General features: G+C 45.2%; 3 protein-coding genes across 6 annotated transcripts; all 3 read left to right on the top strand.

Annotated features, from left to right (window-relative positions):
- Nucleotides 1–2,525: 2,525 nt before the first annotated feature.
- On the top strand, nt 2,526–130,042 carry arrb1 (arrestin, beta 1). Its single transcript, XM_060826908.1, has 15 exons — nt 2,526–2,831; nt 80,289–80,319; nt 90,116–90,176; nt 98,276–98,320; nt 101,870–102,066; nt 103,025–103,084; nt 104,811–104,878; nt 106,307–106,442; nt 107,403–107,487; nt 109,100–109,172; nt 114,940–115,077; nt 116,777–116,860; nt 124,123–124,193; nt 126,385–126,436; nt 129,746–130,042. Exons 1-15 carry the CDS (start codon nt 2,812–2,814, stop codon nt 129,855–129,857), a joined length of 1,233 nt encoding a protein of 410 aa, XP_060682891.1. The 5' UTR covers nt 2,526–2,811; the 3' UTR covers nt 129,858–130,042.
- A 9,871-nt stretch (nt 130,043–139,913) lies between these two features.
- Nucleotides 139,914–143,750, top strand: LOC132816896 (cytochrome c oxidase assembly factor 4 homolog, mitochondrial). 4 transcript variants are annotated; one of them, XM_060826904.1, is made up of 2 exons: nt 139,914–140,029; nt 143,397–143,750. In XM_060826904.1, the coding sequence occupies exon 2, from the start codon at nt 143,416–143,418 to the stop codon at nt 143,671–143,673; it is 258 nt and encodes an 85-aa protein (XP_060682887.1). In that variant the 5' UTR covers nt 139,914–140,029; nt 143,397–143,415; the 3' UTR covers nt 143,674–143,750. The 4 variants fall into 4 exon arrangements, with proteins under 4 accessions (XP_060682887.1, XP_060682890.1, XP_060682888.1 ...); XM_060826907.1 differs by lacking the exon at nt 139,914–140,029 and adding an exon at nt 140,056–140,380; XM_060826905.1 differs by lacking the exon at nt 139,914–140,029 and adding an exon at nt 141,081–141,162.
- Nucleotides 143,751–155,689: 11,939 nt separating this feature from the next.
- Nucleotides 155,690–156,760, top strand: LOC132816976 (trophoblast glycoprotein-like). Its single transcript, XM_060827004.1, has one exon. The coding sequence runs from the start codon at nt 155,690–155,692 to the stop codon at nt 156,758–156,760; it is 1,071 nt and encodes a 356-aa protein (XP_060682987.1).
- The last annotated feature ends 87,033 nt before the right edge of the window (nt 156,761–243,793 follow it).

The raw sequence follows: 243,793 nt of genomic DNA, 5'->3' as shown, positions 1-243,793 counted from the left end.
TGCAGAAAAGATGTCTTTTGCGGGGGAATCTAAAACAAGCGATCAGAGATTTAATGAGAAGGTTTGACAGATTAAAAGCAGAGACAGGGAGGAATTACTTCTCACAAAGGATCATGAATCTGTAGTGGATGCAGGGACGGTGAATAAATTTAAGGAGGAGATGGATGGATTTTTAAATCACTGACAGGTTGAATCATAAAGACAGCAGACAGGAAAGTGGAGGTGACGCTGAGATGAGATCAGCCATGACTGTATTAAATGGCAGAGCCAGCTGAAGGGGCTGAATGGCCTCCTCCTGCTCCTGGATCTTTTCTTTTGGAATATTGCATGGAGTTCTGGTCAACCTTCTCTAGGAAGGATTTTTTTAAAAAAAATCATTGATGGGTTGAGGGCATCTCAGGCTAGGCCAGCATTTATTGCCCAGGGGGCAGTTAAGAGTCAACCTCATTGCTGTGGGTCTGGAGTCACATGTAGGCCAGACCGGGTGAGGGTGGCAGTTTCCTTCCCTGATGGACATTACTGGACCAGATGAGGTTTTCCCAACAATCGATTCGTAGTTGTCATTAGACTCTTCATCCCAGCTTTTTGTTGAATTCAAATTCCACCATCTGCCATGGTGGAATTTGATTTGGATCCTCTGGATTAATAGTCCAGTGAGAATACCACTAGGCCATCGCATCACTCTCAACATGTTAAACATGAGAGGGTGCAGAAAAGTTTTATAAAAATGTTACTGGGGTTGGAGGGTTTGAGCTACAGGAGAGGCTGAATAGGCCGGGGCTGTTTTCCCTGGAGCGTCGGAGGCTGAGGGGTGACCTTATAGAGGTTTATAAAATCATGAGGGGCATGGATAGGGTAGACAGCCAAAGACTTTGTTCCTAGGGTGGAAAAGTCCAAAACTAGAGGGGATGGGTTTAAGGCGAGAGGGGAAAGATTTAAAAAGGACCCAAGGGGTAACTTTTTCACACAGAGGGCAGTGCATGCATGGAATGAGCTGCCAGAGGAAGTGGTGGAGGCTGGTACAATTACAACATTTACAAGGCATCTGGATGGCTTCATAAATAGGAAGGGTTTGGGGGAATATGGGCAAGTGAGATTAGATTAATTTAGGATATCTGGTCAGCATGGATGGGTTAGCCCAAAGTGTCTGTTTCCTTGCTGTATGACTCTATGACTCTATGGGTTGACTTGGACAGCATGTTTCCCCTGCCTGGTGAGTGTAAAACAAGGATAGTTCTGTAAGAATGAGAGGCAGGCCAGTCAAAGCTGAGATGTGGACAATTGTTTTCACTCAGGGAGGTGAATGTTTTACATTCCCTACCCCAGACATGTGTGGAAGCTCAGCTCTTTGATGGATTGAGAGTGATAAATGCTTGGCATCAAGGAATGTGGGAATATTGCGGGAAAATGAGGTTAAAGCAGATGATCTATTTGATGGTATAGCAAGGTGAATGGGCTGAATGGCCTACTCCTGTTCCTGTTTATTAGGTTCTTGTGAGAAGGTGATGGTGAGTTTCCCTCAGTTAATTCAACTGAATGATTCTGTAGACCTGTTAATAGTCAAGTAATGGGTTTTGGCAGACTCCCTGTCTAATTCTAAATCTTTCCTTTTAACAGCTCCATGGTCATTTACCCACCTATTAACCTCAACTTCCTTTTTAAATAATTGATTTCCAATTGTCCAAGTGATCTCTTCCAAAATCACAATCTTGAGTTGATTAGTCAAAGATGAATATTTCAGTTGCAGAACCACTTCACCTTTCCAATTGACATGTATCATTGTGAATGTGTGTATGAAAGTAACTCCTTCCCCTTCATTCTGTCAGGGTTTCACTGGTGAGGGCCAGCATTTGTTGCAAATTCCTAACCGAGAGGTGTGCTCAGTCGTTTCAGAGAGCCCATATTGCTGGGGTGTGGAGTCACATGTAATCCAGACCAGAATTCCTTCCTTGAAGAGCATTAGTGAGCTAGGTGGGGATTTTACAACAAGTGATGGTCAACATCACTGAGACTAGCTTTCAATTCCAAATTTGCTACAATCCAGCTGTTTCCTGTTTATAATAGTTTTCAATTACAAAAGTGTTGAATTGAACAATCACTGTAATGGGATTTTGAGCTCGTGTTTATACATTTACTGGTGCTTAAAACCATCACTACGTTACCATTCCTATAGATGTGTCTGTCTGTTCCCTTCATTGATCTCCATCCATATTAGGGAATGGTTCCTTGTCTGTCCCTGTATTTACCTAGTATCACGGTGACTGCTCCTCTATTCTGTCTCGTTGTCTGTCCAGTACTGAACTGCTCTCTGTAAATCTATAAACACTCTCCTTTCAAACCCAGCCTCGAAACACCAAGTCTGGGGTGGACTCATTAATTCGGGACGCTGTCAAAACCATACTCTTTTCTGTCCAGTCTGTATGGTGGTTGTTCAGCTTTAAGCAGAGCGAGGCGTGGGGATGTCTGTGTGTGTGTTTGTGTGTGTGAGTGAGTGAGGAGTTGATACTCTGGCTGTGTGCATGTGTGTCTGTCCCTCTAATGTGTCGCCTGGAATGACAGTGAAACCGAGCAATAGGGATTTGGGGTTAAACCTCCTCCACGAAAGAAATTTATCTGTTTAATGATCAGATAAGGGAGGGGTGTGTGCCCGTCGGAAAGAAAAGGAATTTGTGCCGAAGTGGGAGTGGACGTGATTCAAGGCGATAGGGAGACAGCAAAAAGCAGCGGCTGTCTGAATCAAACCTCCGAGGGCTCGGCTCTGATCTGAAATTCCGGGGAATCTGTCCACGAAACTGGAAAGGCAGCCGAATAATGAGTGACAAGGGCACAAGGTTTGTGAGATTTCTGTATTAGTGAATGTTTGAAATGCTTGTGGAAAGGGGAAATGGTTCGACTGAGCTGGGCTCCAGCCTTCAGGCTAGACTGCAAACTGGGAGAGAGTCTCACCCTGAGCAATCTCAATCAGTCTGTTGCTAACAGTATAAAGGGGAGTTGATGGCCTAGTGGGATTATTGCTGGATTATTAATCCAGAGACCCTGCTATTGTGCTGGGCACCTGGGTTAAAATCTTGCAATTGTAGATGGTGGAATTTTAATTTGATTTAAAAAAAACTGGAATTAAGAATCTAATAATGACTATCATTAAAAACCCATCTGGTTCATTAATATTCCCTTTTTGGGTAAGGAACCCTTACCCAGTCTGGCCTACATGTGACTCCAGACCCACAGTAATGTGGTTGACACTTAACTGCCCCCTGGGCAATTAGAATGGGGTATTAACTGCTGGCCTAAGCCAGTGACACTCATGTCCCATGAATGAATAAAGGTAGAATTCTCCTGGCAGTCATGAGTTTAATTTTTTTTGTGACGATGTTGTTTCTTTTCTGCTTCACTTGCAATGTTCCCTGCTGGTTAAAAGCTTTCAAGTGAGATTCTGAGCTGTGAACCTTGTACTTGGATTCAATTTAAAAGCATTGATGACTGCAGTGAGGTGTTGGGGATAAATGGAGATTTGTCGGAGAACTGTTTGAAGGTGATCTCCCCCCTCCTCCCTTTAGTTCCCTTTGATTCCTGTTCTGTCAAGTCTTAGATATACCAATGGGTTCCCCAACCCCTAGTCACTCTCCTTTCTCTCATTTGAGGATTCCAAGTGGATTACATTTTTACCCCCCTTCCCCCTGAGGCTGTCCCACCTCCAGGAACAGCAGAAGGAGGCTGTTCAGCCCCTCTGTCTACCCTCCCACTCAGACAGAGGCTACCCTATGACTTCACCTCCCTTTACTAAGTCTAACCAATGTTAGATTTAGATTAGATTCAATTCCCTACAATATTGAAACAGGCCTCCAGGGCAACAAGTCCATACCGACCCTCCAAAAAGTAACCTACCTAGGCTGATTTCCCCTAGCCTATATTTACCCCTGACTAGTGCACCTAACACTATGGGCAATTTACCTGACTTGCACATCTTTGGATTGTGGGAGGAAACCCATGTAGGCAGGGGGAGAATGTACAAACTTCACACAGTCACCCGAGGTAGGAATCGAACCTGGGTTCCTGGTGCTGTGAGGCAGCAGTGCTAACCACTGAGCCACTGTGCCACCCAACAATTGAAGTGATGAACCGGGCTGCGAGTCTCCTGTGGAGAGGTATTCCACATTCCTGCCATCCTTTGTGTGAAGAAACAGCTCCTGAACTTCTCTTCCGAATGGCCTTTTCTCTTGTGGGCATCGTTGGCTGGGCCAGCATTTATTGCCTGTCCCTAGTCACCCCTTGAGAAGGTGGGTGTGAGCTGCCTCCTTCAACCGCTGCAGTCCATGTGCTGTAGATTGACTGATAATGCAATTAGAGAGGGAATTCCAGAATTTTGACCCAGTGGCACTGAAGAAAGCCTGACCATTACGTTAAGGCTTTGTGGTCCAGCCTCAGAAATACCCCTCAACGTGGGAAAGATTCTCTATCTACCAATCAATTACTCCCAATGTTATAAAATTGTTGATTAGGTCATGCCTTAACTTTCAACATTGCAAGGAGGACCAGCTTTGAGTTTAGAGTCCCCCCTCCCAATCTGTAAGGGCCCAAGATCATTGAGGATTGCCTCATTGTGCATGGTTTGCGCTAAACTTCTTCCCCTGTCGCTGATCACTGTTCTGGAACATTCCAAGTCAGAAAGCTCCCTGAATATGTGGCCTGCAAAGTCAATGGAGGCAGATTCCACAAGACATAGGAACAGAAATTAGGCCATTCAGCCCATTGAGTCTATTCAGCCATTCAATCATGGCTGATAGGTCTTTCAACCCCATTCTCTGGCTTTCTCCCCATTACTATAATCAAGATCCTACCTATCTCCATCTTAAATAGACTCCATAGTAATGGGTGAATTAGATAAATACGTAAGAAGCAAACATGTTTTGTGGGGGTTGGAGCAGGAGAGAGCCAGGGAGTGGGGATTTGAGAAGATAGATGTTCTCCTCAGAGAAGAGAAGGCTAAGGGGGAGATTTAATAGAGACGTTTGAAGTCTTGAAGCACTTGGATCGAGTGGATCAGGAGAAAATGGTTCCAGGCGGGATGGGGTGGTGTGGTGTGGTGTGGGGTGGGGTGGTGTGGGGTGATGTGGGGTGGGGTGGTGTGGGGTGGGGTGGTGTGGTGGGTAGAATGATGAGGTTTGAGCCAAAGGGAACAGGCATGTACTTGACCCAGAGGGTGACTGGCAAGGCAATGGAAGCAGATTCAAGAGGAACTTTCAAAAGGAAATCAAATAAATTCCACCCCACCAAAAAAAAGAGATGAAGGGAAAACAGGAAATGGAGAAAGATGAAGAATGAATGGACCTGATTACACGGTGCTTTCTAAGAATGGACATGGATATGACAAGCATCCCAGTTCAAACTCCAAGCCACCTGACGCCTGGAGGAAGAACGTCTCATCTTCTGCCTTGCGACTCTCCACCCACACGGCATCAACATCGACTTCACCCATTTCCACATCCCCTTTTCTCCCCACCTCATCCCAGATCCAACCCTTCAACCCAGCACTGTCCTACCTGCCCATCTTCCTTCCCATCTATCCTCTCCATCCTCCTCTCCAACCTATCACCATCACTCCTGTTTGCATCTACCTATCGCCTTTCTACCCCCACCTTCCTATTTATTACCCAACCCACTTCCCCACCCCCACATTCCTGATAAAGGGCTCATGCCCGAAACATTGACACACCTACTCCTCGGATGCTGCCTGACCTGCAGTGCTTTTCCAGCACCACACTCTTCAACTCAGCAAGTAATAGGCAAGGTGACTGGAAAGTTGGCCTTTATTTCAAAGGGAATGGAGTATATAAGTAGGGAGATTTTACTAAAACTCCCAGTCACTAGTCAAACCAGCAGGAGTACTGTGAATAGATTTTGTCCCCTTTTTATCTAAGGAAAGATATACTGCTAATACAGGCAGTTCATAGAAAGTAGACTAAGTTGATACTCAATATGGAGGGACTGTTCTTGTGAAGGGAGGTTGAGTAGATTGGGCCTGTACATGTTGGAATATAGAATCATGAGAGGTGACCTTTTTGGAACTTACAAGATTCTTAGCAGACTTGACAGGGGGAGATGTGGAGAGGTTGTTTCCTCTGTGGGAAAGTCCAGCATCAGAGGGTATCATCTCAGAATGAGGGGTCACCCGTTAAAGACGGAGTTGAGGAGGAATTTCTTCTCTGAGGGGAGTGACCCTGTGGAACTCTTTACCACAGGGGCTGGTTCATTCCGTACATTCAAGGCTCCGAGGGAGAGAGATTTTTAATCAGTTGGGGAATCAAGGGTATGGGGCAAAGGATAATGGAGATGATGATCAGATCAGCCATGAATGGTGATCGAGGCTGGGTTATTCAGTATATTCAAGGTTGAGACAGACAGATTTTTAATCAATTACAGGTTATGGGAAGAAGGCAGGAGCATGGGAGTTGAGGATTCTCAGATCAGCTATGATCTCACTGAATGGCGGAGCAGTCTCGATGGGCCAAATGGCCTCCTCCTGCTCCTGTCCCTTCCAGTCAGAATGGCTACCTTCAGCGATCAATGATTTTTTACATTCCCATAAGAACAGTTTTCACTCCAGCTCTCGATTATATGTCCTCAGGGAGTTTACTTTGAGAATGTGTCAGCGATTGGGCATTTGAATGGACAGAGTGGGTGCAGTCAGGTGAAGGTGTTAATCTTCTCTGAGCCCCTTGTTCTGGTCTCTGCTCTCAGCCTGACCCAAACCCCTACCGCAAGAGAAGATGTAAGATTCTCCTTCCCTACCCTATCCACTCCTTTAAGTACCTTGGATAGAGGAGGTAGTGGTGAAGTGATAATATCATTAGTCCAGTTATCTAGAAGCTCAAGGTATTGTGTGGAGAACATGGGTTCAAATCCCACCATGGCAGATGGAGTAATTTTAAATTCAATAGAAAGTTAGCCTAATGGTGACCACACAGCCATTGTCAATTGTCTGGCTCACTACTACCCATTAGGGGGTCAGTTTATTGGACAGCTGGTTTAGGGGCTCTTGTGGTGCAGTGGTAGTGTCTCTACCTCTGAGCTAGAGAGGCCTGGCTTAAAGTCCTGTCTGCTCTAGAGTTGCATAATAAAATCTCTGAATAGGTTGATTTAGACAATATTTAAACTGATAATTTGACATTTTTGTATTTGTTCTCATAGTTGCAAGATTAAAAACCACTCCCAGTGCCCTTTCTTCGAGAGGGTCAGACTATGGTGACTTCACCTTTTGAATACCCTTTAGGGAGGGAAATCTGCTCGCCTTACCTGGTCTGACGTACATGTGGTTGTCTCTTAGCAGCCCTCTGAAACGGCTGAGCAAGACACAATTAGGAATGGTCAGCAAATGCTGGTCTAAGCAGCAATCCTGTGAATGAATAAGAAAAATAACCCCTGAATTAGGCATGCTAGTATGAATTTACAAAATTGGCTTGTGGAGACTGACCTCGTAGTTAGATCTGAAACGGAAATGTTTGCAAGGGTAGGGAGCAAGGGCAGGGTGGGGGTCAGTGGATGGGTGGTATGAATTAGATAACTCTTTCAAAGAGTGACACCATGCAGAATGGCCTGCTCACTGTGCTAGCTGACTGGATGATTCAGACTATCATTTGGTTCTCATCTCGTAAAGGGCCACGAGGGAAATATTTTGTGAATTCCATGATCAGTTCAGGCTGTTGTGGAGCATTGTTGATCTAACAGGAATGCTGAGCTGGAGGCAATTAAAGCTCCAAGCCAATTATTCTTCCCCGTTCTTAACATTTACTGAAAGTGCAGATATTCCCACCCCGTGTGTAATCCTGAATCAAACGCGTCAACTCTTGGCAGTGGGTTGTATGTTGATCAAAATGTACAGGAACCATCTGCACCGCATAAAGGAACATCTGTTGAGTGAATAGTTGTGTTGCAATGAAATGGACATTTCTCAAAAAGACAATGGATTTCTTCCATTTCAGTCCTGCAATTTTTTTGACATGGATGTCATTGTCCCATCTGAGAATCACCTTCTTCTTGTTTCCCTCCATTTTCTCCCTTTATTCCCCACTTTCCATTGGACCACGGGGTGATTTGTGGGGTCTCCATTCTTGCCAGGCTGGCTGGTTGAGTTGGCAGCAATCACACAATGTGGTTACTTTCAAATCAGCTCCTTCCTGCCAGAAGGTCGGAGGATGTAGTAGCAAAGTAGGCCATTCGGCCCCCATTCACTGAGATTGTGGTTGAGCTGATAATCCTCAACTCCATGTTCTTGCTTTCTCCCTAGAACCATTGGTTCCCTCACTGATTAAAAATCTGTCTGTCTCAGCCTTGAATATACTCAATGAGCCAACCATGATGGCCCTCTGTGGGAAAGAATTCCACAGATTCACTCTCCTCTGAGAGAAGAAATTCCTCCTCATCTCTGTCTCAAGTGCGTAACACCTTTTTCTGAGATGATGCCCTCAATCCTAGAATCTCCCACAAGGGGAAATATCCACATCTACCCTGTCATGTTCTCCAAGAATCTTGGGTTTCAATAAGATCACGTCTCATTCTTTTATGTGCCAGTGTGTACCGGACCAGTCTACTTAACCTTTCCTCATAAGACAATCTCTTCATACCCAGGATCGGTCTAGCGAACTATCTCTGGACTGCCTCTAATGCTAGTATACCTCCCCTTGGACAAAGGGCCCAAAACCGTTCACTGTGGTCCAGCTGTGCTCTGACTACTGCCTTATCTAGCTCTAGCACAACCTGCCTACTTTTATACTCCATTTCCTTTGAAATTAAGGTCGGCCTACCACAAACAAGTCATCAGGTGTGGGATGTCCATGATACAGATCCTGCTGCTGCTCCCATCCTAAACCAGTGGAGCTGAGGCAAATGTCAGAACTCTGTTCAGATGGACCCAGTTTTATCTCCTCAGGACCATGATCCCCTGCACGAGTTGTTATATTGATCTATTAGCTCAGAGTTTAACATTGTAGCAACATTACAAAGCCCACATCACACAGGACTGCAAAGGGCATATATGGCAATGTTATGGTAGTGATGAGTAATCCAGAGATGAATGCCCTATGATAATGGGTTCAAGTCCTATGATAGCAATATTTAACTAAGAATCTGGAATCCAGAGCTTATGTTAAGCAATGGTAACCATGACAACTATCATGAAAACCCATGTGGTTCACTGGTACCCTTTAGACCCACAGTGATGCCATTGGCTCGAAACGACCATCTGAAATGGAGGGTAATCTCAATGTGAAGATGGGACTTTGTTTCCATAGGACTGTGCGGTCATCACTTTTATTGATACAGTTATGGACAGAATGCATCAACTGACAGCAGATTGGTGAGGAAGAGGTCTACTACATTTTTCCCTTTTGGTAGTTCCCTCATCACCTTCCATAGACCCAGTCTGGAAAGACTGAATGAGACATCAAAGACCCCTAGCAAATTGGAGTTAAGGGGAATTGGGTTGGTGTCATACCTGGCAGATTGGAAGATGGTTGTGGTTATTTGAGGTCAATCAACACAGCTCCAGGACATCTCTGCAGGAGTTCCTCAGGGTGATGTCCTAGACCCATCATTTTCAACTGCTTCATCAATGACCTTCCCTCCTTTTATAAGGTCAGTAGTAGGGATGCTTGCCAATGTTTGCACAATGATCAGCAATATTCAAAACTCCTCAGGTACTTAAATAGTGCATGTCCTGATGCAACAGGACCTGGACAATATTGAGGCTTGGGCTGACCAAAGGCAAGTAACATTTGCAATCATAGATCTGAGGCAATGACTAAACATCACCCTTTGACATTCAATGATAACATCACTGAAGCTCTCACAATTAACAAGCGAGTATTATCATTGACCAGAAACTGAACTGAACTAGCTATATAAACACAGACTACAAGAGCAGGTCAGAGGTTATGAATACTGCAGCAAGTAACTCACCTCCTGACCCCAAAACTTGTCTACATCTACAAGCCACAAGTTGAGAGTGTGATGGGATAGTCCCCACTTGCCTGGATGGGTACAGTTCTCACAATACACAAGAAGCTTGATAACAGCCAGGACAAAGCAGCCCACTTAGTCACTGAGACCTCCTCTCTAACAGCATTGTGAGTTTTCCGAAAGACTGAGCCACCACCTTGAACTGCTACAGTGCACCTTCTCCAGGGCAATTGGGAATGAGCAATAAATGCTGGCTGAAGTCACAATATCCTTATCCCATGAATGAATTAAAACGGCAAGCCACACAATTCAGGGTAATTAGGGAAGAGACAAATGCTGGTCTTTACTAAAGAGATCAAAGGGTCTGGAGAGAAAGAGGGAACAGGGGACTCAGTTGGATGGTCAGCCATGATCATATCAAATGGCAGAACAGGCTCTGAGAGCTGAATGACCTACTCCTGCTCCTGGGCGAAAGTGATGACTTCAGACTCTGGAGAGTCAGAGACAAATAGTGTGTTGCTGGAAAAGCCCAACAGGTCAGGCAGCACCCGAGGGACAGTTCAGGCAGGACCCGAGGGTCAGGGATCACCCGAGGGGCAGGTGAGGGAGCGCCCAAGGGTCAGGCCACGCAGCGCCCGTGGGGCAGGTTAAGGAGGACCCAAGGGGCAGGTGAGGGAGCACCCGAGGGTTGGGTCAGGCAGCACCCGAGGGGCAGGTGAGGGAGCACCCGAGGGGCAGGAGAACCGACGTTTCAGGTATCACATTCCTGATGAAGAGCTTATGCCTGAAACATTGACTTTCCTACTCCTCCTTTTTTGTATGTTTCTCTATGGCCCCCCGTCTTATGAAAGAATAAAAAAAATCATTGTTCCTCTGTTTATTGTGACCAACGTCTTTGTGGAGTCACTGAGTTGGCATTGTCTGGCATCCCTCCCTCTGTCCATATCTCAATGCTCTCCTCCTGTCTGCTTGTTCAACTGCTTCTGCTTTGACCCTCCATTTTGACTTCACTTGTTGCCAGGGCTTTCGTTTCTGATGCCAGTGCTTATTTGTCCTTCTCCTCAGCAGTGTACTTAGAATTGCTGAACTTCTATTCTTAACCTAACTCATCTGCCCCTTCGTTTGACCCTGATTGATTCCGGCTCTGATCGATACTGATATAAGTCATTTAGAAATAATATTAGAGCTAAGTGACGAACAAAATGTTAAATTAAACCATTGAATATAAATAACTCATAAAGAATGAGTTCCTTCACTGAGTTATTTTGAGTCCGTCACGCTCTGGACAGACTGTGGCTAGTTATGGGCTCATATCTTCCATTAAAAATGTTTACATTTAGTTTTGACTTTGAGAAACTGCTTTCGTTCATGTCTCCCCACACAGTTAACAGCTTCCAGACTCTCCTTTGTGCCTTCTGAAATGTGCTCTTGAAACTTGGAAGTGTGTCTTTTTGCGAGGAGGGCAAACAATTGGGTGAGTTAGCCCCGAAGAGACCCTTGCCCCCTTCTCACCACCTCTGCAATGATTTGTTTTATTATTGAGCTTTGGTACAGTGAAAAGTTTTGTTTTGCTTGCAGTACAGGCAGATCATACCATACAAAGTGCGTTAGGGTAATAGAACAGAGCGAGGAATACAATGCTACGGCTGCAGAGAAGGTACACAGAGAGCAAGATCAACATTAGATCTGAAATTTAAGAGGTCCACTCAGCAGTCTGTTAACAGCGGGGAAGAAGCTATTCTCTAACTTTTTGATATGTGTGTTTAAGCATTTGTACCTCTGGCCTGATGGAAGAGATTATTACTGGGGTGGGAGGGGTCTTTGATGTTGGCTGCCTTTCCAAGGCGGCGAGAAGTGTAGAGGGAGTCCCTTGATGGAAGGTTGGCTTGTGTGATAGACTGGGCTGTGATCACAACTTTCTACAGTTGCTTACGGTCCGGGACAGAGCAATTGCCATGCCAAACCATGATGCATTGGATAAAATGCTTTCTATGGTCTATCTGTGAAAGTTGGTGAGAGTGCTGGGCATGATGTTGCTTCTTGATGACCAACAATGAAGGCCCTGAGATGCCGTGGAAGACTCCACTCACCACCGGCCCGGTCATCTGTTGTCCTTGGATCAGGCAAGTAATGTAGCTCATTCCCAGGGTAACTGGGTTGATCTGTCTGCAGGGTTGCCATTTACCCCCATCAGGAGCAAGGGAAGGTGACTGAAGGCCCCCTGACCCCACCTGCCTCCATCCTTAATTCTGAGCTCCCTGACCATGGTGTTTCCAGGAGCTGGAATTAGCCCTTGGCTTGGAGATTTCTGCCATTCCTTTCTGAAAGAAGAGTCACTGGACCTGAAATATTCATTCTGTTTCTCTCATCTGTCACATCCGCTGGGCTTCTCCAGCGTTCTGTCTTGGTTTTATGGATTCATGGTTACCATCACTTTTAGTTTTAAGTTTCAGATCTTTGTAAATTGAATTTCAATTCTATTATCTGCGGTGGGGGATTTGAATCCATCCCAACTGCATTAATCTGGATCTCTGGTTTAATAGGCCAGCGATATCATCACTACATCACTACCTCCCCAATTAATCATAGTTGTGCACCCCAATCTCGACTGTACTCTTGTGACTCACCCTCAGTACCAAGTTGATCACCCCTATGTAGCGTTTATATAAAAAAAAAACCAAGCTATTCAGCCCAACTGCTCTGGACTGGTGTAAGTGCACTCTTCCCACTTCTCTCCATCTTGCCCCATCACCATATCTGCTTATCCAGGTTCTCTATGCCCTGCCCCACTCTCTCTGGGATAAGACGTTCTCTCGAATTCCATGTTGGATTTGCCAGTGACTGTCTTACGGGTGATAGAGTCTGCAATAACATTCCCTCTCCCCATCACCCACAACACCAGACCCCTGCCGAGGCTTGGCTTCACCATGAATGGAAACATCAAAATCTATCCCATCAGATCTTTCGTACCCTTTAAAACAAATACTCCGTCAGGTGAGCCCTCAGCTTTCCGTTTTCCATCGAAATAGGAGTGGCAGTAGACCTTCGTCCCTTTGAGACTGCCAATCGATGTGACTGTGGCTGATCACTCAACTCAGTCTCCTGTTCCCATTTTCTCCCCATGTCCTTTGATCCCTTTAGCTTTAAGAATTACTGTATAAATCTTTCTTCAAAACTTTCAATGTTTTGACCTCGAATCGTTTTCTGGGGCAGAGAATTCCCCAGGCTCCCCACTCTCTGGGTGCAGACATTTCTCCTCATCTCAGTCCGAAATGGCCTACCCTGTATCCTTAGACTGTGACCCCGGGTTCATGGCTACAGCCAAACCTTTTTATCTCTGTATCTTTTCAATCGGTTTTCTCTTACAGTCATTATCACTCCCTATTCATCTCCTCTTTCTCTGCCTGTCACATGCCTCACCAGCTCATTGTTCAATTGACTTCTTATTCATCACTGACCTGGATCAGTCTCCCACCATTTCATGGCTGTGATTCTCCATCTTCCTGCTGTTACAGCACTGGTCTCCTTCACTCTAATCAACACTTCACATTAACATGCCTCACAGCCTTGGTGATCGAATGTTCACAGATTTATTATGTTTACGTCAAAAACAACTTGGTTTTTACACCAGAGTTAATGTAGAAAAAGATCACAAGGCTCTTCATAGAAGTGATTATTAAATAAGATTTCAAATCCATCTAAGTAAAGAGTTAATTTTGTCTCTTTATTTACTCATGGGGGCAGCTGGCTGACCAGTATTTATTTCTCGTCCCTAGTTGCACCTTGAGAAGGTGGGGGTGAGCTGCCTCCTTGAACCGCTGCAGTCCATGTGTTGTACATAAACCCACAATGCCCTGAGGTAGGGAATTCCAGGATTTTGACCCAACAACACTAAAGGAACGGCAATATATTTCCAAGTCAGGATGTTGAGTGCCTTGGAGGGGAACGTGCAGGGGGTGGTGTTCCCATGTACCTGCTCCCCTTGTGCTTCTAGATGGAAGTGGTTGTGGGTTTGGAAGGTGCTGCCTGAGGATCTTTGGTGAGTTTCTGCAGTGCACCTTGTAGATGGTACACACTGCTGCTCGTGAGTGTTGGTGGTAGAGGGGGTGGGTGCCAATCAAGTTCAGTGCTCAGTCCTGGATAGTGTCAAGTTTCTGGAGTGCTGCTGGAACTGCACCCATCTAGGCAAGTGGGGAGTATTCCATTACACTCCTGACTTGTGCCTTGTAGATGGTGGGCAGATAGGAGGTGAGTTACTGGCTGCAGGATTCCCAGCCTCTGACCTGCATTTGTAGACAAAGTATTGATTTCTGGTCAGTAGGATATACGATCGTAGGCTTGTTCATTAGTCGAGTTTTTAAAGCTGTTTTTAACAGTGGAAAGTGCGGTGGAGATGTGGAAAGGCATAGGGACGGGCACTACAGTGCCTGAAGCCTAGGGAACTGAAAGCACAGCTACAAATTTGATGGACAGATTTTAAATGAAGAGGAAACTGGAGAAGAGCAGAGATCTCGGAAGGCTGTGATGCTCGAGGAAGTGATGGAGGGAGGGAGGGCATAAGGACAAGGGGGGCTTACGACAACCAGGTTGGGAATGATGGCACTAGTGCACAATGAGAGTGGGATTGGGCAGTAAAATTTTATTTAGAAATATTATTAACAATAATTAAACATCAACCTCCAACAAAACCTTTCTTCTTTTTTGTCTAAGAAATTAAAAACATAAATTTCACATTTAATGTGTTTTGGCCTGATCAGAATTTAGGTGAATTTCAATGCTGTTATTTTCACAGCCGCTGGTTATCTAACCCTTTTATTTAACAAACTGCATGTTTTTGCAGCAACTGAAACCGTTGCCCAGCTTCCTTACCAAAATGCTATTTTCACCTTTTACTGGTAGATTTTCCTACTTTTTGCTTTAACAGTGCAGCACTCCCTAAGGGACAGACATCATTGTCCAGAGGCTTTGTCACTATGTACAGTGAGAAAGGGCTTCCTTTACCTTTTGAGGAGAAAGTGAGGACTGCAGATGCTGGAGATCAGAGCTGAAAATGTGTTGCTGGAAAAGCACAGCAGGTCAGGCAGCATCCAAGGAACAGGAGAAGATTCCTGAAGAAGGGCTTATGCCCGAAACGTCGAATCTCCTGTTCGTTGGATGCTGCCTGACCTGCTGCGCTTTTCCAGCAACACATTTTCAGCTTCCTTTACCTTTACCTGTATAAAAAATAGGAACAAAAGGAGACCATTCGATCCTCTGAGCCTGTTCTAGCATTCAGTTGGCATTGAGTTGAACTTAATGGTCACCATGTCTTAAGTAAGAGAATTTGGGAGGTGGTGGTGTTGTGGTAATGTTACCAGGCTTGTCATCCAGAACCCTGGGCTAATGTTCTGCAGGAATGAGTTCAAAACTCACCATGATAGATGGTGAAGTTTGAATTCATTGACCAGCTGGAATTTAAACATTGTTGCTTAATGTCCTTTTATGATTTGGAGGTGCTGGTGTTGCACTGGGATGGACAAAGTTTAAGAAGTTACATAGCACTAGCATATAGTCCAACAAGTTTATTTGGAAGCACTAGCTTTTGGAGCGCTGCTCCTTCATCAGGTGGTTGACAGCTACCTAATGATGGAGCAGCGCTCTGAAAGCTAGTACTTCCAATTAAATCTGTTGGACTTTAATCTAATGTCCTTTTTTGGGAAGGAAATCTGCCCACCTCACATGGTCTGGCCTATATGTGACTCCAGACCTACAGCAATGTGGCTGACTCTTAACTGCTGTCTGGGCAATTAGGGATGGGCAAATAATGAGAACGTGCAGGGTTAGATGCTGTTTGTTAAGAATATTAATCATCTTCATGCCAACCTCAGCCAGAATAGGAATTGAACCCACACTGTTGACATCAATCTGCTTCACAATGAGCTGAGTGGCAGCCTGCAGTCTTTTTAATGGGGTTGGGGTGGGAGATGAACTTTCTAGCCTTCGGATGCAAGAGCCACTGATCCATGGTTAAGGGTCCTCAGCAGTGTCACTTGGGAGCCAGTTACTGACCCTCGGAGTCTGACTGTTTACAAAGAGGAAGTGAATAGACCGGTAGGAGCGAGAAGCTCAGTTGGTCAGGAAGTGGATCTAGAGGAGACAAAGACGATGAACCCATATCACCTCGGTCCCCTATCGTCCCCTGCCACAAACACAGCAGAGTGCCTGCCAGACGATAGCGGGATTCCCAATTCACAACGTTGACCCTGAACAGAGGACCACTGTGGACTCAGACTGTCACCTTATGAGATGGAAGGCTGCCATTACCTTTACACACGATAAAGAACTTTTAAGAATAGGAATAGAAGAAAGTCATTCAAACCCAAGAACCTGTTTTGCTATTCGCTTGGATTATGGCTGTGTTTTAACATCTTTACTCTTGGGTTTGAATTACTTTCTTCTATTCCTATTCTTAAAAGTTCCACCAAAAGAAAGCTATTAAATTCCACTTTTTCAAATCTTCGTTTTGTCACCAACCTTTCTGGTAACGAGGAGCAGAGTTCCAAATGAACTATAGCTCTCTATGATAGGGTATTCATGATGAATGACCAGCCTCAAATCTTAAGGTGGTAGCTCCTTGTCTGCACTTGTGACTCCAGATCCTCTTAACTGCCCTCCTGAGGCAATTAGGGATGGGTGATAAATGCTGGTCCAGCCAGCAATATCCACATCCCATGAGTAAATAAATGTCAGCTTCTGAGAACCAGCCCATTGTTCGTGAGTGGATGATTGGAACAGACTCTGGACGATTTGGGGAGAATTTCACAGATTGACTGCTCCCCTCGACAGAACCATGACCAAAAACATCAAATCCACTCCCAGATTGTTTGGAGCAGGAATCCCTGTTCTGGTTTGAGGTTTTGTGATTCCGCTATCTCCCAGGCGCTGTCGGTATGAATTTGGAGTCCCACTACATTCCTACTGTTTCATGGGATGTAACTACACTGATGAGACCAGCATGTTTTTGCCCATCCCTAATTGAGCTGAGTGGTTGCTAGGCTACCTTTGTGGCATTTAGGAGACAACACATTGCTGTGAGGTCTGAAGTCACATGTGGGCCATACCAAAGAAGAATGGCAGATTTTCTTCCCTGAAGGATATTTAGTGAACCAGATGGGTTTTTACAACAATTCAGTGCTTACGTTGTCACTGTTTCCCAATGCTAGCTTTCTACTTCCAATTGCTTATATCAACTGACTTTTTGCTCACAGTTAGACCATAAGATATAGGAGCAAAATTAGGCCATTTGGCCTATTGAGTCTCCTCCACCATTCGATAATGGCTGATATATTTCTCAACCCCTTTTTCCATTTAACCTTTGATCCCCTTACTAAACAAGAACCCGTCTCTGTCTTATATACACTCAATGACTTGGCCTCTTCAGCAATGAGTTCCACAGGTTCCCCACCCTCTGGCTGAAGAGCCTGGGTTCAGTAGTCAGTGGAGGTGGGACTTGAACTCGTGCCTCTGAATTGATTGTCTGGACCTTGGACCGCATGCCCTGCAACATAACCACGCTGTGTGCAGAGTCCTTCCAGCCAATGAAACTCAAGCACCCCTGCTTAGAGCCTCACCCAATATCCTGATTAAATTATAGAGTTATAGCTCATTGATTGATTTGTGGGCGGCACGGTGGCACAGTGGTTAGCACTGCTGCCTCACACCGCCTGAGACCCGGGTTCAGTTCCCGACTCAGGCGACTGACTGTGTGGAGTTTGCACGTTCTCCCCGTGTCTGCGTGGGTTTCCTCCGGGTGCTCCGGTTTCCTCCCACAGTCCAAAGATGTGCGGGTCAGGTGAATTGGCCATGCTAAATTGCCCGTAGTGTTAGGTAAGCGGTAAATGTAGAGGTATGGGTGGATTGTGCTTCGGCGGGTTGGTGTGGACTTGTTGGGCCGAAGGGCCTGTTTCCACACTGTAAGTAATCTAATCTAATCTAATCTGATTGCTTTGTGAGAGTAATTACTATCTGATCACACTCATTAATTACACTAAATGCAACTGATTTTTCAAATAAAATAATGGGATTTGGCATTATTGGCTAGCCCAGTATGGCATCATTGGCTAGCCCAGTATGTATTGTCCACCCCTAATTGCCCAGAGGGCACTTAAGAGTCAATCCCTTTGCTGTGGGTCTGCAGTCACATGGGTCAGACCAGATAAGGATGGCAGATTTCCATCGCTGAAGTATATTAGTGAGCAGAATGGATTTTTACAATAATCAATGACTATTTCATAGTCACTATCAGTGAAACTAGCGTCAATTCCAGATTTATTAATTGAATTTTAATTCCACCACTGAGATTTGAACCTGTGCCTAATGGAGGAGCCATGTACACCTTTTGTATTGAGTATAGCCCCAACCCTACTGTTATGATCACACTATTCCCCACTCCAGGATTTCAGCAGAACCCATGAGGAAATTTGTGAGCTTAAGTCCCCAGTTTCGCTGGGCTCCAGTGTATTTTGACGTTTCTTTGACTTTATCTCCAGGGTCACAGGCTGATAAGAACTCAAACTGTTTAAGCAACGTTGTGTGATTGACTGGGTTAAGGGTCAGCTTGACTGACTGCCTCTCGGTGAATTAAATTCTTGGTTACGAAGCCATGTGGCACAATTGTCTCCCGACATTTGAGGAAGTTGAATTGTCAATCAAAAGCCATTGGTTTGAAACTGTGGAAGGTTAGGTCAGCTCAGTGCAACTCCCTGGGTGTTGAGAGATGATGGAAAATAATTGCTATTTACATAAAACTCTTAAGAAGAGGTTGGAAACGTTTGTTGTTAGCTGTTTGAGATGGTTTCATTCCTACAGTTTTATTGCCATCAATTATTTGGATGTTTATTCATTGTTAAATCAGATTTCCTCAATTATCAAAGTACTTTTTGAACAAATGTATTCATGGGAATTGCTGACACGGAGATCATTTCTTGCCTGTCTCCTTATTGCCCTTGAACTGAGTGACCTGCTCTGCCATCGCAGAGGGCAATTGAGAACCACCAACGTAGCCATGGGTCTGGAGTCACATGTAGGACCTGACTGGGTAGGGACAGCAGATTTTCTTCCTTTAGAGGATGTTAAACACAGAAACCAGGAGTAGGCCATTTTGCCCCTCATGCCATCTTCACTATTGAACAGGATCATGGCTGATCCTTTCTCCGTGAACCAGATGGATTTTTACAACAGTTGATGATAGTTACCACAGTCTCTATCAGCGAAGACTAGCTTTATATTCTATATTCATTCATTTGAATGTTAAATTCCACCAGCCACCATGATGGAGTTTGAAATTATGTCCCCAGACCATTAGCCTGTTCCACTGAATCACAACGAGGGGAAAGTGAGGACTGCAGATGCTGGAGATCAGAGTGGAGAGTGTGGTGCTGGAAAAGCACAGCAGATCAGATTCGCCTGGTCCTCAGATGTTGCCTGACTGTTGTGCTTTTCCAGCACCACATGCTCGACCACTGAATTACAAGTCCATTACCACTGTAGCACCATCGCCCCTTCTTTTGGTCATTTCAAAGATGAATGAAGAAGCAAAGTGTGGAAAAATCAGTATAAACGCTAGGCTAGTTCCGATGTAAGAACAGACAAAGTTCCTCTGTGGATGATCTCTGCAATCAAAGGTAGTCCAGATGGAAACTGGGAGACCCTGATAGTTTGAGGTAGTACCTCACCTGTTAGGGTCATAGAGATGTACAGCTCGGACACAGACCCTGTTTTCTATGTTTCTATGTCAACATTTTGTGACTGCACAGATATTTTGAAATTCTCTAAACAAAATCAATTGTGCACTCAATGAATATCACCTGTACATATATAGCAGATGGAAATGGGCCCAGCACTCTCACTCTCACTCTCACTCTCACTCTCACTCTCACTCTCACTCTCACTCTCTCTGTCTCCAAATGTCCTCCCCAAAGGTATTCTGTGCAGGATTGTCCACTGCCCAAACCAGCACTGTGATAGTGATAGATTCCTGTCACTACTCAAGAACTCCATCCTCAACGACGGCTGCACAGATGGAAGGAGGTGAACTCAATTGACTTTAGCTGTTGATTTTCATGTCTATGACCTTGGAAGACCAATCTGCCATAAAACAAAATCCACTGTTCCATTCAAGGCTGAGACACAAGGCTTTTTAATCAGGAAGGGAATCAAGGGTTAAGGAGAAAAGGCAGCAAAATGGAGTTGAGGATGATCTGATCAGCCATGATCTCACTCCGTTGGGGAATAGACTCAATGGGCTGAATGGTCTTGATGTACAGATTGGCTCAGAGACCAGTCATCTGTGTGAGCTGCTGGCTGATAGTCAGCATTCAAGGAAATTACAGTAGCAGGAAGACATACAGTTGTACAGTGCTTTTAGAACCTCAGGTCATCGGTGCACAGCAAGATCCCATTAACAGTGACATGACAATGACCAGGTGGTCTATTTCTAGAGCATACAAATGAGTGAATTGGCTACAGGAGTTGGCCATTCGGCCCCTCAAGCCTGCTCCACCATCAAGAAGTTTGCAATTGACCTGACGGAGGCCTCTTTAATCCCCTATTTTGCCTAAAACTCTTTGCTCTCCACTGCTCCTCAAAAATCAACCTAACCCAGACTTAAAAATATCCAATGACCCCGTCCCCACTGATCCCTGGAGGTTCTCAAAGACTCTTGGAGATACGGTGTCTCAGTGGTTAGCGCTGCTGCCTTACAGCACCAGGGACCTGGGTTTGATTCCACCCTCCAGTGCCCGTGTGGAGTTTCTCCTCGTGTCTACACGGGTTTGCTCCGGCTTCCTCCCACCGTCCAAAGATACTCAGTTTAGGATGGATTGGCTGTGGGAAATGCAGGGTTGCGGGGATGGTTAGGATGCTCTTCAGAGGCTTGGTGTGAACACAATGGGCTGAATGGCCTGCTTCCACACCTAGGAATTCTATGTAGGGGTTCAATATAATCTTAAATGGGATATCTTGTTATTTTTTGAACTGTCTCTCCTCCTTCTAGTGTCCCTTACAAAGGAATTATCTTCTGTTCATCCACCCTGTCAAACTCCCTAGGGACGTTGTATCTTGCAGTGAGCTCACCTCATTCTTTTTAAACTCAAGTAGATACAGGACCAGCTTGTCCAATCTTTCCTCAGAAGATCACACCCTAACACCAGGAATCACCCAGGAAGAGAACTTCCTGTAAGCTGTGGAATTGTGATGTTGATGGAGGGAAAATTGTTTTTGACCAGAAAATCAGAGGGAGCACCTCTTGGGTTTGTAAAAGCATCAGCTTCGGCCTAACAGTACGGAAGAGATCTCAGTTTAACTTTATTTTTTAATATAATAATTAGTTCATGAATGTAGGCATTCATCAGGATTTATTGTCCATCCCTAATTACCCGGGGGTAGTTAAGAGTCAACCTAGTTGATGAGGGTCTGGAGTCACATGTAGGCCAGACCAGCTAGGGATGGCAGATTTCCTTCCCTGAAAGGGGCAGAATGAGCAACAATGGTTACATGACCACCATTAGGCCAGGATTTTGCTTTCATCCCCTCCCCACATTTTTTTATTGAATTCCAATTTTAACCATCTGCTGCAGCAGGGCTCGAACCCGCATCCCCAGCTCATTCGCCTGCGATAGGTTTACTAGCCCAGTGACTTGACAACTGCACCATTCCCCAAAAACAAATATTGTGCCAGAACGAAGGAGTGAGTGCTGGAAACATCTCCAAAGTCCGCCGGTGTGTTGAAGCGGGAATAGCAGCTGATATCCCAGAAATGTTAACAGTGCAGAATGTGGCCATTCAGCCCATTATATCTGCTCATTAAATGAGCATTATTCCCTAGGGCCAACTTCCCCCAACACCCTTGCACATTATTTCTCTCCGAATAATCATTCATTGCCCTCTTGAACGCAAATTGTTCTTTATTTCTGGGCTCTCTGGAATCAGTTCTATTTCTGTTAGTTCAGTTTCCATCCTATTATTGTGTACAGACAATACTGAACAGTACTCTAAGCCAAATTAAGCCAGATCTTAAGTTTACTCAGTGCTCGTTAGGACCCCCAATAATGAGACAGTCTCTCTCAAAGGGTTTGTAAATGGTGTGTTTCTTCTTTCCCTGATTGTGAGACGCACTCTTTAAAGGGGTCTGCAAGGGTGAGACTCCCTCTTTAAAGGGGTCCTAAATGTGGAGATTCTCTCTTTTTTTTTAACAGGGGTGAAATTCCTTGCATAAATTCTCAGTTGAGATTTTTGTACAGTATTGGACTGATGGCCACAGAAAATTTATGTCAATTAGTTTATTCTTCGATTCTTAGCAATAATTAACTTCTGGAAATTAGATAGTCACATCATCTCAGACAAAATACAAATTTATTAAACATGCCTTTGCAGGCTGATTGTTAATACCATCCATCACTTGGCAGTAAAGACTGAGTGAGAGTTTATTTCTAAACATACTAAAAAGGGCACTGCTTAATCAGATATTTTGCCTTTGTAAATAAATATTCCAGATTTTAGATTAAGTATACGCACATCACAGTGAGTTATGCTGCCTGGTATAAAACACGAGAGTTTGGGTATGTTCTGATTAACCTGGTCAGGCACCCCTCTGGAGCAGATGGGACATTAACTTGAGGTTTTCTGGCTCTGAGCTGCACCAGTTGTTCCCTAGATACAGAGTCTATCTTGATTCTGACAATGATCATTTTATAATCCATGTTGCCAATAAACAAACTCTGTCTCTTTCTGGTCATTTCCTTATCTCTTTACTCCTTTAGAGTTTGGGTTAGCTCAGTTGGTTGGAGGACCGGTTTGAATGCAGAGTGATGCCAATGGTAGTCCGCACTGGCAAGGTGTCCTTGGAAATTCTGCTTTCTCAACCTTTCCGAGGTGTGGTGACACTTGCATTAAAACACCACCAATCCTGTCTCTCTCTCTCTCTCTCTCTCTCTGTCTGTCTGTCTGTCTGTCTATTTATCTCTCTCTACTTGTCTCTCTCTCTCTATTTGTCTGCCTACTTGTCTCTCTCACACACTCTGTGACTCTCTGTCTCTCTCTGTCTCTCTCTGTGTTTCTCTGTCTGTCTCTGTCTATCTCTCTGTCTGTCTATTTATCTGTGTTTCTCTGTCTATTTATCTCTGTATCTATGTCTGTGTGTGTGTCTCTCTCTACCTGTCTCTCTCTTTCTCTCTCTATTTGTCTGTCTACTTCTCTCTCTCTCTCTCTCTCTCACTCTGTGTGTGTGTGTGTGTGTGTGTCTCTCTCTCTCTGTGTCTCTGTCTCTCTGTCTGTCTATTTATCTGTGTTTCTCTGTCTATTTGTCTCTGCCTGTGTGTGTGTGTGTGTGTGTGTGTGTGTGTGTGTCCCTCTCTACTCGTCTCTCTCTCACACACACACACTCTGTGTGTGTGTGTGTGTCTCTCTCTCTCTCTGTGTCTCTCTCTGTCTCTCTGTCTGTCTATTTATCTGTGTTTCTCTGTCTATTTGTCTCTGTCTATGTCTGTGTCTCTCTCTACTTGTCTCTCTCTCTCTCTTTCTCTCTCTGTGACTCTCTCTCTGTCTGTGTCTCTGTCTCTCTGTGTGTGTGTCTCGCTCTCTGTGTCTCGCGCTCTCTCTCTCTGTCTCTGTCTCTGTCTCTGTCTCTCTCTCCCTCGACAGCGGGACATCACTTCTACCAGAATAATCCCTGGAGTGAGTGATTTGCCTTAAGGGGCTGGGCCTGTATCCTCTGGAGTTGAGAAGAGTCAGAGATTACTCAATTGAAACATGAGAAGATCCTGAGGGGACTTGACTGGGGGGATGTGGAAAGGATGTTTCCTCCTGTGGAGAATCTAGAACTAGGGGATCAGAATTTAAAGATATAGGTTCATCCATTTAAAACTGAGATTAGGGAAAAAGAATTGAGGGTTGTGAGTCTTTAGAATTCCCTTCCTCAAAGGACAGTAGATGAAGACCCTTTAAATAATTTGAAGGCAGAGGGAGATAGATTCTTGATGACAAAGATTACCAGGGGATGTACTGGAATGGAGAGTTGAGGTTAAAATCTGATCAGCTGTGATCTTATTGAATGAGGGAGCAGGCTCGAAGGGCTGAGTGGCCTACCTTTTGTTCCTTGTTTGTGAGTTCATATGTAAATGCAAGAACAAACCAAATTAGTAAGGGTTGCAGTGTATTCTAACTACGCAAACCAAATCTAGAGTCATGACCACCGACTGGTCTGCATGGTCTCTTGCAGCCAGCTCTCCTCTGACTGGAAGCAGGTGTCAGTTGGCTCCTGCCTGGTTTGTGGAGCCTGACACCGCTCAGGCCTGTCATGGACGAGGGGAGTGTCCTTCTCCCCAGTCACCACCTCCTCGGGAGATTGTTCCCAATCGCTGGTCACCTCGCTGCCTTCTCCAATTGTGAAGAACACTGCACAGCAGGAGATCAAGACCATAAGGCATAGGAGAAAGTGAGGCCTGCACTTGCTGGAAATTGGAGAGGAGAGCGTGTTGCTGGAAAAGCTCAGCAGATCAGGCAGCATCCGAGGAGCAAGAAAATCAACATTTCTGGCGTAAACCCTTCATCAGGAATTTCGTATTGAGGTACAGGAGCAGCATTTGGCCCATTGATCAACGATTGATAGGTTGCTCAACCCCTTTCTCCTGCCTTCTCCCTGTAACCCTTGATCCCCTTACCAACAAGTGCCTATCTATCCCTGTCTTAAATACATGCAATGACTTGGCTTCCACAGCCCCCTCCAGCAATGAGTTCCACAGATTCCCCATCCTCTGGCTGAAGAAATTCCTCCTCTTCTCAGTTCGAAAGGGTCATCCCTTCACCCTGAGGCTGGGCCCTTGGGTCCTATTTCTTACTAGTTGAAATATATCCTTGTCCACTCTATCCAGGCCTCTTAGTACTCTAAGTTTCAATCAATCAGTAGTAGACTCGTCACCTTTAAGGGCATTTAAAATGGTCATTGGATAAACATATGGATGAAAATGGAATAGTGTAGGTTAGATGGGCTTCAGATTGGTTCCACAGGTCGGTGCAACATTGAGGGCCAAAGGGCTTGTACTGTGCTGGAATGTTCTACGTTCTATTCTCCCCATCATCCTTCTAAACCCCAGAGTCCTCAACCACTTCTCATACGACAAGCCCTTCCTCCCTGGGATCATTCTTGTGAACCAGCTGGGGACTAAGCAGTGCATTCTGTCTGGACACTGCAGGAGGCCAGGGCCAGTCCAGATCAAGTCCAAGTAGCGGAACTGCACCTTCAGCATCCCCATTGTCTACTCGCTGCCCCACCCCCACATGCCCTGGTCGCAGGCTCTGACCAACTTGGTGAAGGTGCCTCACATTGCACCTTTTACTGATGCCCTCCCTGTCCGTACATTTCCGTGTTAGTTGTCGATGTTTTGTAAGTGGCCAAGGGGATCCGGGAGCTGCCAGTATTCATGGACAAGAGGGTGTGTGTGTGGCTGGTGCCCAGACATTCCCGCTCTGAGTTCTCGCTGTCCAGTTGTCTGTGACACAAGAGCATGCTGCGTGTTAATGAGGTGCAATGAGAATTTAACACAATCGCTCCCAACTAGTAACTTCACCCCCCCACCCCAAATAGGCCTCACGGGATCCTTACCTCAACACCCTGCAGATGTATAAATAAAATTGAGTGAGTTGGTCCTGATGTTGGGATAAACCTTGCTGGACATCTGCCCATGTTGTCCTGACACTGCTAAGATTCTGTCTATAGTTCAAACTATAGAGATTTACTCTGTATACAACCCCATGGTGTCCCTGTGCTAGGAGTGTTTGATGGGACAGTGCTGAAAGAGATTTAATTACAGTTTAAAAGGATACAGGGGGCTTTACTTTCAGTTTAACAGGGTAGAGGGAGTTTTACTCTCCATTTAACCCTGTGCTGAGACAGTGTAGAGGTAGCTTTGACCCTGTATCTAACCCCGTGCTGTCCCTGTTCTGGGAGTATTTGATGGGGATAGTGTAGAAACGAGCTTTACCTACAGTTTAAAAGTAGAGGTAGCTTTGATTTCAGTTTGAAATAGTAGAGACGAGATTTCATCTGTCTGATTTGTTAGTTGAAATTAAATTTCTCCAGCTGCTGTGGTGGGATTTGAACCCATGGCCTTAGTCTGGGCTGTGGGTGACTCGGCCCATGCCTTTGACATTGCTATTACCACATTTCCCCCTCACTCTTGTGGAGCCCCCCCTCCACCACCACCTGCAAATCCATTGGTGGACCACCTGATTCTGTTGTCTATTTTATCTCCTCTTCCAATAGGTAGACAAAGCCTTTGCTGCAGTCTCACCTTCACACAGATTGCTGTATTATTACGGTTGATCGTTTACACTCTGACTGAACTGTCTCCATGTCAACTAGTGACAATAACTCAAGAGATCACACAACCAGAGGCTGTCTGTGTATTAACAAACCTAACTGAGAATTCCAGAGAAACCCTTCTGCCCAGAGAGTGGGGAGAATTGATGAGGTGAGGAGCAGTAGGGCCATTCAGCCCCTCTAACTGTATTGGTGAATGTCTGTTTCATGTCGACATTTGTGGTCCCATGGGAATTCTGTCCACATACAGTTTTGAAAGGCCCTGCCTTTCCTTTCTACAACTCCGCACGCACATGCACACACACACTCTCATTTGAAACAGGAATCTGTAGAAAACATGAGCTTGTCTCCACACTTCCATATTCTAGAAAGATTGAACACACTTGTCAAGATGTAAGGAGCTTGACCAATGGGCAACAGGTGTTGATTTATTAGGACAGCTTCTGATGATGACCTTGAGGTAACGAGTTAAAATGTAATGGGCAAGTCCAAGGATGGATTGGGACTTTTTGTTGTGGGGATATGAGTTCTACCAAGATGGATGGGACTGTGGTGTTGGTGTGTTTCAGGGGAAGCTGCATGAACATGAAGGAGAGGGGACTAGAAGGATTTGCTGATCAGATGAGGAGGGGATGGGAGGAGGCTTACAGACATACAGTACAGAAAAGGCCTTTCAGCCCATCATATTTGTACTGATAAAAATACACTATGACCTGCAGCAGCCCCACTTCCCAGTGCTAGGCCCATATCCTTGAATGTTATGACCCTTTGAGAGTTCATCCAAGTACCTTTTAAAGGTTGTGAGGTTTCCCGCCTCAACCTCTCCCTCCCAGGCAGCACATTCTAGACCCTTTGAGTCAGTGTCGTAGAGATATACAGCACGAAAACAGACCCTTCGGTCCAACTCGTCCATGCCGACCAGCTATCCCAACCTGATCTAGTCCCATTTACCAATACATGGCCCACATTCCTCTGACCCCTTCCTATTCATATATCCCTCCAGATGCCTCTTAAATGTTGCAATTGTACCATTCCAGACTCGAAGCATTAACTGTTTCTCTCCACAGGAGCTGTCAGACCTGCTGAGTTTCACCAGCATTTTCGCTGTTTATAAAACTCCCTGCTTTCATTATCTCCTTAGGGAGTCTGACCCCAAGACTGACCACTCCACTCCCTGGAATATTGTTCCTGCAGATTAAGTTGGATTTAGCTGGAGCTAATTCTGTCCCACTCTGTTCAGGAAAGATGTCAAAGGGTGTAGAGAAGCTTCCAGTGATTAAGGACTTTAGTGATGAAGGAAGAGTGATGAATATAATTTATTCATTCATTTTGTGGGATGTGGGTGTCTCTGGCTGGGCCCAGTATTTGTTGCCCACCCCTATAGTTACCCCTTGAGAAGGTGGAGGTGAGCTGCCTTCTTGAACCACTGCAGTCCATGTGCTGTATAACCCCAATGGAATTCCAGAATTTTGACCCAGTGACAGTGAAGGAACGGCGATATATTTCCAAGTCAGGATGGTGAGGGGCTCGGAGGGGAACGTGCAGGGGGTGGTGTTCCCATGTACCTGCTGCCCTTTGTCCTTCTAAATGGAAATGATGGTGGGTTTGGAAGGTGCTGTCTGAGAATCTTTGGTGAATTTTTGCTGTGCATCTTGTAGATAGTACACCTTGCTGCTACTGAGTGTCAGTGGTGGAGGGAGTGGACACTCCTGGATGCAATGGCAATCAGGTGGGCTGCTTTGTCCTGGATGATGTTGAGCAGCTTGAGTGTTTTTGGAGCTGCCTCCATCCAGTCAAGTGGGGAGTATTCCATCACACTCCTGACTTGTGCCTTGTAGATGGTGGACGGGCTTTGGGAGTCAGGAGGTGAGTTACTTGCTGGAATATTCCTAGTCGCTGACCTTGTCTTGTAGCCAATAGGTTTATGTGGCAAATCCAGTTGAGTTTCTGATCAACGATAACTCCCTGGATGTTGATAGTGGAGGATTCAGTGATGGTAACACCATTGAATGTCAAGGGGCAATGGTTAGATTGACCTTCACCAACAAGAGGCATAGCCTGGCATTTGTGTGGTGCAAATGTTACTTGCCACTTGCCAAAGCTGGATTATTGTCCCAATCTTGTTGCGTTGAACACAGACTGCTTCAGTGTCTGAGGAGGCGTGAATGGTGCTGGACATTGTGCATCCCCACTTCTGCCTTGTAATGGAGGGAAGGTCATCGAAGCAGCTGAAGATGGTTGGGCCCAGGACACTACCCTGAGGACCTCCTGCAGAGATGTCCTGGAGCTGAGATAACCGACCTCCAAAAACCAGAACCATCTTCCTATGTGCCAGATATGACTCCGACCACTGGAGAGTTTGCCCCCCAATGGCCATTGATTCCAGTTTTACTGTAGTTTGTACAGTAAATGGCAGAACTCTTAGTAGCATCCGTATACAGAGATGTCTGGGTGAACAGGTCCCCAGTTTCCTGCAAATGGCAAGACAAATGGATAAGGTGGTTACAAAGGTGTATGGCATGCTTCCCTTCATCGGTCAGGGCATAGAGTATAAAAATTGGCAAGGCACATTGCAGTTGTATAGAACTTTAATTCAGCCACATTTGAAATATTGTGTACAGTTCTTGTTGCCACATTATCAGAAGGACGTGGAGGCTTGGGAGAGGATACAGAAACTGTATACCAAGATCTTGCCTGATCTGGAGAGTATTAGCTGTGAGGAGATATTGACCAAACTTGGTTTGTTTTCAATGCAGAATACAAGTTTTATCGCTGTTTACAAAATTATGAGTGGCATGGATAGTCGGAGTTTTTTTCCAGGGGTGGGAATGTCAATTACTAATGACGTTGGTTGAAGGTGAAAGGGGGAAGTTTTAAAGGAGATGTGAGAGGCAGGTTTTTTTTTTACACAGAGGGTGGTAGGTGCCTGGAATATACTGCCAGAGGAGATGGCCGAAACAGATACAACAGCAATGTTTAAGAGGCATCTTGACAGATACTGAATAGGCAGGGAATAGGGGGATATGGACCGTGTAGACGCAAAAAGATTTTAATTTAGGAAGAGATCATGCACTAGTGCAGTCTTGGTGGGCCGAAGGGCCTGCTCCTCTGCTGTACTGTTCTTTGCTCTTTATTCCCCTTGGAGCCCAGAGTGTTAAGAAGACATATGATGGAGGGTTTTTTGGTTTGATAATGGTAAATAGGAATGGTCAATATTTAACTTCCATAATCTACTTTTAAAACCCAGGAAGGTGGCATGTAGGATGTGGTCAGTGGACAATTAAACCAGAGTCCCAGTGTACAAGTCCCATCAGAGGGATGATCAAAATTTGAACTCAGTTAACTGTTAGTCAAATGGTGACTACATACCACTGTTGATTGCTTTTAAATCTCTAACTGGGTCACTAATCTCCTTCAGGAAGGGAAATCTGCCATCCTTACCCAGTCTGGCCAAATGTGAGTACAGACTCTCAGCTATAGGGTTGACTCTTGAATAGTCTAGAGGGCCATTCGAGTCAAGGACAACTACAGGTGAGCAGCAAAGGTTAGCCTGGGCAGTGACAATCTTACTGTTTACATGAATAAAGATTTTCATTGGTTAGAGTGACAATGAAAGAGGACAAACGTTCACGCAGTTGGCTGGGTGACCTATCAACAGCACGGGTTCAATTCCTGCACTGGCTACAGCTACTAGGAATGCCTCTCCCCTCGTCTGAGGTGTGGTGACCCTCTGGTTAATCTCTCTCTCTCTTTCTTTCTCGCTCACTTTCTTTCTTTCTCTCTGAGTGGGACTACGGTAACTTTACCTTTTCTACTGGATCAAAATGGCTACGGTGATCACCTGACCGCAGACTGTGGCAAGTCTACTCCACCATCTGCTATTTACCAGAGTTTTCCACATTTAAGGATTCCTGGCAGATTACTCCCAGTACACCCACTATTTCTGTAGCTATTTCCTTTAATTTCCCAGGATGCTTCCCATCAGATCCAAGGTATTTATCAGTCTGATTGTCCCTTGTACCTGAGTACAGTGAAAAGCTTTGTTTATGAGCAGTACAGTACAGGCCAGGATGTATAGATTGGAGAGACTTAGACAGAGGCATACAGGGCGTGTGCTAGGCAATTAACGCCATTAGCTTCTCTAACACTTTTTCTCTAGTGATATTCGTTGTATGGTGGGCGGCACGGTGGCACAGTGACAGCACTGCTGTCTCACAGCGCCTGTAGACCCGGGTTCAATTCCCGACTCAGGCGACTGACTGTGTGGAGTTTGCACGTTCTCCCCGTGTCTGCGTGGGTTTCCTCCGGGTGCTCCGGTTTCCTCCCACAGTCACAAAGATGTGCGGGTCAGGTGAATTGGCCATGCTAAATTGCCCGTAGTGTTAGGTAAGGGGTAAATGTAGGGGTATGGGTGGGTTGCGCTTCGGCGGGTCGGTGTGGACTTGTTGGGCCGAAGGGCCTGTTTCCACACTGTAAGTCTAATCTAATCTAATCTATCCCCTTTCTTCCTTTTGCCCTTGAATATTTTGTAATTTGGGGCTTTTTTAAAAATATTCTGTGATATGATCTTTCTAAACTGTCATTCATATCTATGTATTTATATACGTCTGTGTATAAAAAGCTTGTGATTTTCTTCCTTTTGCATGCTATAAACTTTGATGGCCTTTTGTTCAAAGTACATTAGTAGCCTCTTGTGTATATGATCAGTGACTGACTGCCACAGGAGCCAAGTTACACAAAATAAAACTCCGTTCTGTGAAGCAGAAAGTGAGGACTGCAGATGCTGGAGATCAGAGTCGAGAGGGTGGTGCTGGAAAAACGCAGCCGGTCAGGCAGCATCCAAGGAGCAGGAGAATTGACATTGCAGACATAAGCCCTTGATCAGGAATGCACTCTTGACTCAGGTCTATGAAGCCAGGTTGGCTTGGGTTCTAACCTGTCCTACTATAATATAACAATTAAAGCAATGTGCTGAAAAGAAATTTTGGGGGTGGGGTCCTGGTGGCTCAGTGGTTAGCACTGTTGCCTCACAGCACTGGGGACCTGGGTTCAATTTCACCCTCTGGTGACTGTGTGGAGTTTGCAAATTCTCCCTGTGTCTACCTGGGTTTCCTCTGGGTGCTCCAGTTCCCTCCCTCTGTCCAAAGATGTGCACACTTGGTGGATTTAGCCATGGTTCTGGATTAGTCGTGCTGGAAAAGCACAGCAGTTCAGGCAACATCTGAGGAGCAGTAATGCAGGTTTACAGGAATAGGGTAGGGGGCTGGATTTGCGTGGGATACTTTTCACAGGGTTGGTATGGATTCAGTGGGCCAAATGGCCCCTGTAGGGATTCTATTCTATTCTATAATTCTAAAATAACAAAATGTTTTGCGACCAGTGCAGAGGGGTTCCAAAAGTTGATATCCCCCTCCTCACTTGGGTCAAACCAATATTTCCTACCTCAATCTATGCAGAGATGTTACTAGTTTGTGTACAACAAGTTTCCTTCACAGAGCTTTGAAATGTCTGCTCCATGCCTCAGTATTGGCATCCAGCTCATTCTACAATTTGTTCACCTTGATCTCAGTCCAGATCCAAACTTAACTAACCAAATGTCAACATAAAATAGACTCTGATAAGAAAACACAGAATAACTGATCACATTGAACTGAAGCCAAACGTCCGAAGGAGAGTCATACCAGACTCGAAACATTAACGCTGTTTCTCTCTCTGCAGATACTGCCAGACCTGCTGAGTTTTTCCAGCATTTAGTGTGCTTTCGTTTTTCAGCATCTGCAGTATTTTGCTTTTATTATAATAGTACTGAAGACTTGTTGCTGAGAGCTTGCTGCTCCCCAGCCCAATTTTTCTAGTACAGTTACAACACTGGCATCTACCTGACAACATGGAAAATTGTCCAGGTATGTCCTGTACAAAAAAAAGGACAAATCCAACCCAGCCAATTATTTCCCCATCGGTCTATTCTCAATCATCAGTGAAGTGATGGAAGGGGTCATCAACAGTGCTATCAAGGAGCACCTGCTCAGCAACAACCTGCTCAGTGACTCCCAGTTTGGGTTCCCTCAGGGTCACTCAGCTCCTGACCTCATTCCAGCCTTGGGTCAAACATGGACAAAAGAGCTGAATTCCAGAGGGGAGGGGAGAGTAAACTGAAGCTTTGATTCTTGTTAAACAGTAAGTTTCCTTGTCTCGAGTTACTGATTTCCTGTATTTCCATAAGACCATAAGACATAGGAGTGGAAGTAAGGCCATTCAGCCCATCGAGTCCACTCCGCCATTCAATCATGGCTGATGTGCATTTCAACTCCACTTACCAGCATTCTCCCCGTAGCCCTTAAATTCTTGATGTCACAAGGAATTATCAATCTCTGCCTTGAAGATATTTAGCGTCCCGGCCTCCACTGCACTCTGCAGCAATGAATTCCACAGGCCCACCACTCTCTGGCTGAAGAAATGTCTCTGCATTTCTGTTCTGAATTGACCCCCTCTAATTTTAAGGCTGTGTCCACGGATCCTAGTGTTCTCACCTAACAGAAACAATTTCCTAGCGTCCACCCTTTCCAAGCCGTATATTAACTTGTAAGTTTCCATTAGATCTCCCCTTAATCTTCTAAACTCCAATGAATACAATCCCAGGATCCTCAGCCATTCTTCGTATGTTAGACCTACCATTCCAGGGATCATCCGTGTGAATCTCCAATGGACATGCTCCAGTTCCAGTAAGACCCTCCTGAGGTGTGGGGCCCAAAACTGGACACAGTACTCCAAATGGGGCCTAGCCAGAGCTTTATAAAGTCTCAGTAGCACAACGCTGCTTTTATATTCCAACCCTGTTGAGATAAATGACAACACTGCATTCGCTTTCTTAATCACGGACTCAACCTGCATGTTTACCTTTAGAGAATCCTCGACTAGCACTCCCAGATCCCTTTGTACTTTGGCTTTACGAATTTTCTCACCGTTTAGAAAGTAGTCTATGTTTTTATTCTTTTTTCCAAAGTGCAAGACCTCGCATTTGCCATGTTGAATTCCATGGACCACTCTCCCAAACTGTCTAGATCCTTCTGCAGCCTCCCCACTTCCTCAGTACTACCTGCCTGTCCACCTAACTTCGTATCATCAGCATCATTGAATTTCTCCCTTCATTTGCACAGTAGATGCTGATGATGCAACCTGCAACATTGCTAAGGAGTTGGACTTAATGCACACAACTGAATTGATCCCATCGACCTGCTTAATAACTGTTAATAAGCTTCCTCCCACTTTTCCATAAGGCTTGACTATCTCCACACTGTCAGCATTTATATTGTTTAGAGATAATTGACTATAAGCTAAAGAGTTCAAAAAATCTCCAAAGAGCCTAGAGCATTCTACAGTAGGTCAGAATTCTGTTAAATTGGGCAGTGATGGACTCCAGCGTTCTATGTTTCCATCACTTCGTTATGATGTAAAAAATAACAGGTTTGGATTGAGTTCAATCCAATTACCAGAGGACCGCAAGGTGTGGGGTTGGGGGCCACAGTTTAAAAGATGTGTGAGGCAAGTTTTTCACACAAAAGGTGCCTGGAATGCACTGCCAGAGGAGGTGGTGGAAGCAGGTACAACAGCAGCATTCCAGAAACCCCTGGACAAATACATGAAGAGGAAGGGAATAGAGGGATACGGATCCTGTAAGTGAAGACCGTTTTAGTATGGAAGGGCAAAATGTGGCTTGGAGGGCCGAAGGGCCTGTTCTTGTGCTGCATTGTTCTTTTGAGTGGACAGGGAAGATCTGAAATTGTCACTTCATCTGACAAAGGAAAGCTTGTGATTTTAAATAAACCTGTTGGATTGTAACCTGCTGCGCTTCTGACTTTATCCACTCAAGTCCAGCACCGCCATCTCCACATATTTACCCTGTAGGGAGAGGCCCGTTACCAGGGGCACAGATTGAAGGGTCATGACTTGAAATGTTAACTCTGTTTCTCTCTCCACAGATGAGACCTGCTGAGTTTCTCCATTCTCTGTTTTTCAGATTTCCAGCATCCGCAGCTCCTCATTTTATTAGAAATTTAATGGGTTTGGGTGAAGGGATGCAAGGGACATGAAGACAAACCTTTTGACCCAAAGGGCTGTGGGTGTCTGGAACACTCTGCCCAGTTTGGGGGTTGAGGGGGAATCCCTGAACCCAGTTACAAGGAACATGGATCTGTACCTAAAGCACTCAAACCTACAAGGCTACAGAACAGGGGGTGGAATGGGGATGGGGGGAGCTAGTGTATTGAGCCAGGACAGACATGATGGGCTGAATAGCTTCTTTCTGTACCGTAACCATTTCATGGGTCAATGGGTCCATCATACCATTGCCGTCTCTTTCCAATTTGTCCTAATTTCCTTCTTAATCCTCTTAATAAGTAATTCTCCAGTTCCCATTGGAAAGATCCTGATGAGTCTGCTCTCGCTGCCCTTTCAGGCAGTGAGTTCCAGATCCCAATACCTCGCGTTCTCCTCCTCTCTCTGAATGGCTGTTTCGCAATTGCCTTAAATCTGTCTCCCCTGCTTCATGATCTATCAGCCATTTTCCCCTCATTTGCTCCCTCAGTTTACACCACCTCTTCTAATTCATCCTAGCACAATGAATCATTTTACACTTCCCTCTGTTAAATTTCAGCTGCCATGTGTCTGCCCATTTTACCATCTGTCTCTATCCTCTTCAGTGGATGAGTGTACCTTCTGTAAACATCAAGACTTTGTAAACCCAAGACCTTGTGGGGGTCTTGGGCTGCAGTGGTAGCGTCCTTGCCTCTTAACCAGAAGCCACAAAGTCAAGTCCCACTTAAAAAAAATTATTGACTGTGGAAGGAGCAAATGTAATGTGACAAAACGGGTTGACTGTAAGTCTTTCCAGTCTTTGTGATGATAGGCAGTGAAGTGGGATAGTTTCCCTGGTCAGCCATCCTGCAGTGGGCAATGATAAATCAATACAGTGCATACCCAAGCACTATCATACTATAACATCGGTCTGATGTAGCATGGCAGCTCAGTGGTTAGCACTGCTGCCTCTTCAGGGTTCAATTCCAGCCTTGAATGACTGTGCAAAGGTCACACAGACAGTCTCTCATGTATCTGCATGGGTTTCGGTCCCACAGACCAAAGATGTGCAAGTTAGGGTGGATTGGCCGCGCTAAAGTGCCATAGTGTCCAGGGATGTGTAGGTTAGGTGGATTAGCCCAGAGAAATGCAGGGTTGCAGGGATAGGGTAGGGGAGTGGGTCTGTGTGGGATTCTCTTTGGTGTGGACTTGACGGGCCGATTGGCCTGCCTCCATGCTGTAGGGATTCTATAATGGAGCTGTATGGTTATCAGTGCCCTGGAAGGGCATGTTAGTTAAAGAGAAAATGATACCACAGGCCAGGTCATTATCCGAAAGAGCAGTGCTCCAAAAACAAACTCTGCAACAAAATGGAAATCGCTGGAGAAACTCAGCAGCTCTGAAACGTCTGCAGAGAGAGAAACAGAGTTCACATTTCAGAATCCAGTGACCTTTCTTCAGACCCCCTGCACACTAATAACTCCCCTTCCTTCCCGTAAAGCAACAATCAGCACTGTGCTTTATTCTCTGTTCCTTACACAACATCATGTTGATGGTATCACTGGTCATCAGATTCTGTAAATATGCAAACTTAATGTCCTTCCAGTCCTTCAGTGTCACTGGGTTAGAATCCTGGAACATCCCCCTCATACACTGTGGGTGCAGTAACACCATCTGGGCTGCAGCTCACAATCTCGAGGGCAATAAATTGCCAGTGACATCCAGATCCCTTGAGTGAAGACTATAAAAGAAATGTTTCAGTAGTCGACATTCTCACCTCAAAGATGCAAGGTCACTAGAGACATAAGCACAAAATCCAGGCCAATATTACCATTACAGTGCTGAGGGAGCGCCGCACTGTCGGAGGCTCAGTGCTGAGGGAGCGTCACACTGTTGGAGGGTCAGTGCTGAGGGAGCGCCACACTGTCACAGGGTCAGTGCTGAGGGAGCGCCGCACTGTCACAGGGTCAGTGCTGAGGGAGCGCCGCACTGTCACAGGGTCAGTGCTGAGGGAGCGCCGCACTGTCGGAGGCTCAGTGCTGAGGGAGTGCCGCACTGTCGGAGGCTCAGTGCTGAGGGAGCGCCGCACTGTCGGATGGTCAGTGCTGATGGGGTTGCCACACTGTCGGAGGCTCAGTGCTGAGGGAGTGCCGCACTGTCGGATGGTCAGTGCTGATGGGGTTGCCACACTGTCGGAGGGTCAGTGCTGAGGGAGTGCCGCACTCTGAGGGTCAGGCCAGAAACTTAGTAAGTAACTGTTGAAACACACACATCCCTCTATGTAAGAAAAAAAACTCAATCACTATTTAACTTTAACAAATCCATGGTTGTTTCTATTAATTAGCCCAACCTTCCCCAAACACCAATTAATTGTGTGAATGAAATATACCTCTAAAGGTTTCCTCTGTATCAGGCTGACTGCCAGTCTACTCACTGCTGCAGAGGGCTGTTGAGACCAAGTCATTGAGTATATTTAAGACAGAAATTGGTAGGTTTTTGATTAATAAGGGGATCAAAGGTTATGGGTAGAAGGAAGGAGAATAGGTATGTGAAATATATCAGCCATGGTTGAATGGGAGAGCAGACTCAATGGGCTGAATGGCCTAATCTGCTCCTTCATCTTTTTGTCTCAGTCATCTCCTGCTACTGTGTGAATGACTAAGGTTCCAGTCTATTCCTACTGCTCCATTCCGATCACAGAATGTTCAGAAGATATGGTTCGCTGCTCTCCCAGCTCATCCACTCTCCCTTGTCCGGGATTGCTCATCGGGAGCTCCCTGCCACATCCCATGTGTGCCAGATGCACTGACAGTGGGTAGTCGAGGCATCGGGATATGACAATAGGGGATTGTCAGTGGGGAAGGGGTGTGACAGTGTGGATGGATCAGACCAACAGTGGGATTCGATGTGAGAACGAGGGAGAGATTGCCAATGCTGCAGGCAGGATTTGGAAAGACAAGCTGAAAGGCTGCAAGGTAATTTTTTTTGTATAATTGGTTTTGGAAAATAGATGATCAATAACTTGTGTTTTCTTTCCCTACTCTTTGGCCTTCATCTCCAATCATCTGTGATACTGCTAATGCATTTCCTTCTCCCTGTATCTCTCTCGCTGTCTCTCGCTGTGTGTGTCTGTCTCTCTCACTGTGTGTGTGTCTCTCTCTCTCTTGCTCTCTCTCTCGCTGTGTGTCTGTCTCTCTCTCTGTCTCTCTCTGTCTCTGTCTCTGTCTCTCTCTCTGTGTCTCTCTGTCTCTGTCTCTGTCTCTGTCTCTGTGTGTCTCTCTCTCTCTCCTCACACTCTCACTTACTATTAGACAGAACAATTCAGAGAGTTCAGCACATGGTCCAGGCGAACTCTCCAGTGTGATGCTCAGGGAGTGCTGCACTGTCTGAGGGGTCTTTCAGTTGATACATCCAGCTGACCCTGAGCTCCCGTCCCTTCTCTCTGATGAATCGAAATGATCCCATGGCCTCTGTTTCAAATAAAGGAGGCGGTTTCCACCCGGTGTTCTGGCCAGTGAAAAGATGACTTGGGATCTTGCTGTGCATAAATTGGCTACTTTGTTTCCTACAGTTCATTGGTTTAAGATAGAAGTTGTGGCCATCTTGTCTCAGTTATTTGTATCATCAACAGCTACTGGTGAGGGCTCTGAAGACTGGAGAGTAGATAATGTGGTGGGTATGTTGTTGGAGGGATTCTGAGAGACAAGATTTGGAAAGGCAAGGACTGATTAGGGATAGTCAACATGGCCTTGTATGTGGGAAATTGTGTCTCACTAGAAAAACCCAGGTTGTTTCCGCTGGAGGGGATACTTGCCAGAAGTCTTTAAAATTTATGAGATGCATAGATAACGTGGACCGTCAGAATCTTTTCCCCAGAATTGAAATGTCTAATACTAGGGGGCATGTTTTTAAGGTGAGAGCGGGAGAAGTTCAAAGGAGATGTGAGGGGCAAGCCTTTTATTTTTACACAGAGAGTGGTAGGAGTCTGGAACACTCTCTCTCTCGACCAGGATAGGAGGCAGATACCATAGGGGCAGTTAAGGGATTTTTAGGTAAGGACATGAATACGCAAGAAATGGAAGGATATGGATCAAGGGAAGGCAGAAGAGATTAGTTTAATTTGGCATTATGTTTGACACAGCAATGGGCTGAAGGGCCTGTTCTCGTGCTGTTCTATGTTTTAACCTAATTGAGTTTTTGAAGAGGTGACAAAGAAGATTGATGAAGGCAAAGTGGTAGACACCTATATGGACTTCAGCAAGGCATTCAGCAAGGTTATCCATGGTAGACTGGTTAGCAAGGTTAGATCACGGGGAGTCCAGGGGGAGCTAGCCAACTGGATACAAAATTGGCTTGAAGGCAGGAGACAGAGGGAGGCAGTAGCGAGTTGTTTATAGGGCTAGAGGCCTGTAATCAGCGGTCTGCCGGAAGGATCGGTGCTCGGTCCACTGTTTTTCCTCATGATTTGGATGTGAATATAGAAGATATGGTTAGTAAATTTGCAACTGACATTAAAATAGGTAATGGAGTGGCCAGTGAAGAAGGTTACCTCTGAGTACAACAGGTCTTGAGCAGGTGGACAATTAGGCCGAGGAGGGGCAGGTTGAGTTAATTTAAATAAATGTGATGTGTTGCATTTTGGTAAGGCAAACTGTTAATTTGAAAAGATGTGTTGCTGGAAAAGCGCAGCAGGTCAGGCAGCATCCAAGGAACAGGAGAATCGATGTTTTGGGCATAAGCTCTTCTTCAGGAATCATTCCTGCCTGACCTGCTGCACTTTTCCAGCAACACATTTTTCAGCTCTGATCTCCAGCATCTGCAGTCCTCACTTTCTCCAAACTCTTAATTTGTACAGTTAATGGTAGGCCTTAGGAAGTGTTGCTGAACAAAGAGACCTAGGGATGCATTTGCACAGTTTCTTCAAAGTGGAGTAGCAGGTTGACAGGGTGGTGAAGAAGGGGTTTGGTATGCTTACCATCATTGGTCAGTGCATTGAATACAGGAGTTGGGAAGTCACGTTGCAGCTATACAGGACATTGGTTAGACCACCTTAGAATACTGCATTCAATTCTCGTCTCCCTGCTATAGGAAAGCGTTCAGAAATGACTTACAAGGATGTTGCCAGGGTTGGAGGATTTTAGCTATAGAGATAGTTGAATAGGTTGGGGCTGTTTTCTCCGGAATGTCGGAGGCTGACCTTATTGAAGTTTATAAAATCATGAGGATAAATAGAGAAGGTCTTTTCCCCAGGGGGTAGGGGAGTCCAAAACTAGAGGGCATAGGGATAAGGTGAGAGGGGAAAAAGTTAAAAGGGTCTTAAGGTGAAATGTTACCACACAGAGGGTGGTGTATGTATGGAATGAGCTGTCAGAGGAGGTGATGGAACTGGATACAATTGCAACATTTAAAAGGCGTCTGGTTGGGTAAATGAGTGGGAAAGGTTTAGCGGCAATGTAGGCCAAATACTGGCAAATGGGACCAAGTATATGGTCAGCATGGACAAGTTGGACTGAAGGGTCTCTTTCCATGCTGTATAACTCTGACTCGAATTGGAGTATTGGGTCCAGTTGGGCAAGGTAGTGCTATAGTGGTAATGTCACTAGATTAGTAATCTGTAGCTCCCAAATTTAATGCCCTGGGGTCTTAGGTTCAAATCTCACCATGATCAATGGGGAAATTTGATTTCAATAAACATTTGAGAATCAAGAAAAGCTAGATTAACTGTAACCACTTTCAGTTGATGTAAAAAATCACCCATGTGGTTCGCTAATGTCCTTTCAGGAAGGACCCTGCTCTGGCCAGCTCTGTGACTCCAAACTCACAGAAATGGGCTTGACTTCTAACAACTGGGGATAGACAACAAATATTGGACTGGACAGTGACACCGAGGAATCGACATTTTTTAAAAAAAGGAATTATGCCTCTTCACGTTTTTGAGGGATGCGAGGTTTCTGAGGAGATTTAATAGAATGGGAATAAGGGACTTCTTTTTAACGTTGGAAAACAAGGACTGTTGTCCATGGAGCAGAGAAGGTTCAGGGGAAAATTTAATGGAGGTGATCACTAACAGGAATAACTTTGACAGAGTAAATGAGGAGAAATGATTTCTTGTGGCAGCAGGGGAGGGGGGATTTGGCAACCACAGGATTGCAAACTTCAGAATAGTAGCAGTAGTTCCAGAGAGTAGTTGAAGAGAATTTTTTTAATTTGAAATAGCGAGTTGTTGTGATTTTGACAAACTGCCTGTAAGGGTGGTTCATATAAGATTCAATAGCAACTTCCAAAAGAGAATTGGATAAAAATTTGAAATGGAAAAGGATTGCAGGACTAATGCCCTTTACAGAAGGAAATCTACCATTGTGAGATGTGGGTGTCCCTGTTTGGCCAGCATTTATTACCCATCCCTAATTGCCCCTTGCGGCGGTGGGGGTGAGCTGCCTCCTTGAATCGCTGCAGTCTATGTCCCTTAGAGAGGGAATTCCAGGATTTTGACCCAGTGACACTGAAAGAATGACGGTATATTGCCAAATCAGGATGGTGAGGGGCTTGTAGGGGTACTTGCAGGGGGTGGTATCTGCTGCCCTTGTCCTTCTAGATGGAAGTGTTCATGGGTTTGGAAAATGCTGTCTGAGGATGTTTAATGAATTTCTGCAATGCATCTTGTAGATATAGTTGTTTCTGCTAAAACGCAGGTTTATTCAACGCAAGTTGGTCATAACATGATTGAAGAGTTTAGACATTATTTGTAGAATGTGAACTTTCCTTACCTGTGTTGGCTATAAACCAATTCTGGCCCCATTGGATTAAATGTTGCGATTACATAATTTTCTTATAACACAGGATCACGCGGGAACGGAACTATCATGTTATAACAGAACAGTACACACTGCTACTGCTGAGTGTTGGTGGTGAAGGGACTGAATGTGGGTGTGGTACTACGTGGGTTGCTTTATCCTGGATGGTGTCAAGCTTCTTGAGTGTTGTTGGAGCTACCCCCATCCAGGCAAGTGGGGAGTATTCCATCACACTCCTGACTTGTAGAAAGTGAGGACTGCAGATGCTGGAGATCAGAGTCAAAAAGTGTGGCGCTGGAAAAGCGCAGCAGGTCAGGCAGCATCCGAAGAGTAGGAGAATTGACATTTTGGGCATAAGTCCTTCATCAGGAATGTCACTCCAAAGCCTGTCCACAAGGCACTGCAGATTTGTCCCTTGTGGACAGGTTTTGGGAAGATAGGAGGAAGGTTACAAAGTTTTTATTGTTAAGGAGTTGGAGCAAATAGGTCTCATGAAAAGTTGTAATCTTGTAGGCTCTTTTGCTAAATAATGACATCTGCTAGAGGGAGACCTTGCTAGACTGGATCCAAGAATACAGGATTAAATTCCTACTGGAATTTAAATTTAATTAATAAAATCTAAACTAGTCTGTGAGGCTGACCAGGAAATTCTTATAAAATCCCATCTAGGTCCCCAATGTCCCTTAGGGAAGGAAATCTGCTAACCTTACCTGGTCTGGCCTACATGTGACTCCAAACCCTCAGCAATGTGATTGACTCTTAATTGCCCTCTGGGGCAATTAGGGATGGGTAATAAAGCATGCAGGCTATGAGAACAAATTATTCAGAAATAATAGAAAGGGAACAAATGCGAGCTGGCAATCCAATCGAGGATTTCAATAATAAATTTTTAAAAAATCAAGAGAATCACACCCAAACTGACCTATCCCTGTAACCCTGCATTTCCCATGGCTAATCCACCTGGCCTGCACATCTTTGGATTGTGGGAGGAAACCAGTGCACCCGGAGGAAACCCACGCAGACATGGGGAGAATGTGCAACCTCCACACAGATAGTCGCCCGAGGTTGGAATCGAACCCGGGTCCCTGGTGTTGTGAGGCACTAAGCTACCCAAAATGGTCAAATGTACGAACCACTGTGTGGTGTCCAAGAAGGCAGCTCACTAATCTTCACAAGGCTAAAAGGGATGGGGAATAAACTTTGACAGGTTGCACAGTTCAAGAGCAATTAAGGATGGGCAATAAATGAAGAAAACATTATTTGGTGGAAGAGGGAGCCAATGAGAATCCCTTGCTCTTGTGTTCAGAACATGCCTTTGTGAAGTTGCTTCAGATGGTTTTGCGCTCTGAAGGTGCAGGTAGATACAGGTTCTGTCTGACATGATGTTACATTGTATAAATACAAGTCTTTCTTCTCTCCTTTTCACTGATGAATCCTTTCCTTCATCACCAGCATTGAGACCTCCTGCCTTCAATGATTTAGACCATTGATATCTGAAGGATACTGCCATGATTGTCTGAGCTATTTATGAGGAATTAATGTGTGTGTGTGTGAGAGAGGGAAGAGACTGGATAATGGAATACAAGGTTGCTTATGTAAACTTTTTTTTTATTATTGAAATCCTTGACTGGATTATCAGCTGTTCTCGTTCTCCTTCTCTTTCTATGATTTCTGATTTAATTTGTTCTTGCAGCCTGGATATTAAGAGGACACCACAATTTGATTTATGGTTAATTCTCACTGAGGAATAATGAGTAATATTTAATTTCACATCAGCTTCCTCCGCAATCTTGGTCCTGTGAAGGAGTTGACTTCTTGCTGAGGTAATGTCTCACACATTGCTTCAGAGACTTGGGAAGCTGTGGTTGCTGTCCCTGGAGCAGAGAGGGATAAGTGACATCCAACAGAGACATAGAGATGTCCAGCACGGAAACAGACCCTTCGGTCCAACCCATCCATGCCGACCAGATATCCCAACCCAATCTAGTCCCACCTGCCAGCACCCGGCCCATATCCCTCCAAACCCTTCCTATTCATATACCCATCCAAATGCCTTTTAAATGTTGTAATTGTACCAGCCTCCACCACTTCCTCTGGCAGCTCATTCCATACACGTACCACCCTCTTTGTGAAAACATTGCCTCTTAAATCTCTCTTATATCTTTCCCCTCTCACCCTAAACCTATGCCCTCTAGTTCTGGACTCCCCGACCCCAGCGAAAAGACTTTGTCTATTTACCCTACCCATGCCCCTCATAATTTTGTTAACCTCTATAAGGTCACCCCTCAGCCTCCGACACTCCAGGGAAAACAGCCCCAGCCTGTTCAGCCTCTCCCTGTAGCTCAAATCCTCAAACCCTGGCAACATCCTTGTAAATCTTTCTTAACCCTTTCAAGTTTCACAACATCTTTCCGATAGGAAGGAGACTAGAATTGCATGCAATATTCCACCAGTGGCCTAACCAATGTCCTGTACAGCCGCAACATGACCTCCCAACTCCTGTACTCGGGCTGTTTTTGATAAAGGAAGTAGGAAGTGAGCCTCTGGCAAGTGTTGTCAAACGGAGGTTATAGATTTACGATTTGCTGAGAAGATGAATGTGTCACCCATGTTTTTCATCTTCAGGATGGCTCAGTGTTTAGCACTGCTGCCTCACAGCACCAGGGACCCGGGTTCGATTCCACCCTCTGGCAACCGTGTGTGTGGCGTTTGCACATTCTCCCGGTGTTTGTGTGGGTTTCCCCTGATGCTCCTGTCTCCTCCCGCAGTTCAAAGATGTGCAGGTTAGGGTGGATTGGCCATAGGAAATTGCCCATGGTGTTCAGGGATGTGCAGGTTAGGTGAATTCGCCATGGCAAATGCAGGGAGATAGGAGTAGGGTTGGGAGGGGTGGGATGTTCTTCAGAGGGTTGGTGTGGATGGGCCAAATGGCCAGCTTTCACCCTGTAGGGTTTCTCTGGTCAATGATCTTGCACTCATCAGTACATGCTGAATTCCAAAAGATCGCAACAATTTATAACCACATGAGAAAAGGCTACCAGTTGATTGTCAAATCAACTCTGATCGTGTTGGTGTGGAGAGAGAAACAGGCAATCTAAACATTTATGAAGTTCCCCAACAATCCAAGTCTTAAGAAAGAAACACTGACAACGTGAGGGAAAACCTTTTAACGCAGCAAATGATTAGGGTCTGGAATGTACTATCTGAGGGGGGGACAGATTCACTTGAGGGGTTAGGGGCTGGAGCGTACTGTCTGAGAGTGTGAGGGTAGCGGGAGGTTCACTTGAGGTGTTAAGGTCTGGAATATACCGTCTGAGAGTGTGGGGGGAGGCAGGTTCACGCGAGGGATTAGGGTCTGGGGTATATTGTCTGAGTGTGGGGGGAGGCAGGTTCACTCGAGTCTTTTAAACAGAGAATTAGGGTTGTTATCTGAAAAAGGAAGAATTAGTAGGGGTGACAGTCTAAGGTGGGTAGTACTATTGTGACTCACTCAGTGCAGCAACAGTTCTCTGAGACCATTTCCACTCCTCTCTGAACAGCCTAACTAATGCTCCCTTGCCCTGAACAGGGGAATTATATTTTCTAATCAACCTGTTCAGCGATACCATTACCCACCTCTGGAGTAGGTGGACCTCCAGGATCATGTAGAGACACTACCACTGTGCCACAAAAGCCCCTGACCAGAGAAGGTTTTATTTTTCTCTGTCCGTCCTTTAATCATCTTTAGCATTTTCATCTCTATTCAGTCCAAATGCAGCTCATTGTCAAATTCTGTTTCACAATCTCTTTCTTTAGTGCACTAGATGTGTTTTTTGGAATAGAATAGAATCCCTACAGTGTGGAAGCAGACCTTTCAGCCCAACGCTGATTCTCCGAAGCACATCCCACCCAGACTCACCCCCCCACCACCCTCTCCCTTGTAACCCTGCATTTCCCATGGCTGATCCATCTAACCTGGACATCTTTGGACTCTGGGAGGAAGCTGATGCATCCAAAGGAAATTCACGCAGAGGCAGGGAGAACGTGCAAACTCTATACAGTCGCCTGAGGGTGGGATCAACCGCAGGACCTGGCACTTGAAGCTGCAGTGCTAACCACTGAGCCACCATGCTGTCTATTGCTGCTGTTCTCTATTTGGGAACGCACTAACATGGAGAAAGCAATCATCATCACACCTGAACACTTTTAGCCTGACTGGATTTGTGTTAAGTGATAAATGCCTGCATTATTTTGCTTTGGTTTCATTGCATTTGACTCTTGATGCCTGCATCAGAGACCAGGACAGAAACATTCCCACCCTCCAGCCCAGTAAATCACTGGTAGAGTTAAGTTTGAATTTTCACCGAGGAATTTGATCTCTACAGCAATAATGCTGATGCTGGTCAAATGCACTCTGCTAGGACTGCATCCAAGCACTCCGTTTTGGAAATGGATTTTAATCAGTGGTGAGAGTGGTTGCCATAGGAAACCACAAGAGCAACTTAATTCAGAAGACTGCAGTGAATACAAATTGAGAAAAATGGAAACAGAGGCTTTAAAGTGAATACTGAGGAAGTGATTGCCAAATGTTTTGAGTAAGCAACCAAACAATCCCCTTATTCCTGAACAAGTGACAAAATGCTTCATTTTCTAGAGTTTTTTTTGTATCATTGTTGTAAGGGCCATGCAATTTTTTTTTGTCTGCATAAACATTTCTCTAGCACTCTCCAGGAGTTGGTTCCTAGAAAAGAGAGGAAGAACCTGCATTGATGTAGCACCTTTCACAGCCTCAGAACATTCCTAAGCATATTTTGGCCCAATAAAGGTAGTGACTGTCATAATTGAGGATTAAGATTTAGATTTTATTGTCACGTATAGTACAAGTGATAATACAGGACAGGGATACAGGAGTCTGGATCAGTGGTGCTGGAAGAGCACAGCAGTTCAGGCAGCATCCAACGAGCAGCGCAATTGATGTTTCAGGCAAAAGCCCTTCATCAGGAATAAAGGCAGTGAGCTGGAAGCATGGAGAGATAAGCTAGAGGAGGGTGGGGTGGGGAAGAGAGTAGCATAGAGTACAATGGGTGAGTGGGGGAGGAGAGGAAGGTGATAGGTCAGGGAGGAGAGGGTGGAGTGGATAGGTGGAAAAGAAGATAGGCAGGTAGGACAAGTCCTGACAAGTCATGGGGACAGTGCTGAGCTGGAAGTTTGAAGCTAGGATGAGATGGGGGAAGGGGAAATGAGGAAGCTGTTGAAGTCCACATTGATGCCCTGGGGTTGAAGTGTTCCGAGGCGGAAGATGAGGCGTTCTTCCTCCAGGCGTCTGGTGGTGAGACAGCGACAATGAAGGAGGCCCAGGACCTCCATGTCCTCGGCTGAATGGGAGGGGGAGTTGAAATGTTGGGCCACGGGGCGGTGTGGTTGATTGGTGCGGGTGTCCCAGAGATGTTCCCTAAAGCGCTCTGCTAGGAGGCCCCAGTCTCCCCAATGTAGAGGAGACCGCATTGGGAGCAACGGATACAATAAATGATATTAGTGGATGTGCAGGTAAAACTTTGATGGATGTGGAAGGCTCCTTTAGGGCCTTGGATGGAGGTGAGGGAGGAGGTATGGGAACAGGTTTTACAGTTTCTGCGGTGGCAGGGGAAGGTGCCAGGACGGGAGGGTGGGTTGTAGGGGGGCATGGACCTGACCAGGTAGTCATGGAGGGAACGGTCTTTGCGGAAGGTGGAAATGGGTGGGGAGGGAAATATATCCCTGGTGGTGGGGTCTTTTTGGAGGTGGCGGAAATGTCGGCGGATACAGGAGTACAGTGCAATTGTACAAAGTCGCCATTTCCAGTGCCATCTTGGGTACACAGTACCATGGCACAAAATCTTAGTTCTTTATTTTTCTATTTGCATCTAAGTTAGAAGTACGACATTACAGTTTTTCTCAGTATAAATTAGTAAATAAATTAATAAAGTTAAGTTCAAAATAGGCCATAGGCCTGCAGTGGGCTTTCCTCACGAGGGCTCGATCTCTCTAAGAAACACAGCAACCAATGTACACACAGTAAGCTCCATCAAACAGCAATGCTGAGATATTTAGTCCCTGACTGAGGAATAACCATTGACCAAAACATTGGGAATACCTGTGAACATATGCACATACAAATTTGAGTAGAACTAGGTAACTCGAGCTTGCTCTGCCACTCAATAAGAGATTAGCTGGTCTGATTTCTCCCCAGTGCTGCCTACCCTTGAGAACCATGATGTGGACTGGGGTGGACAAAATCAGAAGTCACGTGACACCAGGCGATAGTTCATCAGGTTTATTTGCGATCACAAGCTTTCGGAGCATTGCTCTTTCGTCAAGTGAACTCACCTTTGTGAATTTACCCTGGGAATATTTGACAGTGGTCCCTGTCCAAATGCTGCAAGACCTGGACAATATCCAGGCTTGGAGTGAGAATTGGAAAGTAACATTTGCTCCTCACAAGTGCCAGGCAATGACTATTTGCAATAAGAGACAATCTTACCAATGCCTCTTGCCATTCAATGGCATGACTGAATCTCCTGCTGTCAATCACCTGGGGGTTACCATTAAATAGATGCTGAACTGGAATCACCATATAAATACAGTGGCCACAAGATCAGGTCAGAGGCTGGGAATAATGCGGCGAGTAGCTCACCTCCTGACTCCCTAACGCTTGTCCACCACCTACGAGGCACAAGGCAGGAGTGTGATGGAAGACTCTCCACTTGCCTGGAGTTCGAACAACACTCGAGCAGCTTAACACTATCCAGGAAAAGCAGCGCTCTTGATTGGCACCACATCCACAAGCATCCTCTCCCTCCAACAGCAATAGTGTGCACCATCTATAAGGCAGACAGCAGCAACTCACCAAGCGTTCGCTGACAGCATCTTCCCAACCTATTGATTGAAACCTGAGGGGTCTTGACAGATTCAATGTACAGAGAATGTAGGTCTTGGAATCACTTTAAAAATCAGGTGTCACCTGGTTATAACAGAATTGAGGCAAATTTGTTTACCCTCAAGATGTTCATGATTCTTTGCAAATCTCTTTATAGAATAGAATCCCTACAGGCCATTCAGCCCATCAAGTCCATACTGACCCTCTGAAAACCATCTCATCCAGACCCACCCCCTCCCTAACCCTGCATTTCCCATAGCTAACTCACAAATCCCTGGACCCTGTGGGCAATTTGGTCTGACCTGCACATCTTTGGACTGTGGGAGGAAACCAGAGCACCCGGAGGAAACCCACGCAGACGCGGGGAGAATGTACAAACTCCACACAGGCAGTCACCCGAAGGTAGAATTGAACCCGGGTCCCTGGTGCTGTGAGGCAGCAGTGCTAACCACTGTACCACCCCAGACAGCCTGACAGGGGAAGAATATAGTTTATTGCTGAACACCAAAATGGAGCCATTATTCCTGGCATACCTAGGCTTTTTTCCTTCACATCACCAAGTCACCATGACTTTTTTTTTGTTCTTCATCTATCAGTCACCATCAGTAAATCACTCCTTTAACCAATTGAATATTTACAAGCAAAGCCCATTAGGGGGAATGCAGACCATCAGAAGGTGAGGGGGAGATAGGGAGAGTGAGCTAAATCAAAATGGAGTCAGAGGTGGTGATAAAGCACACCTGTCTCTACAGGCATGGAGAGCATTGATGGCCGCCGTACACTCCCTCTCCAAGGACCCTTAGGCACGGATATAACCATGGAATAAGGGTGGACAGTCAGCAGAGATGACCTCCCTCCACAGCCTGCTACCTGCTCTATTTATAGCCAGCCTGGACAGGCCCAGGAGCAGACCCAATTTGCCCACACCCCTCTGCACCAGGTGCATGGGGCTGAAGTGCAGTCAAAAACACAACAAAAGAGTTTTCAAATGACTAAAGAGGGTGTGCAATCGCCTGCAAAAGGTTTTGTTTTATTTTAAAAACCTTTTATATTCGGAAATGTCATCACACACGATTGAACTGTGCTTTTTATCCTCACCACCAAATCACCATGACTTCTTAAAAAATATATATATATTAACTGCTATCTCTTTCTGCTTTACCAGTTTGTTCTAATCGACCTGTTCAGAAATGTCACTGGAGCAGTGGATTTGAGTCCAGGTCTCTCGCTCTAGGTGTAGGAACACTACCTCCACACCACAAGAGGGCCCTCTGGGTCTGCTTTACAAAGGGCTCAGGTGATGAGTTTCAGTTGAGCAGACCATTGCCTGTTGCCAAGGGAACTCAGACTCCATGAGCTCCACAGGGAGATTCCCATGAGCCTTGTAGGAGTTATCACAGTGGTGTAAGTAGAGTCTTTATTAATATTAAGGCACAGTTAGTTACATTCTTGTAAGGCCCAAGGGTGAAAGAGATGTACAGGGATGGGGATATGATGTTAAACTCAGATTAGTCATAGTCTTATTGAATAGTGGAGCAGGCCCATGGGACTGAGTGGCCCAGTCCTGAACTTTGTTCATATGTAGATCCCCTATCAACTAGAAGGACAAGGGCAACAGATTCATGGGGACACCACCCCCTGCAGTTTCCCCTCCAAGTCACTCACCATCCTGATATCGCCATTCCTTCACTGTCACTGGGTCAAAATCCTGGAATTCCATCCCCAAAGGCATTGTGGGTCAACCCAGAGCACACGGACTGCAGGAGTTCAAGAAGGCAGCTCACCCCTACCTTCTCAAGGGGCTACCACGGATGTACAGTAAACACTTGTCTAGCCTACAATTTGTGAACAAATAGACTTGTTTTAAAAATGTATAATTTGCAAGCATGCTTCTTGGGGTTGGATTAGTAATTGCAAGAGGTTTAATTGGAAATGTAATAACATTTGCATAAATTGACTCTCACCTGGTGTCAATTATCACAGGCAATCCTCCCATCAGGTGTGTACCTATATAAGGAGGCATTCCCCTGACAGGACATAGCAACACGAATAGTCCCTCCAGCCTGTTCTGCCTTTGAATGAGGTCATGGCTGATATGTGACCTAACTCCCTACTCCTGCCATTGTGCTCATATCCATGAAGACCTTCACTTATCAAAACGTTATCTATCACACATTTAAGATTAACATCTGATCTCATGACAACTGCTCAGAGTTCGAAATCTCTACAGTCCTTTGTGTGTTGAAATCCTTCCTGAAACGACCAGGATTGCAGGGATTTGTGTGTCATTACATCCAGACAGGAACTGCTTTTTAAAAATGTATCAATATTTTCAGAATTTCCTTCTTGGATTGTATCAATATATGGATGGTTTTCTCCCATGAGCTTTTATAAACATTTTCAGAAATCTCTCCTGTAGTATACATTATTTTCAAGATTTTATTGATATTCGCTTCAGTGACCTTGAGGTTTTGTTTAATATTTGCAGAAATTCTTGCTTGGGATCGTATCATAATTTGCAGGACTTTCCTTGCAGACTGTGGTAAAAATCAAACCCACAAGCTCAAACCTTGTCTGTGAGATGATGGTAGCATACAGGAAGTGTAGTAGTCCAGTGAATTCGACTGTTTTGATTGGTGCCAGAGAGATATTAGTTTGAATCCCACATTTACGTTTGAGGGAATATAATTTTGGGTGGCATGGTGGTTCAGTGGTTAGCACTGCTGCCTCACAGCGCCAGGGATCCGAGTTCACTTCCTGCTTTGGGTGACTGTGTGGAGTTTGCACATTCTCCCCGTGTCTGTGTGGGTTTCCTACGGGTGCTCCGGTTTCCTCCCACAATCCAAAAGATGTGCAGTTCAGGTGAATTGGCTATGCTAAATTGCCCATAGTATTAGATACATTAGTCAGGGGTAAATATAGGGTAGAGGAATGGGCCTGGGTGGGTTACTTTTCGGAGGGTCGGTGTGGACTTGTTGGGCTGGAGGGCCTGTTTCCATACTGTAGGGAATCTAATCTAATAAATGCAAATTCAAAAACAATTGGAATTATACAATTAGTCATGGGAATAATGAGTAGTATTATTTATTGTGTAGGAGAAAGTGAGGACTGCAGATGCTGGAGATCAGAGCTGAAAATATGTTGCTGGAAAAGCGCAGCAGGTCAGGCAGCATCCAAGGAGCAGGAGAATCGACGTTTCAGGCATAAGCCCTTCTTCAGGAATGAGGAAAGTGTGCCAATCGGGCTAAGATAAAAGATAGGGAGGAGGGACTTGGGGGAGGGGTGTTGGAAATGCGATAGGTGGAAGGAGGTTTTTTGCGCCAAACTACTACTGCGCCTCCCTTGTCTGCCGGTTTGATAATGAGGTTGGGGTTGGAGCGGAGGGAGTGGAGGGCTGCATGTTCCGAAGGTGAGAGGTTGGAGTGGGTGAGAGGGGTTGAGAGGTTGGAGTGGGTGAGAGGGTTGGAGTGGGTTATTTATTGTGTAAACCAATACAACAGGACCTTGATCTGTTGGGCCTAGCAGTGGTAGATGGAGCTCAATTGCGAGGTGCTGTATTTTGGAAAGGCAGTTCAGAGCAGGACTTACGCACTTTGTAGTAAGGCCCTAGGGAGTGTTGCTGAACAAAGAGACCTTGCGGTGCAGGTTTGTAACTCCTGGAAAGTGGAGTCGCAGGTTGATAAGATAATGAAGAAGGCATTTGGTACGCTTGACTTTATTGGTCAGTGCATTGACTATAGGAGTTGGGAGGTCCTGCTGCAGCTGTATAGGACATTGGTTTGACCACTTTTGGAATACTGTGTTCAATTCTGGTCTCCCTGCTATAGGAATGATGTTGTGAAATTTGAAAGGGTTCAGAAAAGATTGACAAGGATGTTACCAGGGTTGGAGGGCTTGAGCTACAGAGAGAGGCTGAATAGGCTGTTTTCCCTGGAGCATCGGAGGCTGAGGGGTGAACCTATAGAGGATTATGAAATCATGAGGGGTGTGGATAGGATGAATAGTCGAGGTCTTTTCCCCAGGGTAGGGAAATCCAAAACGAAAGGGCATAGCTTTAGGGTGAGAGGGGAAAGATATAAAAGGGATCTGTGGGGCAATGTTTTCACACAGAGGGTGGTGCGTGTATGGAATGAGTTGCCAGAGGAAGTGGTGGAGGCTGGTACAATTACAACGTATTGTTTGGGTCTTTTGCTGTATTTTGGAATGACTGGTTCAGTATCAGAGGAGTCACAGATGGGGCTGAACATTGCGCAATCATCGGGAACATCCCTACTTCTGACATTAAGAGTGTCATTGATGAAGCTGCTGAAGATGGTTGAGCCTAGGACACCCCCCCCTGAGGAACTCCTGCACTGATGTCCTGGAGCTGAGATGATTGACCTCCAACAGCCACAATCATCCTAATTGAAAGCAAAATACCGTGAATACTGAAAATCAGGAATAAAAACAGAAAGTGCTGGAGAAACTCCATGAATCATTTGTAATGATTCTTCACCCAGTCTAGTGCAGCATTGATGTCAAAGACTGCTATTCTCCCCTCCCCTCTGGAATTCAGCTCTTTTGTCCATGTTTGAACCAAGGCTGGAATGAGGTCAGGAGCTGAGTGGCCCTGGGGATCCCAAACTGGTTGTCACTGAACGAGTTATTGCTGAGCAGATGCTGCTTGATAACACTGTTGATGACCCCTTCCATCACTTTAGTGATGTTTGAGAGGGGACTGATGGGTGGTAATTGATTCAGGTTGGTTTTGTCCTACTTTTTGTGTACAGGACATTCCTGGGCAATTTTCCACATTGTCAGGTCAATGCAGTTTTGAAATTTAATATATAATTCAGCATATTGAACTAATTTATCAAAGACTTGTTAATCTTTCCTGACTAGACTAACCAAATATGCAACAATACTCAGATATTATTGACAATAGTTCTATCATCAATTGACATAAAAGCTCAGAAAGTTCACTCATGTCCTTTAGGGAAGGAAATCTTCCCTCCTTACCTGGTCTGGCTTACGTGTGACGCCAGACTCTCAGCAATATGGTTGACTTGTAACTGCCTTCTGAAATGGTCTAACAACACAAACAGTTTGAGAGCAATTAGAGATGCTCGATAAATGTTGACCCTGACAACAGCTCTCTCATTTCATGAAAGGAATATGCTTACAGGATGATTTTTTGGAACAGCTTGCCATGGCGCCCACAAGGGAGCAGGCTATTCTGGACCTAGTGCTATGTAATGAACCAGACTTTATAAAAGATCTTAAAGTAAGGGAACCCTTAGGAAGCAGCGATCATAATATGGTAGAGTTCAGTCTGCACTTTGAAAGAGAGAAGGCAAAATCGGATGTAATGGTGTTACAGTTAAACAAAGGTAATTGTGAGGGCATGAGAGAGGAACTGATGAAAATAGACTGGAAGCAGAGCCTAGCGGGGAAGACAGTAGAGCAAAAATGGCAGGAGTTTGTGGGTATAATTGAGGACACTGTACAGAGGTTCACCCCCAAGAAAAGAAAGATTATCCGGGGAGGGATCAGACAGCCATGGCTGACAAAGGAAGTCAGGAAATGTATTAAAGAAAAAGAGAGATCCTATAAAGTGGCCAAGAGCAGTGGGAAATCAGAAGATTTGGAAGGCTACAAAAACAAACCGAGGATAACAAAGAGAGAAATAAGGAAAGAGAGGATCAAATATGAAGGTAGGCTAGCCAGTAATATTAGAAATGACAGGAAAAGTTTCTTTCAATACATAAGAAATAAACGACAGGCAAAAGTAGACATTGGGCCACTTCAAACTGATGCTGGAAGGCTAGTGATGGGAGATAAGGAAATAGCTGGAGAACTTAATAAGTACTTTGTGTCAGTCTTCACAGTGGAAGACATGAGTAATATCCCAACAATTAAAGGGAGTCAGGGGGCTGAGTTGAGTATGGTTGCCATTACAAAAGAGATAGTGCTAGAAAAGCTAAATGGCCTTAAAAGTGATAAATTTCCTGGCCCCAATGGGCTACATCCTAGAGTTCTGAGGGAGGTGGCTGAGGAAATAGCGGAGGCGTTGGTTGAGATCTTTCAAGAGTCACTGGAGTCAGGGAAAGTCCCGGATGATTCGAAGACTGCTGTTGTAACCCCATTGTTCAAGAAAGGATCAAGACAAAAGATAGAAAATTATAGGCCAATTAGTCTAACCTCGGTTGTTGGTAAAATTCTAGAATCCATCGTTAAGGATGAGGTTTCTAAATTCTTGGAAGAGCAGGGTCGGATTAGAACAAGTCAACATGGATTTATTAAGGGGTGGTCGTGCCTGACAAACCTGTTAGAATTCTTTGAAGAGGTGACAAGTAGGTTAGGCCAGGGAAACCCAGTGGATGTGGTCTATCTAGACTTGCAAAAGGCCTTTGATAAGGTGCCACACGGGAGGCTGCTGAGTACAGTGAGGGCCTATGGTGTTCGAGGTGAGCTACTGGCATGGATTGAGGATTGGCTGTCTGATAGAAGGCAGGGAGTTCTTTTTCGGAATGGCAGCCGGTGACAAGCGGTGTCCCGCAGGGTTCAGTGTTGGGGCCGCAGCTGTTCACGTTATATATTAATGATCTGGATGAAGGGACAGGGGGCATTCTAGTGAAGTTTGCCGATGATACGAAGATGGATGGACAGGCAGGTAGTACTGAGGAAGTGGGGAGGCTGCAGAAGGATCTAGACAGTTTGGGAGAGTGGTCCAGGAAATGGCTGATGAAGTTCAATGTGAGCAAATGTGAGGTCTTGCACTTTGGAAAAAAGAATACAAGCATGGACTACTTTTCTAAACGCTGAGAAAATTCATCAAGCCAAAGTACAAAGGGATCTGGGAGTGCTAGTCGAGGATTCTCTAAAGGTAAACATGCAGGTTGAATCTGTGATTAAGAAAGCGAATGCAATGTTGTCATTTATCTCAACAGGGTTGGAATATAAAAGCAGCGTTGTGCTACTGAGACTTTATAAAGCTCTGGTTAGGCCCCATTTGGAGTACTGTGTCCAGTTTTGGTCCCCACACCTCAGGAGGGACATACTGGCACTGGAGCATGTCCAGCAGAGATTCACACGGATGATCCCTGGAATGGTAGGTCTAACATACGAGGAACGGCTGAGGATCCTGGGATTGTATTCATTAGTTTAGAAGGTTAAGGGGAGATCTAATAGAAACTTACAAGATAATACATGGTTTGGAAAGGGTGGATGCTAAAAAATTGTTTCCATTAGGCGAGGAGACTAGGACCCATGGACACAGCCTTAGAATTAGAGGGGGTCAATTCAGAACAGAAATGAGGAGACATTTCTTCAGCCAGAGAGTGGTGGGCCTGTGGAATTCATTGCCGCAGAGTGCAGTGGAGGCCGGGACGCTAAATGTCTTCCAGGCAGAGATTGATAAATTCTTGATGTCACAAGGCATTCCGGGGAGAATGGAGTTGAAATGCCCATCAGCCATGATTAAATAGTGGATTGAACTCGATGGGCCGAATGGCCTTATTTCCACTCCTATGTCTTATGGTCTTATGGTCTAATAAGGCCATGAACTCATATCTTGGATTATTAGTCCAAACCTCTGCATTACCTGTACATGTACCAAAGAGTTCTTTATATAGATAAAGAAGGAAGCATTTATAAAATACTGGTTTGACCTCCATTGGTGTAGACTGTTCAATTAGACCATAACACTATAATATGTAGGCCATTCAGCCCACTGGATCTGCCCTGCCATTTAATGCAGCATGGTGGTATAGTGGTTAGCACTGCTGCCTCACAGCACCAGGGTCCCAGGTTCAATTCCAGACTTGGCCAACTATCTGTGTGGAGTTTGCACATTCTCCCCGTGTCTGCGTGGGTTTCCTCCCATAGTGTTAGGTGCATTAGTCAGAGGGAGGTGTGTACTTGTTGGGCCGAGAGGCCTGTTTCCACACTGTAGGGAATCTAATCTAAAAAAACATTTCCGGTGGCGATAAGTCTCCAGAGGTCAAACGACCCCAGTGGTGAAACGCTGGTGGCGAACTGACAGTGGCTAATCGGCGGCGGCAAATGTGCTGCGGTGAATCATCACCAACCCTCCTCCGGGTGCTCCGGTTTCCTCCCACAGTCCGAAGATGTGCAGGTCAGGTAAACTGGCCATGCTAAATTGTCCATAGTGTTAGGTGCATTAGTCAGAGGGAAAATAGGTCTGGGTGGGTAACTCTTTGGTGGGTCGGTGTGGACTGGTTGGGCAGAACGATCTGTTTCCCTACTGTAGGGAATCTAATCTGACAATCCTCAGCTTCACTTTCCTGCGTTTTCCCCATAACCTTTGATTCCCTTCCTGATTAACAAGCTGTCTCTCTCAGCCTTGAATGATCCAACTCAGCAGTCCTCCGCAGTAAAGGAATCCACAGGTTGGCTCCCCTCTGAGGAAAGAAATTACTTCTTATCTCTGCCTTGGGTGTGCACCGCCTTCTTCTGAGATGATGCCATTTGGTCCTGGACACTCCCCGGGGGGATATCATCTTTCCATGTCTCCCTTGTCATGTCCGCTATGAATCTTGTATGTTTCAACAAGGTCACCTCTCATTCTTCTAAACTCCAATGAGTACAGGCTCAAATTACTCAACCTCTCCTCATAAATCAGTCCCTCCATACCTCCTATTAGCCGAGTGAAGCTTCTCTGGACTGCCTCCAATGCCAGTCTGACCTTATATCATGACGCAAAGCTATTCACAGTATTCCAGCTGTGGTCTGACCAGTGCCTTGTATAATTTTAGCAAAACTTCCTTACTTTTGTACTCTATTCCCATTGTACTCAAGACCAAAATGCCATTTGTCTTCCCTAGTACCCATTGGACTTGTGTGCTAGATTTTTGTGAATCTTGAACAAGGACTCCATAATTCCTCTGTTGTGTAACCTTCTGCAGTCTTTCTCCATCTAAGTTAGAAATCACATGACACCCGGCTATAGCCCAACAGGCTCATTTAGAAGTACATCCACATCATTTCTCCTTTTAAATAATAGTCACAATCATAATATTGGAAACAGAGCAAGGCAAGGCTTCCTGAGAATGCATCCAACGATAAGGGGCTTCACTGCTTTAGATTGGTGAATCAAAGTTTGTGAGAAGATTTGTAGCTCGGGTGCTCGTTGTTGTGGTTCTGTTCGCCGAGCTAGGAATTTGTGTTGCAGACGTTTCGTCCCCTGTCTAGGTGACATCCTCAGTGCTTGGGAGCCTCCTGTGAAGCGCTTCTGTGATGTTTCCTCTGGCATTTATAGGGGCTTGTCTCTGCCGCTTCCGGTTGTCAGTTGCTGTCTGCTGCAGTGGCCGGTATATTGGGTCCAGGTTGATGTGTTTGTTGATAGAATCAGTGCATGAGTGCCATGCCTCTAGGAATTCCCTGGCTGTTCTCTGTTTGGCGAAGCTGGTGAGGAGATTTGATCAAGATGTTCAGGGTTCTTCTCAGAGTAGAGAGGGAGAACGAGTGCATGGATTTCAGGTGATTGGCAAAAGAGGTATTAGAGATGTGAGGAAATTCTTTTATGCAGTGAGCGACTGGGATCTGGAATGTGTTGCCTGACAGTATGATGAAGGAAGACTCAATTGTAGCTTTTGAATGTGACCCTCCATGTTACAACATTTGGTGGCACTGCCCCTTGTGGTTGCCTCGGTATCACAGACATTCCCATTTGTTGTTCTGTCAATCAGAACAAGAGTCTATGTTGAGGTTTTATCGATATTTTTAGTTGATTCCCTGCAGCCAGGGAGTTCATTACTATTTGACCAGAGTCTCATTCTGATTTGATTTGATTCCTTACTTACAGTGTGGAAACAGGCCCTTCGGCCCAACAAGTACACACCTCCCTCTGACTAATGCACCTAACACTATGGGCAATTTAGCATGACCTGCACATCTTTGGACTGTGGGAGGAAACCGGAGCACCCGGAGGAAACCCACGCAGACACGGGGAGAATGTGCCAACTCCACACAGTCAGTCGCCTGAGTCGGGAATTGAACCCGGGTCTCAGGCGCTGTGAGGCAGCAGTGCTAACCACTGTGCCACCATGCCGCCCATAGAGATTCCATTTATTGTGGTCACATGTACCTAAGTGCAGTATTTGTTTTGCTAGCAGATCATAGCAAACAAGGACATGCAGATCATAGGGTGCTTAGACAGAGCAAGGCATACCGGATTATGGCTGCACAGGAGGCACATAAAGCAAGATTGACATTAGAGCAGTCCATTCAGCAGTCTAATAAGAGCCAGGAAAAAGCTGCTCTCGAACCTGTTGGCATGTGTGTTCTAGCTTCTGTATCTTCAGCTTGATGGATGAGGTTGTAGCAGGGCATTTCCAGGTTGAGAGGGATATTCGATTAATGTTAGCCGAAAGTGAGGACTGCAGATGCTGGAGGTCAGAGTCAAGATTAGAGTGGTGCTGGAAAAGCGCAGCATGTCAGGCAGCATCTGCAGAGCAGGAAAATCGACGTTTCGGGCAAAAGCCTTCCTGATAGAGTCATAGAGATGTCAGCACGGAAACAGACCCTTCGGTCCAACCTGTCCATGCTGACCAGATATCCCAACCCAATCTAATCCCACCTGCCAGCACCCAGCCCATATCCCTCCAAACCCTTCCTATTCATATACCCATCCAGATGCCTCTTAAATGTTGCAATTGTACCAGCCTCCACCACTTCCTCTGGCAGCTCATTCCATACACGTACCACCCTCTGCGTGAAAAGGTTGTCCCTTAGGTCTCTTTTATATCTTTCCTCTCTCACCCTAAACCTATGCCCTCTAGTTCTGGACTCCCCGACCCCAGGGAAAAGACTTTGCCTATTTACCCTATCCATGACCATCATAATTTTGTAAACCTCTATAAGGTCATCCCTCAGCCTCCGACGCTCCAGGGAAAACAACCCCAGCCTGTTCAGCCTCTCCCTAGAGCTCAAATCCCCCCAACCCTGGCAACACCCTTGTAAATATTTTCTGAAATCTTTCAAGTTTCACAACACCTTTCTGATGAAGGGCTTTTGCCCAAAATGTGTCTGCTTCTCGGATGCTGCCACCTACTGTGCTTTTCCAGCACCCCTCTAATCCGTCTTCGATAATGTTGGCAGCCTTTCTGTGGCAACAAGATGTGTCGATGGAGTCGGGAGGTGGGCTTCCATGACAGTCTGGGCTGTCCACACCACCTTCTGTAGTTTCTTGCAGTCCTGGATAGAGAAGTTGCTGTACCAGGCCATTATGCACCTGGATAGAATGGTTTCTGTGGTCCATCTGCAAACATTGGTGAGGGTGTGAATGTGTACGAGATTCTCTATGACCACTCAGGATTGCATTAATACTTACAATAATTTCCCTTTGAGGATTGATTAATGTTTATGTGGACTGCCCCTTTGGAGTCTATCAATAATTCCTACTCATGCTCCTAATTTGTATATATGAATCAAACTATACACACATTTTTTTTCTGTAATATATCAATATTTACGGGGATTCCCATTAAGAATGTATTGATATTTTCAAGATTCTATTTAAGAACATATCGATTTTTACAAGATTTCCCCATAAGAATATATCAATATTTACAGGATTTCACTTAAAAATATATCGATATTTAGAGGATTCATCCTAAGAATATATCCATTGTTATGAGGATTCCCCTTAAGGATTTCACCTAAAAATGTATCATTTATTTATTTATAGGGATTGTATATCAATATTTACAGGATTCCCTTTAAGATTATATCAACATTTACAATGATATCTTGCTCAAAAATGTAACATTATTTGCACGGAGCCTCCAGGAAAACATCAATGTTTTTGTATGATGCTTCACATAGAATAGCTTAACATCGCTGTTAGTGTGCCTTGGCCCATCAGTAATCTCCTAAATAGCTGAGGGATGTGAGTTTCAGTGTGATCATTGTGATGCTTTTAAGTGCCTGTGGTAAGGACGCACTGCAGAGATGACAATGCCAAAGAGACTGTTATTGCAGTAAAATGAATATCTATGTTCATAAAGAGGTGAGCAAATGGAGAGTGCAAGAGCCAGGATTTGGGATTCATGCACCCTTGAGCCAATTAATGGCTTCCTCACATCGCCAATAGTTAAAACAAAATCTCAACAACCTTATTAGGGTTTGTGGGGGCCAGGGATGATCCCTCTTTTTTTTGGGCACCTCCCTGTAATACCCACTGCAACGTTGCCCCCAACACACTTCTTCCAATGCAATCCAGTGATCTTGTTAATGTTGATCTTGCTTTATGCACCCCCTGTGTAGCTGTGACCTTGCATGCCTTGCTTTGCATAAGCACCCCATGATCTGTATGTCTTTGTTTGTTATGATCTGCCTGCACTGCTCACAAAACAAAGCTTTTCACCGTACTTAGGTACACATGACTACAATAAATCAGATCAAATCAAATCGCATCCCTCCTATGGTGTGGGGACCTGAACTGCACACAGTATTCCAGCAGTGACCTCACTAAAGACCTGTCCAGCTCCAACACAATCTCCCTGCTTTTGGAATCTATGCCTCAACTTATAAGGGCAAGTATTCTATATGCCTTCTCAACTCCCCTCTTAACCTGTCCTGCCACCTCCACACTTAGATACAAACACTCTCGCACACTCTCTCTCTCACACACACGCACTCTCTCTCACTCAGCACTGGATGCCCGATGCAGTTCCACTGGTGGCCATCATCTTCGGTGGCACTGTTGGGATGAGCGAGAACAATTAAATGGCCCACAGCTCTCAAACCTGGCGGGTGTCAGGGGCAGGAATTGTCTCTGGGGTGTCTCTGGCTGGAAGGACATTTATCACCCATTTTCTAGTTGACCATGAGAAGGTGGTGGTGATCTGCCACCTTGAACCTCCCATGTAGGTCAAAAAAAATCATAGAATTATACAGCACAGAAATGGCCTTCAGCCCATCAAATGTACTAGCAAATCTGCATTGGTCTCACCTTCCAGCCAGGCCCATGGCCTTGAATGTTATCACATTTCAAGTGCATGGGATTGAGAGTGATTTAGCAGTTTGGATCAGAAATAGGCTAGCTGAAAGAAGACAGAGGGTGGTGGTTGATGGGAAATGTGTATCCTGGAGGTCAATTACTAGTGGTGTATTGAAGGATCTGCTTTAGGTCCATTGCTGTTTGCTATTTTTATAAACGACCTGGATGAGGGCGTAGAAGGATGGGTTAGTAAATTTGCAGACGACACTAAGGACACAGTGTGGATCGTGCTGAAGGATGTTGTAGGTACAGAGGGACATAGATAAGCTGCAGAGCTGGGCGGAGAGATGGCAAATGGAGGTTAATGCGGAAAAGTGTGAGGCAATTCACTTTGGAAGGAGTAACAGGAATGCAGAGTACTGGCTGAATGGTAAGATTCTTGGTAATGTAGATGAGCAGAGATATCTTGGTGTTCATATACATAAATTCCTGAAAGTTGGCACCCAGGTTGATAGGGTTGTTAAGAAGGGGTAGTGTGTTAGCTTTTATTGGTAGAGGGACTGAGCTTCAGAGCCATGAGGTCAGGCTGCAGCTGGACAAAACTCTGGTGCGGCCGCAGTTGGAGTATTGCGTACAGTTCTGGTCGCTGCATTATAGGAAGGATGTGGAAACTTTGGAAAGGGTGCAGAGGAGATTAACCAGGATGTTGCCTGGTATGGAGGGAAGGTCTTATGAGGAAAGGTTGAGGGACTTGAGGCCATTTTCGTTAGAGAGAAGAAGGTTGAGAGATGACTTAATAGAGACATATAAGATAATCAGAGGGTTAGATAGGGTGGACACGGAGAGCCTTTTTTCCATGAATGGTGACAGCGAGCACGAGGGGACATAGTGCCAAATTGAACGGTGATAGAAATAGGACAGATGTCACGGGTAGATTCTTTACTCAGAGAGTAGTGGGGCGTGGAACGCACTGCCTGCAACAGTAGTAGACTCATCAACTTAATGGGCATTCAAATGGTCATTGGATAGGCATTCGGACGAGAATGGGATAGTGTAGGTTATATTCAGATTGGTTTCACAGGTCGGAGCAACATTGAGGGCTGAAGGGCCTGTACTATGCTGTAATGTTCTATGTTCTGTGCTATTCTTTGTACTTTTTAATGTGGTTGTCCATCTCACCTACCCTCCCAGGCAGTGCATTCCAGATCCTCACCAACCTCTGGGTGAAAAATGAATTAAGTCTCCTCTAAGCTCCTAACTTTCTCCTTTAACATTACACATCCGAGTTATCGATCCTTTGACCAATACTATTCACTCTGTCCATGCCCTTCATAAACTTATGCACTTCCATGAGCATTTCTCACAGCCTTCTGTGCTCGAAAGAAAACAAACCAAACTTGCCCAGTCTCTCTTCATTGTTAAACTGCTCCATCCTGGGCAACATCCTGATGAATCTCTTCGACATCCTTTCTAGTGTTGTCACATCCTTGCTATAATGCGGGGATCACAACTGCACACAGTACTCCAGCTGTGGCCTCACCAAAGTCCTGTCCAGCTCCAACATCACCTCCCTGCTCTTAGAATCTAGGCCTCAACTGATAAAGGCAAGTGCCCTTTATGCCTTCTTAGCTACTCCATTAATCTGTCCTAAAACCTGCTGGGATTTTCATCTGGCACCTCAAGATCCCTGTGCTCCTCTGATCTTCCTAGTGCCATGCCATTCACTGAGTACTCCTTTGTTTTGTTATTTCTTTCAAGGTGCATCACCTCATGCTTCTCAGGGTTAAATCCCATCTGCCGCTGACCTGCCCTCCTCAGTCTAGTTAAGCTGCCTAATTGGTGTGATTGGTCACTGAGACACCCGGTCTTCCTGACTATTTAGCAAGGAGCCGGGTCACTGCTTTCCATTGACTTTTTACAAATTTATTCATTCACCTGATGTGGTATCACTTGCTGGACCAGCAATTATTGCCCACCTCTAGTTGCCCTTGAGAAGGTGCTGGTGAGCTGTCTTCTTGGACGGCGGCAGTCTATGCTCCGTAGGTAGAGCTGAAAAGGGTGGCACTGTAAAAGCACGGCCGGTCAGGCAGCATCCGAGGAGCAGGAGAGTCGATGTTTCAGGCATACGCCCTAGACCCATAATGCCCTTAGGCGGGCAATTCCAAGATTTTGACCCAGCGACCCTGAAAGAACGGCGATGTATTTCCAAGTCAGGATGATGAGTGGCTTGGAGGGTAATTTGCAGGGGGATGGTGTTCCCCTGTATCTGCTGCCTTTGTTCTTCTGGATGGAAGTGATTTTGGGTTTGGAGGGTGATGTCTGAGGATCTTTACTGAATTTCTGCAGTGCATCTTGTAGATGGACCACACTGCTACTACTGAGCATCGGTGGGGGAGGGAGTGTATGTTGAAGGAAGGGAATGCCAAGTAAATGGGCTGCTTTGATTTGGATGATTTAAAGCTTATTAAACTTTATATATGTTTCCATTCCATGAACTCGAGTTAACACAGGATGTAGTTCTGGAGTGTAACCCAACTGTATCTCTCCCTAACCGGGATGTAGCAATGAATAGAAATACATATACTTACACTCCAGCTCAGAAAACCATGTATTTCTGTGGGAAAACTATGTTTTACTGCTGAATCTCAAGCACTGTTTGATTTTGACATTTTAACCACAGCTTATCATCCATCGCTAGTTTTCAATGGGTGCAGTACAGACTGTAAAGCATAATATTCGATTATGGAGGCATTAATCTTTCATGTAGCACAGCTGGGCTATTAATTAAACATTTTATATCACATACATTCAAACCAGTTAAACAAGGTATTTTCCATTTTAATCGTTTTATAAGAAAATTGTTGAAAACTCTGGGAAGATACTTGCATATTTCAAGGCATTGCAATTTCAGTCAACCCCAGCTGTTACCTCATGTAATTGGAGCTAATTTGGACCTTCTGGAGTGTGGTCACCTTCTGTAACGTAGGAAACAGAGCAGCCACTTGTGGACAGCACGCTCCCACAGAAAGCAAAATGGTAATGATTGGGGTCCGTAGAATCCCTACAGTGTGGAAACAGGCCATTCAGCTCCACAAGCCCATTCTGACCCTCCGAAGAATATCCCATCCAGATCCATCCCCCTATCCTTTCCTTGTAACACTGCATTTCCCATGGCTAACACATCTAACCTATGCATCCCTGAACACTATGGGCAATTTAGCATGGCCAATCCACTTAACCTGCATTTCTTTGGACAGTGGGAGGAAATCGGAGCTCCCCACACAGACGTGGGGAGAATGTGCAGACTCCACACAGACAGTTGCCCAAGGGTGGAATGGAACCCGGGTCCCTGGTGCTGTGAGGCAGCAGCGCTAACCACTGAGGCACCCTTGGGTCTTTGATGTCAATTGAGGGATGCATTTTTTGTTGTATAGTCAGGAGGCTCTTGTGGTCCAGTGGTAGTGTCCTTACCTCTGAGCCAGGAAACCCAGGATCAAATACCACTCGTTGGGTCTGGAGTCACTTGTAGGCCAGACTGGATAAGGATGGCAGATTTCCTTCCTTCAAGGCCATGAGAGAACCAGATGGGTTTGTACAACAAGTGACAGTGGTTGTATGGTCATTATCACTTAGATCTGTTTCCAACTCCAGTTTTGTTCAGTGGGTTTAAAATTCCACTAGCTGCAGTTCTGGGTTTTGAACCCATCTTCCCAGTGCATAAGCCTGAGTCACTGGGTGTGACAATCCACCAACATTGTCCCAACTGGCAGGAAAGGCACAGGCTGTTGTATTATTAATGTCCTTGATCGCTAACACAAGAGTAGTACGGATTCTGTCTCCTTGAAAATCTCATAGATCTTTAATGGAAACTCAGCCTGTCACATGGCCAGATAACTGTGTGACTAGCTGTGAGCTTGTTTCTGCTGACCTCCACATGGATCTTGCTTTTGTCCTGATTCTTAACTTTTAACATGTCGAGTCATAGAGATGTACAACACGGAAACACACCCTTCGGCCCAACCCGTCCATGCCGACCAGATATCCCAACCCAATCTAGTCCCACCTGCCAGCACCCGGCCCATATCCCTCCAAACCCTTCCTATTCATACACCCATCCAAATGCCTCTTAAATGTTGCAATTGTACCAGCCTCCACCACTTCCTCTGGCAGCTCTTTCCATACACGTACCACCCTCTGCGTGAAAATATTGCCCCTTATGTCTCTCTTATTTCTTTCCCCTCTCACCCTAAACCTATGCCCTCTAGTTCTGGACTCCCCGACCCCAGGGAAAAGACTTTGCCAATTTACCCTATCCATGCCCCTCATAATTTTGTAAACCCCTCAGCCTCCGACGCTCCAGGGAAAACAGCCCCAGCCTGTTCAGCCTCTCCCTTTAGCTCAAATCCTCCAACCCTGCATAATGCAACAGAGCTCTTAACAAACAAATACATCCTTTTTTATTTGACCATGTTAAAATGATATACTACAATGGATATACAGTAAAGGTTATGTCACCATAGTCTTACTAGAGCATAGAGCGGCTCTCTCATATGAAAGAGAGGTGACTGGTGGTGAGTTTAACCTGATGGTCACCACATCTCAGTTAAGGAGGACAGTCCTCTACAGCAAGCTCAGCCAGTGTAAGAATTGAACCCACACTGCTGGCATCAATCTGTATTACAAAACCACCACCCAACAAACTGAGCTAACCAGCCCACCATGTGCATTTGGATAAATAATTCACACCAACATGGCAATTGGACAATGTAAGAGTCTGTACAAGGTATAGGTGGTTTGACAGATCCTGATGGTGCAACCTTCCAGAGATTTAGACTTCACACACTTGGATGTCCTTGACTTGGAGTTGCACTTGAATCTTACTGGTTGGTTATTGACCTGGTGATCTTGTGCATCTTCATTACGTAAACTCAGTTTTCAGTGTGTTGGAACGGATGGGTTGTCTTGTGAGGAAGGGCTGGATTGTTTCCACTAGTTTCAAAGAGGAAGAGGCAATTTGACTGAAGCATATAAAGTCCCGAGGGATCTCCACAGAGTAGATGTGGAGTGGATGTTTCCTCTTGTTGAAGAGTCTAGAGTTAGAGGTCAAGTTTAAAAATAAAGGGTCACCTGTTTGGAACAGAGGTTAGGGAAGACTTTTTCTCACGGAGGATCATGGGTCTTTTGAATTCTCGTCCCGGAAGAGTTGTGGAAGCGGAGACCTTGAATATTTTTAAGGCAAAGATGGACAGATTCTTAATAAAAACTGAAAGAATTGTGGATGTTGGAAATCAGAAAAGAACAGAAACACAATTTAGATTAGATTCACTACAGTGTGGAAACAAGCCCCTTCAGTCCAACAAGTCCACACTAACCCTCCAAAGAGCAACCCAGCCAGACCCATTCCCCTACATTCACCCCTGACTGATGCACCTAACACTATGGGCAATTTAGCATGGCCAATTCACCTAACCTGCACATCTTTGGACTGTGGGAGGAAACCGGAGCACCCGGAGGAAACCCACGCAGACACGGGGAGAATGTGCAAACTCCACACAGACAGTTGTCCAAGGTGGGAATTGAACCCGGGTCCCTGGCACTGTGAGGCAGCAGTGCTAACCACTGAGCCACCGTGCTACCCCAATAACCATCCAATGCCTCCTCGAACGCATCAATTGAAGCTGTCTCCACCACATTTCCAGGCAGTGTGTTTCAGACCCTAGCTATTCTCTGGGTGAAAAAGTTTATTTTTTTGCTTTGTTTGCATGTCACATTGTTGGTCAGATTTTCTGACATTTTCTGTTTTCATAATGGGGGGGTGGCTGGGGTATTAAGAATTTGGAACTTTTTAAAATTCATCTGTGGGACATGGGCACCACTGCCTGGGCCAGCAGTCCTTGACGGCCTTTAAGTAGGTGGGGAGTGAGCTGCCTTAAGACCATAAGACCATAAGACATAAGAGTGGAAGTAAGGCCATTCGGCCCATTGAGTCCACTCCACCATTCAATCATGGCTGATGAGTATTTCAACTCCACTTACCTGCATTCTCCCCGTAGCCCTTAATTCCTTGTGACATCAAGAATTTCTCAATCTCTGCTTTGAAGACATTTAGCGTCCCGGCCTCCAGTGCACTCCGCGGCAATGAATTCCACAGGCCCCACCACTCTCTGGCTGAAGAAATGTCTCCACATTTCTGTTATGAATTTACCCCCTCTAATTCTAAGGCTGTGTCCACGGGTCCTAGTCTCCTCACCTAACGGAAACAATTTCTTAGCGTCCACCCTTTCCAAGCCATGCCTTCTCGAACATCTGCAGCCCGTGTGCTGTGGGTAAATCCACAATATCCCTTAGGGAGGGAATTCCAGGATTTTGACCCAGTGACATTGAAGGAACGCTGAGATATTTCCAAGTCAGGAAGGGGAGTGGCTTGGAGGGGAACTTTAAATCACAAACCAACAAGTCATGACCTTATTGAATGGCAGAGCAGGATGTAGGGGTTGTATAGTCTATTTACAGGCTTATCGCAGATTTTAGTGTGTTTGTGTGAGGGAGAAACAAATAGAATGGTTTGGTGATGGTCTTAGACAAAGAGGGTTCGAGGCTTAGTGTCATCGAGTCTAGAGCTGTATAACATGGAAACAGACCGTTTGGCCCAACCCCTCCATACTGATCATATATCCTAAATTAATCTAGTCCCATTTGCCAGGATTTTTCCCACATCCCTCTTAACTCTTCCTATTCGTATACCCATCCAGATGCCATTTAAATGTTGTAATCCACTTCATCTGGCAGCTCATATCATACACGCACCACCCTCTGAGTGAAAATGTTGCCCCTTAGGTCCCTTTTAAATCTTTTTCCCTTCTCATCCTGAACCTATGCTCTCTAGTTTTGGACTCCCCTTCTTTGGGAAAAGGACCTTATCTATTTACCCTATCCACATCCCTCATGATTTCAGAAATTTATATAAGGTCACTGCTCAGCCTTCGACGCTCCAGGGAAAACAGCCCCAGACTATTCAGCCTCTTCTTATAGCTCAAATCATCCAACCCTGGCAACATCCTTGTAAATCTTTTCTTTATCCCTTCAAGTTTCACAACACCCTTCCAATAGCAAGGAGACCAGACTTGAACGCAATATTCCAAAAGTGGCCTAACCAATGTTCTGTCCAACCGCAACATGACCTCCCAACTCCCATAAACAAAGCACTGACCAATAAAGGTGAGCATACTAAAAGCTTTCTTCACTACCCTGTCTACCTGCAACTCCACTTTCAAAGAAATATGCATTTGCACTCCAAGGTCTGTTATGTAGAGCATCATTACTAGTATATAACAGTTGGGTCGAATGGCCTGATTCTGTGCTGCGGATTTATTGTAACACGATGAATTGATTCCTGTCAGTACTTTGATCACGTTCCCTAATCGTGATGTGACCCATATGACTTCAAATTCAGCTCCAAGTGAGGTCAGAGATTGTAGCTGGGTCCTCAATCACAGCTGAAAGTTCTTTGAAGATAACTCTTGTTCCAAAGTATTAAAACATCAAAGCGCCTCATCTCATTAATGCCAACCCTTTCTAGTGCACCGCACCTGATGTGGGCCAACGTTGCCGAGACGACAGCAAATCAAAGTAAGGAGATATCCGTGAGAGTGCCTTACCCCCGCAGTGAATATTCCATCAGTCTTTTTTGTTACAATTAAGAATGTTTGAATCACTTTGATTTGACAGCAGCAGATCATGAAAATGAGATCAAATGTCAGTCTGTTTTAATTATCATAGAATGATAGAATGTCTAGCACAGGAGGAGGCCATTCGGCCTATTGTGTCTGTAATTGCTTGTGACAAAAGCAGCTCTAACTCCTCATTCTTTCCCCAAAGCCCTGTCAACGTTTGCCTCTTCAAGAATTTCCTTAGAGAGAAAGAAAAGTCAGGTGCTATGATCCCTCACCTTGGAGATCAGCAGCTGTCTAAGGCATATTTTTGTTTTGTTCCGTTTTTAATTCTTTCGTGGGATGTGGTCATTGTTGGTAAGGCCAGCATGGGATTTCCATCACTAATTGGTCACTTCAGAGGGTAATTCCAAGCCAGCCATATTCCTGTGGGTCTGAAGTCACGTGTAGGCCAGACCAGATAAGGTCGGCAGATTTCCTTCCCTTAAGGGCATTAGTGAATCAGATGGATTTTTAACAATTGATTACATTTGGTGTTGTCGCTATCACTGAGACTAGCTTTCAATTCCAGATTTATTTATTGAGTTTAACTTCCAGGAGCTACCAACTTGGGATTTGAGCTCACATTCGAAATGCCTGAATCGCAGCCTCGAGATGATATATCCATTGATATTACCATTGCTCCATCACCACCCCTACTGCGGTGCAGGGTGCTCTGCAATGAGAAGCCCCATTGAAAGGTGCTGGTGGATATTTCTGCTTGACCCAGTACAATTTGAATTTGATATTCCACGTATTGTAGACGCCAGAACATTTAATCCAACATGCATGAAGGAAACAATGAGGCACATCCCAGGCCTAAAGGTGTGCATGATGAAGAGAGGGGGTTTGGACTTGATATGATTTTAACAGAGTTAGCACATGCAGGAGCTGAAAAATGTGTTGCTGGAAAAGCGCAGCAGGTCAGGCAGCATCCAAGGAGCAGGAGAATCGACGTTTCAGGCATGAGCCCTTCTTCAGGAATGAGGAGAATGTGCCAAGCAGGCTAAGATAAAAGGTAGGGAGGAGGGACTTGGGGGAGGGCCGTTGGGAACGCAATAGGTGGAAGGAGGTTAAGGTGAGGGTGATAGGCCGGAGAGGGGTTGGGGGCGGAGAGGTCAGGAAGAAGATTGCAGGTTAGGAAGGCGGTGCTGAGTCCGAGGGTTGGGACTGAGATAAGTTGGGGAGAGGGGAAATGAGGAAGCTGGAGAAATCTGCATTTATCCCTTGTGGTTGGAGCATTCCTAGGCAGAAGATGAGGTGCTCTTCCTCCAGCCGTCGTGTTGCTGTGGTCTGGCGATGGAGGAGGCCAAGGACCTGCATGTCCTTGGTGGAGTGGGAGGGGGAGTTAAAGTGTTCAGCCACAGGGCAGTTGGGTTGGTTGGTCCGGGTGTCCCAGAGGTGTTCTCTGAAACGTTCCGCAAGTAGGCGGCCTGTCTCCCCAATATAGAGGAGGCCACATCGGGTGCAGCGGATGCAGTAAGTGATGTGTGTGGAGGTGCAGGTGAATTTGTGACGGATATGGAAGGATCCCTTGGGGCCTTGGAGGGAGGTGAGGGGGGAGGTGTGGTCACACGTTTTGCATTTCTTGCAGTTGCCGGGTGTGGAGGTTGGTTGGTGGGGGGTGTGGACCTGACAAGGGAGTCACGGAGGGAGTGGTCTTTCCGGAATGCTGATAGGGGAGGGGAGGGAAATATATCCCTGGTGGTGGGGTCCGTTTGGAGGTGGCGGAAATGACGGCGGATGATACGCTGTATACGGAGGTTGGTGGGGTGGTAGCTGAGGACCAGTGGGGTTCTGTCCTGGTGGTGATTGGAGGGGCGGGGTTCAAGGGCGGAGGAGTGGGAAGTGGAGGAGATGCGGTGGAGAGCATCGTCAACCACACCTGAGGGGAAATTGCGGTCTTTGAAGAAGGAGGCAATCTGGGTTGTTCGGTATTGGAATTGGTCCTCCTGGGAGCTGATGCGGCGGAGACGAAGGAATTGGGAATATAGGATGGCGTTTTTACAGGGGGCAGGGTGGGAGGAGGTGTAGTCTAGGTAGCTGTGGGAGTCGGTCGGTTTATAGTAAATGTTTGATTCGGTCGCCCGAGCTAGAAATGGAGAGGTCTAGGAAGGGGAGGGAGGAGTCTGAGGTGGTCCAGGTAAATTTGAGGACGGGGTGGAAAGTGTTAGTACATGGTCAGGTCTAGGAAAGGATACTAATAAACTTAATGTGTCACCACAGGAAATGGGCAACAGACAATTAATGAGTAAAAACATGAAGGCTTTGTTCGACTTCATTGTGAACTGGAGAGATTCTATTTGGGAGAGCCACACTGTCGGAGGGTCAATACTGAGGGGCCGCTGCACGATTGGAATATCATTGCTGAGGGAGTGCAGCACTGTCAGAGGGTCAGTGCTGAGGGAGTGCAGCACTGTCAGAGGGTCAGTGCTGAGGGAGTGCAGCACTGTCAGAGGGTCAGTGCTGAGGGAGTGCAGCATTGTCAGAAGTCAGTGCAGAGGTAGTGCCGCACTGTCAGAGGGTCAATGCTAAGGGAGTGCTGTACTATTGGAGGGTTAGTGCTGAGGGAGTGCTGCACTGTCACAGGGTCAATGCAGAGGGAGTGCTGCACTGTCAGAAGGTCAGCCCTGAGGGAGTGCCACACTGTCGGAGGGGCATTGCTGAGGGAGCACCACACTGTCGGAAGGTCAGCGCTGAGGGAGCGCTTTGCTGGCTTTGCTGTCGAAGGGTCAGTCCTGAGGGAGCGCCGCACTATCGGAGGGTCAGTCCTGAGGGAGCTTCACATGTCCCCTATGGAGGAGCAGAGGGACCTGGTTGTATGTTTGCACAGATCATTGAAGGTGGCAGGATAGGTGCAGAGAGCAGTTAGTAAAGTATACAGTGTCCTCAGCTTTATTAATAGGAGCATAAAGTATAAGAGTGAGGAGGTGATGTTGACCTTTAAGGAGACACTTGTTAGACCTCAGCTGAAGTGTTGCATTTAACTGTGGGTGTCACATTATAAAAACAGTGAAAGTATTGGGGAGAGTGCAGAAGCGATTTCCGATCATGGTTGCAGGAATGAGAAACTTCAGTCATGCACATAGATTGAAGGAGTTCGAACTGTTCTCTGGCACTTCACTCTATGTCTGACCCCTTGCTGTCCCTGTCCTGGGAATGTTTGATGGAGAACAATGTAGACGTAGCTTTACTTTCAGTTTAATAAAGTTGAGGGAGGCTTTATGCTACCTTAATGGTGTGCTGTATTTACTGTGGGATTGTTCGATAGGGCAGTGTGGAGAGTGTTTACTCTCTTGCTAATTCTGTACCTGTCCTGCAGATCTATAATGTTCTCATCACTGTGCCTTATCTCAGAGATGGAAACATGAGGAAAATATTAAACTGCAATGAAAATGAAGTGATAATATGAAGCAGCTGGGAGCTATTTCCTGTGCAGTTGTATTTCCTGTTTCTCACACAGAATGCACTGTTATTTTGTTGGAGCTGTGTTGAGGTTGCTGCAGATGCTGCGATCGCATTCGGGAGCTCGTGATTCAACACCTCTGATTGCAGTTTTCTGCCAATTATCTGGAAACTCTAATGTGCTTTTTGTTCAAGTGAAATCTAATCAGGAGCTTCTTATACAAGCAGCTAATTGCCAGGAATATTGACTCCCTTCAATTTGCCTGAGTGAAAACATTGTCTCTTTTAGATATTTTAGTTTCCCTTTCTAATACATCATTGGCCATGTGGCCATTCAGATTAAATGTTAAATCAAGCTACCAACTTGTCCCTTCATCCTCTGCCAACTCCCTCCACCACCTCCCCCCCCAATCTCCCACCAACTCCCTCCTATCCATTCCCTATATCCCTCCATCTACACCCCTTCCCTATGGAAAACCTTATCAAACGCCTTACGAAAGTCCATGTATATGACTATGAGGGAAGGGATGTAGATGGCATATACACAGACTTTAGTTAGGCATCTGATAAGGTTCTCCGTGGTAGGCTGATAAAGAAGGTGAGGTCATACGGGGTCCAGGGTGTTCTAGCTGGATGGATAGACAACTGGCTGGGCAACAGGAGACAGAGAGTAGTAGTGGAAGGGAGTTTCTCAAAATGGAAAACTGTGACCAGTGGTGTTCCACAGGGATCTGTGATAGGACCACAAATGGAATTTTGATGGATATACATCAATGATTTGGAAGAAGCTATTGGTGGTCTGATTAGCAAGGTAAAAACAGTGACTGCAGATGCTGGAAACCAAATTCTTGATCAGTGGTGCTGGAAGAGCACAGCAGTTCAGGCAGCATCCGAGGAGCAGTAAAATCACCACTAATCCAAGGTCTGATTAGCAAGTTTGCAGATGGCACTGAGATTGGTGGAGTAGCAGATGGTGAAGGGGACTGTCGGAGAATACAGCAGAATATCGATAGACTGGAGAGAAATGGCACACGCAGTTCAATCCGGACAAATGCGAGGTGATGCATTTTGGAAGATGCAATTCCAGAGTGAACTATACAGTAAATGGAAAAGTTCTGGGGAAAATTGATGTACAGAGAGATCTGGGTGTTCAGGTCCATTGTTCCCTGAAGGTGGCAACACAGGTCAGTAGAGTGGTCAAGAAGGCATACAGCATGCTTTCCTTCATCATACAGGGTATTGAGTACAAGAGTTGGCAGGTCATGTTCCAGTTGTATAGGACTCTGGTTCGGCCCCACATTTGGAATACTGCGTACATTTCTGGTCACCACATTACCCAAAGGATGTGGATGCTTTGGAGACGGAGAGATTCACCAGAATGTTGCCTGGTATGGAGGGTGCTAGCTATGAGGAGAGGTTGAGTAGATTAGGATTATTTTCATTGGAAAGATGGAGATTGAGGAGGGGCCCTGATTGTGGCCTACAAAATCATGAGAGGTGTAGACAGGGTGGATAGCAAGAAACATCTTCCCAGAGCGGGGACTCAATTACTAGGGGTCACGAGTTCAAGGTGAGAGGGGAAAAGTTTAAGGGAGATGTACAGAGAAAATTCTTTATGCAGAGGGTGATGGGTGCCTGGAGTGTGCTGCCAGCGGAGGTGGTTGGGGTGGGAATGATATTGTAATTTAAGATGTATCTAAATGGGGAATAAAAACAGAAATTTCTGGAGAAACTCAGCAGATGTGGCACCATCTGTGGAGAGAGAAACAGAGTTCATGTTTGAGTTCCATGTCTTCAGTTTTTAAGAAGACTGACGTTGAAGTCCAAATGGTCACCCTATTTCTTTTGCTTCTGATGCTGCCAGACCTGCTGAGTTTCTTCAGAACTCTGTGTGTTTTTCTGATTTCCAGCATCTGCAGTATTTTATTTTTATTTTAATGATCTGGGGACATGAGTTCAAATTCGCACACATCAGCGGGAGTGTTTTAAATTCAGTTGCTAATTCTGGAATTTAAAGCTTGTCTCAGTGATAAAGATTCCACAAAACTGTTGTTCAAAGCCTCAGGGAGCTGTACATTCCCAGCAGGAGGACTCGCTGGCACTGTTTCAGTTCAGGGATGTTTTCCAGGGCCATCTGGCCCCAATCCTGCTACTCTCCCAGGGCTGCCTCACTGTGTCTGAGGCTAATGCTGGTCATAAATCCAGCAGGCTGAAGGCCTGGCTGAATGAACTGAAGCAGCAGAGGCAATGCAATTATCACGAATCCAGGCTAATACTCTGGGAACAGGAGTTCCAATCCCACTACGACAGCTGCTGGTACTTAAATACAATTCATAAATCTAGAAATCAAAGTTAGCGATCGTGACAAATTTAATTGATTGGCGCAAAAACCCGTCTGGTTCACGACTGCCCTTTCGGAAAGGATAGCTGCTGTCCTTATCTGGTCTGGACTACGTATGACTTCAGACCCACAGCAATGAGGTTAACTCTTAATCGCCCTCTAAAATCTGGAACCTGTGCTATCACTATCCACAGCTCCAGATCACCACATGCTCGGCATGGCAACTGTAAGCTGTAACATGGCAACAGGACGGGAGACAGGGGTGAGGAAAGGGCTGATACCGCAAGACAGAAGGAGTGGTAACAGGCCAAGTGAAAGAGTGAGTCTCTTCCCCCCTACTGGAGCATGTAATTCCAATAGATGGATCTTTGATGACTGGTGCAGACATGTTGGCCCAAAGGGATCTCTTTCTGTGCTGTAAGACCTCTATGACTCTGCATTTCGCCCTCACCCTATACACCCTCTAATTCTTATGTGATGATCTCTGAGGTGCATTGATCTCTGTATCCAGATTGGCCAAAATGTGCAGCTGCAAAGCTTAGAGGAATTGTTGCTTCAAAATCTAATATACGTTTTCTTATGCCTACATTTGTTGCTTTTAAACACGGGGTGAAACTAAATTAATCTGAAAGTACCGTTTTTATTCACCCAAGGGACGTGGGTGTTGCTGGCTGGGCCAGCGTTTACCACCTGTCCCTAGTTGCCCCTTGAGAAGGTGGGGTGAGCTGCCTTCTTGAACCACGACAGTCCATGTGCTGTAGGTAGACCCACACTGTTGCAGGATTTTGACCCAGTGACAGTGAAGGAACGGTGATATATTTCCAAGTCAGGATGGTGAATGGCTTGGAGGGGAACTTGCAGGGGGTGATGCTCCCATGTATCGGCTGCCCTTGTCCTTCTAGATGGAAGTGGTCGTGGGTTTGGAAGGTGCTGTCCGAGGATTTTTGGTAAATTTCTGCAGTGCATCTTGTAGATGGTACACACTGCTGCTACTGAGCGTCGGTGGGGGAGGGTGTGGATGCATAGATGGGATGCTTAACAAGAGGGCAGCTTTGTTCTGGATGATGTTGAGCTTCTTGAGTGTTGTTGGAACTGCACCCATCCTGGGCAAGTGGGGAGTATTTCATCCCAATTTTTCCCTTGTCATTGGTAGCAGGTTTTTGGGAGTCAAGTGGTGTGCTATCTCCCCAGAATGTGCAGCCTGTGACCCACGTCATTGAAAGACCTACAACTGGCCAAGGACAGAGATGACAATGTAGGAGTGTAGAGCAAGAACTAAAATTAGATCTGGTTGGATTCTGAGGGTCCCACTTGTGCACTGACTAGACATAGAGTGTGGTGGACACCAGGGCACGGAATAATTTGGTGGAGATTTTTAATTAGCAAAGGGTTGAAGGGTTTTGCGGATTAGGCAGGAAAGTGAAGTTGAGGCTGAGATGAAATCAGTCATAATCGCATTAAATGGCAGAGCAGTCTCGAGGGGGTGAATGGCCTCCTCCTGCTCCTGGTCCTTACATTCCCCTTATTCCGCAAAGTGATCCCACAGTCGGGCTTTGATCTGCCCAATGTGAAGGAAACCACTTTGTCTGCATTGAATACCAAGGGGTAATTTGGAGAAAAAGTACGAGTCATGCCCCTGAAGGTTCCGGCACCTTCTAGAAAGATGACGTTACCTTTTATCACCTTGCCTTTTTGAGGAACCCCCCCCCTTGCTGTTGTGCAAATCGCCTGCGACATTTGCAACTTTACAATGTTGTCAGAACATGCTGCATTAGCTGCAAAGCAATGTTGGGGATCCTGAGGTTATAAAAGGTGCTATGCAAATACAAAGCTTTCTTCTTCTGCTGGGACCCCCCCCCCCCCATGTGACTTAGACAATGAGGCTTCAATGATGGAGGCTTGGAGGAAGGGATCTAAATCATTCACCGCAAATGAAAGTAAGTATGCTGTTCAAGCATCCTGTACATTTCCACTAATATACAACACAGCAATTTCTACAGGATATTGTCTGGCTGACCACACAAATGCACAAGAAACTGGCACACTCAATAAAACCTTTGCATTTCCCAGTGCATTGTCATGAAGCAATTATCCTGCATCTAACTGTAGAGTTATCTCGGCAATTCTTATGGAGAGCTGCTCATCACACAGCTTCTCCCCCGCCCTGTGTTCTCTCTCCCCCAATCACTCTACCCCCCCCCCCCCCATTTTATCCACTCCCACTGCCCCATGTAGAATCTCCACCCATCACTGACCCTACGCACCTGTTTAATTCCATTCCCATGACCCCATGTACACTCTTCCCCCATCACTGACCCTACCCACCCATTTAATCTCATTCCGACTATGCGTGTACACTATCCCCCCATCACTGACCCTATGCATCCGTTTAATCCCATTCCCACTACCTCGTGTACACTATCCCCCCATCACTGATCCTACCCACACATTTAATCCTCCTCCTACATCCCCATGTACAATCTCCCCTCTTCACTGACCCTACGCACCCATTTAATCCCATTCCCACTACCCTGTGTACAATCTCTTCCCCCATCACTGATCCTACCCACACATTTGATCCCCCTCCTACAGCCCCATGTACACTCTCCCCCCAGAATTGACTCCCCCCATCCATTTGTTTACACCTCCCCGGCCCCACAATGTAGAGGCCCTGGTTTCTACGAAAAGATCCATTGGAGTGTCCATGGATCCAGGACTAAGGTATGTCCCTTGTTCGGATGTTTGGGGATTACAAGCAAAGGTGACCAAGGGGATTAAGGGTTGGGGGGGTTGCAGAAGCAAGGAGATCGGAGTGACCTTCAGCACAAACACCGTTGCCTTACATCAAGATCCTCAACTGGGCCCAGGGGCCATGCAATAAGCAGTCTGCTGTGTTTCTCCTCAGGCATGACGGTTTGCAGATAGACTTGGTGTCGATCAACAAATATTAATTTTCAAGGAGGTAAAAACAAGGACAGCAGATGCTGCAAACCAGAGTCTGGGTCAGAGTGGTGCTGGAAAAGCATAGCAGGTCAGGCAGCATCCGAGGAGCAGGAAAATCAACGTTTCGGGCAGAAGCCCTTCATCAGGAATACAGGCAGAGAGCCTGAAGGGTGGAGAGATGAGTCAGAGGAGGGTGGTGGTGAGGGGGAGGGGGCGGGGACAGGGTGGAGAAAGTAGCATAGAGTACAATAGGTGAGTGGGGGAGGGGATGAAGGTGATAGATTAGGGAGGAGGGTGGACTGGATAGGTGGAAAAGGAGATAGGCAGGTAGGACAAGTCATGGGGACAATGCTGAGCTGGAAGTTTGGAACTGGGGTGAGTGAGGGAAGGGGAAATGAGGAAACTGGTGAAGTCCACATTGATGCCCTGGGGTTGAAGTGTCCCGAGGTAGAAGATGAGGCGTTCTTCCTCCAGGCGTCTGGTGGTGAGGAAGTGGCAGTGAAGGAGGCCCAGGACTTCCCTGTCCTCAGCAGAGTGGGAGGGGGAGTTGAAATGTTAGGCCACGGGGCGGTGTGGTTGATTGATGCGGGTGTCCCGGAGATGTTCCCTAAAGCGCTCTGCTAAGAGGCGCCCAGTCTCCCCAATGTAGAGGAGACCACATCGGGAGCAACGGATACAATAAATGATATTAGTGGATGTGCAGGTAAAACTTTGATGGATGTGGAAGGCTCCTTTAGGACCTTGGATGGAGGTGAGGGAGGAGGTGTGGGCACAGGTTTTGCAATTCCTACGGTGGCAAGGGGAGGTGCCAGGATGGGAGGGTGGGTTGTAGGGGTGTGCCAACCTGACCAGATAGTCACAGAGGGAACGGTCTTTGCAGAAGGTGGAAAGGGGTGAGGAGGGAAATATATCCCTGGTGGTGGGGTCCGTTTAGCGGTGGTGGAAATGTCGGTGGATGATTTGGTTTATGCGAAGGTTGGTAGGGTGGAAGGTGAGCACCAGGGGCGTTCTGTCCTTGTTACGGTTGGAGGGGTGGGGTCTGAGGGCGGAGGTGCGGGATGTGGATGAGATGCGTTGGAAGGCATCTTTAACCACGTGGGAAGGAAAATTGCAGTCTCTAAAGAAGGAGGCCATCTGGTATGTTCTGTGGTGGTACTGGTCCTCCTGGGAGCAGCTACGGTGGAGGCGGAGGAATTGGGAATACTAATTTTTCATCAAATGTGAAATCTTGGAGCCAAAGTGATCGCCTCAACATTTGCTGAGTTTAAGGTGAATAGTCTCACATTTAATCTATAGAGGGGGGACGCTGCCTGGTGATGTGCAGTGTTGTCTGTGCCTTAAGGAGCAGTGCTCCGAAAACTAGTGCTGCCAAATAAACCTGTTGGATTATAACCTGCTGCTATGTGATTTTTAACACTTTCCAGAAGCAGTTAGTCCTGAGGCCCCAGTGCTGGAGCTCAGCTGTAAAGACACCCTGCTTTGGCGTGACCCTGTTGATCCAGGATCAGTCACTGTGGTGGATCAAAACCGGCCATTCTATGGACGTGGGTTGTCACTCAGGAATGGGTTAGAGACTTATCCATTCCCTGTTCCACAGCGGTCTCTTGCTGTTGGATCTTGCTCAGGAATGTTGCTCCTTATGGTACACCCAGATTAAAGATGGGGGGGAGGTGGGGAAGGGAATTGTGCAGTGGGTACGTGAGAGGGAGATGGGACAGGGTTTAAACCAGGTTGTGAATTTTCGTCAGCTATTGGAAGTGTAGGGGAGTTATGTTTGCGTGGTCAGGAAGTCGGGGGAGGGGAGTTGGGCAGAGGGTTCCATTTATGATGCACATTGTCCCATTCATTTGAGGGTCACCAAGAAGTGATCCTGTTAAATGGCACAACAGGCCTGAGGGTCATTTGACCCAGCTCCAAAGCTCTGAGGAGGATATCCACTCATTTTGAAACTCAGTCTTTCCTCTCATCTTTGCTTTTGGATGAATAGAGTCATTTCAAAGGATATTACACAGGTAAGCGAGAGAGAAGAAATCAGGTGACAATATGAGAAAGTTTAAGTGGGAGGAGGCTTGTATCCCACATAAACTTCACTTCCTTGTTCAGAAAGAAAGAAACAATAAAAATAATGATTCTAACAAATGGCTCTGACTTATTTTTTATATTTCAAAATGGAGCTCCAGTATGACCAGTGCAATGGCTTTTCTTTTTATTGCCTTTTTTTCCCCTTGTATGTCTTCCAGTAATCACAAACATTACTCCCCCATGTAGCTACAAGTCAGGAGTATAATGGAATACTCCCCACTTGCCTGGATGGGTGCAGCTCCAACAACACTCAAGAAGCTCAACACCATCCAGTACAAAGCAGCCCCTGCTTGATAGACACCACATCCACAGACACCACTCCCTCCACCACCGATGCTCAGTAGCAGCAGTGTGTACCATCTGCAAAATGCACTACAGGAATTCACCAAAGACATGGTGAATTTTAGGCAACCCCTTTCAAACCCATGACTACTTCCATCTAGAAGGACAAGGGCAGCAGATACATGAGCACGCCACCATTTGCAAGTTCCCCTCCAAGCCACTCACCATCCTGAGTTGGAAATATATTGTCATTTCTTCAGTGTCACTGGGTCAAAATCCTGGAATTCCCTCCCTAAGGGACATTGCGGGTCTACATACAGCACATGGACTGCAGTGGTTCAAGAAGGCAGCTCACCCCACCTTCTCAAGGGGACAACTAGGGACAGGCAATAAATGTTGGCCCAGTCAGTGCATACGAAATCTGTGAAATATTATATATTTTTTAATATTGGCAATCATTATGTGTACTGACAACCATTCCATTATCTCACCCTCTCTTTCTTTGTCTTTCAGAGTATTTAAGAAATCCAGCCCCAATGGAAAGGTAAGACCTCCTAATGTTACAGATTTACCAGGAAGAAAATATTTTATCTCATGGTTACAGTACAATGTGAGAAGAGAAATAGAATTAGTTTAGATTGTATGTGTTAGCACATCGTGTGGGAATGATGTGTGCAGAATGAATTCTCACCACTGCTCACCATGTTGTATGAGCCAGCTGGTAGATTTGTTGCCATCATTCTTTGTCCTTACAGGGATTTCCTTGGTCTCGGGCAGTAAAGGAAAACCAAGCATTAGTCCAATGAGAAAAAGCTCTTACCTTGAGTAAGGGTGCAGAAATTCAATAACAAAAACAAAAATTTCAGGGACAGCTCAGCAGTTCTGCAGAGTCTGTGGAGAGAAATGACAGTTAACATTTTGGGTCAAGTGATCCTTCCTTAGAACTGTGTTCCGAAACTATGACTTGAAACATTACCCCTGTTTTCTCTCCCCAGATGATGCCAGACCTGCTGAGCTTTTCCAGCAATTTCTGTTTTTGTTTCTGATTTACAGCATTGGCTGTGCTTTTGTTTTTATCTAGAAATTCATTGTTCTGGCAATGTAGATTTTGGATGCGCATTGAGTCGTCGAGAAATGATGATGTAGTTGATTTGATAGGGATTGTCTGACACACTGAAATTTTCATGGAAAATCTCTCTTGTGTTTGTGACCCTTCTAACATAGTCGGGTAAAAAATGAGGTCTGCAGATGCTGGAGATCACAGTTGAAAATGTGTTGCTGGTTAAAGCACAGCAGGTCAGGCAGCATCCAAGGAATAGGAAATTCGACGTTTCGGGCATAAGCCCTTCATCAGGGCTTATGCCCGAAATGTCGAATTTCCTATCCCTTGGATGCTGCCTGACCTGCTGTGCTTTAACCAGCAACACATTTTCAACTTCTAACATAGTCCCCAGCTGTTGTAGAACTTGGGAAGTTCTGACTTTATAGTTACCTAAGAAGAGTTAAAAGAATATGCAGGTTGTAGAGGCAATCCAGAAAAGGTTCACCAGGCTTATCTCAGGTTCGGAGGGGCTGTCTCCTAACAAGAGGTTGAGTAGATTGAACCTGTACTCATTGGGACTTAGAAGAATTGAGAGGTGACCTTATTGAAACATCCAAGATTCTTATGGAACTTGACAGGGTAGATGTGGAGTGTTTTTTCCCCCCTTCTGGTAGAGTCTACGACCAATGGACATAATTTTAGAATAATTTCGGGGTGACACATTCAAGACAGAGATGAGGAGGAATCTGTTCAATGTTTTATCCCAGACGACTGTTGATGCTGAGTCATTCAGTCAATTCAAAGCTGAGATGGACAGATTTTTAATCAGTAATAGAACCAAGTTTTATTGGGAAAAGGTGGGAAAGTGGAGTTGGGGATGATCAGATCAGCCATGAACTCACTGAATGACAGAGCAGATACGATGGGCTGACCGGCCTACTCCTGACCCCTCCCCACACATGTGATACAAGTTATAACTGACTCAGTTCAACTGTACCTCTCAGCAATTTATCTGTTAACATTTGAAAGACGTTCAGTGAGCTGTATAGTGATAACCAGGAATTTTTAAAAAGAAAGAAATAACTGCAGTTTAGCAAATATGTTACTATTTCCGAGGAGCAATCAGGGCTGGGGAGCAAATGCTTCCGAGATAGTGATGTACTTCTTGGATGATACAGCTCAGTGGGTTCACACTGCAACCTCACAGTGCCATTGACCCAGGTTCGATTCCACCCTCGGGCGACTGTGTGGAATTCATACATTCTCTGCATGGGTTTCCTCTCAGTGCTCCAGTTTCCTCCCACAGTCCAAAGCCGTGCAGGTTAGGTCGGCTGGCCGGGCTAAATTGCCACAGAGTGCCCAGGGATGTGCACGCTAGGTGGGTTAGCCATGGTAAGTGCAGGGTTACAGTGGTGGGTCTGGGTGGGATGCTCTTTGGAGGGGCAGTGTGGTCTCAATGGGCTCCATTGCCTGCTTCCACACTGTCGGGATTCTATGATATTTCTTGATTTGGATTTTAAAAATAGAAACATATGGGTGAAAGTCCACTCTGTGAAGGTAATTCTTTTTAAACAGGTTGGAAACTCATTTGGATCAGTAACATAAGTACATCAGTTCTAAGAAAGCTTGTGACTGCAGTCAAGTGCCTGGGAGATTGTGGTGTTAATGGATGGAATGTTTCTAAAGCTGAGTTTACAAAGGGCCCCAAATCCACTAATTTAGCTTTGTCTTCAGAATAGAATGTTCAAAGTCTTGGTTCAGAAGTGGGAGCAGTTCACTTAGCAGGAGAATCCATCTTATAGTTACCTTCGCCAATGTGTTGCTGGTTTGTGGAGCTTTCAAGCTGAGAGGGTTTGAAAAGGAGTCTTCGCGCTGTGAGAACTGAGACAGTTCAGGACATCCGAATTGTGAAAGGTCCATGCAAGTGAGCTCCGAGCGGAATTGGAAAGCTGGCTCTGCAGCCTACAGAACAGAAACTGTGAGGGATCAGGAAAGAGTGGAGATAGGAATGACATTTCTCTGGAATTGAGTTTGTGTGAAATGCTAATGTTGGGGTGCAGGTTGAAACTTTGTCTTGCTGTTTGTTTTGAGATCTTTCTAACTGTTGTATGGACTTTTGTTTTCATTTGTGGATTAAATTACAAAACAACTGCAGCCTCATGTAATTATATTTTAGTGACTCACTATCAACTGCAAAGAGTTAGACAGCTGATATGTTGAGCCAGGTTTTATTGTGGGATCTACCTTGTCCAGTTGTACCTACCATTAGCTGGGGGTCATGCAACTTGTATATCCCTATGTGACAGGAGAAAGTGAGGTCAGCAGATGCTGGAGATCAGAGCTGAAAATGTGTTGCTGGAAAAGCGCAGCAGGTCAGGCAGCATCCAAGGAACAGGAGATTCGACGTTTCGGGCATAAGCCTTCTTCAAGATTCCTGAAGAAGGGCTTATGCCCGAAACGTCGATTCTCCTGTTCCTTGGATGCTGCCTGACCTGCTGCGCTTTTCCAGCAACACATTTTCATCCCTATGTGACAGCCTTCTGTCTTGTAAGAGCATGGTTTGTGCAGTGTCAGTTCACTCTGCGTCAAACATTGCCCCCCGGTGAGATTGAAGAGCCCCACTTTGGTGTGGCACTATCTCTGCCTTATTTACTGCAGCGAAGATGAGATGGTGGAGGATCTGCTCACCTTGGTGTTCTCTAGGCTCTCTTCTCAGCCATCAGCAACTGTCTCTCAGTTGTCAGTGTCCATGTCTGCTGTATTCCTAAGGTTTCTCAGGAATATGGACGTGTACAGAGATCACAGAGGGTTGAGAGGTTGGTTGCAGAGACAGGGAGAGAGTGAGAGATATTAAGACAATGAGAATTTTAAAATTGAGACCAGGGTAAATTCGCAAGCACAGAGGAATGAGTGACACTGCAGCCTCGGGTTGGAACAGATGCGAGGTCAGTCAACGAAGGAAATAGTTTCCCCACACACCAACCTCATTCTAATGAATCTCACACTCACAGATCGTGTTTCATTAACAAGAATCTTCAAGTGTTCTGTCGGAATCTGAACACCACAATAAGATGTCATCTTACAGCTCGGTGAAACACAGCTCCAAACGTGTTAATTGAGACCATGGAGAAAGCATGAGTTTCAATTACAAATCCACCCCAATTACCATTCAAACCAATGCATTCATATAGCACCTTTCACAATCTCCCTGTATCTCAAAACGCTTACCTTTTCTTTACTCCTTGATGGGATGTAAGTGTCACTGGAAATGCTATCATTTTGGAACTTAGGAACAGGACGAGGCTATTCACCCCCTCAAGCCTGTTCCACTATTCAGTGAGATTATGGCTAATCTGTGGCCTAAGTGCATCTACAGTAAGTTCTTACAGAACATGATAGTTGCGTTCCTGTGTGACCCCGTGCTATACAGATAACGTTTAAAGTGTTGGTGATCCAACCGCGTTCTAGCCAACACACACTTTAAAAGTTCATGCTTTAGAATCAGTGTCTTCTATTCACCCAATCGCATTAGAGCCAATTCGCGTTAAAGAAAGACGTGATATGGTAGAACTGATTCTACCCCTTGCTTAACAAAATTTATCAATCTCACAATTAAAATGAGCAACTGATCCGGCATTCCCTGCCTTTTGTGGAAGAGAGTTCCAAACCTCTCCCACCCTTTGTGTGTACAAGTGCTTCCTAAATCTCTCCTGAGTGATCTGGCACTAATCCTCAGCCTATGCCCCTAGTTCTAGAATCCCCAAATAAGTTATCTGTCTTTATCAACCCTATGTTTCATGGTTAGTCTCATGAATACTAGAGAAAACAGGCCCATCTCTGAAAGCCCTTGAACTGAGTGGATTCCCAGGCCATTTCGAGGACAGTTAAGGGTCAAACACACATGACAGGTGATGAAGAATGTTTGATGTAATGTTAAGATGTAACTACTGGACAGGTCAGGGTCCAGAATAAAGTCTGACTGATAGCTCATATATTTGAGTTAATTTAACATACAGTTGCTCACTGACATGTAAACTCACACAGTAGATTGTCTTTGATGATAAAACAAAAGTTTATAACACAAAAGAAGACAATAGACAATAGGTGCAGGCATAGACCATTCTGCCCTTTGAGCCTGCACCACCATTCAATATGATCATGGCTGATCATCCTTAATCAGTATCCTGTTCCTGCCTTATCTCCATAACCCTTGATTCCACTATCCTTGAGAGCTCTATCCAACTCTTTCTTAAATTAATCCAGAGACTGGGCCTCCACTGCCCTCTGGGGCAGAGCCTTCCACACAGCCACCGCTCTCTGGGTGAAGAAGTTTCTCCTCATCTCTGTCCTAAATGGTCTACCCCGTATTTTTAAGCTGTGTCCTCTGGTTCGGCACTCACCCATCAGCGGAAACAGGTTTCCTGCCTCCAGAGTGTCCAATCCTTTAATAATCTTATAAGTCTCAATCAGATCCCCTCTCAGTCTTCTAAACTCAAGGGTATACAAGCCCAGTCGCTCCAGTCTTTCAGCATAAAGTAGTCCTGCCATTCCAGAAAGAAAAGAAAATTGTAATATATCAAGACATCCCGGGTTCAAGTTCCACATGCTGGAAAGATGTGTAGTAACATCACTGAACATGTTGAGAAGAAAATATATAGAATGCAGTTTAAAAGACTCCCAACTATATCTATGCCCCATGAGCATCACTTTACATGACTCAAATCCAAAAACATTATCCTGCTCTGTCAAATCTTTGGGTTCAACTCAACTGCTTTTTTCCAGTCCTGTCCTGTGAACTGTGAAATCATCTTGCATGTACGGTCACCAAACTGAAAGCTTAGACTTTCTCAGTTTTTTAATCACCTGCCAATTTCTAACCAAACACTCCTGGTCAGGGTGTTTCACAAGCTAAACCTTTAGGCCTGATCTTGCCCTAACCTGTCTGAAATTCTTTTCTGAGAAACTATGTTTGCTCCTGATCTCAGTCAAGTCTCCTCCAAAAACTTCCCTAAAACTTTCAGTCTGTGGGCTTTGCTGGGATCAAATCAATCCTTGATTATTCTAAACCAAAAGCAAGCCAATGCCTTTCAATATTAATTCTTCCTCTGTTGTAAACAACACAGTATTGATAATCTTTCATTAACATTCCGGGTGATTTACAGTGACCTTCTCACTGGATTAGATCGTGTCTTTGGAAGAAATTTCTGACCTTGTTTCATTTTAAATGCTTCACAAAAGTAACCATCACCCATATGCCACTAATTTGAAATCCAAATAATAAGTCAGAAATTTACATATGTCACAAGCACCTTTTATTACAGGCATCACTGATGCAATCTGTGAAGTGCAGCTGCCAATTTGCTCACAGCAACTTCTCACAAGTAAAATCTAAATAATAATAATGAGATCTGCTCTGTTAATGAAGTACATTGGTGCTTGCACAGGATTCCAGGGAGCATGCCTTTAATTTTCTTCCAGTACTGCCCATGCAAACCTCACAGGGTATTCACCCAAGAGGGCACGTGGAGCTTTACTAGCTCTGGTTGTGATGTCAGCATCTCTGACCGTGCAGCAACTGCATTGGCATGTCAGACTCACTCGTGGCAAGTCTATGGAGTGCAATGTAAAACCAGATACTTCTGACCCAGTGGTTATTTACAGCGTACCTTCTCTTAGAATATTATTATCCAAGGCTTGGAGGGTGATTGTTTTGTGCCCCTCATAACTGGTGCATTAATTTATAAAAGAACATTTCCCTGTTTTATTGCTTAGTATCAAACACTCCCAGGGCAGGGACAGCATGGGATTGGGTACAGAACAAAGCTCCCTATACACTGTCCCCATCAAAAGTTCCCAGGACAGGGACAGCGCTGGGTTAAGTGTACTATCAATCCCTCCTTTCTGTTGTGATTTGAGTTTGATACCAACAAAGAAAGCTGCCCAAAGCTCCCTTTGCCATGAAACATCTCACTGAGGACATGACTAATTTTGGAGGGTGCTGGGAGTCACAGTGGGAAATGAACATTCTAAGAGAGATGGATCTAAATTGTGAAGGTTGAAGAACTCAGAGTTCTGTGTATAGACAGTTCTCAAAGCCGCTGCACTGTCTGGGAAGCAATCTAATAGACTGGTGTGATGAAACCCCAGCCAACTGCACACTGCCTCTACCAGTGCACCACTAAGATTTGTTATTCAAGCATTTCCTGTTCACAAAGGGTTTGAGAGGAAACAAATTAAATTTATTATCTTTCTGCCAATTTGTAAATGTAATTCCATTTGAAACCAACTCAAACTAGGCGGAGAGGCTTGATCAGCAGAATTTACTGGAATGGGTGAGGTTCCAAGGGGGCACAGTAAAGCATTTGGAGGTTGTGTGTTGGACAGACCGGGTTTGTTTTCACTGGAGCTCAGAAAAGTGAGGAGTGACTGGATTGAAATTTATAAGATCCTGAATGCTCCTGACAATGGGATGTGGAGAGAATTTGTGAAATAGGTGAGAGAACTGCTGCAGGTTCGCTGGGCTGAATGGCCTCCCTCTTCACTGTAACCATTCTGTGATTCTGTGAAGATGTTTCTATTTGTGTCAGTCTGGAATGATGTTTCAAAATTAGGGATCGTCCTTTCAGGACAGAGGGACACTTGGAAGGTTAGGAAATAGGAGCAAGAGAAGACTATTCGGCCCATCAAGGCTGCTCCACCACTCAATATGATGATGGTGGACCATCCAACTCAATCCCCTGCTCATGGTTTCTCCCCATATCCATTGATCCCTAAGAACTATATCATAGAATCACCACAACGTGGAAGCAGGCCATTCAGCCTATTGAGTCCTCTGAAGAGTGTCCCACCTAGACCCATCCCCTTACCCTATCTCTGTAACCTTCCATAACCTCGAAATGAAGTCCACTCAGTTTGAGGGCATTCAGAGATGGGCCTGTTTTCTCTAGAATTTAGAGTCTGATTGAAGTCTTCATGAGACTAACAGTGAAAGACAGAGTAAATAAGGATACACCTTTGGACTGGAGCACCCAGTGGAAACCCATGCAGACTGTGTAAATTCCACACCGACAGTTGCCCGAGGCTGGAATTGAACCTGGGTCCCTGACGCTGTGAGGCAGCAGTGCTAACCACTGAGCCACCATGCCACCCTATGTATCTAACTTCTTGAAAGCATTCATTGTTTTAGCCTCAACTGCTTTTTCTGTGGCAGAGAATTCCCCAGGCTTCCCACTCTCTGGATGAAGAAATGTCTCCTCATTACAGTCCTGAATGCCCGAGCCTGTGGTCTTACACTGTGACCCCGGTTCTGAACTTTCCACCATTCGATATGATCATGGCCTGATCTCTTATTGGCCTCTACTCCACTTTCCAGCCCATTCTCCATAACCCTTTTAACCCATTACTCATTAAAAATCTATCTATCTCCTTACATTTACTCAGTATCTCAACATCCATTGCACTCTGACTTAAATACATTCAATGACTTGGCCTCCACAACCTTCTATTGCAATGTATAATGCAGATTCCCCAGCCTCCTCATCTTAGTTCTAAAGGATGGTCCCTTCACTCTGAGGCTGTGCCCTCGTGTCCTAGTCTCTCCTCCTGGTGGAAACATCTTCTCCACATCCTCTCTATCCAGGCCTCTCAGGATTCTGAGCAATGCTACAGGAGACCAACTAATTTCACACCAAATGCAGCTTGTGCCATTTTATTCCCTGCTTATTTAACTGAACGGCTAAGCAGCTGGGGCTGTCTTCTCTAGAGGAAAGAAAGGTGAATGGTGACAGAGGTTGTTAAAAAGGTTTGAGAAGGGAGAGGTGGAGAAAAAAACTCCTTGGCACATGGACCGCAACGGTTCAAGAAGGCAGCTCAGCACCACCTTCTCGAGGGGCAATTAGGGACAGGCAATAAATGCTGGGCCCAGTCAGCAATGCCCATGGGAACAAAGAAGAAGTGAGACTACCACGAGGGGAACTGTGAATGTAGAAGAGTCCTTCACAAGAGATCATTCGAACCCTTTTGATCAAGAGAGTGGTGTGAATTTGGAACCCACTACCTCAGAAAGTGATTGAGGTGAATAAGGTAGATGTGGTTTTGTGGGAAAACTTGATGCGCACTTATAAGGAGAGAAGGCTGTGCTGGTAAGATTGGTCGATGGGGGCTCATGTGGAGTATAAACACTTGCACAGATTATTTGGGCCAAATGGCCTTGTGCTATGATATATAAGCTATGTAATTCTATATAATTATTGCATTGAATATCATTGTGAGTATTGCTGACAAAGGAAATGCACTGTCAAAGTTTTTCATCTTGCGCCCATCAGGACCCATGCAAGAATGCCAAATTTCAGAGGGAGCAACAATTTAGGACAAAAAGGTGTCAAATTTTTGCCATGTTGAGTTGGATTGGTCAAGACATTGCCGTGGAGAATGCACTCAGAAATTATTGCCCACCTACCCCCAACCCCACCCCCCCGAGGTTTTTGTTTCATTCAATAATGATCCAATGCCTGGACCACAAGACTGTAAGAAATAAGAACAGGAGGAGGCCATTCAGCCCTTTGACCCTGCCCCACCATTCAATAGAATCATGGCTGATCTGACATTCCCCGTGTCCACTTTCCTGCCTTTTCTCTGTAACCCTTGCTATCCTGACTGATCGAGAAGCTATCTCAGCCTTAAATATCCACAAGGACTCTGCCCCCACAGCTCTCTGTGAAAAGGAGTTCCAAAGACTCACAACCCTCTGAGAGAAGAAATTCCTCCCCATCTCAGACTGAAATTGGTGCCCCTTTATTCTGAGACTGTGCCCTCTGGTCCTAGACCCTCCCATGAGGGGAAACATCCTCTCAGCATTTGTAGTTAAGAATCCTACACCTTTCAATGAGATCACCTCTCATCCTTCTAAACCCTTCTCACATTCCCTTATCCTGCAGTGGGCAACTCCATGCTTACGAGTGTATGAGGCTGCTGTCAAGTGGGAATTTATTTTGAACCTCAGTAACAATTTTAAATTGGTGGTTGTTGTAATTTTTTGCACACTTGGGGTTGTTCAGCAAGTACTGTCACTTCATACAAGCAGCATTCGAAATTATGTTCTTGAGCTTTTGCAAGCACAGGCCGGTTGGGTGGTAGCCAGAGCTCTGCCTGTCATGAACAGCCAAAGGGATGTGGTATTTGAGACAATCCACACATCGCTGGGACTCTTAGCTTTGACAGTGCATCACCGCTTTCGGCAATACGCCAGTTCTGTGAAACCAGGGAAATATAATTCCTTGCTTCTTTTACTACTTTACAGCTTACTGTCTACCTTGGGAAAAGGGACTTTGTGGACCACGTAGACTTTGTGGAGCCTGTCGGTGAGTGTACCAATGCACGCAACTGTCAGGATAGTCTGTGGGACCGGCTTCTAGTGCTGGCCTCATCACCCAGGGTCTGCTTTGGTTTGGACAGGAATGCAGGCAGAAGGATGTGGGTTCAGGTTCCATCCCAGGACACGAGGCACCTAACCAGATGCCAAGGCGGTTATCAGCATTATCGGCTGCACCATCTATTGGATGAGAGATTACGTGAGGCCATGCAAACAAACCACCTCCCCCTCCCTCATTTTGGATGTAGGATCCCGTGGCCACTGTTGTAAAGTGCAGGAGTTCTACTCAGAGTCATAAATCAGCACAACAAAGGTGGAGGCCATTCAGTCCAACAAGACACTGTTGTTTCTTTGAAAGCCATCCAGTTAGATTGAGAATCTATACCATAGAAAAAAGACCTTTCAGCCCAGCAAGCCTGCGCAGGTCAAAAATGACCATCTAACAATTAAAATTCTATTTTCCAGCACTTGTCCCAGAATCTTGTATGCCCTGCCATTGCAAGTGTGCATTTTTTTTTTAGATTAGACTTACAGTGTGGAAACAGGCCCTTCGGCCCAACAAGTCCACACCGACCCGCCGAAGCGCAACCCACCCATACCCCTACATTTACCCCTACCTAACACTACGGGCAATTTAGCATGGCCAATTCACCTGACCCGCACATCTTTGGACTGTGGGAGGAAACCGGAGCACCCGGAGGAAACCCACGCAGACACGGGGAGAACGTGCAAACTCCACACAGTCAGTCGCCTGAGTCGGGAAATGAACCCGGGTCTCAGGCGCTGTGAGGCAGCACATGTAGCATCTAAATACTATTCCAATGTTTCCAAATTTTACTACAATATGTACTGCTTCAAGTATTTATCCAGTTGCTTCTTCAGGTTACTGTTGAATCTGAGACCCTAGAGGAATTTAGACGTTAAACTAGTGGTCTAACATTATTGACAAAACTGACAATCACTGATTTAGAATGCAAACTAACAGGGTTTATTGGATAATAAAGGTTAGTATTTAACAATCCACTTGTTCCCCTGCCTCCTGACCTCTCCGTCACCTTTAATCATTTGCATTGCCTTTACAGGCTTTTCACATAAATTATTGAATTGGATACACAAGCTATTTGCCTGTGGTGGTTAATAGATGATAAAAACTACCACGGGTGGTTTGGTGATGGAGAACAAAATGAAACCGTTTCACTTGACAAGGCTTGGCACACTGTACGAGATCTAGTTATGTTGGACAACAGATCCCAGGACTCCTGACATTGTTTCTTGGTTCCTTAATGTGAGGTGTCTTGGCTCCCAGTTTCCTTCAAGATTTTAGTTTAGCTGACTTAATTCTGACATACATACGAATTTCCTTCACGGCTTTAACTCCAGTGAACCCACTTTCTGAATGCAGAGCAGCTACATTTACTGGTAATAAAAAGATGGGTCAGAAATTAATTTGTGATCAGTGAGGCTGTGGGAAGTAGGAATTGAGATAGAGGATCAGCTATGATTATATTGAATGACACTCTCCTGCTCCCAACTCCTGTTTTATTATTTAGGGTGTCTGCAAATGGGTATATACGAGTTAAGTGACTGACTACAAGTTTGGCAGATGGAGTTTATTGTGGGAAAGTGTGAACTTGTCCACTTTGGTAGGAAGATTAGATTTCCTACAGTGTGGAAATCTAATCCTACAGTTGGGCCCTTTTGCCCAACCAGTCCACACCGACCCTCCAAAGAGTAACCCAACCAGACCCATTTCCCTCTGACTAATGCACCTAACAGTATGGGCAATTTAACATGGCCAGTTCACCTGAACTGCGCATCTTTGGATTGTGGGAGGAAACCCACACAGACACGCAAACTCCACACAGACAGTCACCCGAGGCTGGAATTGAACCTGGGACCCTGGTGCTGTGAGGCAGCAGTGCTAACCACTGAATCATCGTATTGCCCCCAATCAATAATTGTTTCATAACTGTCATTCCTGAGACTAGCTTTCCCAGTCCAATTTACTGACTGAATTCAAATTCTACTATCCTGAACCCATAGCCTCAAGACATGAGCCTGGGATTCTGGATTACTATCCCAGTGATATTACCACTACACCATCATCTCCATGCTAAAGCAACATGTTATTTCAATAGAGAGAGACTGCAAAACCTGGAAGTACAGAGGGATCTGGGAATCCCAATACATGAATCACAAAAATTTAGTCTGCAAATACAGCAAGTGATTATGGAATGTTGTCTACTGCAAAGGAAATGGAGTATAAAAGGATGGATACTTTGTTACGGTTGGATAGAGCTTGGATGAGGCTATATAGTGGAACACTATGTGACAGGCTGATCTCTATGTTTAAAAAGACAGTTGAATGTTTTCTTATTGTCACTTGCATTTTACAGTGAATAATACAGGAAAAGCTTCAACTGTCACCACAATCCAGCACTATTTTGAATAGTTTAAGAATGAAATAAAATATAATTGAAAGAGAGTTCTCCCCCATTTCACTGCCAAATCCATCAACAGAGGGCTAACTCCGGGGCTTACCTTGATCATGGCCAGGAGTCCCTGACTCCACTGCCAGGCCAGGAGTCCCCACTCCAGGCCTACTGTAACCAACCTCCTGGCTCCACTGCCAGGCCAGGAGTCCCTGCACTGGGCCTGTTGTAGCCAAGGCTCCCTAGCTCCACTGCCAGGCCAGGAGTCCCTGCACTGGGCCTGTTGTAGCCAAGGCTCCCTAGCTCCACTGCCAGGCCAGGAGTCCCTGCACTGGGCCTGTTGTAGCCAAGGCTCCCTGGCTCCACTGCTAGGCCGGGAGTCCCTGCACTGGGCCTGTTGTAGCCAAGGCTCCCTGGCTCCATTGCTAGGCCAGGGGTCCCTGCACTGGGCCTGTTGTAGCCAAGGCTCCCTAGCTCCACTGCCAGGCCAAGAGTCCCTGCACTGGGCCTGTTGTAGCCAAGGCTCCCTGGCTCCACTGCTAGGCCAGGAGTCCCTGCACTGGGCCTGTTGTAGCCAAGGCTCCCTGGCTCCATTGCTAGGCCAGGAGTCCCTGCACTGGACCTGTTATAGCCAAGGCTCCCTGGTTCCACTGCTAGGCCAGGGGTCCCTGCACTGGGCCTGTTGTAGCCAAGGCTCCCTGGCTCCATTGCTAGGCCAGGAGTCCCTGCACTGGGCCTGTTGTAGCCAAGGCTCCCTGGCTCCATTGCCAGGCCAGGAGTCCCTGCACTGGGCCTGTTGTAGCCAAGGCTCCCTGGCTCCATTGCTAGGCCAGGAGTCCCTGCACTGGGCTTGTTGTAGCCAAGGCTCCCTGGCTCCATTGCTAGGCCAGGAGTCCCTGCACTGGGCCTGTTATAGCCAAGGCTCCCTGGTTCCACTGCTAGGCCAGGGGTCCCTGCACTGGGCCTGTTGTAGCCAAGGCTCCCTGGCTCCATTGCTAGGCCAGGAGTCCCTGCACTGGGCCTGTTGTAGCCAAGGCTCCCTGGTTCCACTGCTAGGCCAGGAGTCCCTGCACTGGGCCTGTTGTAGCCAAGGCTCCCTGGCTCCATTGCCAGGCCAGGAGTCCCTGCACTGGCTGCAGATGTTGCCTTGGCAGTGCCGCCATCTTGAAGCATTCATTGCTGCTGCCACCCTGATCCCTGGAGGAGCTTTGTCGCTGCTGCTGCTGGCCCCAAATGCCCAGAGGACGTCCTTACTGCTGTCACCACCTCCAATTGTCAGGAGGCTGCTGCCACTCCACAAGCGGCACGCTTTCGCTCCCACACCAAGGCCATCAATGAACCCACCAAAGATAAAGGAAAACAAAAGAAAAAAAAATGAAAGAAAAGGGATAGAAGTAAAAAGAAGAAAGAAAGCAGATGGGAGTGGATGAGCCCCGGGTAAAAATCCTCACACAGCCACCATTTTGATAAGATGTAGATGTATTTAATGCAGTTCAGAGAGGGTTCACTTGATTAATACTTAGGATGGTGGGAGCGGTTCCTTTAAGAAGAAAGGTTAGACAGACTGGGTCTGTATCCATTGGAGGAGAGTGGAAAAGGAGGGGTAGTTTTATTGAAACATTTAAGATCCTGAGTGGACTTATCAGGAGTCATTCCCCTCTTGGGAAAGACAAGAACCAGGAGGCACCGTTTAAAAATTAGTGTTTTCTCATTTAAAACCGAGATGACGGGAATTTCTTTCTATCGGGACATGCAAGTCTTCTGACCTGAGAGGGTCGCAGAGTTGGTGAATATTTTCAATACAGAGTTCGATAGAGTCTTAACTAACAAGGGAGTTAACAGTTATCATGGGTAGGAAGAAAAATTAGAGTTGAGGCTACATTCAGATCAGCCAAGACTGGGTGGCATGGTGGCTCAGTGGTTAGCATTCACAGCACCTGGGACCCAGGTTCAATTCCACCTCAGGTGACTGTCTGTGTAAGGTTTGCACATTCTCCCTGTGTCTGTGTGGGTTTGTTCCAGTTTCCACTCACAGTTCAATGATGTACAGGTTAGGGTGGATTGACCATACTAAATTGTCCATAGTACCTTCTCCTCAACTACACATTCACCTGCTCTATCCTCCTATTCCGACCCTCACTAGCTTGTGGCGCTGGGAGTAATCCAGATATTATTACCGTCAAGGACCTCCTTTTTAAGTTCGTCCTAACTTCCTATGTCCTCTCCTCAGAATACATCCAATGTGTACAACAACCTCTTACTGGTCCCTCTCACGATGAGAATATTCTGCAACCTCTCTGAGATATCCTTGATTCTGGCATTAGGGACGCAACACACCATTCTAATTTCTCGCTGTCAGTTGCAGAAATGTCTATCTGTGCCTCTGACTAGAAAGTCCCCTATCACAATTGATTGCTTGGAAGCTAACGTACCCCCTCATTACATTCAAGCCAGTCTCCATACCAGAAACCTGGCTGTTAGTGCTACATTCCCCTGAGAGTCCATCACCCCCATTTTCCAGAACGGCATATTTGTTTGAGATGGGGATAGCCGCAGGAAACTCCTGCACTACCTGCCTCCCCCTCCTACCTTTCCTGGAGGTCACCCATCTACCTGACTGTATCTTCGGTTTATCTCCTTCCCTGAAACTGCCATCCATCACACCCCCGGCTCCTGTAAATTCCTCATCACGTCTAACTGCCGCTCCAACCAATCCATGCATTCTGATAGGATTCTCAACCAAGCACACTTCCTGCAGACATAATCATCAGTAACATGGAAACTCTCCCTAAACTTCAACATCCAACAGGAAAAGCATATCATTTTACTAAAGGCCATCTTTGACTCTTAACAACCTGCAGACCCAGAAAATAGCACAGTCTAACTACTGTCTAAGGAAGGGCAGAGAGACTTGGGTCTGTTCTCATTGGCAAGAAGAAGGCTAAGAGGGGATTTGATAGAGACATACAAGACGATCAGAGGATTAGATAGTGTAGACAGTGAAAGTCTTTTTCCTAGGATGATGACATCAGCTTGTATGAGGGGGCATAGCTACAAATTGAGGAGTGATAGATTTGAGACAGATGTCAGAGGCAGGTTCTTTACTCAGAGAGTGGTAAGGGTGTGGAATGCCCTGCCTGCCAATGTAGTTAACTCAGCCACATTAGGGAGATTTAAACAATCCTTGGATAAGCACATGGATGATGATGGGATAATGTAGGGCTTAGATTAGTTCACAGGTTGGTGCAACATCTAGGGCCGAAGGGCCTGTTCTGTGCTGCATTGTTCTATGTTCTATGTCCTATGTTCTAAAAACACTGCTCCAGGCTAACTCAGTATGTATATTTTATATTTTCAAAGTTTAATTAAGAGACAGATCTCAATAAAAACAGATGATCTAAAGAACCCACTCTACTCACTATTGTAGATTTATAAAATAAACAGTAAGTTTACAAGTTAAAACTAGCCACTTAGCAACTCCTCTGTTACGAGTTGCCCCATACAGAGTCATAGAGATGTACAGCACGGAAACAGACCTTTCGGTCCAACCTGTCCAGGCCGATCAGATATCCCAACCCAATCTAGTCCCACCTGCCAGCACCCGGCCCATACCAAAGCAAAATGCTGCAGATGCTGGAGATTTGAAACAATCATAGAGATCTGAGCTCATATCATTTGTCATAGAACCACTACAGTGTGGAAGCAGGCCATTCAGCCCATTGAGTCCACACTGACCGTCCTAAAAGCATCCCGCCCCAACCCATCTCCTCATAATCCTATTATCTGTAATCCTGCATTATCCATGGATCATCCACTAACCTACATACCCCTGGCCACTGTGGGCAATTTCCCATGGCCAATCCACTTAATCTCCACATCCCTGGGCACTATGGGCAAGTTAACATAGTCAATCCACTTAACCTGCACATGTTTGGCAGCTTGTTAGTGTTTCAAATCTGATGTGATTCTTCTTCACACAAGCCTATGGAATAGGAGCCGAAGAAGGCCATTCAGCCCCTTGAAACTATCCAACTTTTCAATAAGATCATAGTAGATCCAACTGAGGTCTCAACTCCACTTTTTTGGCAACTTCCTGAATCCTTTAGCTTCCTTGCTGGTCAAACAACTCCTGGCAATATGAGAAATATTCGAGGAGTTTTGTCTCCACCACCCTCTGGACACAACAACCTCAGGCAACTGAGCTTTTCCAGCACCATTAACTATAGCTTCATGCTGAGGGTAGATTGAAGAAATTGGGAAAGTTCTCCTAGAAGAGGAGAAGGTTGAGAGGAGATTCGATCGAGATTTTCAAAACCATGGATAAGGTCGATAGGGAGAAGCTGTTCCTGCTTGTGAAATGAACAAGAACGTGAGGGAATAGCATTAAAGTGGTGTGCAAATGAAGCAAGGGTGATGGGGGGGAAAAGCTTTTTCGTTCATTGAGTAGTTAGGGTCTGGGAGTGCACTGCCTGGAAATGTGGTGGAGGCAGGTTCAGTTGAGGCTTTCGAGAGGGACATTGGATGGTTACTTGGATAGAAATGGTGTGCAGCAATATGGGGAAAAAGCTTAAGGTTGACACCAGATAGCAGAACTGGTGCAGGCACTATGGGCTGAATGGCCTCTTGCTACTTCCTAACAATTCTGTAATTCTGTAGCTGCTTTTACTGGATTTTGACAATAGTATGGGACAATTCGCAAGGACCCAAGGCTGTCTGCCCTTTGTATCACAGCTCAAATTCCTCAAGAGCACTGAGCAGAAGGGGACTCTTTCACCTCCTTGCTGCTTGTGGGGTCTTGCTGGGTGCAGAGCGACGGAGAGCTTGGGTCCAGCACTCTGGCGACCAAGTGTTCACTTAGGCATGGGTAGGCTTGGGACACCCCTGAAAGGTGGTGTGGGTCACAGTTAGGAATAACAGAATCTCACGATTTCCTGATGTGTTCAAAGTTGCTTCACAGATGGTGAGAGCCTTGTTCAGGTATACTCTCTGTGGTAACACGACAAACACTTTGCACTCAGAGGGCTCACATAAGCAGCAACTTAATAATGACTCGTGTGCTGTTAGGGGTTAAATGATGAATATTGACCAGCACACCAGGTTAGAGTAATATCTGCTCCTCCCCAATTTGTAGAGGTGTTGTCATGGAGAATGCAATGATTTCATGTTGACTGCCAAGCTTTGCCTAAATTTAAATCTGCCAGGCCGACTCTGTTTGTACAATTAGATGATGACTGACAGTTAACTATCAGTGTTATCTGCATTTAAATGGGTAGGTAGAGTCAATGCTGGGGGGAGGGAATGTTTAGACGGGGCTATGGGGGGAAATAAATGGTTGGGTAGAATCAGTGATGGGGGTTTGGGAGGGGGATTAAATGGATGAGTAGAGTCAGTGATGGGGGGAGAATGTACACGGGGCAGGGAGAGGGGGATTAAATGGGATGGGTAGAGTCAGTGATGGAGGGAGAGTTACAAGGGGCTATGGGAGAAGATTAAAGTTGCTGACCTATCACTATAATTGCCATCTTTTACATCTGTGCAAGAGAGCTGTGCGAATGATGTGGGAAGATAAATGAAGCTGTCTGAATGCACTTTTTAAGAAGCATTACCATGAGCATTCTGCGGTAGATTGTGATAATTACCTTCTTTCCTTCCACAGATGGTGTTGTTTTGGTTGATCCAGAATATCTGAAGGAAAGGAAAGGTAAGGATTGTGGTTGCTTCTCCTCCAGACATCGAGTTTCAGAGTTGTACCTGTTTCCAGAAACCAGCTGTGAGACACACACAGATTGACAGACCTTTATTCATTCATAGAGAATAAATGGTGGCACACTTTCTGATATTTTGTTTGATTTCTTTGGAAGATTATTGTTTATACAGAGATGATATTTCAGGCTCAGTGGATCACCAGGGTCCTCAGCAACAGGGACCCGGGTTCGATTCCACCCTCGGGCGACTGTCTGTGGAGTTTGCACATTCTCCCCATGTCTGCTTGGGTTTCCTCCCTCATTCCAAGGAAGAGTAGGTTTGGTGCACTGAACATGCTAACTGACCAATAGTGTCTAGCGATGTGCAGGCTGCATGGATTAGCCATAGGAAATGCAGGGTTACAGGGATAGGGTAGGTGGGTGTGTCTGGGTGGGATGCTATTTGGAGGGGTGGTGTGGACTCGATGGGCCAAATGTCTTGCTTCCATTCTGAAGGAGTTCTAAATGAACATAGGCCACTTAGAGAATGAGGCTGGGGAAATAATATTGGGGTTCCAGGAAATTGCAGAGGAGTTGAATAAATACTCCATGGTATTGGACACTAATACCATTCCAAACATACTAAATATACAGGGGGCTAAAGAAAGGAGGAAATAAACATAGCAACTATCATTTGAGAAAAAGTGCTAGGGAAACTAATGGGGTTAAAGACTGATAAATCCCCTGGACCTGAGGGGACGTGTCTTGGGATATCAAAGGAAGTAGCTTTAAGGTAGAATCATACAGCAGGGAAACAGTCCCTTCAGTCTAACCAGTCCATGCCAATCATAATCCCAAACTAGACTAGTCCCACCTGCCTGCTCCTGGCTCATTGACCTCCAATCCTTTCCTATTCATGTTCTTATCCAAAAGTTTTTGAAATATTGTAACCATACCTCCATCTACCACTTCCATGGAATGGCAATTCATTTCATACGTGAACCACTCTGTGTTTAAAAAAAAAGTTGTCCCTCATGTCTTTAAAACTTTCTCCTCTCACCTTAAAAATATGCCCCCTAGCTTTGAGCTACCCCCACCCTAGAGGAAAAAAAACTCTGTTAATCACCTTATCCATGTCTGTCATGATTTTACAAACATCTCTAAGGCCACCCCTCAACTTCCTCCTATGCTCCAGTGAAAAGTCCCAGTCTATCAGCATATTATTATACGTCAAACCTCCACTGCCAGCAACATCCTGGTAAATCTTTTCTGAACCCTCTCCAGTTCAATATTATCCTTCCTATAGCAGGGTGCTCAGAACTGGACACAGTACTACAGAAGAGGCCTCACCAGTGACCTATACAACTGCAACATGATATCTCTGGTGTGTTCCAATTTACACAAACCTGAGAACTCTGAAATTGGGAATTGACTTAGTTCCAAGCATTTTGGACTGGAGCCCTTTCAGTATAATGAAAGCAATTGAAAAGAGGGAGTCACTGGGCCCAGTACCAGGTACATCATAGAAGGAAACCAACTGAGTTGAATTACGTCACAGGAAATGCAATGGCAGCATGTCGATGCTCTGTCAGGAATCTTTCAGGAATCTTTACATTCTGGAAAAGTCCCAGAGGATTGAAAAACTGTCATTGTAACACCTTTACTTATTTGAAACCCTGAAGTATTATCCTTTGGTATAACTACTGTCAGAGGACTTTTAGATTACTCCTGCTATTGTCTCTCCAGCCTTTGTTATTTCTAACGTACACCCATATGCATTCTGTATCGTCCAATCCTAGATTGTTTATTGCCATTGTACTCATTCCATCTCTAAGAAAGCCGCGCATCCACTCCCTCCACCAACATTCCCTTCCTGCCTGCCTGCCTGCCCTTTTGAAAAGGTACCTACCCCACCTTTGACCTTCTTGTAACCAAGTCTCCATAATGGCTATAAAGTCTGACCCATCGCCCTCTTTCTGTGATACTAATTTATTCATTTTCTTCCACATTCAGCTGAAGAGCCATTAATTTGCCATTTTACCATTTTTTCCAGTCACTTGCTTTCTTTAAATGCTTTTACACTGTCTCCCCATCTACTTATTCTGTGCATCATTGTCAGAATAGTTCCCCTGGCCCAGCATGTGACATAACACATCTCAGCAAGTTGATTTAAAACAAAAAGCCATGCGGGGCAGTGAGAGGAGGATTAAATAAGGGTGTAGAGTCAGTGACGGGGGGAAGAGTGTACACTGGCAAGGGGAGGGAGTTTAAATGAGGATGTAGGGTCAGTGATGGAGGGAGAGTGTACACAGGGCAGTGGGAGGGACATTAAATGGGGGTGTAGAGTCAGTGATGGGGGAGAGTGTACGCGGGGCTGGGGAAAGGGGGGTTAAATAGGGGTGTAGAGTCAGTGATGGAAGGAGAGTATATATGGGGCAGAGGGAGGGGGATTAAGTAGGGGGGTTGGGTCAATGATTGGGGGAGAGTGTACGTGGGGCAGTGGGAGGGGGGTTAATTGGGTGGGTAGAGTTGGTGATGGGGTGGATAGTGTACAAAATTATGAGGGGCATGGATAGGGTGGGTGGGGGATTAATTGGGGAGTAGAGTTGGTGATTGGGGTGAGAAGAGTATGAATTGGAATGGAGGGTGTGATGGAAAGGCAGACCCAGAGTCACAGAGTCATAGAGATCTACAGCACGGAAACAGACCCTTCGGTCCAACCTGTCCATGCCGACCAGATATCCCAACCCAATCTAGGCCGACCTGCCAGCACCCGGCCCATATCCCTCCAAACCCTTCCTATTCATATACCCATCCAAATGCCTCTTAAATATTGCAATTGTACTAGCCTCCACCACATCCTCTGGCAGCTCATTCCATACACGTACCCCCTCTGTGTGGAAAAAGTTGCCCCTTAGGTCTCTTTTATATCTTTCCCCTCTCACCCTAAATCTATGCCCTCTAGTTCTGGATTCCCCAACCCCAGGGAAAAGACTTTGTCTCTTTACCCTATCCATGCCCCTCATAATTTTGTAAACCTCTATAAGGTCACCCCTCAGCCTCCGACACTCAGTGAAAACAGCCCCAGCCTGTTCAGCCTCTCCCTGTAGCTCAGACTCTCCAACCCTGGCAACATCTTTGTAAATCTTTTCTGAACCCTTTCAAGTTTCACAACATCTTTCTGATAGGAAGGAGGCCAGAATTGCACGCAACATTCCAACAGTGGCCTGACCAATGTCCTGTACAGCTGCAACATGATCTCCCAACTCCTGTACTCAATACTCTGACCAATAAAGGAAAGCATACCAAACACCTTTTTCACTATCCTATCTACCTGTGACTCCACTTTCAAGGAGCTATGAACCTGCACTCCAAGGTCTCTTTGTTCAGCAGCACTCCCTAGGACCTTATCATTAAGTGTATAAGTCCTGCTAAGATTTGCTTTCATGAGTCTTGAAAATGTGAAGCTTGATGCTCAGGACTTACCTAATAGTTTGAGGGACTGTGCTGACCCTGTTTGTCAGAGAATGTTCTAACCAGTTAATATTTCCTCTGCGCTTTCACAGTGTTTGTCACCTTGACGTGTGCCTTTCGATATGGCCGGGAGGACTTGGACGTGTTGGGCCTGACCTTTAGGAAGGATCTCTTTGTCGCCAATGTTCAAGCTTTTCCGCCCATCGTGGAGGAGAGGAAACCGCTAACCCGGCTCCAGGAACGTTTGATTAAAAAACTGGGAGAACATGCATACCCCTTCACATTCGAGGTCTGTCCCCTGAAGTTCAGACTCTAACACCAAGGGCAGGAACTGTTACAGAGCGAAGTGCTGAGCTGGTCAACAGGTTCAAACTGTTGTGCACTGTTCCACAAGAGTCTTACTGAAGAGCAACAACAACTTATATTTACATACTGCCGTTTACAAAGGTCACATATGTCCCTTGCCGTATCACCACTCAGTTTTAACCCTGTCTCAGCTTATCTGCCCCTGGCTATCTCCTGTCTGGTCCCCCTCTGAGGGTAAGAGGAGACCGTGGAGATTGGGGGAGGGGTGGATTTTTCACCCCTACCCCATCTCCTCAAAGCCAGAATCAGTGAAAGAAAGAAATGCTGGAGGATTGGTGGTGAGGTGCTAGATAGGGAGGATAGAGGGGTCAAGACATGAAGGGATTGAAACCAAGGATGAAATTGGACAGTCACCATTCCTGGTTTGGAGGTGCCGGTGTTGGACTGGGGTGGACAAAGTTAAAAATCACACAACACCAGATTAAAGTCCAACGGGTTTATTTGGAAGCACTAGCTTTTGGAGCAGTGCTCCTTCATCAGGACATCACAACCACTGGATGGAAGGAGCTAGTGCTTCCAAATAAACCTGTTGGACTATAACCTTGGTGTTGTGTGAGTTTTAATAATCTCTGATGAACTTTTCAGTTCAGTTTATTGTCAGTTTAAACGTAGAGGTGGGCTTCAAAGGGAAATAGGTTGGATTTACCCTCCTTGAGGTTTAATTGTTGCTTTTGGTGTTTCTGAGGTGATTAAACATACTCACATCTCAGGTTTTGTGGGCAGTTACTCGTGCTGTGGGTAGAGTTGATGTCAGTATATTTGTTCTCACTGATGTGTGTCACTTACTCACTGACTGTGGGATGGGAGCTGTTGTGCTAATCAGTGACATTCAGGCAGACAATACTGCTACTGATGGGAAGACTGTTACCCTCTTTTTCCAGATTCCTCCGAACTTACCTTGTTCAGTCACTTTGCAACCAGGACCTGAAGACACAGGAAAGGTATTACTTCTATCTGACCTGCAAATTACTTCTTTCTTTATCAGTGTCTTTTTCTTCATGTCGATTATTTCAATCTCTGCTCTGTCTCCCTTTCTCATTCTCCCCCTTTGATTTCACTTTCATTCACTTCTACTTCAAACATTCAACGAATTCACAGAATGGGACAGAAAATTTATTGTGGGTGATTAAAACCCACCTACCCACTTCTTTGTCATCTTCTCCCAAACCCACCCACCTCCTCTCCATATCCTCCAACCCTACCCAGCTCTTCTTCATCATTCCCCAAACCCACCCATCTCCTCCACACATCCCCAACCCCACTCACCTCTTCATCATCTTCCCATAACCCCACCCACCTCCTCCACATATCCCCTAACCCCACCCACCTCCTCCACATATCCCCTAACCCCACCCACCTCCTCCACATATCCCCTAACCCCAACCACTTCCTCCCCATATCCCCCAACCACACCCACCTCCTCCCCATATTCCCCAATGTCACACAGTTTCTCACCATGTCCTCCAACTCCACTGACCTCCTCCCAATATGCCCCAAACCCACCCACCTCTTCCTCGTATCCTCCAACCTCACCCACCCCCTCCCCATATTCCCCAATGTCACAAAGTTCCACATCACATCCCCAAACTCCACCCACCTACTCCCCATACCCACCTACCTCAACACATCTTCGCCATTTCCCCAATACCCAACTACCTTCCCACTATATAAGACCAATTAAAGTTAACATAACTTCCTAACTTTTCCATTCCACCTCTTTGCAAATTGTCCTAAGTGGCTTAGTTATGTTTACTAAGGGGAAGCAGTAACACACGGTAAGGTCACTGGCATTGTAACTGGCTTGATAATCGACAGTCCCTGGTTAATGTTCTCGGGTCATAGGCTCAAATCTGACCACGGCAGATTGTGGAATTTAAATTTCATGAATAAAACTGGAATTGAAAGCTAGTGTCAGGGATGATGACCATGAAAAATAAACATATAGTTCAGTAATGTCCTTTAGGGATGTAAATTTGCCACCTTTACCTTGGTCTTGCCTGCATGTGACTCTAGATCCACAGTAATGTGGTTGAATCTTACCTGCCTGCTGAGATGGCTGAGCAAGTCTCTCCGTTTAAGGGACAGGCAATACTAGACCAGCCCGCAGCTCCCCAATCCCAAATCCCATGCATATCTGTATGTCCTATTTTGTGGAGAAGGTGATGTAATGGCCCTATCACTGGGTTAGTAATCCAGAGGCTTAGACTCATGCTGTGGTAACGCATGTTCAAATCCCACCATGGGAACTGGTGGAATTTAAATTGAATTAATAAATCTGGAATTGAATATTAGTCTCAGTGATGATGACCATGAGACTAGTATCAATTGTCATGGAAGGCTATCTGGGTTCACGAATATAAATTTGCATTCATGACCTGCCCTGCCCTACACGTAACTCCAGACCCACAGCAATGGGGTTGTCTCTTATCTGCCCTCTGAAATGGCCAAACAAGCCACTCGGTTCAAAGGGCAGTTAGGGATGAGCAATAAATGCTGACCAAATGTCATTGCCTGATTGTAAAAGAGTTCTGCTCCACACTGGTCAGGGACGATGAGACCTCCTATTGCCCCAGTCCCACTTAGGGACTACTTTGTTGCAATGCCTCTTGAGTTCAGCTTCCACTGGCTAACGTTCACTGAGGGTTCTCTCTCCTTCTCTCCTCAAAGGCTTGCGGTGTGGACTTTGAGGTGAAAACATACTGCGCCGAGAACTTGGAAGAGAAAATTCATAAAAGGTAGGGCCGTTTACCCTTCCTTCCTTCCATTTACTAATCCTTTGCTGTGGGAAAGGAAACTAGAGGGGTGTGGTGGGGGAGGGGAGGGAATGGTGGGGGTGTGGGCAACCACAGCGTTGCGCAAGGTACTGATTGGCTGCCGCTCACTCTTTAGCCAAATGACTTTAGTTCAAGTGAGCCCACACTTCAGGAAGTAATGGGATGGTGAGTGGACATTGAAAGATCCTCACTACTGTCCAAATACAATCTTACTGTGCAGAAGAGGCCATTTCACTCTGTAGACTGGGTAAATGTTTCCAATGATTCGGATTCCAGAATGAGGGGTCATAGTCTAAGGATACAGGGTAGGCCAGTTCAGATTCAGGTGGGGAAAAATGTCTTCACCCAACGAGTGGGGAGCCTGGGGAATTCTCTGCCACAGAAAGCGATTGAGGCCAAATCACTGAATGTTTTCAAGAAGGAGTTAGATATAGTTCTTAGAGGTAAAGGGATCAAAGGGTATGGAGCAAAAATGGGAAGATGGGACTGAGTTGGATGATCTGCAGTGATATATTGAATGGCAGAGCAGGCTCAAAGGGCTGATGCTGGAGATCAGAGTTGAGAGTGTGGTGCTGGAAAAGCACAGCGGGTCAGGTAGCATCTGAGGAGCAGGAGAATCAACGTTTCAGGCATCATGATGAAGGGCTTTTGCCCGAAACATCGATTCTCCTGCTCCTCGGGTGCTGCCTGACCCACTGTGCTTTTCCAGCGCCACACCCTCGACTCAAAAGGGCTGAATGGTCTACTCCTGCTCCTAATTTCCATATTTCTATGTTTCAGTGCATTGTATCTCAAGCTGGATCTTTGTAATCCCACTCTTGCACCCCCACCCACCCACCCACCCCATCACATCTCCCTGAAAGAACACATTGCCCATCACTACAACTTGATGTAGCTAGTATACTGGGTCACCATTTTAAAAATAAGGTGTTGTCCATTTAACACAGACCTGAGGAGAAGTTTTTTTCTCACAATGATTCGTGTGACTTTGGAACTGTCTTTCTCAAAAGTTAGTGGAGGCTGAGACCGTTTTTGAAGCAGAGTTGGATAGATTCTTGGGAGGGAAGGGGATCCAAGATTATCAGGAGTTGATGAGGTCATCATATCAGTCACAATTTTATTGAATAGCGGAGTAAACTCGAGGGGCCGAATGGCTTCCTCCTGCTTGTAATTTGTCTGTTTTTCTGAATGTGTAAAGTGGAGATCATGAGTCTAGAGTTTTCAAAAAGGTAATGTACCCTACCCTATTCCCAAAACCGTACCTTCCTCTAAATTATCCCTTATTCTCTCCTGCTTGGATTATTGGAATACCGCTCAATGTTCTTGGATTGTTTTCTGTCGGCCATTACTGAATTTATTACCAAATCTCATAATACTCTCTACTGGCAGGAACTCAGTGAGGCTGGTCATTCGTAAAGTGCAGTATGCCCCAGAGAAACCTGGTCCACAACCCATGGCTGAGACCACCAGACAGTTCCTCATGTCAGACAAACCCCTCCACCTTGAGGCATCATTGGACAAAGAGGTGAGAGACTACAGGATAACCACAGCGACATCATGCCTCAGAGCTATGGAAGAATGACTTTAGGACCTGAAGTCTTCTTTCAATCTCTCTCTGACAAAAGACCTTTTATCTCACCCTAAGTCTCTGACATTAGTTCCCATGTATCTGTTATTCCACATAAAAACCATCATCCTGAACCGCTGATTAGATTCCAGACTGTAACTCACTCCCAGGTATCTGTTATTCTATATATAAAACACTCGAACACCTTCATTAGATTCCAGCCTTTAATTCACTCCTGGTTATCTGTTATTGTATGTATAAACCACCCAAACCCCTCAATTAGATTCCAGTCTGTAGAGCACTCCCAGGTAAATGTTATTCTGTATATAAACTACTCCAAATCCCTCAATTAGATTCCAATATGTAACCGACTCCTGGATATCTATTATTCCATACATAAACCATCCAAACGCCTTCATTAGATTCAGTCTGTAACTCACTCCTGGGTATACGTTCTTCTGTATATAAATCCCTGAACCTTTCGATTAGATTCCAGTCTGTAACTCACTCCAGGTATCTGTTATTCTATAAATACACCCCCAAAGCCCTCGACCAGATTCCAATCTGTAACTATTCTATAAATAAACCACCCAAACACCTTCATTAGATACCTGTAACTCACTCTGGTATCTGTTATTTGATGTAGTTTTGAGTTTTTAGCCATCTATCATCACTGTGTGGTTTCCATATTGACTCAAATGGTTAACCAGGGAGAACAGGGGACCTCTGGATCTTCAATTGTGTGAACAACAATCCCTAACTGAATATCATGTCTTAAATCATGAGTGTAGCTCATCAGGCAATACTTTTAATGCAGTGGATGCACTCTCAAACCCGTAATCTTGGTGACAGGCCTGAGTCATCACATTCGTCAGAGGACTCTGTGTTTTAAAACTTATAAACATTTTGCCGTTCCAGATTTATTATCACGGAGAACCTATAAATGTCAATGTCCATGTGACTAATAACACCAACAAGACCGTTAAGAAGCTGAAGATAGCTGGTAGGTGACCCCAAGGAAATGCTCCCTCTAACAACACCCTTGACTCTTGATATTGCTTTGAGAGTGAATTGCTTTACTGAAATGCTGACCAGCATGTGCAACTCCTCACCAGGGTCTGTCATTCATGGGACCAGAATTCTGTTCTTGCTGTTGATTTGCTCGCAAGATGTAATTTTACAAGATTGGCCTTTTGGATTATGAATGGAATGTCAAATGGAGGAACTGGATCTTCCTGAAGAGAGACTTGTTGATGCTGTTCATCTTCCACTCATCAGGAATGATGCAAGAATTTGTTTTATTAGTTGCTCATGGCATATTGACATCACTAACAAGACCAGCATATATGCTGCCCATCCCTAATTGCCCCTTGAACTGAATGGCTTACAATTAGAATCCCTACAGTATGGAAACAGGCCCTTCGGCCCAACAAATCCACACCAATCCTCCAAAGAGCATCCCACCCAGACGCATTACTCTACATTTTTCCCCTGACAAATGTACCTAACACACACATCCCTGAATGCTGTGGGCAATTTAGCATGGCCAATTCACCCTAAGCTGCACATCTTTGGATTGTGGGAGGAAATCGGAACACCTGGTGGAAACCCACACAGACACGGGGAGAATGTGCAAATTTCACACAGACAGTCACCTGAAGTTGGAACTGAACCCAGGTCCCTGGCGCTGTGAGGCAGCAGCGCTAACCACTGAGCCACCATACCACCCCTTGCTTGCTTGGTCATTTCAGAAGGCAGTTAAGTGTCAACCACATTGCTGCGGTTCTTATTTTATTCATTCATAGAAATGCTGAGCCAGCATTTATTGCTCCTCCCTCATTGCCCAGAGGGCAGATAAGAGTCAATCACATTGCTGTTGCCTGGAGTCACTGGGTCAAGGTGGCAGATTCCCTTCTGTAAAGGGCATTGGTGAACTAGATGGGTTTTTACAACTATCAGTGCTGATTTCATGGTCACCATCACTGAGACTAACTTCCAATTCCAGATTTATGAATGGAATTTGGATTCTGACAGCCACCATGGTGAGATTTGAACCTGGGTCACCAGAGCTTTGGACCGCATGATGACGGTCGAGTGGCGTTGTTTGGGGCGAGGTGGTGGGCAGTGTGAATGTCACTGGACCAGTCGCAGACCCCAATTGTTCCACCACCTACTCCCCTTATGCAAAATTTCCATTGATTACATCAATTTATAAATTCAGGAGAAACGGGGTCTCGTGTTATGAATTACTGCGGTGGCTTGAAATTTGGCATTCTTGCATTTGTCCTGATGAGCGCAAAATGAAGACTTTTGGCAAAATGTCTTCTCCATCAGCATTATTTCAGCGATAATTAGTTTGTTCAGTGCCAGTAGTTAAGAAGGCCACAGCTTTAAGCTGAACGTACGTTCTAGTTATGAATTCATCCTCAATATTGCAACAATCTACCAGTCCTCATGGCCTCAAAGAGCAACCTTTGGATTGAGACATATCAGGAATGTGCCTGAGGGGTGCCCATGGAATCTGGCAGGGGTTAGCACAGAAAGTGAGAGCGAACACGAGACAACCAGGCCTGCCAATCTATTTTTTAATCACATATTCCTCTCTTGTTTTACAGTTCGTCAGTACGCAGATATCTGTCTGTTTAACACAGCTCAGTACAAGTGCCCTGTTGCGACAGCAGAAGCAGAGTGAGTAAAACATTACCAGATGAAACGATCACAGAACTGGTTACAACACAGATGCGGACATTCGGCCTGATGTGCCTGTACTGACATTTTGAAAAGGCGGCTGTATTTAGTCCCACACACTGCTTTTTGAACCCCCACAAGTTCAGGCATGTTTCCAACTCTCATTATATATGGTTTCAGCTTGCACCAACTATTTTGTCAAATGTCTCCACTCCCAACAACTTCATGAAGAAACATTTCTCCTTGTAGTTTTCAATGCTTCAGATGTTCTGTGTTTGATTTTGTGAGTCTGCTATCTGATCTACATTCACTGTATTTGTTTGGTTAAACCTGGACGTTGACTCAGAGCAAAGTAAATCGACACCATAGAAGCAAGTACAGGCTGAAGGTTGAGGATGGTGTAGATGTTGTAAAGAACTCTGTAAATAAAGTTTCTGCACACTTAGAAACTGGAATCACTTTTGCACTTTTCTGAGGAAAATCAAATATATGAAAACACATAACACTCCTCAGCTCCCCTCTAGATCCTTAGCCATTGATGTTAAATCTATGCCTCTATGGTTATTGAGGGAATTGATAAAAACTTACCTAAGCTATCACTCATCATCTTCTACCTGCAAACCTCGATTAGTTGCCTCTTAACATTTTTATTTCCAAGGAGAACAGGCCAAACCTTTCTCTCTGTTACTGAACTCCTTCACCGTTCTGAATATCAAGTTCTTCTCTTTCCCTTTCCAAGTTGCTTAACACTTTCCTGAAGTTGGAGGGCCAGAATTGCCCACAATATTTCAGCATCATGGATAAATCTTGTCTTCACTCCAACTAAGTCTTGTCCATCCCTTATTCATGTTTGTCATTGTCCCCATTCACCCCAACTTTCAAAGTGTGAAGTGGAGTAATGTGAACTTATCTGTTTAGGCAGGATGCAGAGAAGACTGGCATACCATTTAATTGGAGGGAGATTATACAATGCTGAGGTACAGAGAGAAACGGGTATCCTGGTACATAAATCATAAACTATTAGTTTGTAGGAAAGGCAGGTGATTAGGAAGGCAGATGGGATGTTATCATTTATTGGAAGGGGAACAGAATATAAAAGTTGGAACATTTTACTACATTTGTATCTGGAAGACTGTGTACGATCAGTTTCTTTATTCAAAGAATGTTGTAAATGTGTTAGAAGCAGCTCAAAGAAGAACTGTATATTCTAGATACCTTGGTACTTCTGGGTACCTTATGGTATTTGCACCTCTACCAGTAAATGGGACTGGGTAAGGGTTGTTTGAGGTAGTTCATTATCACTAATCCTCCTTTGTACTTGCTTTGACCTGGGACATTCTATTGAATAATTGTGAAGGATATGACATGATAGAGTATGTTAAGGAAAGGTACTGTTATTAGGTAACAAGAAGGTTTATTGCATAACAGCAAAAGGTACACATTTAGTCAGGAATAACTACTGGAACTTTATGGAGCTGGTACAGCTATATCTGCTTCCTCCAAGGGCTAGAGTAAAACTTCTTCTCTACCCTCAGACTGTGTGACACCATTAGGAAAATAGAGGCAGCCAGTGTAGTATTATCCCCTTCAGAACTGTACAACATCTTCACCCAAGTTTTTTTTTATCTCCTGCAATTATCCTGTATATACAGACATGTGTGAAACTAACACAGAAAATTGCTGGATAAACTCAGCAGGTCTGGCAGCATCTGTGGATAGTGAGGCTTGCAGATGCTAGAAAGTCAGCGTGTTTAAAATGTGGAGCTGGGGAAAGTGCAGCAGGTCAAGCAGCATCAGAAGTGCAGGAGAGTCGATGTTTTGGGCAGGTCCTTTCATCAAGACTCATGACTGACCAAACATTGACTCTCCTGCTCTCCTGATGCTGCTTGACCTGCTGCGCTTTTCCCAGCTCTGGTAACATCTGTGGAAAGAGAAACCGAGTTAACGTTTCTAGTCTGGTATTCAGAACGTCAACCCCCTTTCTTTCTCTTTCTAACCTACTAAATCGTTCCTGAAATCTAACCCACAATACTCCAGTACCGTTGCAAAATCTCTCTTCACAAAGTTCTGAAGAAACGTCATATGAGACTTGAAATGTTAACTCTGTTTCTCTCTCCCAGATTCCACTGGATCTGCTGAGTTTCTCCAGCCTTCTCTAATGTTTGTTTCAGATTTCCAGCATCTGCAGTATTTTGATTTCATGTTGGTATGTAATTATTTTGTATTTATCATTCGCCCCCCCGAATCTCTGCCTTCGCAAACGCAGACTGTCTGGATGCAACCTCTAAAGGACTGGTTCTGATCTGAGGATTACTGGAGGACCTTCCATCTCTCAGATATCATTTGTGGAGGATATCATTCCTTGTAGAAGTTGTTATTGGTCATTATCTTTGCGGAAGGACATTGAGTTTCCTGAATTCGCTTCCTGGGAGATGGCTGCTCAGTTGAAGCAAATATTTTCTTCCTTATAGTCTCTGGATTTTTGAACCAGAGTGCTGGGGGCGAAGTCATTGAGCACTTTGGAGGCTGTGGTAGTTAGAATCTTCTTGATAACGAGAGAGTTAAGGGCTGTTGGTGATTGGCAAGGATGTGGAGCTGAGGCCATAATCAGATCAGCCATGATCTTGTTGAATGGCTAAGCAGGCTCCAAATGATCTCCTTCTACTCCGAAAAACTTTGTTAGAATATAGAACATGGAACATGGAACAATACAGCACAGAACAGGCCCTTCGGCCCTCGATGTTGCACCGACCTGTGAACTATTCTCAGCTCGTCCCCCTACACTATCCCATCATCATCGATGTGCTTATCCAAGGATTGTTTAAATCTCCCTACATTGGCAGGCAGGGCATTCCACACCCTTACCACTCCCTGAGTAAAGAACCTGCCTCTGACATCTGTCTTAAATCTATCACCCCTCAATTTGTAGTTATGCCCCTCGTACATGCTGACATCATCTTCCTAGAAAAACGACTTTCACTGTCTACCCTGTCTAATCCTCTGATCATCTTGTATGTCTCTATCAAATCCCCTCTTAGCCTGATAAATTTGTAGCAACCCCTGCAATCTCTAAGCCAGATTCTGAAGTTGAGATCTACATTAAGTCCAGTTGGCCATGAAATGTGTATTTGTAAAACAATTGCAGATTGATTGTTGGTGTGTCCTTTCTCAAAGATGCTGGATGGCAGATTAGATTCCCTACAGTGTGGAAACAGGCCCTTCAGCCCAACCAGTCCACACCGACCCTCCAAAGAGTAACCCACCCAAACCCATTTCCCTCTGACTAATGCACCTAACACTATGGCCAATTTACATGACCTGCACATCTTTGGACTGTGGGAGGAAACCGGAGCACCCAGAGGAAACCCACACGGCCACTGATCAGTCATCCTGCAAAAGGCCACATCAAACCACTGCAGTTCTTTCTCTATAAGTGTGGACCTATCCAGTGGAAGTCATTGGTCTAGCCCTTGCAAATAAGGTGGTACAGTGGTAATGTGACTGGACTAGTCATCCAGAATCTTGGGTTAATATTCGGGGGTCATGATTCAAATTCCACTATGGCAGATGGCAAAATTTGTATTCAGTTAATGGAAAAATCTGGAATGCAAAGCTTGACAAATGGTGTCGTTTGTTGTAAAAACTCACCTGGTTCACTAATATCCCTTGGGGTAAAAAATTGACTCCATGTGACTCTGGACCCAATGTGGTTGCCTTTTGTAACAATAAATGTAAAGCCAGCCAATGAACAAAGAGGTTTTTAAAAACATGAGGATGGGAGAAAGGACAGATGACTGAAACAAATGTTCTAGCTATTACCATACTGCCATCTGTGGGATGTTGGTGCGCATAACTTAGCTGTAATTTCTCTGACATTAGAGCAATAATGTCACTTTAAAGATACCTCATTGGTTTTAAATGATCTTGGGGTGTCTTGATACACAGGTATGATAAACATTATACCACGAGGAACACTTAGTGTTAGCACCTAGCCCTTTGAAAGATAAAACTGTTCTAACCAAATACACATGACATTATATTGAATAATGCTTAAAGCACTTCTCAGTGTTAAATCGTTCAGTATCTATTATTCATGCAACAAAGGGTTGTGAATCTTTGTAACTTTCTACCCCAAGAAAGAGGCCATCATATCTACACTGGCTCTTCAAACAAGCATCAATACCTTGCTTCATTTGCACCCCATTTAAATTTTTTTTTATTCATTCAGGGATGAGGGCATCACTAGCTAGACAGTTATAGCCTGTTAGTGAGGACTGCAGATGCTGGAAACCAGAGTTGAGATTAGAGTGGTGCTGGAAAAGCACAGCAGGTCAGACAGCATCCGAGGAGCAGGAAAATTGACATTTCGGGCAAAAGTCCTTCATCAGGAAGGCTTTTTGCCCGAAACGTCGATTTTCCTGCTCAGATGCTGCCTGACCTTCTGTGCTTTTCCAGCACCACTCTAATTTATAGCCTGTTCCTAATTGCCTAGGAGGCAGTTAAGAGTCAACTACATTGTTTATGGTCTGGAGACAGTTTCCTTCCCTGAAGGTCATTAGAGAATCTGATGGATTTTTCCAACAACGGATTGACAGTCATCATTTAGACTCTTATTTCCAGATTTTTAATCAAGTTCAAATTCCACCATGTGAAAGAATTTGAACTCGGGTCCCCCAGAACATTGTTTGAATTTATTTATTGTCACGTGTACCGAGGCACAGTGAAAAGCTTTGTCTCATGAGCACCACAGGCAGATCACAGAGTTAAGTAGCATAGATAAGTGAATAACAGGTAAACAGTGGCAAAATCCAAAACACAAGTACAGTATGTGAGTTTATGAGTCCATTCAGTATTCTAACAACAGTAGGGTAGAAACTGTTTCAAAATCGGGGGCTGCGTATGGTCAAGCATCTGTACCTTCTCCCCGATGGTAGAAGTTGTAGAAAACCATTACCAGGGTGGGTTGGATCTTTGAGAATGCTGCTGGCCTTTCCTTGATCTGGTAGATGGGCCTGGTAGATGGATTCTATAGATGGGAGGTTGGCCTTTGTGATTGTCTGGGCCAAGTCCACCACTCTCTGTAACTGTCTCCAAACTTGAATGGTATCTGTATCTTTGGATGAACAGTCCAGTAATAATACCACTGGGCCTATGCATTCTTGTTCTTTCCCAAGCAATAATGGCTTCTCCCTACTCACACTACTCAGCCCACTCATGATTTTGAAACCCACTGTCAAATCACCTCTCTGCCTTCTCCTCTTCAAGGAGGACAGTCCCAACTTCCTCATCGCTGAAGTTTCCCACTCCTGGAACCAGTCTTGTAAATCGCTTCGGCACTCTCTCTCCCCACTGCATTCACATCTTTCCTATAACGTGGTGCCCACAACTGTACCCAACTCTCCAGCTGAGGTCTAACAAGTCTCTTGTACAAGTTCAGCATCACCTCCTTGCTCTTGTACTCAATGTCCCAGTTACACATTGAATTAAGGACAATTGATTCTATCAGAGGGTATTGAGTCTTTCGACCACCCCCTTCCTCCAAGAGTCCTTGAATACTGAAGGCAGCGATGGATAGTTCCTTGATAAGCAAATGGGTGAAAGGTTATTGGGGTTAAGCAGGAACATGGAGCACTCAGATCAGCCATGACCCTGTTGATGGGCCGAAGGGTCTATGGCTGTTCCGATTTCTTGTGCTTTAATGATGGGTTTTTTTCTGCTTTAACCTTCCATACCTTACCCTTCTCTCTGTTTGTCTTTCTTTCTGCAGTGACATTGTGGCCCCGAGCTCCACGTTTTGTAAAGTTTACACCCTGACACCGTACCTGGCCAATAACCGGGAGAAACGCGGCCTGGCTTTGGATGGGAAGCTTAAGCATGAAGACACAAACCTAGCTTCCAGCACCTTGTAAGCACGTTCAGCCATCTAATAGCATCAGTTTATAAAAATACTATCAGGGTATCAACATTTGAATGCCTCACAGTGAAAGTCTCCCGAATGTGGCAGAAAATGATACATCACAAAAAGAGGCCATTTGGCCCATTGCACCTGTACTGGCTTTACCCTTGGATCATGGGACAGCACTCATTTCAAACATTACATTCAGGGTTTCCCTCAGTGGATGGTTCAGAATTGGGCAGGTGCTGAAAGAGATTGATGCAGGGGGGCCTTTCGGCTCAGTGTTCTTGCATGTGCCTCATCTCTACAGCCTGGACATATCTGGGCTCGGGCTGATCCATGGTAAATAACATTGGTGCTACACGAGTGCCAATCCCACACGAGAACGTTTCCCAACAAGGCAGAATCTTACCATTACCATTTGACACCATCCAGGTCAAAGCAGCTCGCTTGATTCACAAACATCCAAAGGTGTGCAGGTTAGGGTGAATTGGCATCCTAAATTGCCCATAGTGTCCAGGGATATGTCAGCTATTATGGATAGCCATGGGATTACAGTGATAGGGTAGGGGATTAAGCCTGGGTGGTGTGCTCTTTAGAGGGTCAATGTGGACTCAATAAGCCCAATGACTTGATTCCAAACTGTAGGGATTCTATGATTCTATTTTATTGTATCCACTCCCTCCACCATCGATGCTCAGTAGCTGCAGTGTGCACTGTCTACACGATGCACTTCAGCAAGTCTCCAAGCCTCTTTCAGTAGCACTTTCCAAACCTGTAACCAGCAGCCCCTAGAAAAACGAGATCATCGAATCCCCACTCCCTGCAAGTTCCCCTCCAAGTCACTCACCATCCTGACTTGGAAATATAACATCATTCCTTTAGCATCGCTGGATCACAATCCTGTAACTCACTCCCTCACAGCATTGCGGGTCTACCAATGTGGACTGCAGCACTTCAAGAAGGGGGCTCACTCCCACCTCTTGAAAGGTAATTGCGAGTGAGCAATGAATGCTGGACTGTCTATCGATTCCAGTCTTCAAATTTTGAAGTGGATCCTAGCTTTCACAGTCTTTAGGATAGGGAATTCTGATACCTCTCAGAATCACGGAATCCCACAGTGTGGAAACAGGCCATTCGCCCAACAGGTTGACACTGAAGACATCCCACCCAGATCCATCTCCCTACCTTTTCCCTGTAACCCTTCATTTCCCATGGCTAATGCACATAGCCTGCACATCCCTGAACACTACGGGCAATTTAGCATGGCCAATCCACCCAACCTGCACATCTTTGGACTGTAGGAGGAAACCGGAGCACCCAGAGGAAGCCTATGCAGACACAGGGAGAATGTGAAAACTCCACACAGACAGTCACCCCAAGGGTGGAATAGAACCCAGGTCCCTGATGTTGTGAGGCAGCAGTACTAACCACTGAGCCACAGTGCCACCCCATTAGTTCCCAGGAATTTGTCAATGAGGAGATATTGTGGCACATGCCATAAATTTCTCTCTCCACCTTTGAACATTCCCAAGTGGAATCCTGAGAGCCAGGATGATTCCAGCAAATAATGAGATGCATCAGTGAGCCATCGAGGTATGTGGTCCCATGTGGGGAGAGAAAGAAAAATCATGTGTTCAGTTCTCCACTATATGTTAAGAGTGCATCTGATGATTGAATTAACTCTGATGATGTTCTTACCCCACAGGTTAAGAGACGGAGCAAGTAAAGAGATTCTGGGCATCATGGTATCTTACAAAGTCAAAGTGAAGTTGGTGGTTTCTAGAGGGGGGTAAGTTTGGAGATTTTTTTGATGCTGTGCGAGTTACTTTAATTTTCTAAAACTTTGTGCATAAAATGTGGACAGCAGATTTCCTTCCTTCAAAGTACTTTAGTGAATCAGATGGGCTTTTTTTATAATAATCAACGCTGATCACAGGACAACCATTAGACCAGCGCCTTATTCCAGATTTGAATACAAATGTCACTATCTGCCATATTGGGATTCATACCCATGTCTCCATTACATTTGCCTGGGGTTCTGGATTACTTATCTGGTGACTACAACATTATTTCCCCCATTTCCTGTACCATTCTTGGGTATTTGATAAGTAACCTGGAACATCTCCAGGTTTGGGCAAGTAATGTTTGTGCCAGGCACTAGGCTTATCAGATAAGAGAGAATCTAACCAACAGCCCTTGACATTCAATGGCATTGCTGTCACTGAATCCCCCACAATCGACTTCCTGGGATGACTATTGATCAGAAGCTCAACTGGACTCACCACATATCATTCCTGATGAAGGGCTTTTGCCCGAAACATCAACTTTCCTGCTCCTTGGATGCTGCCTGACCTGCTGTACCTTTCCAGCACCACTCTAATCTAGACTCGCCACATACCACAGTGACCATAAGAGCAGGTCAGAGACTAGGAATCCTGTGGTGAGTAACTCACTTTCTGACTCCCAAAGGCTGTCCACCATCTACAAGGCCCAAGTCAGGAGTGTGATGGAATACTCCCCACTTGCCTGGATGGGTGCAGTTGCAACAACATTCAAGAAGCTTAACACCATCCAGGACAAAGCAGCCCATCTGATTGGCACCACATCCACAAACATCCCCACCCTCCACCACCAATGCTCAGTCACAGCTGTGTGTACCACCTGCAAGAGGCACTGCTGAAATTTAGCAAGGCTCCTTGGATAACACCTTCCAAACCAATGAGCACTTCCATCTTGAAGGACAAGGGCCATAGATACATGGGAACACCATCACCTAAAAGTTCCCCTCCAAGCCCCTCACCATCCTGATTTGGAAATATATCGCCATTCCTTCAGTGTCGCTGGGTCGAAATCCTGGAATTCTCTCCCTAAGGACAACTCCCTACAACACATGGACTGCAGTGGTTTAAGAAGACAGCTCTCCCCCACCTTCTCAAGGGGCATCTTGGGACAGGCAATATTTGCTTGCCCAGCCAGTGACACCCATCTCTTGTGATTAAATAAAAAGAAGATTGCCTTAACGGATGAACGTAATTTGATTACTTTTCTTTCTGTTGAATTGATGTGTGTTTCATTCAGTAACCAAACTGCTGGTTTGTTTATCAATCTCTCTTTCTCTTTTGCTCTTTATTTTAATGCTAGCATTTTGGGAGATCTTGCCACAAGGTAAATGATGAAGCTTTGAGCCTGTCACTCATTAACCATTTCATCCTTACCTGTGTTGGGCATTTCTTGCTCCAGCAGAACACATTTCTCTATCAAGGCATGGGTCTGGAATTCGGAGAGGCGACTGTTGACTGTGACACTGGCTTGTAGGGAGAACACCCTGCCAGGTGTACAGAGATTCAGTGCAGTGGAGCTTAGGGATGTTCCATTCTACATTCAAGCAGTGGAGTGGGTAGGGATGGAAGGATGCAGGAGTAGGATGTGGGGTACAGTGGTGAAATCAAGATAGCCAGTCATTGCAAACGGAATGGTGAAATTCCAATGATAGCAGTGAACAAAGCCTGAATTTGGACTATAAATTTGGAGTAGCCAGCAGATTTTGCTAAAAGGTCAGACTGGTGAAGAGAATAATTCATTAATCATAGTGACCTGAGTTTTATTCATAAGGGCATAGAATATAAGAGCAAGGAGGTGATGTTGAATTGGACCACAGATGAAATACAGTTCTGGGCATCACTCTTTAAGGAGGATGTGGAATGTAACAATACTGTGGCTTTAAGCAACGTATTTTGTCCTTTTATTTACTGAAGAAAAGTTGAGACGGAGGTACTGAGCAATCTGCTCAAAGCCAAGAAAGTATACAACTTGTGAGACCTTTGGGTTTGATTTTAAGTTGGAACAATAGAAGCAGCCTGAATGGGTGGGGTCTAGCTCCCATAGAACCAGGAATCTTAGTTTCAGCTTTCTGCAATTGCTGGGGTCTTGAAGCTTGATGTGGAAGCTCTCATTCCTCTCTCTGTTACAGCTAAAAGCTGGAATTCTCTTCCTGCTGCTAGAATTGCATGTGAGACTATCTATTTTAATGAATTTGCCGTTGCCAAGGGTGTATTTATGGGATGTTACTATATTGGAACAGTTAATTTGTAGTAGTTAATATAGCTATTATCCTGTTAAGCATTTTAATAAAGTTACAGTTAAGTAAATTGCTTATTTTTAGTTACTCTGTATTTTAACTGTTGTGGGAAAACAAAGTGAGTTTTGCTTAAAGTTGAGTAGCTTAACCAATTGAACTGGAATGGAATGCCTTACATTTACCTTTAAAATAAGAAAAAGTTAGCCATGGCTCTATCATTTCAATATATTTTGGCGGGGTTTGGTCTGGTCCATAACAGGAGGCCTTGGAGAAAGTGCAGAAGAGATTCATGAGAATGGATGAAGAATTTCAATTTTACAGATGGATTGGAGAATTTAGGGCCATTTACCCTTGGAGAGGGAAGCACAGAGGCAATATAATTGATGTGTTCAAAACCACGAGGACCCTGAACAAAGTAGATAAGGAGAAACTGTTCCCATTGGTGCAAGAGTTGAGAATGAGTGGACACAGATTTAAGATAATTGGACAAAAGAAGCAATGGAGACTGGAGGGGAGGAACCTTTTCTCACAGTGAGTGGTTAGTTACTGGAATGCTGAGGGTGTAGTGGAGGTAGGTTCAATCAAAACCTTCAAAAGGGAATTAGACTTGTTTTGAAAAAGAAGGCTGTGAGGGATATGGGGCAAAGATGGGAAAAAGTGAATTACCCATTTGGTGGACCAGACCAGACCAATGGGCTGAGTGGTCTCCTACTGCCCTGTGTCAACTTTCCAATTCCATGATTGTCTTTCAACACATCGAACCTCTTTTAAAAATTAAGAGAAGAGATTAATGAGGGGATGTGATGGATGTTGTCCATATGGATTTTAAGAAGCAAAATCCCACACTGAACCACAGGACCCGAGAAACATTACAGGAGAGAAAGGGGCCATTCAGCCCATTGTATCTACGCTGGCAGATTAAGCTAGCTGCTCATTCTTGTCCCACTTCCCAGCCCCAGTTCCAGAACCTCAGGCTCAGATCCAAGTTCCTTTTCAATGAGTTTCTCCTGAGCCCCCAGACTGGGCAAAGAATTGCATACACCCCGTCCCCTCCTGAGTGAAAAGGTATTTCCTCATGTCCCTTCTAACCCTTGACCAAATCACATTAACTCCATGTCCCTGCTCTCTGACCTCTCCACAAGGAGACTCAAGTTGTCCCTGTCCACTCCATCCAAGCCCCTCATCATCTTGTACACCTCAGTTGTCTCCCCTCAGCCTCCTTGGTTCTATTAAAACATCCAGGAGAAAGTGAGGTCTGCAGATGCTGGAGATCAGAGCTGAAAATGTGTTGCTGGAAAAGCGCAGTAGGTCAGGCAGCATCCAAGGATCATATCATCTGTCGTCATTTCCTCCACCTCCAAACGGACCCCACCACCAAGGATATATTTCCCTCCCCTCCCCTATTAGCGTTCCGAAAAGACCACTCCCTCCGTGACTCCCTCGTCAGGTCCACACCCCCCACCAACCCAACCTCCACTCCTGGCACCTTCCCCTGCAACCGCAAGAAATGCAAAACTTGCACCCACACCTCCCCCCTTACTTTCCTCCAAGGCCCCAAGGGATCCTTCCATATCTGCCACAAATTCACCTGCACCTCCACACACATCATTTACTGCATCCGCTGCACCCAATGTGGCCTCCTCTATATTGGGGAGACAGGCCGCCTACTTGCGGAACGTTTCAGAGAACACCTCTGGGACACCCGGACCAACCAACCCAACTACCCCGTGGCTCAACACTTCAACTTCCCCTCCCACTCCACCAAGGACATGCAGGTTCTTGGACTCCTCCATCACCAGACCATAGCAACACGACGGCTGGAGGAAGAGCGCCTCATCTTCCGCATGGGAACCCTCCAACCACAAGGGATGAACTCAGATTTCTCCAGTTTCCTCATTTCCCCTCCCCCCACCTTATCTCAGTCCCAACCCTCGAACTCAGCACCATCTTCCTAACCTGCAATCTTCTTCCTGACCTCTCCGCCCCCCCACCCCCACTCCGACCTATCACCTTCACCTTAACCTCCTTCCACCTATCGCATTTCCAACGCCCCTCCCCCGAGTCCCTCCTCCCTGCCTTTTATCTTAGCCTGCTTGGCACACTCTCCTCATTCCTGAAGAAGGGCTCATATCCAAAACATCGATTCTCCTGCTCCTTGGATGCTGCCTGACCTGCTGCGCTTTTCCAGCAACACAATTTCAGCTCTATTAAAACATCTCCAGCTTATCCAACCTTTCCATGAAACTACAATTTTCAAACTCTGACAGCATTCTTGTATATCTCCTCTGTGTACTCTGTAGAACAGTTATGTCCTTTCTTTAATGTGGTGACCACACTTGTACACAGAACCCCAGCTGTGGTCTGACCAATACCTTGTAAAGTTCCTGCATTACATTCCTGATCTTGTACAAAATATCGTGCCCAGCAAATGAAACTACTCCATGTTCCTTCTTTACACCATATGACCAGAAAACATAAGAGCAAACATAGGCCATTCTGCTCCACCATTCAATGTTGTCATGACTGACCTGATAATCCTCAACTCCACTTACCTGGCTTTTGCCCACAACACTCGATTCCCTTTCTAATTAAACATCTTCTCTCTCAGCCTTGAATATGTTTAGCAACACAGATAAAGAATTCCACAGATTCTGAGGGAAGACATTTCTCCTTATCTCTGACTTCTTCTGAGATGATACCCTCTGGTCCTAGCCTCTCCCACAAGGGGAAACAACCTTTCCATACCTACCCTGTCAAGTTCTTTAAGAATTTTCTGTGTTTATTGAGGTCATTTGTCATTTTTCTACGTTCCAATGAGTACCGGCCCAACCTACTCAACCTCTCCTCAGAAGGCAGAAGTGGGTACTGCAGATGCTGGAGATTAGAGTCAAGATTAGAGTGGTGCTGGAAAAGCACAGCAGGTCAGGCAGCATCCGAGGAACAGGAAAATCCTGCTCCTAGGATGCTGCCCAACCTCTCCTCATAAGACAGTCCCTCCATACCTGCTATCTCCCTGGTGAACCATCTCTGAACTGCTTTCAATAGCTTTCCTTAGATAAGGAACCCAAAATCACTCACAGTATTCTAGCTGTGGTCTAACTAATGTTTTGTATAGTTTTAGCAAAACCTCCCTACATTTATACCCCACTCCCTTTGAAGTAAAGGCCAATATTCCGTTCGCTTTCCCTATTACTTGGTGTAGCTTTTGATTCATGAAAGCGGACTTCCAAATCGCTCTGTTCTGTATCTTTCTGCAGTTTTTGACAACCTATCTACCTGTCCTGTCACCTTCAGGGAATGGTGGAGATGCAAAGTCCCTCACTTTCTAAATATATAACCTCACACTTCTCCAGACTGACCTCTATTTGTAACTTTACTGCCCACTCAGCCAAAGCACTGTTACCATCCTTCAGACATCCTCCACACTATCCACTAGCCAGCCAGAGTTTTGTGTCCTTTTTGCAAATTTCTCAATTGTGCCTCCCACATTTAATCTGAATCATTAACATCAACCACAATCAGCAAAGGGACTCACTACTAATAGGAAGTTCTTGTCAGCTTGGACAAAATAAAAAGTAATTTATCTGCAAAAACACCATGGGTCCTATTCCCTGCTCAGGCTGGTAGAGGTGCACCTGGTTTTCTTCTGATATAGTTCGACATATTCACTAGAAACTTCTTCCTTCAGTTTATATCTCTTCCTGAGACACCGAGAACAATCAATGAATTAAACTCACTATTCTTTTAACTACAGAGCTAACAAACGAGGCCCCTAAACTCAGGTTCCGGCTCTTGCATAATTTCTTCCTGCAAAGTTTAAGCATCATTCCTGCACATTTTGGTACATGACACACTGAATGACTGGCCAGTGGAGGCCAGGTCATTGAGTATATTTAAGACTGAGATAGATAGATTCTTGGTTGTCAAGGGGATCAAGGGTTACAGGGAGAAGGCAGGCGAGTGAGGATGAGAAACTTATCAGTCATGATTGAATGGCAGAGCAAACTCAATGGGCTGAACGGCCTAATTTTAGCTCCAATGTCTCATGGTCTTACAGTGTAGTGACTGGAATCCCTGCCTCACATGTGGGAGACTGGGTTCAATTCTGGCAACAATACTTTGGGCCTTTACTCTTTGGAAAGTAGAAGTATGAAAGGCGACCTTATTGAAAAATACAAGATACTTAGGGGACTTGACAGGGGGAGCTGCTGACAGAATGACTCCCCCTGTGGGAGAGTCCGGGACTAGAGGGTATCATCTCAGACTAAGGGGTCGCCTGTTAAGACAGAGATGAGGAGGAATTTCTTCTCTCAGTGGGGAGAGAATCTTTAACACAGAGGGCCGTCAAGGCTGGGTCATTCCGTACATTCAAGGCTGAGAGAGGGCGATTTTTAATCAGTCGGGGAATCAAAAGTAATGGGGCAAGGACAGGGTAGTGGAGATGAAGGTTATTAGATCAGACCATGAATGGTGGTGCAAACCTGATGGGCTGAATGGTCTACTTCTGCTCCTCTCTCTTACGATTCCACCTCTTTGTGAAAACAAATAATTGAAATATACATTCCACCAGTTGCTGTTGTGGGATTTGAATTCATGCCCTCAGTGAATTAGCCTGAAATTACTGGTCCAGTGCTGTTATCACGGTACCAGCATTACAGCTGGCAGTTCCATGTTTCAGTACATACTGGGCATACAGCCCAAGGTGGGGAGAGGGGGGAATGGTAGCGATTTGTCCACTTTCCAGCTGCTGAGTGAACTGGAGCTGGAGGGTCTCAGTTCATGGCCCTTCCCCCTTGCGTATCTGTGACAGATGTCTCAAGATTCAGCTCCGTGTGCTGGACCCAGGAACCCACTTGGCCATGCATGACTCTTTCCAACTGACTGAACCAGCTGGGCAGAGAGTGGGTGAGACAACACTTGGTGGGCAACATCTCCCAAACCACATAACGACTGTGCTTCTGCTTGCCTTTCAGTGATGTGATTGTGGAGCTGCCTTTTACCTTAATGCACGCTAAGCCAGAGGAAGAGGCTTTCTACAGAGAAGGTAAGGAGACTAAAACTACAACAAGGTCTGTAAACAGTACACTCAACTGCAAATAAAATATCAACAAACAACTTTGAGCTACGGAGTTGATCCACCAAAATTTGCAGTTGGATGGCACTTTTAGTGAAGAGATAAAAATCATAAGGTGCTTCACATAAGGAATTTTAATGTAGATATCCTAATCTCACACCCGGCGAGTAGTTAGGGTCTGGAACACACTCCCTGGAAATGTGATAGAGGTAGGATCAACTGATGCATTCAAGGGGGCATTGGATAGCTGTTTGGATAGAAATGGGATGCAGGGGTATTGGAAAAGGCAGGAAATTGGCTCTAGACAACAAGATGAGTACAAGTGCAGTGGGCCAAATGGCCTCCTTCTGTCCCATAACAATTCTGTGATCTCATGAGGAGATTATAAGAAGCAGTAGCAGGAGTGGGCTATTCAGCAGTTGGGCATGGTCTGCTATTCAGAAAGCTTTCTGTTATTTTTCGATTCCAGAAAGGATATTATGAAGCTGGAGAGGGTTCAGAAAAGATTTACCAGAATGTTGCTGGCCATGGAGAGTTTGAGTTATGGGGAGAGGGTGGATAGGCTGGGACTACTTTCAGTGGAGCTTAGGAGGTTGAGGAGTGGCCTTATAGAGGTTTAGAAAATCATGAGGGGCATAGATAAAGTGAATGGTAGGTGTCTTTTCCCTCAGCTGGAAGGATTTCAAGACTAGGGGGCGTATTTTTTTTAAGGTGAGAGGAGAAAGATTTAAAAAGAACAAGAGGAGCAATTTTTATTTTACACAGAGTGGTTCGTGTGTGGAGTGAACTTCCAGAGACGATGGTGGATGTGGGTACAGTTACAACATTTAAAAGACGTTTTGATAAGTACATAAATAAGAAATGTTTGGAGGGGTATGTGTCAAGCCCAGGCAGGTGGGACTAGTTTAGTTTGGGATTGTGGTCGGTACGGACTGGTTGAACTTAAGGGTCTGTTTCTGTGCTGTGTGACTCTATGACTCTGAGGTTTGGGGATCACTGTCAAAGCCAGAGTCTGTTGTCCATCCCTAATTTCCCTCAAAGTGAGTGACTTGCTTTGCCACTTCAAGAGGGCGATTAGGAGTCCATCATATCGTTGTGGCAAAAAACAGAAATGGCTGGAGAAACTCAGCAGGTCTGGCAGCATGGGTGGGTAGAGGAACAGAGTTAACATTTTGAGCCCAGTGACCCTTCTTCAGAAATTACTATGGCAGTGGAGCAGAGCAGTCCAGGTAAGGATGGCAGATTTCCTTCCCTAAATGACATTTGTGAACTAGATGGATTTTTACAACAATTGACAGGTTCATGGTCACCGTCAGTGAGATTAGCTTTCAATTCCAGATTTATTCATTAAGTGTAAACTCTGTTGTTTACTGTGATGGGGTGTGAACCCATGTCCCCAAAACATTAACCTGAACCTCTGAATTATTAGCCAGTAATTTTTCCATTCCATTCATTCCTGATGAAGGGTTTATGCCCGAAACATCGGCTCTCCTGTTCCTCGGATGCTGCCTGACCTGCTGCACTTCTCCAGCGCCACACTTCTCATCTCTGACTCTCCAGCATCTGCAGTCCTCAACTTTTTCCATTAGCCCTTTGTTGCTTCATTGACCAAACATTCATTCGGCTCTGACTTGAGGGAGTGAATGAGTAATGAAACAGGAAGAGTAATGGCTGGGAAGAAGTTGTGAAGTGGCTGGAAGGGGAATGGAGAGAGGAGCAAGAGGCAGAGAAAAGGCAAAGGGAGGGGAAAGGAGGAGGAGGTTGGGAAAAGAAAAAGAGGGAGCTGGTGGGAGGGGGAATTTCCTGACTGACAGAAGTCAAAGGATTTTTGGGGACAGGCAGGAATATAAAGTTGAGGCCACTTTCAGATCAGCCATGATCTTATCCATGGGCAGAATGGCCTACTCCTGCTCCTCATTGTATATACCGGGAGGTTGGGAAGGAGAAATGTGAGAGAGGGGTCATAAAAGGGGGAGGTAGGTGAAGTGGAGAGGACGGGGTGGTAGGAGGTGGAGGAGCAAAGAATTTGGGACATAGGAGGAGCTGCTGATGGCCTCTTGTTGGCTGTTTTAGTGAGAACAAAATGAGATTCCAAAATCTCCAGAAGAATCAGCAAATTGAACACTCAGTGCCTGATGTGTGAATGTTCTTCTTTCTACAGTTCCTGAGAATGAGGTTCCCATTGACACCAACCTGATCGAGTTTGACACCAAGTACGTTGCTCATCATTTCTGCTTAAAACTGGATCCATATGTGTCTTCAATAAACATTGTGTGCACCGTGTGTCTGTGTGGGTGTATGTGTATGTGAGTGTGTATGTCTGTGTATGAATGTGTCCGTGTGTGTGTGTGTGTGTGTGTGTGTCTATGTGCGTGAATGTGGTTCTGTGTGTGTGTGTGTGTGTGTGTGTGTGTGTCTGTGTTTGACCCTGTACGTGTGTGACTGTTGCTTACATGATAATGCAACTTGTTTTTCCTGGAATGTATCCTATGTCCTTCCCTCTTTCCCAAGACTGGGATAATGCTCACATTCATAATTCTGTCCCATTACCAGTCATCAACAATCACAGATTGATGACTTCTGGTTCTGGTCTCTTCAAAAGTGTGAAAATTTCCAATTCTGTTAACCATATTAAAAACATGTTTGTAGCATAGGAATTAGGAGCAGGAGGAGGCCATTTGGCCCTCTGAGCTGCTGTGGAATTCTATCAAAAAGAACCAATTAGCAGGCATTGTTTTGGCTGAATATCTTTTAAAAATTGACCATGTCCCCAAGAATAAGTGGAAATGAATACAGAGAATGCTGGAGAAACTCAGGGGGTCTAGCAGCATCTGTAGAGGGAGAAACTGAGTTAACATTTTGGGTCTGGTATACCTCTTCAGAGAATAAATGAAAATATCTTCTCATGGTCAAAACTCTTATCAAAACCTCGGTTGACAATTGGAATTCTTTTAAATGGTCTTAAAAGCACTGATAGATCATGTTCAGTGAGCTGTTGCATCCGGGGATTGGTGTCTGGTTAGGTTAACTGGTTAGAGTTAGTTAACTGACATCACAAGATAAGGTCCACTCATCTGGATAGAAAGTTCCTGGGAGTTTGCCAGTGCTCAGTTCAAATGAGCCAAGCTTACTCCAGAGCCTAGCTTCAGGTCTTAAAAGAGTCTTGCATTGATCTCAGATTTAATGATACTCACCTGTAAATAGCTTATGTAAGGAACAAGAAGGAGGAGTCATAGCTTTAAAGTAATTTGCAAATGAAGCACGGGTGGTGCAAGGAAAAAAAATACATTTTTCACCATGAGAGTAGTTAGGGTCTGGGAGTGCACTGCCTGGAAATGTGGTGGAGGCAGGCTCAATTGAGGCTTTCCAGAGAAATATTGGATAGAAATTGTGTGCAGAGATGGGGAAAGGGCAGGAGATTGACACTGGGGAATAGAACTAGGTTAGATCATAGTGCAGGCATGATGGACCGGCTCTGTACTGTAATAATTCAGTGATTCTTTGAAATGAACATATTCTATTGAACAAGACTTGTGCCCCTCATCTGCTAAAGATTTTGAAAAGGCATTTTTTCTCACTAGGTATCAGTAACAAAAATCATACCAACATGAAGGATTGGTGGCAAGACACCCTCCCAATGTTGATTTGATTTGATTTGATTTATTATTGCCACATGTACCAATATACAGTAAAAAGTATTGTTTTGCGTACTATCCAAATCATACCTTGCGTAAGTACATCAGGGTAACAGAACAGAGGCAGAATATAGTGTTATAGTTACACAGTAGGTGCAGCGAAAGATCAACTCTAATATATGAGAGGACCATTCAGAAATCTGAAAACATTGGGGAAGAAGCTGTCCTTAAATCTGTTGGTAAGTGTTTTCAAATTTTTGTATCTTCCTCCCAATGGAAGAGAGTATAACCAGGGTGGGCGGGGTCTTTGATTATGTTGGCTGTTTTCCCAAGGCCGTGGAAATTGTAGGCGGAATCAATGAATGGAAGTCTGCTTTGTGTGATGGACTGGGCTGGGTTCTCAACTCTCCATAATTTCTTCTTGTTCTGGGCAGAACAGTTGCCATACCAAGCTGTGGTGTATCTGGATAGGATGCTCTCTGTGGTGCATCTACAAAAATAGGTGGGGCTCATTGTGAATGTGTTGAATGTCCCTACCCTTCTAAGGAAGTAGAGACGCTTGTGTGCTTTCTTGACTGTAGCATCAAAATGGATGGACCAGGATAGATTATTGGGTGATATTTGCTCCCAAGAATTTGAAGCTCTCGACTACCTCTACCTAAGCACCATTGATACAGATGGGGCATGTCGTCCACTCCACTTCCTGAAGTTGGTGATCAGCTCTTTCATTTTATTGACATTGAGGGGGTGATTGTGGTCTTTACCCCATACCATCCAGCTGTCTATCTCTTTCCTGTACCACGTCCTGTCATTGTTTGAGATCCAGCACACTTGGTGTCATCAGCAAATTTGTAAACAGCATTAGAATTTGGCCACACAGTTGTGAGTGTAGAAGGAGTTTAATAAGGGGTTGAGTACACAGCCTTGCAGGGTCCTGGTGTTGGGGTGTTGTCTCCTGTTCTTACTAATTGCAGTCTGCGAGTCAGGAAGTCTAGGATCCAGTTGCAGTGGATGGATCCGAGTCTTAGCTCTTGGAGTTTGGAGGTGTGTTTTGTTGGAATTATGGTCTTGAAGGTGGAGCTAAAGTCAATAAATAGGAGTCTGATGCAGGTTTCCTTGTTATCCAAATGTCCAAGAGATGAGTGTGGGGCCAGAGGGGGATGATGTCTGCCATGGACTGATTGTGACAGTAGGTGGACTGTAGTGGATCAAGGCAATCAGAGAGGCTGGAGTTGATGTGAGCCATGACTAACCTCTCAAAGCACAAATGTATCCTCCAGTGGCACTGGTGGACCTGACTACAATGTATCCCAACAACATCTTTTTCAGAGAAGTTACCCCACATTTCTTCAGTCTTCATGAGATTAATTACAGGGAAGAGGAGAGTTTGAGCATTCAGGTCTGTATTTGCAAAAGACGAGGAGTGAAAGGAGATCTAATTGAGATTTAGAAGATGCTGGAAGGGATTGATAAAGTCTACGTAGAGCAGATATTCCCTGGAGTGGGCCAATCTAGAGCAAGAGGTCATAGTTTTAGGATAAAGGGTGGCAGGTTTCAAACAAAGATGAGGAGAAATAGTTTCTCTCACAGGGTCATGAATCTGTGGAATTCACTTGTCCAGTGGATGCCAGAACATTGAGTAAATTTGAGGAGATAGACAGATATTTGAATTAGTAAGGGGTTAAAGGGTTATGGGAACTGGGCAGGAACGTGGAATTGAAGCTAAGATGAGATCAGCCACGTTCGTATCAAATGGTGGAACAGGCTCAAGGGGCTGAATGGCCATCTCCTGCTCTGGTTCCCCATGTCCTTTTATATCATTTCAGTGTGACTCTGGTTGTTATCTGAAGACCAGCTCACTCACCTTGAGTCCTCTTTCATTTCCAGTGATGATGACATTGTTTTTGAGGATTTTGCTCGCCAGAGGCTGAAAGGACTGAAGGACGACAATGACGACGATGAAGATGGAGTGAACTCACCGCAGCACAACGACCGATAAAACACGGGGACACGCAAATCGCTGCAAGGCACGGTGATCTCCGGCACCTGAAAAGCTGCTGTCGTTAGTTTATTTTCCTCCTTGTTTTTGTTAGACAATAAAACAACTGAGGCTTCTCAATAGTCTTGGGCCAAAACCTGACAGACTCCAAACAGTAGACTGGTACAATCATGATGTCAGTTCCTTCACAGTCTTTTTGGGTTATCTGGGAGAGGTGGGGTGGGGTGGGTTGGGAGATTTCTGGGGGAGTGGGTAGAGGAGATAGAGGTTTTGGAGGAGGATCAAGACTTTGGTACACAAATTGGCCAACTTACTTCAGAATGTGGTCTGACAGGGATTGGAACTCAGCCCCCTGGGGAGTGAAAAACCATAGGGTAGGGGTAAAAAAAATCACACTGATTTTGAAGCATTAGTTTTTAAATTTATTTTGTTTGTTAACTGCAGAAACTTTTACTGTAGAGGGCTATCGAGGCTGGGTTATTAAGTCCATTCAAGGCTGAGAGAGAGATTTTTAATCAGGAAGGGAATCAAGGATTATGGGGAAAAGCAGGAAAGTGGAGAAGAGGATTATCGGCTCAGCCACAATCTCATTGAATGGGGAAGCAGACTCAATGGGCCGAATGGCCTACTACTGCTCCAATGTTTTCTTGTCTGACTATCAGAAATGTTTGTGTTGAGGTTTGGGGGGGTGTTGCTGAGGAGGCATGTGCGTGGAGGGGAAGACTCCTTTTCATAAGGCATTTGGGGGGGTCAAACTCCAAAAAGATATTAACCAGAGTTGACAACATTAGCTTCACCTCCATTCTTGGGGCTTCACTTGAATGATTCAATCAAACAGTGCCAACCACCGTCCCCCTCATTTCCCCAAATGAGATCTTGAGGCAAGTGTCACCATATTTATAAATACATTGAAGAGAAAAGGTTAATCGGGGAAAGAGTAGGGTCCATTAGGGATCAAGGGGGCAACCTTAATGTGAAAATGCAGGATGTTGGACGGGTATTAAATGAATACAACTCTTAGGTCGTCACTCTGGAAAAGGAAAATATAGGTAGGGAATTCAGGAAAAGGGTCTGTGAGGAACTTAGACAGTTTGACATAGGAAATGGGGAAGCACTGGGTGCCCTGATGGGCTTAAAAACAGACAGATCCTCTGGCCTGGATGAATTGCAACCCAGGCTGCTGTGAGAACCGAGGCAAGAAATTTCATGGGCTCTGACATTAATTCCTCTCTGATCATGGGGGAAGGGCCAGAGGACTGAAGGACAGCCAATGTGGTTCCACGTTTTAAGAAAAGTAGTAGAGATGAACCAGAACTTACGGACCAGTGAGCCTCACATCATTGGTAGGGAAATTATTGGAGAAAATTCTGAAGAAGCGAGTTAAGACTCCGTCGAAAAAGCAATGGTTAATTTAGGATAGTTGACATGGCTTTGACAGAGGGAGGTTATGCCTAACAAATTGTTCAAATTTTTGAAAATATGATCAAATGTCTGGATGAGGGAAGTTTAGTTGATGTAATTTATATGGATTTTAGTAAAGCTTTTGACAAGGTCCCACTTTTAGTGGTGGTTATGTCAGTGCAGACTCAATGGGCTGAAGGACCTTTTCTGTGCTGTATGACTCTAGGAATCGAACTCGCTTTACCAAATTCTTCACTGACGCACACCAAGTACAATGTCAGAATGATGCAAAATCAAGGCCAATCAACCTGCTCACTTAGTGACACCCCTACCCCCATGACTGAACAATAAAGAGTGGTGTGAAATGTGGGTAAATATGACGTGATTCTGCACCCCTTCTCTTCCTCCAACACCTAATAGCCCCAAATTGTTTACAAGGCTAAATCTTCAACCAAATTGCACTTTCAGATTCCAAACCTAATTGGATTTCTTTCTGGAGATTTTAACAAGTAATCCTGTGCTGTCCCTGTCCTGGGAGTGTTTGATGGGAATGGTGTAGAAGGAGCTTTACTCTGTATCTCATCCCAGGCTGTCCCTGTCCTGGGAGTGTTTGATGGGAATGGTGTAGAAGGAGCTTTACTTTGTATCTCATCCCAGGCTGTCCCTGACCTGGGAGTGTTTGATGTGAATGGTGTAGAAGGAGCTTTACTCTGTATCTCATCCCAGGCTGTCCCTGTCCTGGGAGTGTTTGATGGGAATGGTGTAGAAGGAGCTTTACTCTGTATCTCATCCCAGGCTGTCCCTGTCCTGGGAGTGTTTGGGAATGGTGTAGAAGGAGCTTTACTCTGTATCTCATCCCAGGCTGTCCCTGTCCTGGGAGTGTTTGATGGGAATGGTGTAGAAGGAGCTTTACTCTGTATCTCATCCCAGGCTGTCCCTGACCTGGAAGTGTTTGATAGAGACAGCTTTACTCTGTATCCGATCCTGAGCCATCCCTGTCCCAGTAATGTTTGATGGCTACAGTGTAGAGGTAGCTTTACTTTCAGTTTTTAAGAGTAGAGGGAGCTTAATTTGGAACCTAACCCTTTGTTGTCCCAGTCCAGGGAGTGTTTGATGGAGACAGTGTTGAGGGACATTTATTTTCTGTTTAATTGAGTACAGAAAGCTTCACTGTCATACACATATGCTGTAACTGTTTCTATCCTGGGAATGTTTGGTGGGGACAATCAGAACAGAGCTTTACCTTCAGTAAAACAGTACAGGAAGCTTTCCTCTCAGTCTAAAAGAGTAGAGGAAGCTTTACTCTATAATTAACTTCTGTTGCCCTTGTTCTGGGGGTATTTGGTGCAGCCCATATGGAGAAGGAGCAATACATTTTTCCCAATGTGGGATTAGATTATGTTAAAAGCTGAAATGAGTAGAGAAACATGTCAGACCTAAGATCACTCATAATAATGTGCACTGAAAAGTAAATCAAAACTTTATTCTAGGAACCAAAATACTGGATTTGAAGTTTAGCAACATGAGATCATACTGTACCAGTCTAATATAAACTTTAAAATAGTGCCATCTTTGTCATTTTGTGGCAAGCTTATTGTTTAAGCTGGCATTGAGCATGCTGTTCCCTATTGGCTTTTTCCTATATAAGAGTGATAATGATTGTAAGTTGCTGTAGATGGTGTCCAAGGACATGTAAAGAGTGACTTTCATTGGCTCTACATTCCACTACGTCAACTGTTCATCTGGGTTGGCTGCTGGTCAGTTGTGAGGACTTGTTGCTAAAGGGAAGGTAGCAATTAATATTATGGGATTCCTCATCATCAACATCCTGGGGTTACCATTGACCATAAACTGAACTGGACTCACCATATAAATGCAGATTCCTCAAGAGCAGGTTAAAAGCTGGAAATACTGCAGCAAGTAACTCCCCTCCTGAATCCCCAAAGCCTGTCCACTATCTACAAGCCACAAGGTAGGAGTGTGATGGAGTACGCTCCATTTGCCTGGATGGGTACAGGTCTGACAACACTCGAGAAGCTTAACATCTTCCAGGATAAAGCAATTCACTTAGCAGAGTGCACTTAAACATTCAGTCCTTCCACATCGATGTTTAGATCAGAGTGTTGCTGGAAAAGCACAGCAGGTCAGGCAGCATCCGAGGCGTAGGAAAATCGACCTTTTGGGCAAAATCCCTTCATCACCTTTCGTATCGATGCTCACTGGCAGCAGTGTGTACTATCTACAAGATAAACTGCAGAGATTTGCCAAAACATCTTTGACAGCACCTTCCAGACCTTTGACAACTTTCATCTTGATGGACAAGGGTAGCAGGAATGCCACAATCTACAAGTTGCCTCTAAGCCATGGATTTTGAAATATATCATCTTTCTTCAGAATTTCAAGGTCAGAATTCTGGAACTCCCTCCCTAATGGTATTGTGGGTCATCCTACATCACATGGACGGAAGTGGTTCCAGAAGGTAGCTCATCACCACCTTCTTGAGGGGTAACTAGGGATGGGCAATAAAAGTTGACCCAGCTGATGATCCTCTCAGAAGCTTTTTTTAAATAGGTTCCCTGGCTTGTATTGTTTTCTTCCTGGACCTGAGCAATAATGTCTACTTTCACACCACAAAGCAACATCTTGGTTAATTCATTTAAAAGAGACAATTGTCTATAAACTTTAATTTCATTCTCTTGCTGTCAGGAAGCAAATCCCTCAGCAAACAGCTGAAATCTGTGTTGGCCAATCCCACAAAAGTACATCAAGTGATGGGGAAATAAAATTGAGCATTTGGCTTTTGCCTGTTTTTGGAAGTTCAGAAACAAGGCCATTCAATCCCTCCAGTCCGTTCCATCTGTATTGCTATTCTATCTGAGACTCTCCATCGGGAGAGACTTCAGCTAAGATACAGCCCTGTGTGTCTAACTCACAGCGAGAGTGAATTTGTTACTGAGGGTTTGGCCCAACACAGTCACCTCACCAGAGATGCCAACTGTTATCCCACAAGAACCTGGGTGAAATCACCCTAAGAAACAGTGCTAATGACAGCAGAAACTCAAGAATAAATTACATAGAATCATAAAACAGTTTCAGGACAGCTGTTTAATCCATCAATCCTGTGCTAGCTGTATGAAGCAGCAGATTGGCTGGCCCCTCACCTATTCCTCCCCCTGTAGCCCTGCTATTTATTTCTCTTCAGATGCATATCTAATTTCCTTTTGAAAGCCTTGACAGAATCTGCCTCCATCACACGGTTAGTGCCTTCCAGATCCTAACCACTCGCTGTTTAAAATGATTCTCCCCACAATGAGTCTTTTACTGATCATGTCTCCTGTTGGTAACATGCATGCCTGCCTACTCTGTTCAGACCTCATGAAATAATCAAGGGCGCTATCAAATCTCCACTCAATCTTCCCTTCTCCAGGGTAAACAATTCCAGCTCCTCCAATCTATTCATGAAGCTGAAATCCCTCATCCCTGGAACCATTCCCAAAGATTGTTTCTGCACCGTAATGCTTTCACATCCTCCTCGACCTGCAGAAGTGGACATAGTACTCCAGTTGGGGCTGAACCAATATTCCATGCCCAAGTTAATAATCCCAGACTCCCAAATGCTTTTTTAATTGCCTTCTCAACCTGTCCTGTCACATTTGACTATTTGTGCTGATTTGTCCTCTGTTGCTGCACCCCATTTAGAGGTTTACCCTTTACAGAATCGGAATTATTATGACATAGAAGGAGGGTAGTCTGTCCATTGTGCCTGAACCCGCTCTATTACTTCATACTAATGTTTCATTTACATTGTCTGTCCATGCCAAGTTTCTGTGACCTTTAATGCCACTCAAAGCAGGTATTGCACTGCTACACCACCCCAACCCCGGCCTCAAGGCCCAGTCATATTTCTTGATGACCACCCCAAGAGTCTAATGTCCAAAACAAGATGATTTTCCTTTATGGAAAGTGGGCATCTGTCTTTTGCTCCCCATTCCTAATTGCCCTTGAACAGAATGGTTTGCTCAACCATTTCAAAAGGTAGTTAAGAGTCAACCACTTTGCTGTTGGTCTGGAGTCACATGTAAGCCAGACCAGGGTAAGGGCAGCAGATTTCCTTCCCTAAGGGACATTAGTGAATCAGATTCACCAGTCAATAATAGTCTTGTAACTGTCATTACTGAGACTAGCTTTCCCATTCCAATTTAGTGACTGAATTCAAATTCTACGATCTGCTATACTGGGACTTGAACCCATCGCCTCAAGACAGGAGCCTGGGATTCTGGACTACTATCCCAGTGACATTTCCACTACACCATCATCTCCATGCAGCTTCTAAGTGCCCTGTGTAACTCCATGCTCAAGGTGTAGTATGTACAGTATATGGCTGTGTGGCTGTAACAGGGACCAACTGCTTAAATCAACTGAAAAGACAACGATTGTACTTTTAATAACAATTCTTTGCCAGTTACAAGAAGTTTGAGGCTCCTTTAGCGTTGTTATTACTATTAAGAACATCACTTTTATTTTTATTGATGAAACAAATGCCTTGTTTCTTAATTTATTATGCAGATAGAGTTTCTGTGATTCCTGTTTGATAATACAATCAGTGTTGGTATTAATGAATACCCAATGGCAGAGGCTATGTGCCAAAGGGACAGTTGTATCTTCAATGTCTTGTCTTTTTGTACGGTGGATTGGTAGGGCTCAGTCCCATTCACTAATGTCGCCTCTCTGTTCTCTCCATGGTTTTAAATGAACTGCAATGTATGAAACCTCTTTGAATTATAATAAATAATCATAGTTTATCTTTGAGATTATCTTCATTTGTGTGTGCTTTACTCGGTCTATTTTTTGATCGACTGTATCACAATTTGATTTAACTGAGGCAACAGAGATGGAGAGAGATAGCAGAAAGGCAGCTAGACTTGGCCATTCTGCCCCTCTAGCCTGTTCCATAATTCAACCAAATCATGGCTGACCTTTCACCTCAACATCATCCATCACCCCCCCCCATCCCATTTGTCCTGATTTCCCTCAATTCCAACAATGGATCAAGACCACCATGTTCAATTAACTCAATGGCTTGAAACCCCTCAGCTCTTTGGGATAAAGTATTTCACAGCCCGATCAGTGAAGACACTCTCCTCACCTCAGTTCAAATGATCAACTCCTCACAGTGAAACTGTCACCCTGTGTTGCAGACACATCGACTGGACTACAGCACTACTTGGTACCTCTCAATCTCTCTCTCTCTCTCTCTTTTATGGAGATGTGCGTGCACTCAAATAAAAGTAAACTCCTGAGAAGGAGTAAATTACTGCAGATGCTGGAATCCGTACTGAAAATCAAAACATGCTGAAGATCATAGCGGTTCAGGCAGTATCCATTGAGAGAGAGTCCAGGTGTCTCTTCATCAGAACTGATGTGAAGTGTGAAGGAGGCAATATTGGGGCGAGGGTGTAGTGCTGTGGCAGAAAGGCTGTTGATAGTTCCGATTAAGTGACCAGAATGTGACAATAGCAGAACAATGGTGTGTCTAACTGCCAGACTAGAAAGAACCCTTCCCAAAGAAGGGCTCATGCCTGAAATGTCGACTCTCCTGTTCCTTGGATGCTGCCTGACCTGCTGCGCTTTTCCAGCAACACATTTTCAGCTCTGATCTCCAGCATCTGCAGTCCTCACTTTCTCCTAGAAAGAACCACAGTCCCACTGGCGTGCAGAGGAGAGAGTGGAATGGCGATAGAGAATAGATTACTTACTCACAGTGTGGAAACAGGCCCTTCGGCCCAACAAGTCCACATTGACCCTCCAAAGAGCAACCCACTCAGACCCATTCCCCTACATTTACCCCATTCACCTAACACTGTGGGCAATTTAGCATGGCCAATTCACCTTACCTGCACATCTTTGGAATGTGGGAGGAAACCAGAGCACCCGGAGGAAACCCATGCTGACACAGGGAGAATGTGCAAACTCCACACAGACAGTTGCCCAAGGTGAGAATTGAACCCTGCGCTCTGGAGCTGTGAGGCAGCAGTGCTAACCACTGTGCCACCATGCCACCCCTACATCCAGTAAAGGTAAAAGAAAGGGAAGGAATGGGAGGGGATGCACAACTTAAAGGTGTTGAACTCAATATTAAGTCCAGAAGATTGTAAAGTGCCTGTCTGAAGATGAGATATTGTTCAAAGTTTGGGAGAAGATTTGTAGCTCGGGTGCTCATTGTGGTTCTGTTCGCCGAGCTGGGAATTTGTGTTGCAGACGTTTCGTCCCCTGCCTAGGTGACATCCTCAGTGCTTGGGAGCCTCCTGTGAAGTGCTTCTGTACAGGAACCAAAGCGCTTCACAGGAGGCTCCCAAGCACTGAGGATGTCACCTAGATAGGGGACGAAACGTCTGCAACACAAATTCCCAGCTCGGCGAAAAGAACCACAACAATGAGATATTGTTCCTCCCAGTTTGCGCTGTGATTCACTGGAATACTGCAGCATACTGAGGACTACACATGGGCATGTGAGCAGGTCACTGTGTTAAAATGACTGGCTATGGGAAGGTCAGAGCCATGCTTGTACACGGACCAGAGGTGTTCTGCAAAGCAGTCACCCAGTCTGCGTTTGGTTTCTCCAATGTAGAGGAGGCCACATTGGGACAGTAATTGGGACAGCTGAGGAATAGGAAACAGGAAGTAATGGCAAGTGGATAGTTTTCAGCCAAGAACAAGCTTTGGAGTTCTCTGCGAGTTGGTGCTGCTCCTCTTGCTTTTCTCATTTAAAATCAAGACCTAGATCTTGGTGTCCAGGGAACGATTCTGAATTTTGTAGTTGGTATGAAGTGTGCATGTAATATGTACAATGAGGAGGATAATGTAGAACTTTAAAAAGGACATTGGTAGATTGGTGAAATGGGCAGATGGGTGGCAGATGAAATTTAATGCAGAGAAATGGGAAGTGATTAATTGTGTTTGGAAAGAGACTATATTTTAAACAGGAGAAAGTGAGATCAGGCAGCATCCGAGGAACAGGAAAATTGACATTTCAGGCAAAAGCCCTTCATCAGGAATGGAGGTAGGGCACCTCCATGGTGGAGAGATAAGTGGTGGTTGGGGGGGGGGGGGGTGCGGTTCTGGAGAGAAGGTAGTAGAGAGTAGAATGGGTGGATGGGGCTGGGGATGAAGGTGATAGGTCAGAGAGGAGGGTGGAGCGGATAGGTGGGAAGGGAGATTGGCAGGTAGGACAGGTCATGAGGATGGTGCTGAGCTGGAAGGTTAGAACTGGGATAAGGTGGGGGGAGGGCAGACATGCTTAGAGTCTTCTTACCAGGTGAATGAGCCAAATTTTGGCAGATAAGAGTTTAACATGGATAAGTATGGGGGTTCCATTTTGAGGCATCTTAATATCTAAATTATCTATCTAATGGGGATCAGGCCCTCGAACTCAGAGACGTGAAATGGACTAAGTGGACATTGTCTTAAATTCTGTTTTAATTTCCCATTCCCCCCTTTTAATGATATTTTCGCAGAAATACTGCTATTCTGGGGTGTGCACAGCTGGAAGGTGATGGCAAATGTGGTGCACACTCTAGATGCCCCCCTCCCACAAGGAAAGAGGGCAGTGCCAGGAAGTACCCAGATGGAGGAAGACCCACCTCTAGGCCCCTCAGGAATCTCTGCTCTGGACGATTCAGAGGACTATGGGACCTCTGGATCTACATTGCCTACCGCAGCAACTCCACCCTCAGACGTTGAAGCTGAGGAGAGTCTCACTGCAAGAATGGTAGTCATAATGTGGAGGTGCAGGTGTTGGACTGGGGTGGACAAAGTTAAAGGGTCAGATGAGTCTCTCCACCCTGGAGACTCCCTGCCTCTATTCCTGATGAAGGGCTTTTGCCTGAAATGTTGATTTTCCTGCTCCTCGGATGCTGTGCTTTCCCAGCATCACTCTGAACTAAACTCTGGTTTCCAGCATCTGCAGTCCTCACTTTTACAAAGTTAAAAGTCACACAACACCAGGTTATAGCTCAACAGACTCTGCTTTCTCTCTCCACAGACCCGCTGAGGGGTTCTCCAGTGGTTTCTGTTTTTGTTTCAGGTCTTTGGCAATCCTTGGTTTATATTTATCCAATGACACACCATTTAAGTTAATATCCCAATTCATTACAGCAGACGGCCCATCAAGAGTGTGTTTGTCATCTGTTTGTGCCTGTTGTCCAAAAAACTCTTAACACACTGTCACCCAGAACCAAAAGAGAAAATGCTGGAAAATCTCAGCAGGTCTGGCAGCATCTGTAAGGAGAGAAAAGAACATAGAACATAGAAAAGTACAGGCCCTTTGGCCCTCGATGTTGCGCCAACCCAAGCCCACCTAACCTACACTAGCCCACTAAGCTGATGTTTTGAGTCTAACTGACCTTTTGTCAAAGCTAACAAAAAGGGGAGAAATGGGGAGGTATTTATACTAGGCTGAGAGAAGGTGAGTCAAGGCTCCAGAAGCAAAGGTAGCAATAAAGAGATAATAATGACAGTGCATAGAGAGATTATAGGGAGATTAGGAGCTGTGAATGACCAAGGTTTCACACTGTCACCCGGACTCTTTTTCCGGAGACTCATGTTTCCGGTGGGGCAGGGAACTTGATGGTGGTAGTACCGGAAGTCATAATGTTTGTCGGCCATTGTTGTTGACGGGGGTGTGTTTTTCTTTAAACCGAAACCGAGAGATTGTCAGAAGAAGGCTACTTTGGTTTCGGTCGCCGGAACCTTTCGGTATTTGATTCTTTGAGGTGAGATCGCTCGGTGCGGCGGCAGGTCCCCGGGAGTAGCGCCTCCTGCACCGGAGATAGACGACTTTCCCAGCCGCGGTGCTCTCTGGGAACAGCCGCCTTCCATTGATGCCCAGAGCCTGAGGCCCCAGAATGTGCTCCCCAGTGGCCTGGGAGAGACAATAGGGACGGGACGGGACGGGACGGGCAAAAAGAAAGCAGACTATTGGCGCCTTTTCTACCTGAGAAAGTCCATTTTATTCTCGGTTCAGAAACAAAAGCAGAAGTTGCAGCAGATCTGGCAACATCTTGGAGAGAATTCCGAGTTAAAGATTCGGGTCGATTGACCCTTCCTCAGAACTGATGTTAAAGGTTGTTATTTATGCTGAAGATGTGGAGGCGAAGAATAAACGATAGGTGGAGGAAAAAAAACACAGTTGGGAAGATGTAGAAATGAGACAACGAGGTCTGTGTGCCAAACTGACCTTTTCTGTTTTTCTCTGTCTCTGTGGGCTCCATCCCCACCTATTATTTACCCCTTACTCCCGCCCCGCCATCGTCAGCGCAAACACCAGCCTTTTCAGGACTAAAATCAATTCTGAAGAAAGCTGACTAAACGTGAAACATTAACCTTGCCTTCTCTCCACGGCTGCTGTCAGAGTTATTTTCCCCAGCAATTTCTCTTTTAATTTATATATATCCCTAATTGGGCCCCAACTGGAGTTTGCCAAATAAAACACAAAGGGCTGGACAAACGCACCAAGTGCGGCAGCATTTGTAGAGAGAGAAAACACAGTTGTGATTACTCTTTATCAGAAATGATGTGGAGGTGCCGGTGTTGGACTGGGGTGGACAAAGTTTATAGTCTAACAGGTTTATTTGGAAGCACTATCTTTCAAAAAGCTGCTTCACAACCACCTGCTGAAGAAGCAGTGCTTCCAAATAAACTTGTTGGACCATAACCTGGTGTTTGTGATTTTTAACTTTATCAAAAATGGTTTGTTTTGCTGATTTTATATTCCTTGGTACCGGAAGTACACGCGGCTACCCGAATATTGCACATACCGTTTACTCGGAGCATTTCTGCTGTTGCACACCCGCATCCTGGGGCGGGTAAAAATTTAAAGTAACACCGGGTCAGATCTGGGCCTCAGGTCAGTGATTCTTCAGCCCGTCTTCCAGAGGTGGGTTACAGATCTTTAACCCTGGTTTCTCCCCGAACCTCTGTTAATGAACTCTAACCCCTGACCATCACTTCAGCCCTTACCTCTGACTCCCAACTCTTGACATTAACCTTAAGCCTAACTCCTCCCAAAACAACCTAGAACATTACAGCGCAGTACAGGCCCTTCGGCCCTCGATGTTGTGCCGACCTGTGGAACCAATCTGAAGCCCATCTATCCTACACTATTCCATTATCATCCACATGTTTATCCAATAACCATTTAAATGCCCTTAAAGTTGGTGAGTCTACTACAGTTGTAGGCAGGGTGTGCCGTGTCCATACTACTCTCTGAGTAAGGAAACCACCCCTCAATTTAAGGCTATGTCCACTCGTGCTAGCCATCACCATCCGAGGTAAAAGGCTCTCCCTGTCCACCTATCTAACTCTCTGATTGTCTTGTATGTCTCAATTAAGTCACCTCTCAACCTTCTCTCTAACGCACACCAGCCTAAAGTCCCTCAGCCTTTCCTCATAAGACCTTCCCTCCATACCAGGCAACATCCTAGTAAATCTACTCTGAATCCTTTCTAAAGCTTCCACATCCTTCCTATAATGCACTGACCAGAATTGTACGCAAGATTCCATGTGTGGCCGCACCAGAGTTTCGTACAGCTGCAGTATGACCTCATGGCTCCGAAACTCAATCCCTCTACCAATAAAAGCTAACACACTGTACGCCTTCTTAATAACACTATCAACCAGGGTGACAACTTTCAGGGATCTATGTACATGACACCGAGATCTCTGTTCATCCACACTACCAAGAATCTTACCATTAGCCCAGTACTCTGTATTCCTGTTACACCTTCCAAATTGAATCATATCACACTTTTCCGCATTCAACTCCATTTGTCACCTCTCAGCCCAGGTCTTCAGCTTATCTTTGTCCCTCTGTAACCTGCAACATCTTTCAACACTATCCATGACTCCACCGACCTTAGTGTCATCTGCAAGTTTACTAACTCAGCCTTTTACGCTTTTGTCTAGGTCATTTATAAAAATGACAAACAGCAGTGGCCCCAAAACAGATCCTTGTGATACGCCACTAGTAACTGAACTCCAGGATGAACATTTCCCATCAACCACCACTGTCTTCTTTCATCTAGCCAATTTCTGATCCAAACTGCTAAATTACCCTCAATCCCATGCCTCTGTATTTTGTGCAATAGCCTACCATGGGGAACTTTATCAAATGCCTTCCTGAAATCCATATACATCACATCAACTGCTTTACCCTCATCCACCTGTTTGGTCACCGTCATAAAGAACTCAATGAGGTTTGTGAGGCACGACCTACCCTTCACAAAATCGTGTTGACTATCGCTAATCAACTTATTCCTCTCTGGCTGATTATAAATCCTATCTCTTATAACCTTTTGCAACACTTTACCCACAACTGAAGTAAGGCTGACTGGCCTATAATTACCAGGGTTGTCTCTACTCCCCCTCTTGAACAAAGGAGCAATATTTGCTATCCTTCAGTCTTCTGGCACTATTCCTCTAGACAGTGATGACATAAAGATTAAAGCCAAAAGCTCTGCATTCTCCTCCCTGGCTTCCGAGGATAAATCCCAGCCGGCCCAGGGAACTTAACTATTTTCACACTTTCCAGAATTGCTAACACTTCCTCATGAATGTCAATCCTGTCCAGTCTAATAGCCTGTATCTCCATATTCTCCTCAACAACATTGTCTTTTTCCAGTGTGGATACTGATGAAAAATATTCATTTAGCACATCCCCTACCTCTCGGACTCTGCGTACAATCACAACTTGATTGGCCCTAATCTTTCTCTAGTCATTCTTTTATTCCTGATGTACCTATAGAAAGCTTTCGGGTTTTCCTTGATACTATCTGCCAGTGATTTCTCATGTCCCCTCCTGGCTCTTCTTAGCTCTCTCTTTAGGGCTTTCCTGGTTAACTTGTAACCCCTAACCTCCTCTAAACTGAACTCCTAATAATGACTGAACACTTAATTTCGATTTGTAACTCTGCTTCCCCCATCTCTCACCTCAAATCTGCCTACCGTTTGACCCTGACCCTACATTTCAATCCTTGAGCCACGGTCTATGGGGCTCCCATGAGGTGGTGAAGCAGGAGAGGTATGAGCTGTGAGTGGCCCTATTCATTTTGATGAATAAAAAACAATATTTAACTTTTGCAGGCTGCAGGGGTTTCCAGAAATGACGGCTCCTAACTCCCGAGGTCACAACTGGAGCAGGAAGTCAGAGGAGGAGGAGGAGGAGGATCCTGTGGATCAGATGATTTCTAGGACGGGGTGTGCTAGCTTCCATCGAGCTGTACAGGACTGTATGGCAGAACACCAGGACTGGCGGCAGTGTCAGCGCTCTGTGCATGACTTCAAACAGTGCATGGCAGAATACCAGCGACTGCGAGCTAACCAGCTTGGCCAACACCAGCCTAGCCCAGCTGGCAGCTGAAATCTGGGCGAATCAACAACCTCTTTAGTTCGTTTTGTTCTTTCAGATACTTTCAAAAATAAAAAAAATTCTGAAGACTCAGCAGTGAAGATTTCTGTTTTTGTTTATAAATCCCTGATTGGAGTATGCCAGATAAAACACAAAGTGCTGGATGAACTCAGCAGGGGTGGCAGTATTCAAGGAGAGAGAGAAACAGTTAACGTTTTGAGTCTGATGGCTCTTTGTCAGAACTGTTTTATTTTTGTGTTTTGCAAAGACTTTGGCTGAAGCTGTGAACATTTGTGCCTTTTTCAGTGCAGAACCTGCCATTTGAGCTCCACACAAGCCCCTGCAGCCTGTGCCTGTCTAAAAAGTATGAATGTAGCGAACATGATATACCATTCAGTTATGGGTCCCTATTCTAAGGGATGTGCAGTGCTGCTTTTCAACAGAGTCTGAGGTGTGAAGTACTGCACTTTATAATTGTAGCGCTAGATTCAGCCCCTCAAAGCCTGGCCTCAGTCTGGGGTAGAGGACAGGGAATAAAATCCTGATAATTCAGACCTGTCATTGCTGATGGAGGAGGCTTGAAGCAGGTGAATTGAAATGTAAGTTTACATCAAGTTGCCTTCATTTGCATCTTACATTGGACAAGGGCAAATGGAAAATTGCAGTGATCAGAGAATGTTCTTTGAGACCTAGAAGACCCAGCATTAAATGAACTGATTTTTTTGAATAAAATGCTGACATATTGCTTCATGCCAAGTCTCCCATGGTGAATAAAGCTCCTCAATGTTTCCTACGTTTGTGCTGTGCTGGTTTGCAATCTGTACCGAGCTGAAATTGTGCCCAGTGTCATCATATTTCTGGAACATTTCAGGGTGACATGGTGGCTCAGTGGTTAGCACTGCTGTCTCAAAGTGCCAGGAACCCAGGTTCAGTTCCTGCCTCGGGCAACTGTCTGTGTGGATTTTGCACGTTCTCCCTATGTGTGTGTGGGTTTCCTCTGGGTGCTCCGGTTTCCTCCCAGAATCCAAAGGTCTGCAGGTTAGGGTGAATTAACCATGCTGAATTTGCCCATAGCGTTAGGTGCATTAGTCAGGGGTAAATATAGGGCAGAGGAATGGCTCTGGGTTGGTTACTCTTTGGAGGGTCAGTGTGGACCTTTTGGGCCGAAGGGCCTGTTTCCATACTGTAGGGAATCTAAAAAAAAGTGCCAAAATCTGCTTCTTCAGACTCGACATAGAGTCAAAGAGTTATGCAGCACGGAAACTCTATTTCTATTCTGAGGAAGCAAAGTGATACTTCAGATATTTAACACAAGAACTAGAAGCAGACGGCGAGTGTTGTGCCTTCTTCACCCTTTGGTAAAATGGTATCTGATCTGATGATTGCCTTCCCTCCATGTTCCTGTCTGTGCTTCCTCATTATCAGAAACCTAGCTAACTCAACTTCGAATGTATTCAGTGACAACTTCCACTGCCTTGTCGATCGAGAATTCCATAAACTACCTCTCCGAGGGAAGAAATTGTTCTGTCTTTGTCTTCATTGGATGAGCATTTTATTGTAGTTATTCACAGGACCTGAGTGTTGCTGGATGAACCAGCATTTATTGCCCGTCCCTAGTTGCCCTTGAGAAGCTGGTGGTGAGTTGCTTTCTTGAACTGCTGCAGAAGATTCATCCACAAATTTACTAGAGTCCTGGGATTTTGGCCTAACATCACTTAGTAGGAACAGTAATATATTGTTGTGGTTCTGTTCGCCGAGCTGGAAGTTTTTGCTGCAAACGTTTCGTTCCCTGGCTAGGGAACATCATCAGTGCTATTGGAGCCTCCTGTGAAGCGCTGCTTTGATGTTTCTTCCGGTATTTATAGTGGTTTGGTCTTGCCGCTTCCGGGTGTCAGTTTCAGCTGTAGTAGTTTGTATGTGGGGTCCAGGTCGATGTGTCCACTACAGCTGAAACTGACACCCGGAAATGGCAAGAACATCCATCAACAGACACATCGACCTGGACCCCACATACAAACTACTACAGCTGAAACTGACACCCGGAAGCGGCAAGACCAAACCACTATAAATACCGGAAGAAACATCAAAGCAGCGCTTCACAGGAGGCTCGAATAGCATTGATGATGTTCCCTAGCCAGGGAACGAAACGTTTGCAGCAAAAACTTCCAGCTCGGCGAACAGAACCACAACAACGGACACCCGAGCTACAAATCTTCAACCAGACTTTAAACAGTAATATATTTCCAAGTCAGGATGGAGAGTGGCTTGGAGGGGAACTTGCAGGGGGTGGGGTTCCCATCTATCTGCTGACTTGTCCTTCTAGGTGGAAGTGGCCATTGGTTTGGAATGTGCTGTCTGAGGAGCCTTAGTCAACTTATCCAGTGAATCTTACAGATGGAAAACACTGCTGCCACTGGGTTTTGGTTGAGATGGATGCACCAATCAAGTGCTTTGTCCTGGTCAGTGTTAAACTTCTCGAGTGTTTTTGGAAACTGAGTGCCCCTATTTCGAGATTCCCTTACAAGGGAAACATCTGCTCAGCATCCAATCTCTCTCAGAATTTTTTGTTTTAATAAGATCACTTCATTCTCCTGAACTTCAATGTGTTTAGGCCCATCCTGCCAAACTGTGTCAGAAACACCACTGTCTCACCCCCAAAAAAATTAGGAGCCACCTGACCTCTCAAGCCTGTTCTCTCACATAAGACCACAACTGATCTGACAGTGACGGAAACTGCACTTTCCTGTACCAATTCACCTGGAATGTCGGAGTCCTGTAGAACCGGGCTCACAACTGCCGGGCAAGTTCCTGGCAGTGTTTGTATTTCATCTTAGCAAAACTAAGTCTTGCAAGGTTTGTGAAGGTTTGTAGCTCAGGTTGAGGTTTAGGGTGTAGGTTTGCTCGCTGAGCTGTAGGCCTGATATCACAGACGTTTCCTAACCAGGTAATGAAACGTCTGGATATCAAACCTACAGCTCAGCGAGCAAACCTACACCCTAAAACTAAGTCTTGTATATTTAAAAAAAATCACCTCGTGCTTCTAAACTCCAATAAGTACAGGCCCAACCTACTCAGCCTTTTCTCATGAGAGTCCCTCCATATCCAGGATCAGTCTAGTGAACCTGCTGTGCTGGAGGTGCTGTCATTCAAATGTCAGAGTTCTGAAGAAGACTCGAACCAAACTCAAAGCATTAACTCTATTTCTTTCCACAATGCTACCAGAGCTGCTGAGTTTCTCTAGCAATTTCCTTGTTTCTTCCCTCAGTAGTGCAGAGTTCCCTCAGTACTGACCCTCCGACAGTGCAGCACTCCACAGTACTGACCCTGTGACAGAACAGCACTCCATCAGTACTGACCCAATGACAGTGCAGCACTCCCACAGCACTGACCCTGTGACAGAACAGCACTCCATCAGTACTGACTCAATGACAGTGCAGCACTCCATCAGCACTGACCCTGTAACAGAACAGCACTCCATCAGTACTGACTCAATGACAGTGCAGCACTCCCACAGTACTGACCCTGTAACAGAACAGCACTCCATCAGTACTGACCCAATGACAGTGCAGCACTCCATCAGTACTGACACTGGAACAGAACAACACTCCATCAGTACTGACCCAATGACAGTGCAGCGCTCCCACAGCACTGACCCTGTAACAGAACAGCACTCCATCAGTACTGACTCAATGACAGTGCAGCACTCCCACAGTACTGACCCTGTAACAGAACAGCACTCCATCAGTACTGACCCAATGACAGTGCAGCACTCCCACAGTACTGACCCTGTAACAGAACAGCACTCCATCAGTACTGACCCAATGACAGTGCAGCACTCCATCAGTACTGACACTGGAACAGAACAACACTCCATCAGTACTGACCCAATGACAGTGCAGCGCTCCCACAGCACTGACCCTGTAACAGAACAGCACTCCATCAGTACTGACTCAATGACAGTGCAGCACTCCCACAGTACTGACCCTGTAACAGAACAGCACTCCATCAGTACTGACCCAATGACAGTGCAGCACTCCATCAGTACTGACACTGGAACAGAACAACACTCCATCAGTACTGACCCAATGACAGTGCAGCACTTCATCATTACTGACCCTGTGACAGAACAGCACTCCATCAGTACTGACCCAATGACAGTGCAGCACTGTCTCAGTCATGCCTGTCAAACAGTGTAGGATTCCCTCAGCGCTCCATCTGCACTAACCTTAGCCCAAAAGTCCTGGAACAGGCCCCTTCATTGCTCCACCTCACCGACATTTCTCTGTTTATGACTATGAATCATCTTTGGTTTTGGTATGCGACCATCTTCAGTTTTGCCAAGATGAAATACAAACACTGCCAGGAACTTCCGGCAGTTGTGAGCCCGGTTCTACAGGACTCCGACATTCCAGGTGGATTGGTACAGGGAAGTGCAGTTTAAGTCACTGTCAGATGAGTTGTGGTCTTGTGTGAGAGAACAGGCTTGAGAGGTCAGGTGGCTCCTAATTTTTTTTGGGGGGGTGAGACAGTGATGTTATTCCTACACAGTAGCTCACAACTAAACCTGATAGCTAACTGGAGTGGGAAGTGATTGCAAAGTTTATTGGCAGCATCAATGATGGAATGCGTTAAGAAGGGAGTCCCAATGATATAGTTGCAGGGAAGGGGAGTCCATGTGACTGATGGAACAGAACCATAATGATGCAGTGGTACAGGCACTGGAATAATCCAGGGGCCCATGTTAATGATCTGAGAACATAGTGTCCTATCCCAGCACTGCGGCTAAATTCAGTGAGTAAAAAATCTGGAATTGAAGGCAAGTCTCAATGATGGTGTCAATGAAAGTTATCATGATCTTTATAAAAACCCATCTGATTACTGAACTCCTTTAGGGAAGGAAATCTGCCAGTCTGGTGCATCTGACTACAGCCCCATAGCAGTGTGTCAAGACATGGCAATGGTTTGGTGGTGTTGTTACTGAAGTAGTAATGTTCTGTGAACCTGGTTTCAAATTGGTGGTGGAATTTTGAACTCAGTAACAATCTAGAATTAAGAATCTAATGATGACCATGTTGCCATTGATGGGGAAAACCCCATTTGTTCACTATTACTCTATAGGGAAGGAAGCTGCCATCCATACCCAATCTGATCTACATGTGACTCCAGACCCACAGCAATGGGGTCCACTCTGAACTGCCTTTGGACAATTAGAGATGGGTAATAATTGCTGGTCTAGCCAGTGACACCAGTTCCCGTGATTTTTTAAATAAATATGGTTGACTCTTAACTGCCCCCTGAAATAATTGAACAAGCTGCTCAGTTTGAGGACCAATAGGGATGTCCATGTTCCAAAAATGAAAGGTAAAATTAAAACCAAACCATAATCAGATCCAGGCAGCGGGCCGTGGAGGAGGTTAGAATGGCCGATTGCCTGCCCCTCTTCCATGGTTATGTTAGAGCCCAGGTGTCTACCAACACCCTTCAGCTATTCAGAGAGAGGTGGGCACCGCAGGGGATGATTTTTTTTCCCACTCTAACTCTATTTTCATTTAATCTCTGCCCTCCCCTTCACTTTTTTGATCATGCAGCATTGCCCTTTGTCAAGAAGGGCATTGCGTGTCACTGGCCACTCTGGTGTTTCCTTTCTTCCTGGTTGTGGAATATAAATAAAGGTTTATACACTTGATGTTCTTCACTGTGTCCTGTACCTGCTCACACATGCCACATAGTTGCTGGGTAAAATAAGCATTACCGCTTTACGTGGTAGTGTGGGGGAGGATTTAAAATCCAAACCACTGGGTGGCGATGATGAGCCAGAGACGCTATTTCTGCACCACCTGCCTGTACTCTCAAATCACATTGTGAAGACAGTTGGATGGCAGTCTCAGTTAATATGAGTTCTAGTCCTGGGACTTCCAACTCAATCCCATTGCCCCACTGATTCAGAGAGCTGGTAGTCCTCTTTCAAATTAACCCACTCTGCACCTCTTACACATGAAAGAAGTGAGATCATCACTGTATTCTAACAGATGAAAGACTTAACAATCAACTTTTCAATGTATAATTTCAGTTACATCACACTGTAAATTTTTGCTATAAATTCTGTGTTAGGATCGAGCCCTTCACTGTCACCTGATGAAGGAGCCTCGCTCTGAAAGCCAGTGTGCTTCCAATTAAACCTGTTGGACTATAACCTGGTGTTGTGTGATTTTTAACCTCTTAATTCTGTGATGTTTCCAATTCACAGAGACATACATAAGCTGTAGACCTGGGACTAGTTGGAAGCAGGGGTTCAGATATTAGTTGCAACTAAACAAGAAGTATATAGAATGCCCATCCCATTGTAAAACATCCCATGGCATTTCACAGAAGCATTATTGAATTAATTCTAATACCCAAGCACATTATTCAAATGAGCAAAACTTGGTCAAAGAGGTATATTGGTAAAGAATCACGGGTCACTCTCTAAGGGCACGGAGTAGGCCAGATGCCTACGGAGATGAGAAATGTCTTCACCTAACGAGCGATGAGCCTGTGAAATTCTCTGCCACAAAAAGCAGTGAATGCTTTCAAAAAGGATTTAGATATAGTTCTTAGTGCTAAAAGGATCCAAAAGGTATGAGGGAGAAAGCAAGAACAGGGTCTTGAGTTGGATGATCAGCCATATGGATCACATGGAATGGCCTACTGCTGCTTCTATATCCTAACTATGGTTCTATATACATAAAGAAGAAGAGGTACAGGGAGCAATGCAGATAAATCCTTTGAAACATCTTTCAATTGTAAAGCACCAAAGACAAAGCTAAAATGGGAACCAAGCAGGAGAGTCGTCCCCAGTGCCCTGGCCAATATTCTTCAATCCACTTTAGGATTAAGGATGCATTAGTCATCACATTGCTGATTCTTGGAGCTTGCTGTGTGCAAATTGGCCACTGGGGGTATCCTGCAACAGGAGAAAGTGTAACTTCATTCATTCACTGGATGTTGACATCATTGGCTGGGCCAGTATTGGTGCACATTTAATTGCCCTGGTGAAGGCGGTGAACTGCCTTCTCGAACCACTGCTATCCACGTGGTGTGGGTACCACACAATGCTGTTGGTTAGGGAGTTCCAGGACTTTGAAGACTGGCAATATATTTCCAAGTCAGGATGGTGATAGGCATTGGGGAGCCAGGAGGCCAGTTATTCAGTGCAGAATTCCTAGCAATGACCTGCTCTTATTGCCACTGTTGTTATATATCTGGAGCAGTTCAGTTTCTGGTCAATGATAACCCCCAGGATATTGATGATGAGAGATTCAGTGATGCTAACACTACTGAATGCCAAACGAAAGTTGTTAGATTCTCTGCTGTTGGAGATGGTCATTGCCTGGTACTTGTGCAGTGCAAATGTTACTTGGTACTTATTAACCCATGCCTGGGTATTGTCCAGGGCATACTGCATTTGAACTGTTTCATTATCAGAAGAGAAAGTGAGGTCTGCAGATGCTGGAGATCAGAGCTGAAAAATGTGTTGCTGGAAAGGCGCAGCAGGTCAGGATGCATCCGAGGAACAGGGGAATCGATGTTTTGGGCATGAGCCCTTCTTCAGGAATGAGGAGAGTGTGCCAGGCAGGCTAAGATAAAAGGTAGGGAGGAGGGACTTGGGGGAGGGGCGTTGGAAATGCGATAGGTGGAAGGAGGTCAAGGTGAGGGTGATAGGCCAGAGTGGGGTTCAAGGTGAGGGTGATAGGCCGGAGTGGCTCCACTCCGGCCTATCACCCTCACCTTGACCTCCTTCCACCTATCGCATTCCCAATGCCCCTCCTTCAAGTCCCTCCTCCCTACCTTTTATCTTAGCCTGCTGGACACACTTCCCTCATTCCTGATGAAGGGCTTATGCCCGAAACGTCGATCTCCTGCTCCTTGGATGCTGCCTGACCTGCTACGCCTTTCCAGCAACACATTCTCATGATCAGAAGAGTCATGAATGGTGCTGAACACAGTGCAATTATCAGTGAACATCAGACCTCACGATGGATCGAAAGAAGACAGACGGGATAGTAGCTGCAGGAGCAAAGTTCTGCAAATGCTGGAGGTCACAGTGGGCCACACAGTATCCGTGGAGAGAGAGCAAACTAAGGTTTCGAGTCTAGATGACTCTTCATCAGAGCTGAGGTGAAAGGTGGAGGGGGCAGCAGTTATGCAACAGTGTGAGGGAGAGGTTGTAGTGTTGGGGCTGGAAGGATGTTGATGGCTCAGACTAAGTGACTGGTCAGATCTGGCTAAGTAATTGGTTGGGTTGAATTTATCCTACTTTTTTGCTTTATGGCAATAACTGTACTGAATTGTTAGTGTTGAAAAACGTGTTGCTGGAAAAGCGCAGCAGGTCAGGCAGCATCCAAGGAGCAGGAGTCCTTCTTCAGGACTTGTGCCTGAAACATCGACTCTCCTGCTCCTTGGATGCTACCTGACCTGCTGTGCTTTTCCAGCATCACACACTGGACTCTAATCTCCAGCATCTGCAGTACTCACTTTGATCGTACTGAATAGTTAGTCCAGATTTATTTTAGTCCTAAAGCACGTGTTAAGTACTATTGCCAGAATGTTGTCAGAGCCCAAAGTCTTTGCAATAACCCCCTACCCCCCATACTTTCAACCATTTCTTGATATCATTTTGCATCACTGTTTAGTGTGGAGAAGGGTATGGAACCTAGAGAACTTGGGGAAATAAAGAGCAACACATATTACAGAGGACAAGGTGTTGGACACCTTCAAACACATAAAGGTAGATAAATCCTTGGGACCTGATCAGCTGTACTCTAGAACTCTGTGGGAATCTAGGAAAGTGATTACAGGGTTGCTTTCTGAGATATTCATATCACTGAGAGTCACAGGTGAGGTGCTGGAAGACTGGAGATTGGCAAAGCTGGTGCCACTGTTTAAGAAGGGTGGCAAGGACAAGCCAGGGAATAATAGACCAGTGAGCCTGACATTGGTGGTGGTTAAGTTGTTGGAAGGGATCCTGAGGGATAGGATTTACATGTATTTGGAAAGGCAGGGACTGATTAGGGATAGTCAGCATGGCTTTATGTGTGGGAAATCTTGTTCATGAACTTGATTGAGTTTTTTGAAGAAGTAATGAAGAGGATTAATGAAGGCAGAGCTGTGGATGTGATCTATATAGACTTCAGTAAGGCTTTTGACAAGGTTCCTCATGGTAGACTGGTTAGCAAGGTTAGATCACATGAAGTACAGGGAGAACGAGCCATTTGGATACAGAACTAGCTCAAAGGTAGGAGACAGACAGTAGCGGTGAGGGTTGCCTTTCAGACTGGAGGCCTGTGACCAGGAATGTGTGACAATGATTGGTGCTGGATCCACTGCTTTTTGTCATTTATATAAATGATTTGGATGTGAATATAGGAGGTACTGTTAGTAAGTTTGCAGATGACAAGAAAATTGGAGGTATAGTGAACAGGAAAGAAGGTTACCTTGGAATTCAACAGGGTCTTGATCAGATGGGCCAGCAGGCCGAGGAGTGGCAGATGGAGTTTAATTTAGATAAATGCGAGGTGCTGCATTTTGGAAAGGCAGGACTTATGCATTTAATAGTAAGGTCCTGGGGAATGTTGCTGAACAAAGAGACCTTGGAGTGTAAGTTAATTGTTCCTTGAATGTGGAGTCATTAGTAGACAGGATAGTGGAGAAGGCATTTAGTATGCTTTCCTTTATTGGTCTATGCATTGAGTATAGGAGTTGGGAGGTCATGTTGCAAGTGTAAGGTCATTGGTTAGGCCACTTTTAGAATACTGTATTTAATTCTGGCCTCCCTGCTGTAGGAAGGAGGTTGTGAAACTTGAAAGGGTTCAGAAAAGATTTACAAGGATGTTGCCAGGATCGGAGGGTTTGAGCTACAGGGAGAGGCTGAATAGTCTGGGGCTATTTTCCCTGGAGCGTCGGAGGCCGAGGGGTGATCTTATTGAGGATTGTACGATCATGAGGGATGTGAATAAAGGGAGTAGTCGAGGTCTTTTCCCCAGGATGGGGGAATCCAAAATGAGAGGGCATAGGTTGGACATTGAAATCGAGGTAAAAACAATGACTGCAGATGCTGGAAACCAGATTCTGGATCAGTGGTGCTGGAAGAGCACAGCAGTTCAGGCAGCATCCAACGAGCAGTGAAATCGACGTTTTGGTCAAAAGCCTTATTCCTGATGAAGGGCTTTTGCCTGAAACGTCGATTTCACTGCTCGTTGGATGCTGCCTGGACATTGAAATCCCCCACCCATAGTACGTTTTGTGCTGGTGCCACCCTCAGTGTTTCCTCGAAGTGTTGTTCAACATGATGAAGTACTGACTCATCAGTCTGTGGTAATCAGCTGAAGGTTTCCTTGCCTTAAGAGACTTTGTGGGGTCTGGCATCAATGTTGAGACCTCCCAGGGCAACGTCCACCTGATTGTACCCCACAGGCCGGCTATATCTGCAAGGTCTATCCTGCAGGTGGGACAGGACACCTCAGGGATAGTGATGATTGTGCTGTCTGGGACTTTGATATGATTCTGTGTGTATGACTGTGTCAGGCGTCGGCTTGACCAGTCTGTGAGACAGGCCTCCCAATGTTGGCACTCGTCCCTTATAATACCGAGCAGGACTTTACAGGTTTGTTCAGGCTGCTTTGCCATTTTCATTTCCAGTCGGGAATTTCAGAGGACACTTCAGAGTCAAACACATTGCAGTGGGTCTGGAGTTACATGTTGGTCAGTTTTCCTTCCCTAAAGGGCATGACTGAACCAGATACAATTTTACAACAAATAGAGTACGTTTAATGGTCATCATCACTGAGACTGATTTTCCATTCGAGTTATTATTTGAATTTACATTCTGTCCCCTACTGCGTTGGGATTTGAACTAGGGTCCGCAAAGCTTTAGCCTGAACCTCAGGTCCAGTCACATCACCGCTCCCCACATCTTTCCTGGAAGCACCCTACCTCATCTAACCCTATCAACATATTCTTGTATTCCTTCAACTCAACACCACCACCCTCATGCATTTATCCAGCTTCCCCCTTGAATATACCGATACTGTTCACTGAAACCAATTCCTGCGCTAGCAAAAAACACCCAATACTGCAAATGTTGAAATCAGAAAGGAAAACAGAAATTTCTGGAAAAGTTCAGAAGATCTGGCAGCATCAGTGGAGAGAAATTAGAGTTAACATTTAGGGTCCAGTGACCCTTCCTCGGAACCTGTGTTCCATGCTATACAAATGCAAGCCTTATAGTATCCTTGGATGACATGTTTGATCCAAATCCAATCTCCATCCACCTTCCTATGTCACTGAGTTAACCTAAAACTGAATAAAGTGCATGAGAGAGTAAAGACTAGAAGGATGTACTGATGGGGTCAGGTAAGATAGGGTGGAGGAGACTCACATCCATTAGCAGTACCAAAATGGATTAGAGGGGATGAATGGCCTGGTGCTGTGCTATAAATATTCAGCGGTCTGTTATCAATCTTGGATTCATAGAAAATTGCCATTGATGAATCCTCTGAATGTGCGTCAGGGGAGAAGCTGGTGAATAAATCAGTTGTGGAGAAAATCTAATAGTTCTGATATATGACTTGAAGGAGGTGGAGTTGGGTCATCAAGCAGGCAGCAAAGCAATCTGTTCATCAACAACAACAAAACCTTTGCAGAAGCAAATCTGTCAAAGCCTTGGAAATAGAGCTGGGAGCATCCGAACCCTTTTCAAGGGAACTCTCTCTGTGCCGAGTGGTGTAATGAATCAACAAAATCACTCAAAGATGTGGCTGAGAAGGTTAGAGTGTGAATGAGGAAGTGGAATGAATAGCTGGTTCAGTTTTGTAGAGTTGGTCTTTGCAGAGCTGGTCTTTGTCAGAAGCAGCAGCCTCACTCGGGTTAAATTTTCTTTGCTTCTCTTCAGGGACAGAGCCCTGAACAGGCAAAGTGTTTTTGTTTCTCCCTTGTGTACCGGGGGTTTGCCAAATCCTTGGTTGTTTTTTTGTGCTGAAACTGCTGAATGATGAGCGGAGTGCAGCAGTGGAGCACTTACCTCGGGCAAATCCGAGTGCCCCCCTGGTCAAGAACGTGGCCCTTCTCCGTGGCCGTGCTCAGTGTGATGGTGTCCTGGCCTGGAGCGTGCCCCTGCCCGTCGGAGTGTGAGTGCACAGACAGGTCGAGGTCGGTGGAGTGCAGGAACACCAACCTGACCCAGATCCCATGGGGAATCCCTCCGAGCACCCAGAACCTGCTCATCACTGGCAACAACATCTCGCTCCTGAGGAGGTCGGCTTTTGAGGGCAATGGATCCGGGTTCATCTATTTGGGAACTCTCTCTCTCCCAGGAAACCAGATTGAAGGCATCGAGCCCTCTGCCTTTGAAGGCTTGGCCAACCTCAGGACCTTGAACCTAAGTTACAACACCTTAGCGTCCATTGCTGCAGATGCATTCCTTGGTCTTTGCCAGCTGCAAAGTTTAAGCATGAACTACGCTCTGGAGCCATCAGTAGAGGATCAGCTGTGGATCGCGTTGCGTCCCAGTAATCTCCCCAACCTGACTGAGCTCCATGTGGCCGGGAACTACCTAACCAAGCTTTCAGAAGAAGCAGTGTCCATCGGTTCCAGCTTGCAACTGTTGGATCTAAGGAGCAACCTGTTGCAGCGTATCAGAAAGGAGACCATCACCCTTTGGCAAAGCCACCACAACCTGAAGGTTTACTTGTCCTCCAACCCATGGGTGTGTGACTGTGAGCTTCGGCCTGTGTACTGGTGGCTCAGGAACACGTCCCAGATCGGTGATGGGCAGCTGCTCACCTGCTTCGGCCCCGGTACCTTGAATGGAAGTATCCTCAGCCAGCTCAGACCTGATGATCTCGTGTGTCAGGAGGACACAGCAGCTTCCTTCGTCTTCCTCGGGATTGTCTTGGCTCTTATCGCAGCCACCTTTGTCATGGTCTTGTACCTGAACAGGAGAGGCTTGAAGAGATGGGCCAGAAATTTCCGATACGCTTGCCACGACCAGATGGATGGCTACCAGTACAGATACGAGCAGGATCCTGAGCCCAGGCTGGGCCGTGTCACAGCTATAATTTAGCCTAGCCACAGGAGGAGAGACTGGTGGGGCACTTTACTATGAAGTGTGGGTAGTATTCCTCACCGTTGTGTAAATGAATTCCAACTACAGCAGAATATATCTCTATCAGAAAGGCAACATTGAAATAAGGTCAAGCAACATTTTGTGTATTCTAAGGTATTATTTTGTACGTTTCTTCTGTGTAATATTTGGATTGGTGCATGCAACAAATTTGCCAGGTTCTCCTGTTGATGGTAGCTCACTCCAATTATATACAAGAGCCCAGTCATTGTTGTTGTTACAGTGTGGAGCCAGTTTCCTCAGCTTGTTGTGTACAACATTGCAAACCTTCTAGGCTGCCTCTGATTGCTATGTTGCAACATGCTTTAATATTTCTCCTCTTCATTCTGTGTTAACAATTTTGTAAACATGCCAGGAGATTTTCTCCCCTTACCATGTCATTCTGTAAACATACTGGAGCATGTAGGATTTCACTCGGTGTAACAATGGGCTGAAATCTTCCTGGTCTGTTCCTTATTTTCAGAAGCAGACTAAGGAAGTCTGGTTTTTACTTATCTGGATGGTAGACAGCACTGGATATTTCCACAGCTTGTAAATGTACTGCTGCTGATGCTATTAACTGTAAATGACTGGAATAAAATCATTCACTGAATTGTGCTTTGCAGGATGAACACTTTAAGGTATGGGATTGTGTTTTTGGAAATGGCAACTAAGGAGATAGAGTCATAGAGATGTACTGTACAGAAATAGACCCATTCGTCCAACTCGTCCATGCCGACCAGATATCCTAAATTAATCTAGTCCCATTTATCAGCATTTGGCACACATCACTCTAAAGCCTTCCTATTCATGTGCCCATCCAGCATAGTGGTGGTGTCCCTGTTTTTGAGCCAGGAGACCTGGGTTCAAGTGTAATCTCCAGATATGTGTAATCTGTGAACAGGTTGATTGGAAAATGTGAACCAGTCTAGTTTGGACATGACAAGAATTGAGACAAGGAGTCTTGTGGCACAATGGTGATTCTTTATTTCTGAATAAGAAGCCCACCTGCTCCAGATCAGTGTCATCACATGTCTGAACAGGTTGATTCAAAAATATCTAGAACTCGTTTAAGAATGAGATCTCCCTTTGGGCAACATGATGGCTCAGTGGTTAGCACTGCTGCCTCACAGCACCAGGGTCCCAGGTTCAATTCCAGCCTCGGGTGACTGTCTGTGTGGAGTTTCTCCCTGTGTCTGCATGGGTTTCCTCCCACAGTCCAAAGCTGTGCAGGTGGATTGGCCATGCTTAATCGTCCCATAGTGTTAGGTGCATTAGTCAGAGGGGAATGGGTCTCTGTGGGTTACTCTTTGGAGGGTAGGTTGGGCTGAAGGGCCTGTTTCCACACTGTAGGGAATCCAATCTAAAACAAAGTTATAATTGTACTAAACTCCACCACTTTCTCAGGCAGCTCATTCCAGACACACACTGCCCTCTCTGTAAGAAAGTTGCCCCTCAGGTCCTTTGTAAATTTTTCCCCTCTCAAGTTAAACCTATGCCTGTTTTGGACTCCCTGACCTTGTCTATTTAGCTTATCCATGCCCCTCATGAGTTTATAGGCCTCTATAAGGTCATCCCTGATCCTCTGACGCTCCAAGTAAAATAGCCCCAGCTTTTTCCTATAACTCAAACCCTCCAACGCTGGCAACATCCTTGTAAATCTTTTCTGAACTCTTTCAAGTTTCACAACATTCTTTTGATAGCCAGGAGATCAGAACTGAACACAGTATTTGAAATGTGGCCTGACCAATGTACTGTACAATGTTCCTTCCCACGTATCCACACCACCCTCCTCTCTGACCTATCCCACCCCCATTCACCTATTGTACTCTATGCTACTTTCTCCCCACCCCCAACCTCCTCTCATTTATCTCTCCACCCTTCAGGTGCTCTGATGAAGGGCTTTTGCTGAAACGTTGAGTTCCCTGCTCCTCGGATGCTGCCTGAACTGCTGTGCTTTTCCAGCACCACTCTAATCCACCTATGTACTGCACAGCCGCAACACGACCTCCCAACTCCTATACTCAACGCACTGACCTATAATGGCAAGTGTACCAAACATACCAAAAGATGGAAAACAGATGGGGAGAGGGGGGCGGGGGGTGGGTGGGGGGGGGGAGATGTCTTAGCAGTGTGAAGACTGGTGCATTGATCTGCATTTGCTACATAAATAATACCGAGGGAGTGCTAATGGTGATGCCATCTTTTGGAAGAGACATTAAACATGTGAAAGATTCAACATCCATTATTTCCCGATGTCCCAGACAATATTTACCCTCAATCCGAGTGTCAGGAACAGTGACGCTGCTGACTGCAAATTGACTGCCACTTTCCCAATGTGACAATGCTGACTACACTTCAAAAGAAGTTCAAATGTTTTTTGGACAATCTGAAAGTCTTTGTTTGCATATTGCATCAGTTATAGAGTCATAGAGTCATACAGCGTGGAAATAAGCCCTTTGGTCCAACATGGTCATGCCTATCAAGTTTCCCAAACAGAACTAGTCCCATTTGCTTTGTTTGGCCCATATCCCTCTAAACCTCTCCTCTTTACGTACCAGTCCAGACACCTTTTAAATGTTGTAACTGTACCTGCATCCACCACTTCCTCATTTCATATATAAACCACACTCAGTGTGAAAAAGTTGCCCCTCGGGTTCCTTTTAAATCTTTCTCATCTCACTTTAAAATTATTTCCTTTAGTTTTGAAGTCCCCTACCTTCGGGAAAAGACCTTTACTATTCATCTTATTTATGCCCATCATGTTTTAGTTGTTAGGTATTTTTACCGATTATGTAGCAATTGCGAGTGCACACTATCAAATTTGCATGTATTAAAAGTAGCTGCAAAATGAGGTATGGAGCAGATCTGTCAATGTAAATATTTTGTATTTTGTTTCAAATAGTTTAAAATGATTCGTTCGTTCAAATTGACTTAAAGAGTTGCGACAGGCCACACTGCACCAGAATCTTGTTAAGCTGAGTTTCGAGCCTGTGTGAAATCAGCTGATCTCTGCTGAGCCACTTTGTAGGGTGTCATTAGGAATCTGACAGCACAGAACGAGCTGAGGACTGTGTCCTTGGAGATATGAGTGCTAACTTGGGAATTTGGTGCAGGTGGGGAATGGCACCACGAGAGGGGTGCTGCTTTTCATATCTTTTGCAGCCTCCAGAGGCCGGTGCATATTGAAAGATATTATTGAGGTGATTGTTTGGTATGCTTTTAAGATTTTTCCCCTATAAATATGGGCCATAGTTTAAACCAATCATGCGGAGATATAAGCATTACACTAAATTAATAGCTTAATTCATTAAGTGACTTAATATAACCACAAACAATTGAGTGATATCTTTACATTTGAAATCTGTTCATTAAATAACTTACTTTAAAAATGGCATAGCAGTGAAATAACTCCGTGGAAGCTGGTATCACCTTACAAAGTCACCTTTTTACAGATGAATCATCCTTGACTTCAGTACTGCCTCATTCAGAGTCGGCTTTCAGAGTGGCAGTATCCCTGACAGTCCCCCTTTTTTTTCACAGAAGTTGCTGGAAAAGCTCAGCAGGTCCTGCAGCATCTGTGAAGAGAAACCAAAGTCAACGTTTCAGGTCCACTGACCCCTTCTCAAAACTGTTCTGAGGAAGTGGACACCTCCCTTTTTGTATTTTTTTCATTTTTTTCTTTTCTTTTTTTCTTTCTATTGTTTTTTTTTCTTCATTGCAGGTGTGAGACACAGTGAAAGACACAAGGTGTACAAATCTTTGATCAGTTTCCACCACCGGGAAGAAAGGAAACACCTGAGTGGCCAGTGACAAGCAGTGCCCTTCACATCAAAGGGCAATGCTGTATGATCAAACAGTGAAGGGGAGGGCAGGGACTAAATCAAAATAAATCAAAATAGAAATAATGCACTCCACTCCCTGCGGCACCCACCTCTCCCTGAACAGCTCAAGGTTGTCGGTGGATACCGCGTGCTCCTTCTCCAGAGACACCTGGATTCTAACGTAACCATGGAAGAGGGGCAGGCAGTCGGCCCTAATGACCCCCTCCACGGCCCGCTGCCTGGACCTGTTTATGGCCAGTTTGGCCAGGCCCAGGAGCAGACCCACGAGGAGGTCTTCAGACCTGCCCTCCCTCCTCCGTACCGGGTATCCGAAGATCAGGAGCGTGGGACTGAAGTGCAACCAAAATCAGAGAAGGAGGTTTTTAAAGAAAATCAAAAAGGGATTGCAAAAGCCCACACCCACATGGTCCACAGACTCCACAGCACCACAGAACAAGCAGTTGGGCTGGGAGTCCGTGAACCACCGCAATCTGCAATTGCAGGGGAACGCTGCATGCAGCACTCGCCACCCCAAGTCCCCGAGAGAAAGGGGGAGGACCCCTACGTAGAGAGCCCTCCACTGAGGAGGCACTCTCCTTTTCATCTGTCAGCCAAGGCTCCCTGATCGGACCAACTTAATATCCCCAATCAAGGTATTCGTTCCATGAAGTTCTGCTGGCTGTACTCATTGCAATCACTACAGGCAGGTGACGTGTTGCATCCATAGTTTATGGGACCTACTGGACACTGAAGTGATTTACATCTGCAATAAGTGTCTGTGGCTCAAAAAAGTTTGACTCAAGAGTTAATGAGCTGGTGTCTGAACGGTAAACACTCCAATGCATCAGGGAAGAGAGACTTACCTACCCACATTGTTCTAGGAGGCCATCACACACCTTAGACCTCTGAGTTTGTCCATGATCACAGCCATGAGGGTATGGTTATGAGCAAAACAGGTTTGGAAGTGATTTTAGAAATGGAGGAACCTCAGCTTTTACAATTGTCCATCTGATTCAAGGGTCTTGTATAATACCGCAAACATTAGTGGTAGCCCAGAAGGTTGGGAAAATCGAAGAAACCAACAAAGAATTCCAAACAATAAAACAATAAAGGGAGAGAGAGAAGTTGTGCTTGAAAGAAACCTGTAGTAAAAAGTGAGGTCTGCAGATGCTGGAGATCAGAGCTGAAAATGTGTTGCTGGTTAAAGCGCAGCAGGTTAGGCAGCATCCAAGGAACAGGAAATTCGACGTTTCGGGCCAGAGCCCTTCATCAGGAAAGAAACCTAGCAAGTAATCTAAAACAGACAGTGAAACCTTCAACAGGTGTGTCGAAAATATAGTGACTGTTATGAGGCCAGCCGGTGCATAATCATAGAATCTGAGTTCCCTGATTGGGGCTGTTAATCTGGTAGAGTTATTTCGGAAAGGAAGTGAATATTGGTCCTTGAGAGAGTCAGAGTTATGAATAAATATTTGGAAGGAAAGAAATGGCAGGGATTTTGAACAAGTATTTTGTATCTATCTGCACAATTAGAGACATAGTAAGCATCTCAATAAGAGTAAAGCAGGGGACAAAGGAAAGGGAGGAATTTAAAATAATCAGAATCAGTGGAGCAAAGTTATAGAAAAACTGATGGGACTAAAACTGACAAGTCCCCAGGACTTAATGCCTATCCCCTAAGGCATTTAAGGTGTACAGCATAGAAACAGGCCCTTTAGCCCACCAAGTCTATGCCAACCTACAAACACCAAACTACACTAATGCCATTTACATACACTTGGTCCATAGCCTACTCGGCATTTTAAACACTTTTCTAGATGCTTCTTAAACGCTGTGAGGCCTACTTGCTTCCACCAATCTCTGAGGCAGCATGTTCCATGTTTCTGCCACCCTCCAGGTGAAAATATCTTTCCCCAGATCTCCTCTAAGCCACTTGCTCCTCACCTTCCATTTGTGCTCCTCTGGTCTTAGACACGTCTGCTGAGGGGAAGAGATTCTCATGATTGATTCTGTCTGTGTCTCTCATAATTCTGTACACCCCAGTCAGGTTCCATCCTCCAGCCTCCTCTGGCCCAGGGAAAAGCAACCCCAGCCGATCCAGTCTCTCCTCGTAACCCTGGGCAACATTCTGGTGTATCTCTTCTGCACACTCTCCAATGCAATCACATCCCTCCAATAATGTGGTGACCAGGACTGCACATCATATTCCCTCTGCAGCCAAACCAATGTTTTATAAAGTTCGTAGGTTAGATTAGATTACTTACAGTGTGGAAACAGGCCCTTCAGCCCAACAAGTCCACACCGACCCTCCACAGAGCAACCGACCCAGACCCCTACATTTACCCCTTCACCTAACACTATGGGCAATTTAGCATGGCCAATTCACCTAAGCTGCACGTTTTTAGATTGTGAGAGGAAACCCACGCAGAAACAGGGAGAATATGCAAACTCCACACAGACAGTTGCCCAAGGTGGGATTTGAACCCAGGTCTCTGGCGCTGTGAGGCAGCAGTGCTAACCACTGTGCCACCATGTTGCCTGTAACTAGACTTCCTTGCTCCACAGGTGTACTGTGCTGACACCTTCAGGGCTCAATGGACTTGTACACCGAGGCTGTTTATTCCTCAGTACTCCCCAGAGATCTCCCTTTCATTATTCTCTTTCAGGAGTAGCATGATGGCACAGTGGTTAGCACTGCTGCCTCCCAGCGCCTGGGACCCGGGTTCGATTCCAGTCTCAGGCGACTGACTGTGTGGAGTTTGCACGTTCTCCCCGTGTCTGCGTGGGTTTCCTCCGGGTGCACCGGTTTCCTCCCACAGTCCAAAGATGTGCGGGCCAGGTGAATTGGCCATGCTAAATTGCCCGTAGTGTTAGGTAAGGGGTAAATGTAGGGGTATGGGTGGGTTGCGCTTCGGCGGGTCAGTGTGGACTTGTTGGGCTGAAGGGCCTGTTTCCACATTGTAAATAATCTAATCTAATTCTCCCTGTGTCTGTGTGGGTCCCCTCTGGGTGTTCTGGTTTCCTCCCACAATCCAAAGATGTGCAGGCCAGATGAATTGGCTGTGCTAAATTGCCCATAGTGTTAGGTGTATTAGTCAGGGGTAAATATAGGGTAGGGGAATGAGTCTGGGTGGGCTATTCTTCGGAGGGTCTGTGTGGACTTGTTGGGCCAAAGGGCCAGTTTCCATACTGTAGGGAATCTAATCATAATGGATCTCATGATTTGGAGGTGCTGATGGGGAGAACAAAATTAAAAATCATCTAGGTAAAAACAATGACTGCTGATGCTGGAAACCAGATTCTGGATCAGTGGTGCTGGAAGAGCACAGCAGTTCAGGCAGCATCCAATGAGCCGTGAAATTAAAATTAAAAATCACACAACGCCAGGTTATAATCCAACAGAGTTGTTTGGAAGCACTAGCTTCTTCATCAGGTGGGGGGCAGCCCTCTGAAAGCTAGTGCTTCCAAATAACCTGTTGGACTATAACCTGATGTTGTGTGATTTTTAATATTATAGGTCGTCTTCTCTTATTAGACCTCTCAGGGTTAAATTCCATCTGTCATTGCTCTGCCCAATTTACCAGCTGATCAATATCAGGCTGTAGCCTCCTTGTTATCACCAATATCACCAATTTTCATGTCATCTGCAAATTTATTTTAATTATACCTTCTATATACAAATGCAAAATGTATATAATAAACAGCAAGGGTCCCACCATCAATCCTAGTGGTACACTGCTGGTCAGAATCTTCCAATCACACAAGCCTTCACCATCCCCCTTTGTTTCCTATTTATAAGCCAATTTTAGATCCAGTCTGCCAATTTGCCTTGTATCCCATGGGCTCTGAGCTTGTGGATGAGCTTCCATGTGGGACCTTGTCAAAAGCCTTAATGAACTCCATGTAAACCACACGGACTGCATGACCCTCATCAATATAATTAGTTACCTTTTCAAAAAACTCAATTAAATTAGTCAGTCAGGACCTCCCTTGCTCCTATGCTATCAATCACTGATCAATCCCTGCCTTTCCAACTATTGATTAATCCAGTCCTTCAGATTTTTTTCCAGTAATTTCCTGACCGCTGACACCAGACTGATGACTCTGTAATTACCTGGCCCATCCCTGCTTCCCTTGAACAAAGGAACCATATTAACTCTCCTCTAGTCATCTGGCACTTCACCTGTGGCCAGCAAAGTATTAAATATCTGCACCACCAGGGCCCCAGCAACCTCTTCAGTTGCCTCCCGTAGCAGTCTGGGATACATTTCATCAAGCCTTGGGGATTTATTCACCTTTATGCCCACTAAATGCCCCTTATTTATTAATCTTAACATGCTCTAAAACCTCACCATCCCATTTGAAATCCCTGACTAGAAAGTCTTCCTCCTCTGTAAATACAGATGAAATGTATTCATTTCAGACCTCACTTATATCCACTAGCTCCACAAGTTGTCCCTTTGGTGTCCACTAGGTCCCACTCTTTCCCTGGTAATCCTCTTACTCTTAATAATATTTATTAAAAAAAAGCCAAAGATATTTTGTTGTCCTTCGAATTTCCTTCTTAAACAACCTCCTACACTCTCTATACTTTTGAAAGGCCTCCCCTGATTTTAATGTGTTTTTTAGATTAGATTACTTACAGTGTGGAAACAGGCCCTTCAGCCCAACAAGTCCACACCGACCCGCCGAAGCGCAACCCACCCATACCCCTACATTTGCCCCTTATCTAACACTACGGGCAATTTAGCATGGCCAATTCACCTGACCCGCACATCTTTGGACTGTGGGAGGAAACCAGAGCACCCGGAGGAAACCCACGCAGACACGGGGAGAATGTGCAAACTCCACACAGTCGGTCGCCTGAATCGGGAATTGAACCCGGGTCTCAGGCGCTGTGAGGCAGCAGTGCTAACCACTGTGCTACCGTGCTGTACCTGACATATACTTCCTTGTTTTTCTTTATCAGATTCACTCTATCCCTTGACATTCAGGATTCCCTGAACTTGCTGTCCTTGCCCTTCATCCTTAGAGGAACAAACTGGCCTTGAATTCCCACTACACTATTTTTAAAGGATCCCTACTTTCCAGATGTAGATTTACCTGCAAGTAACCAGTCCTGGCCTATGTTTGCCAGATCCTGTCTGATGTACTAGCTTCTGCACTATCCTACTTCTTTCCATAATGATTTTGAAACTTACAGAGTTGTGATCACTGTCCTCAAAATGTTCACTGACACTTCACTTGACCAACTTCGTTCCTTAGGATTGGGTCTAGCTCTGCCCCATCTCTACGTACTGGCACAAAAAGCTTCTGGATGCACTTTAAAAATTCCACCCCACCCAAACCTTTCACATTACGGCAATTCCATTCAATGCTAGCGAAGTTAAAATCCCCGACTATAACCCTGTTTTTCTCACACCTTTCTGTGATTTGCCTACATATCAGCTCCCGATCTCACTCTGGTTGTCGGGAGGCCTGTGGGATAACTCCAGCAAGGTAATCACCCTTTGTTTTATTTCTAAGCCCGACCAGATGGCCTCATTTGAAAACATCTAGGATGTCCTCCCTCATTACTACATTGATTGTTTTCTTTATCAATAACATAATGCCCCCTACCCCTGTTATTTAGCCCCCTATCACTCCTGAAGTGTCTAAACCCTGGAATGTTGAGCTACCAATGCTGTCCTTCCTTCAACCATGACTCAGTGATTGCAACAATATCACACATTCCCAAGTGCTGATTAATGCACTAATTCATCCACCTTCCCAGTCTAGCTCCTTGCATTAAAGTGGATACAGCTTAGCTATCCATACCTCCACATGCTTAATCTGCCCATGTCTGCTCCATCTACTGGACTGTCCTAGCATTCTTTCTAAATCTGATTGGACCTTGCTCACAACTTTATATCTACTCTGCGTCCCATCCCTTTTCTGTGTCTGAAGAGACAGTGGATCCATTTGTTGTAACTTTCCAAAGTTCCCTGGATCTGGAATGGTCCTATTTGATTGGAAAACCACAAGTGTAACACCACTGTACAGGAAAGAAGGGCTACAGGAAGTGGAACACTATAGGCTGGTTAGTCCAACATCCATTGGGAAAATACCAGAATCCATTGTCAAGGATGTATTAGCAAAACATTTTGAAAATCATGATACAATCAGGCAGAGTAAAAATGGTTTCATGAAAGGGAAACTGTGGCAGAAAAAAATGATTAAAGTCTTGGAGGATGTAACAAATAGGATAAATAATGGGGAACCAGTAGATGTGGTGTATTTGGTTTTGCAACAGGTAATTGATAAGGTGCCACATTAAAAGGTGCAGGAAACAAGAACTCATGGTGTTGGTCTATTCGCTTGGATAGAGAACTGGCTAACCAACTGGAAAACAGAGTCAATATAAATGGGAAATCTAGTGCCATAGCGAACAGTGCTAGGTCCTCAATCAGTTGCAATCTATATCAATGAGCTGGGTGATGAGATTGAACACAGATTTGCTGCTGATTAAAATACTAAGTTGTAGGGAGGATATAGGCTTCATTTTACAATGTACACTGACTTAGAAGGAAAGACTGTCAGAAACTGACACATGCTGAGAAAGCCTGCCTCCCAGCCATTATACACTGGGCTGAGATGGAGGCGAGTCAACAAATACAAGTGAACACCACCCGCTGGCAGTTCCCCTCCAAACCACTCTCCATCCTGACCTGGAAATATACAACTGCCACTGGGTCAAAATCTTGGAATTGCCAGGGCATTGCTGGTTTACCTACAGCACAGGACTCCAGTGGTTCAAGAAGGCAGCTCACCCCCACCTTCTCGAGGGCAACTAGGATACAGGGAAGAAACAAGCCAATGTATCTTGGTTTTATTCGACCTGAAAGGACAGACCTCATCCGGTTTCAGTCTTATTCAACACTGCATCTTGGACTGTGCGATAGTCCTTCAGAAAAAGAGCTGGCGTTTTAAGGGAGTCTTAGACTTACAGCCTTGAAGGTTCAATGACTACCCACCGAACTGTTTCTTTTATTCATTCGTGGGCCATGGACATCAATGGCTGGGCCCAGCATTTATTGCCCGTCCCTAGTTGCCTCTTGAGAAGATGGGGGTGAGCTGCCTTCTTGAACTGCTGCAGTCCATGTGTCATGGATAGATCCACAATGCCCTTAGGGAGGGAATTCCAGGATTTTGACCCAGTGACAGCAAGAAATTTCCAAGTGAAGGTGAGTGAAGATAAACCTGCAGGGAGTGGTGTTTCCATGTATCTGCTGCCCTTACCTTGTGGATGGAAGTGGTTATGGGTTTGGAAGATGTTGTTGAAGTGGTGAGACGGTGTGGAGTATTTCTCCAGGCTAAACCTGTCCAATGATTTCCCCTTCTCATGACCTCCCTTGACACATCCCAGAGAGGGGAAAATCCCATCCCACTAGTTTCCAAAATAGTGTGACAAAAATCTTTTCTTCATGAAGACAATCCCACAATGAAAGTTACAAAAGAACACAGTTACGCCTAGAAACAAAGGAATATAGCATCAGGTGTAGGCCATTCAGCCCTTCTAGACAGCACCATGAATGGCTGAGGAAGCTTGAAGACTACATGTTTGACATGGATTTAATAACGCTTTTATTAATGTCCCAAGGTAAGAACGCAAGATATCCCAGGCAAAGAGGCACATTGGATCCAAAATTGGCTGAGAGGCAGGTAGCAGAGGGTGACAGTGGAGGGATGTGATGTTTGAGTCATAGAGTCATAGAGATGTACAGCATAGAAACAGACCCTTCTGTCCAGCTCATCCATGCCGACCAGATATCCCAACCCAATCTAGTCCCACCTGCTAGCACCCGGCCCATATCCCTCCAAACCCTTCCTATTCATATACCCATCCAGGTGTCTTTTAAAAGTTGTAATTGTACCAGCCTCCACCACTTCCTCTGGCAGCTCATTCCAAACACGTACCACCCTCTCTGTGAAACAGTTGCCCTTTAGGTCTCTTTTATATCTTTCCCCTCTCACCCTAAACCTATGGCCTCTGGTTCTGGACTCCCCCACCTCTGGGAAAAGACCTTGTCTATTTACCCTATCCATGCCCCCCATGATTTTATAAACCTCTATAAGGTCACCCCTCAGCCTCCAATGCTCCATGGAAAACTATTCAACCTCTCCAGCCTATCCAACTCTTCCTATAGCTCAAATCTTCCAACCCTGGCAACATCCTTGTAAATCTTTTCTGAACCCTTTCAAGTTACATGACATCTTTCCAATAGGTCGGAGACCAGTATTGCATGCAATATTCCAACAGTGGCCTCACCAACGTCACTGGAAGTCTGTTTCCCGTGGGGTCCCGCAGAGTTTGGTGCTGGGGTCTTTGCTACTTGCGGTAATGATTCAGACATAAATGTAAGGGTTACGATCAAGATGGGCTCCACTCAGTGGTTAGCAGTGCTGCCTCATGGTGCCAAGGACTCGGGTTCAATTTGTGACAATGCTGTCAGCTTGGAAAGAATATTTTGTCCTGGGTTTTTTTTAAGAGAGTTTGTAAAGGCAGAGGGGCTACACTAGAGCCAGCCGAAGTCAATAGTTTAAGAGGCCTTTAGTTTTTTTTTAAAAAGCGGTTGTAAGAATGGAAGGGGAGTGGCCAGTTCTCCCAGGTCAGACATTCTACACTTTCTTAACTAGAGTAGTCAGAAACTGTTTGGGCCCCGGAATGATTAACTGTGACTTTCCCTGACATCTCCCTTAATGTTGAACTGCATGTCAAAATCTGTGACTGTATTTACCTTTTTGCCAAAGGGGTGTTTGTTCATGGGATGTTGCTACATTGGAACAGTTAATTAGTAATTGTTACTGTACCTATTATTCGGTTAAGTTTTCCAATAGTTAAGTTATTCTAGATTCCTCTTTCTTTTGTTTGTGTTTTAACAACAGTATTTAAATAAATTGTGTTTTGCTGAACGTTGAGTGGTTTGACCAGTCACATCACATCTGGAACATGCACTTTACACCTGCCTTTAAAATAAGAAAAAGTTAAAGTTTAAGCTACCTTCTCAAAATATCTTGAGAGGGCCTGGTCTTCTCCATAACAAATTCCAGCCTCAGACAACGGTCTGGAAAATTATAGGCCAATTAGCCTAATCTCGGTTGTTGGTAAAATTCTAGAATCCATCATTAAGGATGAGGTTTCTAAATTCTTGGAAGAGCAGAGTCGGATTAGAACAAGAGTAAAAAGTGAGGTCTGCAGATGCTGGAGATCAGAGCTGCGAGCAATTCCTGATGAAGGGCTCTGGCCCGAAACGTTGAATTTCCTGTTCCTTGGATGCTGCCTGACCTGCTGTGCTTTAACCAGCAACACATTTTCAGCTCGGATTAGAACAAGTCAACATGGATTTAGTAAGGGGAGGTCGTGTCTGACAAACCTGTTGGAATTCTTTGAAGAGGTGACAAGTAGGTTAAACCAGGGAAACCCAGTGGATGTGGTCTATCTAGACTTCCAAAAGGCCTTTGATAAGGTGCCACACGGGAGGCTGCTGAGCAAGGTGAGGGCTCATGGTGTTCGAGGTGAGCTACTGGTATGGATTGGCTGTCTGACAGAAGGCAGAGAGTTGGGATAAAAGGTTCTTTTTCGGAATGGCAGCCGGTGACAAGCGGTGTCCCGCAGGGTTCAGTGTTGGGGCCGCAGCTGTTCACATTATATATTAATGATCTGGATGAAGGGACTGGGAGCATTCTAGCGAAGTTTGCGGATGATACAAAGTTAGGTGGACAGGCAGGTAGTACTGAGGAAGTGGAGAGGCTGCAGAAGGATCTAGACAGTTTGGGAGAGTTGTCCAGGAAATGGCTGATGGAATTCAACATGAGCAAATGCGAGGTCTTGCACTTTGGAAAAAAGAATAAAAGCATAGACTACTTTCTAAACGGTGAGAAAATTCATAAAGCCAAAGTACAAAGGGATCTGGAGTGCTAGTTCTCTAAAGGTAAGCATGCAGGTTGAGGCCATGATTAAGAAAGCGAATGCAATGTTGTCAGTTATCTCAAGAGGGTTGGAATATAAAAGCACCGTTGTGTTACTGAGACTTTATAAAGCTCTGGTTAGGCCCCATTTGGAGTACTGTGTCCAGTTTTGGTCCCCATACCTCAGGAAGGACGTACTGGCACTGGAGTGTGTCTAGTGGAGATTCACACGGATGATCCCTGGAATGGTAGGTCTAACATACAAGGAACGGCTGAGGATTCTGGGATTGTGTTCATTGGAGTTTAGAAGATTAAGGGGAGATTTAATAGAAACTTACAAGATAATACATGGTTTAGAAAGGGTGGACACTAGGAAATTGTTTCCATTAGGCAAGGAGACTAGGACCCGTGGACACAGCCTTAGAATTAGAGGGGGTCAATTCAGAACAGAAATGAGGAGACATTTCTTCAGCCAGAGAGTGTTGGGCCTGTGGAATTCATTGCCGCAGAGTGCAGTGGAGGCAGGGACGCTAAATGTCTTCAAGGCAGAGATTGATAAATTCTTGATGTCACAAGGAATTAAGGGCTACGGGGAGAATGCTGGTAAGTGGAGTTGAAATGCCCATCAGCCATGATTGAATGGCAGAGTGGACTTGATGGGCCGAATGGCCTTACTTCCACTCCTATGTCTTATGATCTTATGGTCTTATGTGTGGAATTTGGACATTCTCCCTGTGTCTGCATGGGTTACTCTGGATCCTCCAGTTTCCTCCTACAGTCCAAAGATGTGTTAGTCGAGTGAATTAGCCATGCTAAATTGCCCATAGTGTCCAGGGATGTGCAAGCTAGGTGGGTTAGCCATGGGATCAGATCAGGAGACACAGTTAAATATAAGGAATCCAAGTATGACTTTCGCAGAGCCATTAAGACAGCCAAGGACCAATACTGATCCAAACCAGAGACCCAGACAGACACCCAGAGACTATGGCAAGAACTGAATGACATCACAGCTTCTACAAAGAGACAGTGCAAGATAGCAAACAATGACACATCCCTCTCAGATCATCTCAACGCCTTCTATGATCACTTTGAGTAGAATTTCGGCGGAGAGGTAACACCTATTCCGACAAGTCCTGACGAACCTATTCCAACAGTCACTGCATCAGAGGTCAGATCAGTTTTCCGTCGTGTGAATCCAAGGAAAGCGATGGGACCAGATGGACTACCAGGCTGTGCACTCAGAGCTTGCGCAGATCAACTGGCAGAGATCTTCTCGGACATCTTCAACTTCTCCCTGCAGCAGGCCACTGTCCCTGCCTGTTTCAAGAGGCCCAACATCATCCCTGTGTCTAAGAAGGCTCATGCAGCATGTCTCAATGACTACCGCCCAGTGGGCCTAACTTCAGTGGTTATGAAGTGCTTTGAAAGGCGGGTCATGGCATTAATCAACTCCAGCCTCCCCACTACACTTGACCCACTCCAATTTGCTCATCAGACCAACAGATCCATGTCAGACGCCATATCACTTGCCCTTCACTCCTCCTGAGAACATCTTGACACCAAGAACAGCTACATAAGAATCCTACACATTGACTACAATCCAGCCTTCAACACTATTATCTCCTCAAGACTGTTTCCTAAACTTAGTGATCTTGGACTAAGCCCCACTCTCTGCAACTGGATCCTCAGTTTCTGACCCACAGGCCACCATCAGTGAAAATTGGGGACAATGTTTCATCCTCACTAACACTCAACACTGGGGTTCATACTTAGCCCCCTACTGTACTCACTGTATACCCACGACTACATTGCCAAATACCAGACTAATGCCATTTACAAGTTCGCTGATGACACCACCATAGTCGGTCAAATCTCAGATGGTGACAAAACAGACTACAGATGGGAGGTGGAAGACCTGGAAAAATGGTACACTGAGAACAACCTAGCTCTTAATGCCAGCAAAACCAAGGAACTCATTATTAACATACCCCCCCACACACACGCGCACACACACACAAATTAACAGCACAGAGGTGGAACGAGTGGAGAGTGTCAAGCTCTTGGGAGTGGTCATCCACAACAAGCTTTCTTGAACTCTTCATGTGGACGCACTGGTTACAAAGGCCCAACGACATCTCTTCTTTCTCAGGCAGCTGTGGAAATTTGACATGACAGCGAATACCCTTGCCAACTTTTATAGGTGGTGCTGGAAAAGCACAACAGGTCAGGCAGCATCCGAGGAGCAGGAAAATCGACGTTTCAGGCAGGAGCCCTTCATCATTCCCGATGAAGGCCTCTTGCCCGAAACATCGATTTTCCTGCTCCTCGGATGCTGTTTGACCTGCTGTGCTTTTCCAGCACCACCTCTAATCTTGACTCTAATCTCCAGCATCTGCAGTCCTCACTTTCACTTAACTTTTATAGGTGCACCATTGAGAGCAATCTGTCTGGATGTACCACTACCTGGAATGGCAACTGTACCGTTCAAGATTGGAGACAGTTACAGAGAGTGGGGAACTCGGCCCAGACAATCACAAAGGTCAGCCTCCCATCTATAGAATCCATCTCCCAGGCCCCGCTGTCAGGGAAAGGCCGCCAGCATTCTCAAAGATCCATCCCATCCTGGCAATGTTTTTTCCACAACCTCTACCATCAGGGAGAAGGTACAGAAGCCTGAACACACACACACCAGCCGGTTTCGAAACAGTTTCCACCCTACTGTTGTTAGAATACTGAATGGACTCACAAACTCTTAACATTTGCCTGTACCTGTGTTTTTGTTTTTGCTGCTGTTTGCCTATTATTTACTATCGATGCTCCTTAACTCTGTGATCTGCCTGTGTGGCTCGCAAGACAAAGCTTTTCACTGTGCCTCAGTGCACACGATAATAAGTCCAATTCAATTCAATTCAATGTCGCTGGGTCAAAATCTCGAGACTCCCTCCCTAATGGCATGGGGAGGGGGGGGTCTACCTACAGCACATGGACTGCAGTGGTTCAAGAAGGCAGCTCATCACCACCTTCTCAAGGGGTAATAAATACTTGCATTGTTTTCAGAAAATGACCTTGTTGTTTACAATCTTCACGTTTTGATTTCAATTCGGGATTGTTGCTGTGTTTTGCTTGTCCTTAACTCAAAGCTAATGTGACTCACAGACATCAGATTCCAAGTATCAGCAAAATCTCTGATTCAAAATAAGAATATGCACCTGCATTTATATAGCACCTTTCACAGCCTTCAAACAAAGCTGCGGGTGTCCCGAAACCACACAGACTGCAGCGGTTCAAGAAGGCAGCTCACCTCCACCTTCTCAAGGGCAACTAGTAACTGGCAATAAATGCTGGCGCAGCCAGCGACACCCATGTCCCACAAACAAATTAAAAAGTTAATTAAAAGGCTGTCTTTAACAATGATTGGGAAAGTTAAGGAGTGAAGGATTAATCAGAAACATCATAAAATTAGATTGGGCTACATGAGAGGGGGATAAATCAGAGTCAACTGTCATTTCAGCAAATTCCTGTCTAAGATTCTTTTGGAAAACTGTAAGTAATTACCAGGTGCTCTCGCCATCATGCTTAGCTGTAATATTTGATTGCTTGACTGCATCATCATCAGTGACAGGTTAATGATGGATGTCAATATACCAAATCACAAACCAGCTATAAATCCCCCATCAATATCAGGAAGACAAACCCCCTCCCACTGCACTGGACAAAATCAATTAAGTTGATCTTGTGTTTAAATCACAGACAGTAATTGCAATTTTAAGCTGGCAAGTGATCCAGAGGTTTCTGGGGTATTTCTAGTTGGATATATTACACTTGGAGATCAGGTTATATTACCAGTAAGGAATTGGGGCTGAATTAAATTGTGTAGGAGAATGTGAGGACTGCAGATGCTGGAGTACCAGAGTTGAAAGATGTGGTGCTGGAAAAACACAGCATCCGAGGAGCGGGAGAATCGACGTTTCGGGCATAAGCCCTTCTTCAGGAATGAAGACTTACATTGTGTTCATTATGGATTGACTGAGGACCCGAATAAGTAGGAGTGATACACCAGAGTCTAGATTAGAGTGGTGCTGGAAAAGCACATCAGGTCAAGCAGCAGCCAAGGAGCGGGAAAATCAACGTTTCGGGCAAAAGCCCTTCTTCAGGAGTGGAGGCAGGGAGCCTCCAGGATGGAGAGATAAAACTGCTGGTGATACACCAATAAGAGATGGAGGGAGAAAGGTCAGTCAGAAAGGACGAGGTGAAGCTAAGTCTGACGTCAGGTTTGGGTTTTGGAGATTGTACGAGGAAAGGAATCTTCATACAGCATAGAATGAGGCCATTCTACCCATTGAGCTTGTGTTTATTCTTTGAAAGAGTTCTCCAGTTAGTCCCACTCCCCTACTATTCACCCATGGTCCTCTGAATCTTTCTCCTTTGAATATTTGTTCAATTATCTTCTAGATGTTAAGATCTGTTAACACCATCCTTTCAGTCAATGCATTTTGGGTTATGGCTAGTACCTCATGCCATTGTGCTAGTAATCCTGTGACCTAACCTAATGCTGTAAGGGCATGGGTTTAAATCTCACTGTGGCTGCTAGTGGAACTTAAATTTATTTAATAAAATGATCAACATCTAGAAATGAGTTTCAGCAATTGTGACACCAACCCTATCATCAATGGTTGTAAAAACCCGTCTGGTTCACTAGCACCTTTTAGGGAAGGGCATCTGCTGTCCTTACTCGATCTGCCCTGCATGTGACTCCAGACCCACAGCAATGGGGCTGACTTGCAACTGGCCTCAGAGATGGCTGAGCAAGCCGCTGAATTCAAGGGAAATTAGGGATTCACAATAAAGCTGCCCCCAGCAGCAATGGGAAAGTTGCTAAACAAAAAGACCTTGGAACTGAAAATGTGTTGCTGGAAAAACGCAGCAGGTCAGGCAGCATCCAAGGAACAGGAGATTCGACGTTTCGGGAAGAAGGGCTTATGCCCGAAACGTCGAATCTCCTTTTCCTTGGATGTTGCCTGACCTGCTGCGCTTTTCCAGCAACACATTTTCAGCTCTGATCTCCAGCATCTGCAGTCCTCACTTTCTCCTAAAAAGACCTTGGAATGCAGGTTCACAGTTCCTTGAAAGTGGAGTCTCAAGTAGATAGGATAGGAGGAAGACATCTGGTATGCTTGCCTTTATTGGTTAGTACATTGAGTATCGGAGTTGAGAGATCATGTTGCAGCTGTACTATTGGTTAGGCCACTTTTGGAATACTGCATTCAATTCTGGTCTCCCTGCTAAAGGAAAGATACTGTGAAACTTCAAAGTTTTCAGAAAAGATTTACAATAATGCTGCCAGGGTTGGAGAGTTTGAGCTATAGTGAGAGGCTGAATAGGCTGGAGCTGTTTTCCCTGGAGCATTGGAGGCTGAGGGGTGACCTTAGAGAGGGTAATACAATCATGAGAGGGATAGATTGGCTAAATGGACAAGTTCTTTTTCCTGGGGTGGGGGAGTCCAAAACCAGAGGGCATAAGGTGAGAGGAGTAAGATTTAAAAGGGATCTCATGCAGAGGGTGGTGCGTATATGGAATGAGCTGCCAGAGGAAGTGGTGGAGGCTGGTACAGTTACAACATTGAAAAGGCATCTGGATGGGTATATGATTAGGAAGGGTTTAGAGGGATATGGACCAAATGCTGGCAAATGGGACTAGATTAATTTGGGATATCTGGTTAGCATGGACGAGTTGGACCGAGAGGTCTGTTTCCATGTTGTACATCTCTATGACTCTATAACAGGAACCTACACACTCCTTCTCATTCAGCCTCACTCCCAGACAAAATTCCCAAATATATAAGATAGGAAAACTTATAATCCACTTTAAACCTCACCTCCTTCTATGAGTGATTAACCATCATCAATAAATCGTGAGTGTGACATTTGTCCGTTATTTTATACCTGTCAATCTGTTGAGCAGAGAGATGGAGATATCTCAAGAACCATGCAGTCTGTGCCAACACAATGACTGCCATTGTTGGCAGGGTCTGCATGGCCCAGCATCCCTGGCTCTCCTTTATCAATACGGGTGACAAGAACAAGTATTCAAAACAAACACTTTCCATTTATTTCCTTCCTTTCAGCAGGCAGCAGGCCAGAGCAGTATCTTCAGAATAGATGAAGCCATCAATAAACAACACCATCCTGTCTTGGTGACCCTGACAAGGCGATAAGAGAGAGTAATGATTTATTTCCTACCCTTGGGCTGTCCGGGTGCCTCACTCAGTAACACCAGAGCAATATAAATCATATCCGAATGAGGCTTCCATGTCTATCTGCACTCTATCTGAGTCAGCCATGACCTGGAGAGCTGCATTCTCCCTGAGGAGTCAGGAGTCTCCTGAAACCTCAGCTGTATATTGAGGCTGACATTCCCAGTGCCAGCAGAGAGGGAATGCTGGAGGTGCTGTCTCCTGGAAAACTAGGGCACTGTCTAAATCCCATGGCACTGGGATTTGCAGAAGAGCAGGGGAGATATCCCTGGCAATATTCCCTCTAAACTGCATGAACTATAGCTGCTTTGTGGTTCTGTGTACTGCCATCAACATCAGCACATCAATCATGGTATTGACATCAATGGTCACGTGGCCGGTAAGAAAATTAGAAGGACCACAGCTTCCCTGTGTCCTGGTCAGTATTTGTCCCACAATCAGCATCACTCAATTATTATCACACTGTGGTTTGTGGGAACTTGCAGTATACAGAGTGGCTGCAGTGTTTTCTTTTATGTGAGAATAGGGAGGTGATGCCATAGTGACATTATTAGGGGACTCACAATCATTATGAGGGACAGTTTCTGATGAAGAGTTACTGGACTTGAAATATGAACTCTGCTTTCTTTCCACAGATGCTGCCAGACCTGCTGAGTTTTGCCAGCAAATTCTGTTTTTATTTAATATTCTACGGTTCAAATCCCACCAAGGCAGATGGTGAATAAAATCTGCAATTAAAGGCTAGTCTAATGCCAAACACATAATCACTGTTGACTGTTATGAAAGCCCATTTGGTTTCCTAATGTCTCTTAGGGAAAGATGTCTGCTGTCCTTACCAGGTTTTGCCTGCATGTGATTCCAGATGCACAGCAACATCAGATTAGATTAGATTAGACTTACAGTGTGGAATGTTTGAATCAATTATTAAGGAAGTAATAGCAGCACATTTGAAAAATCACAATCTAATCAAGCTTCAAGAAAAGCAAATCGTATCTGACTAATGTATTAGAATTTTTTGAGGAAGTCTCAACCAGAGTGGATATAGGGCAACCAGTAAATGTAGGTAAAAACAATGACTGCAGATGCAGGAAACCAGAGTCTAGATTAGAGTGGTGCTGGAAAAGCACAGCAGTTCAGGCAGCATCTGAGGAGCAGGAAAATCGATATTTCGGGCAAAAGCTCATCAGAACTAGTAGATGTGTTGTATTTGGACTTCTAGAAGACATTTGACAAGATTCTTCATAAAGGGTTAAGTCATAAGATAAGAGCCTGAGGTATTTATAGTGCTGTGGGTAGAGAATCAGCTAATAAGCAGGAAACAATGAGTGGGGATAAGGGGTTCTCTTTCAGGTTGGTGACCTGTAACTCGTGGGGTTCCACAGGGATCAGTGCTGAGACGGCAACTGTTTATAATATACATTCATGACTTCGAGGAAGGAAGTGAGTGTAGTGTCGCCAAATTTGCTAACAAGACGGATACAGAATTTTACAGAGAGATATTGATAGGTTATTTATGGGGCAAAACATTGACTGGTGGGGTATAATGTGGAAAAATGTGAGGTTGTTCATTTTGGAAGGGAGAACAAAAGAACAGAGTATTATTTAAATAGATAAAAGCTGCAGAAAGTTGCAACACAAAGAGACTAGGGGGACTTGTGTATGAAACACAGAAAACTAGCAGGGAATTAGGAAGGCTAATGGAATGTTGGCCCTTATCTCAAGGGGGAGTTCAAGGGGATCTCAATGAAGCATGTAGGATTCTTAAGTGTCTTGACAGGGTCAATATTGAGAGAATGTTTCCCCTCATGGGAGAATCGAGGACCAGAGGGCACAGTCTCAGAATAAAGGGGCACCAATTTAAGGTTGAGATAGCCATAGAGTCATAGTCATAGAGATGTACAGCATGGAAACAGACCATTCGGTCCAACTCATCCATGCTGACCAGATAATCCAACCCAATCTAGTCCCACCTGCCAGCACCCAGCCCATATCTGTTCATATACCCATCCAGATGCCTTTTAAATGTTGCAATTGTACCAGTCTCCACCACTTCCTCTGGCAGCTTATTCCATACATGTACCGCCCTCTGTGTGAAATAGTTGCCCCTTAGGTCTCTTTTATATCTTTCCCCTCTCACCCTAAACCTATGCCCTCTAGTTCTACACTCCCCAACCCCAGGGAAATGACTTTGTCTATTTACCCTATCCATGCTCCTCATGATTTTATAAACCTCTCTAAAGTCACCCCTCAGCCTCCGATGCTCCAGGGAAAACAGTCCCAGCCTATTCAGCCTCTCACTATAGCTCAAACCCTCCAACCCTGGTAACATCCTTGTAGATCTTTTCTGAATCCTTTCAGATGAGGAGGAATTTCTTCTCACAGAGGGTTGTGAGTCTTTGTAACTCCTTACCTCAGAGAGCTGTGGGGCAGATTCCTTGTGTACATTTAGGATTGGGCTATGTAGACTGCTGATCAGTCGGGGAATCAAGGGTTATGAGGAAAAAGGCAGGAAACTGGATGTGGAGAATGTTGGATCAGGCATGATGCTATTGAGTGGTGGAACAGGATTGAGAGGCTGAATGGCCGACTGATATTCCTTTTTCTTTCGGTCTTACTTTTGACCTTAATAATGTGGTTGACTCTTAACTGCCCTCTGAAATGACTGAACAAGCTGCTCAGTTCAAGGCCATTTAGGAACAGGGAACAAATGTTGACTTTGCCAGTGATGTTCCCTCCCCAAACCTGTCATCTTTCTCTCTTTTTTTCTCTCTCTCTCTCCATCTGTCTCTCTCTCTCTTTCTCCCCAAACCTGTCATCTCTCTCACTGTCTCTGTCTCTGTCTCTCTCTCTCTCTCTCCAAACCTGTCACCTCTGTCTGTCTGTCTGTCTGTCTCTCTCTCTCTTTCTCTCTCTGTCTCTTTGTCTCTTTCCCTCTCTCTCTCTCTCCACCGCCAATTAAGATTCTTCTCAAAAACCTACTTGTTTAACCGAATCTTTAGCCTTAATATCTCCTAATTTTGGATAGTGCTCCTGTGAGACTCCTTGGAAATTTCTATTCTGGTCTTGCCAATAACGTGCACATATCCAATGCAAAGACTCTTTTAAAAAAATGTCAAAACTAAGGTCCGATCCCACTAATGCTGACTGAATATCCTCATTACCAGGTGGTCTCCCACACACTGAGTCTGGAGCCTGGGAAATCCATGAAGGAGTCTCCCCAAAGCCGATGGAGGTCCAACCGCCCAATCACAGAACCACATTGCAGAAAAGTGTGGCTGCTAACATTTATATATAAGAGGTTCCTCCTTCACACTTGTCTCAAGGTTACCACTGCACCCATCTATTTTAAAAAATATGTCCCAAGGGAACTTATGGGTGCTGGCGTTCCCATGTACAGCTGCCTTTGTCCTTCCAGGTGGTGGTGGTCGTGGGCTTGTGGATAAAAAATAAACACTCCCCCCAAAAAAATCTGAATCATTCCCTGAATTTCAGTATATTATAACAGAATGCACAATATAATGTTACAGCTACAGAGAAGGTTCAGACAAAAATAAACTCTATTATATGAGATGTCCATTGAAAAGTCTGATAACAGTGGGGAAGAATCTGTTCTTCAATCTGTTAGTCCATGTTTTCAAACTTTCGTAACTTCTACCTGGTAGAATAGGGGGTAAGAGAATACAACCGGGGTAAGAGGGTTTTTGATGATGTTGGATGCTTTCCAGAGGCAGCAGGAATTGTAGATGAAGTCAGTGGATGGAAGGTTGGTTTTCAGGCACAGGAGGGTGTGTCTGCAGTGACGGAATTGCCCAATGGGTTTGAGGTTCTTTCAGATTTAGATATAGAGGAATGTAGAGGGACTGCATGATGGATGAGCTAGCTAGCCATTGCACTTGTGTAGGAAGCAAATCAAATGAGGGGACCAATAAGGAATATAATGGTGGTAAGATACAATGTGCTGAGAGGGATTAACACTGTTCTCTGCAGCAAATAGTAAGAGGAGAAAGTGAGGTCTGCAGATGCTGGAGATCAGAGCTGAAAATGTGTTGCTGGAAGAGCGCAGCAGGTCAGGCAGCATCCAAGGATCAGGAGATTCGACGTTTAGGGGCAGGTCAGGCAGCATCCAAGGAACAGGAGATTCGACGTTTCGGGCATAAGCCCTTGAAGGGCTTATGCCCGAAACGTCGAATCTCCTGTTCCTTGGATGCTGCCTGACCTGCTGCGCTCTTCCAGCAACACATTTTCAGCAAATAGTAAGAGTCCATATGGCTGTGTTGTCTACCTGGTGTCTGGATTTGACACCTCTGCTCAGGGCTGGAGGCCATTTTCAATAGAAAGGGGAAGGTTGGGGTCCATGTTAGGGACAACGGCAGAGGCAGGAGAAGGAAAGAGGATGGGGAGCAAGGCACTAATTTAGAAAGAAGGTCCTCAAAAGTTTGATCTACATGTAAATTATCAAATGACAGTCAGATTACAGAGAGATGAAGGTGTGGCTTACAAAATGGTGCAGTAGAAGTGGGTTCCTGTTTGAGAGAGCATAGGCACCAGTATTGGGGATAGTGGGATCTGTAATTTTGGGGCGATGTTGAATCATGAGGTCAGTGTTTTAGTGAGCTGTGTAGCTATTGAACTACAAAGGGTTTTAAAGTAAATAGTGAGGGCAGATAATCAAATTTTGGAAGATATGGTCAATCAAAGACTAGTGATAAGACAAGGAAATGATTAACAGACTGTGACAAGAAGGGATACAAAGTACAAGTTAAAGACTAAATCAACAGATAAGGCGACAGGTTAATAAAATAATAAATGGACAAAACTAAGTGCCCAGTATCTAAATGCATGCAACACTTGAAATGAGACAGATAGCACAAATAGAAATGAATCAGAATGTTCTGATAGCCATTGGCTACAGAATGACATGGGCTGAAACCTTAATATTGGAGCTTGCATGACATTTAGGAAGTACAGGAGGCTAGAAAAAAATGGTGTAGAGGTGGATCTGTTAATTAATTTGTGAAATAGAAAGAGGTGACATAGGTACAGGAAACCTGTATATAGAAGCAGCTTAGATAGAGATAGGCAATGAGAAAGGCAAGTAATCTTCTGTTGTACTGATGTACAAATGCCACAGAATCCCTACAGTGTGGAGGCAGGCCATTCAGTCCATCAAGTGTACACCAGCTGTCTGAAGAGCATCCTACCCAGGCCCACCCCCTGTACCCTATCCCTACATTTCCCATAGTTAAAATCTTCGAGTAAAGGCTTAGGCTAGAAACGTCGAATTCTCTATTCCTGAGATGCTGCCTAACCTGCTGTGCTTTGACCAGCAACACATTTGCAGCTGATTTCCCATAGTTAACCTAGACTGTACTTCCTTGGACACTAAGGGCAATTTAGCATGGCCAATCCACCTAATCTGCACATTCTTGGACTGTGGCAAACCCACACAGACACAGAGAGAATGTGCCAACTCTATATTGACACTTGCCCAAGGCTAGAATTGAACGAGTCCGTGGTGTAACAGTAACCACATCATAGGATGGAGTATACATGAAGAAACACTGGGAGCTTGTCAGAAAGGTATGACAACAATCAAGGAACATTTTAATCTCCATATAAACTGGGGAAAAAAATAGCTTGGCAAAGGTAGCCTAGATTCAGAGACTAGACAATGTTTTGCGAATAGTTTCTGAGATTCTGGAGCCAACGAGACAACAGGCTGTAACAAACCTGGTATTGTTCAATGAGGTAGGAATACTTAATTAGCTCATATTTAAGGCACCACTAAGTAAAAGCGATCATATTATAATATTCTGAGGAAGGGTCACTGAACTCAAAATGTTAACTATGCTTTTTCTCCACAGTTGCTGCCAGACCAGCTGGGTTTCTGCAGTGATTTCTGTTTTTTTCCCAGATATCCAACATCTGCAGTTCTTTGTTTTATCATAATATGATTGAACTTTGCGTTCACATTGAGGGAAAGAAGTGTGGGTCTAAGCCTCGTATTTTAAGTGTAAATAAGATTGATGAGTCACCACAGTCTCACCAGACCACAGGAGCTGCTCTCTCATTGGAGAGAAGTGACTGGTGGTGACTTAACCTGATTGAAAAGGAGAGCCCTTCAGATTCACCTCAAACCAGTGATGGGAATTGAACCCACACTGATGGCATCACACTGCTCTGCAAACCAACAATCCAGCCAACTGAGCTAAAATAAGGATAAAGTAAATACGAGGGCATAAAAGCAGAGAAAGCTAAAGTGAACTGGGTGAGTTAGGTTTGAGGGTGTATCAATAAATTGACACATATTAGATTAGATTAGACTTACAGTGTGGAAACAGGCCCTTCGGCCCAACAAGTCCACACCGACCCACCGAAGCGAAACCCACCCATACCCCTATATTTACCCCTACCTAACACTATGGGCAATTTAGCATGGCCAATTCACCTGACCCGCACATCTTTGTGACTGTGGGAGGAAACCGGAGCACCCGGAGGAAACCCACGCAGACACGGGGAGAACATGCAAACTCCACATAGTCAGTCGCCTGAGTCGGGAATTGAACCCGGGTCTCTGGCGCTGTGAGGCAGCAGTGCTAACCACTGTGCCACCGTGCCGCCCTGGGAGATATTTCAAATACATAGATTAGATACATTTCAGTGAGATAAACAAAATTCCAAAAAGTATCCACCATCTGTGATGAACTAAAAGAAAATTAAAGGTAATTTCAAACTTAAAGAAGTAGACTATTTGGCCTTTCAAACCTGCTCCACCTTTCAGTATGATTAGATTAGATTACTTACAGTGTGGAAACAGGCCCTTGAGCCCAACAAGTCCACAACGACCCTTCAAAGAGCAACCCACCCATTTACCTCTTCACCTAACACTAAGGGCAATTTAGCATGGCCAATTCACCTAACCTACATGTTTTTGGACTGTGGGAGGAAACCCACGCAGCCACGGGGATAACGTGCAAACTCCACACAAACAGTTGCCTGAGGTGGGAGTTGAACCCGAGTCTCTGACACTGTGAGGCAGCAGTGCTAACCACTGTGCCACCGTGCTGCCCAAAATAATATAGCCAATCCTCCAACCCAGTCCCCTGTTCCCCTTTTTTATCCCCATACTCTTTGATACCTCTAGCCCCAAGAACTATATCTAACTCCTTCTTGAAAATATTCACTGTTTGATCTCAACTGTTTTCTGTAACAAAGAATTCCACAGGTTCCCCACTCTCTGGGAAGACATTTCTCCTCACCCCATATCCCTTGACTCTGAATCCTGGTTCTGGATTTCTTGGTCATCAGGAACATCCTTCCTGTGTTTACCTTACAAAAAAGGTAGGGAGCACATCAGCAGATTAGACACAAAGTAAAAAAAGAAGAAAAAAAATGATTAAAGGATTCATAAAGAGGGAAAAATTGGGGAAGTTGTGGGGAGACAGTTATGTGGTGGTAAAGTCAGTGGGTGAGTAATCCAGAGAGCCAGGGTAATGTTCTGGGACAAAAACAGAAATTGCTGGAAAAACTCAGCAGGTCTGGAAGCATTTGTGCAGCGAAATCAGAGTTAGCATTTCGGCTAACTAAGGATGTTCTGGTGTTCTGAGGAAGGGCCACTGGGTGGCACAGTGGTTAGCACTGCTGCCTCATAGCGCCAGGGACCTGGGTTTGATTCCAGCCTCAGGTGACTGTCTGTGTGGAGTTTGCACATTCTGTCCATGTCTGTGTGCGTTTATTCCGGGTGCTCCAGTTTTCTCCCACAATCCAAAGATGTGCAGGTTAGGTGGATTGGCCATGCTAAGTTGCACATAGCGTTCAGGGATGTGTAGGTTAGGTGTATCTTCCCCCTAGGAACCCTCTAACCACAAGGCATGAATGCAGATTTCTCCAGCTTTCTCATTTCCCCTCCCCCCACCTTTTCTCAGTCTCAACCCTCAGACTCAGCACCACCTTCTTGACCTGCAATCTTCTTCCCGACCTTTCCGCCCCCACCCCCTCACTGGCCTATCACCCTCACCTTAACCTCCTTCCACCTATTGCATTCCCAACACCCCTCCCCCAAGTCCCTCCTCCCTACCTTTTATCTTAGCCTGCTTGGAACACCCTCCTCATTCCTGAAGGAGGGCTCATGCCCGAAACATCGATTCTCCTGTTCCTTTGATGCTGCCTGACCTGCTGCGCTTTTCCAGCAACACATTTTTAAGCTCTGATCTCCAGCACCTGCAGTCCTCACTTTTTCCTAGGTGCATTAGTTAGGGGCAAATGTAGGGAAATGGATCTGAGTGGGAAAATCTTTGAAGGGTTGGTGTGGACTTGTTGGGCTAAATGGCCTGTTTCCAAATTGTAGAGATTCCGTGGACATGAAATGCTAACTCTGATTTCTCTCCATAGGTCCTGCCATAGAACTTTTCCAGGTGTTTCTATTTCTGATTTACGGTGCCAGCAGTTCTTTCATTTTTTAATGTTCTTTTGACATAAGTTTGAATCCCACCATGGCATGGTGAAAGTTTAATGCCATTTCTAAAAAATATCTGAAGGGTGACCGTGTAACCATTTGCAATTGCTGTTTAACCATTGTAAAAATGGTTCATTAATATCCTTCAGGGAAAGAAATCTGCCATCCTTACCCTGTCTGGCCTCCCTGTGACTCCACATCCACAGTGATGCTGTTGTCCTCTGAAAAGGCCGACATGATGAACAACAAAAGAATATGAGGAAAAGCTAGCTAGAAATATCGAGCCACTTGGGAAACTTTCTCTCAATATTTAATTAAAAAAAAGTGTGTATGGGGAATTAGTGATAGAAAATGAGGAGTTAGCAGATATATTGAACAGGTATTTTGCATCAATTTTGACCGCAGAGCTGACACAGGCAGGAGGGGCTGATTGGACTCATTCTGAAATGTAAGGTTTTACTCTCTATGTTTGAAATGCAGCCTGGTCAGGAAATTTGATTCCTGTTTCTTCCAAAATACAACAAGCTCACCCAGGCAATCCTGATGAAGTGTTGTGTTAGTATCCTGGCCGTGAAAAATGGCCAGAGCTGAAAAATGTGTTGCTGGAAAAGCGCAGCAGGTGAGGAGGGAGGTGTGGACGCAAGTTTTGCATTTCCTGCGGTTGCAGGGGTAGGTGCCGGGAGTGGAGGTTGGTTGGTGGGGGGTGTGGGCCTGATGAGGGAGTCGCGGAGGGAGTGGTCTTTCCGGAATGCTGATAGGGGAGGGGAGGGAAATATATCCCTGGTGGTGGGGGTCTGTTTGGAGGTGGCGGAAATGACGATGTATCCGGAGGTTGGTGGGGTGGTAGGTGAGGACCAGTGGGGTTCTGTCCTGGTGGTGATTGGAGGGGCAGGGTTCAAGGGAGGAGGTGCGGGAAGTGGAGGAGATGTGGTGGAGAGCATCGTCAACCACATCTAAGGGGAAATTGCGGTCTTTGAAGAAGGAGGCCATCTGGGTTGTTCGGTATTGGAATTGGTCCTCCTGGGAGCAGATGCATCGGAGGTGAAGGAATTGGGAATATAGGATGGAGTTTTTTACAGGGGGCAGGGTGGAAGGAGGTGTAATCTAGGTAGCTGTGGGAGTCGGTCGGTTTATAGTAAATGTCTGTGTTGAGTCGGTCGCCCGAGATAGAGATGGAGAGGTCTAAGAAGGGGAGGGAGAAGTCTGAGACAGTCCAGGTGAATTTGAGGTCGGGATGGAAGGTGTTGGTAAAGTTGATGAACTGTTCAACCTCCTCGTGGGAGCACGAGGCAGCGCCGATACAGTCATCGATGTAGCGGAGGAAAAGGTGGGGGTTGGTGCCAGTGTAGTTGCGGAAGATGGACTGTTCCACATATCTGACGAAGAGGCAGGCATAGCTGGGGGCCATGCGGGTGCCTATGGCTATTCCTTTGGTTTGGAGGAAGTGGGAGGATTGGAAAGAGAAGTTGTTCAGAGTGATGACCTGTTCAGTCAGTCGAAGGAGGGTGTCAGTGGAAGGGTACTGGTTGGTTCGGGGGGAAAGGAAGAAGCGGAAGGCTTTGAGGCCTTCGTGATGGGGGATGGAGGTGTATAGGGACTGGATGTCCATCGTGAAGATAAGGCGTTGGGGACCTAGTTCAGTCAGTCGAAGAAGTGCAGCACCACCTTCTTGACCTGCAATCTTCTTCCCGACCTCTCCGCCCCCACTCCCTCTCCGGCCTATCACCCTCACCTTAACCTCCTTCCACCTATCGCATTCCCAATGCCCCTCCCCCAAGTCCCTCCTCCCTACCTTTTATCTTAGCCTGCTTGGCACATTCTCCTCATTCCTGAAGAAGGGCTTATGCCTGAAACGTCGATTCTCCTGCTCCTTGGATGCTGCCTGACCTGCTGCGCTTTTCCAGCAACACATTTTTCAGCTCTGATCTCCAGCATCTGCAGTCCTCACTTTCTCTCCGTGAAAAATGGCCAGCATTGTCTGGGCATGTTAGGTGCACGGAATTTAGAATTTGGTATTTTAAAAGCAATTTTCTTTCAGGTATAGAAAGCAAAGCTCTCCAACCTTTGAATTGTTTATGTTCAGTTTCTTAACACTTTCCTTACCCGTCTGTATTTGTAATCTCTCTGGAGGTCAGTGTGATGGTTTTATACACTGAGGCTAAGGAGACCGTAGTCCCCCATTCCAAAAGGCAAGATTGTTCAAATTTCTTTCATGGAATGAGGATGTCACTGGCAAAGCCAGCATTTGCTACCCGTCCCTAATTGCGCCTGCAACAGAAACAGAAATTGCTGGAAAAGTTCAACAGATCTGGCAGCATCTTTCAACAGAAATCAAGAGTTAACATTTTGGGTCTAGTGATCCTTCCTAATTATGCCTGAACTGCTTGTCTCTCTCGGTGGTTTTCAGTGGGCAGTTAAGAGTCAAGTACACTGCTAAGGGTCTGGAGTCACATGCAGGCCAGACAGGGTGAAGATGGCAGATTTCCTTCTCTAAAAGACAGCAGTGACCCATTTGGGTCTTTTACAGAAATTAATAATATTTTTATTGTAGCTTTCTGTGATGAAGCGACGGAAGGGACACTTGCTTTGAGGAACAAGATGGTCATTGCTTAATTGTACAAATTGCAAATCATAGTTCTCATCAGAAATAAGTGTTAAGGAGGATATCTGGTCAGCATGAATGAGTTGGACCAAAGGCTCTGTTTCTGTGCTGTACATCTCTATGACTCTATGACTCTTAGGAGCTGTAGGGAGTACATTTGTTCTGAAAGCTAATAAACCTCACCTTGACTGTGTTTGGCATCATCAGATTTAATGGATTAACTATGACCTCAGGACATTATACAATGCAACACTTTCAACACAGATTTCACACAACTAAACTAAATTCCAGCAGCTGCTATGGTGGGATTTTCAACCCAAGCCCTTTGAAAATTAGTCTGGGCCACTGTATTACTATTTGAATGATATTACCAATATGCCACCATCTCCTTGAACATGTAATATCAATGCACAATGTGGGACAGGAGTCTAATGGTCTAAAATGTTGCAAGGTTTGGACAAAGAGTGTGAAGCCACCTCCAGAGGATAATCTTCAACGAAGAGGAAATCAGGTGAGGCTTATAACATGACGCCAATATGAACTCATCCCATGAAGATTAGTGGGAATCCAGAGGATTATGAAAACATTAAAAACCAGCAGAGGATATTAAAAAAGCAATTACAGGAGAAAAAGATAAAATATGGGAGTAAACTACATAGAAATGTAAAAGAAGATTACTAAGGATTTTTAGATATCTAAAATGTAAGAGACAGCAAGAATAGACACTGGACCAGTGGAATATGAGACTGCAAAATTAGTAATGGGAACAAAGAAATGGCAGCGGAACAGAATTGATACTTTTAATTAGTTTTCACAGTGGTAGACGCCAGCAGCATACCAGAGCTTCCGGAGAGTCGGGGGGTAGAGGTGAGTATAGTGACCATTACTAAGGAGAAGGGACTGGAGAAACTGAAAGGTCTGAAAGTGTGTAAATCACCCATATCAAATGGACTACACCCCAGAGTTCTGATAGGGATAGCTGAGGAAATTGTAAAGGAATTGGCAGTGTTTTTCCAGAAATCACTGGAGTCAAAGAGGGTCCCAGAGAACTGGAAAATGGCCTGTGTAATGGATCTGCTTAAGAAGGGAGGGAGGCAGAGGACAGGAAACTATAGGCCAGTTAGCCTGACTTCAATTGTAAGTAAGATTTTAGAGTCCACTATCAAGCATGAGATTGTGGAGTACTGGGAAGTGCATGGTTAAATAATGCTATGTCAGCCCAGCTTCAACAAGGGAAGGGTGTCGAGCAAATCTGTTACTATTCTTCAAGGAGCTAACAAACAATTTGGACAAAAGAGAGCCAGTGGATGTGATCTATTTGGGTAAGACTTTAACAAGTCTTTGACAAGGTGCTGCACAGGAGGCTGCTAAATAAGATAAGAGCCCAAGGTGTTAGGGGCAAGATACTGACATGGATAGAGTACTGGCTGACTGACAGAAGGCAGAGAGAGGGGGTAACGGGGTCAATTTCAGTTGGCAGTGGTGACAAGTTGAGCTCTGCAGGAATCCATGTTGGGTCTGCAACAATTCATGACCTCAACTATCAATGATCTGAACAAAAGGACTGAAGGCACTATTGCTAAGTTTGCAGATGAGACAAAAATGGGAAATGTAGTGTTGAGGAAGTGGGATGGCTGCAGATGGACGTGGCTGGGAGAGTGGGCAAAGAAGTAGCATTTGGAACACAATGTGGGAAAGTGTGAGGTTATGCATTTTGGTGGAAGAATAGAGGCGTGGGCTATTTTCTAAATGGAGAAAGTGAGGACTGCAGATGCTGGAGATCAGAGCTGAAAATGCGTTGCTGGAAAAGCGCAGCAGGTCAGGCAGCATCCAAGGAGCAGGAGAATCAACATTTCGGGCATGAGCCCTTCATCAGGAACGAGGAAAGTGTGTTCAGCAGGCTAAGATAAAAGGTAGGGAGGAGGGACTTGGGGGAGGGGCGTTGGAAATGCAATAGGTTTGCAGGGAATGTAGGTAGCGGCCCTCCCCCAAGTCCCTCCTCCCTACCTCTATCTTAACCTCCTGGACACACTTTCATCATTCCTGAAGAAGGGCTCATGCCTGAAACGTCAATTCTCCTGCACCTTGGATGCTGCCTGATCTGCTGCGCTTTTCCAGCAACACATTTTCAGCTATTTTTAAATGGGGAAAGGCTTCTGAAATCTGAAGCACAAAGGAACTTATAGTCTGAATTCAGAATTCTCTTAAGGTTAACATGCAGGTTCAGTTGGCAGTGAGGAAGGCAAATGGAATGTTAGCATGCATTTCAAGAGGGCTAGAATACAAGAGCAGAGATGTACTGCTGAGGCTGTATTAGCTCAGACCACATTTGGAATATTGTGAGCAGTTTTGGGCACTATATCTAAAGAAGGATGTGCTGGACTTGACGGGTGTCCAGAGGAGGCTTGTAAGAATGATCCCAGAGATGAAGTTCTTGTCATATGAGGAGTGGATGAAGACTTTGGGTCTGTACTTGATGGAGTTTAGAAAAATGTTGGGGGGATCTGATTGAAACTTACAGACTATTGAGAGACCTGGACAGAGTGGACGTGGAGAAAATGTTTCCACCAATAGGAGAGACTTACCCAAGGGCCCAGCTCAGGGTGAAGGGATGACCCTTTAGAATTGAGATGAGGAGGAATTTCTTCAGCCAGAGGGTGGGGAACCTGTGTCACTCATTACCGCAGAGGGCTGTGGAGGCCAAGTCACTGAGTGTATTTAAGACAGAGATAGATGGATTTTGGATTGGAAAAGGGATCAAGGGTTACAGGGAGAAGACAGGAGAACGGAATTGAGAAACATATCATCCATGTTCGAATGACAGAGCAGGCTTGATGGGTTGAATGGTGTAATTCTGCTCCTATACCCCATGATGTCATGGTAACACAACCAGCCTCCCACAGAATTGTTGATGTCGAAGGTATCCATTCGGTCCATCGTGCCTGCCCTGGCTTTTTAAACAAACATCATTACCTCGTTCCAGTCTCCTGTATTTTTCCCATATCACTGCACACCATTTCGATCCAAATAACCATTCAATGTCCCTCTTAAATGCCTCAACTGAAACTGCCCCCACCGTTTCCAGGTAGGTCATTCCAGATTCTAATTACTTATTGTGTGAAAAATATTTTTTTCACATCACTTTAAATCCATGCTCTCTTGTTCGTGCATGCCTTATTTTTTTATTTTAAAATATACTTTATTCATAGAAGTAAATCTTTGGTACCTGTACAGTTTGTCATGTCGTTCATAGATATATACATTGCATGTCTTAACATTACAAAGATCAGATTGAATTAATCGAATTTACAGTTATCCTATTTACAGTTCCCTTTATTAACCATCCAGTCTCTTGCTTGCCTTATGAGTGGGAATAGCTTCCTCTTTCTAACCCATTCAGCCTGCTCATGATTATTGAAAACCTTTATCAAATCCCCTCTCAGCCTTCTCCTGTCCATGCAGAACAATCCCAACTTCTTCAATATATCATCATAACTGAAGGCTCTCTTCCTGAAAAAAATTCTTTTATTCCTGTTCTGCACTTTCTCCGATGTGTTCACATCCTTTCAAAAGGCACGTTATGGTACAACAGCATTGACATGCTATAGCAGGAGTGCAGTGAGGGCTCACTGGTTCCTGGAGCCATAATTGTCCTACGCGGAGATCTTGAGTACTTGACAAGTCCTCCCTAGCATCTAGAAAAATCCGAAGTGATCTAATTGAAACTTATAGAATTCAAAGCGGCCTTGACGGATAGCTGTTGAGGATGTTCATCCTGGCTCTAGGATCCTGAGTACCCAGGGGAGAGTGAGGGCTGCAGGACTAGTGGAAATTGTCTCAGTAAGAAAAACAGTCGGCCATTTTGGACTGAAATGAGGGGAAACGTCTTCAGTCAGAGAGTAATATTTCTATGACAGAGACCTTTGGATGCTAGTGTGCAAGGTACAGGTTTGATAGAGCAAATAAGGGATGTGGAGATAATACCATCTGAAAAGTACCCCAATATCTCCTTTATTTTTGGACTGAGAAAGGCTAGATCAGGGACCTGGGTAAAAGTGAGGACTGCAGATGCTGGAGATTAGAGTCAAGATTAGAGTGGTGCTGGAAATGCACAGCAGGTCAGGCAGCATCCGAGGAGCAGGAAAATTGATGTTTCGGGCAAGACCCCTTCATCCCCTAGATCAGGGATCTCTCCAGATGAAATGAAGTTAAATACAGTAGATGCCCAAAGACGTTTAAGGGTAAGGTGCAGATCTTTAAAATGTCACAAACAGATGCAGAAAATAATCAAGAAAGCTAAGGATGCATTGGTTATACTGCAGTTATACAAAACCCTGGTTAGACTCCACTTGGAGTATTATGAGCAGATCTGGGCACCACCTTCGGAAGGATAAATTGGCCTCAGAGGGAGTATAAGTTAGGTTTACAAGAATGATACCTGGACTTCAGAGTTGTGTTAGGCCTATTTTCTCTAGAATTTAGAAAGTTAAAAGGCTATCAAAGTCTACAAGGTATAAACAGGAAAGGTCGGGGCAGATAAACTATTTCCACTGGTTGGGGATTCTGGAACTAGGGGAATAGTCTGAGAATTAGGGCCAGACCATTCAGGAGAGACGTCGGAAGCACTTTGACACACAAAGGGTGGGGGAGGTTTGGAAGTCTCTTACACAAAGTTTATGTTGGATCAGTTGTTAATTTGAAGTCCTTTTGTTCAGCAAAGGCATTAAGGGATATGGACCAGAGGCAGATGTATGAAGATCAGCCATTTTCTCATTAAATGGTGGAACAGGCTCGAAGGGCTGAATGGTCCATTCCTGTTTCTATAATGTGGGAAGGTAGAACGGGGGGAGAAGATCAGCTATATTCTCATGCAGGCTTCTCAAAGCAGGCTTGAGAGGCCTAATGGCCTAATCCTGTTCCTAATTTATTCTGCTGAGATTTCTGTGAAGGATTCAAAGATCAGGAAATATAACAGAGCAGTAAATATGTCCTGAAGGTAAATGGAGTTGTGAGTTTGCAGATGGCAATTAACAATGTAAAATAGGCAATGGATTTGAAGAGGGCGCTAATTATTGTGATAACAAGGGACACTGTGCCTATAATTCAATCAGATTTTATCCAAACTGGATTGAGAACAAAAGGGAGCTGGGCTGTTTTACTTAATCAGCTGGGGTCACCATGCTTACTTACGTAGTTGTGTACACATTTGCTGGATGATGATTGCACATTATGTCATTCTCTGCAATATTTTGCTTTGGAATTAAGAACCTGTAATGGGATTATCTCTTGGAGTGAGTTTCAGCGATTGGATTATTGCTTTGAATCCCAGCACACTTCCTGACATTAAAGGACAACTGTCTTCCACCACAGTTGCAATATTGTGATTTCACACAGAATGGTTATTTCCCTGCCTTTCTCTGTAGCCTTATATTCTTCATTTGCAGATTTCAGAATGCCTCAATTGAATCCAAACTCTATCTGTAAAGGGAAAAGTTAAAGTTACCATTGTTGCAGAGGACCATAGGGCTGCTCTCTCACTAGAGAGAGAGGGAGAGAGAGGACAGGTGCTGCATTTAACCTGAGGGTCAGCACGTCTTAAGTGAGGGGAGAGGTTGAGAGGTGAGTCCTTCATGGTAATCACAGCTGGTGCAGGAATTGGACCCACTCACAGCGAGAAAAAAATTCTCCTCCTGCCAACAATAACTCTTTCGCAGATTTTCTTATATCTGCATCCTCTGGCCCTCAATGCTTCCACTAGTGGGAACACTTACTCTGTTCAGACCTTCCATGATTTGATAACCTCAAATTTCCTCTCGGCCTTCTCTGCTCCAAGAAAAATCATCTCAACTTCTTTAGTTTATCCTCATCACTGAAGTTTCTCATTCTTCGTCCCATTCTTGTAAATCATTTCTGCACTCTCTCTTTCCTATAATGTGGCGCCCACAAATGTACATAATACTCCAGTTGATGTCTAACCAGTGTCTTGTACAAGTTCAACATCACCTCCTTGCTGTTGTAGGCTATGACCCTATTAATAAAGCTGAGGACACTGTATGGTTTATTACCTGCTGTCTCCATCAGCCCTGCCACTTTCAACGTTGTATGTACATATACAAACCTGAAGGATAGGGGTTTGAAAGAGTTAATGTCAGGAACGTTGTGCATAGCCCTTCCAATTGAATGAAGGATCACACATTTAAGACAGAGATGAGGAGGAATTTCTTCTCTCAGAGAGTAGTGAATCTATGAAATTCTTTACCACAGGGGACATTTGAGGCAGGGTCATTAAGTATATTCAAGCCTGAGACAGATTTGTAATCAGGAAGGGTTATGGGGATGAAGTAGGAAAGTAGAGTCGGGGATTATCAGAAGCTCAGCAGGTCTGGCAGCAATAGAACAGTTCTGAGGAAGGGTCACTTGACTTGAAACATTAACTCTGACTTCTCGCCACAGATGCTGCCAGACCTGCTGAACTTCTCCAGCAAATTCTGTCTTTGTTTCTGATTTACAGCATCTGCAGTTCTTTTGGTTTATATTGGGGATTAACAGATCAACCATAATCTCATTAAATGATAGAACAGCTTCGGTGGGCTGAATGGTCTACCCCTGCTCCTAGTTCTTATGGTCTTTTACTGAAAATGTGTTGCTGGAAAAGCGCAGCAGGTCAGGCAGCATCCAAGGAACAGGAAATTCGACGTTTCGGGCATAAGCTCAGGAAGCAGACCTCACTTTCTCCTTATGGTCTTTTAGTCTTATAGTGATGATGTAATAGATCAGACATCAGAGTGACCTGTGAGGAGACTATAATGGCTTTATAGATAGCTCTGCGTAGTTCCTTAATTTATAACAAAGGAGCTGTGATTTAAAGGTCCTGACATCTCTCCTTAGATTAGATTAGACTTACAGTGTGGAAACAGGCCCTTCGGCCCAACAAGTCCACACCGACCCGCCGAAGCGCAACCCACCCATACCCCTACATTTACCCCTTTACCTAACACTACGGGCAATTTAGCATGGCCAATTCACCTGACCCGCACATCTTTGGACTGTGGGAGGAAACCGGAGCACCCGGAGGAAACCCACGCAGACACGGGGAGAACGTGCAAACTCCACACAGTCAGTCGCCTGAGTCGGGAATTGAACCCGGGTCTACAGGCGCTGTGAGGCAGCAGTGCTAACCACTGTGCCACCGTGCCGCCCAATGATCAACCTCCTGTGATGGATTAACCTGACAGGACCTTCTGTTTCTGCATCACTTTTTGGATTATTTTATTTTGTACCGTCTCCGTGATCCAATAACCAAATGGATAACTTTCATTCGTCTCTGCACTAAACTGCATGCCCCGTTTCACATTTCACAAACAAGAGAAAGCTGGAGACATTCTGCCGCATCTATGAAGAGAGGAACATCGAGTTAACATTTGGAGTCCAGTGACCCTTTGTTGTTTTAAGTTATCGGAAAGATATTGTGAAACTTCAAAGGGTTCAGAAAAGATTTACTAGGATGTTGCCCAGGGTTGGAGGATGTGAGCTACAGGGAGAGGCTGAACAAGCTGGGGTTGTTTTCCCTGCAGCATCTGAGGCTGAGGGGTGACCTGATAGAGGTTTACAAAATTATGAGGGGCATGGATAGGGTAAATAGACAAAGTCTTTTCCCTGGGGAGTCCAGAACTAGAGGGCATAGGTTTAGGGTGAGGGGGGAAAGATATAAAAGAGACCTAAGAGGCAACCTTTTCACGCAGAGGATGGTAAGTGTATGGAATGAGCTACCAGAGGAAGTGATGGAGGCTGGTACAATTGCACCATTTAAAAGACATTTGGATGGGCATATGAATAGGAAGGGTTTGGAGGGATATGGGCCTGGTGGTGGCAGGTGGGACTAGATTGGGTTGGGATATCTGGTCGGCATGGACAGGTTGGACCGAAGGGTCTGTTTCCATATTGTACATCTCTATGACTCTATAATTCATTGTCACATCTCTTTCAGTGTGCTTACCTTGAAGAAGCTCTGCTCTCCAATAGGATTTCCATTGGAATGTTTCCACGTACTTAATTCATTCTCCTCAACCCACCATGTCATGTGGATAAATATCACCCTTTCCCAGCTATCTTCATTTCATGAAAAAGGGTCACTCGACTCAAAACATGAACTCCACAGATGCTGCCAGACTTTGAATTTCTCCAGCGTTTTCTGTTTCTGTTTCCGATTTCCATATCTGCAGTATTTTATTCCCATTTCACAAATCTATCTGAAGATTGCCTTCCTCCTCATTGCACTGTTTCCAGACTCGTTTTTAATTTTTCCCTGGGTCTTGCAATGTCATTGAATGGTTGGATGTCTGCTTCTTCCATTGGAAGGCTCTCCACTTTGATTCCCAGAGACTGGCCATCAGCTGAGGTCCTTGGCATGGCTTTTGACCTGCAGCTGTCCTCCAGCCATTAGGGACCTTGGCAGTTTCTGTCCCCATCAGTTAGAGGGACATATCTGCACAGCACAGGAGAGGAGTGGTGCCAACTGGGCTGAACCCTGCACTCGTTGGCTAATGGTCAGTGTCCGTCAGGCACGTAGGCCATCCCATTGCAGACTAATTGGCCAATGGTGACTGTTACTTTGAACAACAGCCCTCCATGGTCAAGCAGGATAACCCGACTCTCCAGTCCCTCCTTCATTTCGAAAGTTGTGTTGGGTTTGGGCCTGTTGTGAGGGACCTGACTGAAGGGTGTAGGAGCACAAGATGAGATAAACTCAAACATTTGGTACCTCACCTCTGGAAAGTCCTTTTTGACCTTAGTGGTTTTGACCCAGTCTAGGCCATCTCACCCTGATTTCCCCAGCTCCTCCATCCCTCCCTCTCAGTGGTGTCCCTTGATGAGACACATATCTTCCATGTGCCCTCCCCCCCGCCACCTCCACACCTTACTTTTTAACCCAACATTTCCCTTCTGCCCTAATGAGCTCTCTCTCTCAAATGAACTTCAAGAAAGTCAGTGGACCAGAGGTGAGTGTAGTGACCAAAGGTGCTGGAGTTGCTGAAAGGTGTAAAAGTGGATAAATCACCCGGCCCAGATGGACTGCACCCCCGGATTCTGAAGGAGATAGCTGAGGGGGTTGTGGAGGCATTGGTGGTGATCTTTCAGGAATAATTAGAGTCGAGGAGAGTCCCAGAGGACTGGAAAGTGGCCAGTATAATACCCCTGTTTAAGAAGAGAGGGAGACAGCAGACATTATAGGCTGGTTAGCCTGCCCTTGGTTAATGGGAAGATTGGTTGTGGGCGGCATGGTGGCACAGTGGTTAACACTGGCGCTTCACAGTGCCAGAGACCCTGGTTCAATTCCTGCCTCAGGCAACTGACTGTGGAGATTGCATATTCTTTCCGTGTCTGCGTGGGTTTCCTCCGGGTGCTCCGGTTTCCTCCCACAGTCCAAAGATGTGCGGGTCAGGTGAATTGGCCATGCTAAATTGCCCGTAGTGTTAGGTGAAGGGGTAAATGTAGGGGAATGGGTCTGGGTGGGGGTTTTGCTTCGGCGGATTGGTGTGGACTTGTTGGGCCGAAGGGCCTGTTTCCACACTGTAAGACATCTAATCTAAAGATTTTAAGAGTCCATCATTAAGGATGAGATTGCGGAGTACATGGAAGTGCATGGTAAAATAGGCCTGAGCCAGCACAGCTTTGTCAAGGGGAGATCATGCATGATAAATCTGTTTGAATTCTTTGAGGAGGCAATGAAGAAGCTAGACAAAGGGGAGCCAGTGAATGTGATCTGTTTGGATTTCCAGAAGGCCTTTGACAAGGTGCTGCACAGGAGGCTACAAAATGAGACAAGAACTGATGGTGTTAGGGATAGGGTATTGGCATGGATAGAGGAGTGGCCGACTGGCAGAGACAGAGAGTGGGGATAAAGGGGTCTTTTTCAGGATGGCCGCCAGTGACTGGTGGAGTTCTGCAGGAGTCTCTGTTGGGACCGCAACTATTCATGTTGTATATTAATAATTTGGACAAAAGATCTGTGGGCATTGTTGCTAATCTTGCAGTTGACACAAAGATAGGAGGAGGGTCAGTGTGGGTAGTGTTGAGGAGGTGGGGAGGCTGCAGAAAGACTTGAACGGTTTCTTTCAGTTCGAAGAATGAGGATTTTTTCTGGCTCGGGGAGAAACCCTCAGCTTGGACAACATTCGCTTTTCATTTTGCAGAAGTCTTGGTTGAAGTTAGATGTATGAAACAGTTTCTCCGAGAGAAAGGAGTTAGTTCAGAAAAGTTAGGAAATGGGTTATATCAGGGCAATGATTTTAGTTGAAAGCTTCAGAATAGACCTGATTGAGTAGAACCTTTAAGATGTTAATTGAAGCTAAGAAAGTTTAGCTCAATTGTGTGACTAATCCAGTAAAAGGCTGTCAAACTCTCAGGACTGGGATTCCTTGAACTGTCTCCCAAACAGAATTGTGGGTGCATCTAAATCAAATGGAATGGTTTAAGAAGGCAGCTCACCATCACCTTCTCAACACAACTAGGGATAAGCAATAAATACCGGCCCAGACAGTGACGCCCACATTCTAGGAATAACAAAAAATTGAATGAAATGATTTTGTTTTATTCATTCCTTAGATGTGGGCGTCACTGTCTGGGTCAGCATTTATTGCTTATCCCTAGTTGCCCTTGAGAAGGTGGTGGGTGAGCTGCCTTCTGAAACCAGCTGGGTTAAGAAGCTGGTTAAGTCAAACTGATAGAGGTTATAGACAAGGGTCTTCTCTCTGGTGGTTGAGTAAATGATGGCGTTAGGAATAGATGGGGTTGTCTTTTCCCATGTGTTTCAAAAGCGTTTGAATTCTGTTATATGTAAATAGCTTTTTTGTTTCTTTTGTGTAATAAACTTTATTTCATTGTTAAAACCTAATCTGCAGCGTTTCATGTTTGTATTTCTGGGAAAGACCACCTCAGTAAACCAACAGAATATCAGACCAGAATATAGCTTCTCCCAGTAATTGCACCAGCTGGGATCACAACTGCACATATGCATTCACAAACATAACAGCCACTAAAAACAGAGTTTAACACAAATACTATGGATGGGAAGATGTGGACTAGAATCATAGAATCCCTACAATGTGGAACCAGGCCATACTAGTCTCCTGAAGAGCATGCCACCCAGACGCAACAACTTTGCATAACTCATCCACACATCCCTTGATGATTTCCCATGGCCAATCCATCCTTAACTGTACATCTTTGGACTGTGGGAGGAAACCCACCCAGACACAGGGAGAACTCCATGCAAACAGCCACTCAAGAGTGGAATGGAACCCAGATCCCATGTGTTGTGAGGCAGTATTGCTAACCACTGAGCCACCGTGTCACCCTAAAGGGAAAATCAGATTCTGTAGTTCCAGAATCAAGCCCACAAGCACGAGTTGCGTTAAGGTCCTTTGACATAGGAACAAAAGTATGTTAATCAGCCCACTGAGCCTGCTCTGCCATTCAATATGATCCTAGCTGATCTGATAACCCTCAACTCCACTTTTCCTGCCATTTCCCCTAAACCCTTGATTCTTTGTCTCTCTCTCAGCCTTGAATATACTTAATGACCCAACCTCGACAGCCCTCTGCAGTAAAGAATTCCACAGATTCACTAAGCTCAGAGAGTAGAAAAACTTCTTCATTTTTGTCTTAAAAGTGCGACCCCTTATTTTGATATTAAGCCCTCTGGTTCCAGATTCTCCCGCAATGTGAAACCACCTTTCCATATTTACGCTGCCAAGTCCTCTAAGAGTAAACAAGCAGAAGAACACAGCAGGTCAGGTAGCATCAGGAGGTGGAGAAGTCAACATTTCGGGTATAACCTTTCTTCAGGAATGGAGGTGGGGGTAGGGGCTAGATAAAGTGTGGGGGAAGGTTTGGGTGGGGAGCGGGCAGAATAGTGAGGCATTGGTAGGTGAACACAGGTGGTGTATACAACCTGGTTGGTTGAAAGGAAGAATGAATCTGGTTGGTAGCTGGAAGGAGGGGTCAGTAGGTGGAATGGAAAGGAGGAGGTGGAGCTAGAAAGGGAGTTGGGAAATGGGACTTTGGATTCCAGCATCTGCTGTCGCTTTGTCTCTAACTAAGTCCTGTAAGAGTCTTGTATGTTTCAATAAATCATTTTTCCGAACTCCAATGATGGGAATTGTAGAAACCTATTTTCCTGCACAAGCCTGTTACGTTATGATAGAATTCAGTTTTACTGTCTGTGCTGCGCTGACTACTGAGCTTACAACAAAAGCTGACTACGTGCTGGAAAATAAATTTGTTAAAATTCGATGGCACAAGTAATTTCCAAGTAACTCCAGAAATTCATGAAATTGTTCATGACGTGATTGAAAAGGAATCTTCTCAAAAGTCCAAAGGAAGCAGGAACCCTTCAGGAAATGATATCTTAGATATCTTACCCAGAGCCACAATCAGGAACACAAATTAAATAAAAGGTTATTGAACTTTCTTCTTCCTGTCAAATCCAATGGGAAGTTTTACAGAATTGTTTTTACCCAGAATGGGAGGGGGGGGGCGTGAGAACGGGGAACCCATGACGTCAGAGCATAAGAAATAGTAGCTGGAGTAGGCCGTTCGGCCCCTTCAACATACTTCACCATTCCATGGTTGATCTTCTAGTTTAGCTCCATCTTCCTACCCCATCTCCACAATCGCTTAATTCCCTTCATGTGGAAGTTTGCTGTCTCCTAACAGTAAGGTTTACAGGCAAGTCAGATGGGCGTGTGGGTGGGGATGTGTGTCAGTGTGGGAGCATATAAAATTCTTCGGATGGCCTTCCCACTGCCCTCTGAGATTTCCAGATGGGGCAAACGAGGCTTAGGAATGCCAATTCACATTTGTTCTCCCAGGGGGCCCTTGAACAGGCAATTAATGACCCATACAAGGGCTATTTCCTGGCTGGTCTCAATTGTCAGGTTGGCAGGAGGATTTCAAATGCAGTTGATGGGGGGGGGAGCTGGGTGTAGGTCTGAAAACTCTTCCTGCCCAGACCTAGTGCAGGAAAGGTGGGGGCAACTACTCTGTCAACAACCTTCTCTCAATACAGGGCGTACCCCAAAGCCTGCTCTGCTCTCCACCCACACAAACAGGTGTGATTCTCCATGGTTGCTCCCTCTCCACCACCAACTCCCACACCACCCCCTCCCCCACTCCCTTTGTCTATTTCACACACACACACACACACAAAGACATACCCACTACTACGGCCCCAACCTAACTTCCCTTGTCTGCATTGAAATCTCCACATGTGCCTAGTCCTGGACTTATACGCAGGATGATTTTTTTGTAACCCCAATCCTGTCCACTTCTGCTGCTTTTGCAACCAGAGAGATGACCAACCAAATTGTCAGGCAGCACCTTGAGGCGGAGCTTCCTCCAAAATGCAGGGAGGAAGTCTGAACTCCAGCGAAATTCTTCCTGGAGCACAGTTCAAACTTGGAGCAGCTGAAGATGGTTGGTCCTAGGACAGTGCCCTGAAGAGCTCTTACAGAGATATCCTGGAGTTGAGATGACCGACCCTAACTAGTTTCAGAAAGCAACTCTGGGACACTCGCACCAACCAACCCAACCACCCCGTGGCTCAACACTTTAACTCCCCCTCCCACTCCGCCAAGGACATGCAGGTCCTTGGCCTCCTCCATTGCCAGACCATGGCAACATGATGCCTGGAGGAAGAGCGCCTCATCTTCCGCCTAGGAACCCTCCAACCACAAGGGATGAATGCAGATTTCTCCAGCTTCCTCATTTCCCCTCCCCCACCTTTTTTCAGTCCCAACCCTCGGACTCAGCACTACCTTCTTGACCTGCAATCTTCTTCCTGACCTCTCTGCCCCCACCCCTTCCCCGACCTATCACCCTCACCTTAACCTCCTTCTACCTATCACAGTCCCAACGCCCCTCCCCCAAGTCCCTCCTCCCTACCTTTTATCTTAGCCTGCTTGGCACACCCTCCTCATTCCTGAAGAAGGGCTTATGCCCGAAACATCGATTCTCCTGCTTCTTTGATGCTGCCTGACCTGCTGCGCTTTTCCAGCAACACATTTTTCAGACCCTAACTAGAGTCCTGTGTATTACATTTACAGTCATGTGGGAACCTCCTACTCTAATGCTATGGGGTCGTAGAGATCTATAACACAGAAAATGGCCCTTCAGCCCATCAGGTCTGCGTTGGTCAAAAACAACCACCTCACCATTCTAATCCCATTTTCCAATTTTTGACACATAGCCTTGTTGGCTTGACATCACAAGTACATATTTAACTGTGATGAGGGTTTTTGCCTCTCCCACCCTCACAGGCACGAGTTCCACATTCCCAGCATCCTCTGGGTGAGAACATGTTTCGTCACGTCAATGTGATTAATGTGAACCTCCTCACACTGTTGCAGACAAGAATGTGAGCTAAGGTGCCGGAGTAGGCCATTCAGCCTCTTGAGCCAGTTCCACCATTGAATAAGATCACAGCTGGTCATATTCTAACCTCAAATCTTGCCTACCCCAATATCTTTTCACTCCCGTGCTTACCACGACTCTCCCTACCTCTGCCTTAAAAATATTGATTTCCAAAGACTCTGTGAGAACAAAGATGACCGTATCTCTGTCTCGAATGGATGACCTCTTGCTTTTGAACAGTGACCCCCTAGCTGTAGATTGTCCTACAACAGAAAACATTCACCCCGTCAAAACCCCTCAGGATCTTGTTTGTTTCAAACAAGTAGCCTCCTACTTGTCCAAACTCTAACAGATACAAACGTAGTGTGTCCAACATTTCGCCAGAAGACAATCCAAACCCTGTACGAATCGCAACGTTGCGCATCACTTAGTTCACTGAGAAATTAGAGGTGTCTATTCAGTCTCATTCTTTTAGACCTTGAGAGATCTGTATCTTAACTGCATCTACTGCCCTTGGTTCCATAGCCTTTCGTTACATAAATCCGCAATGTTTTTTAATCAGTCTTAGAGCTCAATTGACACCCAATATTATTTTGAGGGAAGGGGAGAAAATTCCAGATGTCCACTCTGCTTTAAGTGAAGAAGCACTTCCTGGTTGCTCCCTCCAATTGCTTGGCTCAGATTTTGAGGTTAAGCCCATGCCTTCACCTGAGAATCCTCTCTGTTGCTTGATTCTATTGACTCCCTTTATTATTTTAAACCTGCCTTCAGCCCTCAGCTGAGCAATTATCTCTTGTCCATCCATAGCTCCAAATTGTTCTGCCCCAGATCGTTCTCCCACATGTCTCTCTCTGCTTTATACTCACCTCACACGGCTTGAACATAATCCTCTCTTCTGGCGAAATGTTGGACACACTACGTTTGTATCTGTTAGAGTTTGGACAAGTAGGAGGCTACTTGTTTGAAACAAACAAGATCCTGAGGGGTTTTGACGGGGTGAATGTTTTCTGTTATAGGACAATCTAGAACTAGGGGGTCACTGTTCAAAAGCAAGAGGTCATCCATTCGAGACAGAGATACGGTCATCTTTGTTCTCACAGAGTCTTTGCAGGGTGGCACGGTGGCACAGTGGTTAGCACTGCTGCCTCACAGCGCCAGGGACCTGGGTTCAATTCCCGCCTCAGGTGACTGACTGTGTGGAGTTTGCACGTTCTCCCCGTGTCTGCGTGGGTTTCCTCCGGGTGCTCCGGTTTCCTCCCACAGTCCAAAGATGTGCGGGTCAGGTGAATTGGCCATGCTAAATTGCCCGTAGTGTTAGGTAAGGGGTATATGTAGGGATATGAGTGGGTTGCGCTTCGGTGGGTCGGTGTGGACTTGTTGGGCCGAAGGGCCTGTTTCCACACTGTAAGTAATCTAATCTAACAATCCCTTCACACCTTCTTCCTGGGGATCCCCAAAATCTGAAATCGCTATCAAGGTCCACTCTCTGTGTTGAGATGAACACGAATGACCCTTCAGCACTGCTGGTCGGAGAAAGGAAAAGAATTTTTAACAATGTTATGGACAACATTTATCTCCAAACCAACACCACTTGGTAGAAGTCAGCTAGTCTTTCATCTTGTTATGGAATGTGTTTTATTTAAGTGGTGATAGAGTCAACAAGGTACACGGCACAGAAACAGGCCCTTCAGCCCATCTTGTCCATAGTAACAGGTTTCCTAAACTGAACTAGTACTATTTGCCTGTGTCTGGTCCATATCCCTCTAAACCATTCCTATCCATTTACAAGTCCAAATGTCTTTTAAATGTTGTAATTGTACCACCACTTTCTCTGGCAGCTCATTCCACACATGCATCACCCACTGCATGAAAAAGTTGCCCCTCAAGTCCTTTTTAAATCTTTACCTGCTCGACTTTAACCTATGCCCTCTAGCTTTGGTCTCCCCTACCCTGGAGAAAAGACATTGGCTATTTTCCTGATTTATATCCCTCATGATTTTTTAACTCTGTATAAGGCCACCACCTCAGCCTCCTGTGCTCCAGAGAAAAATAGAACATAGCTCATAGAACAGTACAGCACAGAACAGGCCCTTCAGCCCACGATGTTGTGCTGACCACTGATCCTCATGTATGCACCCTCAAATTTCTGTGACCATATGCATGTCCAGCAGTCTCTTAAATGTCCCCAATGACCTCGCTTCCACAACTGCTGCTGGCAACGCATTCCATGCTCTCACTTTCCTCCAACCAGCTTAAAACTATGATCCCTTGTGTTAGTCATTTCTGCCCTGGGAAATAATCTCTGGCTTTTGACTCTATCTATGCCTCTCATTATCTTGTATATATCAATTAGGTCCCCTCTCCTCCTCCTTTTCTCCAATGAAAGAAGTCCGAGGTCAGTCAACCTCTCTTCTTAGATAAGCCCTCCAGTCCAGGCAGCATCCTGGTAAACCTCCTCTGAATCCTCTCCAAAGCATCCACATCTTTCCTATAATAGGGCAAACAGAACTGGACGCAGTATTCCAAGTGCGATCTAACCAAAGTTTTATAGAGCTGCAACAAGATCTCACGACTCTTAAAACTCAATCCCCCTGTTAATGAAAGCCAAAACACCATATGCTTTCTTAACAACCCTGTCCACTTGGGTGGCCATTTTAAGGGATCTATGTACCTGCACACCAAGATCCCTCTGTTCCTCCACACTGCCAAGGATCCTATCCTTAATCCTGTACTCAGCTTTAAATTTGACCTTTCAAAATGCATCACCTCGCATTTATGCGAGAAAAATGTCCCAATCTATCCTGCCTCTTCTTATATTCCAGTCTTGATAATATCTTTGTCAATCTTTATTACACCCTTTCCAGTTTAATAACATTTCTCATTTACCAGGGCAACCAGAAATGTACATGGTACTCCAAATGTGGTCTTGCTAATATCTTGTACAGTCATAACATGATGTGGTGAAAGTGAGGACTGCAGATGTTGGCACTTAGAGTCAAGAGTATGCTGCTGGAAAAACACAGCAGGTCAGGCAGCATCCAAGGAGCAGGAGAATCGACATTTTGGGCAAAAGCCCTTCCTGTTGAAGGGCTTTTGCCTGAAACATCAACTCTCCTGCTCCTCAGATGCTACTGGACCTGCTGTGCTTTTCCAGCACCACACTCTCGACCATAACATGATGCGCCAACTCCTGTATTCAGTGCTCTGACTGATGAAGACAAGTATGCCAACACCTTCTTCTACACTCTGTGTCCTGTGATGCCATTTTCAAGGCACTATAGATAGATTGGGGAATAGAACATAAACCATAGAACATAGAACGCCACAGCACAGTACAGGCCCTTCAGCCCTCGATGATGCATCGGCTTGTGAAATTAATCTGATGCACATCTAACCTACACCATTCCACTATTATCCATTTGTATACCCAACGCCCATCTAAATGCCCTTAACATCAGCGAGTCTACTACTGTTGCAGGCAGGCAGTTCCACGCCTCTACTACTCTCTGAGTAAAGAAACTACCCCCAATATCTGTCCTAAATCTATCACCACTCAATTTAAAGCTAAGTCCCCTCATGTTAGTCTTCACCATCCAAGGAAAAAGATTCTCTCTGTCCACCCTATCTAACCCTCTGAAACTCTTATACATCTCGATTAAGTCACCTCTCAACCCTCTTTTCTCCAACGAAAACAGCCTCAAGTCCCTCAGCCTTTCCTGGTAAAACCTTCCATCCATTCCAGGCAACATCCTGGTAAATCTCCTTTGAACACTTTCTAAAGCTTCCACATCCTTCCTATAATGCGGTGACCAGAACTGTAAGCAATACTCCAGGTACAGCCGCACCAGTGTCTTGTACAGCTGCAGCATGACCTCATGGCTCCGAAACCCAATCCCACTACCAATAAACACCAACACACCATTTGCCTTCTTAACAACGCTATCAACCCAGGTGACAACTATGCATCAGGACACTGAGATCCCTCTGTTCATCTACACTGCCAACAATTTTACCATTAGCTCAGTACTCTGCATTCCTGTAACTTTTACCAAAGTGAACTAACTCACACTTTTCCCCATTAAACTCCATTTGTTACCTCTTAGTTCTGTATCTTATCTATGTCCCTCTGTAACCCACAACATCCTTCAGCACTATCCACAACTCTACCTACCTTAGTATCATCTGTAAATTTACTAACCCATCCTTCCACGCCCACCTCCAGATCATTTATAAAAATGACAAACAGCAGTGGCCCCAAAACAGATCCTTACGACACACCACTGGTAACTGAGCTCCAGGATGAACATTTCCCATCAGCCACCACCCTCTGTCTTCTTTCAGCCACCCAATTTCTGATCTAAACCGCTAAATCTCCTTCAATCCCGTAACTCCGTGTTTTGTGCAATAACCTGCCGTGTGGAACCTTACCAAACACCTTACTGAAATCCATATACACCAAATCAACTGTTTTACCTTCATCTACCTGTTTTGTCACCTTCCTGAAAAACACAATAAGGTTAGTGAGGCATGACCTACCCTTCACAAAAGCGTGTTTAATATTCCTAATCAAATTATTCCTTTCCTGATTATTATAAATCCTATCTCTTATAACCTTTTCTAACACCTTACCCACAACCAAAGTAAGGCTCACTGGCCTATAATTACCAGGGTTGTCCTGACTCCCCTTCTTAAACAAGGGAACAACATATGCTATCCTCCAGTCTTCTGACACTATTCCTGTCAACAATGATGACATAAAGATCAAAGCCAAAGGCTCTGCAATCTCCTCCCTGGTTCCCCAGAGAATTTAAGGTTAAATCCCATCTGGTCCAGGGGTCTTATCTATTTTCAGATCTTCCAAAATTGCTAAAACCTCTTCTTTGTCAACCTCCATCCTATCTAATCTTTACCAGAGAATCCAAGGTTAAATCCCATCTGGCCCAGGAGTCTATTTTCAGATCTTTCAAATTTGCGAAAACTTCGTCTTTGTCAATCTCAATCCCATCTAATCTTGTAGCCTGTATCTCCATATTCTCAATAACATTGCCCTTTTCCAATGTGAATACTGACAAAAAGTATTCATTAAGTGCTTTCCCGTCTCCTCAGATTCCACACACAACTTTCCACTGCTATCTTTAATTGGCCCTCATCTTACTCTATAATGTTGAGATACAAAGAGATGCAGGTGTCCTTGTACACCAGTTATTGAAAGGAAACATGAAGGTGCAAGAAGCAGTTAGGAAGGCAAAAAATATGATGGCCTCCATTGTAAGAGAGTTTGAGTGAAGGAGCAAGGAAACTCACACTATAGATGTACAGGGCCTTGGTGTGACCACACCTGGAGTATTGTCTACAATTTGGTTTCCTTATCTGTGAAAGGACATACTTGCCATAGAGGGAATGCAGTGAAGACACACCAGACTGATTTCTGGGATAGCAGGTTTATTGTTCAAAGAGGAATTAAATCAATTGGGCCTATATTCATTGGAGTTTAGAGGAAAGAGAGGGATTATATTGAAACATGACAGTATGGATGCAGGGACTAGACTTACCCTGGCCTGGGATCCAAAACAAGGGGTCCCAGTCTTAGAACGTGGAGAAGGCTACTTCTCACTGAGAGGGGTTTTTTTTCCACTGAGATGATATACCTGTGGAATTCTCTACCACTGAAGTCTGCGACAGCCAAGTCATCAAATATGAATAAGAAACAGTTGTATTTATAGACATTAAAGGTTTCAAGGGCTATGGGGAGAGAGTGAGACCATGGCATGGAGATAGGGGGTCAACTGTGATCAGATTAAATGGTGGAGAAGGTTGGATGGGCTGAATGACCTCCTCGTGCTCCTACCTCTTCTGTTTCTATGTAGTCTGTGGAAGCTTGCTGTGCACAGATTGGCTATTGCATTTTCCTTTATAAGACGTGTAGCTACACCACAAGGAAAGTTCTGAGCAGCCCCCTAATGGGAGTACCATGTCCAGGTGAGTTCCATGAGGACAGAAAAAGGTATAATAGAGATTTATGAGGATTTTCTTTTTATTCATTCATAAGATGAGGATGTTACTGTCTGGGCCAGCATTTATTGTTCATCCCTAATTGCCCAAAGGGCAGTTAAAAATCAACCGCAGTACTGTGGGTCAGGAGTCACATGTAGGCCAGACAGGGCAAGGACTACGGTTTCCTTCCCTAAAGGGCATTAGTAAACTAGATGAAGTTTTTCCAACAATTGACAATGGATTCATGGTCATCATTAGACTCTTAATTTTTAAAAAATTGATTTTGAACTTGGGTCCTCAGGACATTAGGAGAAAGTGAGGACGGCAGATGCAAGTGATCAGAGTTGAAAAGTATGGCGCTGGAAAAGCACAACAGGTCAGGCAGCATCTGAGGAGCAGGAGAGTCAACAATTCAGGCATAAGCCCTTCATCAGAAATGCGAGAGGAGGAAGGAGGGTGAGAGATAAATAGGAGGGTGAGGGTGGGGGTGGGGGCAAGGTAGCTGGGAAGGCAATAGATAGATGCAGGTGGGGGGGGTGTTTGTGGGGTTGGGAGGGAAGGAAGGTGACATGTAGGACAGGTGAAGGGGATGGTGCCTCGTTGCATGGTTGGATCTGGGATAAGGTGGGTGGAAGGGAGATTTGGAAACTGGTGAAGTCAATGTTGATGCTGCATGATTGGAGGGTCCCAAGGTGGAAGATGAGGCATTCTTCCTCCAGTTGCGGGGGCTTGGATTTGGCAGTGGACAAGGCCCAGGAGTTGCATGTCCTTGTCTCCCTAGAACATTACCTTGGTCTCTGGATTAACAGTCCAGTGATACCATTTGGCCATCACCTTCCCTGAGGTATGAGGAGGGGCTTCCGTGGAGAGAAATTGTGATTATTTTCCTTAAAGCAGAGAAGGTGAAGGGGAAGTTTAATCAAGGGGTTTTCAAAACTCATGTAGGGCTTTGACATTTCCAATGATAGGAGGGTCAGTGACCAGAGGGATCAGGATTAAATGTAATTGGCAAAAGACACAGAAGAGTGATAAAGTGACAAAAAAAGGCAGTGAATCATTGTGATCTGGAAGGCAATGGGGTGGAGAAAACAGACTTAATGGTCAATTTACAAAAGGAATTAAAAGGGGAAAAGATTTCAGGGTGAGAGGTCATTACTTTAGGAAAAGGGGTGGAAGATTTAAAACAGAAATGAGGAGAAATGACTTCTTATTATGTTTATGAATCTGTGGAAATTACTACCCCACAGTGCTTTGGATACTGAATAAATTTAAGGAGGAGATATACAGATTTTTAATCAGTAATGGGTTAAATGGTTACGGAGATGGACAGGAGAGCGGAGTTGAAGCAGATGAGGTTGGTCATGATTGTACTGTTGGTGGAACAGGCTCGAAGGGCCTATAGTGTGGAAGCAACCCTTCAACTCCACACCAAATCTCCAGCATTCCACCCAGAACTAACCCCCTTATCCTGCCCCTGTAGCCCTGCAATCCCTATGGCTAATCCACTTACCATGCACACTATGGACAATTTAACATGAGCAACCCCAGTCCATGTAACCTGCACTTCATCCTGATGAAAGAGCGATGCTCCGAAAGCTTGTGATTTCAAATAAACCTGTTGGGCTATAAAACGGTGTTGTGTGACATCTGATCCTGCACATCTTTGTGACTGTGGGAGGAAACTGGAGCACCCAGAGGAAACCCACGCAGACATGGGGAGAATGTGCAAACTCCACACAGACAGTCACCCGAGGATGGAATCGACCCCGGGTCACTGGTGCTGTGAGATAGTAATGCTAACCACTGAGCCACATGTCACCTTTCTAGTCCTTATGTTCTTATGAGTGTTTACAACAATCGATGATAGTTTCATGGTCTTTGGTATTGAGACTAGTTGACTATTCTGGATGTTATTCACTGAATTCAAATTCTGTCAAGAGCCGTGGCGAGATTTGGAAGATAGAAACATAGAGACTAGAAGCGGGAGGAGCCATTCAGTTTGACCATGGCAGATCATCCAACTCAGTCTCCTGTTCCCACTTTTTCCCCATACCCTTTGATTCCTACAGCCCTAAGAACTACATTTAACAATTTCATAAAAATTTTCAATGTTTCGGCTTCCACCTCTTTCTTTGGTAGTGAATTCCACAGTCTCACCTCTCTCTGGGTAAAAACATTTCTCCTCATCTCGTTCCCAACTGCTCTAACTTGCATTCTTAAACTGTGATCCTGAACCTGTATTGACAAACATTGGACTTTCGAATGACTATCCTCGTGACAATACCATAAGGCTGCCACTTGTGTTGATGGTAGCCATGATGTGGAGGTGCCGATCTTGGACTGGGGTGGACAAAGTTAAAAATCACACAGCGCCAGGCTCTAGTCCAACAGATTTATTTAGAAGCGAGAGTACGGTGCTGGAAAGACACAGCAGGTCCAGCAACATCCGAGGAGCAGGAGAGTTGACATTTCCAGCAAAAGTCCTTCATCGGGAATGCTTGATTCCTGATGAATGCCTTTTGCCCAAAATGTTGACCCTCCTGTTCCTTGGAAGCTGCCTGACCTGCTGTGCTTTTCCAGCACCACACTCTCGACTCTAAATCTCCAGCATCTGCATTCCTCACATTCGCCAGGTTTATTTGGAAGCACAGCTTTCAGAGCACTGCTTGTTCATCAGCTACTTCATGTAGGAGCAGCGCTCTGAAAGCTAGTGCTTCCAAATAAACTGTTGGGCTATAACCTGGTGTTGTGTGATTTTTAACTTTGTCAATATTATTTGCCATTGCTCCTTCATGTATCAGGAGACAGTGGGGACTCCAGGTGAAGTGTTCATGCTCAAAACATTGATTCTCCTGCTCCTCAGATGCTTCCTGACCTGCTGTGCTTTTCCAGCGACATATTTTTCATCTCCTTCATGTACCACTCTCTACAAACCTAGCTTTTTGAACCAAGCTGACTTAATTTCAAAGATACATTAAAATCCTGGATGTTTGAATTCAGGTAATGGTTAATACACTAGATGGCAGTGAAAGAAATCATTCTCGAGTTCTCTGTTATGTTGAGCTTGTAGTATGTTGATACAAGATCATTAACATCATTTAACATAAAAGCAACACTTTGAACAAATTCATATTTTGCTGCCCCCTCCCCCCCCCCCCCCACACTTGACGAAGAGTGATCTGGACTCGAAATGTTAGCTTGCCTGCTCTCCATGGATGCTCCTGACCTGCTGTGATCTCCAGCATTTTTTGTTTTCAGTAGAGATTCCAGCATTTGTTCCTACGTTGTGGTTAAGCGATTGATATGTCTCTTCAAGGAATGCATACCGTGAAGAAGTTTTGCTCTTCTCTCCGACTGGAATTCCAGGCGTCTCTTACATCTTTGTTGCTTTCCATTTCACTGCTGGTATTCAAAAGGCGCTTAAATCCATGCTATCTACATCCTTTCCCACCAGCACTTAACCCCTCCGCTTCCCCTATTGCATAAATGCTGCCCCCTCCCAACTTCAGCTCTGATGAAGAGATATCTAGACTGGAAATGTTAGCTTGCTCCCTCTCCACGGATGTTACCTGACCTACTGTTATCTCCAGCATTTTTTGTTTCCAGTTCAGATTTTTAACGTTGCACCATTTTACCTGATTCCTGGGAGGGTGAGACAGTCCTATATCAAGACTGGGCCTGTAATCAAAGATTGGGAGGTGATAGAAACACAGAAAATATGAGCCGCTGTAGGTCATTCAGCCCTTCAAACCTGCTCCACCATTCAATGCGATCATGGCTGATCACTGAACTCAGTTCCCTTTGATCAAACAGATCTGAAAAGATGTACAAAGGCAGCTTCCCTGACTGGGGGTGGAATGGGAGGACTGGGGAGTTTTGGTTTATGTATTTGGCCAGCCCTGACACAATGGGGCAAAGGGTCTTTGTCTGTACATTAGACCTCGAAGACTCGAGAAAGAGTGGAAGAATCTCTACATAAAAATGTGGGCCATTTAAGACTGGAATGAGGAAGAATCCCTTCTCTCAGGATTGGTGAATCTTAGGAAAGTTCCATCCTGTGGGATTGTGGAGGTTCAGTTATTGAGTCTGTTCAAGACAGAGAACAAAATTAAGATTTCTAACGACATGAAGTGATACGGAGATATTATGAGGAAAATGGCATTGCTGTAGAAGATTGGCCATGATATAATTGAATGATGTGGATAAATTTTGAGGTGCATAGATAGGGTGAAAAAGATAACATTTTACCTATTAGTAGAGGGGTCAACAAGCAGATTTAAGGTCAGAGGTAAAAAGCTAAGATTTCACACAGGGGGAGATGGGAGTCTGGAATTCACTTCCTGAAAGGATGGTTGAGCAGAAATTTTGTATTTCAGTCAGTATTTAAATATTCACTTATATTGTCATAATCTCCAGAGCTGTAGACAAAATGCTGGAACATAAGAATAGTGTTGTCAGATCTTTGTTGACATGCTTGGGGCTGAATCACCTTCTTCTGTGCTCGAAACATTGATGAGTCATTGCTGTCCATGGGTTTTAATGATTTGTTTTCCCTCCAGAGTTTCCTGTCCCTCACCTCAAAGAAAATATTCCTGGTGCGGTGTTTCATGGGTCCTGGAATGTAGTGTCTGAGAGTGTGGGAGAGGCAGGTTCACTTGAAGCATTCAAACAGCATTTTGACTGTAATGTGAGCATGAGGAATGTGCAGAACTATGGGAAGAATTCCGTGGATCACTTGCCACCACATTTGCTGGTGGTCCAAAACAAACAAAAACAGAAATTGCCAGAGAAACTCAGCCAGTAAATAATCAAGAGGCTGGAAGAACACAGCAAGCCAGGCAGCATCAAGAGGTGGGAAAGTCAATGTTTCGGATGTTACCCTTCTTCAGGACTGGTCTACCTTCATTTTACTATCATCCATGTGCTTATCCAAGAGTCACTTAAATGTCCCTCATGTATCTGACTCTACTACTACTGCAGAGCAGACCCAAGGGGCTGAATGGCCACCTCCTGTTCCTATGCTCCTACATTCCTGTAATAATCCACAACATGGACCATAGCAACTCATCAAGGCTCTTCAGGTAGCACCTTCCAAACCCACGGTCACTTCCATCTCAAAGGACATGGGCAGCAGATACACGGGAACACCACCTTCTGCAAGTTTCCTTCCAAGCCACTCACCATCTTGGCTTGGAAATATATCAGCGTTCCCTCACTGCCGCTAAGTCAAAATCCTGGAATTCCATCCCTTCCGTTTAAAGTCGACTTGCAGCACATGGACTGCCTCAGGCAGATATTCAATAACAAGTCTCGTCCTTACCTTCTCAAGAAAAATTGGAGTAGAACAGTAAATCCTGGGAACAATAAGGGAATTGGCCCAAAACCACTTTGCTCAAGAAATCTCCCTGTTGAATCATGAAATATCCAGAAGGAGTCATGTTACCTTCAAGCATACTTGAAAGCAATTTTCATTCAAGCCTGTTCTTGTTTCCTACATAGCACACCAACATTTTCCCAACTAATTAGGACTGATCACAGTAATAGCAGTGGCTGTGGTTTTAGCAATGCAGCTGAATGATTGCATTTTCATTCACAGCAACCAGACAGATTCGTAGAGATGTACAGCACGGAAACAGACCCTTCGGTCCAACAACATGAAGTGCCGACCAGATATCCCAACCCAATCTAGTCCCACCTGCCAGCACCCGGCCCATATCCCTCCAAACCCTTCCTATTCATATACCCATCCAAATGCCTCTAAAATGTTGCAATTGTACCAGCCTCCACCACTTCCTCTGGTAGCTCATTGCATAGATGTACCACCCTCTGTGTGAAAAAGTTGCCCCTTAAGTCTCTTTTATATCTTTCCCCTCTCACCCTAAACCTATGCCCTCTAGTTCTGGACTCCCCAACCCCAGGGAAAAGACTTTGTCTATTTATCCTATCCATGCCCCTCATAATTTTGTAAACCTCTATAAGGTCACCTCTCAGCCTCCGATGCTCCAGGGAAAACAGCCCCAACCTGTTCAGCCTCTTCCTGTAGCTCAGATCCTCCAACCCTGGCAACATCCTTGTAAATCTTTTCTGAACCCTTTCAAGTTTCACATCTTTCCAATAAGAAGGAGACCAGAACTGCACACAATATTCCAACAGTGGCCTAACCAATGTCCTGTACAGCCGCATCATGACCTCCCAACTCCTGTACTCAATACTCTGACCAATAAAGGAAAGCATACCAAACGCCTTCTTCACTATCCTATCTACCTGCGATTCCACTTTCAAGGAGCTATGAACCTGCACTCCAAGGTCTCTTTGTTTAGCAACACTCCCTTGGACCTTACCATTAAGTGTATAAGTCCTGCTAAGATCTGCTTTTCCAAAATGCAGCACCTTGCATTTATCTGAATTAAACTCCATCTGTCACTTCTCAGCCCATTGGCCCATCTGGTCCAGATCCTGTTGTAATCTGAGGTAACCCTCTTTGCTGTCCACTGCACCTCCAATTTTGGTGTCATCTGCAAACTTACTAACTGTACCTCTTATGCTCGCATCCAAATCATTTATGTAAATGACAAAAAGTAGAGGGTCCAGCACCGATCTTTGTGGCCTCCAGTCTGAAAAGCAACCCTCCACCACCACCCTCTGTCTTCTACCTTTGAGTCAGTTCTGTATCCAAATGGCTAGTTCTCCCTGTATTCCATGAGATATAACCTTGCTGATCAGTTTCCCATGGGGAACCTTGTTGAACGCCTTACAGAAGTCCATGTAGATCATATCTACCACTCTGCCCTCATCAATCTTCTTTGTTACATCTTCAAAAAACTCAATCGAGTTTGTGAGACATGATTTCCCACACACAAAGCCGTGTTGACTATCCCGAATCAGTCCTTGCCTTTCCAAATACATGTACATCCTGTCCCTCAGGATTCCCTCCAACAACTTGCCCACCACCAAGGTCAGGCTCACCGGCCTATACTTCCCTGGCTTGTCTTTACCGCCCTTCTTAATAAGTTGCACCGTGTTTGCCAACCTCCAGTCTTCCGACACCTCACCTGTGACTATCTATGATACAAACATCTCAGCAAGAGACCCAGCAATCACTTCCCTAGCTTCCCACAGAGTTCTTGGGTACACTTGATCAGGTCCTGGGGATTTATCCACTTTTAACCATTTCAAGACATCCAGCACTTCCTCCTCTGTAATCTGGACATTTTGCAAGATGTCACCATCTAGTTCCCTACAGTCTATATCTTCCATATCCTTTTCCACAGTAAATACTGATGCAAAATATACATTTAGTATCTCCCCCATTTTCTGTGGCTCCATACAAAGGCTGCCTTGCTAATCTTTGAGGGGCCCTATTCTCTCCCTAGTTGTCCTTTTGTCATTAATATATTTGTAAAAACCCTTTGGATTCTCCTTAATTCTATTTGCCAAAGCTATCTCATGTCCCCTGTTTGCCCTCCTGATTTCCCTCTTAAGTATACTCCTACTGCCTTTATACTCTTCTAAGGATTCACTCGATCTATTCTGTCTATACCTGACATGCTTCCTTCTTTTTCTTAACCAAACCCTCAATTTATTTAGTCATCCAGCATTCCCTATACCTACCAGCCTTCCCTTTCACCCTGACAGGAATATACTTTCTCTGGATTCTCATTATCTCATTTCTGAAGGCTTCCCATTTTCCAGCCGTCCCTTTACCTGCGAACATCTGCCTCCCATCAGCTTTCGAAAGATCTTGCGTTGCTGGTTAAAGCACAGCAGGTCAGGCAGCATCCAAGGAATAGGAAATTCGACGTTTCGGGCATAAGCCCTTCATCAGGAATGAGGAGAGGGTGGCAGGCAGGTTAAGATAAAAGGTAGGGAGGAGGGACTTGGGGGAGGGGCGATGGAGATGTGATAGGTGGAAGGAGGTCAAGGTGTGGGTGATAGGCCGGAGTGGGGTGGGGGCGGAGAGGTTAGGAAGAAGATTGCAGGTTAGGAGGGCGGTGCTGAGTTGAGGGAACCGACTGAGACAAGGTGGGGGGAGGGGAAATGAGGAAACTGGAGAAATCCGAGTTCATCCCTTGTGGTTGGAGGGTTCCCAGGCGGAAGATGAGGCGCTCCTCCTCCAGCCGTCGTGTTGTTATGTTTTGCCGGTGGAGGAGTCCAAGGACCTGCATGTCCTCGGTGGAGTGGGAGGGAGAGTTAAAGTGTTGAGCCACGGGGGTGCCAACCCAACCACCCCGTGGCTCAACACTTTAACTCTCCCTCCCACTCCACCGAGGACATGCAGGTCCTTGGACTCCTCCACCGGCAAAACATAACAACACGACGGCTGGAGGAAGAACGCCTCATCTTCTGCCTGGGAACCCTCCAACCACAAGGGATGAACTCGGATTTCTCCAGTTTCCTCATTTCCCCTCCCCCCACCTTGTCTCAGTCGGTTCCCTCAACTCAGCACCGCCCTCCTAACCTGCAATCTTCTTCCTAACCTCTCCGCCCCCACCCCACTCCGGCCTATCACCCACACCTTGACCTCCTTCCACCTATCACATCTCCATCGCCCTCCCCCAAGTCCCTCCTCCCTACCTTTTATCTTAACCTGCCTGCCACCCTCTCCTCATTCCTGATGAAGGGCTTATGCCCAAAACGTCGAATTTCCTATTCCTTGGATGCTGCCTGACCTACTGTGCTTTAACCAGCAACGCATTTTCAACTGTGATCTCCAGCATCTGCAGACCTCATTTTTTACCTTTCGAAAGGTCTTGCCTAATACCGTCAAAATTGGCCTTTCTCCAATTTAGAACTTCAACTTTTAGATCGGGTCTATCCTTTTCCAGCACTATTTTAAAACAAATAGAATTATGGTCGCTGGCCCCAAAGTGCTCCCCCACTGACACCTCAGTCACCTGCCCTGCCTTATTTCCCAAGAGTAAGTCAAGTTTTACACCTTCTCTCGTAGGTACATCCACATACTGAATCAGAAAATTGTCTTGTACGTCCTTAACAAATTCCTCTCCATCTAAACCTTTAACACTATGGCAGTCCCAGTCGATGTTTGGAAAGTTAAAATCCCCTACCATAACTACCCTATTATTCTTACAGATAGCTGAGATCTCCTTACAAGTTTGTTTCTCAATTTCACCCTGACTGTTGGGGGGTTTATAATACAATCCCAATGAGGTGATCATCCCTTTTTTATTCCTCAGTTCCACCCAAATAACTTCCCTGGATGTATTTCTGGGAATATCCTCCCTCAGCACAGCTGTCATGCTATCCCTTATCAAAAATGCCACTCTCCCTTCTCTCTTGCCTCCCTTTCTATCCTTCCTGTCGCATTTGTATCATGGAACACTAAGCTGCCAGTTCTGCCCATCCCTGAGCCATGTTTCTGTAATTGCTATGATATCCCAGTCACATGTTCCTAACCATGCCCTGAGTTCATCTGCCTTCCCTGTTAGGCCCCTTACATTGAAATAAATGCAGTTTAATTTATTAGTCCTACGTTGTCCCTGCCTGCCCTGACCGTTTGACTCACTTCTGTTCTCAGCTGTACCAGTCTCAGATTGATCTTGTTCCTCACTATCTCTCTGGGTGCCCCCCGCCCCACCTTACTAGTTTAAATCCTCCCAAGCAGTTCTAGCAAATTTCCCTGCCAGTATATTAGTCCCCTTCCAATTTAGGTGCAACCTGTCCTTCTTGTACAGGTCACTTCTACCCCAAAAGAGATTCCAATGATCCAAAAGTGTGAATCCTTCTCTCATACACCAGCTCCTCAGCCATGCATTCATCTGCTCTACCCTCCTATTCCTGCCCTCACTAGTTCATAGCACTGGGAATAATCCAGATATTACTACCCTTGAGGACCTCCTTTTTAAATTTCTGCCTAACTCTCTGTAATCTCCCTTCAGAGTCTCAACCTTTTCCCTTCCTATGTCATTGGTTCCAATGTGAACAATGACCTCCTGCTGGCCCCTCTCCCCTGTGAGAACATTCTGCACCCTCTCTGAGACATCCTTGATCCTGGCACCAGGGAAACAACACACCATTCTGCTTTTTCTCTGCTGGCCACAGAAACGTCTGTCTGTACCTCTAACGACAGAATCCCCTAACACAATGTGGGAACATGCAGGCTACTTTCTTACAAGGGGACAAGGGGCTAGGGGTGTTCAGACTGCATTAACTCGCTGGATTAACAAGATGGAAAAGTGTCACAGTTAATTGTGCACTGCTTTGACTGTTAAGTTTTTAACTTTATTCAATTAACTTAAATCGGCAAATAGGAAGAGGGTGGTGGGAATCAGGAAGTCACTTCCTGTAAGGGTGGGAGAGGCAGAAACCCTCATCACATCGATGAAGCATTTAATGCGCACTTGCAATGCTAAGGTACATAAGACTATGGGCTGAGCGCTGGAAAATGAGATTAGATTAGCTCCACATTAAGGAGAGGTGATGGCCTAATTACATCATTACTAGACCTGTTAATCTAGAGAGCCAGGTAACATTCTGGGGACCTGGGATCAAATCCTGCACATGGCAGATGATGAAATTTGAATTTAATGATAACCTGGAAATAAGAGTCTAATGATGACCAGCAGATCATTGCTGATTGTCAGGTGAAAACCCAACTGCTTCACTAATGGGAAATCTGCCATCCTTACCTGGTCTTGCCTACATGTGACTCCAGACTCACTACACTGTTGTTGACTTTTAACTGGGAAATAAACACTGGCCAGTTATGTCCACATCTGTAGAGGAAGTAAAAAGAGGGTCTGTTTTTGCCTGGCGCAGAGTCATAGAGATGTACAGCCCAAAAACAGACCCTTCAGTCCAACTTGTCCATCCCAATCAGATATCTTAAATTAGTCTAGTCCCACTTGTCTGCATTTTTCCTATATCCCTCCAAACCCTTCCTATTCATATACCCATCCGGATACCTTTTAAATGCTGTAATTGTACCAGCCTCCACCACTTCCTCTGGCAGCTCATTCCATACACGTCCCACCCTCTGCAAGAAAAGATTGCCCCTTAGGTCCCTTTTAAATCATTCCCCTCTCACCCGAAACCTATGCCCTCTAGTTTTGGGCTCCCCCACCTCAGGGGAAAGACCTTGTCTATTTACCCTGTCCATGCCCTTCATGATTTTATAAACCTCTATCAGGTCACCCCTCAGCCTCCAACATTCCAAGGTAAACAGCCCCAGCCTATTCAGCCTCTTCCTCCAACCCCAGCAACATCCTTGTAAATCTTTTCGGAACACCTCATGTTTAATGGGCTGAAGGGCCTTTTCTCTTTGCTGTAGATCTCTATGACTCAAAGCCTTTAACCAATGGCCAGACACCTAAAGGGTTTAGAAGCTATCAAGGACTAGGTTTTGGTCAGGGCTGAGACCATTTTCAGGATACCAATCCTGTACTTGGCCATGGAATACCCACTGGCATCATCTTCCCAGCAGCAGCCTCCAAACTGGCAGCATCCAAGTTCATAAAAACTCACAGCAAGAAAAGGCCGCTTCAGCCCACTAAACCTGCTCCACAAAATTGTGACTGATCCACTGTTTCAATCCCAAACTCCCACACTCTTCCCATACCTCTGAGATTCTCAAAGCCTACTTCCTGAAACATATTTGGGGTGGCACAGTGGCTCAGCGGTTAGCACTGATGCCTCACAGTGCCAGGGACCCCAGTTTGATTCCAGCCTCGGGCAACTGTCTGTGTGGAGTTTGCATATTCTCCCTGTGTCTGCGTGGGTTTCCTCTGGGCATCTCCCACAATCCAAAAGGTGTGCAGGTGAGGTGAATTGACCATACTAAATTGCCTATAGTGTTCAGGGTTGTGTAGGTTAGGTGCATTAGTCAGGGAGAAATGTAGAGTAATAAGGTAGGGGAATGGATCTAGGTGGGTTACTCTTCAGAGGGTCAGTGTGGCTTGTTGGGCCAAATGGCCTGTTTCCACACTGTAAGGGTTCTATGGTATTTGAATCAGTAGGTTTACTCATGACAATGGACACACCATTCGACAATCTGAAAAAAATCCTAGAATTTTTAAAAATTCAACTCAAGTTTTATCATTTGCCATGTTGGGATTTGAACCTATGTCCCCAGAACATTGAAGAAGGGTCAATCAGATTGGAACAGACACAGAAAATGCAGGAGAAACTCAGCCAGGCACAGAATCGCAGAATTGTCACAGTGCAGAAGGTGGCCATTCAGCCCTTTGTGTCAGCCCTGGTTCTATTAACTGGTGCCTATCTCCTGTCTATTCCCCCTATCCCTCCATATCATTCCTATCCAAATTATTGTCCAACACCTCAAAATATCTCACGACATTTGTGGAGATGTTTTATTTGTTTCATACCTGCTGAATTTCTCCATCACTCTCTATGTTTTTCTCAGATTTTAAGCAACTGCAGCATTTTGCTTTAATTTGAACAGATTTGGCCCATTCTCAATGTAGTTTATAAGAGTAAATGTGATCTTATTGAAACATGACCTGGGCTTCATTGGGTATATGCTGAGAGACTCTTCGCCCATCTTATTGCTACATTATATTGTTATACTGTTTGAGAAGAGCAGGTAATTGTTTAGCAATTGGACTCTGCTTGATAGAGACATTGCCAGGGAAATGCACCAGTTAGGTGATGACTGACAGTTAATTGCTGAAAATGTGTTGCTGGAAAAGCACAGCAGGTCAAGCAGCATCTAAGGAACAGGAAATTCGACATTTCGGGCATAAGCCCTTCATCAAACATTCCTGATGAAGGGCTTATGCCCGAAACGTCGAATTTCCAGTTCCTTGGATGCTGCCTGACCTGCTGTGCTTTTCCAGCAACACATTTTCAGCTCTGATCTCCAGCATCTGCAGACCTCACTTTCTCCTCACTGACAGTTAATTGCCAAGAGTTGTTTAAATTTAATATTGCATTATCTAGAACTCGGGTGCACAGTTTAAAAATAAGGGTTCTGATGAAGGATCAATAGACTGCCAAATGTTAACTCTGTTTTCTCTCCACAAGTGCTGTAAGACCTGCTGAGTTTCTCCAACAATTTCTGTTTTTGAGCAAACACTATTGAAGATGGGAATGAGAATAAATTTCTTCTTTTAGACCATTGTTAGTCGTGGAATTGTCTTCCCCAAAGAGCAGTGGAGGCTGAAGGGTCATTAATTACATTCAAGGTGACTTAGATTCTTGATTGACAGGAGAGTTGAGAGTTTGCAATAGACAGGAAAGTGGAGTTGAAGCCACAATTAGATCAGCAATGGTGTTATTGAATGGCCAAGCAAGTTCAAAAGGCTGAATTGCCTACAGCTGCTCCTATTTCATGTCATCTTGTGATCTCTGTAAAATTAGAAAAATTCCATCCAAATAGCCAGCAATAAATCACAAACTATATTCTGGAAAGAATAAATCATTTTTTAACAAGTTGGCAAAAAACATATCTCAATTCCAGTGCATTAAGGAGCATACTACATCTTTCAGAAAAATTTTAATGCTTGGATTTATAATTAATATGCCACAATCAATTGGGAGAGGACAGCAGGGTCAGCCATAACTCAGTGGGTCACACTGTTGCCTTTTCAGTTTAAGTGCAAGTACAACAGACACTTGAGCATTCCACTATCACCCTTGACAATAGGTTGAACAGAATAAATAAAAACTGAGAGTTTCAGAAGTTTAAAGAGTCATACTCGATTTGAAATGCTAACTCTGTTTCTCTCTCTAGCCTAGCTGTCGTTCTACAGCACTTTCTGCTTTTGCTTCCGATTTCTAGCATCTGCAGTGTTTTGTTTTTAACTGAGGGAGTGCTGCACTGTCAGCGCTGCTGTTTTTAGATTTTATTGTCACGTGTACTCGAGTACAGGCAAAAAGTGGAAAGTGTACAAAGTCATCGTTCTCTGGTGCCACCTTCGTATATGAAGGAACGAGATTAAAAACAGAAGCAGAAAGGAAATAAACGGCTGAATGAAAAGGAAATGTCCAAACTGCTCCTCTGTCTCCACCGTGAGTCCTTACCACCAGAAAAACAAAACCACACAGTCCCATCACTCAGTCTGCAAACACCCAGGTTCGCAGAGTGCTCACAGATACCCCCACCGCCCCCCACCACCCCTAGCTGGAACATCATTGCATCCTGTGTCAGGTACTGGGCCAAGCCTGGAATCCTGCTACTGTTTCTGGGACCATGCTGCCATTCTTTGGTGCCAAGTTGCCTCCATTGATGTTGACCGTGCTCAGGGTCCACCACCCTAAGCCAGAACAGTACCTTGTCCTGGCCTAGGTTGCTGCCAGTGCCACCTGCGCGGCCACCATTCCAGCAAAGGAACCCTCTTGCTGTCAAACTCCATCCCCTCCCCTCCAGAAATCCCAAAAAAGCTCTCACTTACTCTGTCTCTGGTAGATGTGAAAATCCCAAGGCTCTACTTTGAAGAAGAGGAGGGGTCTCCTAATGAACATCCGGTCCTTTCTTGACCACTCACTGAACATCAGAATAACAGGCTGCCCTTAGATTGTCAAGTTACTGTTTGTGGGATCTTGCTGTGAACAAGTTGCTGGCTACACTCCAACAGTACATGGTAAAGCAGTCCTGAGTGCACTAAAAACATTATTAAACTCAGTGAATGAAAGTCAATATTGCCATGTCCTGAGCTGAACTACCCGCATCTACAGACAGTGCGTAATTGCTGGATAATGTGAGAGAGGGGATTTTCGTACAAAGCAATGCTGTCTCAGATTGAGGCCAATTTAAAGGAACAGTTTAGAGCTCTCCTTTGCTCCTTATCCTTAGCTGCAAATGTTGGCTCTGAACATCATAATGATGCTGGCAAAGGGACTGTGTTCTTCATGTGACTGACAGGAACAACTACGAGCAACAGAATGGAACATGTCTTACTTCCACTCAAACCCAGAAACAGTGGCTGTTCAGATGTTTTCTTTGTTTTTTTCCTAAGAATTTGTACTTAGGTACCTTTGTACCTAAGATGGTGCTGTAACTGGCGACTTGTAAACTTTTCACTGCACTCATTTGAGTATATGTGTGACTGTGGGCGGCACGGTGGCACAGTGGTTAGCACTGCTGCCTCACAGCGCCTGTAGACCCGGGTTCAATTCCCGACTCAGGCGACTGACTGTGTGGAGTTTGCACGTTCTCCCCGTGTCTGCGTGGGTTTCCTCCGGGTGCTCCGGTTTCCTCCCACAGTCCAAAGATGTGCGGGTCAGGTGAATTGGCTAAGCTAAATTGCCCGTAGTGTTAGGTAAGGGGTAAATGTAGGGGTATGGGTGGGTTGCGCTTCGGCGGGTCGGTGTGGACTTGTTGGGCCGAAGGGCCTGTTTCCACACTGTAAGTCTAACCTAACCTAAAGCTAATTGCATTTAATTCAGTTCAAACCCTCCATTACCAACTCTCAGTAGCTGCAGTGTGTACCATCTACAAGATGCACTACAGAAATTCACCAAAGACCATCAGACAGCACCTTCCAAACCCACAATCTCTTCCATCTTGAAGGACAAGGGGAACACCACCCTCTGCAAGTTCCCTCCGAGCCACTCAATATCCTGATCTGGAAATATGTCGCCATTCCTTCACTATCACTGGGTCAAAATCCTGGAAATCCCTCCTTAAGGGCATTGTGGGCCAACCCTCAGCACATGGACTGCAACGGTTCAAGAAGGCAGCTCACCACCACCTTCTCAAGGGGCAACTAGGGATGGGTAATAAATACTGGTGATGCCCACATCCCACAAGTGAATTTAAATTAAAAGAAAATCAATTCAATATCACAAAAAAAGTTGTTCACTGGTTGTCATACTATTGCTTGTGGGATTTTGTTGTGCATGAATTGTTGCCTATGTTACCATGACTGACAGTCCATTCTTAGAAAAGGAGACTATTCAGCCCATCACGTCTGTTCTAGCTTTTTCAAGGAGCTGTCACATTTGTCCCAATCCCAGCATTTTCCGCACTACACTGTGCAATCATCCACCTGCCCAGGCTCCTTTAGAAAGTTCTTATGGAGCCAGATTCCACCTTCTTTTCAGATACTGGGTTTGAAATCCCGGGAACTCTCTGCGTGAAGAATCTTTTACCTTCCGTACAGAGCTTGTATATTGCTCACAGTGCACTGAGAATTACGACCGCTCCAACCAATTTAAAATTGCTAGCCAGGCTTACAGGGAGGAACATTCACAAACTGTGGAAACTACATATTGGTAGGAAGAGCCCTGCTCATTACAGACAGAAGAAACGTGTGCACAAACTGTGCCTGCCTTAACACAATAAGAAAGCTCGCAGGACGTTTCTCCTTCATCCTTGGCTATCAGGGCCTTAAACATTTTTATGGGAAATTTGTAACACAGACAGGCCTTTGTCTGAACTTGGACCATTGCCCACTAATCTCTCCATCAGCTGTGTTTGGTTTGCATTCGGCCATCACATTTTAGCTGCATTATAAAGAAGTTTAGTTTCACTTTTACTCAGCTCAGAAAGTTACTGACCTCCAGAAGGTTTATGCTGACACTCTCTCCTTCAGAGTTAGATGACCTGAAAGAGATCACAGTGTTATTATTATTCCCAAGTACAGTAGAACTTGATTATCCGAACGAGACGGGTGGGCAGCATTTTGTTCAGATAATTAGTCATTCAGATAATCGACCTGATCGTAAACAAGTGGTAATTCATGAATGCAGGTTATCCGAACATTTCTTGGTTATCTGGCAATGCACATCATAATGCCGTTTAATGGATAACTGAATGCTGAGTTGCCTAATGCTGTTTTTAATGCTGGGACCTTGAGATCTTGTTTGGGTAATCTGAAATTCAGATAATTGATGTTCAGATAATTGAAGTTATACTGTATTACCAAAAATGGGTGTATTTTGTCTTAAGCTTTTCATAGAACATAGAACATAGAAGGATACAGCGCAGTACAGGCCCTTCGGCCCTCGATGTTGCGCCGACCGAGTCCTACCTAACCTATACTAGCCCAATAACTTCCAAATGCCTATCCAATGCCTGCTTAAATGAACATAAAGAAGGAGAGTTCACCACTGATACGGGCAGGGCATTCCATGAACTCACAACCCGCTGTGTGAAGAATCTACCCCTAACATCTGTCCTATACCTACCACCCCTTAATTTAAAGCTATGTCCCCTAGTAACACCTGATTCCATTAGCGGTAAAAGGTTCTTAGTATCTACCCTATCTAAACCCCTAATCATCTTATACACTTCTATCAGATCTCCCCTAAACCTTCTCTTCTCCAATGAGAACAGCCCCAAGTGCCTCAGCCTTTCCTCATACGATCTTCCTACCATTCCAGGCAACATCCTGGTAAACCTCCTCTGCACTCGTTCTAAAGCTTCCACATCCTTCCTATAGTATGGCGACCAAAACTGCACACAATACTCCAGATGAGGCCTCACCAGAGTCTTATACAACTGCAACATGACCTCAGGACTCCGGAACTCAATTCCTCTGCCAATAAAGCCCAGTACACCATATGCCTTCCTCACAGCACTATTTACCTGGGTGGCAACTTTCAGAGATCTGTGTACATGGACACCAAGATCCCTCTGCTCATCCACACTACCAAGTAGCCTACCATTAGCCCAGTAATCCATCATCTTGTTATTCCTACCAAAGTGAACGACTTCGCACTTAGCTACATTGAATTCCATTTGCCACATTTCCGCCCAGCTCTGCAACTTATCTATATCCCGCTGTAACCTACCACTTCCTTCCTCACTATCCACAACTCCACCGACTTTCGTGTCATCCGCAAACTTGCTTACCCAGCTTTCAAGTCCTTCCTCTAGATCATTTATAAAGATAACAAAAAGCAATGGTCCCAAAACAGATCCTTGTGGTACACCGCTAGTAACTGCGCTCCAAGATGAACATAATCCATCAACTACTACCCTCTGTCTCCTTCCAGCCAGCCAATTCCTAATCCAAACCTCTAATGTATCCTCAATGCCATACCTCTGAAGTTTTAGCATTAGCCTACCATGGGGAACCTTATCGAACGCCTTACTAAAATCCATATACACAACATCTACTGCTTTACCCTCATCCACTTCCTTAGTCACCTTCTCAAAGAATTCAATAAGGTTTGTGAGGCACGACCTGCCCTTCACAAAACCATGCTGGCTATCCCTGATCACGTTATTCCTACCCAGATGTTCATAAATCTTATCCCTTACCATTCTCTCTAAGACTTTGCCCACCACTGAAGTCAGACTCACTGGCCTATAGTTACTAGGGCTATCCCTACTCCCTTTCTTGAACAATGGGACCACATTCGCTATCCTCCAATCCTCTGGTACTATTCCCGTTGACAATGACGACATAAAAATCCAGGCCAATGGCTCTGCTATCTCCTCCCTAGCTTCCCATAGGATCCTGGGGTAAATGCCATCAGGCCCAGGAGACTTATCCATATTCATCCTTTCCAATATTCCCAAAACCTCTTCCCTGCATATTTCCAGGGCATCCATTCTAATTATTTGTGATTCCATATTCACATCAGCAACAGTGTCCTGTTCCTGAGTGAATACTGATGAAAAGTACACTTTTCACCTGGATCACTTGCAAGAATACCCCATTAATGGGAGAACTCAACATTTACACTGCATGAGCGGTCAATGCTAATTAGTTGTTAGTCAATTCTAATTGGAATATGCACCAACTAATGATGATTGACAGTTATCAGCCAGTCTTGGTTTTATATTTTAAACCAGGTAGGTTAATAGTTAAGGCATTGCCCTGAAAGTTGAATCAGTGGATGGCTGTCTCCTACATTTGTTGAATTGAACAGTTTTTAATGTTACGTTCTGTAAGGAACAGGGTCCTGTGGATTAATTAATGTTGCGTCCAAGTGCACCACACTGCAAACCTGATTGACAATCAGGTTGTCAGCGTAATTATTTGCACATTTCTTTTTACAGCAGTGCTTATGTTCTGTAATACCACATGGCCATTGTTATCTGATTTGAATTGTTTGAATTTGTAATCATATGTATTTCTTATAAATACAGTGAGAATTGTTGTTTAGTGAAACTACCAGGTTACAAGGAAAGGGTAGTGGTGTGGGTCTGGGTGGGATGCTCTTTAGTGGGTAGGCATGAGTTCAATGGGCCAAATGGCCTGCTTCCACCCTGTAGGGATTCCTTGCTGCCATCGTAAAACACAGAAATAACCAAAACACCGAACATAAAGCCAGAAAAATAAAACAATACATTTCATCTTATAATCTTATCTCAATAAAGTTAGTTAGTCATTGGAACAGCTCCCTCTTGTAGTTAAGACCATAAGATCATAAGACATAGGAGTGGAAGTAAGGCCATTCAGCCCATTGAGTCCACTCCACCATTCAATCATGGCTGATGGGCATTTCAACGCCACTTACCCGCACTCTCCCCATATCACTTAATTCCTTGCGAGATTAAGAATTTATCAATCTCTGCCTTGAAGACATTTAACATCCCGGCCTCCACAGCGCTCCCTGGCAGTGAATTCCACAGGCCCACCACTTTCTGGGTGAAGAAATGTCTCCTCATTTCCTTTCTAAATTGACCTCCTCTATTCTAAGGCTGTGCCCACGGGTCCTAGTATCCCCACCTGACAGAAACAAATTCCCAGCGTCCACCCTTTCTCAGAGAAAGTGAGGACTGCAGATGCTGGAGATCAGAGCTGAAAATGTGTTGCTGGAAAAGCGCAGCAGGTCAGGCAGCATCTAAGGAACAGGAGATTCCTGAAGAAGGGCTTATGCCCGAAACGTCGATTCTCCTGCTCCTTGGATGCTGCCTGACCTGCTGCACTTTTCCAGCTCCACCCTTTCTAAGCCATGCATTATCTAGTAAGTTTCTATTAGATCTCCCCTCAACCTTCTAAACTCTAATGAATACACTCCTAGGATCCTCAGCTGCTCATCGTATGTTAGGTCAGGGGTCATCCGTGTGAATCTCCGCTGGACACACTCCAGTGCCCATATGTCCTTCCTGAGGTGTGAGTCCCAAAACTGGACACTGTATTCTAAATGGGGCCTAACATGAGCTTTATAAAGTCTCAGAAGCAAATCACTGCTTTTATATTCCAACTCTCTTGAGATAAATGACATAACATTTGCTTTCCTAACCACAGACTCAACCTGCAAGTTAACCTTTAGAGAATCCTGTACTAGCACTCCCAGATCCCTTTGTACTTTGGTTTTATAAATTTTCTCACAGTTTATGCCTGTGTTCTTTTTTCCAAAGTGCAAGACCTCGCATTTGCTCACATGGAATTTCATCAGCCATTTCTTGAACCATTCTCCTAAACTGTCAAAATCTTTCTGTATTCTGGATCAGTGGTACTTGAAGAGCACAGCAGTTCAGGCAGCATCCAAGGAGCAGCAAAATCGACGTTTCGGGCAAAAGCCCTTCATCAGGAATAAAGGCAGAGAGCCTGAAGCGTGGAGAGATAAGCTAGAGGAGGGTGGGGATGGGGGGAAAGTAGCATAGAGTACAATAGGTGAATGGGGGAGGGGATGAAGTGATAGGTCAGGGAGGAGAGGGTGGAGTGGATAGGTGGAAAAGGAGATAGGCAGGTAGGACAAGTCTGGACAAGTCATGGGGACAGCGCTGACCTGGAAGTTTGGAATTAGAGTGAGATGGGGGAAAAGGGAAATGTGGAAACTGGTGAAGTCCACATTGATGCCCTGGGGTTGAAGTGTTCCGAGGTGGAAGATGAGGCGTTCTTCCTCCAGGCATCTGGTGGTGAGGGAGCGGCAGTGAAGGAGGCCCAGGACCTCCATGTCCTCGGCAGAGTGGGAGGGGGAGTTGAAATGTTGGGCCATGGGGCGGTGTGGTTGATTGGTGTGGGTGTTCCAGAGATGTTCCCTAAAGTGCTCTGCTAGGAGGCGCCCAGTCTCCCCAATGTAGAGGAGACCGCATTGGGAGCAATGGATACAATAAATGATATTAGTGGATGTGCAGGTAAAACTTTGATGGATGTGGAAGGCTCCTTTAGGGCCTTGGATAGAGGTGAGGGAGGAGGTGTGGGCACACATTTTAAAGTTCCTGTGATGGCAGGGAAAGGTGCCAGGATGGGAGGGTGGATTGTAGGGGGGTGTGGACCTGACCAAGTAGTCACGGAGGGAACAGTCTTTGCGGATGGCGGAAAGGGGTGAGGAGAGAAATATATTTTTGGTGATGGGGTCTTTTAGAATGTGGCGGAAATGTCGGCGGATGATTTGGTTTATGCGAAGGTTGGTAGGGTGGAAGATGAGCACCTGGGGCGTTCTGTCCTTGTCACGGTTGGAGGGGTGGGGTCTGAGGGCAGAGGTGCGGGATGTGGTCGAGATGCGTTGGAGGGCATCTTTAACCACGTGGGAAGGGAAATTGCGGTCTCTAAAGAAGGAGGCCATCTGGTGTGTTCTGTGGTGGAACTGGTCCTCCTGGGAGCAGATACAGTGGAGGCGGAGGCATTGGGAATACGAGATGGCATTTTTGCAAGAGGTAGGGTGGGAAGAGGTGTAATCCAGGTAGCTGTGGGAGTCGGTGGGTTTGTAAAAAAAATGTCAGTGTCAAGTCGGTCGTCATTAATGGAGATGGAGAGGTCCAGGAAGGGGAGGGAGGTGTCAGGGATGGTCCAGGTAAATTTAAGGTCAGGGTGGAATGTGTTGGTGAAGTTGATGAATTGCTCAACCTCCTCGCGGGAGCATGAGGTGGCGCCAATGCAGTCATCAATGTAGCGGAGGAAGAGTTGGGGAGTGGTGCTGGTGTAATTACGGAAGATCAACTGTTCTACGTAGCCAACAAAGAGACAGGCATAGCTGGGGCCCATACATGTGTCCATGGCTACCCCTTTGGTCTGGAGGAAGTGGGAGGATTCGAAGGAGAAATTGTTAAGGGTGAGGACCAGTTAGGCCAAATGAATGAGAGTGTCGGTGGAAGGGTACTGTTGGGGATGTCTGGAGAGGAAAAGACGGAGGGCTTGGAGGCCCTGGTCATGGTGGATGGAGGTGTAGAGGGATTGGATATCCATGGTGAAGATGGGGGCCGGGGAAACGGAAGTCTTGGAGGAGGTGGAGGGCATGGGTGGTGTCTCGAACGTATGTGGGGAGTTCCTGGACTAGGGGGGAGAGGACAGTGTCGAGGTAGGTAGAGATGAGTTCAGTGGGGCAGGAGCATGCTGAGATAATGGGTCGGCAAGGGTGGTCAGGCTTGTGGATCTTGGGAAGGAGGTAGAACCGGGCAGTGCGGGGTTCCCGGACTATGAGGTTGGAAGCTGTGGGTGGGAGATCTCCTGAGGTGATGAGATTCTTTATGGTCTGGGAGATGATGGTTTGGTGATGGGGGGTGGGGTCATGGTCGAGGGGGCAGTAGAAAGAGGTGTCCTCGAGTTGGCGTTTGGCTTCAGCGGTGTAGAGGTCAGTGCACCAGACTACCACTGCACTCTCTTAATCCGCTGGCTTGATGGTAAGGTTGGGATTGGAGCAGAGGGATTGGAGGGCTGCGCGTTGTGAGGGTGAGAGGTTGGAGTGGGGGTAGACAGGTTGAGGCAGTTAATGTCCTGGCGGCAGTTGGAAATGAAGAGGTCGAGGGCAAGTAATAGGCCAGCAGGGGGTGTCCAGGTGGTGTCCAGGTGGATGCAGTGTGTTGGAGGTGTGCGAAGGGGTCCTCGGAAGGTGGGCGGGAATCCTGATTGTGAAAGTAAGCTCGGAGGCAGAAGAATTGTTTGACATCACGGCGTGTATTAAATGCACTAACGCATGGACGGAGGGGGATGAAGGTGAGTCCTTTGCTGAGGACTGATCATTCATCCTCAGTGAGGGGGAGGTCTAGAGGGATGGTGAAAACTCGGCAGGGCTGGGAGCTGGGATCTGGTGTGAGTGTGGAACCTGTAACTGGAGTGGGTGTGGTGGTGGGGGGAATGGGGGTGGAGTCATGAGCAGGGGTAGTGTTCCCCTCTGGGTTCTGGGGGGTGGGGATAGAGACAGTGGGGTCTTTCTGTAGCCTCCCCACCTCCTCAGAACTACCTGCCTGTCAACCTAACTTCGTATCATTGGCAAACTTCACCAGAATGCCCCCGGTCCCTTCATCCAGATCACTTATCTATAAAGTGAACAGCTGCAGCCCCAACACTGAACCCTGCAGTTCAGTCATGGCCCTGGATCCTCATCTTTATTCTTCCATAAGCTGTAGTTGTCACTGTCTGAGCTAGCTTTCATTGTCCATTATTGAGAAAGTGGGGGTGAGCTTCCTTCTTGAACCGCTGCAGTCCATGTGCTGTGGGTTGACCCAAAATGCCCTTAGGGAGGGAATTCCAGGATTCTAACTCAGTGTCACTGAGGGAACAGCTTGGTAGGGCAGATGCAATTTGAAGGTTCATGCTTTGTCTAGACCAAAGGATTAAAAGTATTACATTGGTAAAGCATCTTTAAGGAACTTGGAAGCTCTAAGCCAATGAAATGCTTTTCAAAATGTTGCCTGTCTTTGGTGTAATATAGGAAACATGATAGTCAATTTGTTCTCAGAAGCATTATGAGAACGACCTGGTAACCTGTTTTGTTTCACTCATGTTGGTTGAAGGGGAAACATCAGTCAAAACCAGGGAAAGCTCCTCCAATCTTCCTTCAAAGAGTGTCACAGGATCTTTATACTCACACTCAATAGGACCTTAGTTGAACAATGTGTTGAAACCACTGGCTTTTGATTAAAGTAGTGCAGGGTCAGACCCCAACACCACAGATCCAAACCATAGAATCCCTACAGAGTGGAAGCAGGCCATTTGGCCCATTGAAACCATACCATTACCCTTTCCTTGTACCCCTGCATTTCCCATGGCTGATTCAACTACCCTGCACATCCCTGGACGCTATGGGGCAATTTAGCATGGCCAACTCACCTAACCTGCACACCTTTGGGTCGTAGGAAGAAACCAGAACACCTGGAGGAAACCTTCACAGACACAGGGAGAAAATGCAAGCTCCACCCAGTCACTCAAAGCTGGGATCTGAACTCGGGTCCCTGGTGCTGTGAAGCAATAGTGCTAACCACTAAGCTGCTGTGTTGCCCATGAGCAGGAATAAATCCAAGCTGATGTTCCAGTAAGGTGCTGAGGGAGTGCCACATTGCCAGAGATAATATCTTTTGGTGAAATGTGCAACTGAAACAATGACTAGGGCAGACAGAAACAATCCCATGGCACTCTTTTGATGAAGAACACAGAGTGTGGGCAAAATTATATCCCTTGACCAAAGTCATTAAAAACAATGATATTGTTGCAGTTTGTGGGCCTGGCTCTGCACAAATTTCCTATGACAGTTTACAGCTAATTAGGAAAATTCCAAATTAGCTGTAAAGTACCGTAGGGCAATCTAAGATTGGGAGCTGACTTGTCTTAAATCCTCCATGGCCACAACCCTCCCTATCTCCATAACCTCTCACCACTGCAAGAACCTCAAAGGTCTCCATATTCATCAAATTCTGCACACTGACCATCGCTGATCTTAATCACTCCACTATTGATGGCAGCAACTTGGGGCGGCGTGGTGACTCAGTGGTTAGCACTGCTGCCTCACAGCACCAGGGTTCCAGGTTCAATCCCAGCCTCGGGCAACTGTCTGTGTGGAGCCTGCACATCTACCCATGTCTGTGTGGGTTTCCTCCAGGTGTTCTGTTTCCTCCCATTATCCAAAGATGTGCAGGTCAGGTGAATTGGCCATGCTAAATTGCCTATAGTGTTAGGTGCATTAGTCAGAAGGGAAATGGGTCTGGGTGGGTTACTCTTTGGACAGTCGGTTTGGGCTGAAGGGCCTGTTTCCACACTGTAAGGAATCTAAACTTCACCTACCTCAATCCTAAATTCAGAATTCTCTCGCTCCTCCTTTATGTTGTCTCTTTGAACCTCACCGTAAAAAATGAGGTCTGCAGATGCTGGAGATCACAGCTGCAACTGTGTTGCTGGTCAAAGCACAGCAGGCCAGGCAGCATCTCAGGAATAGAGAATTCGACGTTTCGAGCATAAGCCCTTCATCAGGGACAGCTCACCCTTTAGCTCAGCTTTCAATCACCAGTCTCAACTCTCCTTGCAAGGCTTGGTGTAAAGTTTGCCAACACTCCTGTGGTATGTCTTGGGAATTTTTACATCATTAGCACAAAAATGTAGGTTTGTTTCCTTTAAGGATTTTTTTTACAGATAAGAACATCAAACAGAAATTTCCTGATCTTCCTTTGCTGTCCTCCTTGTCTTGGAAGCCTGGGGCTTAAATGATTATCTACATCAGCGTATTTTTAAAAACAACTACTAACAAAACTTCCCTCAGGCACAAACACAGGAACCAGACCTTAGCCAATCGGTATGCCAAAGACTTTGCAACCTTTATCTGTCGTTTACAGACTTAGGAGTTGCCAATTTTCCTTTGTAAATATTGCCTCTGTTGACACCCTGGAGTCATGCATTGCCAATCCTTACCCCTCAATCAACATCATTTGTAAAGTAAATGATTTAATTCATTGCAGTTTGTTGCATTTGGCTGTAAATAAATTGTTTGCCAAGTTCCCAAGTGAAAAAATAAGAGGAGACAGCAAATGCTTTGGAAGCAAAGTTAAAACTCACCCAACACTAGGTTATAGTCCAACAGGTTTAATTGGAGGCGCTGCTCCTTCATCAGGTGGTTGTGGAATATAATACTGTAAGACACAGAATTTATAGCAAAAGTTTACAGTGTGATGTAACTGAAATTATATATTGAAAGAGTCCTGGATTGTTAAGTCTCTCATCTATTAGAATGACCAAGTTGGTTTCAATTCTTTCATATGCAAATCACAAAACTTTTTAAAGTTACATTCTCAAATGAACTTTAACAATTGACATTATATTGGCCCAGATAATGTATTGAAGGTGTGAGTTTCCTTGTGTGAGACTGTCTGTGCCACAATGGCCAGACTAATTCTAATCTAAAAGATTGACAGAATTTTACCTGAATTCATGCAGTTTTTAAGCAAAGTAAAATGTAATTCTTCAAGTACAGATTCACCCCACAAACTTATATGTGTATGTGTGCATATGTGTGTGTATGGGAGGGGGGGGGGCAGGTGGTGCCTGGGTATCTGTGAGACAGTGTTTGTGTGTGCGTGTGTGTGCGTGTATATAGTACAGTGGGGTCACCTGTAGTGTGACATGAACCCAAGGTCTGGATTGAGGCCATCCCCATGGTTACCAAACTTGACTATCAGTCTCTGCTCGGCCACTTTGCGTTGCCTGTCCCGAAGTCTGCCTTGGATGATGGTCACCCGAAGGTCCAAGTTTGAATGTGCCGGACCGCTGAAGTGTTCTCCGACTGGGAGGGAACACTCCTGATGGTTAATTGTACGGTGTCCATTCATCCATTGCTGTAGCGTCTGCTCAGTCTCGCCATGCATGGGGCATCCTTGCCTGCAGTGTATGAAATAGACAACATTGGCTGAGTCACATGAGTACCTGCCATGTACATGGTGGGAGGTGTCCCCACGCATAATGATGGTATCCGTGTCGACACTCTGACACGTCTTGCAGTGCCTACCATGACAGGGTTGTATGGAGTTGTCCTGAAAGGCTGGCAGTTCGCTGCGAACAATGATCTGATTGAGGTTTGGCGGTTGTTTAAAGGCAAGTAGTGGAGGTGTGGGGAAGGTCTTGGCGAGGTGCACACCCTCATTATAATGTGTTGCAGGCTACGAAGAACATGGTGTAGATTTTTGGGTCCTGAGAAGTACTGGACAACGAAGGGTACCCTTTCAGCTGCAGCTCGTGTCTGTCTCCTGAGGAGGTCATTACGGTTCCTTGCTGTGGCACGTCGGAACTGATGGTCAATGGGTTGAGCATCGTACCCCCTTCCTATGAGGGCATCCTTGAATACTTCCAGGTGCCCGTCATGTTCACCCTCATCTGAACAGATCCTGGGTTTGCATAGGGCTTGTCCATAGGGGATGGCTGCTTTAATATGTTTTGGGTGGAAGCTGGAGAAGTGTAGCATTGTGAGGTTGTCTGTGGGTTTGCGGTAGAGTGAGGTGCTGAGGTACTCATCCTTGATGGAGATGCATGTGCCCAAGAATTAGAAAGATAGTAGACAGTAGTTCCTGGGAGAGCTTGATGGTGGAATGAAATTCGTTGATGTCACTTTGTCGTTGTTTCAGTGACTCCTCGCCGTGGGTCCAGAGGAAGAAAATGTCATCAACGTACCTGCTGTATAGTGTTGGTTGGCAGTTTGAAATTGACTCACTTTATTTCACTCATTCAGGGGATGAGGGCATCACTGGCTCGATCAGTATTTATTGACCATTCCAGAGGGCAGTTAAAAGACTACCACACTGCTGTGTGTCTGGAGTCACATGTAGACCAGGCCAGGTAAGGATGGTAGTTTCCTTCCCTAAAGGACATCAGTGAACCAAATGGATAGTTCTGACAATGGATTCATGGTCATCTTCATTTGAATCAGGATCCCCAAAACATTACCTGGGTTCCTGAATTAACAGACCAGCAATAATACCACTGGGCCATCACTTCCCCCTTGCCTCCACAGATTCCTAAAATGAGGGTCCTACCTTATAAAGAAAGCTATGGAGGGAGTGCAACAGAGGTATCCCAGTCTCATTCATGGGATGGCAGGACCAACATATGAGGACAGTCTGGAGTTCACCAGAGTTTAGAAGAAAGAGGGAATATCCCATAGAAGTCTATAAAATTCTACCAGGGCTAGACAGGGTAAATACAGGAAGAACGTTCCCGACGACTGGGGTGTCTAGAACCAAGTAGGAGAAAGTGAGGACTGCAGATGCTGGAGATCAGAGCTGAAAAATGTGTTGCTAGAAACGTGCAGCAGGTCAGGCAACATCCAAGGAGCAGGAGAATCGACGTTTCGGACATAAGCCCTTCCTGAAGAAGGGCTTATGCCCGAAACATCGATTCTCCTGCTCCTTGGATGCTGTCTGATCTGCTGCGCTTTTCCAGCAACACATTTTTCAGCTTCGTGTCTAAAACCAAGAGTCACAGTCTAAAGATATGGGGGTTGACCGTTTAGGACTGAGCTGAGGAGAAATATCTTCACCTGAGGGTGGAGAGTCTGTAGAATTCTCTGCCACAGAAAGCAGTCAATGCCAAAACATTGAATGTTTTCAAGAAGGAGTTAGATCTAGTTCTTGGAGCTAAAGGAATTGAAGGTGATGAGGAGAAAGCAAGAGCAGTTCAATGATTAGCCATAATGATAATGAATGACAGAGCACACTCAAAGAGCTGAATGGACTATTCCTGCTTCTATTTTCTTCTACACTTCTAAGAAAGGTTAGCTTTATCTCCTTTAAAGTTTAGAAGAGCAAAAGGCCTCCTCATTGAGACATATGACATCCCAAAGGGACTGGGTACTGGGAGGTTGTTGTGTCCGAGGGGGAAGAGTCATAGAATCATAGAGATGAACACCATGGAAACATACCCTTTGGCCCAACTCATTCATGTTGACCAGATACCCCAACCCAATTTAGTCCCATTTTTCAGCACTAGGCCCATATCCTTCCAAAACCTTCCTACTCATATACCCATCCAGATACCGTTTAAATGTTGTAATTATACCAGCCTCCACCACTTCCTCTGGCAGCTCATTCCATAACACAACACCCTCTGCGTGAAAAAGTTGCCTCATAGATCCCTTTTAAATTTTTCCCCTCTCACCCTAAACCTATTCTCTATAGGTCTGGACTCCCCCGCCTCAGGTAAAAGACCTTGTCTATTTACCATGTCCATGCCCCTCATGATTTTGTAAACCTCTATAAGGTCACCCCTCAGCCTCCAACATTCCAGAGAAAACAGTCCCAGCCTGTTCAGCCTCTCCCTGTAGCTCAAACTCTCCAACCCTGGCAACATCCTTGTAAATCTTTTCTGAACCCTTTCAGATGAGGAGGAATTTCTTCTAACAGAGGGTTGTGAGCCACAATATGACCTCCCAGCTCCTGTACTCAATGCACTGACCAATAAAGGAAGGCATATCAAACACCTTCTTCACTATCCTATCTACCTACAACTCCACTTTCAAGGAGCTACGAACCTGCACTCCAAGGTCTCTTTGTTCAGCAACACTGCCCCATAGGCCCCCATAAGTACATAGGTCCTGCTCTGATTTGCCTTTCCAATAATGCAGCACCTCACATTTATCTGAATTAAACTCCACCTGCCACTCCTCAGCCCATTGGCCCATTTGATCAAGATCCTGTTGTACTCTGAGGTAATCTCCTTCACTGTCCACTACAACTCCAATTTTGATGTAATTGCAAACTTACTAGCTACACCTCCTATGTTCACATCCAAATCATTTATGTAAATGGCAAAAAGCAGTGGATCTTAAACCAGGAGACATAATTTGAAGTCATAGAAGAGGAGATCATTTTCTTCTCTCAAAGCGTGATCAGGATGTGGGATTCTTTGCCCCAGAGCCGAATGGAGACTGGGTCATTTCAAAGCTGAGTTGAATGGAGTTTTGATTGGCAAGTGCTATAGACCAGACCAAACCCCCTTCAAATATAACAGCGAGATAACCTGGACCCGAACTTTTATCTTATTTAAAGGTAAGTGTAAGGTGATGTGTTCCAGATGTAATTCAATTCATTAATGCTACACGGCTTTAAGCAAAAGGCAGTTTATTCTTACCCTACAGTTAAAATACAAACAAAAGAAAGAAGAATTGGTGTAACTTTAACTCTATTGGAAAACTTAACATAATAATAAATTAGTTAACAGCAAAGCTGAATTGAATTTAATGATTCATTCTTGTCTCTTGTATCTTACAGTGAAGAATACAGTAAAATACAGTGAAAAGCTATATTTAACTGTTTTGCCACAATTCAGTGCCATTTCGAATAGTTTAAGATTAAAAAGATATAACTGAAAGAGAGTCTATCTTTGTTCTTAATTAAAAGCCAAAAAAACTGTGGATGCTGTAAACAGAATCAAAGCAGTTCTAAGGAAGGGTCCCCAGACCCAAAACACTAACTCTGATTTCTCTCCACAGATGCTGCTGAGCTTTACCAGCAATTTCTGTTTTTGTTTCTATCTTTGTTCCTTGCCATCTCCACCATGAGTCCTGAGCTGACCTAGAAACAGCACCTGCACCGTGTCCCCTCCTCCACTGCCTCGCTGTGCCTGTGCTGGACCCACCAACGTAGGAGTTGTTCCTTTTTCTGTGCCATCTCTTCACCGCTGAGCCCGCCACATCAACACCAGGTTCCATGCGGAACCCACATTTGCCCCGCAACCGGGAGTCCCCACCACCATCACCGTGCTGGTAACCAGGACTCTCTGGTTTCAGGGCTATTGCAACCAGGATTCCCTACCACTGCCACCTCACTGATAACCAGGACTCCCTGACCCCGAGCCTACTGCCACTAGGAGTCCCTGGTTCCACTGTCAGGACACCTCTGCCAACTCACCAACAGGCCCTCTCCAGCCACCCTCCTCTGATCTGTCACCTTGCCGGCACCGCCATCTTGAAAAGTCCACCTTATCTAATTGCTGGAGGAGTTTTGCCGTCACCAGGCCTGAACACCAAGTGGAGTCCTTGCTGCCGCACGACCAATCACTGAGTGGAGCCACGTCAGCCGCCAACTCCGACCACCAAGAATTTGCCACCATTGTGCGCATGGCCTGCTCTTGCTTCCGTGCTGATGCTGCCCATTAGCCCACCGCAAAAGGCTTTAAAGAAAAGAAAAGCAAACTAAAAACAAAATAAAAATTAAAGAAAAAGGAGAGAAGCAAAAAGAAAAAAGAAACAAAGTAAACGGAGTGGATAAGCCCTGAGCTCTAGAGCCTACACGCAGCCCTGCTACTCTGCCACCATCTTGAACTTCTAACAGCAACTAAACAGTAACTGTTACAGTATAGCACACTCTTGGCAATGGCAAATTCAGTAAAATAGACTGTTTCACATGCTATGTTTCTCCAGTCCAGGATAAAAGGCCACCAAGAGAAAATTCTGGCAGGGAGAGAAAACTTGAGCTTTTTGATGTAGCTGTGAGCTTCTACAACTAACTTCAAAACCCCTACAGCTACTGAATGCTACCTCCCCATTCATGCTGTTTAGTAACTTTGAAGATCGGCACCTATGGCTCAGAACCTCTCTTTAAAAAAAAACCCAGGACAAGTACTCCTCTTAAATCAATAGTATCATCACAGAAGGAAGCTGACTGAAAAGTCATGATAGTCCACTCCTCTACAAGTGAACGATAACTGGTTGTAAGTTTAGTCTGAGGGCCACCTATGGGGTGGCAATGGCCTAGTGATATTGTTGCTGGACTGTCAATCCAGCGACCCAGATAATGTTCTGGGGACCTGGGTTTGAAACCCACCATGGTAGATGGTGGCATTTGAATTCAGCTTTTAAAAAAATCTGGAATTAAGAGTCTAATGTTGACCAACAATCCAATGTTGATTGATGTAAAAACCCATTTGGTTCACTAATGTCCTTTAGGGAAGAAAACTACCATCCTTACCTGGTCTGGTCTACATAATACTCCAGACCCACAACAATGTCATTGACTCTCAAGTGCCCTCTGGGCAATTATGAATGGGCAATAAATGCTGGCCGAGACAGCGACACCCTCATCCTCTAAATGAATAAAAAAAAGTGAGGTTAAGAAGCAGGTGACCTCAGGTTTTGAACCCACGGCATTGCAAACCAGCCCTCCATGATCAACTCCCAAAGGGTACAGGTAGACAGGAAAGCAAAGACCACAGACACATCAGATTAGTGAATGGAGGAGCAGGTTTGATGGGCCGAATGGCCTATTCCTAAATCTTACAGATCCGAACAATGATGCCACTTCAACAAAAGCATTGACTGTAAGGCGCACCTGAGATCATGAAAGATACTCAATAAACGCAAACATTCTCTTCCTTGCACGTCAATCCCTGATCAGCATCTTTTCCTTGGTAAACCTTTAGAACAGTTGGCTTAATTTCCCAAAGTATTTGTTTTTTAGTTCCAAGAATTCAACCACAACATTTCACAACACTCTTGATAAATAGCTCACTGCCTGACTGTTGCTCGAGTTATGTTGTTAACCTTACTTTTTGAGATTGCTTCCTCTTCTGTCCTAAAGCATGGATTCATGCCAGGGTACGGTGCCCTCCTGAATTCGTGGGAACCTGCCTCACCCTCCACCTCCCTCATTAATCTTTACTCGTCTTGCTCAAGCTTGGGTGGTCAATAGCAGGTTATTTTGAATGTTGGTATCTCAACCTGACCTGCTCATGTCCTTAGCCAGTGACTGAGTATAAGAAAGGGATGGATAAATCTTTAGGTATTAAAGACACTGAGGGTATAGAGAGCAGTGTTCAGATAAAGGATCACCTATGCGTGTGTTGAATAATGGAGCAGGCTTGAAGCCCTACACTTAATCCCAATTTCTTTGTTTCTGGAAATCGATATAAGATGGGTCACTGGATCTTGCTTCCTCAGTCCATCAGGGAAGCTCTCCACAACTGATGCCTCAATCTGCAAAGAGGACTGAGACCAAATGTAGGATATTCTTGGTTTATTGTTCTCTTTTCATTCTCAGTCAGTGGAGCAAGCAATGCTATTGCTCCTGCTGGTGTGAACCTGGCAACTGTCCATGTTGTTGAGACAGTGAGATTCTTTGTAACTCTTTAATACAACTGATGTTTCTGGGTGGGAAACCTGATAAATCAACATTTTTCTCAGGGAAGGTTCCAACGTTCTGCTCTCCATAAGCTTGAATGCATCCAAAACCCCGCTGTCCACAGCCTGACTTTAGACCAGATTTTAGTGTTAAAATAGTCACCCTGTTTATCAAATCGTTCCGTGCCCATTTCCTCCCCAGACCTTCGAACCTCATTGTGACCTACTCCTGTGGGGGAGCCTGTGACATAGTGACAATATCACTGGAAAAGTAATCCAGAGCCCCAGTCTAATGTTTTGGGTAGTTTGTTGGTGCAGACTCAATGGGCTGAATTACCTCTTCCATACTCAGTGATTCCTCTGAGATCTCTGTGCATCTTCAAGATGTTGGACCAGGGTGTACAAAGTTAAAAGTCACACAACACCAGGTTATAGTCCAACAGGTTTATTTGGAAGCACTAGCTTTTTAGATTAGATTACTTACAGTGTGGAAACAGGCCCTTCAGCCCAACAAGTCCACACTGACCCGCCAAAGCGAAACCCACCCATACCCCTTCATTTGCCCCTTACCTAACACTATGGGCAATTTAGCATCGCCAATTCACCTGACCTGCACATCTTTGGACTGTGGGAGGAAACTGGAGCACCCGGAGGAAACCCACGCAGACACGGGGAAAATGTGCAAACTCCACACAGTCAGTCGCCTGAGGTGGGAATTGAACCCGGGTCTCTGGCGCTGTGCCACCGTGCCGCTCTCGAAGCTCCTCCACAACCACCTGATGAAGGAGCAGCTAGTGCTTCCAAATAAACCTGTTGGATTATAACCTGGTGTGGTGTGACTTTTAACTTTGTACATCTTCAATTTTGACTCTTGAGCATCTCTGATTTGTATTACTGGGTTATGTTCTTTTAGATGCTAACATAATAACAGAAGGATGAGTGAAATAATAGTTTTAATTCTTTACTCAAGGATAATGAGATATACAGGTAATGTTCAATGTGTATAAATATAGTACATCAGAAACAAACATAAATTGCTGGAGAAACTCAGCAGGCCTGTAAGCACCTGTGGAAAGAGGAACACAGCCAACATTTCAGTCCAGTGATCCTGCTTCCATTCTGAAGACTGGTCACTGGACTTGAAACTTTAACTCTACTTTCTCCCCAAAGATGCTGACAGACCTGCTGAGTTTCCCCAGCAAATTCTTTTCAATTTTTCAGCATCCACAGTTCTTTGTTTTATTACAGTATATCAGACTTCTATTACTGCTACTAAAGAGTCGTGGGTCTCAATGTTCAATGCTTAACAATAATGGAAGATATGCCACTTAAAATTACACATGCATCATATCAGAATATCCTCCTTTCTTTCTAAACAAAATACTTACTCTTAAAGAACCAGTTAGTTACATGACAGCAGAACATCAGGCTGAACTTTAATAAAAATTGGCTAAATGTTAATTTCAGGGAGTTTCATGGCAAGTTTCTGTCCATGAATTCCAGTGAATTACCTCTGCTGCTCACCTGGTTATGTATGAACCACATCTCCAAGCCAATGGTCTCGTTCCAGCTTGTGCCCATCAGTGATGGCAGTATGAGGCACCACCTGAACCTGCCAGGATTTTGCTCCACTCTGCCAGGTTAACAGCACTGGGCCAAACACCACCAGCTAGGAAGTGCCAGCCACAGCACATTGCTGCACAATTCTGAAGGACATGACAGAGAATGGGAAGTTGGCAGCACCTACCACCCACTCCCCTCACGCACTCCACTCCTTCACTGACGGGAGCCATGAAACCCTGATGGTGGTCAGGGCCAATGAGAGATGATTAGAGTGCCAACTGCTGCCATGCTGGTCAAAACGCTCGCTACCTCGAATACCTGGCAATGTCACATGAAAGCTAATGTCCAACTCTGCTGCCCTCTTCTCTCTGCCACTCTCACTCTATCCCTGTGACTGTATTCACCACCCACCCACACCCATGCTCTACCACTCTCACTACTGCAGGCAGCATCTTCCCTCGCTTTCGGGATGGCATGATGGGTCAGTGGTTGTCACTGCTGCCTCACGGTGCCAGGACCCAGGTTCGATTCCAGCCTCGGGCGACTGTCTGTGTGGAGTTTGCACATTTTTCCAGTGTCTGTGTGGGTTTTTCTCCCCACAGTCCAAAATGTGCAGGTTAGGTGGATTGGTCATGGGAAATTGGGGGGTTACAGCAATGGAGTGGATCTGGGTGGGCGGCTTTTTGGGCTGGTCTGCTTCCACACTGTAAGGGTTCTACTATTTTCTATGATGATTTTCCACTCATCCTCACCCACCTCAACCCCCAGTATCACCCCTCTCCCGGATTGCTAAACAAGCCCTGCATGCTCTCTGCATTTCCTACTCACTCACTCGGAACACCTCAGTATCTTTCCTCCAATAACACTGACAGCTGTGTCACTCAATCCCTCCCTTCCTCATATTCCAGGAGAAAACAATCCATAATATCACAAAGAGGGTGAAGACAGGAGGTAGGGTGCCTGACACGTGTCACATCGCACCCTAAAGGGTGAGAATCCTTGCCCTTAGGACCTGGTGATGCCGAGACTAGCAACTCAGTAAGATTCACTGTCAAGTGCCCATGCTTTTCTCATGTTATTACCACTGCAAAAATCCCCTGAACATGTCCAAAATTTGATCCTTACTTCACAACTTATTCCTTCCCATGTTGCCTGCAGACACTGGTGTCATCTGCACAGTTACCAACCTGAGGGGAACAGCCCCTGCACTGAACAGCACCGCCTCCAGTAGATTTTATAGCCAATGAAATATTCACAATGAAGTGGGGAGATGATGGTCCAGTGGTTTATCCCCAGACTATTAGAGCAGAGACAC

This window comes from Hemiscyllium ocellatum, chromosome 6, assembly GCF_020745735.1.
Source record: "Hemiscyllium ocellatum isolate sHemOce1 chromosome 6, sHemOce1.pat.X.cur, whole genome shotgun sequence".
Taxonomy (NCBI): domain Eukaryota; kingdom Metazoa; phylum Chordata; class Chondrichthyes; order Orectolobiformes; family Hemiscylliidae; genus Hemiscyllium; species Hemiscyllium ocellatum.
This window is presented reverse-complemented; position numbering and strand designations above follow the sequence as displayed.

What these genes read in the sequence shown, in the direction of transcription:
- arrb1 (XM_060826908.1), top strand. Translation starts at nt 2,812, where the DNA reads ATGAGTGACAAGGGCACAAG. An exon ending in ATGAGTGACAAGGGCACAAG is followed by an intron (nt 2,832 to 80,288) that starts GTTTGTGAGATT and finishes TTTGTCTTTCAG; the next exon opens with AGTATTTAAGAAATCCAGCC. An exon ending in ATATCTGAAGGAAAGGAAAG is followed by an intron (nt 98,321 to 101,869) that starts GTAAGGATTGTG and finishes GCGCTTTCACAG; the next exon opens with TGTTTGTCACCTTGACGTGT.
- LOC132816976 (XM_060827004.1), top strand. Translation starts at nt 155,690, where the DNA reads ATGAGCGGAGTGCAGCAGTGGAGCACTTACCTCGGGCAAATCCGAGTG.
- LOC132816896 (XM_060826904.1), top strand. Translation starts at nt 143,416, where the DNA reads ATGACGGCTCCTAACTCCCGAGGTCACAACTGGAGCAGGAAGTCAGAG.